Raw genomic sequence first — 288,358 nt, forward strand, 5'->3', positions numbered from 1 at the left:
CTGGGCCTCACTTACCTCTGTCTGAAGGCTCATTAATTTATTTAACAGTTTCACACATCTATGAAATCCTGTAGCATCCTGACTACTCTACACCCCCTACTCTCTTCTCACCACCGGCAATCCCCACTCCTCACCCTACACAGTCCTTTCTCACTGTCACATCCTTTTATTCTGTTTTATGACCCCACTGGGTTTAACCAGAACTCTGTATGTGGCCATGGGCGTGGAAATAAACAATGGAGCCTAGTGGGTTCTCCAGTGGATGCACACCAAAAAACCACCTTCTCCTCCTGCTGAAGCCATCAGTTCAGAAGGAAGGGGTGGGGTCCTGTGAGCCCAGCCTCCATCCATGATTGGCTGAGGATGGGCCCAGTCTTTTGCGGGTCTAGGGCAGGCTGGCCCAATTGCTGTGTGTTCATGGCTGCAATGGCTGTGTCGTGCCCAGAATGTGTGGGGAAGGGAAGGGAGTGAGCAGTGCATCTTGGGAGTAGAAAGAGGGAATACTGGGGGCAGACATTTTTAAGCATGTATGAGGTGAGGGGTAGGGGAGAAAAGGGGACTCAGGGTAGGAAATGGCTAATCAGCTCAGTCTTTCCTACAGGGTAAGCCAAGCTCCAACTTTCTGAGATTCACTAAAAGTGGAGAGCAAGGCTCAGCCAGGCAGGGCCAGGCAGGGCAGTTAGTATTCCAAGTCGGTCTAGCAGCTGCTTGTACACTGCCCTAGGCTTCCTTCCAGATATTGGCAGCTCGGAAAATGGTACCCACAGTCTCCACTCAGCTCCCAGAGTGAGTGAGAGCAAGCCAACCGTAACCCTAGGGGTCATGTTCCTTTAGTAGCAGGGATTTGGGGAAAAACCTGGTAGATGCCAGCCTGGGGCACTAAGCTCCTATCCCACCGGGATCTAGAGAGTGGTGCATTTGAGATCTGTGAGATGATCCGGCCAGTTTAAGGCTGACTGTGGGCAGGGACAGCAAAGGGGAGAGTTGGGGACTGGTGGAGCCTCAAGGCAAGAGCTGACGCAGTAGCCTCTGGGAACCCTCTATCCAGCCTCTGCATTCTCATTAAATTTGAAAACTGGAGCCCACCTCAGGCTCTCTTCTCCTCCAGACACATTTTTAAAACTTCGGTGCAGATATATTGCGGACATGTGCATTGGGCCAGGGAGGGTGCTGATGTTTGACAGTCTGAAATCCCTGCTCCTTGTTAATCAGAGCCAAGAAATCACTCCTCAAAAACTGGAGTTTCCATTCATCTTTACTTGCAAAGTGTTACTGCAGTGAGTCGTCGGTCTGGTTTGAGACTCGGGCTTCTGCTACACCATCGATACTGGACCCTCACTGGGATTCTTGGACGTCCTGTTGTTGCCCTGTGTCATGCAGACCCTGTAGCTTCGAATCTGCAGAAACGGCCTCTTCACATGCTCCAGCAGTTCATAGACGGAGTGGATGCTGGGGTTGCAATAAACACTTGCAAGTAAAGGATACACCTTTACTAAAGGTACACTGTGAGACTCACTGAGACACACTACAGTTTCCATGACAAGATTTTTTTTTCTTTTAAATTTTGTTTTATTTGGTGGCAGGGAGGTTGCAAGGGCAGAGGGCTGATGCAAAGGGTTGGGAAAATGAATGGGATTGAGGTGCCTGATGTGAAACCCACCAAGAATCAATAAAAAGTTTTCTTTAAACGGCAGTTAAGAGGTCTTTGGGATGCCTCAGTGGGTAAAGGCACCTGCCGATCTGAGTTCTACCCTGGGCATATGCATGGAGGAAGAATCAACCCTGAAGAATTGTCTGCTGATCAGCTCTTTGGTAGACCAATCAGGTGTTTTAGACAAGCAAAGTAACACAGCTTTATAGACTTAAACAAATGCAACATAAAAGAACGCAACACATCTTTGCATCATTAAACAAATATTCCACAGCATAAACAAATGTAACACATCTTAAACTAATATTCCACAATCTACAGTCTAATCTTCTATACACCCCCTAAAGACTTTAAAGTCCCTGAACATCCTCGGCCCCCACCCTGTTCACTTAGGGGGACCGTGGGCAAGCTGCTTAGTGGTCACAGATGTACATTAAGCTGCAAGCCAAGCTCCAGCTAACCTAGACCAGAGCCTCATCTTCAAGTAGATGCCTGTGAGCCATCGTCAACAGCTGATACAACAAGGGAGATACATTTGGCCTCTTCCCTCCCAGTCTTAGCTTCAGAACCTTAGATAAAAACACAAGGCGCCAGCTTCAGGGTTCTGTGAGATATGCCTGAATCACACAGAGGTTGCCAGAGTCTACTGGGGTTGTTGCAGTGTCCTGGACAGGTTCCGGGGACCAGAGTTGCTGCTCAGAGGCAGAGGGGCTGGCTCTAGGCAGCTGGAACCGTGGTTAGAATCTACTTGAGAGGTCATTATGAATCCTCCTCTTCTGGCGCTAAGCTCCGGGCAGTAACAACGTCTTAGGAAGTTAGGGTTCTATGTTTTATGTATAAAATATCCACCATACATTGAAGGGGTAGCTATTTAGGGAAGTTCTAAAAGCTCAGGGAAGCCAGGGCAACTTGGAGAAAGCAGGTCACTGGGGATACTTACTTCCTTTAGGGCTGTACCTTGCACTAGCTCCCCCCACCCTCTCCCTTTGCTTCTTGTCTGTCAGGAGATGAGGTAAGACACCTCTGCCACATGCTCCCATTCCTAAAATGTTCTGCCTCGCCATGGGCCCAGAAACAACAAAGCCAAGGATTATAGACAGAAACTTTGGGGTCAAAGAAATAATCTCTTCCCTTGATGTGTTCTCTCGGGTGTTTCGGCCACAGCAATAAGAGCTGACGAATGTGGGGTTAGTGTGACAGAATAACAAGAACCAGGTGACACCCCGTCTTCTCCGCACATCCCTATGCTTCTCCTCACAGTGAATTCGAGCTAAGACAAGTTAAAGGAGGATTGACTTTGGCTTACCCTTTGATATGGTGAAAGCCTGGTGGCTGGAGCTTGCAGCACAGCCTGCTCCCCTAGCCAGAAACACCTGAGCCTCCAACTCCCAAAACCCACCACCCCTAGCAACCTACTTATACCAGCTAGCCTCCTGGGGATTGCACAAGCAAATCCCAGACTCACTTCTCCAACGCATACCCTGAAGACTCCACAACCTCCCCAAACAGCACCCCAACCAGGGACAGAGTGTTCAAACACGTGAGCCTGGAGCATTTCACATTCAAACCATATTATCCAATGCTCTTGGAGTCAGTGAAGTCTAAGGCTGAGAGATTTCTGGTGAGGGCCACTTCCAGGTATACAAATGCTACCTTTTGATTTACTCGTCATGTGAACAGAGAGGTCATCTCTCTCATTTCTTATATATAGACATTAATTGCATCCATGAGGGTACCACCATGACCCAATTACTGTTCCCCATGTCTAAATCCCACCACACTATGAGTTACAGTCTTTCTCACTGGGTGTGGGCAGCTCAGGGTTACAAGCATTTAGCCCCACAGGGCAAAGGAAGATCTGTTAAATACTTTAAAGAAACTGAAAATAAATTGCTTACTGCCAGAGAGACAGCAGTTAAGAGTACTGTCTGTTCTTCCAGAGGACCTGGGTTCAGTTCCCAGAACCTACATGGCAGCTGACAGCCATCTGTAACTCCCATTTCATGGGGTCTTAACTCCCTCCACTGGTTTCCACAGGCACTGTACATACATGCTGCACAGACACATGTAGCAAAACATCACACATATTTAAAAAAATCAAAAATTTAAACTATGGGATAATAATAAATCTCTTACGACTTGGCAGAAAAGGTGAAAAGGCCTATGGAGTTAAGGAACTGTGTGGTCAGGCAGAAGCAGAGGTAGAATCTGGGCTCAACCCAGAGAAGTTTGTTTGGAAAAAAACTGCACTATTAATAAACACCCTCGGGCTCCATGCACTGCCTGAAGACCTTCCAGATCCCAGGTGATTAGGAGGCGGAGGGAGGAGAAGCCAGACAAACTTGGAATAAAAAGAATCGTGTTATAAATTCCGGTCTTAAGGGACAATCCTGGATAGGACCTGCCCCAAAGAGAAAGGAGATGGGGCTGGAGAGATGGCTCAGGGGTTGGGAGCATTGCCTGCTCTTCCAAGGGTCCTGAGTTCGATTCCCGGCAACCACATGGTGGCTCACAACCATCTGTAATGGGGTCTGGTGCCCTCTTCTGGCCTGCAGGCATACAGACAGAATATTGTATACATAATAAATAAATAAATATGTTTAAAAAAAAAGAGAAAGGAGATGGCAAAGCCGCTACCTCCCCTCCAGCCCAGGGCATGGGGCCCACTTTTCCTTACTTGCCAGCTTTGGTTACTGCTATCAACATTTGGATAGGATGGTATTAAAACTGTGTTACATGTTTCCCACAAAACACTCTTCAGGGCTCAGGAGGACACAGAACAGTCCGAAAATACATCAGGGCCTCGGGGTGGAACAGTAGAACCATCTACCAGCGAGATCCAAAGTTGCCCCCCAGTGACTTTTGACCCCATCCCTCCTGCTGGTGAGACCAGAGGTGCGAGGGGTACGGGTGTGAGGTGAGGTGGGCTCTGCAGCTGTGCCAGATGTCAGGCCCCAAAAGCAACATATTTGTCCATGTCCTACAACAGGACTCAAGAGTGTCCAGTGGTGGTGCACGCCTTTAATCCCAGCACTTGGGAGGTAGAGGCAGGCAGTTTGAGGACCTGGTTTGAGTTTGAGGCCAGCCTGGTCTACAAGAGCTAGTTCCAAGATAGGCTCCAAAGCTACAGAAAAACCCTGTGTTGAAAAAGCAAAAACAACAACAACAAAAAAAAAAAAACAAACAAGAGTGTCCAGTGCTTGGTGTGCAGTAAAAAGCCTGTGTGGGAGACAAACCAGGGATTCCGGATGCACGTGTGTGAAAGAGATTGCTCCCTGCACCGCCCCCACCCTCAGCCCCACCACCCCTGGGGCCTAGCAAACGGCCAGCTCATTGGGATGTACTCCTGCACATTCCGCCATACGGCAACCCAACTGCCATTGTCACTTTTTTATGACTGTGATAAAAATAGCCTGACAAAGCTACTTAGGGAAGAGGGTTTATTCAGTTCAAGGGCCGAACCTGTGACGGTGGTGACAGCGGCTGGTCCCATCACACCACACTCTCTCCTTTCCTACGGTCTACAGTTCCCAGGCACAGCTAGCGAGGGTCTTCCTACAGCAGGTCACCTGTCCAGGTCACCCTCACGGGCACGCCAGCCACCCATCTCATGGTGATTCCCCATCCTATGGAGCTGTCACCTGACAGTGAGTATCTGGCCGGAGGGTGGAGCCCTGGTTGGTGACGGGCTTTCTACTCGGCCTGCTGCACCCAGCTGCAGACAAACAGACAAGCAGGGAAGCAGAGCTAGCTTCTAGCAGGACAGAGCATGGGTGACCAGACTCCCAAAGACTCAAAGCCAAAGTCGCCCTCTGCCCTGGTTTAAATACACTTTGTCCCCTTTGGAGCTCATGTAATTAAATCCCCAGTGGGAGGCATCAACATGATGAAAACACAGGGAGAGAGAAAGAGAGAGGGTGGAGAGAGAGAGAGAGAGAGAGAGAGAGAGAACCAGTTGATCCGAAAGATCTCAGGGCTCTGCCAACAAGAGGAGTAGTACCTACTTTGGACCAGAACAGTGAACTGAAGTAACTCATGTAATTAAATTCCCAGTGGGAGGCATCAACATGATGAAAACACAGGGAGAGAGAAAGAGAGAGGGTGGAGAGAGAGAGAGAGAGAGAGAGAGAGAGAGAGAGAGAGAGAGAGAGAGAGAGAGAACCAGTTGATCCGAAAGATCTCAGGGCTCTGCCAACAAGAGGAGTAGTACCTACTTTGGACCAGAACAGTGAACTGAAGTAACTTTCCCAGTCTGTGAGGGTTCTGTTGTAAGAAACAGACCAAGACACGGGTGCAATGGGGACGTGATGAAGGGAGATTGTCCAGTTATGACCTCCCGAGTCCCCAGAGACCTCTAGAAGCCAACAATGTAAGAATTTAGATCAAAGGTCACTCCACTAATGATATTATAAGGGAACCTTTGGGACAAGTTAATGCCTGGCTTGGCTAATAGGCAAAGAAATGGCAAAAAGTAAAATCTCAAAACTCAAGGGATGCCATCCTGGGAAGTTTTGCGCACTGAGTTGAGCGATGTGGCCTATTTCTAGAGAGCACTGGGAAAGCTCTGAGGCTATGTGGGAGGCAGGTGGATTAGAGCCTGGATGTGAGCCAGAAACACATCTTATTTCCTCCCAAGGACCTTTGTGCCCAACCAGCTTTCCTCACCAGGGTTCAGTATCCAGAGAAGGATGAGAGAAATTTGCTGAAATAATTAATGGCCAATATAATATGGAGACCCAAAGGGAAAGGATATTAAATAGATGTTAAATCTGACATGACATTTACAACCACCAATTAAAAACTCAATAACGAAGAACAAAATGTTATTCAGTTATTTCTCTTCTGCAGAGGAACCTCTTTTGAAGAAATTTGTGTCTGTGTTCACACGGAACCCAGGAATTGCACATGCTAGGCAAGCAAATCTACCGAGACACATCCTCGGGCCGTCGTCTTTTCCGAGACAGTATCCTACCATGTAGTCCAGACTGACCCATCTCTCTTAAGACCCCCAAGTTCTACACTTTTGATCCAAGACAGTGTTTCTCTCAGTATCCCTGACTGTCCTGGAACTCACTCTTTAGACCAGGCTAGCCTCGAACTCAGAGATCCCCCTGCCTCTGCCTCCCAAGTGATAGGGGTAAAGGCGTGTGCCACCGCCATCACCTGGCTGCATTCCAAGTTCTAGGATGGCAACTATGCACCACCACACCAGGCGTAAGAACTAGTGTGACCTATCAGTCATAAGTGACATAACTGCAGCCATATACAAAAGAAGATCATGAAACTGCCTTTTACAAAAAGCCAGTCTAGTGAACCCAACCGCCTTTGTTTTCCTGGGCCCTGCGTGGAGGTCTGGTGAGGTTTTTATGAAAGGAGACACTGGGGAAGCATTTTGCTCTACCTGAAAGAGGAGAGGACAAGCCAAAAGAGATGCTCCATCCCCCAGAAGGTTCCATTGTCCTCACCAGGTTCAAGAGTACTTCCTGGGGACAGGGGAACACAGAAACAGCCCTGGGAATCATGACAGAGAGGTAAAACATTTCAAGCAGATCCGAAAGTAGCTTGCTGTGACGTAATCCTCTGTGTCTTTCTCCCAACAAGGTCTGTGGTCCTCTGCTCACTGGTATTATGTCCAAAGGGACATATTAAATTGTTCCCAAGTTGGTACTAGGTAAAAATAGAGGCTGTTCCAATTGCTGGGAACAGAGGGTAAGGGATGGTGGCTATCCGGTGGATGAATCCTAATATCCCTGGAAGCTGATCATCCCAAACAGAGGGCTAGACAGAGAGACATGTGACCAGTGGGACACAGCACACTGGGGACAATTGGTAGAATCCAACAGCACACAGCTCTGTGACCAGCTGAAGCCATCAGCTGCTTCCACCCCTGATTGTTCCATTTGTGGGGCACTTTGATTCTCCTAACTCAGCAGGCCAGCAGCGGGCACGGAAAGGGCAGGAGAACAAACAACCAAGGCCAGAGGAAGTTTGTCATCGGGGAAAAGCACACGCGCAGGATGGATTTCACTCCAAGCTCTGCTCTGGAAACCCAGCTGCTCGCCCTGTATGTTAAATGTGGGCTCATTAAAAAAGAAAAAGAAGAAGAATAGGAAACACATCCATATCTTTAAAAGCGACAGAAATCATCTGAGAAAGACTTCCCCTGCCTGTCCCCCGCCCTCCCTGCACCCCCATGACTCTCCTGAGCTTGATACAACTAGCAATAGAAACGGAGACTGTAATTAAAGCGAGCCCAACTGATGCCGCTGTTCAAATTAAACCCCTTAAAAAAAAACATTTCAATAAAGCGAGGCTAAGCTCAGCATGCCTTTCGTCATTACTGTAGCATCTCTCTTCCAGCAGATTAACAAACACGAAGCACAGGACTGAGAAATTCAGATCAAACAAAGCGTTTTAAAGGGCTGCATGTTCTCCCTCTTCCATTAACACTGCACTACCGTGACTCGATTTGCTGTGTAACGTGGGTATGCACATGCATGCTGGGTCTCTTGAACCTGGTGAGGACAATGGAACCTTCTGGGGGATGGAGCATCTCTTTTAGTATCTGTTGGGGGAAAGTCTCACCTGTGAAAATGTCAATGGCAATGCATGGCTCTGTGGCTAAAGGCAAGTGCTTGCTTGGTTCCGTTGTGAGGGCAATGGGATTAATTGGGAACACAAGACTAGTGAGTGCATTGACGTGCCCAAGGAAGCTGGGCTGGGTTAGGGAGAGGCCTTCCAGGAAACTAGGGAGACCAGACCGGATGTGTGGAGGAGGCTTTCCTGGAAGGAAAGCTCAACTCTGGCCACCACTATAGCCTAGGACTCTCTGTCCTAGCACAGGGTGCTTCAATCTGGAAAGGAATGGCCGGAAAAGGAAGGAACTGGCAAACGGTGAGAGGGAGAGAGAGGAGAAGGAAAAGAGAGGGGAGGGGTTGCAACTGAGTTTGGTCCCATTCAGGAGAGGTCAGCTCAAACCAGCCTAACTGAAAGAGGGTGTCATATTCTCTCTCTCTCTCTCTCTCTCTCTCTCTCTCTCTCTCTCTCTCTCTCGTATATGTATGTAAGCATATATACATGAGAATAGAAGGGAGACTGAAGAGGAGATGGAGGGGATCAAGAACATGGAGAGTTGAGCATCAAGAGAGGGCAACAGGGTACGTATGAGCAGGAGCTAGCTCATATGCACAATGGTACATACAACATATCAACATACAGACAGTGATACCTGAAATTCATAGTGAAATGAAAGGAACTTGCAGATGCCGAGACAGTGTGGGAGGAGGCTGAGGAGGACTGAAGAGTTTCTCTTCCTATTCCAAGGAAGTGTGGTGTTTCCCTTGTCCTCCGCATGAAAGGATAAACGTGACAGGAAGATCTGGTCCCAGTAGACCTCCCCTGAGGTACCTGTGGCAGCCTCTTCAGTCCCCCTTCATCTTTCCCTTATTTAGGAGCTACCAGACAAGAGCAGCCTGTCAGATCCTCAGTTCCCACAAAGACTCTCGGGACATGAGCTGGGGGTGAAGATGATTATCCTTGCTATGACTTAACTTCTTGTCTCTCCAGACCCCACCTCCATTACACCAGAGAGTCACCTCACAGAATCCACACTTCCATTCCCTTCAGTCATCTTTAAAATTCTGCCTTCCGTTTATGCCCAAACAATCCAGAGTGCAAAGAATGTAAAGTGGAGGAGTTAGGGTCCTATTGCCCCCCGTGTGCCCTACGGCGGCAGTTGGCTTCTGCAGTGAGGGCTCCTCCCATGGTCCCCTAGCTCAGGGACCCTCCTGCAGAGTTCAGATGTGTGCACTTGCTTATTCTGCTGGGCACACAACCAGTTCTTCCAGCTACCAGGTCAGGTTCAAGGCACCAGAAGTACAACCTTAAACCACAAATGCAAGATTCCACTTTCACAAAAACCTCAGACTTAGAAGAACACACTGGAGAAATGCTGCCTGGTAAGCCAAGACCATGGAAAGAATGGACTGTGTAGGGAGCCGGGAATCAAAGAAGGCTTCCTTGGCAGCTAGAATTTAAACAGATCTGAAAGCATATGCATTAGGGTTTGCTTAAACAATGTGCATTAATTTCCTCTGTCTTCTGGAGGCTAGAAATCTCTGGTGAAGGTGTTAGTGAGGCTGAGGATCCTCTCCTTGGCCTGTACATATCATCTTCTTCAGATCCTTGCATGGTCCCCTTAGTATGTCTGTGTTCTAATCTCCTTGTAAGGACACCAAGTCAGGGCATGGTCCCATACCTAATGACCTACTTTATAATTTATTTTTAACTTTTTATAGTAACTCAACCACATTCTTTCAGAGTCTGTCTTCAAATGCAACTGTAGATAAAGTATGGGGGATTAGAACTTCAACATATGAATTCTGGAAAGGTACAGTTTATCCCATAAACTCTCTTAGGTGTTAATCTAACTCTGTTAGAAGAAAAGTTGTGGAAAGAAAGCAAGGATGCAGAGGAGAAAGGAGTCCCCAAAGCTGGGGAGCATAAGCACCCCAAAGTGCATCATTTTATATGGCTATGATAAAACAGCTGACGTATGGAGGGAAGGTGTATTTGGGCCCTTCTAAACAGAGAAGACATGGGAATAACTCACTGTATGTTTAACCAGGGACCAGGAAACTCAACGAGAAGCTGTTGGTATTGGGCTTTCTAATGTCTCCCGTTTATTGTGTCTGGACTTCCAGGCCATGAGGTAATGCCATCTACCTCAGAGTGGGTCTTTCCATATGAACTAATTGTCTCTGGAAATGCTCTCACAGGCCTGGAGAGATGACTCAGGCAGCAAAGTGCTTGGCACACAAGCATGAGGAACTGAGTTCAAATCCCCAGCACCCATGTGTGGCAGCATCTGCTATAATCTAGTGCTGTGGAGATAGAGACTGAGGATCTGTCAGATTTATGGGCAGCCAGTGCAGCCAACAGACTGCTTCAAGTTCAGTGAGAAACACTCCCTCAAAAGGTAAAGTGGGGGTGATGGGGGAAACGTTCCACACTGACTTCTGGCCTAGACACGCGCACGCGCACACGCGCACACACACACACACACACACACACACACACACACACACACACACAGGGTTGGGTCTACACCTCAGTGAGTTGAAATCCCATCACACCAACCATCATTAACCACCACACAGAAGAGATTTTTTTTTAATTAACATGGATGATAACTAGGCTGAGAAAGGCAGAAATTGGACTCAGCAGGAGTCTGACCTCCATGGACATGCCTTCAGGGAAGGCAATGTCTTCAGTGACATGGAGTCCTGAGAAGGAACCATCTACTCCCAGCCGTGTGTGTTTATGGTGTGTGTGTTGGGGAGGAGGGAGGTTCTTCGCTACCACACTTCCCTTCATTATCCTGCCTTCACCAAGCACATTATTTGCCAAGCAGTTTTGAACAAATGTAAATCAACCTTCAGTATTTACCTGGAAGCCTCCGAGTCAACACATCACAGAGGTATTTGCACACCAGGGTTCACTGTGGCGCTAATCCCAGCAGCTAAGTCCCAGAGCCAACCTAAGTGTCCAACAAGAGAGAAACAGAAAAGAAAATACACACACACACACACACTGGAATTGTTTAGCTATTTTTAAAAATGCATCGTTTTCAGGAAATGGACATGACTGTACACCATCATATAAGTGAATAAAATAAGTCTCAGAAAGATAAATATTCCAAATTTTATACTGCAACATAAGATTGTATATGTACAGATAGCACAAAAGTAGCAGGTAGACATTATCTAAGGAATAAAAGGGACCAACAGAAGGGAGGAGGGGGAGGAGGAGCTGGTAACAGGGAATGGGAGTCACAGGGTAACGTACATTATATCCTTGCCTAATGTCACGTGGCTTAATGGATAAATGTACATTTCATCGGTAGAGGGACAATATAGATATAAATAGGCAGATGTGTACGTTACTGGCTGTGTTCTCTGTGTAGACCCAAAATGACACAGTGGGCTTCTCTGAAATGGAAGAGTTTATGCCAGACCCAAAGACAGAACCAGGAGCCAGGAAAACAAATGTTGTTCCCAGTAGAAGACACAAATGCAAAGTCCTGGGGCAGAAAAGGGCTGAGTCTGCTCAGCGGAGCTCAGTGTGGGTAGAGACCACGGCTGAAAGACAGAGATACAGGATGTGCAGGAAGGTCAAGCAGAGCCTTGCAGCCCAGCTGTGACGGGAAAACATCTGAGCACATCCTAATGAAGATGGAAAAGAACAGAATGGGAAAGAGAGGGCCAGGTGAGCAGGGTCTTTGACCTTGGGAGACCACCAGACTAGTTCTGTATTTACAAATTCAGAGCCTTTAGTGGAAACCTATGGAAGGGGTGTGTGTGTGTACAGGTGGAAGAGATAAATTAGTACAGGGGTGAAGAAAGGAGTAATGAGAAATGCGTTAGGCAAAATGCGTTGGCTCAGGCCTGCTGTTTTGTATAAGCGTTGTCCTAAGACATGCCTCTCGGCTATCTGGTACCTGCAGCCGCAGACTTAAGTCCCTATTACTGTGTGCAAGTAGGCCACTGTGCTACCCGTGGGCAAACCAAACTTTTCCTGCAGAACATTTTGAATTAGGTCTAAAAGCTGGGGGAGTCTGATTAAGCCCCTGAAGCCGCAGACCACAAAGCACGCAGGAACTGTGGCTGAGCCCAGGTCAGCAGGAGCGAAAACAGCAGTCTCTGCTTTACTGATGGAGAAGTGGGGCTCCTCCACCCCACGTCCCCCATTCCTCCAGCTCCTCCTCCCTCCCTGCCTCTGGTCGTCTTCCACACCAAAACAGGTACCTCTGATTATTGTGGTACACCCACCTCTGTGGACCCTGGGGTCCAGACTAAAGCCCACTAGAATAACTGGGCCATTGGATTAGAAATTAAATTGCCCCCACGGGCCCTTCTCTTCCCAGCTAGTGAGCTCATCAGGGCTAAGATAATGGAACAGTTCTTGCCACTAATGGGCCATGAGCAAGCGAAGGAAGGAAAATGCCCCTCTAGGACTCCACCGGAGAGACACAGGAGGAGAAGGTCACTGGTAAAACCACTGAAGTTTTTAGTGTTTGGGAAGAACTTTCCTTTGACTAGAGGAGATCTAGAGCATAAAAAATGGACACACTGGGCTGTGTTTATAAACAGAATGGGCATGTGCCCATGAACCACAGGGACATAAGACCAGGCTTCTGAAGTCTGCCACCCCCAAAGGTTCCACTGTTAATTTGTCCACAGACAAGAGCATGTAAGATCTTCTGAGTCAGAAGAACCTTCTAGAAGCTGTGAAGTCTGCTCGCGAGGAAAAGTGGAACCCACTGAAGCAGCCTAGCTAACTTGGGCCACACAGACCATGGGTGTCAGAACACTTGAGCATCCTTCCTCTAGGAATTGTGAGGCCTTCAACAGGGACGAGACAACCAAAGGGCAAGGTCTGCCAGAAATGGCAAGCAATGATGCTTTTGGGATTCAGTTCTAAGGGACCTCTGCAGCTAAGAAAGTTCTAGGTTCAGAAATCTTTGGAAATTTGGACTTTACAGATGTTTCTTCTGGGGCTGCTCCGGAGAGCATGGCAAAAAGGAAGACCTTTCTTCTTACTTCTTCCTTCACTGTCTGCCATCCAGTTTCCTTGCTTAGAGTTCTTCTGGTCACCTTGAAAAGGTGAGGTTTAATTGCAGGAAGTGACTAGGCCTGAGGGTTTCTGGCATAATTAGGGAAGCAGGAATGTCCAGATGTGCGTGCACTAGAATGCCTTCCACAGAGGAATGGTGTTAGCACCAAAGGGGAATCATCACAGATGAGGAGAGAAGGAATGCCCAGCGCCTTGCACAAGGAAGGCAAACTGCCCCCAACTGGTTCCAAGGCAGTCACTCAGCCTAGACTGCCTTCCAGTGCTCAGGGTTGCCTTTGCCATTTTTAGTGGGGGACCCTCTCTGGGGCCTGGTGACCCCTCTAAATCTCCTCCATCACAGAGCCTTCAAGAGGATGGCACACCTCCAGAAAGAGCCGTTCTCAGAGAGGCCCAAAAGGGGTGTCTCACAAGCTATGGCCTTCATTATATCACATGTATAGGGGACCAGGAAGGAGCTATCACTATGGCAACCAAACAGCACACAAGTAGGATCAAGAGGCCCTGGGGCTTAGAAACCTCTGCTACAGTATCTCCCCTAAAGATGTCCTAAAACCTACCAGGTAGGGGCAAAGGTGGTAACTGTTACAGTCCCACCGAGAAATGTCTGAACATTTAAACCTCAACAGATGATGCTGTTCGGAGACCTTTAGGATTGTGGTCTAGTTTACAGATGTGGGCTGTAGTGGTGGCCCCTAAAGGTGGCTGTACCAGGTGTCTTTCTATTGGGCCACTAGCCAGCTTCCAAATCATAATTCAGAGGCTTCTTATTAGTTATGAATGCTCAGCCTAGCTTAGGCTCCTTTCTGGCTAGCTCTTTTAACTTAAACTACCCTGTTTCCTTTTATCTATCTTTTGCCTGGGTGCTTTTTGCTTTTCTTTTGTTCTGTATGTCTTCCTTCACTGCTTCTCATGTCTGGATGGCCAGCAGCTGGCTGGCTTCTGGTCCCAGTGTGCCACTCCCTCCCGCATCCGTCTTCTCTCTTCCTCCCTCAAGTCTAGATTTCTCCTCCTCTTTACTCTCCCAGCCCCCCAACTCCACCTGTCGCTCTCCTGCCTGAGTATTGGCTGTTCAGCTTTTTATTAGACCAATCAGGGACCTTAGGCAGGCAAGGTGAAACAGATACAACACGTCTTTACATAGTTAAACACACATCCTTACATTGTTAAACAAATGCAGCATAAACAAATGTAACACTTTACAGAGTTCATGTTCCGCATCATAAACAAATATTGCACATCTTTGTCTATCCTTGACTCTACATCCTGATCTGCCACTGTATACTCCTGAGCAACCACTCCGGGCACCATCCCTTTCCCACTATTATGGACTGACACCCCTGGAACTGAAAGCAATATCATTCCATCCCCCTAGAGTTGCTTCTGTCATGCGTTGTCAGTAATGAGGAAAATGAGCAATATAGTCGCCGAGGACTTGACCAAGCCTTCCTTCCTCCTACCCCTGCCTCCCGCCAGCCATCCACTCTTGTGTCCCATCGGTTATGCTGTCCCCACTATCACCTCTCCTGACGCTCATAGGGAAGACCCTGTTCCACACATGTGTAAGACGGTAGATAGGGTTCCAATGGCAGACTGCCGCCTCTCACCGTGCCACCCACCATGAAGGACTTCGGCCAACACAGGACTCCCACCTTAGAGGAAAGTGAGCAGCAGAGAGGCTAGTGGCTAGCTCGAGACCACTGACAGGATGGGACGGGGAGGGGGGCCTACCCTGGTATCTCCATCTTCCATGACAACTGCAAGAGCACTTGATAGTTAAACTGAGCACCTCAGAGATAGGTACTGGGATTAAAGCCATGGCTCAACAGATAAAGACACTGGCTGGTCTTCCAGATGACCTGGGTTCAAATCCCAGCACCCATGATGAGGCTTACAACTGTCTGTAACTCCAGTTCTGGGGGGATACCTGGACACCCTTTTCCGGCATTATTATGACGAACAAACATACCTATAGATAAACTACCCATGTACATAAAATAATAAAATAATTTTTTAATAGGTGGGTACTTTTTAACCAAGGATGATTTTACATATGGTACCCACATTCAGGCCCAATGAGGATCTCAAAAAATTCCCTGTGAGCCAGCTGCCACCATGACTTTAGAGGAAAAACTGGCTAGCTGGTCGTGTTTGATACCTACAGGGGGTGGACTGTCAGGCTGCCTTCTGAAATAACAGCTACACATGCCTCCAGCCCACTTCCTCAGCTAGTTCAGCCACAGCCAGCAGTCTTCAGCTGTCTAGAGACTGGGCACATTCAAAACCCGGGATGAGTTAGGTTCCTTGTTTATTTACCAAAGTATCTGGATTCAGATGTGTCAATTTTTCCTCAGTGAGCATACATCTCCATGACATGGGTGGAACACCTGATCCCTCCTAATATCCAGGGCCTCCAGCGTTCACTCTCCCATGGATCAATTCGGTTCTCTCAGAGACTCTCGTTGGCACCTGTGACCAACCGGCATTGAAGATAAATCCCTCAGCATCCCCTCCCGGGAGTTCCAAGTCGCTGGAGGAGAAAACGAGGCCTGCTGTGCTGTGTAGACAACCTGGAACAGGCTGTCAGAAGCAGGGCTGTGTTCCTGCTCTGTGCCCTGACAGCCATATGACCTTGTAGCTCCATCTCCAGCCTGGAGATGGAGGGGAACTGAGCTAAACTGAATCAAGCCGTACTTGATTCCAGGAGTTTGAGATGAATTCTAGTTGCCCAAAGGTTTCAAAGGCCCAAGGCTCCAGAGGCTGTACCCATGGGCAACACTGCACCGGGCCTATGACTCAGTGCCTTGTGATTTCGAGAAGGAGGGGGCTCAGCCAAGCAATTCCTCTTTTCTCTCTGTTACAGTGTTTCAAGGTGTGTAGCTCTGGATGGTTTGACCACCACAGAGTGACTTTCAGATTTTATTGAGACACCCTGTATCAAAAACTAAGGTGGAGGACAACTGAAGAAGACACCCAGTGCCAACCTCTGCCTCCATATATGTTCATGAGCACACGCGCGCGCACGCACACACACACACACACACACACACACACGCGCGCGCGCGCGTGCACACATGCTAAAGGTGCACAGTTACAAGTGACTTCAGCGAGATCTGTTTCGGATAGTGAACTCTGCCTAATGTCACACGGTAGCCTGGGCAGAGGCAGATGGGCCCTGGTTCATACCACGCATCCCTAACTCAGAACAACTCGTTTCTCCTGATGTTTTTATTATGAGAATGTCCTAAACAGAAGGACAAGTGCACAGAGTCTCCTCCCCTCCAGCACCTCCTTGTCCCATCAGCCCACAGCAGACTTTGATGGACCCTGGCCCCCTGCAGAGGGGGTGTGGCCAAGGACCTGAAAGCCATGTCCGCAAAGCCCATTGTGGTTCCATTCCACACCTCCGTTTCGCGCGGGGCAGCGGCACGCTGTCTGCACTTGTCCCCACTGAAAGCTGATTTCCAAAGCAAATGAAGTACCGTGTCCAGGTGAGACCACAGAGGAGGCTGAACAAATCGGGTGAAACTGTACTGTCTGGGATGTGACCAGCCCGCTCCCAGGGTGTCTACTTGGTCTCAGTAGCAACCGTGTGATGGCATGGGAAACAGTCCAGTTCCCCCAAACCTAAGCAGAGAGGGGATTCTGAAAGGGACCTGGACCTCTGGTGTCCTGCCTCCCAGCACTAGGCGTGCCTGGGCTTGCTCCATTGCAGCTCCTGTCCCACGGGCTCCCAATGCAGGGTGAGTTCAGCAGGAGTCTGGTTCTAGCCAGGAGTCAAGAGAGATACTCACTTCCAGGGCAGGTTACAAGAGACCCATAAACTTCCCTGATAGGAAGGGCTCTCAGAGTCTTCCTCTGCCTTCCTGATGTCCTTGATTCTGAGAAGAGGATTTGGAAACCAGTAGCTCAGGTGACCATGGAAGCAGGTCTCGATTCTGTTGGGGCCTTCGTTGGTCCTAGATGACCATAATAAGCATTATACCCCATGACGGCCACAACTACCCAACATGTCCCTCTGTCCACACTCTGCTTTAACTTATGGCTGAGACGTGTCAGGGTAATGAGTTACATAATGAAAAACCTCTGTCATGAGGGGGACTGGAGTTCCCGTGTGAGGCCTGCCCCAGGGACACAAGAGACAGTAAGGAAAAGCTGAGGACAACCCATGTATTTCAGTCCACAGTTAGGGAAGGAGGCCAGTGCTGGCCCTGGAGAGCCCAGAGGAGAAATGACTGCTTCTGCCCAGGGGGGATCCAGAAAGAGTCACAGAGTAGGTGACACTGGAACACTGAGCGGATCATTAAAAATCAGCAGTCTTCCCAGCTGGGCTGAGAACATCTCTGAGTTCCCTAGGGCAGTTCCCCTGCCGTCGGGACCTGGCTCTGCGCGAACCTGGGTCACACCAGGCCACAGTACTGGTTGCTCACTGATGAGGACTGAAGAGCTCAGACTCCACCTGACTGAAGCAGACTCATTAGGCCGGGCCTTCTGAAAATGCCTCCTGCACGCGCTGCCTAGCTCCCCTGCAGGGAACTTGATGCATGCAGTGGCTTTTAATTTGTGCTTGGTTTGGTTTGTCATGACTGGGGATGGGACCTCGGCCTTCACACATGTCAGGCAAACATGTCACCACCGAGTGACACACTCATTCTCCCCGAGTTGCTTAAGCTGGCCTTGAATTCACTCTGTAGCCCGGATGAGCCGCGAACCTGACATTCCCTGCGACAGCAGCTAAGATCACAGGCCTGCACTAGCCAGATCCAATTAGCCGCACATTTCAAAACATCCCCTAGAGGAAGGGAGGTTGAGGCAGGAGGAATGTCATTTCGAGGCCAGCCTGGAATATGCAACAAGACCCAGAGTCAAAATAATGATGATAATAATGATAATAATTTAATAAACCTCTACCACTTAAATTCCCCAATTTTGAACCCATGGCCAGTCTTGTTTTGTCCATATTTCCCCACCCCAGTTTCCCTAGCTTGTACCCCAAATATCGTATCATTTCATCCATTAATTTTATGTTATAATATCAAAAGATCAGGTTTTTAGACTATATCCCTGGTACCAACATCACTCCTTCCACAATCATCAACCCAGAACACTATCAAACACCCAGGCAATGACCCTGCCATCTGGATTTGCCAATTGTATCCCCAAGATGTCACCTAATATGTTCTTATTCCTTGGACCTCCTGGAAATGGATATGGAAACTCAAAGAATCTGGTTTAGGTGTGACTGTCAAAGGCTGTTGGCTGAAGGAGCTCCCACAGCATGTCTGGGCAAGAGACTTCTAACCCAGTGACCTTCCTCCCGTCAGAAGGTCCACAGGATTGCCTGTGACCCCTATACTGGGGCTCCAACACGGGCCCCGAGCTATGCTAGGCAAGTGCTCTACCACTGAGCTACGCCAAGCTACCCCACCATGCCCGCACATGGGATCCGATTGGCTCTTTGGGAGATGTCTATAGGCATCTGTAATGTTATTCAGATCCATTGACTCAGGAGAGGCTGCAAGCGGTGATGCTCTCACTCTCTAATTCTTTCTTTGGTGAGCTGCTGGACCACTCCCAAAGGAGGAGTTGCATAGACCAAAGTAGAGTGAATTTCACTTTGCCGTTGCTTTTTAAATTCTCCTATGTGTGTAGGGTGTGCACGTTTGTGTGTTTGTGCCCTCAGGGGCACATGCCTGCATGTGGATGCCAGAGATTGGCAGATGGACTGCTATCGCTCTCAACCTTAGTCTTTGAGATAGGGTCTCTTCACTGAATCCAGAACACACTAATTTTCTGCCCAGACAGTGAGCTCCAGGGATCCACCTATCTTTTTCCAGCACTAGGGCTACCGACATGAGCCCCACACTAACCTTCTTATATGGGGGCTAGGGTTCAAACTTATCTCTTTATGCTTGCATGGCAGGCACTTTACCAACTGAGCCCTCTCCCTAGACCTTTCTTTTCTTAAAGCACATCTCCAAATCAGCGATGTTTTTGAGGCTTGGGTTTCTCCAATTTGACATGTCTTCATCCCTCGCCATTACTGCCCTGCTGGATGCCTGACTTGCTCCACCCTTGGGTTCTAGAAATTCTTGAATGCTCGCACCCACTTGGAGAATTCCCTTGCTTTCTGCCGTGATGAGATTTTCCATGTTCTGCTTGTACATCCATCTCCTTCTTGAGTGTTTCCACCTCAGCCCCAGCCTCCAATCTGCCTGTCTTTAGTGCAGTTAGATTAATATTTCCTTAAACCAATTTTTTAGCTCTTGGGAAGGAGCAGGATGGAGGGTAGTGAGGAGCTTGGAACTGGAGTGAGCTGAATTTGAAGTTTGTTGGATCCATAAAATGTACTAGGATTACTCGAAATCACTCATATCCCTTCTCTGAGGCTGTTTGCATACCTGTTAACATAGACACCATGGGATTTTACCCCAAAGAATCGAGGCGAGAAGGAAATAAACATTCCTGCAAACGGTAAAAGCATGCCAGTGCGCAGCTTCCCTCTGTTTCTTCCGGGAACTTTTGTAGATCCTAACATCCACTCCATTGTCTCTGGCCCTACTGAATCTTGTTCTAGACCGTTCTCCCACACACCTGCCACCCTTACACAGTCCACTCACCTGGAGGTTACTAATTGCTTCACTGCCCTTTACTTACCCTGCCCCCTTTGTTTATTTATTTGGCTTTGGCCGTGGGCATTGAACCTAGGGCCCCTACATCTAGGCAGAGGCTCCACCCTGGGCTCCACCCACCTCCCAGCAACTATCCTTTGTAGATTGGCTCAGATTCACTGTACTTAGTAATGGGTTTCATAAAGACAGCCACACACAGTGGCTCTCCTTGACCGTATCCATCCCCGTCCACCTCTCCCTCCCCCTCTCCCACTCCAGACAGGCCTCTTCATTTGGCCAGTTTTGCTCTCAATGCATGTATATGTGAGAGTGACTTTATGCACCTACATCAAGTCTAAGGTTCACAGATGAAAGAAAATGTGATGTTTATCAGAGTTTGACTATCACTGAATACCGTGATCTCCGGTTGGTCCATTTTCCTATAAACAGTGTGACTTCACAGCTGAATGAAGCACCATTGTGTACCTTTACCCATTCCACAGATCATGGGCATCGAGTCTGACCCTGAAACCAGGAAATTGTGACCAATGCAGCAATAGACATGGATGTGTGGTGTGTTGTCCGAGGAGTCCTTTGGAATCCACTCGGGCGTGGCATAGCTGGTTCACACAGTAAGGCTAGCTTCAGTTCCTGAGACACCTCCTTGCTGCTGCTTCCCACTGTGGCTGGACTTCTCTCCACTCTCAGCAGCAGTGGGTCAAGGTTTCCTTTCCCTCCATCCTTGCCAGAGTTAGTTGTTACATTTTAGTTACTGTTTCCAATGGAGTGTGATACTTGAAGACATGAACAGGCAGATCTCCAAACGAAGTACAAATGGCCAACAAGCACGAGGAAAAGCTTTCAACAATCTTATTCACCAAAAACTGTGAATTAAAACTTCCCTGAGATCCACCCCCACCCTTAGCCATGCTCTTTTGAAAAGTGTCCCACACCCCTTCTGCCTGTGCTTGTTCTAGCTGCCTGCCAAAAATAAGCTCAGCTGGGTCTGTTTTCCCGTCTTCTCTTCCCACTCCATAGAAGCTGGGTAAAGCGCCCACGGTCCACTAACTATCAACCCACAAAACACGCTTCAGGCATTCTTTCCAGAGCTGTTCTGTCAGCTCACAGACCCTCGGTGGCTGTGGCAGGTCCGGCTTCAGGGTTAATTGACATGTATGTAGTTCTACAGGTGCTTAAGTGTGACCATGTGTACGTGTGTATACATAAATGCATATGCATGTACATATGTACATGTGTTTGCCTCTGTGCACACATATGAGGGGTGCATGTATACTTCCCCCATATGTGTGAACAGGTATTGTAGCATGACTAATAAAAACCCAGAGACAGAAATTGGGGTCTGAAGGTCAGAAAAGCAAAACAGTCAGCTACTGGCTCTTAACCTCTACCTCAGTCCGAAATGGCGATCCTGCCTCCGGAATCTCAGAATGAGATTGTGTCTGTGTCTGTGTCTGAGAACTGTCTCCTCCCATTTTATGTTCCTCTCTAAGGCTGGGATTAAAGGCATGGACCACTACCACCCAGGTTTCTATGGCAAACTAGTGTGGCAACTGGGATTAAAGGTGTGTGTCACCACTGCTTGGTCTGTAAGTCTGATCAGTGGGACTGCTTTACTCTCTGATTTCAAGCAAGCATTATTTATTAAAATACAAATAAAATATCACTACAAGACATGTGTCCTTATGCATACATGATCACACATGCATATGTACACATGTGCATGCATGTAAGTGACCAAAGACAGTCTTGAAGCCTATGCCCTCTGACTCAGAATCACTCGGGATACCCGAGGCCCTGCCCCTCTCTAAGATTTTAACTAGAAGTGGGGTGAACTGGACTTTGATCTTTATAGACATTCAGTAATAATCTTCACAGGGCCTTAGTTCTCTAATGTGACCCCCCCTCACACACACCTAGAACAAGAGGAGCCACAAATGGGGAGAGAAAGCAGCCCCATGGCCCACGGATGCAGTGGCAGATATGAAAGCAAAAGTACACCCCTGGGAAGGACTCTGAAGAAGAGGAGGCAGTGGCTCTGGTTCCCAAGAGAGGACAGCCCTATTGGGGACCCCCAGAATGACAAACAAGGTGCTAGATAGCCACCTGCAGCTTTCCCCAAAACCAGGTCCATCTCAGGGTCAAGTGCAGCTTTCCCCAAAACCGGGTCCATCTCAGGGTCAAGTGCAGCTTTCCCCAAAGCCGGGTCCATCTCAGGGTCAAGTGCAGCTTTCCCCAAAGCCGGGTCCATCTCAGGGTCAAGTGCAGCTTTCCCCAAAGCTGGGTCCATCTCAGGGTCAAGTGCAGCTTTCCCTAAAGTCGGGTCCATCTCAGGGTCAAGTGCAGCTTTCCCCAAAACCAGGTCCATCTCAGGGTCAAGTGCAGCTTTCCCCAAAGTCGGGTCCATCTCAGGGTCAAATGCAGCTTTCCCCAAAGCCAGGTCAATCTCAGGTCAAGTGCACAGCCAGGTCTTGACAACTGCATAGGATGGGAGAGGAGCTCCTATTGTAAACAAAACTGCACTCAGCCCACTTAGCACTCAGCAAGCGTTTCCAGACTGACGCCAGGAGGGGTAATTATAGACACCAGGTGGCTTAGATTTGGAGACTCAAAGAACAGCCCTCTCTGGGGCTTTTGGGTGTGAATCATGTGCTTCTCCTGCCCACAAAGGCATCATCCGGTTAACAGTGGCTTAGGCCAAGCAGCTTTAAACCATCAGCACTATGAAGAAGAGCAATTCGGGGCTGCGGAGATGGTTCAGCTGATCGAGTGCCCGCCATGGGAGCACAAGGACCATTTGGATCCCCAGCGGCCATGTAAATGCAGGCTGGGTGGAGCTGTCATAGGATCGCTACAGTAAGTGGCTGCCCATCTTCTGTTACCAGGGAGCAGCCTGGGTTACAGGCTTCAGGGAGTGGAGGAAGTTAGTGGGCCACAGCCTGGGCTCTGGCACCGCAGGAGCTGAGGCTCAGGCTAAAGGGCAGGTCTGCACGGGGCGGGGGTTGGGGGGACAGGTGGACACCCTGCTGGGTGACAAATGGGGTCTTGGCCATTCCTGGGCAGACAATGGTACTGCAGGTGGTTACTGATGAAAAGAAGTGTCACACACGGAGAAGTCCAGTGACCTCTTGTGGTCTCGAGTCCTCAGTGAACCACTTCAGAGCACAGTGGGGGCTGAGAAGGGGAGGTTTCTAGCACACGGCGCTCAGTGTGGTCACACAACAGCCCTTAGTAACAGAGCACAAAGCCCTCCTCCCAGGTTTGTCACAAGAAGAGAGGGAGGGACTGTGAAAGGGTGGGGCTTCCCCAGCTGCAGCTCTGCCACCCACAGAGGCCCAGCCCTACTCCATGTACTATGGTTAGGGCCTTTATCCAGTCCTCCTGGGAGCAGGCTTGACCATGAGGCATGCTGGCTTCCATGCCTTAACTATAGGCATGAAGAGCTCCCAACTCGTAAAGAAAGGCCTCTCTACTGGGGGAGTAAGACACAGGCTGTCTTTCTACCATTCACCCTACAGACTGCCTAACTACTGAAAAAAAGCAGGTGCCACCTGGGCCAGGCCCCTTGGAAAATGCTTACGACAGAATCTTAGAGCACATCTCCCCTCCATTTGAGGTCACACCCTCTGGCATCCCAGGAGACTCTATACCCAGCTTCATTTGCCTTTCAACTATTTTTAAATGAGCCAAAGACCAGAATCCTCTCTGCTTTCTCAGGAAGATTACCCCATCCACAAGAAGGGATTTCACCAAGTTAACAAATCCTTTCTCTGCTTCCAGCCAGGGCAGGCTGGAAGAACTGCAGAAACATGGCCATCTGCCATCTGCAATACCACGGGACCAGGATAGCCACACAGAGTTGCAGAACCAGGCAGGGATTCCATCAGACACTGAGGCTCCCTCTGGTGCTCCCTCTCCACACAGGTTAGTGTCTCCTCCACACTCCAGCCCCTCACTCGACTCTTTCAAAACTAGCTATGATCTAAGTCTTTCTTGTGCTGGAGAAATTGTTGGTTCTGTTATGCTCAGATCACAGAGTTCCCCCAAAACCAACTAGAAGACCGAGTCCTGTATGTAAAAGCAAAGAGCCTTTATTCTTACATAAGTTTGCAAACCGGGACTCTCCCTGTGTCCAAGTACTGTAGTGTTCAGAGAGCCACAAGCTCAGTTGGGGGTGGGTTTTTATAGTAGCAAAGGTGGGGGTGAGGAACTTCTGAGGTCCAGGACCCCAGATTGGCTGGCATTTGTCTAGGGGTGTCCTGGTGAAAAGCGAATATCCTATCTACAGTGGTTGGAATGTTAAGAATTTCCCTGGGATGGTCTGTTCCTGGGTGTTGCCAGTTTATGGCTTTTTCCTGGAACCTGGAGCCACCTGCTAGGACAGCTGTGCGGCCTGGGCCCCATTATGTGTGACTAGGCTGTCTTGGGCCCCACAGGTTCTAGAAGTTTCCTTCTTATCCACCCTAAATTCTGAAAGGTAAAAATCTTATGTTGCTCCTCTAGGGGACCTGGGTTTAGTTCCTCCACACACGACAGCTAACAACTACCCATAACTCCTGCTGCTAGAAGATCTAATATCTTCATCTGACCTCCACGGCACCTGCATGCACCCGGCATGCATAGTCTCAGTCTGCCTGCCTCTCTCTCTCTCTCTCTCTCTCTCTCTCTCTCTCTCTCTCTCTCTCTCGCGCGCGCGCGCGCGCGCGCACACACACACACACACACACACTAAAAATTCTTTTAGAAAGTCTCTTGTAGAGATGGGGAAGGAATGAAGGGGGAAGGAAGAGGGGTTGGAGGGCAGAACAAAAGAGAACAGAGACACATAACAGTAAACAGGAAACTCTCACAGGCTGTCTGATGTTCTACTAGATATTATTCCTAGGTGACTTCCCCCTGTGCCTCATTCTTCTCTTTCCTCCTCAGCCTGACCTCTCCAAATCTCTCAAGCTCTCCAGGGCTTGAGCTCCATGAGGCTTCTCACAGGCACGGGGGGGGGGGGCGGGGGGGTCGTGCGTGCGAGCACACACACACACACACACACACACACACAGTGCTCAGGCTTCTTATTCCCCTTGACCTACTTAATACTGAGCCCCTCGCTCATTCTAGCATGCATTCTATGACAGCAGGCTGTGAAGGTCTGAACAGGAAACCAGGCTGAGCAGGCAGTAAAGCAGATAGCAGCCACCCAGTGAACTCCGTGGGGCACCTTCTTGCTCCCCAAATTTGTAAAATCACGCTTATGACAAAGATAAATACACATTACCTGCAACAACATTCTCTTCAAACTGAAAGTTGAAGGAAGGTTTTTTTTTATTTTGATTTTAAAAGAAATGAAGATCAAAACACTTCTAAGAGCCCATCCCTGTGTCGTGACTGTTCCGTTCTGAAGTGTGGCCCCGGAAGGTAGGTGCTGGCTTCAGTGAGCTGGCAGTCTGCTTCAGAATTGCTGTCCTGAGCTCAACCCTAGCTGTACTGGGTGAAGAGGACACCCTCCTGCAGAGCAGGGCTTCTTCCTCACAATAGGGGCTTCCTCCTTGGTAGTTTGAAAGAAAATGGCCCCCATAGGGAGTGGCACTATTAGGAGGTGTGGCTTTGTCGGGGTAGGCATGGCCATGTTGGAGGAAGTGTGTAACTATGGAAGCCAGTTTTGAGGACTATATATGCTCAAGCCACGCCCAGTGTCTCAGACCACTTCCTGTTGCCTGTGTGAGACTTAGCTCTCTCAGCTACCGCTCCAGCACCATGGCTGCCTGCACGCTGCCATGTTCCACTATGAAGACAATGGACTAAACCTATAAAACTGTAAGCCACCTAATTAAATGTTTTCCTTTATAAGAGTTGCCGTGATTATGGTGTCTCTTCACATAGAAACCCTAACCAAGACACTCCTGAGCCCCGGGTTAGGCACAAACCACACTCAAATACCTGTCCTCCCAGAGAGATCCTTTACTAAATAGAAAAGTTAAAGTGGCAGAAAAACAGCAGCAAATGACCTTGCAGGTATAATTTTCAGCAGAAGAAAAGGGGAGGTCTGGGTTAGAATGGGCTAGGATACAGCAGTAAAGGAGACAGGGGATGAGGGAGACAGGATGGGGTATTTGTCCTGGCAGGAAAAGGACCACCTCTGGATGAAAGGTGAATGGGGTTTATAACCATAAAATGGAACCCCGAGTTAGGAGGAGGTGTTTAATTTAATTGAGCATGTTAGTTAGGTGAACCCAAGGTGAAATTCTGAATGCTGAACTTCAATGCTTTGAGAGCTGGACCTTGGTAGTCAGCCTCAGCAGAAGGGAGTGGCCAAATGAAGGAACAGACATTGGGGACTAGCTTTAAAAATATAATCTAACCATTTTTAGCAAGGCCGAGGACATGAGAAAGCAGGGCAAGGCCTGCCAGAGCCACAGGCTTGAGTGGACCAGTGTCCCTTCACTGGGAACATCTGTCTCCTTGTGGCACTCAAGGCCACAGAACCTCAAGGGACACAGCGACCCAGAGTTAGTAATCTAGAGCTGTCCAGTCGGCCCAAGGGCGCAATCAAGGCTGAGAATCTGTGGGTCTCACTCCAGCTGTCCAAATACCTGAGAAGTTTTATAGATAAAACAAAACAAAAATAATAACAATTTTAGAGCTGGAGAAGTACTCGGCTGTTAAGGACTGTCTTTGGCCATTCTTCCGGGGGAGCCACGTTCAATTCTCAGTACCCACATGGTGGCTTACAACCTCCCAGTACCCACACCGCGGCTCACAACCATCTGGTACGCTAGTACTGGGGACCTGACACCCTCTTCTGGCCTTTGTGGGCACTGCATAAATACACATGGCACAGAGGCATTATTATCCAGGCACTCATACGTAAAATAAAAATAGATAAAATCTCAAAAAAAAAACTTAAAGAAAAAAGACTTAGGCATGAGATCTTGGATCCTTAGCACTGAGAAAACAAAACTAAACAAAAACTTAAAGTAAGGGTTGGGATGGGTTCATGTCTCTTTCTTCCCCTTCAACCCTTAACTGTGCATAAATTTGTAATACCCGGCATCCATCTTTGGAAGTCCCCTCCCCTGGGAGTTGCCTTGGTCCAGACTCCACCTCCGGGAAAGCCCACCAAGCACTTACCCCTCCCCAGGGAAAGTCAGGACCACTCCCATAGACTATTTAGGCTACTGCTCAAAAAAGGAACACGTGGTCTCCAAGTTCTGCTGCTCCCTCATGCTCCCAGGTCACCCGGGAGCATTGCATTAAACATGGGCACGAACCCCTCCTTGACTTCATGACCAGACACTGACAGGCCTCACGTCTCTTTTTAAGTGATGCTAAAATACACCTAGCACACACAGTTCATCCTGACCACTTAAATGCACACACTTTAAGAGTGTGTGCAGGGCAGCAAGCACTTCCAAGGTTCTGAAACCATCAGCATCACCCTTCCCTAGGACTCCTGTCAATCAAAACCTCAGCTTCCATTAATCCATGACCTTACCCATCCACCTTCCTTAGACCCCCGGCTGCCAGGCTGCTATCAGACTCCAGATACCTCCTGGAAGTGGGATTCTATGGTACTTGTCTTTTTGTAACTGTTTTATTTCACTTAACATCACGTCTTCAAATGTCCATCCACATTATGCCAACTATTGGGATTTCCTCCTTTTTCCAGGCTGAGTTATAGCCTATTGTGTGGCTAGATCATTCAGCAGAATTTATCACAGGAGGCGGTCTCTTGTCTACCGTGGCCTGGAAGCACCCAGAAGCATGATGGCACATAGGAGGCACTTGCCTCATGCTAAAAGGATTCCAATAAAATAATTGACCTGAAGCACTCTTTGGGGCAATACAAAGCCTTTTTGAGATACCAGCAAGGGTCATGGCCAGCTGACCTCAGGCTAACTTCATTCATGTCCAGGAAACTGGGGGTCTTAGGGATGTGGAGGCCACACGAACCTGAGGAGATAACACCAGTCAGGATTCAGCTTCACTGGGACATCCGAGTTTATACCTGGAAGATGCTCCACCCCTAGCTGACCAGAAAACCAAGGAGCTACTTCCAGGAGCCGGGAGGGTCTCTCCCTGTGACTTTGCAGAGATAAGCCATGGTGGGAACTCCTGGGTTGTCAGCTGCTCACGGTACGCTGGCCTTACTCACTTGGGGGATCCCCCACGTTCCTCACAACAGAGTCAACATGAAGAGGACGGGAGGCAGCAGAGGCCATCAGCATACCACAAAGTGAAGAAGACAGAGGGGCACTGACCAGTGACCTTCACAGCTCTTGCCTACACCTGCAGAGAGCCCCGGACTTTAAATGGGCCATTTGTCTTTACCGGAACGAGACACCACTTCCAGTTTCCTTTGAACAGGTTACAGGAGATAAAGATTTGGTGTACTAAATATGGGCAGCCAGCTCTCTCCCTCTCTGCCCCCTCTTCTCTTCTTCCTTCTTTTGGTTTATGTGAATGCGTGTGTGCATATCTATCTATCTATCTATCTATCTATCTATCTATCTATCTATCTATCTAGATAGTCTATCTATCTATCTAGGTAGGTAGGTAGGTAGATAGACAGACAGACAGGTAGATATGTATATGTATGTATTATATTTGTGCACATGTATGTGAATGCATGTGGAGACCAGAGGACAGCTTCAGGTGTTGCTTCTCATGAGCTGTCCACCTTGTTGTTTGAGACAAGTCTCACTTGCTTGGGACTTCACACTGGTTTGGCAGGGCAGGCTGGATAGTGAACACTAGACCGTCCCTGCCTGCTTCCCCATCACTGGGATTACGTGTGTGCCTCTGCACCGAGCTGACCCAACTAAGGTCCTCGAGATTATGCAATAGGCCAACTGAGCCAGTGTTCCAGTCCCAGGCACCCCAACCTCCTTGTCACATGTTCCTGGCAAAAAGCCAGGCCCCAAGATGGCCCTGGTACCAGATGCACTTCCTGCTGCAGAGAGAGACACTGGCAGCCATGGCGAGACACTAGGGGTGCTGTGAGGGGACATGGGAGGGAAGGAAAGAAGCTGCTAAACCTTTCTGGGAAAAAAAAATAGCCAAGAACATTTAACCCCCGAATGGACCCTCATCGTCTGAAACTGTGATGGGGTCTGCTCTGTCTTCCTCTGTCATATTTGGACAGCTCAGCTCAGCAGCCTTTGACACGAAGTAACAAATGTCAGAAGAGGGTCAGGGCTTCACCAGCTGGGGAAACACAAGAGCGCCCCTGTAGAGGAAACTGGGGCCTGTCCATTAGCAGGTCAGGAAACGCGCCCTGCTAGCATTTGCGTCCTTTCTGCTCCATCAAGATATCTGACACGGGTGACCCCCCTCTGTGTTTGGCCTGACAGGGACAGGAGCTGATGGTATGCCCACCCTCCTGCTGAATGCCGCTTTGCAGATGAGTCTAAATACCACAACAATTATAATAAATAATAGAAGGCCGTTTGCAGTTACTGGGAACATCAGGCAAGAGCACACATGAAATGAATCACACAGGATTTCCTCCCCGAGAGCTGTTCCTGTGAGCGTGCAGAACCCTTGGGTGTCAGTGCCTACTCACGTGTGCGTGGTGTATTCAGGCATGTGTGTGGATCTGCAACGGTGCCTTGAAGAGCAAACACGTGGACTTAAAACAGAAGCCTGTCGTCACCGGCATAAGAGAAGACGCTATGAGAACACACATTCAGCAGTGTTCTTTCCTGTGCTCACAAAACATGGTGTGGAATTTTTTTGTAAAAGCTGGGAAATGCTTCAGACCCTACAGAGATTCACGTTATGAAGTCCAGCAACAGAGACTAGTAAGCACTGTTTACCCAGCCAGGAAACCCTGGGACAGGGACCAGAGACTATGTCTTTGCATGATGCTGATGGGCGCTGATCTGTATGGTCAGGGAATTGGGTCTCCTTGTGGCTTTTCCTGAGTCCTTTCTAGTTCCCTAGGCCTGAGAGAAGCTAACCCCAGATCACTCAGGAGACTGAGACAGGGGACAGAGAGGGAAGGGAGCCTGTTATGATTCTAGATAATGAAATACTTTCTCCCCAGTTCCTCCTGGGCGTGGCTGGGGCAGATGAGAAGCTGAGCTGGACCTTCAGTTAGTTCTTCATTACATTCTCTCATTCTTATCCCAGGAAGAAAAGGCAGCGGGGGCAAGGGGGTGACAGGCAGTGTGAAGAAGAAAAACATTCAGGTATCATCTTTGGAAACACGGAAATTTGCTCATTTTATGAAATTGTTACTACTCTGTGCTGACTCTCTGAGGAATTTGCTTTTTGCACTTACTACATCATGAAGAAAGGCTTGGGAGGGGGCTCAGGGAAGAAGCACCTGCCTCGTGTTTGCAGAAGGAAAGAATTCTGACATGCTAGGCCCACTCAGAAACAGATCATAAAGATATTGTCACAATATTAAACAACCTCCTTCCTCAGAACCACAGCTGTATTGAGGTATAGACCATGTCTATTTTTGCGTGTTGGTAGATGTGTGACAGGTACACGAATGTGCATGCACCCATATTACACACGTGCTGGCCAGGGCATGACATCATGTGTCTCAGAACAGGATCTCCCCCTGGGTGGGAGGCTCTGCACTCAGCTAGCTTAGCTGGCCAAGCAAGCTCCCCAGGCCTGGGTTAGAGCCATATGAACCTACCTCATCTCTTAAGGACATTTGGGTTGCTTCCACCTCTGAGCTATTTTGAATAATACTTAAATGATCATAGGAGGACAGACATCTCTTCAAGAAAGAGATTTTAAGTCAATGTGGTGGCGTACACCTTTAATCCCAGCACTTGGGAAATAGAGGCAGGTGGATCTCTGTGAGTTTGATACCAGTCTGATCTACAAAGTAAGTTTCAGGACAGCCAGGGCTACATGGTGAAACCCTGTAACAAAAAAAGAAAAAGAAAGAAAGGAAAGAAAAGGAAGAAACAAAAGAAAAAAAGGAAAAGAAATGGAAAAACTCAAAGTCACCCACACTATAATGGAAGAAATGAAACTGTTTCTGTGAATAGATGCTGAGGTCTAACTCCTAGGAAATCCTAAAGACTCCATCAAAACCTTGCAACAACCAATAATACTATAAACAAATGTAGGCAGACTTCTTTCCTGCCCACCAGTTCCCAAATAACCAATATGGAGACTTAGTATGAATTACTGAGCCAATAGCTCAGTCTTGTTACTAGCTAACTCTTATATTTTCAATTAGCCCATATTTTTATCAACACTTTGCCACATGGCTTGATACCTTTCCTCAGTATGGCATGCCCATCTTGTTTCTCTCTGCATCTGCTCACTGTTCCTCTGGCTCTGCCCTTCTCTTTTCCAGAATTTTCTGTTTGGCTCTCCCTGTAACCTTATCCCGTCCAGCTATTGGCCAGTCAGCTTCTTTATTAAACCAATCACAGAGACATATATTTGCACAGTGTAAAGAAATATTCCACAAACAAATTCAGAAAATGTTTAGGACACACTGTCAACATACAAGAATGGCAGCTTACACATCAACAACAAACCACCCAAAAGGAAATGAACGATCCAGGCTCTAAGAGCATCAAAAAGAATACAATGTGTAAGGCACCAGCTTTAAATTCTTATCTACAAACCACCTACAGACTCACTGCACTCTCCATCAAAAAAAACCAGAATAAATGATCCTAAATTTCATACGAGGCCCAAAAGAGCCAACAAAATCTAGAGAAAGAATAACAAAGCTAAAGGCATCAATCACTTCCTGACTTCAAAATATATTAAAATCTACAGTAGTCAAAACAACATCATTTTCCCAGTATGGTGGCACCTGCCAATAATCCCAGAATCCCTGAGGCAAGGGGACTGAGTTGAGGGTCGCTGTGGGCTACATGGTGAAGGCAGCATGGACCCCGAATACAAACATATACAGGAGGTGGTGAGATGGCTCAGTGGTTAAGGCTCTTGCTGCCATGCCTGACACGGTGAAAGAGAGGACCAGCTCCTGCAAGCGGCCAATGACATTCACATACGCACAGAAGCATATGCATGAAGCACATCGTAAATAAACAATGCAAATTTTAAAAATTAATTTACAAGAAATAATGGAATAGTATAGTGAGTTATGAAATAAACACATGGAACTTGTCAACTGGTCTCTGACAGCATGCTGAGGACAGCCACTGGGAAAAAGACAATCTCTCAAACATCTGGTCTTGAGAAAACTGGGGAGCCAAATTAAGAAGCGTGAAATCGAACCCCGATTTTATACCATTCTCCCCCAAAACATCAACAATAGATAAGATCTCAACTATAAAGATTTCTGAAATTACAGGGGAGAGACATGTTGACAGTTGTTTTTGTAATGATTTCATAAAGTGACCCCAAAAAGGCAGGATATTTGAGGTCGAAGGTTCCACATGTCACAGAAAACAGCCTTCGGGGCGCGAGAGAATCTTCGCAGAGCACTCTAGACTATCCGAAAATCACAAACACTCCCTCAACACGACCACAAACAGCGGCAACAAACATTGGATAAAACATCAAATAACCCAACTCAAAAGCGGGCTAAGGACCTCGCCATGGAAGGCATGTGGATGACACACGGGCAAAAGACAAGGTGTTCCGCACAATTAAACCGCTAGGAAATGATGACTAAACAATTGTCTAAAACGTAGTACTTAGTAACTTCACGCTTTTCTACTTTGTGGGTAAATTCCACAGTTTTTAGCATGGGGTTTCAGTTATCAATTTATCATCTGTTCGACAGTTGGAAGGGCTCTAACGAATCAGTTCCCCTTAACCATAAGCGCTGTGCTCAGATCCGCCAGGAGAGGGCAGGAGAGGGGCAGGACACTGTAGGTCCTACTGTTCTATAACGCTCCTGCTATTCTGATGGTTAGTATCTGTGCATGGGTGGCGTCACGGAGAGAACATGCTGTGGGCTTCAGGCCCTTGGACCTTGCTAATGACCACTTGCTGAAAGTCCCCTACACAGACAGCAGTATGCTCCGAGCTTCAGGCCAGCAGCCACGCCTTGGCATTTTATGCACCTTGTTCAGCCCTGTCCTGGAGGACTGTTGCTGCTGCCCGGTGACCTGGGTCGGCTCTGGCCAAGGCTATCCTGAAGTCTGTGTTGGCTAGCATCCTGCAATCATGCTGTCCTGGATGAGGGACCCTTTCCTCGCGGTTTGAATGTAGAAGGTGTTCCACAGGCTCGTGTGCCGAACGCTTCCTGTCTACCTGGTGTCACCACGTTGGCAGAGGGCAGAAACTTTATGGGGCGGGGTCTAGTAGGTCCTCTAGGTCAGGCTTGGGACGTTACACCTGGCTCGTGATTATATTCGCATTGTCTCTGCTTCCTGGCCTGCACAGTATGATGGGCTTGGCTCCACACACCCTCCCCTTCACAGTAGACTGATACTTCCGAAGCTCCACGTGGGATAAACCTTTCTCCCCTGTGCTGTTTATGCAGGTAGTCTGTCACACGGATGAAAACCTAACTAATGTGCATCCTCTGTAAGCTCGCCCTTCCCTGCTCACTCTCTTGGTCCCCTACTTACCGCTACCTCTCTTGCTGCTTAGTCATCTTTATAGGTGTCCTCCCCTTTTCAAAATCATTTTGTGTCCCTGCCTCCCCGCATGGACCCCGCAGCAAGGACTGTGTTCCAGGCATTGTTCTTAAAGTGAATTCAACATTGGACAGAAAAAAACCCCACTAGAACAAAGCGTGTACTTATTCAAATGGCTGTTACCTACTGGGCAGCTCCAGCGAGGGACTCGGGTCACCGAGGGATCTTATGAACAACTATCAGAAATAACTCAGGCATTATGCAGTCCCATGGCAGGTACCACTATTGTCACCGTCTGACAGGCTGAGCAATGAGAGGGCAGCCGAGGGCTCACGGTGACAGGAGACAAGAATTCCTGGTGGAAGTGAGCCCTGCACCGTACACCTCTCCTGCTCGCTTGCTAAGGTCAGACAGAAATGTCCCTTTTCCTCCTAAACACGGGGGCTGAGACTTCTCTCCACTGCAGACGGCTGAAATTCCATGTTGTAACAAAGCGAAGCGAGCAAAGAGTCAGTGAATGAAAGATGAAGGTCCTGGAACTTGGAAAGAGAACTCACGATGGACAGTTTACGGAGTGCAGAAATAGTGATTCTGGAAGGCTCTGTGTGGTACATCTGTTGATTCTAATGAGAGAAAGGGGCTCCTCCCAAAACAATGGAAAGAGACAAACAGGTCAGCCCACGTTTGTGAAGGGCAGACATCCTCTGTCCATTACCAAGGAATAGTGATAGTATTCAATATATTATATATCATATGGGATAACCCAATGTGACTGCTTCTCAGGCTTCTGTGTAACTCTGTGACTGACCTTCCTAAGTCAGGAACAATGAAATCTTGACTTGGGAGACTCCATCTTCTGTGGCCTCCTGCTTGGGGCTCCCTGTTTAGAGCGTGAGGCTGGAGAGAGAAACAAATGCTGGCAATTACCCAGGAGAATGAACGGTAGAAGGGCAGAGACCAGAGGACACAGCCTCCCTGATCCGTCATCTGAGGCCATCCACTGTCTCAGATACCTGCAGGTCCCCCTGTGGGAAACTGGAGACTTCTGACATTCTCTGCTCAGGGACATAACAGAGGTTGTTGTCCTCAAACACAGAATGGGGTGTGGGGTGCTCTGAGGCTGGAAGTTCAATATAAAGGCATAGTCAGGGGCTGTCCTCCTAAAGACAGGAGCAAGAACATGTTTTGTGTCTTTCCGATGTCTCTGGAATCGCCTAGCATGCATCTCTTCCTTCATGCTCACTGGCCTCTCTGCGTGTCCATGTGCGTGTGTGCACGCACGCGTGTGCACACCCCAGTTTCTCTTTTTGAAAGAGCACCAGTCATATTAACGGCTTTCTTTTAACTTATAACATCTGGAAGGAATCTTTCTCCAAACAGCCACATGCCAAGGTACTGGGCTTAAGACACCAGCATACAAGTTTGGGATAACACTCACCAGCCCACAAAATAGGTAAGTGGCAGTGGCCCCACCATCAGGGCTGGCAAACACAGAGCATCTGAGGGCACGCAAGACACATACAGCCACGCTTGTACCCATTCAATCCTAACATTGTGTTTGGAGACAGGCCTTTCAGGGAGTTAGGGTAAACAAGGTCGTGTGCAAGGGCCCCTAATCAGACAGACGGTGACCTTGTAAGAAGAGAATCAGCTAGTGCTGCAATCTTAGGTTTCCTCCACAGTCATGAGAAATAAATGCTTGAGGCTCAAGCCTCCCAGACTGCAGCACTTGACTACAGAAGCCCCAACAGGCCAACATTCTCAAGGAAGGGGGCTGCTGGCTTTGCTGGCACACTCACTAGAGGAGGATCTCCTGGGAAGAAAGGGGACTTGACAATTTATTCACAAGGCATAGATTGGGGACACTTCGTTTCAGGGAAGGGTGAGGAGAGGGAAAATGCCCTGGGGAGGCACATTTTGCACACTGGAAAAGAGATCGGGGGGAGCCTAGAGAAGCGTTTGCACCTTCTCCCGGCTCGGCATGGACTTGTAATTGGCTGCCAGATGTTTCTGCTGCCCGTGATGGGTCAAGCCAGTGTGCCTTCCCAACTGCTGCAGAATTACACACCCTGGCCTGGTGCAAAATGCTATTGCCACAGAACGATCACACCTCTCTCTCTCCGCCACGGGCGTGGGATGGTGACGGGCAGGAAGCAGCAGTGGCAAGCAGAAGTCTCCTTCCAAGCTTTGGGGATCAACACATTCCATTGTGTGAGAACGTCTGTAAGTACGTGTGTGTGTGTGTGTGTGTTTGATTTGAAATGAAATGTATTCACTACCGTGCCAGCGCATGTCTGACGCTTAGTGCAGGGGATGGAAATAATTACGGGCGAAAGGTCGAATACTGGCTTCTCTCATTCCAGGGAGCGATCCTGCTCTCCCAGAGGCACTTTGAAGATATTTCTAATTTCCAAGACAAACTGATCCTACAGCAAACTGAGCTAATCAAGCTGCCTAGCATGTTCGAGGCTTCACAAGAGGCCTGCTTCTCCTCTTTCTTTAAGGGACCAGGTTGGATGCATACCTGGGGAACTAGAAGGGTGGGGGGGAAGACCCCTAAATTAGCCTTTAGGAGCCTCTCCTAACACAGAGGAGAGCTGTCCCAACACCTACCCCACTGGGTTCCTGAAGGTTGAGACAATGGAAATCCCTTATAGGAAGGAATAACTAGCACAGCAAGAGCTGGATTAACTGCGGGCGATCCGTGAGAGCTGCCGATGGGCTGGACTGGGGAGGCCGGCCGCTCGTTTAGAATGCCCAACCTAAAGAAAATGGGACGGCATTGCCAGTGAATGTCCTTATGTATCTGAGCTGAGTAGCAGGATTCTGAGATGCAGAAAGTGCCCCAGGCTACAGGAGGCACACGCAGAGAACCGTACCTCACTGTCTTCTCTTCCTCCTTTGGTCAATGGCCCTTTATGAAGGACAGCTGGGTACATGGCATGTGGATTAGGAAGTGCACTCCCCAGAACCCACTACAGTGAGGGGTGACTGGCTAGGTTCTGGCCCATAAATGGTGAAAAGTGATTTCTGTAAGTTACAGATCATTTTCATGAAGACACTTCTTACTCTATACTCCTTATTCTGTCTTCATGCAGACTGGAATACAGACGTGTTAAATGATCAAACTCATCTGCAGGCAGAAAAAGACACTTGGGGAAAGGAGGCAGTATGGGCAAGGACCTTGGGTCTCTGACGACCCTATGGGGTCTTCTTTGAACCTAAACCTTTAGATTATCCCACAGAGTGCCTGCCCTATCACTGAGAATCAAACAAGAAAGGAAGAGGACTAGTTTGCCTCTCGGTGTGGAGGATGCTGGACCAAGGAAGTCTATGTGGGCTACATGGGGAAGACCACACTGCATCAGGAAACCCAGGTAATTGGGCTGAAGAATTGGATGGAACAAGGAATCAGGAGCTAGGCCATGGGGAGGAGTTATGGGGCATTTGTGTGACCATGGGGACCAACTGGACCAGAGGCTGCAGCATCACATGAGATCTGTTCCTCTTTTACGTAGGTTTCCCTCTCGACCACCCTTGCATCTGGGCTCATTCTAGGCTCCCTGACTGCGCATGCGCTTCGTAACTAGTGCTGGCCTGAGCGTTGTCAGCAGAAAGAACACTATCAGAATGTGTTCTGTCCATTTTCAATGGACATTGCTTGCCTATCCTTCCTTTCTCCCTTCCTGTGGACGGCAACATGAACAACCCGCTCAGCTTCCAGTGAGCCACAGCCAGGACATCAGAGCCACAAGAGAAGCTGAGCTCCTGTCTACCTGCAGATCGTTACTGGGGGAATAAACAGTGTTGGAACCACCCTAATGGGAAGCAGTTGAGCCTGTACTGCGAGTCCTGCCGCTAGGGGGCTGTACCGCTGCTGCTCAGCATTTGCCAGAAGCAAGCGCTGAACCCAGTTGGTTGGTGACTTACTCTCAACCCTCTCCATCCCTAAAATTCTGTAAAACCTGGCTGAGCCATTAGTTCACTCACTCAACCTGTTTCCTACTCTGAAGCCAGCAGTGCCTGCTGGCTCACAGGTGTTTGTGAGCCTCAGGTAAAGCGAGGCTTGCTGTAAAATTCAGCGCTGCTTACGAGGGCCAGGTGTGGCAGTGCACGTGTGCCTATAATCCCCACAATGAGACGGAGGCAAGAGGGTCCTGAGTTTGAGACTAGTCGGTCAAGGAAAGGAGAGGCAGTGGGGCAAAGTCTACAGTTGTTAAGCTAAGAGAATTAGCTTAGCAATCACTGGGGAGGGCTCTGAGAATTCTTTGCCCTAGAGTAGTAACATGTTCTGAATTTTGCGCCAATGGGAAAGGGCTTAGGAAAACAACAACCCAAAGTAAAACAATAAGAACAATCTCTGCAGGCAATATAAGCCAGCTGGCAAGTCTTCTGCTATCTATTACCCCGTCCCATTTTAGGGGGAAGCCTGCTGAGTCATGTGGTGGTAACCTGTGACAGGTGTGGAGATGGTTAAGTCCCCTTCCCCTACTGGGTTCCAAACACCATAGGCCAGAGAACCGTACCTGTGTAAAGGGGCCCTGGCTATTCCACGTGCTGCATTGCTGGCCAGGAAGCCCCGAGGCCACTTGGAAAGCACAATGCGGACAGATACAAAGAGTCACTGTTGCTGCCTTGGGTTCATCCTGCCGCCCCAGCTCTGTCGGCTCTGGGTTCCAGATTCTGGATCCTCAGTGAGCCTTAATTTCCTACACTGTGGAAGACAGTCCCTTGTGCAACACCCCAATACCTGAGGAGTCGCAAACATCGCACTCATGGGACAGAAAACTGTGCAGTGATCACCGTGCCTACTGGGAAGTCAGAACTCAGGTCAGGCTCCCACTGCTGAAGGCTTGGTGTAGACCAGTCTGGGGCAAAAAAGCACCAGGGGAACCCAGTCTTAGAGGTGCCCCACCACCACCACACACACTTCTTACCTTCCAAGTTCATCCAGGTCTGCTTGGAGAGTCATAAAGAAAAGCTCTTCTTGTGTCTCTACGCAGAGGGAAGGAACTCTTTTCAAGGGTTGTGAGCCTTCTCAACAAGGTGGGTTCTCCCTGGGTCTGTAGGGCCTCATGGGCCCAGGGGCGGGGAATGCCCAGTGTAACCACCTGAGCCAGCCTGCCCAATCACAGGAAAATCACACTGATGTCTGCAGCCCCAACCATTTACCATCACCTGACCACAGTCTTGCTTATCCAGAGCCCTGCGTTTTACCCATAACATTATGTCTGGTGCTCAAGAAAACAATATAAGACAATTGCAATACATCTACAAGGAAAATAACACGCATACACACATGAGCACAGTGTGTTTTGCTTTTAAATAACGCAGGAACTGCATGAATGGTGGAATTATCGGACGTAAAATGCGAAAATAACTCTGACCATGATGTAAAGTTCTCTAATGGACAGAGTTCGAGGTGTGTGACAAAGGGGAAAGTCTAAGGACCAGCTGGAAACGACACTGTGAAACTAACCTTCAAAACTGAAGAGAAATACATCATCAGACAAACAAAGGTAGAGAGGAAGTTGTTGATGGGCCCTTGCAAGAAACTCTGAAAGAGGAAGCTGTTTGGAGAAAAGGAGGATTATATATGCCTGGAAGTGAGATAGCTGCAGGAGGAGGAAGAGCAGCGGAGGGGAAGTGAATGAGATAGTCTTCATTTTTTAAAATTAGTTGATCTAATATTAAATTTTAAAAATTTGTTCAAAATAAGAATAGCAATATATTCAGTTATGTAACACACTTAATATATGAGGAATACCATCGTGCCATCAGTGACACGAGGATGAGAGAGAATCATATAGTCTTCTGCTGTGTTCACAATTGATGACAGATGTTACAAAACAATCCCACACTAGTCCAGAATTATGCATAATAATGGTTATTTATTTAGGGGAGAATCACAGACTACTGTTCTAGATCACAGTCCTCTCCACGAACGGGGAACAGGAACTGAATCTAGCAGCCAGAAGTGAGAACAAGAAGCAAGAAAGTGAGTGCATGCTTTATAGCTGCATTTATAGTCTAGGAGACCATGCCCAGGTGGGCCGGTATCTTAAAGGCTATTGGCTGAAGAAGCTCACACAGGGCACAATAAGCCACAAGGCAGTGCAGTGTTACTCAAAAGTGTCTGACTTAAAAGAAAAGGAAAGATAAGGAAGAAGGAAAAAATAGGTTTGAAGAAGAGAAAATGGAATCAGAAAGAATGTTCAGTCAGTGTTGGGGACAGATTGGAGCTGGTGTGTTGGGGGTGGGGGGGTAGAGCTCTTGAGTAAATACATAAGGCCCTGGTTCCATTCCTGGTAGGGAGAAAGAGAAGGAGGGAAGAAAAGGAAAGGAAGGTCAGTTAAAAATCATCAGAAACAGACAAATGGAAGGGGAAAATGGACACAAAGATCAAGGGGGTAAAGCACACAGAAAACCTTTAAACAAAGATTGTCAGAATGAAGCAAAAAAGTAGACCAGCTCTAAGATACCTAAAAGAAACCCAATTTAAATACAAAAATACACATTGTTAAAAAAAATTAATGTATGGGATTTGCCATGTTGATACTTGCTGTGGGACAATGGTCTTGTACCCTGTAAAGATGTGTCACTTGTATTGGCTTAATAAAATGCTGACTGGCCAATAGCCAAGCAGGAAGTATAAGCAGGGTGATCAGAACAGGAGAATTCTGGGAAGAGAAAATGCTCAGTTTCCAGTCATCACCCAGATACAAAGGAAGCAAGATGAGAATGCCTCACTGATAAAAGGTACCAAGCCACATGGCTAACAAAGACAAGAATTATATATTAATTTAAGATATAATAACTAAATTCAGGATTCTTATTAACCAGTTTATAATTAATGTAGACCTCTATGTGTTTCTTTGGAACTGAATGGCTGTGGGACTGTGTGGGACAGAAACTTCTGTCAACAGGTACTAATTTTAAAGGCTAGAGCCACTTTCAGACAGCTCTGACTTCAAAGCAAGGAATGGAAGCTGTCACAGATAAGGAGGGGAGTTAGTCACCTAGTGACAGAAGGGTCAGTTCTCCAAGCAGCTATAACAACCCTAAGGCATTAGCACCTAACAATACAACCACAATATATAGGAGAATGGCAAGGAAAAATACACAAATCCACCACCACTGTCTAAGACTGCCACACCCCTCTCAAAAATGAACTCAAGAAATTGACTCATCAGTTAGTATAAACCCAGCAAGGGTGTGATTGAAATAGGAGGAGGAGGAGGAGGAGGAGGAGGAGGAGGAGGAGGAGGAGGAGGAGGAGGAGGAGGAGGAGGAGGCACAGTTTAAAAGAATAGTGAAGCTATAGCTGAATGCAGCTACATGTTAACTGGACTTGAGTGTCAGATGTACCGCCTCATCCACCACCACCAGGACACAGCCTCTTCTCACTGACATGGCACAAGCTCCAGGACAGAACATTCTAGTCATACAGTTTGTTTTTCATATTATAAATAAATAGGTGTGCTTATTTATAGCACCTATTAACTTAATTTAAAGAAATTGAAATCAGGGGACGGGGGAGGGAACTAATCCTTAGGAATGGCTTGTCCCTGGCCCCATCCTTTTTCTCTCTGCTTCCTGTCCACTGTGAGGTGAGGAGCCTCTGCCACACCCACACCACTGCTGCTCTGCCTCACAGACCCTCTGAAAGCACGAACCAAAGTTCCCTGCTTAAGATCTGTCTGTCAGGCGTTTCAATCCACAGCAGAGTGGAAGAAACAGAACCAGTGGTTTTTCTAAGGTATTTGGTCTCAGAGACAAAACTACAATAGTTTTCTTTTTAGTGTAGACCTTTTGGATATTTGATTTATGGGCTAGTGGCTGGCACATTATGCAAAGGCACTTGCTTCACAAGCCTGACCAAAGTCAGTTCCCAGATCCATGGTAGAAGGCAAGAGTACTGTGGAAAGTTGCCCTTTCACCTCCATGTGTGAGGTATATATACATGTTCACATGGATATGTGTGTAGTGTGGTGCATATACATGTTCACATGGTTGTGTGCATGGTGTGGTGCATATATGTGTTCGTGTGGATGTAGGCATGGTGTGCCTGCAGATGTGTGTGCATGTGGCTTGTGGAGGACAGAGGTTGATGTCACGTCTTCCTCCATTGCTTTCTATTTTATTTTCTGAGATAGGCTCTCCAACTCAACCTGGAGCTCAGCAATTCAGGCAGCATTGCTGGCCAATAGGCTATATGAATCTGCCTGTCTCTATCCCCATCCCACCCCACCACCATCCCACATCTAGGGCTACAAACATGCCCTGCCATGCCTGACTTTTACATGATGCTGGTATCTGAACTCAGCACTTTATCGGCTGAGCCATGTCTCCAGTCCCTGAAAGGTACAGCTTTTAAAACATGGAAGAGTTGAAACACATTGAAATCGCAGTAGTCCCTGTACCTGATTGAAATCATTTTAACACACAGCCAGTCTTGTTTGTCTGTGTCATCTCTCATCTCTCCCACTTCTTGCCTGTAACTATTTTGATATGTATCTTGTTTCATCTGTCTTAACCTAACCAAATTATACTCTTTTAAAAAATATAACAGTGCCGTTATCATACCTCAAAACAATTTAATTCGTGACAAGATGGCAGAGACTTATACTCTACGTATTTTTTAAAAGTATTTTTAGAATATACATATTTTATGTATATTTAAAAGTTACAGGTGGGGGTGGCAGCTCATAATGAAGTGCTTGTCATGCAAGCATGAGGGCTGAGTTTGAACCCGGCAGCCACATAAAAAGCCAGGCATGGTGGCACGTGTTTGTAATCCCAGTGCTGGGAGACAGGAACAGAAGAATGCCCAGACAGCCTATCACAGTGTGTGACCCCCCAGGTCCCAGTGAGAGACCCTACGTCACAAAACAAAGTGGAAGTCAGGTGTTTGGAACACACCTTTAATCCCACTGAGACGCGGGCAGGTCTCTATGAGCGCCAGTCCAAACAGGGTGATGTACCAAGACCTAGTCTAAAAAAACAAGGGGGATGTCTCCTAAATTATGACATCCAAGGTTGACCTCTGGCCTCTGTTGCGGAATGTTATTTTAAGCAGACAAAGATGTGTTATATTTGTATTGTTTTAACCGTGTAAAGCTGCGTTACCTTTGTTTCTGCTGCCTTTGTTAAGGATGTAAAGATGGGTTGATGTTTACCTTGCCCGTCTCAGGCACCTGATTGGTCTAATAAAAAGCTGAACAGCCAATAACTAGGCAGGAGAGGGATAGGCAGGGCTGGCAGCAGAGATAATAAGTAGAAGGAGAAATCGAAGAGGGGAGAAGAAGGAGGAGAGAATGAGGGAGAAAGAAGGGGACATGTCCAGGGCCAGAAGCCAGGCAGCCACCAGCCAGACATGGAGACAGCAGGAAAGTAAGATATACAGAAAACAAACAAACAAACAAAAGATTTTTTTAAAAAAACCAGAGAAACAAACTAAATTAATAGCTAAACTAAGGCTGAGCATTCAAAACTAATAAGTCTCCTTGCCATGATTTGGGAGCTGGTTGGTGACTTGGAAGATAAAGCCTGGTACAGGCCTCCATATACACACATGTGCAGTACCGCCCCCCCACATGCACCTCCACCATATGAACTTACATATAATAAACAATAAAAGCTATAAATGGAGGCAATAAATTCTTCAATGAAATGTGTCCCATCCTTCCATTTATACTTCGCTGTAATAGTGAGCCAATTTCCGATGTTGAATTCTAGGTTTCTTGGGTTCCGCAATGGCATCCCATAGCCAGCTTTTCTCTTTCTTCCCATTCTCATGTCTTTCCATCACGGGGAGCCTTGCACACACTTATTTCATGTAGGTCTAAGCTGAGCATACCTATGGTGTCCTTACCCCTCAGGAAAAAGGTCCATAGAACTGGGCTTGGAACCATTTGGCAGGGAAGCCCACAGTCCCATTGTGTAGGAAGAAAGGGTTCACTTCACATCCCTTGGCCAGGTGGCTCCCCATCCCGCAGGGGAAGCTGATGTTGAAGGGAAGTACAAACAGTCCATTCTTACGGATCGCTCTGGCAGGGAGATGGAGCTTCTGCCATCTTGTCCCCTGTACTCCTGCAGTTTTTGAGTGAGTTATAAATACAAGCAAACGTGTGTGCGTGCAAAAACACACACACACACACAGAGTGTAGACTTCATGTGCCACAGGAAATGGGGTAGGAGATGAGCAAGACATATTATCAAACGGCGCAGAAGGGCAGAAGGGTCAAATTGAGCCAGCAGCCACAACAGGTAGAAAGCAAACACAGGAAAGCAGTTTCCTATTGATTTGGGGGAGATTCTGCCAAAAGAAGCTAAAAGGACTCAATTCACATTAACTAGTCCTGTATTTACAGTCTCCTAATGGATCATAATAAGGCAAAGTTCCTGTAAGAGCAACAGACCTAAGCTGAGTTGTAAAAAGCGTATTCTAGAACCTTGATGTGATACCCTTGAAAAGCCTGCATTTTTCCCCTTTGCAGCGACTCTTCCCTGGAAAGGGAGGCGTGTCCTGTGATCAGGGAGACAAGGCTCAGTCACCCTGAGCCATTTGCTCCAAGTGGCATCTTCACACTTGACTGAACACGCCGTTAGCGCCCGCCCCACACTCCGCGCTCGGGGAATTAGTGGTACCTTTCCAGCTCCACTTCCCATCAGCTCTTATCGGAGTACGAGTGCTGCTCGAGGCTACTACAGATCACCAGCTCTCCACAGATGCGCGAGCTCTCAGCTGACAGTGAGGCAGGCTCTTCCCACAGGACGAGGAGGGAAAATCAGAGGCTGCGTCCAGAGAGGAGGTGGGTCTAGGAAGATGGGGCTAGCCACTAAGGCAGAGCCCCAGACCGTGCTTCTTTCTGACTCTGAGAAAGAGCTGCATCATCTCAGAGAGAAAAACCCAGGTCCTGGGACAGTTATGAGCTACTTGGTAGCCTGGTGCGTGGCAATGGCACCTGCCCAGTCAGAGACCCTGAGAAACCGGGAGAAGCCACAAACCCTGCAACTCTCCCTCTTACCTGCCTCCGTCTAAAGATGGTCTCTTATGGATTGGGTGTGGAATGTCCCCTACGGGCTCATGCATTGCGCCCTTGTTCCAGCTGGTGGTGCTTTCAGGGGAGGCTGTTGAAACTTTGGGACTAGGGGTCTGGTCGGCAGACTTGGGGCCACTAGGGGCTGAGGATTCAAGGCTGGCCTGGCTTCTGGTAGGGTGTTCCTTGTCTGCCTCTGTGAGGTGACCAATTGTCTCATTTGCCATGTCTTCCCCATCACAAGACTATGAGCTGAAACAAACCTCCACCAAGTTGCTTCTCAGGAATTTTGTCCCGGCCAGAGGATACCAAATACAAACATGTCCACTGTTGGCAGCCTAGCACACACCTTCCTCGTTGGAAGGAACCACCTCACTAACACTCTCCCCTGACAAGTCACTTCACCTTACCTTAGGGTGAGACACGATTTCCCTGCTGACCCAGAACTATCTGGATTAATGCCCGTCCCATCTCAGGCCGCCTCCCCACTCTGAAAGACTTTTTAAGCAAAAATAAACAGGGGGAAAAAACCCATGCATGGCTCTTAGATCTTGTTTTTCATTTCCTCTTCTTTTGTGTAATTAAAAAATAAGTCAATAGAATCTTATTTAAAGCTGAACACCAAGGCTACCATTTCTTATTTCCTTCACAAAACTATCCAATCAGGGATGAAGTTCACCTTGTTGCCACAGGCGACAGCCGCCACCCCTCTGCTCTCAGAAGCCTCTTCCAGAACACAGCATCACTGCTGTTGAGATAATGCTTTCTGTGGAAGGGGGAAGGCCCCTCCTTGTGCCTCCAACTTCATCCACAAAGCTCAGCCCCTCCTGCCTTCTTCCCTTTCCAGATACATTCGGAGCAGAGCAGCTGGTAACCAGGCAGCATGCAGCCGCCTCCTCCAAGGTCAGACCACAGGGCTGCTCAGCCGGGATGCTAATGATGTCATTTGTAGAAGCCATTTGGTTTACAGATGACAGCCACTGAAGAACTCCCGTGTGCTCCAGAGATGACATCACAAATATGACTATCATAAATAGTCATAAGGATTTTCTATGGAGAGACAATTCTCAAAAGTCAGTGCAGACGAGCCACCTGTCAGGGCCTAACATGACATTTCTCCTCCATTTTTTTTTCCACTCTGGCCTCATGCCCAGCACCGAATAATGAATCATGACAAGCCTCCTCCTCAGATTCCCAAGAACTCTCACAATAAGGGCGTCTGTGAGACTCATTTCTAGCCAACGAGACCCAATGGGGGACTCCCGTGAAGTGTCGCTCTTCTGACTAAAGGGACAAAGGACACCATTACTTTGATCTCCACTTCCTTCCTTCCTGCCTTGAACACAGACATGCTGTATGGAGCTGTGCAGCTATTTTGGAAACACGAGGTAAAGAAAGCCTTGGAACGCCATAATCCACTTGGATGCTAAGCAAACACCAGACTGGTGGTCTATGCACGCCAGGAAGTGATTTCTTGTTCTGCAGACTAGGAACCTGAACAGGATGTCAGCAGATTTGGTATCTGGCTAGGACCCACTTCCTGCTTTGTAGACAGCTATGTTGTAGCTGTGGGAGGGAAGAGGGGGCTCTCCGTAGTCTTTTTCATAATCTCATGATCTCATTCCTAAGGGCTGCACCCCACGACCCAACATCCTTCCAAAAGTCCTTCTTCCTAACATTATCAAATTGGGGGGATTGATCTTTTAATTTGGGGGCGACACAAATATACTATTGTACATAGTTACTCTCAATATTGCCTGTTCCTGGTAGATTATCCAGCACTAACTTCAGAGCTTGAAAATATGACCTGGAATGTACATGGTACCATCATACATACACGTCATGGGATCCTGTGATAACTTCAGGTGGGGCAGGTTGGAATTTTTGTGAACCCTACTTAGACGACTTAGTTTGCATCAAGCCTGATGGTGGCTTCGGTCATGGTGGGCACAGGCAGGTCTCTCTTTTACCCTCGGATGGACGTTAGGGCTTCCATGTCTTCCAGAGAAACTGGCCAGGCCAGACTCCATTGTGCTGCATTGCTGCTTTAGAAGATACGACACTCTTTCCTCTGCCACAACACCCCAGAGGTCAGGAGAGCTCCAACAGCCAGGAGTTAGTCCGTCCCCTTCTCTTCTCTCCTCACACACTGCCTTGAACAATCTACCCACATCCATGTGCCCAACCTGGTGATAGAAGTTGTAGTGTGTGTGGGCAGGAGACAGGCACAGTGGTTAATTCTGTCAACTTGCCTGGCTGATTAGTGTCCAGTCACCTGACTCCACATTCTTCTGGGTGTGTCTGTGAGAATGTTTTGCTGTAAGATCAGCTTTTGAATTGGGGGAGCGGGTAAGGCCCGTGGCTTTCTCCGGGTGAGTAACCGCCATTCCACCCAACGGCACCTGAATAGAACAAGAGGCGAGAAGGGAAGAATCTGTCCATTTCCTTCCTGTGTCCCTGCATAAACTGTGACATCCCTCCTCATCCCACCTGCTCTTACATTGGACTTCCCTCAGTCTCGGGCTCTCAGGTCTTCAGACTCTGGCTAAACTCAACACTGGCTGGTGTCTCTCTAGCATTCGGAGATTAGGAGAGCTCTGGGCCTCCGACACCATGTGAGCAGACTCCTGGGAGAAATCACTGGTGGGGCAGGATGTGGGAGTGTGGGCGGCAGCACTGGCTTCATCCTTCGCCCTAGCACGGTCTTCACCATGTGAATGTCTTGCGTTCTAACCATCTCTTCTTAGAAGGTTAGCTGCCATGTCAGACTACCGCCCACTTAAAGGCCTCAGTTTGTTTTTTTTTTTAATACCTCTTTAAAAGTATGTTAGTTGCTCTTTATTGCTGTGACCAAAACACCTGACAAAGAGCTTTTGGGAGGAACTCACTGTGCTCACATCTCAGAGGTGTCAGTCCATCTGGGGGAAAGGTGCGGCACACAGTGCGGCTCAAACCACGGCATCCAGGAAGCCGAGAGAGGAAACAGGAAGAGGCAGTCCTAAGGGCACGCCCCAGTGACCTACTCCCTGCAGCCAGGTCTCTCCTTTTCCTTCCCACCTTCCAGTAATGCTGTCATGTTCTGGATGCATCTAGGAGCCAGCCCACTCGTGGCATCACCCTTTATGAGCTGCTTTGGAAGGTACCCCACAGACACGCAGGTGTGCTCCACTGGTCTCCAGGACATCCTTGAATGTGAAATGTCACAGAGACCTCGCCTTCAAATATGCTTCACCTTGACGTACCGGAGCTTGGGACTTCGACACACGAGTTGAGGACAGTGTAACCCAGGCATAACCACGCTCCTATGGTAACGTTGGGCCTCGAATGATCCCTTTAAGGCCTACATAATCTCCTCCCAGTTTCCAGGGTTTAGGGGTAGGTGTCTTCAGGGAAGGTAGGATGCCTCCCTGCGCACTGTGCTAAGCATTTTGCGTGTGTTATAGATACACGAGCCCATTATCCTGCTGTTCACAACGACTCTGACTACTCGTTACAAAGCAGTGGCTCATCACTGCCTAACCGCGGGGTCCTGTTCTTAGAAGCCATCCTAGAAAGGCTTTATCAGAGCTGAGAAGGAGGTGTGTCACAGGGCTATCTAGGAGAACAGAACCAATAGAATGAATGCAATGTACAAAAGGGGATTTATTCAAATGGCTTACAGAGCTGAGGGTGGGTAGCTCAATAGCGGCCATCTACACCCTGGAAGAGGCTGCAAAGCCAGGATCTTCTCTATCCTTGGAGCTGATGGCTCAGCAGTCCCAGGCTGATATTGAAGGACTGAAGGATTTCTAGAAAGCCACAGGTCATCAGTCCATGGAGGACTGAAGAAGGCAGGCTTGGAAATAACCGAACAATGGTATCAGCAGCAGCAATGGAGTAGATCTACTTTCTAGCATGGAGTGAGGGCAGGCAGACAAAAGCAGACAAAAGACTTTCTCTTATACCTCCTTAAATCTGTCAGAAGGTGCCAACAACCTTGAGGGAAGGTTTTCCCCCATCAGATCTTTCCAGGAAATACCCTTATAGATCCACCTCCAGTCACACTTCTTGGTTGATTTTGGATCCAGTCAAACAAAAAGCCAATATTCACCATCATAGACAGTGGGGTGATTTGAGTAAGAATGGCCCCCATAGGTTCATTTGAATGCTTGGTTATCAGGGAGTGGCATTACTTGTAAAGGATTAGGGGGTGTGGCTTGCTGGAGGAAGAGTGTCACTAGGGGTGGACTTTGGTGTTTCTAAAGCCAGTGTCTCTCTCTTCCTGCTGCCAGTGCATGCAGATGGAACTCTCAGCTCCTTCTCCAGCACCATGTCCACCTGCATGCCACCATGCTTTCTGCCATGACAGTAATGCAGTAAGCCTCTGAAACTGTAAGCCACTCCCAAATATATGTCTTTATTTATGAGTTGCTATGCCCATGATGTCTCTTCACAGCCCTAGAACACTGTCTAAGATCCCAGCTTTCAGATTCTTGGCTGTAGCAGAGAAGAGGCTCACGCTGCCTCAGGACACAGGCCTGCAAAGAGATGTCACACTCTGGCCTGACTCTTGGGCCTTGTGACGACAGTCCTCATGATACTTGGCAGACAGGACACAGTGCTGAGACAGCAGCTCCCTTCCCCTGATGTCATTTCTGTTGACCATGGAGTAGACCATGGAGACCAGATTCTCAGGTTGAAACCTAACCCTCAGGGCAGTGGTGGGAGTGGAAGAGGGGCCTTTGGTAAACAAGCTGATCCCAATCATGAAACCCTCATGAATGGGCCAAAGAGACAATAATTCTCCCTTTTACCAAATGAAGACAGTGGGAAAGCTATCATCTGTAAGAAAGAGGGTGCTCCTGGACTACCCACCCCCACCATGTTGCCTCTGATCTCAGACTTCCAGCCTTAAGAACCATAGGAAGTAAGCCATACAAGGCTCTTTGTCCTAGCAGCTCACACTAAGACACTGAATTTCTAACCCGAGGACTCAGCAGCTGTCCTAGCCATGCAACTAACTGCCCAGAAGCCTGACCCTGACAAGGCCAGGTCAGAAAAGGCTTGGGTTGCAACGTTAGGCCACATTTGTCTGCATCCAGATGGTGTCATTGCCACACTGCCCTCAGAGGCACTTTTGAGCCACTGGACTGGGACCCTTGCATAAGCCCAGCCCTAGGAGAACCGAGCAGGGCTCCATGGACAGCAGAGTCAGGAAACCCACACTCCAGGAGCGCTGGCAGCGCAGGGATGCACACATAGGGGTCGTGTGAGGGCTGTGAATGGAGATAGAAAAATCTAATCCTTCATTCATCACCCAGTCAGAATGAAACTAGTCATCTCCCCAAACGGCACTTCTCTTCTGCAAACAGTGGCCATAAAATCAGAGGCTCTGAAACTTTAAGAGGCCATAAACTCTTTGGCAACAACACCGAGCTTAGCAAACACACATGAATAAATAAAAACCAAAAGCTGCTGCAGAGACATTGCTGTGCCCTCAAGGACACAGAGCAACAGATTCTCAGAGGGAAGAAACAGCCCCCTGGGCCCCATAGCATTTCACAGGACCCCGGGGGCACTGCCTGCTGGGTACCAGTTTCTGAGTCAGTCAGCAGCCTCTGGCCTGTTGGGCATAGATGCAGGGCTGCAAGTCACTACCAGGGCCATTTCCTGGTACAGAGCAGCCTTGCTGAAGGATACTCAGGAATGCAGACCCTCCTCTAAGGAGGGCGAAGGTGTGCATCTGTTTCTGGGACTACCCACACTCCGCATTCAGTGTCTGAACAAACCGCTTCAGGCAGAGAGCGGGGCTCTTGGGGGCTCTGTTCTGTATTGCCCATGAGCAACGCTTCGCACTGCAAGCCTCTAGAGCCTTGGCTGATTTCTCTGTTGAGAGCTGCCTACAAGGAACCCACAAACCTTGCAGCCTGCTCAGGTCGAAGTTTTGTCCCCAGTTTAAAAACATTCTTTCCCCGGTGGAACTCTAGGGAGAGATTATGCAAAGACCAGCCGGGAGACCCTGGATGGGAGGCAGAATGAATATGTCTCTCTCCCCTGGGCTGCTGTGCTAATGGGAACACAGCTGGTCTCCACCCAATCTCTCCTTGGGCTGTAAATTCAGGCTGCAAAGCCCTGGGATGCTTCAGGGATAATTGGCTGTAGAATTAGAATTGGGGAGCTGGGAAGGTGGTTCATCTGGTGGAGTGTGCTTATCACACAACCATAAGGACCTAAGTTCGATCTCTAGCACTCACATAAAAAGCCAGCCATGATGGCATGCATTTATAATCCCATCACTGGGGGTGTAGAGACAGGAAGATCCTTAGGGCAAGTTAGCCAATCATAGGACCTGAACTGATGAACCTCCAGCTCTCAGCAGGAGACCCTGGCTCAAAAAACAAAAAAACAAAAACAAAAACAAAAAACCCCAAAAAACAAACCAACCAAACAAAAACAAGATAGATGGCCCCTAAGGAAAATACAGAAAATTAGCTTCTGGTCTTGAACATGTGTCATCATGGAAGGCATACTGCTTTTCTTAAACCTCCGCCTTCCATCTGGAAGTCCACCTCTCTATAACCAAGTGTCCAGTACAATCCAGCATGGCTATGCTGGATCTAGTTTGGTGACAGAGCATCTGCCTGATGTGTGCAAGACCCTGCATCCTATCACTGGCACAACCAAAAAAGAAATGTCTACAGGCTTGAAACTATGGATGCAGATCTAGAGTCAGGGGACTGGGTGGACAGAGGGGCCCATGGGGACTGCGTGACAGGGGCCAGAGCCTGACAATGGGCAGTGCGCTTCAACTGCAACAGCAGGTGGTTGGGGGAGAGAAGAAACAAAGGTAATAAAGATAAAGCAGGGCTGGCAATGAGCCTAGCCTAAGACCTGGCTGTAGCTCGGGGTCAACGCTTGCCTGATATGTGCAAGGTCCCTGGTTTGATCCCAGCACCGCAAAGCAGAAGTCACACTAGGTTTCCTAGCTATGGCAGGACTATGCTGGGCGAGGAAGCCACGTGAATTGGGGGTGAAGGAAGGAAGGTGAGGCGCACCAGCCACACAGGACATTCCATACAGTAATCCTCAGCATGCTTCACTGGGGTCTCTCTCTCCCTTCTGGGATAATGTCAACACATGCAACGTAACTCTTTAAAAGGCAGCAATACGGGGCTGGAGAGGTGGCTCAGTAGTAAAGGTCAGCAGGTGCATTTTCTTTCATCCGACAGAATCTCCTTGTGTTCCCAACACTCTTGGCAATGTGGAAGGGCTAATGCAGAAAAATTGCTCATCCACTCCTCAAACACTGAGGTGCCACCTTCATTCTGACGGTTAGTGTGACAGGGATGACACAGTTATGTTCAGATCTTGGCTCCACCCATGAACTTGAAACCTTGACAGAACTGTGTGATCTAGCTACTTCTCGTCAGTGCGCCTCTAGTGGACAGTTCTGGGGGGGATGTGACAGAATTCCACCTAGAGTAACAGGTGACACGAAAAGCCTTGGAATGGCCGTATGGGACACCGCTGACCCAAATGTGCCCATTCCTCCACTTCACCCACATGTGCTATGTTGGAGGACTCCAAGAGGCTACGTCTGTGTCTACCATCTGGGGAAAGAAATGGCAGGGAAGATGACACCTCAGACAAGAACGGCTACATCATGGACCTAACAGCAGCTGCTAGATCCAAGTGGAGACATATGCAAAGAAAGGAGGTAGCCTCTGGAGGCCAGCTGGGGTCCTGTAAGAGGCTCTAATGTGACCAGATCAGTCACATTATAGAATGATATTCTAAAGGGTGTGGCTATTTGGAGGAATATAAAAACTTACGTAGGGCCAGCTACTGTCCCTTAATTACTATTGGACAAGTCCCCTAGAGGAGTGAACACCAAACAGATTCTTCCAGGGGACAGGAGAGGCTTTTGGGATGAAATGAAGCTCTGTGGGACTTGGTGAGTTCTAATCCCGTGTGAGGACTTTAGTGGGATCAATCCCTATTCGCAATCAGCCTTTCTATACGCAAAGCTGATTAGCTACTGTTACCTAGAAGCAAAGATATATTACTTGCAGTTATCCTCGATGGAAAAAAATGGTGAAGTTAGGAAGTATTGCCTTACTCCCACGCTGCCCATCAACAACTATAAGAAGCAAATAAAACCTCAACGGTTTAGAGGGATGCAGTACATCAGCACTTGGCCCAAATCTCAGTAGGGGGTGGGCGAGAAGAAGACGCCAATTAAAATAATTACCACTGTCACAGAAAATATTAAGACTGAAGTCCTTAATGGAATTCACTTAGGAAAGGGGGGGGGAAGCCACAGGACCACACGACCATTAGGGAGACAAAAAGGCAAGCACTGTGGAATCCCACCTGCTTACATACTTCAGGGTTTGGGCCGCCACCATTCCTGAAGGGATGGTGCACTTCCTGAAAATTTCAAGGATCTGTCAGCTATGAACCCAAGGTGGGAGGGACACATGAGTACAGTGGAGATACATGGCTGTCACTGTCCTACTTCATGAAAGCCTCTCTTCATATACAAGTTCCTAATGTTTGGATGCTCAGCATGGATCAAAGAGAGAAAGAGGAATATGGGTCCCTTCACAAAGGACATGGGTCTAAGAATCTGCACTCACAGGGCCTAGGGTATAGTTATGTGGTAAGAAGCTTACCCAACATGCCCAGAATCTTGGGTTTAATCTCCAGCAACACGCACACTGGGGGGGGGGGCGCATGTGAACCACCTGCGAGCCTGGTGCCAGCAGAAGACAAAAAGAGCATCAGATGGAACTGGAATTCCAGAAGGTTGGGGACCACTGTGTAGGTAATGGGGATGGAACCTGAGTCTTCTACAAGAGCAGCAAGTATTGTAACTTCTGAGCCATCTCTAGCCCCAGTGAAGACTGTAAGCTTGTGAATGAAAGGACCAACTTTTAAAATTTTCAGAATCCTATACACAGAATAAAAAACAAACAAAAACTCTCAATGTCAATTTCTAGGACAATGAAATTAGTGAAACAAACAGAAATCTTATTACTTATTACTAGGTTCAAAAGATACAGGAATACTGTCCAGTTGACACAAAAGTGGGCTCAGCAACTTACCAGATCTGGGAGGGTTAGATGCAGCTGGGATGGCTGGGCACAGCTCCCGTCATTGCCTGTGGACTTGAAGGGGGCAGAGAGCCTGCCACCAGTGCCATGTGCTAAGAAGAGCCATGCCATTTAAGGTTTTGGCTCACAGAGTCAGAAAAAGCTATACACAGAAAGTCACGTCAAGACCAAAAAACCTGTGAACAAGTACAATATGTTCGAAAATGTACATAGATGCTAAAAAGGAAAAACTGAATAGAAACAGTCATAAAATAATTTAAAAGCAATAAAGTCTTTAAAAGGAGTAAAGTAATATAAAGGGAATAAGAGACGTGGGTTGGAAAATACACAGAGCATCTGAATCACATATGGGGCTTTTTTGACTTTGAATTTTTTAAATGCTGATGAGTGAAGAGTAAATGCTGCTGAGAGACATTGTGTTGCAGGAAAAACAGCTAAATTAAACCAGCCTATATATCTTACGGATGTATTAACTTCAGAGTGAAAGTCAGGAAATGTGTCATATTGGGGGAGAGGTTACACCTTTGTCTCCACAAGAAACAAAAAGCTATGGATTCTTCAAAATAGGTGAAGATCAGATTTGATCAGGGGAGACCTCCTGAAAATCTTGGCTGCAGACATGAAGGAAGAAACCAAAAACAAAGCAAAACAAACCCACAAAAGAAATAAACAGAAAACCTCCATGACAGGTGACGTATAAGCTGATCCTTCGACATGGGAATAGCTCTGTGACTGGATGAGACATGATAAATCTTGTTGACTACAGAGTCCTTATGACTTATTATTACGTGACATCATTTCATTCGGTATGGATGACGACTCATATTACAGTTTTGTTATACAGTCCAAATGGTCTTTTAAAATTCACCTGCTCAAACATAGACTAGAGAATTATCTCTAGCTGATTTGTTCACATCACAATTCCATACTTGTGTTATGCAGATATGATGCTACCCTTAAAAGGTACAGAACAAATGGACCAGACATCAATGAAGACAAGCACCCCATCCTCTCAGAAAGCCTGTTAACATTTCCTCAAAATTATACATCCAGAATAACTTCAAAGTGGCTAACTGAGATGGTCCAGCCTCATAGACTACTCCTCCACCCAGAATGTCAGAGACTGGGCAACAAATAATATATACTCTCCCAGGACTTGATCATTATCCTAATTTTCTCAGGGTCCCCTTGTACCAGACTTTTTCTTTTAGGCTACCAACTAGCTCCCAAATCATGACATAGAGACTTTTATTAATTTTGAATGGTCGGCCTAACTTAGGCTTGTTTCTAGCTAGGTCTTTTTCTTTAACTTAACCTATTTATCTTTAGCTACCTTTTGCCTCATTGCTTTTTACCTCTCTTTCCTTCTATATATCTTACTTTCACTGCTTTTCACGTCTGGCTGATGGCTGTCTGGCTTCTGGCCCCAGGTGTATCCCTCTCCTTCTCTTCTCTTCTCCTCTAGATTCCTCCTCCTATTTATTCTATGCCTGCCAGACTTGCTATCCCTCTTCTGCCTAGTTATTGACGATTCACCTTTTTATTAGACCAATCAGGTGCCTTAGGCAGACAAGGTGAAACAAATGCAACACATCCGTATATAATTAAACATACATCCTTACATTGTTAAATTAATATATCTTTACACAGTCAATCTCCACAACATCCCCTAAAAATGCCATTACCCCAGAAAACAGGATTTTTATTTATTTATTTGTTTATTTATTTATTTATTTATGGTTTTCCAAGACAGGGTTTCTCTGTAGTTTTGGAGCCTGTCCTGAAACTAGCTCTTGTAGACCAGGCTGGCCTCAAACTCACAGAGATCTGCCTCCCCGAGTGCTGGGATTAAAGGCGTGCGCCACCACCGCCTGGCTAACAGGAAGTAATTTAAAGAGCACAACACCTGCATTCCCAAGTGGTGGGGTGGATGGTTTTTGGTTGGTTGGTGGGTTATGGATATTTATCATCATTTAGGGGGTTGGCTGCAAGTTATTATTGGCTGTTGTCAGGGAGGAAACTAAGCAAAGAAAATTAGATTCAGGAATCTCATTCTGAAAAGAAAAAGGGGGGCTATAGAAATGATAGGGAAAGGGGGCTGGAGAGATGGCTCAGCGGTTAAGAGCATTGCCTGCTCTTCCAAAGGTCCTGAGTTCAATTCCCAGCAACCACGTGGTGGCTCACAACCATCTGTAATGAGGTCTGGCATACAGGCAGACAGAATATTGTATACATAATAAATATTAATACTTTAAAAAAAAGAAATGATAGGGGAAAAAAGGATAGATTATTGAGTCTAGTTTTAAACTAAAATAAATAAGCAACAAATATTTTACATTGGTATGGATTTTCATATACTGACACAAATTCAATTTATTTTTGTTATACTGTTTATATATGATTCTACTCTTGTTTAAGGTTTTTTGTATATTGATACAAATTTAAGATTATTTTGTTTCAACATACTGTATATATGTTTCTCTTTGTTTAAGGTACTGTACCTATGCAGCTCATTTAAAAATATAAAATTCTAGTCCTTTTTTATCTTATTTATTTATTTAAGATTTCTGCCTCCTCCCTGCCACCGCCTCCCATTTCCCTCTCCATCCCCCAGTCAACTCCCCCTCCCTCATCAGCCCAAAGAGCAGTCAGGGTTCCCTGCCCTGTGGGAAGTCCAAGGACCTCCTACCTCCTTCCAGGTCTAGTAAGGTGAGCATCCAAACAGCCTAGGCTCCCACAAAGCCAGTACGTGCAGTGGGATCAAAACTAAAATTCTAGTCCTTAAAAACTATTATTATAAACTATTTAAGATAATTAAGAAATGCAGATAAGTAGTTAGTCATCTATAACAATCAAATTTGTGGCCATGTTAGGTATATTTTCAAGGTCAAACATATATTTTAGATAGTTTTCAAATACTTTGGAGACCTACAGAATATGGCATTTAAGATGTTTTAATAACATAAGGCTTTCCACAACAGTGAGACACACCTGCTCCTGGCAGCACCAATTGACTTTAAAAAAAAAAAAAGGATGATCAGCATTAAAGAATCTCCATATAAACATACGACGTTTGCTTTAATTGTGGCAAAGCTAGCCACTGGGGAAAAAACTGCCCTTGCTTTAGCTGCTGACAGTATCTGTCCAAACTGAACAAGCAAAACACAAAAGAAAAGCGACTGTTTATTTTGTTAAGACAAGGTAGGACAGTCCTCCAAAATTCCTGTTTCACAGAAAAGTCTATCAAACATTCTAGGCCTGTAGGCTGAATATGGATGTCCCAGTGTTGCAGAGGAACCTGCGTGACTGTCCAGGCAGCCAGATATCTCTGTTATTTCTTTAGTTTTGGAATTTGTTTGCTTTATACTTCCTGTTTACTCAGGTAATATTATATCCTTCTTGGGTCTTGTTATGCCCATACCACAGGACCCCCAAACAAGACCACTATAGAACCATATCCAGTGCAAATGCACTGGGGTTTATTGATTTCAAGTTAGCTAACTGAGACCATAATCCAACACACAGCTGCAGCAGGTGGGGAAAACAACCCCGAAGCTTCAGGGCAAGGGGATCTTAAAGGGAAAACTGCAAACAGGGTGGCCCAAGCCTTGGCATTTCAGGATTGGGTAAAAGTAGACAACTTCTGAATTTGTTGGCTGGGGTATAGGGGAATTTCAAAACAGTGACTGTCAGCAGACAAGAATTTCAAAACAGTGGTTCATCAGATATCTACAAGAATGTATGAAACAAACAGATGTTGTTTGGACACCCTGGTGAGTCACTTTGGCCAGGGTTAGCACAGTTTCTTGGGAATGTTTATGGTTTTTGCTGAGTGCATTTGCCCTTCCCACATACACTTAGTTAGGTCCCGTCTAAAATGGAATTCTTTCTCAAAATGGAGTTTATTCTGCTCCTTCAATCTCTGATGGGGTTGAAGACTAGAGAGTTACAGTTACAGTTTTCCTTGTTACCAAATTCAGAAAAGAAACAAAAGAGATGAAAGTCTATAAGGTTGAGAGACATAAAAGTTTACGTTGTTTATCTAAGAAAATGTTTTAAGGTCTAAAAAGATATTTCTGGGTTGGAAATAAATGCAAGTTGTGATAGAAAGTAAATTAGGTACAAAATTTTGGACTCACCAAGATGATAGGATAGATATAGAGTACTTTCTCCAAATTTGCCAAATACAAATGGCCTGGGAATTGTGTTTGTAATCCTTAACTGATAATTGTTCTTATTGCATATTATTGTATATAGTTTTACTATGTTAGAGTTAAAAACATTAATTTTTGTTTAGAAAAAAAGGGGGAAATGTTGCAGGTTATTTGAGCAAACTGTGTAAAGATGTATTGCTGTTTCACCTTGCCTGCCTAAGGCATTTGACTGGTTTAATAAAGAGCCGAATGGCCAATAGCTAGACAGGAGAGAATATGCTGAAACTTCCAGGAAGAGAGGTGAGATGCCAGTGAGATACAGAGGGAGGCAGACATAAATTATGGAGGAAAGGCAATGAGCCATGTGGCAGAACATAGATTAACAGGAGCAAGCTAATTTAAGTTATAAGAACTAGCTGGGAACAATCCTGAGCTAAAGGCCAAGCTTTCATAAGTCTCCGTGTCATTGTTTGGGGGCTGCCAGGTCAAGAAAGTCCAACTACAAAGGTATTCCTGCATTAAGGCACTAAGGCAGCGTGGCTGGTGAGATGGTCCTAATCTAAGACCCTGCACTTTGATGTGGTCTGTCACTCAGAAGCAAGTAACTAATACATAAAGTGCTCATGAGCTCCTCCCACTTCTCTCAGCCCACTGTGGTCTCTAATACTTTCCGCGTCATCAAGGTTAGCACAGGATAGGACAAGAGCCAACCTAGTCTCAAGATTTAACCTGGGAGAGCCCATCACTGCCTCCTACCTGGCATTATACTGTTTACATCCTAGTTACCAGTCCACTCTTCCTATTTTAGAAGCTTCCAGTTCCAGAGACCAGGGGACACTTGGATACTAAGTTTATTCACCCACTCTCCAGACCTTCCTCAGCCTCAGGCACTAACTGCTAGGCTCCAACCCTCACAGGTAAACAGCTCTGTCAGTCCAGGTCCTGGGAGGAGCCACAGACTTCCACACCAGTTCACCAACTTCCCAAGTGCTCTTAGAGTGGAATCGAGTCCACAGTCTCCCATTGCTCTGGAAGAGAAAGGCGACCCTCACATCTGCTAACAGTATAAGGGCCTGATACCTACCTGGACACGGCATAGCCACGACAGACCAATAGAGCAGGCAGGATCTACGCTGGCTGTTGCACACGGTCTGCTAAGGTTACAAATGAGCAGAGCTGCCAGTGTGCTTATCTCTGAAATGGAGAAGACGCTAGTGCTGCCTGGCAGCTTTGTATGTCCCACAGTGCCAGCACAGGAACATCTTCCTACATGGGTTTTTCTTGTTCTCTGATAAAACATGCCCAGTACTGTCATGCCCTTTGTACTTCCTGTCTGCTCCATTCCAGGTAAAGGCACGTTAGCCTAGAAATTGTCCAGTCACCCCCCCCCACACACACACACACAACCTAGATTTACACTCTGCATCCAACCATGGCAATGTGGTTTTGGTTCTGTATTCAGAACTGTATTCACTGAATTGACTTCCTCCCCAAAATAACGGCAGCTTGTACAACAGTTGAGATTTGTTCCTACCTCTATCCTGTCACCTGCTCTAGTGGCATCTCCTTAACTAGCAGCCAGGGGACTTGTGATAGAAAGCACACCACGTTTTTTTAAAAAGTTCCTCCATTTTACCCAGACAGTGGTGCCTTTAATTCCAGCATCAGGGAAGCAGGGGGCAGGCAGATCTCTGAGTTCAAGGCCAGCCTTGAACCTATGAAAAGACTGAAGCTCATCATGTATGGATCCTTCATATTTTAACTGAAATGCAGTCACACTGATCTTTCCTGAGTGTGGATGGAGGTGTGATGGCTTCATCTACTATGTAGTAGTAAACCTCAGAGTCACCACCAGCTTGCAGTCCACACTTCCTATGACCCTAGACATTTCCCTCATAGGTAAATTCAATCAATTCCCCTCTTGAGATTAAAAAATGCCTGCCCACAGTGAGAGTAGAACAGAGGTGGGGTTGGAGTTTTCTTTCTGGGATGTCATCTTTTTTAGCTTCTGCCAGTGAACAAGGCTTCTAATTAACTCATGAGCACCACTAATGGTGGAGTAAACAGGAGAATCCTGTGTCCTGGATGCACCAAGAATTGGATGCAGCACAGCTGTAGGTCACAGAGTAGGGGCTTCATTCCAGGTTCCAGAGGCATCCATAGCTATGAGCTCTGCAACTGAGGCTAGCTCTGATCGCACAAAAAGAGTGTTCCTTCTCCCTCTTGGAGGGAGCATGGCATATATGTTAGCAGGTTTCCTGTACGTTTAAATGAGTCCTATAAAACCAAGCATTCAGTTACACCCATGCTTAATACATACTAGCTTTTATTGGTTTTCATTCATGTATTCATTCATTCAACAAATGCTACTGAACACTCACCTAGGTTTCAAAAGTCAATTTGCAATGCCTTCCCCCATCTTTGCTTCATTTCTTTCTCCTTAAGCTCTTGGCCTAATGCTGCCCTACCGAACTGAAACTCGGGATACATAGGGCAAAAAAGGTGCCTGGCTGCTGAACAGCCAACACAAATGCTCCCTTTGGGGAAGCTGGGAGTCCTAAGTCTGCTGGTTGTCTTGAACATTCTGTAACCTCACATGCATTATGAATGAACTGGGCGACCTATCTGAACTACCCCTTAAAAGAAAGCCATGAGGAAGGAAGACTGAAGACCGACTGGAGCCCCAGGTTCTGTGGGGACAAGCTTGTCAGTGCTGGCACTTCTACATGGCACGAGGCCCAGGCATAGCAGGTGGCACAGACACAGGCTTAATTGATAGCTTAATTAAGGAATTAGGTAGGTTATAACTTCCACCCCACAGCTTGGTTAAGCTAAATTTCATTATCTCCTTTTCCTGTGGAAATACACAGAGAAGTAAACAGAGTGGGTGCTGTCCCTGCAAGAACTGCCGCATAAGTAACTTGTCCTATCTGCATGCAAGCTAGAAAGGAAATGGTGTGCTAAGAAACCGAGGAAATGCCAACATACACTACCTGCACTTCCTGGAAGCCTCACCAATAATCCCCCAAAGGCAGCAGTTTACCCTGTTCCCTCAAGAACTTCCCTAACTGCCTTCTGGAGAGAAGCTTTGTGCTCAAGAGGCCCTAAACATGGGGAATGGCTTGATCACAAGTCAATCTACAGCCATGCCATTGAGCCCTAAGTTTAGTTGAGTATATTCCAGTCTTAAGAACTAGATCAAAATACCACTTCTAGAATATTCCTGATTTGTTGGTTAATTTTATAATATCTGGCTTTTGGTCTCTCAGTGTTAGGTTTGGGGGCAGGGGCATGTTGAATAGTCAGTTTTAAATCTGCATAGAGACCAAGCAGGAGTTGGTGCTGTGGTTTGAATGTGAAATGTCCCCCACAGGCTCGTGTGTTTGAACATCTGGTTCTCAGCTGGCAGTACTGTCACAGGAGGTTATGGAACCTTAAGGAGACGTGGTCTAACTAGAGGAAATGGTCACCGGGAAGACAGAGATCTGTTTCCTTCCCAACGAGGTGTCAGGAGTCCCAGCCACATGCTTCCCACTGCCATTCCTTCCCCACACGAGGGTTATAGCCTCTTAAACTATAAGCTGTAATAAATTCTTCCTTCCTAAGATACTTCTGTCTGGTCGCTGACAAGAAAGGTAACATAGACATTTGAGAATGGTGAGACAATACTGGACAATCCTGGAGCTGGGCTGCAGAAACAGCCTAGTGGGTGAAATGCACTTGCTGTACAAGCCTGATAACCTGTGTTCCTATCCCCAGACCCACATAAAAGCTAAATGCAATAGTTGAAGCATTTGAAACCCCAGTAGGCCACTATAGAGATGGGTGGCTGAGGCAGGACAATCTCCAGAGTATATGGGTCAATTAATCAGGCTTACCCAGTGAAGGGAAAGTTGTCCTGACTTCCACAGCATGCCCGAACCCAACCCCATAAAAGTGAGCGTGCATAATGTGCACACAAGCATCAGTTATGATCACATTTTAGGGACCATTTAGTCTGAGACCAGAAATGAGTCTCATGGCATTCGGTCTGACCTGAGGTGTCTTGAGGAATCTCTAGCAGTTTTTGAGCTGTGGGACATTTTCTGAGTTGGGCCAGGTTCTTTAAATGGCCTCTTTGTTCTCACATGAAAAATCTAGGTGACTAAATTCTAGGCAAGCATCTTACCCTGCTGCCCATCACCAAACTTATCCTAAAAGAACTTCCAGATTTCTTCACAGTGGCCACAATCTCTCCCATCAGCTTCAATCATCTTCTCACTGTCTGAACTTCTTAGCTCATTTCAGACACAACGATCACAGTAGATCATTACACTTCCCTTTTCAGGGCTCTGATTAAAACTCACACTTCATCTGGCATTTCCAAAGCAGCTTCAAGCCTGGATTCCTTTTCTGAAGTTACTTCCAAAAACTTATCCATAAATTAGTAGCTATGGTATGTTTATTAGTCTCCAGGGCTTCAGACAGCATATTGATTCTGGGCAGAAGCTCAGCATCTGGTTTGTCTACAGAATTTAATTTCCTGTAACCACATGTTCCCATCATATTGTCCAGCACAGGAGACATAATCATTCAGGAGCTCACATGCACTGGGTAGACTGACACCCACACAGCTCTTTACTGATTTGTAAAGTGGGTTAATGAATCAATATAGAGGATTTTTTTTTTTTTAAAAAAAGAGACAGGGTCTCATGTAGCCCCAGCTGGCCTTGAACTCACTCAGGTAGCCTAGGATGACTTTCAATTTCTGATCTTTTTGCCTCCTCCACCTTCAAAGTTTTGGGACTGATTAGTTATGTCACCACACTGAGTTTATGGGGTGCTGAAGATCAACCCCAGAGCCTCATGCATGCTTGGCAAGCATTCTACTTGTTTAGTTTAAGGAATGTTTGTTTCTGAATTTGTGCTTTTCTTGGTACATACTTGGTAATATGCCAAATTGGTGATGTTCAGAGATCTCTTCCATTTCCTCTCTGGGTCCAAAACCTTTCTGTTGCTTCTGAACGGAACTGGCAAGGACTAGGACTGGCTTCCCAGACATGCTTCCAAAAAGAAATGGTCAAGGCCAACGTTGGTGTATTTGGTATGAAGAGAAGCATATGCTCTGAGACTTTCCATGTTTTAACGTCTTCATATTTCTGAGATATCTGTCTTTAAATCACTATTGTTTTTCAAAGTCTTAGTCATGGGTCTTAAGAAAGTTTAAAGATTTACACCCTCCCATATGTATATATATATATACACATACATACTGTGCGTGTGCATGCACATATGCTCACACCCGCAGAGGCTGAACTTGAGTTATATAGGTAGTTGTGACCCAACCAATGTGGGTGCTGGGAACTGAACTCAGGTCTTCTGGAAGAGCAGCAAGTGCTCCTAACCACTGAGTCATCTCACCAGACACCACTCCGGACTTCAGTGTCAGCTTTTGCTCATTGCCTCAGTGCTGTGTTTCAGTGTGGCTCAAGTCCTGTCCAACTGCTCTAACAGTTTTTCACTGTTTGGTCCCGAAGGTGCAAACAGAGTTTCTCATAATCCTCCTGGTGGCTCAGTCTCCAAGCAACTCTCACTCCAACCCATTTTCACCTCTGATACCATGTTTCTGAGGCAAACCTCAAGAACCAACAAGGGGCCAAGGAATACTTTTGTGGCATTAGTAATCAACAACTAAGTTATCTTTTTCTATCAGTACATAAAAAACTAGTTACACATTTTAAAAACAGGAGTGTTCCTATATAGGAGAGTAACATAACCTATCACCTATCTGCATTCAGATTGCTTTATTATTTTGTTTTATTGCAAAGAACAGTACAAAACATCCTTTAAGACATACGTATTGTTTGACCTAATAATGCACTACATAAATTCTGGTGCTAGAAATATGATGTGAGGTTCCCCTCTGCATGCTATGAATATGTTTTATTGCTATTGGTTAATAAAGAAGCTGCTTTCAGCCAATGGCTTAACAGTGTAAAGCCAGGCAGGAAATCCGAACAGAAATGTAGAGTAGGCAGAGGAGACAGAGGCCCCAGAGCCTTACCGGTAAATCACGAGCCTATAGAAAGTAAAGAAATGGGTTAATTTAAATGTAAAAGCTAGCTAGAAATATGCATGAGCTAACTGGTCAAGCAGTGTTGTAACTAATACAGTTTCTGTGTGATTATTTCGGGTCTGGGTGGTTGGGAAACGAACAAGCAGCCACTGACTACAGAAAAGTTCATATTTTTGGAATGCCACTGTTGCATCATTGAGGTTTGGAGCAGGTTCCGTAACATGATTCTTTGTATGTCCATCTTCCTTTGCTACTATTGGCCCATTTTCCAGGGACTACTCTGCTAGTCTAAACGGGAAAGACACCACCTTCCCTAGTGGAGCATCCGTCCTTTCTCATCTTCTACTTGTGTTCTACTCCTCTGCTCAAGTCCAGCAAGGCTGCCGGAAAGCACACACTCTCGTTCTCAGCATCACCATTCCAAACCTCCACGTAAAAATCCTCTAATAGGATTATAAGATGACTCCCTGATACCAACAGATGCAAAATATTGGACCTAGAAGAATCTGGAAAGAAAACTAAGGGAGGGACATCTTTCTTTCTCTAAGGGCCAAACTGCTTTCTTGTTAACTGTGGCAGGCCATTTGTGGCTTCTCATCAAGGGTTTAAATAAAGCCCAAGGGTCTCTCTCCAATTTCCTGAAGAACATTCTCATACAATTGTATTACAAGAATAATTTAGGTTTTATGGATTAATTATTAAATCATTAAATGTTTTGTTGTACCACTGATAACTTAAGAAACAAACAAAAATCAATTCATGGGCCCTCCTCCGAAAGGCTGTGACATCAGTGGGCTGGGCTTGAACAGTGGAAGTCCTCAAAGACTGTTTCCAGGTAAGGCTGAGATCCATGGTCTTCCCTGATTTGTCCTATCATACTCTGGCAGCACAGGAAAGTGAGGCCATGAAGGGAAATGTGATTTGTCCAAATTCAAGCTATTGCACACATTTAATGGCCGTGAGGCCACTGTACCAAGCTGACAAATGCAGAGCTCCACTGAGACTCCTCCTCAAAGATGACTGTGCCAGTGATGCTATTCATGAGTACCACTGTTCATGTTGCTAAGGCAAATCTGTCTTTATATTCTCAGCATCAGCTGTTTGCACACACATCAGCACTCGACAGCTGCCTGGCCTCTCGTGGCTATAAGCATCTCCTCCGTCTGTTCTCATGGCTACTTCCAACACACAGCCACTTCAAGTCCCATCTTTTCTCGTGAGAGTCACCTTTGGGCCAAGATGATTATGGCACTCATGGCTCTGGGTACCACTCCTTCTTGGTCCTTGCCACAGAAGTAGGTAAATACATGCCTTCCCCACTACTGTTTGCTTCCCAATCAGGGTCTTCCCACTCACCACCTGACACTCAAGGCCCTGCAGAGAAGGTAAGCAGCCTAGAGTGGGGGCACCCTCCCCCTCAGACTATGGAGCAGAGAAAACTATGTTCAGACTCCAATTTTGTTTGCCACTGTGGACACACCTGAAAACTGAGTCCCAGATGGGCTCAGTCACCTGCCAATAATGCAGGCAGATTATAATGTGGCAGGGCTCATTAACCCCCTCAAGAAGGACCCAGCTTTCTGCAAGCCATTACTTGCTGTTGCCTTATATTTAGCACGTGGAAGAGTTCCCCACTCCCAATCATCATGTGCCCGTCCCTTGTCCTCAGTACCACTCGTGGTGGCAGCATCTAAACAGCTGCTCTACCACGTTGATGCGCACATGTAATCTGCTCCGTGCTGCCTGCTTTGTATTGATTGTGCTTCCCTTCAAATAAAGTCAAGTCTGCGTTAGAGAGAGTTAATAATCGGTGTTTAATACTTCTGAGAACAAGAAGAAACTGGACCAGAAGCAAGGGGCTGCAGCAGGCAATCTCCCCATCGTCTTCCACCACAGTACATTCCTCCTCTGCTCCTGGCTTACCTCATCCTTCATTTCAGCAACTGAATCCTTCATCTCATCTCATCCAAACCTTCCGAGAGCCTTGTTGCCTCCTGGTTGTGCTTGCAAACACTGATCTGCCGGTGGTTCTAGGAAGACAGCAGGCCAGCAAGAGCTCCTCCTCCTGGTCAAATCCAAACAGACTTTCCAGCCCCACATTCAAGGGCGGGTCTGCTGTATTTTATACCACCACCACTGGTGAGAAGCTGACACCATCTCAAGTCTCAATCATGTTTTTCCTCTTAGATCACATGCAAGTTGACTGCCTTTACCCCTGGACTTCTCACTAGATTCTCAACTCCATGGAAGCAAGGTCAAATCCCTCCTGACCACTAAAGTCTAGTGCTACAGTGGCATGTAATCACAGATAACACAGTATTAGTCCATGACACCGTGCCAAGCACTTTAGACCAATCAACTCAATCCTAGGAAATAGAAAAACAAAAATACTTTCAGTTTATGAGTGAGGAAGTGAGTCAAAATAAACGGATTGCAACATCAATTTCTACAAGGACTTAGCAAAGCAGCTGGCACAGACACAAAACTCAAACCACTATCACTATTAACTCCATTCACTCAAATAATCAAATTATGGCTGTCTTCTCTTCCACCCATACCTCTCAGATGCCCATATGTTATAGCTGATAATGGTGAAGACAGGAAAGGGAATGGGAATTGCCCAATGTCACACAACCGCTGAAGAGCAAACCCAGCCTACCATGCAGATCTAACAGTCTCCAGCCCACACGGTCCGACTGACAGGGGAACAGAACACTACTGCCATTTCTCACAGATAACTCTACTTTGTGGGTGACAGCTTTGCTTGATCACCTTCTCTGGGGCAGGTACTCTCTGGTAACTTTTGTTCCCCTATACTGGCAAAGTCCCACTTTTCTCTGGAATAACCACATGTCTATCAAATGATGACAACTATCAACCCCCAAATCCCACATGTTACAACAGAAGTTGCTCTGTCACTGAACTGAAACTGACTCAATTCTTTTGAAGGGCTGCTGGCCCCAACTTCCCAACTCCCCCAACACCCTCGGACTATAAGGCAGCCCTGACCCCTCCTCTCCTTCCGTGGAAGAGCAGGTTTCAGGGAACAGGGTCTGAAGAGAACAGCTTTGATGGCACAGAATAAAACAGCAACAGCTTTAGAAATGAAATTCTAGTAAAAAAGAAACCCACACCAATCCCACAGAACACTGCGATTACTACTCAGAACAGACAGACATTCCATGCTCACACATTATAAGATTTAGTAAGACCATTAAGATGGTAACTGTTCATAATTATCTGTGCACTCAAAACAATCCTTTCATGTTCTCAAGTGTGGAAACAGCCCCTGTGAGTTCTAGCTGCTCAAAATGTTGACTGGTCAAATGAAGCTAGACCAAGGTTTTCTCCTCGCTTAGATCTTTAAATAACTGGGGCTAAGAAAAGTAGACCATTGAAGGAAAATGGCAACCTTAAGGCTCTATTTTGAAGGAGTGGTGTAAGGAGTCAGTCAGGAAGTGAACCTCCATCCTTGAAGCTAGTCAGCTGTGACTAGAAGTTCATAAAATTCACAGACAGCTGATAATGCTGTGGCCAGTGGACTTTTCCTAATTTTCCTGACACCACTCCTTAAACTGTGAAACCTCTGACCTCAGAGAATTTTAAAAGCTAATTCACCTGTAGTGTTTGCATTTGAGACCAAGGGTTCAACCCTCACCATTCAAAACAAAACCCACACTACAAAAGTCCTGTGCTTAGTAAGATTGAGGGCCATGTCTGTGACCTCAGCACTTGGGAAGACCATCTCAACTTCAAGGTTAGCCTGGTATACAGTTTCAGAACAAGCAGGGATACACAGAAAGACTGTCTCAAAATACAAAAACAACAACAAACCATAATATCCCACAACAGAAACATAAGACAACTTCGTAGGCATTTTTCTTTAAAGAGAGTTTCAAGCTAAAAGCACTAAGACAAGAAGGAAATACAGTTAGCTGATACCTACCCAAGATATGATTTAAGTGGTCTGGGGTAAGATTTGATCAGGGAAAAAAAAAACAGCAAAAACGAAAACTTAAGTTCACTAGTTATGCCTAAAGATCAGCAGGGCTCATTCTCAGGAAACCTAAACTGTGCCCAAAGGCTCACTCATTTTGCTGGACAAAGATCATGAAGAAGACTCACCCTTGACAAATACACTACGGGCACGCAGTTACAAAACAAAACTGGCTACTAGGCCTGGAATGTCCTCAACAAATGTATTCTATACATACAGTTTGAATCACTTTGTCAATATTTTCCTCTTATCATTTCTTTTATTTAAAAATAAATTTAAAATAATAAAATTGTATAGTGGCAAAATATTTTTAAATTAAAATTTTCTACTTAAAAACCAACAGAGATACATTTTATAGTAGGGAAGACCTTATTGCCTTTAATAATACTTCAACCAAGGGAAGATGATGTGGTTCTAAACATGGTGTCACTGGAGATGAAAGCTGAACTGCAGCGTATGTAAAACACCGTGGGGAAGCACAGAAGACATCTGGCTGGCCCTGCAAGCACCAGAACAAAGCACTTGCCACGTGAAAACGGCACATAGAAGACACAGAACAAAATATGCATATTACTTTTAGCATGTTAAAAACAATCACATCAAAAAGTATACAGATAAAAAATGCCATAAATGACATAAGAAAATAGTGTGTGTGTGTATATATATATATTGCATTTATATATATATATATAGTCTACATTATTTACCACTATGATATATACTTTCTGGAGAGGCATAGATGCTGCCATCATAAACTAAATTGTACAGCTTGGTTCCTTGTAAGCCACAAAGTCACACTTTAAGAACTGTAATTAATATCCTCAGCTACATTTCTATATATTTATTTCTCACCTTCCACATGATCTAAATCAAGAGCCTGGTTATTTTGTCAGGGGTTGGAGTTTCAGTGTGGTGCTCACCTTTAATATACTGCATTTGTTTCCACACTTAATAACATCATTACCACATTGATTAGATTACATTAAGATCATTATATACATTAAAAATATTGTCATGTTCACTAGCTAAACAAATGTTGCTTTCATCTTAAGACATATTCTTGTACCTCAAATGCTTATATCCCCAACATGGAGGAAGGGGACAATCACTGTTGGACTCTCTCCTTTCTGATATTCAGATACAAGAAGGGAACAACGAGACAAGCCTCCACACAGAGCACCCTCTCTTAAGGAACCCACCATGTTGTCTATGTCGTGGTGACAGTAGTGTACAATAGCATATTTTAATTGTTTTAAACCATGAACCTCAATTATTTTTCACTGAAAAGTTTTTCAAAAACTATGAAACATACTATTTTTTTTTTACAAAGATCAAAATTCTAGATGCTTATTAGGGTATTTTTCACAATTTTGACCAGGATAATGTAATGGCCCAGTAAGTGTAGCAATACCCATCCATTATACTCAGTAAAGAATGAGTGTCTGAAGAAGCCCATGTGAGCGGTTCTCTTGGGGCCCTGTGAAACTGAAGCAGAGCGAGGAATAAGCAGTCTGGCTAACGCTGCTTACAAATGAACCTGAAAACCAACCTTCCAGTGCCCAGAGTGCTGCAAGGACTGTGACTTCCAACTCCTTCTGCGGTCAGTGCCCTGCACCCGTCAAGACCAGAGCCAAGGGCACAGGGCACCAAGACAGCTGGAGGTGAGGACACAGTGAGCCTGTACCACAGCCACACCCTCAAGCTAACTGACCCACATTTTAAGCACCATAAGTGGTTAGCCTTTCTCCCCAGTGTCTTTAATTTTCAGGTAGAGATAAAATGGCAGTAACAGAAGGAGAATGACATTCTGTGAGATGTAGGATTCATAAAGTCAGGACAATTTTTTTAGTCAGTTTCAGTTTAGAACCTATGCTAAAATATGACCAGGGCAGGATGGGTAGAAAGATAAGGGGGGAAACACGGTTATGCCATGGATCTAGGTTAAAGGTAGTTTTAAAAAACATTTCTAAGTTCTGTGATCAAAATCTGTATGCACAGGTGTATGTTACACCTATTAAAAAATGAGTGATAGCCTTCAGAACATCTCCTCTGGTGTCTGTCTCAGTGCTTTCTGACAGTGGTCAAAACAGAATGTATCAACAGAGTGAAACATCCAGGTCTGAAGGAAAGATATGAAGGAAACAAAATAAAGAGCCTCACAGTGTGGGCATCCCTAAAAACTATTGCTATGTTTCCAGGTTAATCTCCTATTAAGTTTCCGTGACGATGCAATGAAACACTCATCTCAGCAGAATCTACATGGAGATAAAGCACTTCCACACACTCTCTTCCTGACATACACTGGAACTGCACGAGTTGTTTACAATAGTATAAAATACTGCTTTGGCAACTATTAACATAGCAATGTGGCTATCACATGGTTTCTGTTCTTTTGTCTTCAGTGAATACAGCCAACTCTCACAGCAACACTGACTCTTGAATAGAAAGTCCCTCTCTATTTCTGTAGCGATGTGCTGGAGGTGAGGGACCTGCATATTGATACCCAGGAGGACTGGCATCTTCTACAGCTGGGTTAATTATATACCTCACTGGACTATCTACAGATACTTCTGGAAGGCCATGGTCCTGAAAAGGTATGTGTTGAAAGGCTGCATATTTTGGTAAATTGCTTAAGTGGCTATGGCTAGCATCTCGAGTCCATGATTGTCCATGCATCTCAGGTCTGTATGTATAACTAACTTCTGACCATTTTCTGTTCTCTGGTAAATAATCCACTGGAGGAAGGATGAACTTTCCATTCTTTGGTGACCCTGAACTACCTGTATATCCCCCAGCACCAATGTCAATGGGAAGAACTTCAATTCGACTGGATGGTAGAACAACAGGAGTTGGGCGGCTGTAGGATTTCTCCGGAGAAACATCAACTGAAAGAGAAGAACCATACAGTCTCCTGGAAGGATTAATTTGGGTACCAGGGTTGATCTGTGGGGACACAAAGCTGCTCTGGGCAACAGGTATGTGTTTTGGAGAGTTTCCATGGTAACCAGGGGGGTTGCTGTAGGAGGGTGGATATGCAGCCCTGTGCTCCTCCCCTTCTAACTGGGATGGGTATCGCACATGGCTGGGAGGCTGCACTTTCAAAGTAAACTTGTTGGATACTTTTGATGGGCTGGAATTTGGCTCAGTGTGCTTTCTTGGATTGTGAGGGTGGGTCCGTTCTGGGGCCTCTTCCACAGAGGCTCCATTTTCATTCTCACTCCCAGGCACATTGTCATACTGGGAAGCATTAGAACCCCGCTTTCCATCACTGCCATCAAAATACTTCATCTTCTGCCTTGAGTTTGACATTCGGGTCTCAGCAGAACTTGGAATGGCAACTGTAGGAGTGGGATACACTGAATGACTTTTGCCTTCGATGGCATATTTAGCAGTTCTTTCAATCACTGAGGCATCTGATGGTTTTTTCCATTTGGGCATAAATTCCTTTCTGATGTTTGAAATTGCATTGCTATTTTGGTTAGCAGCTGCATGGTTGTAGTGCCTGGAACTGTCCTGGGGACCTGACAAAGGCTTCAGGTGTTTACTATCGTCATCCACTGACTTCCGTCTTGGTGGCCGGACTCTTTCTGGGGTACTGGTTCTGCTGTGGTGGGCAGGGGAATGCTCATGCTTCTTGTGGGGTGATCCACTTTCTCCTCTGCTGCTTAGCTGGGGGCTGGGCCTGCCAACACTTCTTTGTCCATTGCTCAACTGACTAATACAAGCAGAATTAGACTCGGGTGGAAGCTGTCCCAAGGGTTTCTTTGGATATTCTTCCTCCTTACCTAAAGGAAAGATAAATTCATAAGTAAAACAAACACAGGAATGACGGGCATCTAGTCTAAGAGACACAGTATTAACAACTGCAGACTGTCTTGTGTACAGAAAATGCCAGTAACTGACAGGTGGCAAGTTTACATAAATGGCACTGAAACACAGCTAACTTCGCCTAACACCTGATTCTTCTATTTTCTTAAAACACACTGTCACACACTTTCCGTGCAAAGCCGATGCTCTTATTCCTAACACAACTGGCCAGTGGTTGAGTCTTAACATTATGTTATTTTCATTCTAACCCATGCCTTTGAAATCAATAAAGTTTTCGCTTTCAGTTTCAAACAGATCTGTCAGAGTTGCAAGTCACTTGATAACTTACTGTGGTCCCAAAGTTCTCCCCATATTCTTATTATTTTGGGTATTTCCCACAGTGTAACTTATTCTTTAAAGAAACATACTCTTCAACTGGAGACAAGCATCCTAAAAACATTCTACTTAAAAATGTGAAGACAGGAAAAGAAATTTGTAAAGAATGAAAACTACATTAGGTAATTTCTTTAATTAAAAAAAATTTCTGTGTTTTGTCTGAATATATGTATGAACACCATTTGCATGCCTAGTACCTGGAACCCTGAGAAGTGGAGTTTCAAATGGTTGTAAGCATTGGGAATTAAAGTTCTTAAGCAACCAGTGTACTTAACCACAGAACCATCTCTCCAGTCCATTTTAGTTTTATATTATAAATAATTAACACAGAATTGTAAGGAATTGAAGGAAGGTGCAATAAAATGGCTAGTTAGCAAGAAATATTTTTAAATTCTCTATTATAACATTACCAGATTACCACAAAACTAATGTAGATTACCATGAAAGGACTTCATTTGCAAGAACTGCAAAATGTTTTACCCATTATTATAAAACAGTTTTTTTGTCATTTGAAATAAGGCTTTGCTTTCTTCAAATATTCACTTAATGGTCCAACTTAGCTGATACTTACTATGATCTGCATGCGTTGCTGTGAATATAGAGATGTGATATTTTTGTGTGACTCTAGTCACCACAATCTTGTTATTTCTGTTGTATTTAGGGGGGTGGGGAAAGGGATACCATGTTTATTACTCTTAGAATTCTCACACTGCAAGCTTCTTAAAGAAAGTTTTAATTGGTACATAACAGCGATAGACCTACTTCTTTAGGATACTTTAAGAGAAATACAATGCTCTATTTAGAGGGGGAGAATGAGCAACACCATCCTTTAAATACATTGTCAGCATCAGTACTGTGCAGGGCCCAGAGAATGGCTCAGAGGGTAAAGGCTGCCAAGCCAGAGTACTCAAGTTGGATCCTTGGAACCTACATGACATAGACAATAAGTAGATGTGGCAGAGCATTTGCTTAGCATGTATAAGGCCCCGAATCCTGTCACCAGCATTCCAACTCAATCCAATCCTATCTGATCTAAAGAAAGCAAAACAACAGGAAAATTAAGGTGGTAAAAGCAATTTAAAACTTGGAAGTGGTATGGTGCAAAGCAAGGAAGAGTGCCAGAAAGAGCACAATCATCTCTCTGAACAAAGGCCCAAGAAGGCGAGAAGTCCCAGGAGGAGGTCAGAAAACTAAGTCATAACACACAGAGCACTATGAAGAGGACTTGGAGTTTTGTCCTGAGTTAACTGGAAAATTCTAGAGACTTTTCAGCAGATCAGTTCTATAATCTGAGGTACATCACAGAAGTTATTTTAAATGGTGGTGTAGACTTAGATTGGGTGATAATAAACGACGACAATGATAGTCATAATGGCTTACGATCATTAAGTAATCACCAAATGTCAGGCATCATTCAAAACACTATGCATAGAACATTTGCGATTTCATTATCTCATTCTGTGACAAAACTGAGGCACAGGTGAACCTGCTCAAGTGTTCACAGCTAGCAGGTAGCAGATCCAGAGTTCAAACCCAAAGCTGACTCCAGCATCTTCACTCTCCCCTCACACTCTGCTGCAGTGAAGCAGTGAGGCAGGTTGCTTTGGACACGTTAACGTGAAGCCCATGTGGTAAGATGTGAGCCAGGAGGCATGAGCAGAGTGAAGGATGTACGCTGCTTCAAAGACAGCAGAGCACGCCACTCAGCAACTGTGAAATAGACAGCATTCCCATGTGTCTCTTTGATGACCAAAATTATTTCAAGTGGTAACACAAACTTGAAAAAGCTAGCATTTGAGAGTTTTTGCTTATGAATATGGGAAGTGGGTTAAATGCTGGCTGAGAGCAGAGTATTCAGCTCCTCAGGGTAAAGACCAACAAGTTATGAAACAAGACCTATCTAGCATCCCAACAAAATGTCCTTATTTTTAAATCAGTTCTACAACAGTTAATCAGTTAGTCCCAGAAAAATATGTGACTGTCATCTTCTCTGCCAGGGACAATGACTAGAACACGCACCGATTATCAAGATGATACAAAGACCTGCAACACAAAACCCCAGCTTACAACTTTCCTCTAGTCCCAACTCTGGCAATTCAAGAAGAGCGGGACAGTTAAAGGCTAGTTACTATCTTATCAGATGATGCACCAGCCAATCATCAAAACCCAGCTCACAGGTGTGGACTGAATGGGACCCTGATATGCACATAGCTGCTTAAAAGCAAGGAAACTGTGGGACCAATTGTTATATGAATGCTCACAACTGCAATGTGTTAGAAAAAAAATACCTACATGCTTAACTGGAGGATTTCTAAAATTATGAAATAAAATACAATGAAACAAGGTACATAATGTAAGTTTTTATGTCTACTGTTATGTTAATATTTTTAACATGAACCAGAAGTGAAGTGAGTTACCAACAGCATGCAGAAAATAACCCATTTATTACAAATTCTATACAGTTCTAAGCCTGCATCTGAGGCATGAAGGTAAGGAACAGGCACTAGTTAGTGCTGGTTAACAAAACAGAAGTGCTCTCCAACAGAGGCTTATTATGTTGTCTTAGTTGCCATAAACGTCTGCTATGAACATGTAGTGCTTCCACAATGGTTTTCAATAGTCCAGATGATAATGACACACAGTTTGGGGTAAGACTTGCAGGCCGCATTTTCAGCGTAATCCTAAATGTCTTAAAGATCCTGCCAAATGCTTTACTCTATACATTACGTTAACAGTGATTTTCTGACTCACTAAATGAACAACCTTCAGTAAAAACAAGACCAGCCTAATCCTAATACACAAGGCGTTTTCAATGGAGCTAGCAATCATGTACTCTGCTTTCTTCATGCTCAAACATCTATTCCAGATGATCCATTCAGCGCTTCTTCCCTCACATACATATTATGTTTGTGGGTCTGGGATTTAAGACATCTGGCTTTATTACTTTCAAAAAATTGAAAACTAGAGTTTCCTCATCTCCATACTTTATAATTTTACAGTCATGGTTAACCTTGTCAAACGCAAAGTTCAAGAACCCTCACTCCATCCATTTCATCTAGTTTTTTTTTCCTTCAAAACCATGGAAGCAAAATCAAAATGGGACAATGCCCACACACCAGACAAATGTAACTGTCCTGTGCTTCTTGGCTCTTCTCACTCAACACAGAATCACTGGCTGAGGTTCTACTGTAGGAAACAAAAGAAAGGTAGACAGCTAGAGTGTGTAAGGAAGACCCAAAGAAGAACTTGAAAAAACCCGAAATGAAGGAAGCTGGTGGGGAAGAAACTCGATGAAGATGAGAACATGCATGAGAAAACACACATCCTCCACATTTAGGCACGGACATCCACCTTTATTCAGCAACAGCCATTGGTGTTTATTCTGAAAGCCTTTGAATAAATAAAGACAGGATGTACAAGCAAAGTATGGAGTCGTAGGCAAGAGGTCTGTATTTCTCAGGAGAAGAAATTTTAAACTGGCAAGTAAGAGATAGGCAGAGGTGGGAACTCGTGCAGGTACAGGAAAGTTTATTTTCAGTGTAAAGAACAAAACACATTTTTCACCTCTCATTTTCAGTACAGAAATATGTCTAAGGAATACCAACTAACACTGTATGCATCTGACATTTGGTGTGAGTCTAGCCTTCAACAGCTGAGCCATCTCTCAGCCTAACACACACATCTACAGACTGTGTAAGAATTGACAGCAAGCTGGAGAGATGGCTCGACAGGGTTCTTCTTCTGGAGGACCCAGGCTCAATTCCCAGAAACCACATGACAGCTTATAAACTTTGCTACTGCAGTTCTATGGAATCCAGTGCCCTCTTCTGGTTTCTGTGGGCACTGCATGTATGTGGTGCACAGAGACATACATGCAAGCAAACCATACACATAAAACCTAAAACTAATAATTTTAAGAATTAAAGGAAATTTACTGAATGGCTAAGTGACCAAAATGAACACTGGGGCACAATGTTTGTGTTCTAAAATATTCAAGAAAAGCTTCTCACACCAACTCATAGCACATTTTCACCACCCCAGCAGCTTCTCCTGTCACCTTCAGAGTACCTAGCTCTTTAGAAGACTGTGAATCAGAGCAATAGCACACGCCCATGTGTCAAGCCAGAAACCCTGATTACAACAAACACAGCTCAGAGTTAAGAAAGTAGAGTTTGGGGAGGAAAGCCACACATAAGATTATACAATATCTAGTTAACCTTCAGGTGACAAACCCTCATTAGGTACCGGTGTGTAAAAGCCAATGGTCAATATAGTAAATGCACAAACACATTTATAGGAAATGGTCTCTTTGTTCCCATAAAACTTTTCAATGAACAGGCAACAGACAGGAATATAAAAGTGCCTCCTAAGATGTAAGTGCTTAAAAATCAATTCCTCTAAATGTTAAAAGCAGTGAAGCAAGCTAGGCCCAGAGTGCTTCTTAGAGAGGGAGGGGCGTCACAGGTGTCAGGGCCAGAAGGCACTGCTTTGGTGCTCAGTTCTAAACAGTGTCTGCTCACTTGCACTTTCTGCCGTGCATGGGGAACAGGCTGATGGATACTTACGGCACAGTTGTGTCTTAGTACTGTTCTATTGCTGTACAGAGACACATGGCGAAGGCAACTCTTAAGGAGAGCATTAGCTGGGGGCTTGATTACAGTTTTAGAGGGTTAGTCCATGACCATCATGAGTAAAGCAGACAGGCATGGCACTGGAGCAGTAGATGAGAGCTTTACCTTCTGATCCACAGGCAGCAGGCAGACAGAGAGACGGTGACTGGGTCTGGCATGGCCTTTTGAAACCTCAAAGTCAACTCCAAATGATAGATTTCCTCCAACAAAGCCACAGCTCCTAATCCTTACCAAACAGTTCCATTAACTGGGGACCAGACATTCAAATATAAGAGCCTATGGGGGCCATTCTGGTTCAGACAACTACAGTCTGTGACAGTGGCGTCATAATACATTTCCCACAAACACTTGCTGACTGACTCGTTACATTACAATCACACTACTCCTATGAGTCTCAGCAGTGCCACTATAACCAATGTGTGCATGTTCTTTACAACTCAGGGATGGTCTGGGCAAACATACCTGTGAGGATGGGAAATAAAGTGTGGAAAGAAGATCAGAGAGAGGGACCAGAACAGGGTCCAGGAAAGAACGGAACAAGGCAAGGGAAAGGAATGAATGTGATACAGTGGAACAGACCAGAGAGGGGAAACCAGAGCTGCATGGAGAGATGGAGGTGGCCCCAGGGAACCTATGAGAGGGGCTCCCCTCACAGAAGCAGGTTCTAAACCATGTCTCAAAGACCTCTCAGTTCCAACAGTCGAACCAAACCAGTCTCTGTCAAGCAATCTGACCTCTGTAACTAATGAAATTAAGAGAAAAAACATACATGATTTCTACACAAAAATGATTTTTTTTGGTGCAGATTAAGTATTCAACTTTTACTGGGTCAAGGAAATACTGCGTGGAACCCTATAAAAGCAACAAGGGTCACTATCAGTTATGTTTTTATGTGCTAAAAGTATTCTCTATCACAAAAAGTAGACTGAAGCAAATCTGCAAGTAGCTACCTTAACACACACACACACACACACACACACACACACACACACACACACACACACACACACACACAGTCTTTGGTTATCTGGTTTTACATCCTCATTACTCCCAAGCAACAGTGATGAGAAGACTCAAGCACAACTATGTAGAAACAGATGCATTGTAAAAGATGCACTTTTACAGTCAGTATTTGTTGCCCATGCTTTTAATCTGGGACTCTTCTCAGCAGGGTAATGGTTCTGCTCCCTCTACTGGTATTCGTGCTCGGCTTCATGGCAGGAATTTACTTTCTCCTCTTTCCTGACAACACAAAGGTGAGCTCTGGCCATGTGCTGTCAGAACTCTGGGGGAGGCCATATTAATGGCACTTCACCACGTTCAGTAGCATAAGTGCTAACAATCTTCTCTCCTCACTCACAAGAAATGTAACTTAATACGATTTAGGACAAAACCAAATGTATATTTCCTTTTTCGTTTTTCTTTGTTTGTTTAGCATTTTTTTTTGTCTTTACAAGCTCTAAAATGACAACAGTGGTCTACTCTAACTTCGCTAAAAAGATAAAAGGGTCCCTTTTCTGTCTCCTCGGGCCTGTCCATTTTTGGTCTTACTCAGGTCTCTGTCACCACCCAGTGGACACCACATTTTACTACAGAGTGGAGGTGAACTGCCTCAGAGGACCCAGTAAAAGATTAATTAGAGTGCTCCTGAGCGCTTCCTGGTGCCCCCTTCTACTTCTAAACTGCAACAACACAATTCCAGCATACAATGAAACTGACTGGCATGTACAAACACGATACAGAACCCCCCATCCCCAATCTGTTTCGTGCTAACCTTTGGTGTGCAGATTACTATGTTAAAAAGGACTGGACGGTCAAAAGGCTGTCTGCTTCATGCCAGGCATGCTACCAGCACTAACGATGCTGAGATGTGGCCACTGCATCCAAGGGACACACACTAACACGAGTGTTCAAGCACCAAAAGAAAGAAGACAGGTGCAGGTATAAGCATTTGGTAAACACAGGTGATCAAATTTCAGGGTTTTGGGATCCTGCAGGCAGGCTGAAAAGGCTTTAGGTGGGAAATAATAATGCCTACGTCATGTGTGAAAACTGACAGCTTAGGTCAGATGTATTCAGAGACAATGCGCAGGTGAATTCTGAGAACTAAATGTTAAAGATGAATATATACAAAGGCAAACTGATGTTAAAGTGCACTTCCGGCTATACTCTGCAAGCTCTGCCCACAGCAGGAGAAGCTACTTTTGAATAGTAAACAGCACTGCTCTGGACTCACTCTGAACAATCAATGCCTATCATTTAGCAGTTGGATGATATCGGATAGTTATTTAACCTTGAACCCACGTTTCCCCATCTATAAGCTACAGATTAGTAATAACGATGCATAATGACAATGAAAATTGTTCACAGTTCTGCCAAATAGGAAATAAAAAAATAACAAAAATTCCTATCAGGTTGAAAGACCTCAAGAAGGAGAGGCGAGAGGTAGACAACAAAGAAAGGCAAACCTGGTGAGAAGTAGTGGACTTCCCTGAGAAGAGGGTGGTATGCAGCCAGACTGCCTGAAAACTATCAAAAGAGCACTAACCCAGACATAGCAAACAAGCAGGAGCAGGCTCAGTTAGGGTTACTGCTAAGAGGTTAAGAATACTGTGTGGCAATTATGTCCCCCAATCCCCCCGATTTATCAACATCTTTCATCTCCTCAACATTCAAACTTAAGCACAGAGAAGTTGAAAAGAATCAAGTACCTGAGCAATTCTGCATTTTTATTAAAGAATCTATCATTATTTTTATTTTAAAAATATATAAGAGGATTTAACTGTAGTTGACTTTTTTGTATTAATTTAACATATGTAAATGAGCTACTGATTTGAACTTTTGACTTTAAATGCAGACATTGAGCACTGGTACATGCAGGAAACTTAAGACCCAGCACAGTCTTGAAGAGGAATAGGGTTCCAAGTTATTTTATTAGTTTGTTCTGTTTTGTAGTGTTAGGGGGTAAACAAAGAGCCTTGGGGTGCTGGGCAGGTTTTCTACCACTGAGCTCCTGCCCAGCAATTATAAATTATTTTACAACTATGCAAGATTTGTTCCTAAAGTGATACGCTGATATGCTGAAAGGATACTGGATACAACGCACACACACATACACACACACAATCTAAAATATTTGTAGTCAATTGTAAATAGAACCAAACATTAACTAAAATTCCTTTTAAAAAAATGTTAAAATAACTACAGATTTAACAGGGTGGCACACGCCTTATCCCAGCACTCAGGAGGCAGAGGCGAGCAGATCTCTGTGAGTTCTAGGCCAGCCTTGTGTACTGTGTGAGCTCCAGGAGAGCCAGGGCCACACAGAGAAACCTTATCTTGAAAAAGAAACAGACAAACAAATTACAAGATAACATAAAAATGTTATTCTAACTTCTTTAAATGAAACAACAGCCAAAAAAAAAAAAAAACCCCATAAATTTTATAATCCGGATTTTTTTTTTTTTCTGAGACAGGGTTTCTCTGTGGTTTTGGAGCCTGTCCTGGAACTAGCTCTTGTAGACCAGGCTGGTCTCAAACTCACAGAGATCCGCCTGCCTCTGCCTCCCGAGTGCTGGGATTAAAGGCGTGCGCCACCACCTCCCAGCTAATCCGGATTTTAATAAATAAAATGCTAATTTTAAAAAGCCTAAATAAACCATATCCAGAAAAATTGTCTTTGAAGACCAAAAAGCCCACAAAAGCAAATAAATACCACATTCCAAAGGCTGTTAGGGAAAGCTGAGTTGGTCATGCAAATGTGAACACTGGGCAAAGACACTCATAGGAGACTCCCACTTCACTGTGATGTTACCCAAAGTACTGGAAGGGGAGGAAAGATGAACTGGAAAACAAGCAGCTAGAAAGACCTCTATGCCAACTAAAGGCTCTGGGTTTTCTCCGGAAGTACTGGCCTTCCCTACAAGAGGCTAGCCACTCCTCATCATCTCCCCAGGAGGGAAGGAAGCCATCCAGACTCAGCGGCCGGCTTTAACAGACACTGCTCTGAGGGAAATCTTTACAAGACATTACAAAGCCTTAGAAACACATTAACTGATAAACTGTACTGTAGCTGATTGGGTTCCAGGAAGCTGGGGGTTGCATGGAATAGGAGATTTCTTTTTGTTGTTGTTTTTTGTTTTTGTTTTTCGAGACAGGGTTTCTCTGTGGTTTTGGAGCCTGTCCTGGAACTAGCTCTTGTAGACCAGGCTGGTCTTGAACTCATAGAGATCCGCCTGCCTCTGCCTCCCAAGTGCTGGGATTAAAGGCGTGCGCCACCACTGCCCGGCGGAATAGGAGATTTTAAATGACTAAAGATTAATGAGTGTTGCCCATTTTACTGTATCATGAAATACAGAAAAATAGGAAGTTCAGAGGTTGAGTGGAAATAACTGACCCAGTTTGCAGTGTGAGGGACAGGCAGGAAAGATGCCCACTCAAGGTACTGACAAAACAAATTGGAGCCATGGGTTCCCAGGACTAAGGTCTGGGATAGAAGTAGAGATTAGAAAGTCCTTCAAAGAACCTGCCATGGTTATGAACTGCTCAAGTATATCGATCAGAATAAACAACTTTAGACAGTGCATCCAAGATAAGCTCAGGAGAAGCCGGTGCAGACTCCAGCAATGGAATGGTGAGAAGAGTTCGGAACAAGTCTGCAAGAACATCTGGAACCCAGCATGAAATGACTGCAAACTGCTCTAGACACATACAAGTGCATGCTTTCTTCCCCAATCCAGCCACCAGCTGTCACTACCAGTACAAAAGACCACGAAAAGGAGAAAGTGCAAACTAGATATTCATTTTTTACAAGCTAAACAAAAGTCCAGCATTTTTCTAGGGGGCTTGGAGGAGCACATGTATCACAGCCAATGGCAACAAAATGCTTGCTTTTTAGAAGGGTCTCTCCACTTCCTATTTTCTGAAAATTAAGTTATTTAAGGAAGATTTCAGGGCTGGAAAGATGACTCAATGATTAAGGGCACTGGCTGCTTTTCCAGAGGACCCAGGTTTAATTCCCAGCACCCACATGGCAGCTCACAACTGTCTGTAACTCCAGTTTCCTGGGATCTGACACCTTCACACCAATGCACATAAAATAAAGTTGAAATAAATTATTTTAAAAAAAGAAAATTTCTTGATTTTTGTATATAGGTAGTAAGTTATAACTTCTGCCCAAAATGTTATTCACAACAGATCAACACACAGTTCCGAAGAGCATGCTTATGAATGGCTTCCTCAGAATAGAAGCCATTTTCAAGGAGAAAACTGGTGAAGGAGAAAAAAATTCAACATTTATTCCATCTTTTCAGTAAGAATAAGATTTAAAGGCAATCTAAGCATCCCTGCTGATAAGACAGGGAAAGCTCTTTGTTACAAGAAAGTCTATCAAAAAATATAAAAGCAATGAATTTGAAAACCACCCTTCCCCCAGGGAGGCCTTACTCCCACTCCCTCTGAGGACTGGATAGGGGTGTCTGTAAAGAGGGGAGGGAGGGGAAACTGTGGTTGATACATAAAATGAATAAAAAAAAATTAAATCAAAGTTTCAAAATATGAAAAAAAGAAAAAAGTCACAAAGTTTCCAAAACTGCTCAAAAGTAAATAAAACATATAGATAAGGTGAATGTACAAAAACATTAACAATAGTCAGTTTAGAAACAGCTGAGAATAGGGGGCTAGAGAGATGGCTCAGAGGTTAAGAGCACTGACTGCTCTTCCAGAGGTCCTGAGTTCAATTCCCAGCAACCACATGGTGGCTCACAACCATCTGTAATGAGGTCTGGTGCCCTCTTCTGGCTTGCAGGCATACACACAGACAGAATATTGTATACATAATAAATAAACAAATATATTTTTAAAAAAAGAAACAGCTGAATATTTTCTTAACTTGGAAAAGTTAGTTTGAATAACAAAAAAGAGAGGAACAAGGAAGGATTATTTGTTGAACATATATCAAAAGTCTTAGAAAACTTCTAAGAGCCAAACACAGTGACTACAGAAACAGAACTAAAAATAAAACAAGCTGGGCATGGTAGTTCTTTTCCACTATTAGAGGGGGTAAAGCAGGAGGATTGCTGCTAACTACAGAATAGACCCAACTTATAATAGCAATGGAAATGAGCTGGCTCAGTGGGTAAAACTGCATGGCTGAGGTTGAGCCCAGGTCCTAAAAGGTAGAAAGTGAGAACAACTTTCAAAAGTTATTTTCTGAATTGTACCCCATTCCACCATATCACATAAAATACATAAATATACATTGCTCCCAAGGGAATGGGGAACATAGTTACAGTGTCTCTGGTTCTAGTTACCCACCCCTTTCCTTTTATCTCCCAGCCAGACTCCCCTCATTTTCCTACTGAAAATATTCTACAAATTGCTACTCCTATAAAATTAGGAGCACAATTCTACAGTTATTTTTATAGGGGTAAATGAGAAATGCCACATATGTGAGATAGTAACATTCTGAATAAACATTAGTTATTAAATAGGTATTAAACAGTTAGTTAGCATCATGATCTGTTTCAAACTTTACCTCACCATGTATTTCTGAGGATATTAAATAAACAATTCTCCAGTGTATATGCTTTTTTTCTTTACATGTATCTTTTATTTAAAAGTGCCTTAAACTCTTCTTTAATATAGGCAAGACAATTTAAAACAAGTGTTAGATAGGGACAGTATAGTAATTGCTGTTCTAAGTGCATTTTCTGCTACAGGGAAAAATTAGTGGAAAATAGGCATCATTATACTGAACAGGGAGGGTTGACCTCACTTAGCAAAGGCCACAGTTTCCCATGGCCTATGCTCAACTCAATTACCATTGTGAGGAGGTGTTGTCATGTCAATTCTAATGACTCCAGGACTCGAGTGCTGGTTAAAGCCCTCTGTTAAGTCAAAGCATAGCAGCTGGTCTTCTGAGGGAAACAACTCTTCCTGGATGTGAGTCTGTTTCTTTTCTTACAGGAGCATCACACAGGGCACATGATGAGGAAACGCCAAACCCAGTTAACATGAATAACTAAATCCACTTTTCTTCTGTCATCCATATTTTCCACTTTCCTAGCCCCTTACCACACTACCCACTATAACAGTGGAAAATGAAAATGGCAAAAAATAACTTCAAACAGCATACCTAAAGTAAGAAAAGCCATAAGACATGGTTATCAAATGAAACTCTCAGTGACAAGTACGAAATCCCTCTCTATGAGTTACTGGGTGGTCACTAGAACCATCCACAGCAACACAGGCTATTAACATTTCTCTTGGTTGATCACCATAACTAGAAGGTAAGACCATATTGTTGCGTCACAGAACACAGAGAAATCAACCTTGATTAATAGAAAAATGATCTCACTTTTAGATAGCTTATAAAGTACCAGAAGGTACTATGCTGCCTACTGGAGGAGACAAGACAAACACAGTCTCATCCAGTGTAATAGACCCTGCACGCTACAATACTAGCCTGCCTGGCAAAATGTGCTCACTGCTGAAATAATATCCTGACAGTTACAGGAGTAACCAATCACTTTCTGATTGGATATGAGGCATGCTCCACAGGAGGGATTTCATGTCTGGGTCTATAAATTTGGTCAAAGGCCCATGACTACCAAGGTGATAGGTCCTAAGGGCAAACCTTATTATTGTTGTTGTTGTTGTTGTTACTATTGGGTAAATGACCATGTTGTCTAATCGCCTTTTAAATATTTATGTTTATACTACAGACCTGTGCTGTTCTTAACTTTGGTGAGAGAAGATAACTTTTGTAATCGAAATTCCAATGTAGATGCACTTGTCAGAGGAGATACTGGGGGCTGATGGCTACTGAGAAGAGAAGTCACTCTCCTTTGGGGATATGGCTGCTGATAGATTGTACCCCACCCCCAAAGGATGACCCTACACACCTGCAAGGAGATAATTAATGACATTTTAAAAAGACATGAAGTTGGAAAGGAGGTAAGAATGGGGGCACTTGAGGGAACTAGAAGGAGGCAATGGAGGATGAATATGACCAAAATACGTTGTAAAAATGTATGAAATGTTCAATTTTTTTTGTAAAGAAAAAAAAGCCACTCGCAGCTGGTAAGACACTAATTGATATTATGTTCTCACCAAAGTGTAATGCTTACATCTTAACAATAAAAGTTTGTGTTAACTGTGTCATGGCCTCTTATACTAGAATTTGATGTAGGATACCAGGGCATTTCTTACCAGGTTCTGGGAGATCTAATTTTGCCCGCTTTAGTTCAGACATAGAAACCTGAAGTTGATCGATTACAAAATCATCCTCGAAGAAAAAGTCCTTGACGAGCGTCTCCTGAAGAAATTCTACAAGTTCTTCCATAGACAATCTCATTAGATGTTCTAGGAAAGGATGAGAGAAATGCAAATGCCAATCAACAGTTCTATTAGGTTGAGAAGAAGATATACTCTATTTGAGTGTAGTGAGTTTTAAAATAGGGTATTAAAAAGATATATACACAACTTATAGTTGGCACTGTGAACATCACTAAAACTCAGCAGGATAGTGTTTGACATTAGAGAAAGCAGGTTGATCTTATTAGGAGAAAAGACAGAAAGATGTACAAGACCAAATATTTTCTCACTGGTTTATGAGTAACTATGTCTGGGCATTAACACTAAACTACAACAAGAGCTCCTATGAGTAAATAGGCATTTATTTATCTCATTTATTGGCTGGAACATAACTCAGACTGGCAAATTCCCTCCAAAAAAAAAAAGATTACTAACCTTATTTGTATTATTTCAACTGAGGAAATTAACTTTATTAGCAAAAATAAAAAATAAAAAAAATCACACTACAGCTGGAAATCAGAAACAGACACCAAGTAAGACATCACTACCCATACCTTACAGACAGGTGTGCTATGTTCATCTACATGTATGGGCTCAACTCACAAGTTAGACTGTCTAAGTTCACCTGCCTCGCCTTACTCAAAAGCATGCAAATGCTCTCTCTCAACTATTAGTAACGGTGATGTTAATTGAGCAGCATGTAGTATTGCTCATTTAGTCCAACCATGTGCATTTACATTGTTTTTGGTTTTTTTTCCATTTAAAACCGCTGTGTAATCAATCTCCAGTAATACTAGTTTTAAGGCAATCATGAAGAAATCAAGAAAGGAATAGGTCTCTGACTAGGGTCAGCTGTTAAGATACCCAGAGAGATTTCTTTTTGTTTTGTTTTTATTTATTTATTTTTTTAACTAGCAAGTGACATATTGTAAGTGACATTCTGACACACACACAGTGTTTTAATACAGGCTCACCACCGTGGAATGACTACACCTCTATGACTCTTAGATCCACCACCAAGTACACTTACTCTTGTGAGGCAATCATTTAAAGTCTACTCTCTTGGTAACTTTCAGTCTGTTACACATAACTACTAAGGGTGCATACTAAGCCAAATAGTACATCCCCAAACTGTATCCTTCCATCTAGGAAAACTTTGTAGCCCAAGAGCAACATCTCCCAGTGTGCCCTATTCCTCAACATTTATTTTTTCATATGGTGGCACAGGAAACTCACTGAAGATGGAAGAGCTTTGCTTCCTAAACAAGAAAAGAAAGAGCAGCAGGCAGGATTTTTCACAGCTTGTACAGTCTAATGATATACTGGCATGGGAAGTAATTGCTATGCTCAGAGTTTATGTACAAAGGCTAAAGTCATACTAAGTGAAATAACTTAAAGGGAGATGAGAGCTATAAAGACATATAGCATTACACTTCTAATTTTCACTGTTTAGAGACAATTAAACTACTGTTAAAGATATACTTTTTGAGTATATTTTGATCTATTTATAACATATAACAAGAGCAGTGACATAAAGGAAGGAGGAGAAGGAGTGGAGGTGAAGGGAAAGGGCTTTCGTCCAGCAATGATACAACCCGACTCTGGGAAGGAAGTGTGCTGTCAAAGCTTTGTTTTGGTGTTAGCCTGTGTGCTGGACCATCACCACAGCATTCCTGACAGCTTTGCTCTGGAAAAGCACAGATACCGAGGTCCCACCGCAGGTGAAGTGTGGTTAATGCGGCACTGATGTGTTCTGTGTGTTCAAGTCAGCGGCCAAGAAAACTCAATGAAAGCATTGAAGATGGCTGGGAACAGCAGGGACACAACCCATAAACTTGCCCCCATGCTCTCAGCTGGTTTATAACTTAGTCAGAATGCCAAACAAATCATTCAAGAATGATGTACCAGAGTGGGGCACACACAAATGTGCATGTAGATAACATGATTCTAGGCTGCCCATGACCCACATTTCTACAGAGCTACAAGAGGAGTCACATGGCTCTAAGTTGAAATGTAAAACATCTCATTTCCTGACCTTTAAGGTCCAACACATCATATCTACAGAACCCCTTTCATTTTTCTGAAAACATCGTTGGTCCCCTGAATACAGATGACAATGGTGTGGCTTGGGGAGTATAAGGGGCCACTGCCAGTGGGATCAGGATCTAACTCTAATGCAAGAACTGATTTTGTGGAGCCCATTCTCTATGTAGAGATAGATACCTTGCTCGGCCTAGGCATGGGGGGTACGGGATGTTGGAGGCACAAGCCATGGGCCAGTCTTAGGAGACTTCCCAGGGGAGGCCTTAACCTCTCTGAAGATCAGATGGAAGATGGAATTGGGAAAGTGGGGGAGCGGAAGGAGAGAAGGGAGGGAAAACTGGGAAAATTAACTAAGAAGGAAGGAAGGAAGGAAGGAAGGAAGGAAGGAAGGAAGGAAGGAAGGAAGGGAGGAAGGAAGGCAGGCTTGCTGCCCTAGAAGCCATGACAGTCAAGTCTCATCCAGGGCTCGAAACTGGATGTACTTTCTCTTAGAGAAAGTAACAGATATATTTTTTTCTGGGCCCACTCACCTAGGAGGCCTTGTTTCTTTGCTCTCTCTGCCTTATTACAAACCTGAGACTTAGACCAACTAGAAGAGCAAGAGTCCCAGTGGAAACCAATACAAGAAGAATATTATTAGTGACACCGAAAACTGCACCCTACTATTCAAGTGTGAAAATGAAACTGAGACAGAGAACTGATGTAACGTGTATCTAGTCCCAAGAATCAGGAATTCCCTGATGATCGTCATGAAAAATTTAAAAAAAAAAAAACATGAGGTAGAGGGAGCCCAAGCTAGCAGGAGTTAAAATAAGCCTTGACTTTTGTAAAGTCTCTGCAGCCAAACGTTTCCTTACTTCTGTGTAACTTCAAGATTGTGTAAGACATAGCAGTAAGAATTCGCTCTCCTTCAAAGATGTAGATGTCCCATATCCTGAGGTTCAGCGTAAAAGGAGTCTGCGGCAAAGAACAAAGCAGAGCAAGGTACTGTTAGTGCTTCCCTTACCTTGGTTGTGCACTTTCATAAAGAGGTTTATAAAATGTACTTACTCGATCAAGAAAACACTGAAAAAACCATTTCATTGTATAAAAACTTGTGTAGATTTCTTGAGAATCCTAAAAAACAAAGATCTCATAATTTCTGAGTTGTAACAAACAAAATAGCAATAGTAAGGAGGCTGTCAAAGGTGAGCAAATAACCATCTCATAGTTTCATACTTTGTTTTTCTATTCCTGTTTTTAATCCCTAAATTTAACTAATAAGAATTATCACAGGAATATGTCACCATGATAGGACTATAACACAATTATTAGTACATTTTGCAGTGAACTGCTCCATTGCACCATTATATTTTATAGTAAAGCATGCATGTGTTCACAAGGAAGCAGTTTTTATGCTTCTTATAATGCTTTTTGTACAATTTAAAACCTAAAACATAATAGAGAAATCACACATTTTAAAGCTTTTGTTAGTAGTATTTATCGACTTCATAGAAGTAATCTGAACATATGAATTAGGACTGTGGTAGTCTATTAATACTAAATTTTACAAATCCAATGTTCTTTAAACCATCGAGGATTATGACTCCACAGTGAGGTAACCAGAAACAGGGAACCCCTGCTGAATTTAATTAATTACTGCAGCTTCACTCTCAGGGTAGGAGGCTATAAGTCAGTGACACATCTACCTACCAAATGTTGCTTAAGTTTGGACAGAAATTTATTCAGAATTTTTTCATGATGTTCTTGAAATCTCAATAGTTTAGGAAAACCTTGGACAAAAAAGCCTAGAACACAAACATAAAATCAGAACTTCAGAGACAATACCAACAAAACCCCAACTTAAAAATATAATATATTGTATTTGAACTTGTAAAACAAAACCAACATCTTTAGTTACCAGGGTGTTTTCTTCCTCATCATGGAAATAATTTCATGTGAGCTTTGGAGAGTAAAACTTTTAGCTAGTACTTGCTTGCTAACTACTGCCTTTACTTTGTAGAACTAATAAAGAGGAAAACATATTTCTAAATTAGGAGGAAAAGTTTAACACCAAAAGACAATGGAAACGGAATTTATTTATCAAACAGCCTCCTTTCTGCTGGCTGTGACTTTAAGCTCTTCAGTCCTGACAACCACTCTGCTCTACTGCTACCGCCTTTCACATCTTACTGTTTGCCAAGAACACACTAACAATTTCACTACTGTATTTCCACATTTCTTACATTAAAATCACTTTTAAATTCTTTTCATAAGCTGTATTTAACATCAGCTAAAACATGCAGACACTTAAGGTTATACCAAAACCTATACACAATTACTTTCTAAAAAGTAATTGACTGTAAATGGTAAATTAATACTAACTTGCATATTTAGTTCACTGAATTTATAACTATTTTTATTCAGAAGTTCCTTTTCAGGTATTTATTCAATCATTTAAAGAACATATACTCAATAGACTTTATTTCTGCAATTAGTATTTTCAAACCTAGTTTCTAAGCACATCTGGGAGATTTAAACGACATCTTTTGGTTTCCTAAGAACCCAGGAAAAGGTATGATGGGCAGATTCTCCTTAGATATTCATTATTGACAATAGTTTATAAACATTAAGCTTTCTTTCAGATTTAATGAAACCTATTTTGCTTTAGCATATAGTCTCACATATTTGTTTATCTGAGAGTGCATTAAACTCTCCACATAGCAAGTAATTTAAAAAGCAATGGTTTTCTAAACATAATAGCAAGTATAATGAGAGATCCTAATACACTGAATTAGTACATTTTCTAACACAACCCCTTAAGAAAATGCACATACAGTTTTGTAAATGTCACCGGATACTGGTTAATAAAACTACACAAAATTCACATTTGTGATTTCCATTGGAAGTAAAGTCAGAGTAATAGGGACCCAGTGTGCTTCAAGAACCAAGAAAAGAGCAACGAAACACTGCACTTACAACTTAGGTTCAGTTTTGAAGATGTGTGTAAAAATTTACAAAGATTTTGTCCCTCAGAAATAGTTTTTTTTAAACAGTAAAATGATTTTATTTAAAAATCTTTATCTTTCAATTGGAACCACTTTCATGGTCAATTAGAGAGGAATGGGAGATAGGAAAATTTCAAAAAAATCTGACTTGTTTTTTTAAAAAGCCAATGCGCTTCAGTAAGAACCAGCTTAAACATGCTATGATTGTCTAACATTTATTCACTTTTCAGTGACATCCTGGCCTCAGTATTTTAAATTGGTCTCTGCCCAGTTCTGGGTTGATCCCATATACTTACAATTTTCGCATAAAAAATATAAAGATCAAAGGTAACCATCAGTCACAAAACTGCCCAGATCTAGAGACAAATAATCCCTCAAGTATAAAGTTACCCATAAAAATGGCCTAAACTAAACTGTAAGAACAAATAATAGGGCTGTAAAATTAAGACTGATTAAAGATTAGATGGTGACAGCTGAAGCTAAGTCAGCAGAAGAGGTTTAAAAGAAAATACCATTTTCAAAAAGTAGAGAAAAACATCATCACACAATTAACCTATCACCAAAGTAGGAAAAGCTCCATGATATTCCAGGATGGCTTGGCAACACCATCACACAAGGAGCCCAGAGAAAGACCAATGATGATGAGTTCTTTCTGTCAAGGTGTCTTTTTAAATCAAACAGGTTACTAGATGGTAGCTTGATACAACAGTATGTCTCGCTTCTGGAGTCCATTTAAGGCACTCAAAGTACCCAGAATCAGTTATCATGCAGATATCTGTTAAATAACCAGTGAGGAACATAGGGAGCAAGACAAAAGCACATGCACAAGCCCACCCTTTTCTAAAAAGAGCCTGTCAGATTTACTATATAATAAGACTATGGAGAATCCTAATCTTGAAATATTTAAATAAGCATTCTCTGTGCTAGGGTCACCCACTCTATAAGCATAAATACTCACAAAGTGAACCTAAGTGGTTCACCTAACACTGTCTTGTATAACTAGTACATTGGCTTCAGGGCCTTGCACATGCAAGACAGGTGCTCTAATACTGAGTGATGACCTCAGCTATTCGACTTGTCTTAAAGCTGCTATTAGATGGCATAGATGGCACTAGGGAAAAAAACAACACATAATCCTGCTTTCTGGGAACGAATACTACTTTCACTCCTAAGAAAAGTTGCAAAATGCGAACAATGAAATAAAGTTTAGTGTATTTTCTTGGCAAATGTAAGAAAAAGGCCATTAAACTCAATCTGTTAATTTGAAAACAAACCAAAGTGTTATGCATTTTGTGAAAATTTGTCAAATTTTGTTATTAGCCTTTTCCTTAAGATGGAATGAAATGTAAGGCTGGAAGAAGGCCTGGGATTGACATCTGCTGTCCTAAATTCACTAGGTATCATTTGTTTTCCTTCCGTTTGCTTTCCCCCTGCTTGTTTATCCTTATATATGAGGTTTTCTTACCATGCATAGCATGTTTGGGGCCTGAGAAGAGTTTGACCAGGGCCCAGAAGGCGTCTTCCTCGTTCATGTACATGAGGAGTAGGGCTGTTATCTGGCTCATCCCTTGACAGTACCCGACTTCCTAAGGAGCAATGAAAACAAGACTGGGGGCTTTAAAATCAAATTCCATGAACACATACATGAGAAAGGTTAATCTGTAAAATACCAGGAAATGCCTGGGCAATTCTAGAGATAACTGTTGTAATATCTACAGCATCGGGACACATGCTATACAAGATTTCAACTGTGCTCAAGAGTAAACAGGTGTGGGGAACAAGATACATTTAAAAAAAAAAAACTTTTACATGTAATATGGCAATACAGTCTCTAACAATGTGAGTATTAATTTTATCTAATATATGGTTCTCAGAAGCTGGCAAACTGTTCCCAAAAATCTCAGTTTTCTGTCTTGTCCACTCTGTGTTTCTGCAGACACAAGGCTTAGTTTTAGTCTACTCCTCACAGACCTCCCACAGGTGAGAAGTTAGGGTATCACAACAGTACCTGCCAGGAGTGAGGAAGAGGCAGCAGGCCACCGCTCCCTCTCCTACCCTGCCATGCCTAATCTTCAATGCTTAAAAAAGAAAACCAAAGACCACAAAAATATAACAAAACAAAAACAATCTGGAGGGAGGGAAAGTGAAGCTCACAGGCATCCTGTAGTCATATCTAGGTTTTCCTACTTCCAAATCAGATCTTGGGTTAACATGGGAGCTATAAAAACACCAGAGCTCATGGGACTATGGAGACCATCTGACATGAAGAAATGGCCTACAAGTGCCATGTTATGTAGAGTGCCAACAAGAATCTTTGGTTCTTCAGAATACAATTCAAAGAACTAGGCAAACAGGACCCAACTTACCGTATTATAGATAGAATATGCAGCAAGAACATGGAATAAGGATTGTTGCCTAGAGAATTGAAAATTTATATTAAACATAATTTAGTTTTTAAAAGAATTTAATTTTTAAAATTACAAACTTAAAAAAAAACAGGCTGACTAAAAACAAAAAGAATTCAAATAAAATTACTATTGTAGTTTTTAAAAAAAAAGCATACCAAGCTCAAATTGAACCAGAATTCTCAATATAATATAATAGTTTAAATTTGAGACATTATCATACATTCAGATAGAAAAACTTCATATGGGAAGTACTAAGGCTTCGCTGATCTTACTCTGAAGCCTCTAGTGAAATAACATATGGACGGCCTCTTGAAGACTCTTAGAGCAGTAGCTAAGTGCAGGAAATGGCAGTCCAGGAAGACATTCCCCAGGAAGTAGAAGAGTCCCATCCTAAGACTAGATTACCCATCAGAGTGAAGGTAGGGGGCTGCACCCACTACATTCCTGACAACTCACTGCTGAAGTTTGTGCCACTTCAATCTTTGCTGACTTAATCTTACTTCTAACAGAACTGGCCTGGTGGTGAACATCTGTAATACCAGCACCCAGGGGCTAAGGCAGGAGGATCACAAGTTCTAAGCCATCATCCTGGGCTATATAGTGAGACCCTACCTCAAAATCCCAAAGCAGAACAAGACAGAAAAGGGGAATGAGACTAGAGGGAGACACAACAGTGACTCCATCAACTTGGAAGTGAAACGACCACACAACTGCTTTGGGTTTCTTATGTCATTTTTGGGTTCAACAGGCAAAAGAGGTGACTACATTAGTCAGGATGGCTTGATCCCTATGTGAGAGGTTGATGGTACTACCTAAAGGACACAAAGAAATCACACCTGGAATAAAGGAGACTATTTGGGGAATTTCTTAGCATGTACGTACTAAGTACATACAAAGAGTATATGTGTAAAGAAAACTATGGAAAACTATAGCAACATTATTTAGAGAGACTGATAATGGTTCAGATTTTTCAGGATTGAAGCCCTAAGTCATATAACACAGCTGAGGTACTTGCTGAGGGATGGGCAATGGAAAAATGTATTTATAAACACCATGACACATGGCCAGTCACGGGGATAACTGTACTTTTCCCTTCTATTTTGGTGTGAATGCCTATATATTAGTATTTTATTTCTCTCGCTGTCTTATATTAGAAGTACTAATAGGTGACTCTATACTCCAGTTACACTATTATACAGTTATATATATACTATTTAAGCGTGACTACTAGCAAAGGACTTGAAATGCACTTGTGGACAGGGTTAATGTGTTTTCAGCTGTGAACAAAATAGTTGCATCAGACTAGACAGATGTATGATTTTGTTACAGCCTCACATGGAATCAGAATGGTTTTAAGAGATGTGTGTGAGTACCAAGTTCACAAGGACAAGCTGCAATGGTAAATTAAGTCAGACCCCAGTTTCACTCAACATGGAATTAAATGATCTACAAAAACTTTTAGGATCAAAATAAAAATTACAGTACAGACAAGACATCCTAAAAGTGCAGTTCATCTTAAAGACTCCAATAAAGACCATTTGTACATGCATTATTCACATTTAATAATATTAAACTTTACTTACTTAACGCCGTATCTGTCTCTAAACATAATATGGTTCCTAAATGTGCGGTTCACATCAAGGTCTATTTGTCTGATGTCAGGTGAACAACCTCGTGCTCTGTGTTTTAATTTCTGAAGAAGAAAAAGAGGAGAAGAAAATATATTTTCATGAAAAATACTTGCTGAAACTCTATGATAAACAGCAAAATGATCCTAATTAAAACCTGTATGTATTTATGTATGTATGTATGCATGCATGCATGCATGTATTGGCAGAGGGTAGGGCTAGGGAAATAATTCCCATGGCTTAAAGAAAGATCTAGGCAATATAAAAAGACACACAAAGAAAACGTTTCCTTCCTTCCATGCCCCCATCTACTCTGCTCACAGCCTTTCCCTTCCATGGTATCAGATTTAGATCAGGGAATGTCTGAGGTTTGTAGGACTAACATGGCTGAGTGGTGCACTCTTCAAAAAATTCTTTTTCCGGGGCTGGAGAGATGGCTCAGCGGTTAAGAGCAAAGAGCAAAGGTCCAGAGTTCAATTCCCAGCAACCATATAGTGGCTCACAACCATCTGTAATGAGATTTGGCGCTCTCTTCTGGTGTGTGGGCATACATGGAGGCAGAATGTTGTATACATAATAAATAAATCTTTTAAAAAAATTCTTTTTCCTCTGGCTCAGGATTTTCTTTGCTTAGAATGAATTACTGCTTCTTCATTTGCTTCACTTTCTATATTCTTGCAGGAAATTCAACACCAATCTGAAGCACTCTGTAGAATTCACAGAATATCCAGTTTCTTTTATTTGTATCTTTTGTTTGTTTGTTTGAGACAGGGTCTCACTGAGCATGAGCAGCCTTAGCTAGCCTGGAACCCACTACATAGACAAGGTTGGCCTTAAACTCACAGAGATCTAGTTACCTGTAGCCACTGCCTCCCAAGTGCTGGGATTAAAGACATGCATTACCGAGGCTGGCTTAGTGGCCAACTTCTTAAACTTTCTCCCAAAGCAGCCAGTCTTCTGCTTAGGTGGCCTGTCCTCAAGGCTACTGCCTCTGGTCTTAGGACTTCCTTAGCTTTGCTCTGAGCTTGGGTCCCTGATTCCTGCTTCTTGGTTTATGGACTGCATTCTCCAATAGCTGCTGTGAATGGGCACCACAGAAGTACAAAGGTTTGGAAATCTTAAATATCTGGTGACTTCTCTTTCAAATGACTGTGGAACCTGCTTGAGAATTCTAAATTAGAAGCATTCTTGCTCAAAAGGCAGTGCTTTACCATTTCCTGGTCTCCTGTGCTGCCACTGGAACTCTTCATTTCTAGGTGAGATCTTTCCTTCTCTGGAGCTGGTAGGAGCACTCTGTTTGGAGGTTGTCCATTTCTTTACTTGTTTTGGACCTACTTTCATCCACAGATTTGGGCACTTCAATCTTACAAACTCATACATCTCTCATCTCTGCAAAGCTGTCTTTAATAATTCTGGATTCCTATGTCAATTTCCTCTTCCTCCCCTGCCATGATTCCATTTTCTTTCAGGAGCTTGGTTATTATACTGTGGGATCTTCTAATCAAGCTCATTTTCTTTTTTCTCTATTAGTATCTGTGCCTTTAAATTTTATTTTCTGAAAATTTTCAATTATTTTCGATTAAGTTTTTCATTACTTTTTTTATATTCTTAAGGTCTTTGCTATTACAGAATGCTCCTTTTTATAGCTTACTATACTGTTTTGTGGGTGCAATGTCGATTTCATTTCTCTGAAGATACTAACAACAATCTTTTAGGTTTTCTTCTTATTCCATGATCTGTTTCTTGCAAGTGCATTTTTCCACTTGTTTTTATTTGTCTCCAATTTAAGTCCTTTTCCTCAAATGACTACTAATATTTGTGTTATGTGTTTCCACTTGAAAGTAAGGCATTAAACAAAGCCATGTGCCCAGATGGAGCTTCACGACAGTGGGCAGTGATGTCTCTGTAGAGTGGGGATGTAACAGGGCAGTTGCAGTGCAGCCCCTAGAACCCTAGGTCTTTGTGTCTATTTTCTTGCACTGGTCACATATCCCAGGGAATCTCTCTCCAGCTCCTGACTGGCATCTAACTGTTGGTATTCCTGAGAAAAAGCTAACTGTACCAAAATTGGGGTATTATACTCCCCTGCACAGCTAGGACAGCAGCTGCTTCACCTTCTCCCAGTAAGAGACCTACAGTCCTGGGCCTGTGCTGGAGGAGACTTGGGGACTTGCTCCCAACTGCTTCACCCACAGACTTTCAGTCACTTCAGTGTTCAGCTTCACCTTTATGTCCTGAGGTACCTGCAGGTGGTAATTACCAAGTCCTCTAGAGATTAAAGACATAAACCATGTGGCTTCTCCAGATTCCTACTGCCAGAACAGAACTTAGATTCCTCAGATTTGTTTTGTTTACTCTGCCTGCCTGTCTGCACTCTCTGCACTCTGCGGTCCAAACTGTGGCAGACATGATTTCTTCATTTTCTTATTCCTTATAGGTTTGCCTTTTTTAAAACTCTGATGTCAATTTGGTGGCATTTCTGGGGAAAGGGAGCTAAATTATGACTGTTTTCATTACCAGTGTTTAACCAGAAAGATGATTAAAATTTGTAACTATTTGTATTTACCTATGTTTAAGTATAAATCATTATCTATAGACACACATTCATATAGAGTCATTTATCATATACTGGTGATACAACTGAGTCTAAATTAATTCCAATAAATATATATATATAACATAACTTTAACCCCTAAGTTAAAAGGAAAAGTGGTTATGTCTAGAATATACATGGGCTTGACATTTATGTGTATATATGTTAAGTATTTTAACTGTGTTTTGAGGTGTAACCTTCTGCAGCTTTTTAAAATAGGAGAGTGGCCTGGGGAGTATGACCCAGTGAGATAACATTTTCTAGTCTGAGAGACCTGTTTCATCCTCAGCAATACAATATACCCAAAAGAAAACATGAAGAATAACCACAGTATGTTCCAGAGTTTTGAAGCAATACAAATAGTAACCTGTATATATTTGGTTTTTAAATATCTTTTATTGTTAAGGAAACAGTCAAATATAGAGGCTTCACTTGTTCTAAAGGCCTCCTGGTAAGCACTGAGATGTCAAAACATAGGAAGAAAGAAATGACCAAAAAATGTCTTAAAATAAAATTTAGCTGAAGGAAAAAAAAAAGACCCAAACATATCTATAATACTGGCTTTTCTCAAAGACATGAAAATCACAGCAAAGACATTAAGACAGAAGCAAAGGCAAGGAAGCAGGTAAAAGTGCACTGGGCAGAAATGTTATTTATGTCCCAAGGAATTTACAGGCAGCAGATGCAGTGAAACAAATACAGCACCCCCTACCCACACCCCAATAACAAGTAGGTGAGCAGACTCTACAACTACCCAACAGGGAGATCCATATTCACAAGTACCACAGTGATATCATGGAGGAATGCTTTCACTAAAAGGAAGAGACCTACTGAGCCTATACTGTAGAGAGAGGCTGACAGGGCGGCAATGAGATGAAAGGCCAGCAGTGTCTGTGGGGTTCCTCCCAGAAGCCTGAACTAGGCTCATGCTGTGGAGTTTCAGAACCATGGTGCATGGGCCTTCTGCCACTTTAACATATGTTTCTAAATTCAAGACAGACACAAATGTGATATAATTAAATGAAAAGGGGAAACACTGGTTTGGAGCCAGAACAGACTGGGTTCTTTGCTCACCCTAGGTGAGAAGCTACAAAACCTTGCTAAGCTCAGGTTCCTGGTCTGTTAAATGAAACGATAATGATACAGAAAATAGTAGTAAAACCTGCCTCATGCTGTAATGGCAAGACTTAAAGTAAGACAATCCCTGTACAGCACGTAAATAATGTCCATAAAGTATCCTAATCCTAACAAGGTCAATGCTCCACAAGGTGAAGTAGGAAAGATGTTTCCAAAATACAACAATACGAAGCTTCAAACTAAAACCAACCAGATCCCAGCTGGAGAAAGGGAATCAGAAAGGGCATTCTAAAGCATCTTGAAAACTCAACCCATTTTTTTCCCCACTCAAGTCTTCTAGTCCACTGAGACTCCGTGGATTTCAGCTCAGTTAATGCTTTTATTTGGCTGTCTAAATGTCATGCACTATCTAGAATGCAAATATGTGCACAGTCTCGTGTCCTCACAGGAAGCGCCAGCTCCGCACACTGCACTCCTTTACCTTTGTGTGCTGTGTAACACCATGCAGAGCTCTGCTCCAACAAGAAGCACAGACGTCTGCAGATGAAGCAAAAGGCCTGAATGTACAAACATGCCAGGCTCCATCTCAGAACATAATACCGTGGTAGATTAAAAAAGGAAAAATCACTTCATGGCATAGTGCAGACAGAAACGTAAGTCATTTTTGTAGAGGGACAAGGAAAGAAGGTCAGAAAAAGAAGGCATGATTAAATGATGTCACGAGGAGAATTAAGTAATAATTGTAATGTCTGAAGGTATCAAACTAAACAATTAGCTTGGGAGCCTTAACACTCATTTGTTTTGTTGTTACTGGGTTACTAAACCACTCTCTTATGTGAAGTAGGAAAAAAAAAAAAATATATATATATATATATATATTTATTAGGTTGAAGAGTGTCTCCTCGTGTCCACCCAGAACCAGTGCATGTGGCCTTATAGGGAAGCAGAGACTTTGAAATCACCATTAAGCTCAGAAGAGAGCATGTGCACAACAGCAAAACTGAAATCCAACAGCTGGCAACCTTATCAGGGAGGAAACATGTGACGTGACACAGGAGGCAGAGAAGGAGCTACAGAGCTACAGCCAAGGAACACTAACAATTGTGGGCAGCCAGCAGAGGTTGGCAGAAGGCCAGGAAAGAGTCTTCCCTGCTGCAACACTAACTTCTGAACTCTATCCTCCAGAACTGTGACAGGACAAACTGCTGACTTTGGTCACCCGCAGCCCTGGAAATGAATGCAGTATGCAGACAAAAGTACTGTGTGGTCTGGCTAATTTCTGTGTTCATTTATTAACCAGATAGTTACTGGGCACACTGTTCTAAGTGCTAGAGTTAAACTGTATGTGTGCTCTCTCAGGTAAACATCACTTTGAATATGGGCTCTAAAAACTTGATGCTAATAATAATCTTATCACTAGTCTAAAGTAATGTCAAATTCTAATACCCTGAAACGCAAAATTCACTGCCTGTGTGAAGCCCTGTACTCTCATAAAACTATTAATTCTTTAACTACTGCTTATTCTCTTTCATTTGGCAAGCTTTCATCTGAGTTCGCACATAGGGAAGAAAAATACCAAAAGACACTAAGGTGTCTTTCACAACTGCCTGGGTTTAAATTGATTTTTCTTTTTTCCCCATTTGTTCTGTTGTAATTCATTCTATGTAAATACATTTTCTATGGAACATACTTTAAAACCTATGGATCTAAGAATCTTAGATGTAAATTCTTATTCTTTTCAAAGGTTAATATAAACTTAGGTTTAGAAAGAGTACACACAGGCAGTGTTAGAAAAATGGGATTCTGCTTTTACCTTCCCCATAAACTCTAAACATGATATAAATCTTCTTATTAGTAGAACAACCAAACGTAAGTCAACTTTCCTTATGAATATGCCCTAGCACTAATGGATCACTGTCAGTGTCTAACAACAGTGGTCAATACAGACAACACTTGATCTAAAATTTGAGTAGACTGGCACTAGAAAAAACAACAACAACAACAAAACAGTAAACAATGAAATCTCAATACAATTTCAGGTGATCGGAGAATACCCTATCACCTTAAAAACAAAGAGAAACGATTTTGCATTTTAACTTCAAACTCATAGTTAATTTAGCTACTCACACTATAAAGGTCTTTTGTTTCTTCTTTCATTTTAGGGATCTCAAGAAGAAGAGCCCAGACTTCGCCTCGGAGCTGGAGTGGAATTCCTTTGTAAATTCGTCGATGAAACTGATTAAAAGAGAAGGAAACTGGAGAAGGTTACAAACTGACAAAAGTTCAGATAGTCCCTTCCATTGGTCTACTGAATATCTCTCAGGTTTTCTTTTCCAGATATTTATGACTATTAATTTATACATTTTAATAAGTCAATACAATTAGGTTTTGTCACTTATTTATTTTTTTGTATCTTAAAAGGGAAACATAATCACAGAAGGATAAAAAACTACCAAAAGAAAATAGGAAAAAAAGAAACGTCAAGAACACTTGGTAAATCGGAATGCCTGACTATCACAGAAGTGTCCTTAGGGTAAAAGGAGCAGAGCCAATGCTCTTTGGTGACTCATCTTGTTTACATATTTCCTTACTATATACCATCCTTTCCCACACTGCTAGAAGGTGATCCAAATAGTAGGAAGTGGTCCTGTGCCGAAAGCATCCTCATGAGTGCAGACAGCATCGTATAAAATCTTTCCTAACACCATCTCCCTGTAGAATACATGGTGTGCCATCTCAGACCCCAGTTAGCTCAACTGCCCACCTCACCATTTGTCCCTTTTCTTATAAGCCTATCTAATCATACTAAATAGTTGGCAAATTTCCACCAAAGAAAGACAAAGACCCCTCTTTACTCCTTTGTCAACTATGTAGGGAATCAAGCCCAGGGCCTTGCACATGATAGGCAAGTGCTCTCAACTACTAAGGTACTTCCCCAGCCCACAATTTGCTTTTCAAAAACATTAGGCATCTAAGTAATCATTATCATCTTAGGTTCTTGAAATATACATTGCAATTACTCTAAGGATCTTAAGACCCAACAGGCTTCCTTATCTTATAATTATGTGATTCAAGTCCATTCAAAACAATATACAAATCTATTAAGGTCATTACAATGTGATATATAATAACACCTCGAAATTTAAAAATTAATGTCCAAAAGAAGAAATTATTAATAAATTATGGCAGGAACCCTTAAGGAGGGTTTGAGATTTTACTTATTTCTTTAGACTTTACAACACTTGCATATACATAATGATGTATCTAAGAGATGAAACCCAAGTCTAAGCATTACATTCTTTTGTTTTATTCACAATTTAGACACATAAGCTCGAAGGGTGTGTGCGCATGCAAGTGCCTATGCTTTCGTTTGAGAAGCTGCATGGGTACATGTGTGCAGACACACATATTATGCATGTGTATGTGCAGGCCAAATAATAACATAGGAGTTCCTCTTAATTCTTCAGGTACTGTTTACCTCCATCTCTTGACACAGGGTCTCTACTGGTCTGGTACTTGCCAAGTAGACCAGACTGATGGTCCAGCAAGCTCCAGGGATCCACTTATCTGTACCTCCCCCAAACTGTGATTGTAATCATGGGCCCTTTTCCATAAGCATACAACACACACATGTAAGCAGATATACAATTATGGAGTTTATATTTCTTAAGAACAAAGGTCATCCTTTCGTGACCACAATACATGGGTTTTGTCAAGCTAGAGTTATTAAACTATATGGATAAGTGACAAAAAATGCTTTAAAACTTAAGAGTAGACAACACTGAAACAATGATAATTGAACTTAAAAGAAATATAAAAGTGATATCTCTGGCATCCAACCAAATATGCACATTAAACATATATCAGAAAAGTAATGAAGATGTTTCTAAAATAAGAACTTTTAATTACACTTATTGATTTTCACATATACTTGGCCCTCTAGACTCATGGTTCTATATCTCTAGATTTAATCACAAGTCAAAATTATTTTTTTAAAAAACTTTTTTACAAATGTCTCAAACTTCTTTCATGTTAGTGCTGTCTAGTAAATATTCACACCACATGTACACTTGGCCTGGAGATGACAGACGCTAGCCACTGGCTACTTACAAACACTGTGCCATTCGATATGAAAGACCAGTGCATCTGTGGACTCTGGAACCACAAGGGTCCTAGAACAACCCCCTCAGATGCTGAGCAGTGACCATTCTTGACCATTTACATAACTGACTTGCTATGTTTACACATTTTTCCTTCCATCTTGCCAATTATGATAGAAGTTTTAGCAATTTTGTAGAACATCAGGCATTACATCAAAGCATATTGACAAGTCTGTAGTGTAGTTTCTATCTGCTGGTCTTCCAGTTAGCACAGCATTCCTATCTACTTTCTATGACAACCCTGTGTGCCTGTGATGGAAGCACACACCTCCCAGCTAAAAGGAAACAAAGCCCCTGTTGCAGCAGGCAGGCCATCACTGCAGGAACACAGCCATCATGACCTTCAGGAAAGCTCAGCTCTAAAACTCCAAATATTCTACACTAGTGCCATGTGTGCATTTCAAGACATTTTTAGAACCTTTCTGCATGATTGCTATGTAAGCAGGGACTCTGAGGAGAAAACATTCCTCCCTCCCTTTGGAAGAAACAAAAATAAATGTTACCTTTTTACATCAGTGTAATTTAAAACAAGGTATGAATTGAAGGTGGTAATTCTTTTAGAAGGTACATTCTGTTTCACACCAAATTGGACTATATATATCATCAAATGATTCTACCACTATAGTTATGGGAGAGTGCTTTAAAATTATACATCAAAGAAATAGTTCTGCTAAAATCCCTCTTAATGGGAACTGCATTAGCTGGAGTTGCTGTCAGAGTAATAGCCTAGCAGAAGTACTCATCTTTACAGACTTCCTTACTTCAACAGATACATGCAGACTGGAGAAGAATAAAGCCGCATAATCCTACAATACTTTATTAGACTGAATGTGAAACCAAAGTGTAGGTGCGATGCTTCGAACCTTATCCTGTCATCATGGCTTGAGCAATCTTTCCACAGAGGAAAAGGAGCTGTCAGCTGCAAGCTGATCTGAGGGGGTGTGCTATTAAATAAGAGCACAGAAACTGTACCTAATTTCCCACTTCAAAGTGATTCCTTTTAAAATTATCTTGAGTTCTAAACTCAATGTTAAAACAAAGACTCAACAACACAAAATTAACTCACTTTGGTGTAAAATAGAATAGTAAGAATTTAACTTTAAAATAAGGATATTTGTGGTGCTCACAAAGAAAAAACGATGACCTTAGCTCTGTGAGATATCCTATAACCAAAAGATCTCCACAGTGAATAATTTTCCTACAATGGCAGGTCAGAGTCCACAGTAACGGCTGAAGAGTCCTATAATAAAAGAAACCTTCCTTGACTTTGCTTTCCCCCAACACTACAAAACAGCCTTTCTGGGCTAACAAGCAGCATTTCCTATGCTGTACTAAGGAAGGTTATTTAATCCTCACCACAGCTCGAAAAGTAGGCATTACTGTTGCCCCGCGTCAAGGTAACCTTGCTGTGGAAAAATTAAATATCTTCCCCAAAGTCATACAGTTAGTATGAGACAAGCTGGAATTTAAACAGAAACTATGCCACTGAGCTTTATCTTAGCTTCAGGGCTGCTCCTACGTCAGTTAAAACCCGAGTAACTGATGCTCTTTACAATTCTTGTTATGCTGACACACAATAATTTGTACTTATACAAGTGTGTATTTGGGAAAGGCTGATTTCATGGGAAAGTATAAAGAAATGCAGGCCAGTGCAATGGCTCAGCAGGTAAAGGTGCTGTAGTCCAGCCTGAAAACCTAATTTCAAAACCCAGAGACCACATACATTAGAAGAAACCTGACTCTTGACCATTGTACTCTAACCTCCATTTGCACATTGTAACACACATGCACCCACATACACAGATACTAAATAAGTGGAATTTAAAAATTTAAAAAGTAAGGAAATAGAAGGGGAAAAAACCCACAAGTTCTAAAAGTTAGCTTAGTTGTGTTTTGGCATAGGATGTTTCCCACCCTTTAAAAGCTTTACACAGGTAACTAGCATTTACTAGGTGTTGTCTATAGGCCAGGTCATGCTAGTTTTCCTGTGTTGGTCCGTCAGACCAGCATCCCTTTAAAATGAGCACTATTACACTGTGAATGAACTGAAGGTGAGATATTAGGGGTTTGCAAGCATGAGACCAAAATCATTTTCAAAATATGAACACGCTGTCTCTTTCCATTTTCACTATGACTTTTGCACTGACGGCAGAAAGGGATGGTAATAAAGCTACTACCACAGGGTACAAACCAAGGCAACAACAGTACAATTTGGAATTACTGTACTTTTTACTCATTTTTTTTTACAAGGTCAGTTTTACATAGGAATGTTCCTAACATAGAAAGCACTAATTGAATTAACTCTTAAACTCTTGGGCACAGGTTGCAGTGATATGCTGACTGATGAAATTAGAAGTCCTTCTGGAGCTGGTACCTACCTTGGAAAAAGTGCTTCTCAAGATGTCTGAATGACAATTTGCACCAAATGCTTCATCTCACAGAATGCCATTATACTTGAAAGAACAACTAACCACCCACAATTCTAGGGCTCTTCAGATTTATGGCTATATTTGGCAAGCATTTTCTCACAATAAATACACGAAAGCTCTGACTTGAAGGAAAACTGTTGGCACCGTGTTGCAACTGGTAACATTAAACTTTGGAAAGCATGCTCCAGCACTCATATGGCCGTCTGAGGACAACTTGATTTATATGGGCTGGGGACTCAAACTCTGATCCACCAGGCTTGCACAGCACCTTAACCTGCTGAATCTTCTCAGCAAGACTGCGAGTGATCTTAAGGAACTTGAGTTTTAGGTTTTGTTGGTTCCCCTCTCGTACCCCTCTTCTTGGTTTAAAACTTAGCAGGGACTCAGGGCAGAGCAGCACAAGGGTTTCTGGAAGCTTCTGGAGAGAAGATGGCTCCTGCTTCCAGGACAAGTGTTCAGAGGGCATTCTTTTTCAGCAATGTGATATGGATGTGAGGTCTGGAACGACAGCAAGGATTCTGACCCCAAAGGGAAGCCAGAGTGGAAGCAGAAGAAACTGAGGCACAGAAGACATAACAGAGCAGTTAAACCCAGTTACACTAGACCTCTGGACAGCCAGCACTGCTCTGACTGCTGGAACCACTCTGACCTGGGGACTCCATTTCCAACGTGAAGATTTTTAAGATAAAGCATTCTGCTTCATTAAACTAAAATTTCAAAAATAAACGTGAGTGTAAACAGTGGAATAATTGAAGGAAAACTCTTACTGTGAAAATCCACAATGAATTTCAATAGCTTCATATGGAAATAACATTATTTTAATTTACCTTCTCGGTATTCTTATATTTTTCCCATCCTTTCAGCATTTTCAGCCATTTGGTAGTTCTTTCAATTTCCAGTTGCTTTTGCTAAAATAAAATTCAAATATAGTGTTATTGTTTGTTTGACACTTCTTTACTAATAAATCACAAGATAACAAAACCAAAGAAAATGCTTTTTGAAGTGACATTATTCCAGAGAGCAAATGCCCTGCCTAGCTTGCTTCTAAGAGAGATAATGTGAGACCAGTATCAACAGCAGCCAAGAGCTGACAGCAGGAATCTCACATAGTATTTGCTATCAGTGAGAAGACAGTGAAAGGGCTTTAAAGACAATCAGAAAGTCCAACGTAGACTACAAAAGTTTTTTAAAAGGAAAATTTGAAGTTATTTTGCAAAGCAACAGAAAAACATCTACAAGTTTCAATTCTCTTTTATCTAATTTTACTCAATTCTAGCACATTAATATTTTTGATGACTAAGTCTGCTTTTTAAAAGAATTTAATTTAGTTACTGCATGATTAATATATAACAAGCTTCATGCTAGAGAAATAATATACGAAAATGAGCCAGCGTTGTAACCTGAGACTCCTTGTGTGCTGACAAAGGAGATACAACACTGTGGCAAGGACTCTGACAAGAAATAGGCTAGTACCAAGATCACATGGAAAAGCAGTCAAAGACCCTACACGAGGAGCTGAAAGATTATTATGGAATTTATCTGGTGTGGTGTGGGATACGTGTGATTCTGATATCATTCAGCACCCCATGAAGCTGACAGAAGTTTCAAAGAGTTGAAAAAGGAAACAAGGTGAAGAGTCTTGTATATCATATATCAAGACTGAGATCTGCATCAGAGCAGAGCACTGAGGCAGGTTAACAGGGTTTAACTTTTAGGGTTTCCAAGGGAAAAAATACTTTTCCCCTAAGTATTGAGACCTAAATGCATGATAAAAAGCAATGAAAAGAAACAACTACCCAAGAAAGGCAACAATTCTGCAGCTTCATCTTACACTCCAAGGATGAACGCTTCCTTTAGCCTCATTAGGCAGGTCTGTCACTGAGGAAGCAGATACAAGAGCTTAAGGGACAAATCTAGCAAGGGCAGAGAGAGAGAGAGCAGGCAGGTGGGCTCTCCTTATGCTTTGCTGTCGCGTCTCTTCTGTTTCAGTTGCCATCCTGTATTCTTTCTAACACAGGCAATCATGCTTCCTGAATGAAAATTATGGCTCCTTACTGACTGGCTTCAATCCAGCCCCAAACAGGCAGGCAGTACCCTGGCAGATGGCACACACCCACCACCAATAATTTTAGATCTAAAAACATAAATCCCCAAGGAAAATCCTGAATTTAAGAACAGATCCTCACCAATGAGAATGATTTTAGAAAATTTACCTTTAGGTATATTCATAAAACTCTATAATTACTTTCTAACTCTTTAAAGTTTTTATAATAAAAGATGATCACTTGTGAGCAAAAGAACATTAATTCCCATTTTTCAAAAGGATAAACACGATTTTTATTATATTAGTGATAAAATGATGCAGATGGTTCCAGAAATATGTTTAATTTTAAAACTCAGTGGGGCACTGAAATCTAATTAATGTTTTGCTAAATGTGCTAAATCTGATTTTAGAGAAGGCCAAACTGTGAAGAACCAGGGACTGGTTAAGGGGCCATTTGCTGTGTTTTTGTTATTCCCCATTCCATCCTTTGACTTCTTATAGCATAACCTCCTCCTCTACCAACAGGAAAACACCCACATAATCCACATCAGCACAAGAGCATGACACACACTTAGCCCAAGCAGCCCTATGGGACTCAGACATCTCTTGCTAACATTCACTTTGATTTCTATGAATTACCAATATACCACTTTAGGAACTAGTATTCTTTTTTTTAGATACACTTTTGCATATTAATGTTTGCCATCCATTTTTGCATCCTGAAGAACCATTAAACATGCTTTTCTTTCTTCTATACAGATAAAAAATTTAAACCTTGGATAATCTCCTAGTGTAGGAGTTTAAATATCAGTTAAGCTTAAGTGCTAACTCTGCAATACTATCATTTCACTACCCCAGACTTGAATGCACAAAGTCTCCCTCTCCACTCCAATCAGTAATTCATGGCTAAAACCTACTTTCTCACCAAATATACTGAAGCTGACTGTTCTAATAATTGTTTTGAAGAGTAACTGAAACCACATATAATAATTGTGAGCTTAAGTGCCCTAGAAAAACAGGCTACAGAGCATCAGTAAGCCACAGATTCATTTACACCAAAATGAAAGTAGAATACAACAGTTGTGTCAGGATTTCTAACTGAGATCTTAACAGACACTCTCAACTCAAATCTGTTGTCCTGAACTGCTGGTTATTCCCAACACACAACCAAGCCTCTCTGACCAAGTTCTGCTATTTGTCTGCTAGCGGTGCTTTTCCTCACCACCTGTGATGGCTCACGCTTACTGTCAACTTGACAGATGTACAACCACACAGGAGACAAAGCTCTGATTATAACTGGGAGGGAGTTTCTAAATTGAGTTAACTGAGGCTGGTTGGGGTCTGAACCGGACTAAAAAAGTAGAAAGTGATCTGAGCCCCAGAACTCATCTGTTTTCCTGTGACCGCCATGTGACCAGACATATGTTCTAACTTCTACCGCCATGACTTCCCTGCCATGATGAACTGCACATCAAAATAAGCCCTGCACCCCGAACTGCCAAAGCAACCCTTTCCTTAACAAAAGCCTTTCCAAAACAAGCTTTTGTCAGATATTTTGTCAAAGCAATGAGAAAGTAACTAATACATCATTCACTGGGAGTATCTTCTATAATTTCTCAAGATTCAGTTCAAATGTTTACAATCTAGGACCTCTCCCAAATGCCTTCATGTTCAAGCTAATTCAACTATTCCCTCAGCATTTAGTGGCATGGACCAAGGCCCAGCTGAGTCAGAGTTCTGCCTCTTCCTATTGGTTTCCCTTGGGACAAATCACTTGATCCTTCTTTACCTTGGTTCTCTGTTCTACAGAATGAGAACCATTACAATTATTGTTGCACTCAATACATGTACACTAGCAGACTAAGTGCTCAAATCACATTGTTGTTGTTGTTGTTGTTGTTGTTGTTGTTTATTATAGCATTAACTCCTTGACCACAGAGACCAAAGCATATGTTTATCTTTTAATTTCATTACCTAAAACAACAGTTGTACAAGAGAGTTTAAAACAACATATTAAATAGTTTCATAAAGCAGGACATAGGCAGCAATGTGAAATAATTACTACCGTCCTGTGGTTCCCAAGTAGAGTAGGAAAGAGGATGACTTCACCACGTAATACAGAAACAACCAACCAGAAGAATTTATAATACCCGCATGTAGCACAATGGTATAAAGTATCATTCCATATGTTCTCAGATGGTTTCCACAGTGTGACGAAAATCAGAACTGCTGGTGTGTGTGAGAAGCTCAGACAGCTTACTTTTGACTTTAAGCACATTACTTTTCCTATTTTCATTTTGAAATACTTCAAACCTACATGAAAATTTTAAAAAAAAACATATCATATGTTCTATGTAGTTCATGAAAATCTAACAAGTATTAATCTTTTGCCAAGTTTTATTTATTTATTTTGGGGGTGTGGCAAATACACTAAAAAATCACAGATGAGTACATCGTATCTAAATATTTCCAAGAATACAGCCATTTAAAAACAAAAATTTTATCCTAATCATTGTACCATTCTTATCCAAGAAATTTCAAATTCAATCATTATCATCTCATAGCCTATACACTAAAATTTCTAATTGTTTCCCAAATGATGGTGTACGTGTGTGTGTGTGTGTGTGTGTGTGAGAGAGAGAGAGAGAGAGAGAGAGAGAGAGAGAGAGAGAGAGAGGGGGGGGGGGGCGCTGAAGATTGAATTCAGGTCTCACACATTGACTATGGCTATGTCATAAAGACTCCATTAATATCCTTCAGGTATGGGGTTTAGACAGCTTCCAGGCTGGTGATCACCTTGCTTGCTTTCCTTCTTTCCTTCCTTCCTTCCTTTATTTTTTTGTAAATGGGTCTAGTAAGCACAGCATTTAAGTTCTATGAGCTGCTCTAGCAAACGCAAGCATCAGGTCATGTATACCTCTGATCTGTACACCATAGGTTAAAGTCATCTGGGCTCTCAGTCTGCATCAACAAGGGAGCAGTCTGCTGAGAACTGAGCTGTAGGTCTGGAACAACTGTCCACTGGAGGAACTGCTTACATGTGGGGAGAAGCTCAGATATATGAGGTGCTAAATATAATGTAACAATGAGACTAGTACAAAATTGGGGTTTTTACTGCATGTTATACAATAAGGACATGTAAGTGAAGTTGCTGAGAGTCACCCATGCTTAGATCTCACCAGCAGAGGTCAGAAGAGGATAGGAAGTACAGGGATGCCTTGCCACTGGAAAGTATGGTCACTTATCACTAAGACTTGATGCTATGTAAAATGAAGTCGTACTTTTTAGAAGAAATAAGGGATTGGGGATGACAAAATGGTTCAGGGGTAAAACACTTGCCCACCACAAAGCCTGAGAACTTGAGCTTAATCTGCAGGATTCACATGATGAATGCAGAGAATCAACCACCAAAAGTTGTCCTCTCGAAACATGCCCACAGTGGCACATATGCATATAAGCATGCGTGCACAAACAAAAAAAATAAAAAATAAAATAAAAAATTTAAAAGTAAAAGGCTCTCATATTTTATATATTATAAAGAACACTGCACTGCATTTCATGGCTTTATCTATAAAAATCCGCATTTTATATAACCTTTCCTCCTTATTAAAAACATTAATAAGCTCAAGGAAATAATAAAATCCATTATTAATATTGTTCTCTAAAGGGTAAATATAATGAGTTTATTTGTTTAAGTGCCTTTTTGAGGAAACCCAAATAATTTTGCAAACACTACATTAATCCTCTTATAAAGGATTACTGTCCCTCTTTTAAATGGAGAATTGTCTCCTATAAAATAACGCATCGGCAGAGCTAGAACTGAAGTCATGATTACTCAAACAGACAGAGAGCAAGTCTTCCTAAGTACCAAGAAACACGGTTTCAGCTGCACGCTTTATGGAGTATAAACTTCAGCAAGCCAATCATTTTCTTGATCTAACTCAATGAAAAAAATACAAATAAATTTTTATTACCTGTCTAACAATGGTAGAGCTTGGTCACTACATATAGGCAGACAGAATGCTAGCTTCTTTGCATGTGTCTAAGAAGTCCATATAATATATATTAAATCCTTACATAAATATATGTAATTAATGTGTTCTATATTATACATTATATATCTTAAAAGTGAGGGACCTGGTGAAATAACATGAAGAGTCAGAGCCACCTGCTGCCAAGCGTGACAACCTGAATTGAAACCTCAGTATCCACCTGGTGGAAGGAAAGAACCAACCTCCACATGTGTGCTGTGAATAACACACACATGCAAGCTTGAATACATTCATGGGTGCATTCATAACAAATAAATGCAGAAAAAATTAAAGAAGGCCATAAAATAAACACACGTAGTGTGTGAAAAGGCTCTAAGGAAGAAACTACCTCAAAACCTTCTCTTACCCCACTGACAAGTAAATATACAAATATGTTCTCATCTTAATGTTTTTTACATAAATGGTAGGGAGGATTTCACAGTGTACCTCTGGTGGCCAGGAACGCTCTAGGAAAGCTAGGCTGGTCTCAAACTATAGAGTTCCACCTGCCTCTGCCTCATGAGTGCTGAGATTAAAGGCGTGCGCCACCCATCATGCCTGGAATTTTAAATAAATCATTAAGGTATGCACAGATTACTTTTTAGTAATTTCCTATTATATTAGAACTTCAAACAAGAAGTTAATTAAGTAATCATATACATACTTGTATTCGGCAGGAATCTTACTATACAGCTCAGTCTTAAAAAAATATTAAACATGCTTACTTTTTAAGCACGTACCCTCCACTAATTTGCCTTACATTTCTTCTTTACTAGAACTTTTCTTGGCTTATCCAATTACTGGATTAAAGACTCTAAGGTTTCTCAACCAAAAAATTACAAATAGTGAAAGAAGAGTTGGAGAGAGGTTTTTACTAGATTAATACAACCTAGCCTTTGTTTAAAAAACAAACAACAATTTTAATTCTTTTTTCTCTGACCTTTCTAGTTCAGGACACTACAATATCTGCAAACTCCAGCAGCTTTTAAGTCAATATATTCAGTGCTATAAAGAAGGTGGTATGTGACTCATACAGATTACAACCTAGTGGGAGAACAGATGAGTGAAAAAGATCTTCAAAATATCTAACATGTAAACTGTGTTATGTACAATACAGAAAAAAATAAAGAAGATAATTAACATCGGAGAGAAGTTCCCAACTTTAAGTTAGATGACTATGAACAATCATCCTATAGTGATATTAGAGTAAATTCTTGAAGGAACTAAAGAGGCTGAGCCTTGCAATTACTATGAGGACAGCAAAACACCCCACAAGAAGAAGCCAGCGGGAAAGCCTTGAGAGGAACTCTGTCCCACCCACACATTCAGGAGATACTAGGGAGCCAGGAATTGAATGAAAGGAGGTAGCACAAGGCAAAGAGTGAGGTCCTACAACACCTTGAGGATCACTCTTAGCACTTGAGCTTTACTGTGGATGAACAGGGGAGGTATTAGGAGATTCTGATCAGAAAGTGGCATGGTTTTAACTCATTTTAACAGGATCCTTCTAATTGTTTGTGGTGAACAGCTAAAACAGTGAGAGAAAGGGGCAAGGGCTGAGCTAGGAAGACAGGAAGCTCCAGAAGAAAAATTACAATGGACCAAGGTAGCAGAAGTAAAGATGAAGTCAAAAAATTCTGAGTAGACCTGGATGGCCAAGCTCACAGCATTGGTTGAGAGATGAGATGGGGGTCTGAGGAGAGTCAAAGACAACTCAGAAGACTGTGGGCTGGAGTCTGGGAGAAGGAGCACACATTCACTGTGACAGGGACATTTGTCTACTGGGCAGATCTGTTAACCAATAGGCCAAGGAAAAGATCAAAATTCAAAATCTAAAGTATGGATTTTGTGGCACTAGGGAGGAAGGGAGGGACAGACGGAGGGAGGGACGGACAGAGGGAGGGAGGGAGCAAACTTTAGGCAAAACTATCATAAGACAGAGACTATCTGTAATGGTTACAACAGCATTGGAGCTGAGCGAAGATGGAGGCCCTGTGTGTGTAACAGTGGACCAGATGATTAGTAAAGCAGGGCAAGGCAGAAGCAAATCTTTATGCTGCCACTTAGGACAATCTGACACAAAGTTCCCATAAGGCAGAACTCACAAGATGGTCACCATCACTGCCTCTTCCTTTTCATGTACTCTTGATCTACACAGATTGCTTTCCTGACCTCTATGTCACTTCAGCAGTACTAAAGACCTGAGTCCCATATCAATCATCTCCCATCTTGCCTCAAACGGCTCTTCTCTAGTCACTGGACAGAGGGCTTCTCACAGGCAGGAAAAAAAAAAAAAGAAAACAAACAAAAAATGTCCTTTCCTCAGTCCTGGGATTGTAAGCAGTAGCTAGTCCAGGGCAAGACACACGCCACCCAGCGATGCAGCCATTGAAAGTTCCCTGTCAAAGTATCTAGGCTATGATGTTGCCAGAGAATCTGGCAACCTTTCACCCGCAGATGTTCACAGCTGTTCTTCATATATGCAAATAACAATTCTTTACATCTTAAGGGTTTTCTACAGTTTTGATTTTCAAAAAAATTTGATCTCAGAAAATTTTCCTAAAATATTTTTCAAATTATAGTTAATTTCACTTGCATTGTCTGAAGCTCAACCCCTTCCCCAGTAGAATACACACACACACCTTCACTTTCTTTTTTCTTTTTTACACCTTCACTTTCATTCTACAGTTTATTTTGGAAGAGAACAGAGGAGTAAAGTGATTCTGAACAATTCAAACTTCCAATCTCTACTTCTCAGGTATGCCCAGGTGTAGACCCAGCTCCTGGCTAAGGATAGTGAACAATGTTTACAGAAAAGCTGACAGGTGACTGTGTCACTTGTCTAGTCCTTAAAATGTGAAAAGGTAACTGATGATGGGAAACGTTCTATGCATTACTTGAGGGGAGCTGATAAAATCTCATGGACAGCTACATTCTATGGAGCTATAGGTCTAGAATGGTGCTTTATTATCCAGAGCATACATAATGATCAGTTGGGATGCCTTACTCCTAATGACTTATTGTTATACCCATAGATTAGTATAACTCATCAGAGAAGCTTCTTTTACAGTGGATGGTGATTAACCCAGAAACTCACAACTGTTCAGATGTAGAGAATAAGGGATTGTGAAATGCTCAGTCTGAAATGGGACATCTGATGGAGGAAGGTCATTGGCTAATAAAGAAACTGCCTTGGCCCATTTGATAGGCCAGCCTTTAGGTGGGTAGAGTAAACAGAACAGAATGCTGGGAGGAAGAGGAAGTGAGGTAAGATGCCTCAGACAGACAGCATGCCTGCTCCTCTCCAGAGCAGACATGATGAGGCTCTGACCCAGGATGGATGTAGGCTAGAATCTTCCCGGTAAGTGCACCTTGGGGTGCTACACACATTAATAGTAACGGGTAATCAAGATGTAAGAATTAGCCAGTAAGAAGCTAGAGCAAATGGGCCAGGCAGTGCTTAAATGAATACAATTTGTGTGTTGTTATTTCGGGGCATAAGCTAGCCAGGCGGCCGGGAGCCGGGCGGCAGGAACGCAGTCCGCAGCTCCTTCAACAGACATCTATACCACACCCTCTCCTCTGAGGCTCAGATATTATGATAGAAGAGCCTAAGAGTCACAGACAGTGGATATTATACAGAAACTGTTTTCTGGACACGGCAGGGCAGCTGTACATATGAGCTCACAGTAGTTGTGAAAGCAAGCATAAGATCTGCACAAACTCAAGCTAGACAAAATTTCAGTTGGAGAAGGGAGGTTGGGAAGAAGTCACACCCCTAGTTCAGAAGCTATTGGAAGTTGACAGCTGTTGGGAGAGGAAGGAGGGAGAGTCAATTTTCTTTATGGTTGACCACTCTCCAGTGAAGGCTACAGATTCAGGAGTATCTGGGCAGCACAAACTGTACTTGATGGAATAAAAACAAAAAAAGGACACAGAGTTGAATGGGTAGGAAAGGAGGATGGAAGAAAGGTGTAATCAAAATACACTGGGTATACTTCTCAAAAAATTAACAAAAATGAGAGAAAAAAACTGAATTCCCCCCCCTCCCACACACATACACACAATATGGATGGATGGAAATTCCTGCCACAGAGAAGTGTTTCATACAGGTAGAGCCTTAAGCTGGGACTAAGCATTTTAGACTGCTGACCTTTTCCTTACTTTTTTTGTTTTGTTTTTGTTTTTTCAATACAGTGTTTCTCTGCAGCTTTGGAGCCTGTCCTGGAACTAATTCTTGTAGACCAAGCTGACCTTGAACTCACAGAGATCCCCCTGCCTCTGCCTCCTCCTGTTGGGATTAAAGGTATGCGCCACCACCACCCAGCTCCTTTTTCCTTAATTTTAAAGAAAGATGAAAATCTTATAAATCCTCTTATTTCACCCTTATTTGAATTCCTTTCATAACAGCAATACAATTATGATCAAATTCTAATGATGCCAGTTACATATGATTCAGCACTCAAAATATCACAAAAGCAGATTCTGTTCCTCTAGAGGAAATTCATCAATAACTACAAATAAACAAAGAGCCACACTTACCCGGTCTGCAGCTGCATTATGATATGGGAGCTCCTCCTCACTGCAGAGAATAACAACATACATGAAATGGTTGAAATCAGAGCAGTTTTTACTGATTGCATCCTACAGGCATATGTAATATGTCACTATAAGAGATGCGTGTTTCATGTTTCCTGCCATTCCACCAAATTCAACAACAAATAATGCTGGTCTATAATGATAACACTGTTCATCTTCAAACACAGTAGTCTATCCTACAGGGAACAGTTAGAAGTAAGCTACCGCCTGACTACAAAAAAGTCATGTTGCTAGAGGCACATTGAACATTTCTGTCATGGCAGAAAATTCTGTTGGAGAACACTGCCCTAGACCAGGCTCAGCAACTCCTGTCACAGTCAGCAGGAAATGTTCTACACACTCTTTCTCACAATTCCCTGGACTCTAGTGTGGCAGTGCTCACAAACGACAGGTACACTAAGCTCCACAGAACTTCTACAAACCAAGTGGTAAATTGGATTTGGCCCTGACCCACAGGTCAGTCTGCCATCTTGTGCTAGACTATCACTTTCACTCCTGGATCAAACTACTGCCTAAAATAAATTACTACCTAAAATTTTGCATGAAGAAAAAAATATGGAGCCAGGTCTGGAGGAAGAGGACTGAAATCCCAGCTAATCAAGGGGGTGAGTAGAAGAAAAATACCAAATTCAACAACTTCCTGGGTTTCAGCGAGTGCAAAGCCTGCCTTGGCAACTGAGTGAGACCCCATCTCAAAGTAAAATCATAAAATGAGGGTTGCGGGAGCAGGAGAGATGGCTTAGTTTGTAGTAGTGTTTGCTATGCAAGCATGAGGACCTGAGTTTAATCCTTAGCAACTGCGTGTGCGTACACACACACACACACACGCACGCACGCACACACACACACGAAGGCTAAAGATGTAATTCAGTGGTAAGATATGGTACATTTCTGGCAAGAGTGGGGCCTTACGTTTAATTACTAGTATCAAAAAAAAGAGAAAAGTTGGCTTCCAATGGACTTGTGAATTAAAAGGAAACTTCCACTTTTAATCTGTAAAATAAAGCTTTACTGCTATAACTTCAACAGTATTTTTTAATATAAAAAGAAGAAAACCATTTCTCTGACTCATGTATGCCATCACCTCTAATATTAAAATATCCTGAGACTCTTATATTAACTGTTAGTAATAAATAAAGTATTTCATATAAACAAAGTTGATTTCAGCAGCTTTCTCAATAGTATGGATGTTTTGGCAATAATATGTGCATATTCTTGCTTCTGTTTTCTCTTGAGATCAAGTGGCATGATTTTGAAAACATGACAGGTTATTATTCAAGAGCTAGCATTTCTGTCATTCTTTGCTTCTCTGAAGAGTCCTTAGATGAACCATTGAGCCACAGCAATGAAACAGACAAAAGTGGTATAAAAGCCAAGAGAATTTAGAGAGAAAACCCAAATCCCATTTTTCATAAATAATCAAGATTTTCACTTAGTCACTTAGCCTAACACAGAAATATTCAATACAACAATCCAGAACACTTAAATGTTCTTCAGCTATTGCCAGAGTCTACAAATAAGAAGGGTATGGACTGAGGAAATCAAATACAGGCTTCAGCATTCATGCGGATGACAGCAAGATTGGGTTCTCATATCTTATATCTAAAACTTTCCATGCAAAATCTGTTGTGTTCACAGATTTTGCTCTCAAATCTCTGTAGTGACATACACTGAGGCTCACAGTCACCTGAGAACAGAGAATGCCACCTCACTAAGAGCCCTGTGTGTTGTCCAGAACATGAGCTGGAACAGTCAAGGTATTCAGTAAATATGCCAAACAGATGTGTACTAAAAATCACGTTTTGCTTATGTCAATAATCTGTATCTTTCGTTTTTCTTTCTTTCCTTCCTTTCTTTCTTTTAAAACAAGATTTCTCTGTGTAGCCCTGACTGACCTGAAACTCACTTTGTAGACCAGGTTGGTCTGCCTCTGCATTCTAAGTGTTGGTATTAAGGCATGCACCACCACATTGGCTCCAATAATCTCTATCTTGCTACCAAAACCTCCATCAAGTAGAAAGGAGGAACGAACACAGTCTGGAATACATAGATGAGTATTCCTTCAGGTCAGCAAACCATGACCTACAGGTCAAATCTTGTTTGTTGTCTATTTCAGTAAATAAAGTTTGAATGGCATACTGTCATTCTTACTCATTTAGACACTGGGGTTGTTTTCACACTACAGCAGCAGAGTACAAGACAGAGCAGAACAAAGACACATGGTCTGTCTACAAATCCAAAACCACTTAGCACCTGGTTCTTGGTAACACATGACTACTATCTATCCTCTGCTCTAAGCAGTGGTTCTCAACCTTCCTAATGCTGCAACCCTTTAAATAGTTTCTCATGTTGTGGTGACCCCAAACACAAAAATTATTTCATAGGAACTACATAACTGTAATTTGCTACTGTTATGAATTGTAATGTAAATAACAGGCTATCTGCTAGTAGACCCCTGTGGTGGTAGCAACCCACTAGAGAAGTGCTGCTTTAGAGACTATGGCCTGCAGACACCTGAGGAATACTCAGAACACTGTGCTGACGGCAGCCCTTCCAAATAAAGAGTGAGTGAACACAGCAGAAACCTGAGCTGGCATGCTTTTCATTTGGATTAGGTTTTAATTTGGTATTACTAAGTATATCTCTGTCATTTCTCAACAATTCATGGGAATATTTCTGTAAATGTGAAATAAACATTCACTTGGAAACCTAATTTGTTAAGAGTTAAAATCAGTTAAGTAGAATATATTGACTAGGGTTCAATTCTGGTTTTAAACCAAATTTTATCTAAGTTTAGATTCAATCTAGCTAAAATTTACATATAAAACTGATAAAAGAGTTCCAAGCCTTCCTAATCAAAACAGTTAATCTTGATAAGCAAGGGAACCTATGGGCAGTCCACTACATTTTATAAATAAACAAATTTGAGTAAGTAGTTGAGCATCTGATGCTTAGAGTTAATTTGATCTCCTATATTTTTGGTAGTTTCCTTTTACTTCTTTCTCCTATTAAAAGCCTGTGACCTAAAAGCATTATTTACCGTTGTTCAAATGCCAAGCATTCTGCCCAGCAGAGCTGTGGTAGCTAGTTTTGATTAAAACATTTAAACTTCTACAACCGCTTAAGCAAGCTCAACTTTTCCACTCTGTAGCTGCAACCCCCATCCCAGGCTGTTTTGCCAATAGCTTCCGGACATATTGTGAATGCTGTTATCAAACCAAGTCAATCTATACTGTGTTAACTACTTTCACTCCTTTACTCATCATAACAAAGAATTTAAGTTTCTAAAGCTATAGCTAGATATGAACTGAGCAATATCCAGAGAAGGATGGGAGGTTGTTCTTTTTATTGTATTGACAATTAATTTAAAATCTAATTTCAATTGCAGCAGCTATCAAGACTTATACACAGCTAAGATAGAAGAGGTGCTCTTTAATTAAGGTGTGAAAGAAACATCTGGATGCTTGCAGCAAAAACTTTATCCAATAGTATGATAAAGCCCCATCTACTGTGGCAAGCATTAAAAGATGCCTGCAGCAAACTCTGGGGAAAGTGCTTTACTGAGAGTAGGCACTGTTACAAAAACCAACTGATAAAGCCTAACGTCACACTGGAATCCACTCCTCTGCCTCACCATTCCTATTTAGGCTTCTGGTTTGGGACTCCAACATAAAACACACACACAAAAAAGGGGGGAGGTTCTTTTGAACGAATGTGACGTCATGAGAACTAATACCAATCAGTCTCATTTTCAAAAATGTGGTGACCTTTGCTATCTTAGTATAGATGTCAATAGAAGAAGCCATTTCAGCCTCCTCTGTAGTCATCTCAAAGCACTTATCCTGTATTTCTCTCACTAAATCAAAAGAAGGCAGTAACAGGCAGCACACCACAGCAACTCAGAACATGACTCTGGAGTGAGACCTGTCCTAGAGGCACCCTATCCTAGGAGCTGACACTGTCCATAAACTCAACAATTTACTCGAGTTCTTTGAACTACAGGTTCACCATCTAAAAACCAGAGAAAGAGAACCCACCCCAAAGAAGTTTTGAATGAGTAAATGCTTAGAACATCCCTGACAGCAGCAAGGGCTCAATGAGCACTCACTACTACTATCAAGGTAAGTTATCGACTAATATTCCCCACTATAACTAATCAAACATTAGCTCAAAGTTAAAAATACAAAATAAAGTAAAAACAAACAAACAAGGAAGAAACAAAAACCCTGACTACAACTTTCCAACTGACAGATACAAGTTAGGATCTAGGGCAAGAACGTGTTTGTAACACTTAAATCTGTTTCAACAGACAAGAAAGAAAATTTAGGTAATTAACAGACCCTTTTGGAATGTATGGGTTTTTAATATGTACTTCATACTACTTGGATTATACTATAATTCTAAAAAACACATTATCATAAGGATAGAATGGTCAGAATAAACTGAATTGCATCCTATCTGCTGAATCAAAACTTAGTACAGAATCCAGAAATCTTTTTCTTCAACTGATTCTAATGTGCAATTAATTGTACTTCAAAATCTGATTCACATCCCAGTTCTGCACTTGACTCACACAAATGTACAATGGCTTCCCATCACAGTTGTGGCTATGTTTGATGATGGTGTACAGGAGGGAGAGGGAGAGAAGGGGGAAAAAAGGAAGAAAAAAGGGGAAGTGAAAGAAAAGAAGAGGGAGAAATAAAAATAATGAAGCAGGAGTTGAGAACAGTACTTTCATTGTAGACACTGCTCTGTTGTCTACCAAAGTTCAAAGTCTCTGGATTAATAACTATCCAGGAGAAAATTTCAGATAGGCACCATCTCAAAGCATAATAAGAACTTTATAAATATTCCTATATTTGATTTCTTCAAAGCCTCCAAACACTTATGATATATATAATTTTTATTCTTTTCAATAGGTGAAGTATGAAATCATTCACTGACAAGAAGCCAGTTGACAGCAAAAAGAATGCACACTGCTAAAAGGCACACCAACTTAGATAACACTAGGACCTAAACAAGCAGATATCAGTCTGCAGGATATTTTTAAGAGACAAATATCCTTTAACTGAATTATTTTACAGTAGTCTAGCCCCCTCTCTGGAGTTTTTATACATCAGCCAAGATAAATAGAGTTAATTTTGAAAAGCATTATCATGATTACATTTATAACTATAAGGAAGATCAATGGCATATTTTTCATTGCTCATTTATAGGCAACACTCATATTCTAATTGCTAGTTACTTTAAAATTCATCTATGTCAAATCAAATGCTTTATAATTATTTTAGAAATATAAACTGCTATCCATGTGCATTTAACTCTGATAAATAATTAATAACTCGTTTACACACTTACTGTGCTCTTTACAAAACACAAATGGTATATAGGTTATATTCTTAACTATGGATAAATTTTAATCATAGTAGTTTAAAATCCTAGGAACCAGAAAGTATGCGAGAGCACTCCTGAAGTCTTAGAAAAATTCTAAATTTAATAACGGATGACCATAGTAAGATTTTAACTGAAAAACAACAGCTTCCAACCTGTGTGACTTACTGTAAAAAGCCAAATCTATCAGTGACTTTGTAAACAAGATAATCAGCATCTTCCCAAGGCTCAATTTCCGCACCCTCTCGCCCCTACAACAAGAGATGACAAAAGGAGTTACTGAGAATTTATAACACCAAGTATTTTACTCAGACAGATCAAATACATGACTATTTTCTAACTCAACTATTTTGGCAATGTAATCACTGCTCCTTAATTATTAGCTATGGAAAGTACTGTGTCAGCAAGAGCTAACATAGCTACTTCTCCATCAAAAGATGTCCTGAGAGAAGTCAATGAGCAAGAAAGCTACTCCAGAAGAAATTGACACACCTTAACCTAAGTGCTCAAGTGAACTGTCCAGAACAGGCCTTTCATGCAAACCTCTCTGAGAAGGAAATGTGTGGTTTGTTTCTCCACTGTTTGGTTTCCCAACTACACCGGCCCTGAACCCACTCTTATGGCCAAAGCAAGAAAGAAAAAAAAAAAAAAGACTTCCAAAAGGGTGCGGTGGCACATGTATTTAATCCCAGCACTCAGGAGGCACAGGCAGGTGGAAAGTGGATCTCTATGAGTTCAAGGCTTGGCAAACTGAGAGCACTCTTCAGTTTGTAGTTTGTAGTGCTGAACATGCAAGGACTACCTGGCAATGGCTCTCATGCTCTCTGTCCTCCCCACTTGCACAGCACTGTCCCCTGCTGATCCCTTGCAGTTTTCTTCAGGCACTCCAACTCTCTGATGATTGCTTCTTCATAGGTAACTCTTAACTGTTGGTGCACTGGAAATGCTTTCCCCAGATCACCATTCTAAGTACTCTAGGTACCACTTATTCATAGGCTAACAATGAAAAGTTTAAAACCCCCAAATACAATGTACCAACCCTTCAAATTTTAGACTTGTAGAAACTTCTTCCATTTAAGTGTATTTTATAATGGCTGCTCATATGTTTTCCTTCAAGCAGATTATGAACATCCTATGGGCAAGGACTGTCAAAAAAGGTTTCCCAGTGCCTACCTTAGGCTAGCTACATATGGGTGAGCCCTGCATGGTGGGGAAAAAGTGACTGCAAGTATGAATAACCAGTGCTAAGTGATGCAGATGTAGAACATGGCACCTACAAATAAATGTTATGACCCATTAAAAGAGACAAATATGGAGAAATTATTGATAATAAATTGATTAAAACCTTTTACATCAAAACTAAGAAATATTCCATGCTAAGGTGATATAAAGGGAGAAAAGGAAAGAAGATGGGAGGGGAAACAGAGAGGAGGGGACGACGAACACTAACAATGTCTATACAGGCCATAAAGAAATCTGTTCTTTTATAAATACCTCCCTGCTGGCTAGTTTTCTTAGAATTAGAAGGTGCTATGTAGACTATTGGGGGAGAAGAGATCAGCAGTCTGACCCAGTTGTGAACTCTGAAAACTACAATAATGACCAGCCTGGCAGCTCATGCCTGTAGGAAGTTAAGGCCCAAGAGGACCCAATCTGGAGTTGGTCTGGCGCTGTTAGAGTGATAGTGCCTAGCCAATGAGGGGTAACCATGCGACGCTGCCTGAGGGCCTAGCAACAGGTGCTGTCGGAGGTCCTGATCATGTCTAGTGAAATGAGGGGTGGCCATGCAATGTCAACAGATGGGAACGGCAGGGTGCTGATGGTATGTAAGACACCCACCCCAACCCACCCCCGTTAACTTGTTAACTAAGAGTCTGCTATAAACCTTTCACCAGACTCCTGGCATCTTCGTAGGTTGACATGGCACCTGACAGGGGATGGATGTCAGGAGAGGTAGAGGCAGTTTCCTTTAGAGGTGTGGTCCCTGGAAGGTTGAGCATGCTCCACTGGATAGCTGCACACCCATGTACATATGGGCAGCACAAATTGGATGGGGGGGGCAAAAAGGAGAGAGGGAGAATTCTCAGAAATAAGAGAAAAAAGGGTTGAACTCAATGTTCTCACAAAGGGAACAAACGCCTTGTTATTTCAGCTCTCCAAAAATTAAGCCCTTTTCTATTTATATGGATTTTTTTTAGGCTCAATGTCCTTTATTTATGGCTGGAATCCACTTATGAGTGAGTACATAACCATAGTCATCTTTTGGGGTCTGGGTTACCTCACCCAGTATAGTGTTTTCTATTTCCATCCATTTGCATGCAAAATTCAAAATGTCATTGTTTTTTTTACCACTGAGTAAGGATATTTATATGGATTTTTAAATAAAGCCTACTCAAAGAATAAATAAAGATACTTACTCTGTCATATTTAGCAACTATTTCAGCTCGTTCCTGAGCAAGTTTGAGTGCTACATCCTGGTCCGAATCTGTGGAGAGATCAAATTTAGATGGACTGTTATCCTGAGAATAATAGTCATAAAACTAATAAAACATAAAAGCAATACTGCTTACAAAAAAATTAATAAAATCAAAATGAGCTAGATGCAGCTTCAGAATACCAACTGATTTATCTGTTTTCACTGTGTATAAACTCAGAGCATAAATTTACTACCACAGCAAACGCTTCTAGGACAACAAATCGAAGCCTCTGCTGTGGTCTTAATTTCAATCAGATGTGCCCCTCACACACCTCCATGTTTGAGCATCTGGTCTTGAGCTGGTGGTACTATTTTGGGACACAGAACCTTGCCTTGACTGGAAGATGGGGTTGGAGGTGACAGGGCAGGCCTTGAACATAGAGCCCAGCCTAGCGCCTCTCTCTGCTTGCTGGTTTAACACCGTTCGAGAGGGGTCTGCAACATGTTCCTGCCACCCTACCTTCCTAGCCATTGCCCCGAAACCATAAACCAAAATAATCATGTCTTTCCTCACACTGCTTGTATAAGGTATTTTGATTTTATTAATTTTTTTTTTGCTCACTGTGACAAGGAAAGTAACTAATACTGCACTCAAAATCAACTTTGAATTTAAATTTTCATAGAACTAGGAATAGAAACTGAAACGGTAAACTCTTAATGTTTCCAGGGGTGGGGGAAGAGTTTTAACTGGGAAATGAGTCAAGGCAATGCAGGGAAAGGGACGGGAGAAAGGATAAACAACGCTAAGGATGCTAAGAGCCAGAGGGAACATTATTTTATGTTTGCTTAAAAATAACATGTGAAAAAAAATAGCATAAGTGTAACTTGTCCTAGTTTGCTTTCTATTGCTGTGATAAAACATTCTGACCAAAAACAACTTGGGGAGTATGCTGACTAGGTGTTTTGTTAACTTGGCATACACTAGAGATACTCTAAAGAGGGACTCTCACTTGAGAAATAGTCATCCTCTGTCTATGGGGCATGTTCTTAACTAATGATTGACATGGAGAGGTCAGCCCACTGTGGGCAGTGCTACTCCAGGGCAGGTGGTCCTGGGTTGTATAAGAAAGTAACCTGAACTAGTCACGAGGAGCAAGCCAGTAAGTAGCACTCCACCCGTGGGCTCTGCTTCAGTTCCTGCCCTTTCTTCCCTCAGTGACAGACTGTGACAACGAAATAAACACTTTCATCCACAAGTTGGTTTTGATCTATGTTTCATCAAAGGAACAGACAGGTGAATGAGTGGGTGGACGGACAGACGGACGGATGAACACACAGACAGACAGAGACTGACAGGTACTATGATAAAAATAAAGGGCAAGAGATGCCGCCCGCACCTACTGGACAAAAGAGGTGACTGACTACTGTCCCAGCTGGACAGCTCCATCTTTAGGCTCTAGGCCCTGGGGCACATCCCATGACCCTCCCTCATCCATTGCAGCCCAACTAGCCAATCAGCCTCCACTCCCATTGGACCCTGTAATCTACAAGTCCTACTCCGCCCCACAAACCCAACCATCTCCACAGCACCAGCATCCCCCTCCCATAAAGCACAGACACCAACTGCACCAATTGGACTAAGAGCTGCTGTGGGATAATGGTCTTTTATCCTGTCACTTGTATTATTTTTAATAAAATGCTGATTAGCCACTAGCCAGGCAGAAAGTATAGGCGGGGTGACCAGGCAGGAAGTAGAGGCAGCACAATGAGAACAGGAGAATTCTGGGAAGAGAAAGTTTCAGTCCGCAGCCATAACCCGGACGAAGAGGAAGCAAAATGTGACTGCCTCGCCGAAAAAGGTACCAAGCCACGTCGCTAACACACGCAAGAATTATGAGTCATAAGAGTTAATAAGAAGCCTGAGATACTAAGTCAATCAGTTTATGATTAATGTAGACCTCTGTGTGATTTCTTTGGGACTTAATGACTGCAGGAACAGGGCAGGACAGACCCTTAGTCAACAAAGAGCAGCTCTCCAGAGGCACAGACACTACCTGCACCTATTGGAGGAAGTGATGGGTAGAAGGCAGTGCAAGAACACATCCAACAATATAAAGAGCAATATGGTACCACCAGATCCTAGTGGTTCTACAACAGCAAGATCTGAACATCCCAATGCAGAAGAAGCAGAAAAAAATGACTTTAAAAATAACTTTATGAAGATGATAGAGGTCCTTAAAGAGGAAATGAAAAATTCCCTTAAAAAAATAAAAAACAAGCAAAAAAGAAAGAAAGAAAGAAAGAAAGAAAGAAAGAAAGAAATCATTAAATCCCTTAAACAAAGCCAAGAAAGTCAAGAAAGAAACAAACAGGTGAAAGAAACAATTCAAGACTTGAAAATCGAAATAGAGGCAATAAAGAAAACACAAACTGGGGGAATTCTGGAAATGGAAAATCTGGCTAAACCAACAGAAAATACAAATGCAAGCATAACCAACAGAATACAAGAAATGGAAGAGAAAAATCTCTGATGCTGAAGACTGGTCAAGGAAAATGTTAAAGACATCAAAGGCATAACACAAAACATTCAGAAAATCTGGGACGCCATGAAAAGACCAAACCTAAAAATTAATAGGGATAGAAGGAGAATACCAGCTCAAAGACAAAGAAAATATATTCAATAAAATCATAGAAAAAAACTTTCCCAACCTAAAGAAGGATATGCCTATGAAGATACAAAAAGTTTACAGAACAGCTAACAGACTGGAACAAAAAGCAAAGTCCCCATACCACATAGTAATCAAAACACTAACCATACAGAATAAAGAAAGAATATTAAGAGCTGCAAAGGAAAGGGGCCAAGTAACATATAAAGGCAGACCTATCAGAATTATACCTGACTTATCAATGGAAATAATGAAAGCCAGGAGGTTCTGGACAGGGATTATGCAGACACTAAGAGACCATGGATGCCAGCCCAGACTACTATACCCAGCAAAACTTTCAATCACCATAAATGGAGGAAAACAAGATGTTCCATGACAAAACCAGATTTAAACAATACCTATCCATAAATCCAGCCCTACAGAAAGTACTAGAAGGAAAAGTCCAACCCAAAGAAGTCAGCTACATCCATGAAAACACAAGCAATAGATAATCCCACACCAGCAAATCAAAAAGGGGGGAGGGGACACACACAATGCCACTACCAATGGCAAAGTAAAAAATAACAGGAACTAGCAATCACTGGGCATTAATATCCCTAATATCAATAGATTTAATTCACCTATAAGAAGACACTTATAGAAGGCTAACAGAATGGATACGGAAACAGGAGCCAAACATATGCTGCATGTAAGAAACACACCTCAACTTCAAAGACAGACTTTACCTCAGAGCAAAGGATTGGGAAAAGATTTTTCCAATCAAATGGACGTAAGAAGCACACCGGTATAGCTACACTAATAGATAACAAGCTAGACTTCAAACTAAAATTAATCAAAAGAGATGGAGAAGGATATTTCATATTCATCACAGAAAAAAATCCATCAAGATAAAGTCTCAATCCTGAACATTTAAGTTCAAAGGCACCTACACGTGTAAAAAAATTATTAAATCTTAAATCACATATCAAACTCCATATAATAAAAGTAGGAGACTTCAACACCCCATTCTCACCAAGGGATGGGTCTGCTAGACAGAAACTTAACAGAGAAAAAAGAAAACTAACAGACAATATGACTCAAATGGACTTAACAGACATATATAGAACAGTCTACCCAAACACAAAAGAATATACATTCTTTTCAGCACCTCTTGGAACTTTCTCAAAAACTGACCACACTTGGTCACAAAGCAAATCTCAACAGATAACAGAGATTATTAATAAACCCCTGTATCTTATTGGATCACCATGGATTAAAGTTAGAATTCAACAACACAAAATACAGAAAGCCTACAAACACATGGAAACTAAATAAAGTTCAACTGAATTATCACTGGGTCAAGGAGGAATTAAAGAAATAAACTAAAGACTTCCTAGAATTCACTGAAAATGAAGTTACATTTCTTTTACTCGGGGCGGGGGATTTCTTTCACTTTTCTCAGAGTACAAAATGCTAACAAGCTCTCCCTTCAGTGTAAGTGTGAATAGTAAGTACACAGAAGGAATGATTCTATATAGTAACCAAAACATACACTAGTAGTTCACACGTTTACAACACACTAATACAAAGAGACGACTGAGATAAGCATTCACATAGCACCACCCTATTCTGATGCTCAGCTTTGAAACAACAGACTCCTACCGCTACTGAACGGAAGAAAGTGCGTGCATAGAAATTAAATCCAAGCCCACTGAACTCCAGCAGTGCCATTAGAGCTGCTAAACATTTCCTTCCAAACCAGCAGTCGAACGTTTTCCTAAGATATCTTTTACAGCAGGCCTTACCCACAACCAGTCCCAAGTCTGCCAGCAGATTTCCGATACAAGAAGGAAAAGTTTTAAAGTGTAAAAGAAAAAAAAAAGAACAGGAAATAATGAAATAATGAGGGTAGGAGCTGAAGTGTCAATAATCAGAAAATGTGGATAAGCCACTGTTTATGAATCTTTACTCCGATCACTATCAGGCTAAGAACTCTACAAGAGAAAACCCAGTTGTCTAAAGAGATCATCCTGGAACTGGATGAAACTACATCCTGATTCTAGAATGACAGGGTGCTTTATACAATACGATCAGAACAGTTTCCTCAGCCAGGTGGCGGGGGCTTCTGTTAAGAGAGTAAAAGGAAATACTAGTTTTTCTACTGCTGAACGTGCGGACATTATTCATTCACACTGCATGGTGTAGTGCACCTACAGCACAGGGAGCAACCTGCTAAAATCGTGTTTCCTGCTCTCTTGTCTCAGAGCAGAAGCTAATGGCATACACTCGATTGCTTATTTAAAACTTCCATTGTGAGAATCGAGAGTTTACCCCAAAGCTTTTATCACAAAAACACTAATAGCCACCTTGTGTCTGTGCAAGTATGCAGAAGTTTGGGCAACTACTGAACAATAACAGCTGTGCCACTCAGCTTATACCCATGCCATCATCAAATAAAAACTCAAATAAGGTGTTACCACAGTATTTACACAATAATTTATGCTCCACTTTTATAATAAATCCATAAAATAAGTTTATTTGGAAAAACCATTGCCACAATATTTTATGATTTAAATATAATTCATATTAGTAAATGTATGTAAAGAAAAATCCCTGTCCTTAAAAATAAAGCCATGAGGAGAAATATGAGAAATGACTTTAAAAAGCTCCTTACTTTACAAAGTTAGCTTAATACTAAAGTACATGGGAAATTATCTCTTGGCACAAATTTATGGAAGAAAATGACAACTATTGCATTTTTCAGAAGCATTTTAAAAATAGACATTTGATGTCTCAAATCCGCCCCGCCAAACTTTTAAGTATCCACTTGAAATGAACTGCGTTCTTTAAAAACACACATTACAACATCACTAAATTTCAAATTCAATCCCATAAAACAACACTGACAGAAGGCTGCTTCTTCCTTGTGAATACTTGAATAGGTGAGAAGTGTACAAAACAATATCAACTTTAGAAGTCCTTCACCCTTCCTTAGATAGTCAGGCTGGCTTTGGAAGGTGACAGCGGCTTCAGTCCTCACAGAAAACTGATCTACTCCAAGGTTTCATTATGTGAGGGTGGTAGGGGGGGTCTCATACATTCTGCAACTGACAGAAATGAGGGGAGGCGGCTCTACTTAAACTGTAAAACAGCACAAGAAAGGATGCTTAAAATGCATTCTTTCTTTTTCCAAATGGGAAAAGGCCTCGCTGTGGTTACATGGACTATGGATACTCAAACAAAGATGAGGTTTGTTGAAAGGAAAAACCCGTCTTTCAGGCTGAATCCCAACTAGAAGCCACAACAGCCTACACCCAGCATTCCATCCTCCAGTAAACAGGGGCTTTACACAAGCAACCTCACATGCCACTTACACTTCAAATTAGCCACATTCTTAGTGCATTCAACAAAAGTTGTCACGGAACGCACATACACATGCACACAAATTATTTAAAATATAAATTAAATATAAGAAGAAATATTCTTCAAGTCTACTTTATATCTTAGCACATTTTAATGTGAAAATACTGGGTCTGATTCATATTATAAATACATGCTAAAGTAGTGCTCCTGGGAACAGAACTTTTAAAAGAAATTAAAGTGTATTATACTTTTGGGGTGGGGGAAAAGAAACATATCCACCACAGCAGCACCAGTGCAGAGGTCAGAGAACAACTTGTAAGAATTAGGTCTCTTTCTCTATCATGTGGATTCCGGGGATTGATATTAGGTCATTTGGCTGAACCTGGATGAGGCCATACCTCTATGCACAGAGTCACATTGCAACCCCACGTTCCAAATATTTTTAATAAACTACCTATTTGTAATGAAACTTTTATTCTCTTTTATCTAATTTTCCTTACTATAATCATTTCTTTAAATGGGCAGAGACCTATAATTTGAAAACCATTTCGCATAAATTAACAGCCCTATAACTATTTTTGTGTGCCTAGGAACTTTAAGTACACTGAATTAAATAAATAGTCATGAATTAAGTTTATACTCCACTTAGGGTAGCAATAATACCCAATAACAGAAGATCTAAAAAAGAAAGGAAAAAGTCAAGTCATACACTAAGGAAGGAGAATCAATCTGCCATCAAGCTTCTGAGAAAAACTATCATAAACTTGGAATTTTACAACATAAATGAGGAAAAATACACACACACACACACACACACACACACACACACACACACACACACACACCACATGCTTCTAGATAGTTCAAACATTAAACAACTGATTCCACAGTCTACTCCTGGGAGAAAGGGTCTGCACACGGGATTAACTAGGGTCTAGAAGAAACTAACTATGTAGAGAGGTTCAACTTCATCACAAGAATCCAGAATAAAAGTAGGAAAAGATAGCCAACAGTGGAAGTTGGCAGACTCCAGAAGGAATCAATCTTACTAATCAGTAAATGGCTTTCAGGTTTCTGGCTCTAGAACTATAGACTAAATCTGCACCATTTGAGCCATATTGCAATTTCAGCAACATAAATATACAAGGATTCAAAGTTTGCTACCTCTACAATACTTCTTTCTAAAGCAATTTGAGGATACAGAAAAACAATACAAAACAAAGTAACAAAAGACACTGGTAGGCTTTCTGTCAAACTGCAGTCAAGACTTTGAACTTCTCTCCCATGAAGCCTTGACCCTGAGCCCTAATCTTCATCCTAGTCTCTGCCTCTCCAGTCCAATTGTAAGAAGAATCTTGCAAAGCCCCACATCTACACAACCGACCATTCTGGCCTGCCTTCAGCAAGAATCCTGTCACATTTGTCTTTTAGTCATTTTCTAGCCACTGACACTGTCTCGCCCTCATTACTCATTAGTCAAGATAAATCATTATATTTGGAAATGAGTTTGAGCTAGATTCTCTTCCCCATAGTGATAATCTTGACACTGGTTTTTAATAGTCTTAAACAAAACATTTCTTACCTTTTAAAACAAGTATAAAATAATTTTCTTTCTACAAAATCAAAAACAGAAGACACAGAATCCAAGAAATCACAAAAAGTAACAGACATTTCCCTATGCCAAATATGTAGCTGCCCAGAGAGCAATCCATCTGCATTAGGAAAGGGAATACAAGATTCTTTCATGAAGTGCATCAGATCCAAGTAACCTCAAGGATATGGTGCTGTAAAGTTTGTATCAGAGCACCAAAAAGAGTGAGAGACTACTAGAACCCTCCAAACAGGCAAGTAGTACAAAAAGCTACAGTCCATATATGAAATAAAATCCAAAGGGGTATGGCACATGAGAAAGTTAATTCATAAGACCTTGACAAGGGCAATATTAGGATATTTCCTATATACACTTCACCATATTATCTGAGAAGTTAAAGATCCTGTCATTACTGTGATTACAGAAAACTGAATTGCCTATTAATACTTGGAATACATTTTAGGATCCAAAATAAACCTAGATGTGCACACATACACAAGCTATTCCTACAAGTAACTACTGCTACACACAACTGATACCAAAATTTTCTCTAGAGTATACAAATGTGCACGTTTTGTAAACATACAGATTTTATTATTTTTTAAATTTATGTGTGTGTTTGTGTGAGTAAACACATATCCACAGAGGCCAAAGATAGTATCAGATTCCCTGGAGCTGGAGTTATGGTTGTATTTATGCCCAACGTGAGTGCTAGGAGCTGAACGCTGAACACGGGTCTTCTAGAAGAGCAGCAAGAAGTTTTCACTGCTGAATCACCACCTCCAGCCCCCATATATTGTATGCTCCCTTTTCTGTAAAAATAAACCACAAGCATCCTCTTAAAAATGTTAGAGTTGACTCTTTCCCAGCTACCAGTATGCCCCGCTGGTAGTGCATATCTATAACCTATAAAACCTACTTAAGTAGGGTACCAACAGTGTCTACCAACCAACAAGGCAAAGAGGTAAAAGCAGTGAGCTCTGGCTCATGCTGCCCGATAATTTCTATGTTTAACAACATGGTAACACTGAGCAAAGAGTTCAGGCTGGCTCCAGTACACCAGTGACTCTACCTTTTCACAGCTATGAAGAATCTTAATGTGTTCATGTAATCTAGTTAACCTGTCCTCCCTTGGGAACCTGAACTAGGAGAAGTTGAAAAAAATAACTCAATGGGCAACAATGACAAAAGGCAAGTTGAAAACTGGGGAGGCATAAACTACTAGTAAGCAGAGTACAGCGGCTGCCACAGGGAGGGAAACAGTGTATCCTATCTTATTAAATCCAGAGTCAAGCACCACCAACAACCCTTCAACCTAAGAGAGACAGAAGCCTAAAGCTGCTTGGTGCTTCAGTTCCTGAGAACTCTGATTTTCAATTCAATATAATATTCTCTTTTTCCTCCTAATATAATGTAAATAAGTTGTTTGTTTGTTTGTTTTTACTTATTCTGAGAGCTCCTCCATCTTTCTACCAAAATCAACAGTTCTTGGAAGTAGTGGTCTTAATTACTTGTAATCATTTTCTGATTGGATCATGAACCATGCTGGACCAACAATAGATTGGAGGCTCTTGTAGTGAATTTGGGTTCAGTTCCCAGCCACCCACGTGGTAGACCACAACCAAACATAACTCCAGTTTCAGGTGATTACATGTCCTCTACCCACCTCTGCAGGCACCAGGCAAACACATGGGGAACATAAAGACAAACATATATAAATTCATATACATAAAAGTGAATAAATTTTAAAAACTATATTTTTAAAATATTTAAATGCTAAAACCTTAATATAGCCACCCAGTGTTCAAAACTTCAGCATTTACTTTGCCGTGCTCTAAAGCCAAAGCTAGAATGCTCAAGCAGAACTAAACAGATTACATTTGAAGTACAACTGAAAACAAATCAAAAGGCCCTGAGGGGTCACCAACTTTGACTGATGGTTCAGTGCAAAATGAAGTAAGTGTAAGCACCCACAGCTGGTCTTCCGAGATGGCTTACTCTGAAACAGCATTCAGGTCTCTCTCCAGCAAGGGCATCAGCAGGAAATCCTCTATGAAGCACTGGCCCAGTGTGTCCTCCTGCCCTTTACTCCCCTTCACTGCCAGGTCACCCACAGCAATGCAGTTCCACCTCCCTATATCTGAACTGTTTACTCTACATTACATAAATGTCTTACAAAAATGTGCAACTTCAAGAAAACTCTTATCTCCTCCTTTCTTCCTCAACTCATACATTAATCTTAGAAAAATCACTTGGCTTTCAGCCATCTCTCTTATATTCACTTTGGAACAACAACAAAAGATTCTAATCAAAGTTGCAATTATAAAAATAGTACAAGTAACCAGGAAAAGGTTAAGAAAGACAAGGAATGATGATATATGTAAGGACCAGTGTCCTCAGAAACAACTGAACATTCTCCCCAAATAGCTACATGTTTCTACATTCATTTCACATCCCTCTGCATTAATGTGTAATCTCATATAATAAAAGAGTACTAAAAATATGTCTAAATGCTTTAATATTATCTTTTAATTACCAGTGAATGCCTTACCATTGCATTCAAAATATTCCTTACATTACTGTCAGAATGATTAGCAACATTCCTATTATGACGTGCTTTAAATTGTTTTAAATATTTTTCATTAAAGTTACAAAATACATATCTAAAAACCAATTTCTACTAGAAGTTCAAATGCTAAAGTCAAGCAGATGGTGGCGACGGGCAATCATTGTAAGTCAAGCAGATGGTGGAAACTGGGGAACACTGTTAAGTCAGAAAATAGTGGGGCCACTTGCAGGACCACTGTAAGTCAAGCAAACGGTGGAATCAAGGGACCACTGTAAGTCAAGTAGAAGATGGTGGAGTTGGGGGACCACTGTAAGTCAAGGAGATGGTGGAGCTAGGGACCACTGTAAGTCAAGCAGATTGTGGAGCTGGGGACTACTGTAAGTCAAGGAGATGGTGGAGCTAGGGACCACTGTAAGTCAAGGAGATGGTGGAGTCAGGAGACCACGGTAAGTTAAGCAGATGGTGGAGCTGGGGACCACTGTTTTCCTCTTCCCCAACAGCAACCCAGCAGCACAGCTGGGGCTCTAAGGGAAACAATCAGCAGGGCTGCAGCTTCAGTTTCTTTTAATTTGTCACATTAGTATTGGATTTCCTTGCAACTGGTCCTCAGCTACCACCTTAGCCTGACTCAGTCCCCACACTCTCTGTGTGATAGGAATAAAAAGATTAAATTTATAACAGATGAGTTGCTTATAAGACATGCTTAAGATGAGTAAGAACAGGATAAATGCCCAATACTTTAAATGCAAAGCATCTAGCATCAGTAGATATTCAACATTTCTATATAAATAAGTCACAGTTTTAACAATTCCTGAAAATACTTCTATAACTTGCTTCTCAATATCTAGAAAGGAACAAAATAATTTCTTAAAGTCTTAAAAAACAATTGCTGACTAGGACTCAGTATAAGAGAAAAATCTTTTTTCCCCTCCACTCAAACTAAATCAAAACCTCAGCTGTAGGCAACTCTGCTTTTGCACTGCCCGTTTTCCTAAAGATAACTGGCTAGTGCTTCTGGTCTCCCTATTTCCACATAGTAATGTAAACTAATGTCTCTGCTACTAACTATAATCCCCATGAACAAAAGACAGTATATCCTCCATGTTGGTCTCTTTGGAATCTATCAGTCTTGTACATGTTTTTCACTACAAATGTGTATGTCTGCTTTCTCTTACATATTTACTTTATTTTAAAATTTCTGTTTACAGCTTACATTTATATTTTTATAGTTTATGGACTCTAACGTTTAGACACAAACACATACATCTGCTTTCTTTAAATTCTGATTATTTATAAGTCCTTCACAAAGTGGGGCACCTGGGAAAGGTGGGCAAATGTATCTTGTCTGTTGCATTTATGTTCCACCTACTTCCTCCCTTTTGTCTTGCTCAGTCTCTGTCTCTACCAAAAGGTTCCATGCTCCCCAGGGTTCCCATAAACCTATAGATCCAGCAGCTCAACACCGAGAACCTTCTCCCACACAACTCTCTCCACCTTACAAGAAACAAAAGGATGTTTAAAGTCAAGGATCCAAAAAGCATCAGAGCAAGGTTGGCCTGCTCCTACTTTGTCTCCTGACCTCTGTCTCCGTGCACCTGCTCTCTCTACTCTGCTCTCCTCCCCTGCACCCCCACCACAGGAAGGCTTGGGAATGCCTGGCTGTCATCCAGTGAACACGTTCATCTAAGTAAAACAGAGTCCCGAAAGAGCCTTTTCAAACCCAATGCCATGTCTTCCAGTCAGTCAATGAAGGATATTCTGGGGCTTGAGACAAAACTGAATCACAACTGACTCCCAGAAGCCTCAAATCCAGACTAGGAACTCCTACACTTTATACAATGATTCACAGGGAAAGGGAAACAAAATGATGTAATAATACTTAAACACCATTACTACTGATGAGAAATATAATTACTAACTGTTGACTGTGAATCTATTTCCCACCTTTGGCAGCAGGGTGGAATGACACATCACCAACAGAAGATGTTTATGATACTTAGAACCAAGACAAATGAGTCACTTCACTCACTTTGCCTCGTCTACTGTTGCCAACAAATTTAAGATTATACCTTAACTGTTTTTCCAGAAGGATGATTGTCTTAATAGATGACACAGAGTAGTTTGCAACAACTCCTTATTTGTGGATGTTCCAAAAGCTGTTTACTGGGCTATTTCTACCTGACAGATACTGTGATAGGCCTTAACATGCATAACCTCATTTCCTATAGCAACAACCTGCTACGTTAGATTAAGACTTAAGTCTAGTTTTCCCATGGGGAGACTGGAATGGAGAAGTTAAACAATTCAGGTCATACAGGAATTAAGCTGCAGAGCAGGACTGTTACAACACTTTCCTTACAAACAAATCTGAGACTCTCAATCCTCTTGCCTCAGTTTTCTGAATGCTAGGATTAGAGGAATGACCCACCAGGTCCAGCTTTTTCGCCAATCAATCCTTACCGCTGTATGCTGGATTCCAAGAGCCTTCTAAGCTCACCAAATAGTCGGCCATTTATGCAAAACGGAGGCTAACAGTGTCTAAAGAATGCAAGGACAACTTACATATATTATTCTTTGGGATAGCGACTATGCCTTTCTATTATGTTTTAAGTTATAGGTTTTAAAATAAACACAGAAAGTAACAAAAAGTTGCAAAACTTTGACAAATAAATAATCAGCTAATGTATAAAGTAAACACTAATAAAACACTGCTTTTGGATGATACTGAATCAACCACCTTCACAATTACAAGAAGATGATATTGAATCTATTTCATTTACTCTTTCTACAGTTCTTCCCAGAACATTCAGAAAGAAAGGATGTACAGTTATAATCACTGCAATAAAAGCTTGTCCTGAATTTGACCTTGTAAGTATTAATAAAAATAATGCGACTGGAGCAGATTTTGTTTGCAGGGTGTTGTTGATGTTGTTTGAGCCAAGTCTCACAAAACAGCCTTGCTGACCTAAGTCATTACTACAGCTCAGGCTGTCCTTGATGTCAGGATCTTTCTGCCTCAGCCTCTCAGTGCTGGGATTAAAGATGTGTACCACCACTGCAGACAACAGATACAAGACAAACGGAATGAAAGGTGATTCACAGAGACTTTACTCTAATAGTACATAATTCCAGACAGTTTGAAAAACTTATTTTCAACTAAATATCCTATTTTCTATTTTTTCTAAAAATGGTATGTAAAAGCCAAACTGTGCCAAAATGGACACAAATTGCCTACTTCAACTAAATATGAAGCGAAAACTGCATTCAATGCTTTGACGTGTCTAAGTATTGGTCCCTGGTTCAAACTGGACCTTAATGCCATCAAAGCCAGCAGTCTGACAAGAATTATCCGATGAATGGCACAGAATGAATCAAAGTATTTTTGTCACAAGAAAATGTCACCCAATTATTTCTTTTTTAAAAAAAAAAAAGTTCCCTAGGGCTCTGCAGTCAAGAGCTGTTTGCTCAGGCAAAGGAATAGGGTCCTATTGCCAGCATCCTGACACAGCAGATCAAAAGTGTCTCTAATTCCAGTTCCGGAAAGTCCAATGCCCTCTTCTGGTCTTCCGGAGCATAGCACACACGTTTGCACTTACATATATGCAATCAAAACATCCATACAAATAAAATAAAAAATAAATTTTAAAGGACCCTAAACTCAAGCATGGTATCTCAAAATTCTCACAACACATAGCTGTTTTAAACACAATTCAATAATTCTAGGCAACATATACATAAGCATTTCAATATGTATATGTGTTTAATATGTATTAATATTCCGTACATTCAATTACTACTAATATTCTAGTACTATCACTGAGTTTGGTGGCTCTTATACTAAGTAAGATGTACTTTACATAACAAGTACAAAAGTTATATGCAAAAGTGCTAGTTACTCATTAGGTACCAGATGAATTAAGTTAACAATGAAAGGCCTGGCTCACAGATAACAGATAGCACTTACTCCGCATAGTCTAAATTCTGTTATCTCATTTAACCTCCTCACTTCAAAACCATGAAGTAAGTATCATTACTGGTCATTAAACAGACAGGAACATTACTAGGTTAATTAACCTGCAAAGATCACACAGCCTTTTAGTTCTGGAGTGACATTTGGACCAAAGCAATAAAGCTTCAAGGTTTTCTAAACCTGTCAGGTAGTCTATCACCAAAACGACAAGAAAATGTCAGCATAAGCTCAACTTAGCATTAAATAAGGGCAAGAGGCAAGGAAACACCCTTGAGTCAATGAGACAATGAGGGGAAACAAAATAAAGCTGCACAGAAAAACAAGGTCCCATTGGAAGCCCAGCTGCTAGGATCAGCTCACACACTGGCTAAGCTTCGTCACCTGACAGATAACACGGTTCCACCTTGCTCAATATCCAAACAGCCATTACATATTACAGAAATAGTCAATTTGTACATTTCAAGTGAGAAAGTGAAATTTGAAGGTAAAGCTACTCTTCTTAAGCTATATTCGCGTGGGAGCTTCAAGTTCAACACACATCTAGAAAGCACTAAGGCACAACACCACAAAATTTAAAAAGCAAAGACATGTTTGTCTACTTCCCAACTAATAAATTATACGTTGCTAAGAAAATAGCACACAGTAACCAGGAAGTGGGCTGGCTGACTTCCACGACCTCAAATAAACATGCTTTGGTTAAGTTTCTATAAGAGACTATCCTCCTCCAATAAGAGTAATGGTTCCTCAACACTGCTGATTCCACTACACGCTGAGGTCTAAGTTTCTGAAATTTTGCTTCACTGGTATTATAAAGAGCCAAAGAGTTTTGTAGAATCTGCTTATTATAAACAAGTATGCAAGTTTTTCCAAAGTTAAACTGAAGCAGTCTGGTATTATTTCATATACCACTAAGTACAATAAAGCTTTATTTTTAAAAATATTTTGCTAGTTACCAATTACAAGTTGCTGGGCAGGAAAAAGAAGTTCCCCACAAAGGGCCTTTGCACCCTATATTCTGTCTCCCATTTATACTCCAGTTAATAGAATTCAGTCCTACACTTATTTTATTCAAGCTCCTTTCAATGTCTCTTTTATAAGTTTGTATAGCACATACATTCTTTGAAGCAAGGATTTATTAATTCTGAAGATGAAACTTTAAAGGCAGTATTTTTAACATACCCATCACTGGCAACTTATGAAGTATATAAATATTGTAAAGACTTTAGTATTTCCCAACAAAGACAGTTTCATAAAGCAAACTTAGTACTATCTACAAAGCTTAAGGGACAGAGCATGAATTTATTGTCTTCCTGCTTCAAGGAAGGCACAGCTGCTTCAGACAGCATCCACTTACTAAAACTCACACAAACTCACTTAGATATCACTTCAAATATCGATGTGAATAATTTAAAAGTAGAGCAAGGGCCTGGCTGGGGGGGGAGCTCAGTTGGTAAAGCACTTGCCCTACTCAGGTATGAAAACCTGAATTTGATCCTTAGCACCCACATAAGAATGCTAGGTGTGCTGGTGTGTACTTGTAACCCACCCAGCACTGCAGCAATGGCGATACCAGATCCTGGGGCTTGCTGGCAAGCCAGGTTAGCAAGATCACTGAGTCCCAGGTCCTAGGGAGAGACTATTTAAAAACCATGATAGATGGCTCCTGAAAAACATACTCAAGAACACTATAGCTATAGCGCCCTTTTTCCCTGGCTAGCAGCACGGCGGCCGCACAATGCCTGGAGTTACTGTAAAAGACGTTAACCAGCAGGAGTTCTTCAGAGCTCTGGCAGTCTTCCTCATAAAGTCCAGGAAGCTGAAAGTCCCTGAATGGGTGGACACAGTCAAGCTGGCCAAACATAAGGAGTTTGCCCCCTATGATGAGAACTGGTTCTACACACGAGCTGCTTCTACAGCACGGCACCTGTACCCGTGTGGCGGTGCCAGGGTTGGCTCCGTGACCAAAATCTATGGAGGACGGCAGAGAAACGGTGTCAGGCCCAGCCACTTCAGCAGAGGCTCCAAGAGTGTGGCCCGCCGCGTTCTCCAAGCCCTGAAGGGACTGAAAATGGTGAAAAAGGACCAAGATGGGGGCCGCAAGCTACCACCTCAGGAACAGAGAGATCTGGATAGGATTGCCAGTCAGGTGGCAGCTGACAACAAGCATTAGAACAAAGGATGCTGGGTTAATAAACTGCCTCATTCATAAAAAAAAAAAAAGAACACCTATAGCTTTCACACACACAGGTACGTACATGTACACTCACTCTACTTGTGTACCCCGCATGCAAACACAGACATAAAACCAGAGATGACATGGACAAACTCTTTACCTTACATGACCTCTAAAAGATAAGTATTTTCCAACTGTCTGGTGAGAAACCTGTACAACTGTACTATGTTATACAGTATACATAATACTACTGTATCTTCAATAAATAACAAATCCAGTGTGTGTACCCGCTTCTCAGAGTGCCAGTATGGATATCAGAGGATAATTTGTGGAAGCCAGTTCTCACCTCCTACCATGAAGATCCTGGGATTGAACGTGGACTATCGGGTCTGGTAGTAAACCCAACTGAGCCATCTCACAGGCCCTATTCTTAGCTTTTTTGTTGGGTTGGTTCCAGCAGGGTGGGAAGTAAAGTAGCCAGTGCTTTATCCTAAGACAAATTTTGAAAAATAATTACTAAAATAGCTACAACTTAAGTAGTTGTGTTTATGCCACCTGTGCATCTGGACCATACAGTGGGAGGAAGTCGGCCCAGACAGCCAGAGGAGATCCACACCAGCAGGGAAGGACACCTCAGAAGATGCTTGGAGAGAACGGGCTGTGCTGCTCCAGGAACCCGGGGAAGATCTGGCTTGGGCTGGAGGTGAGAAGGCATGAGAGGGGTCTGTTACTTGACATCTTAGCTCTGTGTGACATGTTTTCTTGCCTTAAAGCTCAGTTGTACAGCTTGTCCTTCGTTCCTTCCTCCCCTTGCTTGTTTTTTCTCAATTCTGTCCATTCCTTTTCTTTGACTAACTCTTCAGACAAGTCTTTGGCATTCTCTTGGTATTTGAAGATTTTACATTTTATCAATGCCAACTGTGCAGCAACTCCTAAAGGCAATATGTGACAATGTTTCCTGAAACACTGAATAGAAAAATCACTGACCTAGTGAGTCAGCCTCACTACCCAGCTAGTTCCTGTAGTTTTGTTTTTCTCTATCACAGCACAGAAAGTCATGGGGGTGCGGGGTGAACATGGAGGTGTGGATTAGCAACAAAACCTAAACAAAAATATGCAATAGTCTCAGGGAAAATAAGTAGTATCCTGGAAGTAATTTAAAAATTTTCTAGATACATTTATTTTATGTGTATGAACGTTGCCTACACGTATGTCCACACCCCACATGCATGCTTTGTACCCACAGAGGTCAGAAGAGATCATCAAATCCCTGGGAACTCAAATTAGAGAGAGCTGTAAGCCACTGTGTGGGTGCTGGGACTCAAACCAAGCCCACAGAAAAAGCAAGTGTTCTGGCCACTGAGCAGTCCCACTGAGGAAAGTTTTACTTGAGGGATTTATATGGTAACACAGCATAACCTCTCCAGATGTGTCTACGAGGTCACAAATCATGTATTTCCCCAGAATTCTGTTTGAAATTTTTTATATGAAACCCAATTCTCCAGTACCTGACAATAAATCATCAACACACTGTAAAAGATGAAACAAAATAACAACATAAATAGTACAGACTGTAACAAAATAAACAAAATGCTAATGTGAACTAACAATACTTCTGAGAAGAGCAAATGTGTGCGTTCTAATTTCTATGGAACTTTACTTTCCTGAATTTCTAACAGACATTACAAAGCATGTTTCTAGAATTACAAAGAATTTAGAAATACAGGGCTGGAGAGATGGCTCAGGAGGAAAGTGCTTGGCTTGCTATATGTGTAAATATTGGGCATGACAGATTACATCTGAACCCAGTGCTTGGGGCCAGGAGCTTGTTGGTCAGCCATTCTAGCCAAACCAGCATTAGTGACAAAGATTTGTCTCGTCTTAAAACAAAACAAAAACAAAAACCGTGGAAAGTGATAGAGGAAGATACTTAATATTAACATCTACATCTGGCTTCCCCCCATACACCGGCATACATACATGTACACAAACATACACCACACATGTATATCACACACCTAAAAATGAAATATTAACAAAAAAATCACACTGACATTGCAATTTATGGTTTTTAAAAATTGTACAAACGTATTTTAAGCTTTTTAACAATTGTGCTAAATAGAAAGCTAAACTTTCTCAATTTTCTTGTAAGACTTTAGCCAGATAGCTAGAAAACAACTTTAAAAAAACAGTCAGCTACACTAATCAGAATAATTCTGCCTTATCCCTATGGATACCTAGAACCTCAACTGACAACAACTAGTAGCCAGTCACGAAGTCAGTGAAAAGCAAACAAAAAGTACAGAACATGAGCCTATCTTGGGAAATGAGAGGGATTAAAGTTTCCAATATATTATTTATTGGTTCAAAATTTATGAGCACCATTTATTGCTCTTCATCTAACTACCACAATACAAATATGAAGTAAAAACAGTTCCTCCAAAAGATCACCATCTCCTGAGGGAACTGAGACTGCAAATTCTGTCCCTTAATGATGGTAACAGCAAAGTTAACCCTACAAAGCAACATGTGACAGAAGTGTTACAATAATGGCAGGAACTCATCATTTGAACAAGAGAGTCACATTGCAGAGTCCTTTGCCACTAAACCAGTTGTTTCATTTATGGTCACCTTAAAGCTCACCCGGAAAGACAAGTTAGTTATCATAATCTGAGCATTTTCCTTCACCTTCCTTCATCACAACTGGATAATCATCCCTTGGAACAGAAAATAAATATATACAAGAAAATAAGAGGGGTGGGACATAAAGGTAGAGTCTTTGCCTAGCATATGCCAGGCCCTGGGTCAACCAGAACCAAAATGAAAGACAGAAAAAGAAACAAAGAAAAAATAAGAAAGAGAAAGAAATCCCTGAGAAGACTTAGGAGAATGTGTGTCACCACAGAGCAAGGAAGGGGAATATAGGAGGGTCCTGGGGCTCGCTAGCTACTGCTCTATCCCAATGGGCTCTAGGCTCACAAAAGACTCGATCTCCAAAAAATAAGGTCAACAGCAATAAAGTAAGGTATCTGAAATTGACTTTTGGCTTCTACACACATGCACCTGTACATAAACCTGCACATCCACACGCACAAACAAGTACACACACAGACAAGGTATAATATCAATCTGTGCTGGCTAGTTTTATGTCTAGTTGACATAGCTAGAATCAACTGGGAATAGGGAATATAAATGGAGAAATTCCTCTAACAGACTGATCTGTGGACAAGATTGTGGGACAATTTTTGGATTGATGAATGATGAGAAGGCCCAGGTTACTATGGGTTATGCCAACTTTGGGCTGATGGTCCTTAGTGTTATAAGAATGTAGGCTGAGCACGAATGAGAAGCAAGGCAATAAACAGCATTCCTTCAAGGCCTCTGCATCAGTTACTGCTTATAGCTCCTGCCCTGACCTTCCAGACGATGGACTACAGGCTGTGAGCTGATATGAACCTTCGAGTTGCTTTTGGTCATGGATTTTATCACATTACAGACAGCCCTGACTGGCACCAAGACCTATAATCCAAACACTTGGAAAGTTAAGTTAGGAAAGGTGCTGAGAGTTGGAAGCCAGTCTGAGCAACAGACTTATACCCTGTCTCAAAAGATAAATAAATAAACAAAAACGGTACTCAAGCTGGGAAGGTAACTCAGTGGAAAATCATTTGCTATACAAGCCTGAAGATCTGAGTTTGGATCCCCAGAACTTATGAAAAAGTCAGATCTCATAGTATGTCTACATAATCTGTCACTCATCCTTGCATACATAGAAACACAAATAATTTTAAAGCTATTTGGGGACTAAGGCAGGAAGATCACAAGTTCAAGATCTGTCTGAACAACTTAGTGAGGTCCTATTGCAAAATCAAAAGTTAAAAGACTGAGGATGTATGTACGTCCATGGTACAGCACTTCTCTATCCTGCAAGAAGCCCTTGGTTTAGTCAACAGTGCCATAAATAAAGAGAAGGTGGGGATTCTGGGATTGTGCCTCTAACTCATTGAGGAAACTACCCAAAGTAACTGCCATTTGTAAGTCATCTAAATTATTTTTAATAAATATAACCAACTTGATAATACATCAAGAAAGCATAGAAATAACGCAAATAACTATCAATCCAGCCATTAAAAACCATGAAGCAGGGGCTGGTAAAATAGCTCACTGACTAACATTGCCTAATATCAAATCTGTTGATCTAAGTTTTGATGTGGGAGTGTCATATATCAATCTGTTGATTTCATTGGCTAAGCAATAAAGAAACTGCTAGGCCCATTGGATAGGCCCACCCTTAGGTGGGTGGAGTAAACAGAACAGAACACTGGGAGGAAGAGGAAGTGAGGTCAGACCCGACAGCTCTCCTCTGGGGAGCAGATGCCTTCAGCAGAGACGCCATGCTACCTGCTCCAGGGAAGACGCACGCTATGAAGCTCCGACCCAGGATGGACATAGGCTAGAATCTTCCCGGTAAGCGCACCTAGGGGCGCTACACAGATGATTAGAAATGGGCTAAATTAATATATGAGAATTAGCCTAGAAGAGGCTAGATAGAAATATTCCGCTCATATTACTACAATTGGCGCCCAGACGTGTGGCTAACTGAGTCCACATAAAGCCTGAGACAGCTTGGGAAGTAATTCTAGAAAAAAATGACAGCTTTGTGCATGGTTTCTTGGTAGCAGCACTCTCTCGGGTCTACTCTGCTTGCTAGAGGCAAGCAAGTGCCTCATCTAAGAGAGGCTTCCTGACTCAGCTTCAGCTGCAAAGCCTGCAGCTCATTAAGAGGTCCTGCCACGAAACACTTAAACGGTGTTGACGAAAAGCTGAACGCGTGCTTTTCGGTTTTCAGCCATAGCAGAAAAAAAGCTGCGCCGCTTAAAAATGCCAGCTTTCTGGGCCATCCTGCCAGGGAAAACTCTGACTGTCTGAGGCAGGAGGGCCGGCTACCGAGAGAGGATTTGAGTGTTGTCTGTTGTAGCTTGCTGGCTGGCAGGGACCTTGAATGCCATAGAGGTGTGGCTATAAACATGGCTGCAGCCTGTATATCCGCCATGAGGCTGGAAAGCTAAGGAATGGACTGGATCTAGCTGGCAAAGCCACGCCTTTAGTCCTACTGATATTGCTTGGTAAATTAAAGGCTCTTGTGGTCAGAAAAAGAGAGATAAACAGTAAAGAGAGATTCAAAGACAGAGAAAATTTCTGAATGGTTTAAAGTGTGTTAAAAATATATGCAAGCTAAAAGTTGAAGTTCTTAAAAAAAAGGAAGAGAGTTGTTGTGTGTCTTAGTACACACCTTTAATCCCAACACTTGGGAGGCAGAGGGAGATAGACCTCTGTGACTTGAAGGTGTGGTAGCACACGCCTTTAATCCCAGTGCCTAAAAGGCAGAGACAAACAGATCTCTGTGAGTTCAAGGTGTAGTAGCAAACACCTTTAATCCCAATGCCTGGGAGGCAGAGACAGGCAGATCTCTGAGAGTTCAAAGACAGCCTGGTCTACAGATATACGCTCAAAAAGCAAAAAGTTAACTTAGGAATGTCACAGCTTAGATTCTTAAGCACCTAGTGATTTAAAAGCACAAATCAAAAGTGCTCCTGGATAGTAAAAAATTGCAGATTCACAATAGGACAGATTCAGACCACGAAAGGAGTCACACTGTTGGATGAATGTACGTAGGCTTGGGAGAGAGAAGAAAAAGAATATAGAGAATAAAGTTAATGGTTTAAAAAAAAAGTAAAAGTAAAGTCTTTAAAGAGACAGAGTACAGATAGTTATAGATATAAATAAAAATAAGCCGCGTAAAGATGGAAAATTCACAGAGAGTCTGGATTATGTACATTGTGTTTTCTTTAAAATTTTTGACTGTGAAGGAGCTAAGTACAGAGAGACATTTCATTATATGGGCTGCCCAGTGGAACCAGAACGGATATCATGAGGGTATGATTTCAGAATTTGGATCTAAGGATATGATACTTTGGAAAAGAGATTCTTCTTTTGTTTTCACAGAGGATGAGACTCTATGGATTTCTTCTATTCCGATTTGGTATGATGGACCACGTCCTCCTGAAGGGTTGCTGTGAACATCTTCAGAAAATTGCTTTGCTCAACTGCCAACTGAGATGACCCTGGCACACAGGTTATACCATGAAAGACCTAATTAACGACGCCCCCATTCAGCAGGAAGCAGTTTGGAGAGAAAAAACTGCGCCCATGTTCCCAAATATAGTTTATAAATGTTCTTTTACATTTAAAGGGGGATATGATATAGACATGAATAATTTGCATTAGTATAGATTTTGCTTTATTGATAGAGATTTACGGTCAATTTTGTTATATGTATAAATGTTTCTGATGTAACTTTTACTTGATAACTGTTTTGTTATATGTAATTTTGCTATGTTAAGGTTAAAGCCTTCCTTTTTTTGTTTAAACAGAAAAAGGGGAAGTGATGTGGGAGTGTCATATATCAATCTGTTGATTTCATTGGCTAAGCAATAAAGAAACTGCTAGGCCCATTGGATAGGCCCACCCTTAGGTGGGTGGAGTAAACAGAACAGAACACTGGGAGGAAGAGGAAGTGAGGTCAGACCCGACAGCTCTCCTCTGGGGAGCAGATGCCTTCAGCAGAGACGCCATGCTACCTGCTCCAGGGAAGACGCACGCTATGAAGCTCCGACCCAGGATGGACATAGGCTAGAATCTTCCCGGTAAGCGCACCTAGGGGCGCTACACAGATGATTAGAAATGGGCTAAATTAATATATGAGAATTAGCCTAGAAGAGGCTAGATAGAAATATTCTGCTCATATTACTACAAAGTTTGATCCCTGGGACTACATGATAGAATTACACAAGGTGTCGAAGACACATGCATGGATACATGTATGTATGTATGTATGTATGTATATGTATACACACACATAATACATGGATGGACAATGGACAGATGAATAGACAGATGGATAGAATAAAAATATTTTTAAAGAATTATTTATTTATTTATTTATTTATTATGTATGCAGTGTTCTGTTTGCATGTATGCCTAAAGACCAGAAGAGGGCACCAGATCTCATTACAAATGGTTGTGAGCCACCATGTGGTTGCTGGGAATTGAACTCAGGACCTCTGGAAGAGCAGTCAATGCTCTTAACTGCTGAGCCATCTCTCCAGTCCCGAATAAAAATATTTTTAAATCTTGAAGCAAAATTACATGTACCAGCTAGGTACATGCCTTTAATGCCAGCACTCACAAAGTAGAGGCAGACAGATTACTATGAGTTCAAAGCCAGCTTGGACTACAGATGAGCCTTTGTCTTTAAAAAAAAAAATAAAACAAAATTACATGTACTTATTTGGATCATCTCCAAGACATATTTTAAACATGTAGTTGGAGGGAACAACCCAGGTTCTGAAAAATGGCCAGAAATGCCAGGGGTTAGAAATCTGCACAAAGACACACAGTAACCCAGTGGGTGCCCACAGAACTGATACTGGGTATGAATGGAGGGAGGAGCACTGGTATTTCTCTCTGTCACCTTCAGTGTACTTCTCATTGCTTATCATGTATATTTACCACCTAGTCGAGACACAAAACATGTTTTATTGGAAAGATAATATACACTGGAAGAAAACTTCTTGGGAAAAAAGCTGGAGATTTAACACAGCCTGTCCACACAAGGAACCAGACTGTGTCGGGGAGACTGGGGCACAGGGTGGCTCAGTTTTCTGACACACAAGCCTCCTTCCATGTGCTCACTTTCTTTGCTGCTCTAAAAGAAGCAATGATACAAATGAAGAGATAGACACAATGACCAAGGCCACAGCTACTGCTTTTCTCCTGTGATGAGAAGAATCCCACCAGATCGTTGAGGAGTATGCACGTGGTGAACAGAGGGAAAGAGATCGTCTTTGTCACATCTTCTCAATATGTGAACACATGAGAAGGCCCAGAGAAATAAACTCGATCACCTCAGTGATGAACAAAACAAAAAGATCTAAAGGTCACACAAATGCTGATAGAACCAAACACTATGCTATCAAAATCTGGTTCCAATATTTTAAGCTTAAGTATAAGCCAAGAAACAGATCACACTGTAATACTCTAGTCAATTTACCTTCCTGCAATGCACCTGAGTTGTTTTGAAACAGATGTCTTTTAGGAAGATTTTTCCTTTAAACTGCATTGCACAGGGTACTGATCTTGCCAACTAACCATAGTTTTGCCAAAACAACAACAACAACAACAACAAAAAACCAAAACAATGCTTTTCAAGAACAAAACTTTCAAGGTTAGCAAGGGATTAATACATACAAAAAAGCTTTAATAAACCTGCTAACATACAAATATTACCACCCTTGTTAATAGTACATTACTTTAACTTTTTGTATATGTCTGTGCATTAAGTGTGTGCGTGCATAAGCATGTGTGCATATAAGCATGTGTGTGCATGTTTGTAGAAGCCAGCAATCAACACCTGTTGTCTTCTTTTGTCACTTATCACTTTATTTTTTTTAAGACAAGGTCTCTAGTTGAACCTAGAGCTCACCAATTTGACTAGACTGGCTGTCAAATTAGTGTCTTGATGTCTGTTCCCTGGGGATCTGAACTCAAGTCATCATGGTTGCACACCAAGTTTTATCACTTGAGCCATCTCTATAGCCTCTACATGACTATTTTAATAGTCAGCCTAGTGGGATACTTCAGTTTATAAAATAATGATCCATAGTTGATAATGTCACAAACCCCCATGTGGAAGGCAAGATGTCTGTCCTCAAGATGCTTACACCAATGACAGTGCCCTTCAAGTAAGAAATGTACTTACCACAAAACTTTATCAGCAATGAAAGGCAACGGGGACTATCTCAAAACACACAATACGATCTATGGGAGACAACCAAGTTACTACACAACACCAACTGATTCTTACTTGAGAGAACTATTTAGCAGTTGGTAACTTAATCTGAAAAGGAGTTTATCTAAAGTTGGAAAAATTTTATCTAAAATTTCAATGTGAACACTCTGTTACTTCAATATCATAAAGAAAGACATGTGACTTTTCTTATAGGCCACACCTGAAGTCTGGCCCATTTGCTCCAGAAACCAGAAGCTCAGGCTGTTCTCATACTGCAAGTACATAGGAATGCCAACAGAAACTGAAGTTACTTCCTTTTGACACTATCAAGCACTATAATCTTTTGGAAAATGTGGTTATCTTCTATTACAACCATGCTGTGCAAAGGGCTTTCCTGTGGAATTATGTGTGGAATGCATGGATATCAGTAAACACTTGCAACCTTCAGCTCTCCTAAAGTCTAAAGTCAAGAGTTTTACAACAGTCTGTTTGATTTACAAAACCAATTCTGTCCCAAACAACTAATCCATCTACCAAAAATGCTACTTCATTTTTAATTTGCTTTTGTCCATTTCAACAACAATCTAAATGATTTCTCGGCAGCTCACTGATGTTAGCCTGGGCAAGTCACAGCTTGCCTGAGCTTGAGTCTCTTCAATGTGAGAGAAAAGATGTCAGGCAAAGAAACATTTACTATCAACTGTGCCAGGTGCTACTTAAAACAGTTCTAATACTCTAAACAGATGTTCAAGCATTCTATCATGTGTTAGCTCAAACGATGCTCGCTCTACTGTAGTCACAATTATTAAGTTGCACAAAAGGAAAAGGACACACTCTCAAGTGTCCGTGTGTTTCCCACAGCAGGTGGCGGAGCAGGACCTAAACACACGACAGTTGGAATCCAGAATCCACACTCAATAAGCTACAGCTGCCTATTAATTATAAAATAATAATCTTGCCCGGCTCATAAAATTCTTGTGAAGCTCATATTGAATCAGACTCATCTGAAAGTTTTTAAGTGCTATGTAAATATAAGGTACTCATTACCAAAGTCATGATTGAATGATAAAATTGACTGTGGAGTTACGTAAGGAAAAAAAGCTTTTTAATTTTTATTTATTTATTTAAGTTTAAAGGACTGGATTTTAAGATCAACCTCACATGACTAATGTTCTGAAAGATCTCTCCCTAGGTCACTCAGCTTCTCCTCCAATGCTTTCAGAGATGAAAATCTCACAAGCTCACAGGTCAGCCCATCCCAGCTTGAAATGTTCTTGCTATTATTAGAAATGTCTTCCTTTTTTTCCCAAACAAAATGAGGATTTTTTTTCACATGACAGCCCTATAAATACAAACCACTGAGATATTCTCACACTGCTCAACACATGATATTTAGTAAGGTCCTCTTTAAAACTTGCTCTCCAAATTCAGTGTGATACCCAAGAAGAGGGTCAAGTGCGCTCCGCACCGAGACTTTCCTGAGTCTACAAGCATTGCCTTGCCCTCCAGTGCTGGGCTGGCAAGGTGATTATATATATTAGCATTGACTTAATTAAAATCTCCCATTCCTCTTAGCAATTTTCTCCATCTCAGTACAAAAGTTGATATGGTATTTTTAATGTTTTTTCATCATGGCCCATAATTCTAGCCTGTAAATCTAAATTTCATATCCATACTTTATCAACTATACTTTCTCCACTCCCTTTATAAATCCAGTTATAACTAAATTTTCATCCTAGTCACCAAAAAATGGTTCAATAATCTAAAACCCTAAGACATTCTAGCTAATACCTTGACTCTGACTGAATACAATAAATTAATACGGTCTAGTAATTAACTATAAGATTCTTACATGATATTTTCTCCACCATCATTTGTTCTCCTAGAATATAGCAGGTACATATTTTTATTTATTTTTGCATACTTATTTATTTACATAATTGTTTATTAAATACCCTAACACCCCAAATATCATTAATAGTTCCTTAGGCTGCCTATTCTTTCAAACAATAAATACACACATATATGAGAAAAATATATATCTATATGAAAAAAACATAAAAATGGTTGTTTTAGTTAGCTCATGCTTATTATGCCTGAAAAAAAATCCTAACAAATATTTTCTTTCAATAAAGGAATAATAAAACTTTCTAAAATATTTTTAAAATTTTCAGAGATATTTATCACTTATTTGTGGGTATATGAGTCTATGGGAAGGTTGCACATGTACCACAACCTGTGTACAGAGATCAGAGGACAATTGGTTCTCACCTACCATGAAAGTTTTGGGGAATCAAACCTGGGTTGTCCTGCTTGGCAACATCTTACCCATAATGAGTTACTTTGCAGCCTAGCAGCCTTGATTTTTTGTTTGTTTGGTTGGTTGGTTGGTTGCTTGCTTGCTAGGTTTTTTTGGTTTGGTTTGGTTTTTTTTACAACAAGGTTTCTTGTTAGGTCCTAAACTCACAAAGCTAGCAAGCCACAGGGATCACCTTCTCTCCACCTCCCTAGTGAGTGTCCATATAGCTTTATAAGTGGGTTCTGGGAATTAAACTCCAGTCCTGAGCTATGTCCCTAGCCCTTCTTATTTTCACACTTCTTACCAGTTATAAGCTTTCTCTTCCATTTTTCACTAACACCCTTTAAAAGGCAAACTCAAAGAGCTCCCAAAGCCATTCTATTTTGTGTATGTTCCTTTATCTTTTCCTTCTCACAAAATAAGTAGTGGCTATAGATTGTCTTCTGATTCTTCCAGGCTATGGGTATTATCTAACCCTAATTAACTCTAATGCTCTTTCCTAAAGACAATCACATACCACTACTGGCACATAAACTTTTCTTGTAAATATAAGAAGTTGCCATTGCCATCATTTTTACCTATTAACAAATAACTTGATAGCTGGAACTGTCCTTGAAAAGCAGTTCCTTTCACTGCCCCCATAACCTCCTAACATACACACTTAAAGCAAGAAAACAAAATGGATTTATACATGTATAATTAAGCTCTACTGCCAGGTTCAAATTCTTACTGGAAGAAAAAAAAGATGGCTATAAGTGGTAAGATTTCATAGACTCAAGGGGTGTCAACAGAAACTCACAGGGAAATGACATTCATTTAAACACATTGTTCTGAAATAAACAGTTTATCTCTATTAGGGAAAAATAACTTGGCCGTTACTTCTTACAGTACACAAGAATTAAGTTGTAATAAATCACACACACACACACACACACACACGAGCAAGAATTACCAAATTTGTACCTTCAAAGCATTGAGTATGCAATTTTTTCTTTTAACTAAAATAAGCACAAACTATAATAGAAAATTGACAAAAAATAGATAATATCAAAATTAAAAACTTCAACAAGAAAGATGGCTCTGTGGTTATGAGCGCTTGCTGCTCTTGCTGAGGACCCAGATTTGCTGGGTTTCCCAGCACCCACATGGCCTGACACCATCTGCAACTCCAGTTCCAGAGGATGCAATGCCCTTTTCTGGCCTCTAAGGGCACCAGGCACACCAAGCAAAGCCCTCATAGACATAAGATATAAATAACTCTCTCTAAAATATTAAAACTCCTATTCTGTTAGAAGTACAATAAAAAAGACAAACCAAACACTAGAAGAAGACATTTGTAAGACACATGCCATCTGATGAAAGGCTTATTTCCACTCAAAACACAACTCCAAATATAAGGTGTTTTTTAATAGGCAAAAATGTATTTGAACAGACACATCACAAAAGAAGAAAGCTGAACAGCCAAAGAGTATACAAAGACAGCATCACCCATCATCAGGGGGAGGCAAATCAAACTACAATGAGATACTACTATAAATAAAGTCAAAGGAATGAAAGAAGGTGACAACAATAAAAAGCATCCAGAACTCTCAGACAGTAGTGGTGAGAAGACAAAATGATTCAGCCACATTAAAGAGAGGAATCACATATGTTAAAGGTAAACTCTGCCACACTACCCAGCTTCTCATTGCCAAATACTTATCCCAAGAAATGAAAACACATACTTAATAAAGATTGTGTAAACATTCATACAGTTCAAAACTAGGAACAATCTAAATGTCAGCTGGTAAACAGGTTGGAAAATTGTGGTCAATTCATACTTTGGAATACTGTTCAACAAAAAAAGAAGAGAACTACTGACAGCATAGACTGACACCAATTTCAAACCCAAAGACCTCCTACTGTGTAAATGTATTTATATGAAATTCTAAAGAAGAAAGAACTACAGTGTCAGAAAGTGCAGCAGTGAGTACCTGAGGCTGTCAGAGCACAAAGCACAAGAAAACAAAAAATATTTAGGCTTCTTGGTGGAACTATTCTGTATCAGGAAGTGACAGTGATCATGTGACTATATAAAATTACCAAAATTCATCAAGATGTACTTCAAATGGATGGATCGTATTTTATATAAGTTACACAGCAGTAAACCTGGAAAAGTAAAAGCTCTGACAATCACTGAGTATTTTCAATTTTGCTTTATTATACTCAAACTTCGTATTTTCAAGAATTTATCTTCTAATCTTCCACTTCTAGACTGTTATAAAAAGCAAAGATATGAGCAGTACAAAAAGTGCATACCGGCCAGCTGGGCATGCAGCCCACAGCCTTCCAAACAGGACCTGCTTTTTACTGCACGCCTGTGGCACAAACTTTGGAGGCCAGTTACTTCCTCAAGATTTTACTTAAGTGATAGCCCATAAGGTGATTTTACCTTCATGCCTAGGAGCCAGTCACTTTCTGTTCCTTCTCAAATTCACTATGGTTGACTCCTACCACTTTTCCATTTCCAACCTAACAGGTACTTCCCCAGGAAAATGTCTGTTGTATGACACCCTGTGTCTTTCTTCACAGAAAATTCTGAACTCATCATCTCTTTGTGTGGGGCTTGTTTTCAACTTCTCTTCTAGCTCATGGCTCAATGTGCAGCATTTGATTTGCTAGTCTAACCAGTGCCTGGAACAGGACCCTGACACTTAATTGCTGCTCAATAAAATGACAGAACGGCTAATCACACCATGGTGACATGGGTACTACAGCAAGCATGCAAAAACTGGCTCGAGAGGTTAATGGTACAGCAGCGCATTAGCTCCTAAGGGGTCAGATTCTGGCCCTTCTGATGCCAAGTCCTAGCCAATTAACTACATGTTAAGTGTCAATCAGTAGCCTAACAGTCACTGATCTCTACAGCAGACTATGTTAGGCTTATGTACCCAGGATCTTAACTGAGATCCCAACATAGTCTGAAAAGTGTTCACATTTCTTTCCTGAAATTTTATTTGATCAAATGTTTTTTGAAATGGCTGTGTCAGAGTGATTATTTTACTAAACTGAGATATTCAGCCTGACTGTACTTCCTAGAATAGACACTAATTAGCTACATATAAATTTATCACATTCCTTATGTAAGGGATGTACATTTCCACTAAGTAATACAGTTCTTGCATGTTCATTCAATTAACAGGGGTCTCTTGTCTCACTTGAGATTAACAGGAGTCTGTTGTCTCACTATTCTGACACACTACTAGCTCTCACTAGACTACACTTCCTGCCACGACCAAAGAGCAAAACAAGACACTATGTGTAAAGGCTTTTAATGTACTTATATAATTGCATATATGCACCAATTTTTAAAAAAAAAGACGACGTTCAGCAATGTGAGACTTTCTACAATGATTCTATTCACTGGGGAGAAAAAAAAAACCCAGAATGAAAGAGTTTTTGAATGACAGTGAATTTAAACAGTGAGTCAGAATGAGTCAGCCTTAAGTATAGAACTCAAAATTGTAAAGGGACACTACCATAAATCCTGTGATGTCAGTCTTAATCCTCTTCAAAATAAGGAAATAATGCTGCTGAGTTCTTAGCATAGCCGTGGTTTTGCAATGTGTGTGACTGCATGGTGTAAAGACTAAACTTGCAGTGCTGCCTGTGGAAACGGGTGCTAGGAAATGTTCATCCTATACAACTGGCTGCAACCACAGGCTTGGTGAAGTTAACTAATACTTTTTTGGATAAGAATAAGATGAGCAAACTCTTTTATATTGTGGTAATACAATTTACATCATGCAGAAAATTCATAAATGCCAAACACTCCTCCTCATTTACTTCTTCCACCTATAGCATTAGCATCCCGGGCTTTAAACTCAAAAGCTTGGTGTCATTTTAACAATTTCTCCTTCACACTATATACAAAATTGCTTTGTATTCTTCTCAATCTCCTTGAATTTTTAATTTGTCTCACTATTATATAAGCCCACAACCATATATTGACCATGGAATTCAAACATTTGTTGAATTCAAAATAAAGGTACAATAATTGCCAAGTCATACATGGCTTGCCAATAATAACCAATACTAAAATCCAAGCCTTTAGAACAATTCTACAGCAACTTGAATTTCTATGTTTCCTTGTAAAGAATAAAGAAAATGTGATTTAGACAAGAATACCAGAAATAACAGATTACTCACTCATAAAACCAAGGTCAAGGGACTACAACTCCATCCACTCATTAATCAACTCTAGTAATTAGTACTAGATAGTTCACAGAATAGCACAAATCCATGATGTCTGTCGATCAAGGAAGGAGAAAGGGAATGAGAGAAGAAGGAAGAGACAAAGTGGGGGGATGGGACCAACACCAAGTAAGTTTTTTTTTTCAAGAATCAGATTCAATGCAATCACTAAAATTAAAAACTCAATTTGACACCAAATTAGATACAATTGAAAAGATCAACTTTTTAGACAAATCTGAAAACATCTGAAAGATTGTAAGAAAAAAAAATGAAAGGGATATGAGATCATGGGCAACATTTAAAACTCAAGGAAATAGTATAGCATATTTACTATCAGAGTCCCAGAAATGGAAGACAGTGGAGATGCAGTTTTTGAAGAAGTAATAAAAAAATTAAAAGGACAAAACAGTATCAATTACCATTAATATTAACAACTCCAGGCACTTAGGAGAAACACTTACAAAAATTAAAGGGCAAAGAAGAAATCTTAAAAAGCAGAGAAAGGGCCAGAGAAGTTTTCAATAAGTGGGAATAAAATTCCTAAACAAAAACTATGATAAAAAGACAGTGAAATAACAACCTTAAAATACCGAAATAAAATTACTACCAACTTAACATTTCAACTATTTTTAAGAACATCCCTCCAAATTTAAGGAAAAGACACTTGCAGATAAGCAGAACTGGAAGGGCACACCCTGACACTGAGCTCATTCCTAGTCTTCTGGTATCTGTACCTGGACACCTGTACTGTTAATCATTCCTAGTCTTCTGGTATCTGTACCTGGACACCTGTACTGTTAATCTCAACGTCTCTGACCCTGTGGTCACTGCACCTTTCCATCTGTACAATGTAAATGTGCCCCTCCCTCCAACTCCTGCTCCTATGGACCATCACACTCATTTATTTCAGGTGAGTTGCTATAAACAAACCCTGCCATTTAATCCTAGTCAAATTGCAAGTATCATACTTAAGTTATATTTTAAAATCTCAAACAGATTAACTCTCTTCTGGTACAAAAGAAGGGCAAACATGAGGACTACTTTCTTAGAGTTCTTGGTCAATGTTCAAATCCAAAGTACAAAGACTACATTTAAGCATAACTTATTTTGCCAAATATTAGGAGATGTTTTATAATTATCTAGATGACATACTTAGTTCAAATGCTAACACAATTTAATTTTTTAAAAAACACTTTAGGGGGAAAATCATAGAAAAGCAATAATAGCCATTAAGACTTAAAATTCCTAAATTAAGAGTTCAAGTAGTAAATGTATTCTGTCTAAAACCACAGACTCTGTGTGTGTGCATACATATACCAATATAAAAATACTGTTTACAATACCCACACTATAACACACAAACTGAGTTAGAGGAGTCTCTGGAAATTATAGATTAAAAATATAAATGCTTCGGCATATTTAAGTTAAAGGCAATACTTACTGATCCAAATAACAACGTCTACTTCACACTCTAAGGCAAAAGAATTAGAATCTCAGACTGAACATGGGTGCCTGCTTTTAAGCTCAGTACCTGGGAGGCAGAAATAGGCAGATCTTTTTTGAATTCAGAACCAACCTGGTCTATACAGCAAGACAAACAAAACAAAATTCAAATTTCAAAAACACCTTTAAAAAGTATATAGTCTAAGGACATTTTTAAACTCACTAATAGCAACTTCCATTTCTTAAGTTAAGCAACACTTCACTTACCAAGCTGTCTCAAATAACAAAGAAGCAGAGACCCAGAGGCTAACAAAGAAAGGGGGAAAGATTTCTAAAAGGTAAAAGTAGGGTTTCAAAAAAAGGTCATTATCCAGAAACAAGTCTCTCAAAACCTTCACTCAAAGCCAATTTATCCATTTTCATTCAGAATGACTTTTACAAACAATTAAGAGCAAGTTGATGGTTGCTTTTATTCCAAGTTAAAGACTAGACACAGAAAATTAGAGATGGGGAACGTACATTAAAATAAGTCAGAAGACAGGGGATAGAAAGGTAGCTTAGCCTTTGCTAAGCTCTTCCACGGGACCCAAGTTCAGTTCCCAGCAACCACATTACATTCATCAGCTCACAATCACCTGTAACTCCATCTCTGCAGGGATCTGACACCTCAAACCTCCTTGGGTACCTACACTTAAGTATACACGCTCACAGAGACACATATAGACACACACACACACACAATTAAAAACAATAAAAAACAAATCCTTTTTTTAAAAGTCATGAAAAAATTAACTATAAAAAGAAATAAAAACTACCAGGTGGTGGTGACTCACGCCTTTAATCCCAGCACTTTGGAAGTAGAGGCAGGTGGATTTCTGTAAGTTTGAGGCCAGCCTGATCCACAAAATGAGTTCCAGGACAGCCAGGACTATTACAAAGAGAAACCCTGTCTCAAAGAGGATTTAAAAAAAAGAAGAAGAAAAGAAAAGAAAAGAAAAAGAGAGAGAAAGGAAGGAAGGGAGGGAAGAAGGAAGACCACTTAAACTAAAATCTATTTTGATTGTAGACTAGGAAAAATACTATAGTCTATATGTGGTAAGATGCTAAAATAAAATTTCAAGTAATTTCATCAAAAATTCTTAAAATAGGGACTGGAGAGATGACTCATGGGTAAGAACACTGACTGTTCTTCTAGAGGACCCAAGTTCAAGTCTCAGCACCTATATGGAAGCACAAAATCATCCTTCACTCCAGTTCCAGGGATCCAAAGTCCTCTTCAGACAAAAAGCATGCACTGTTGTACAGATATACCTAAACCTCCATGTGTATAAGATAAAAGTATTTTTTAAAGACTTGTGCTTCTTGCATTAAAAAAGAAAGATGGCTCAACAGTTAAGAGTACGTGCTGTTCTTCCAAAAGATCAAGCTGAGATCCCAGCACCACATCAGGCAGCTCACAATAGCTGCAACTACAGCTTTGGGTTTCTGACACTTCTGGTCTCTGCAGGCATCAACACTCAACTCACATGCACATACCTACAAGAAGACACACACACCTACATAATTAAAGATGTTAAAAAATATTTTAAAAGTAACATCAGCGATCACTTTGGCAGCATATTACTAAAATTGGAATGACACAGAGAAAATTAGCATGGACCCTATCTAGGCATGACATGTAAATTCATTAAGTGTTCCATATTAAAAAAGAAATCACACTGGGGACAGTGAAATGGCTTATCAAGTAAAGGTACTTGCCACCAAGCCTGAAGACCTGAACTCAGTCTCCAGAATCCACATGGCAAGGAGAGTCAACTTGGACAACTTGCTCTCTGACCTCCATATGCGAACCATGTACACGCAAAAAAATAAATAAATAAATGTTGCTAAAGCTCACACATAACACTTAGTTTTCTAATCCACCAGCTAATACATTCTTGCAAGATAGTCAAGTCATGCAGAGATCTGTCAAGAAAGGTGAAATCTCTGGTAGCCCTGAGGATGCAGCAGGGGCAGCTTGTCTTGGTGGTAACCAACAGCTCTCTAACTGGACTTAAGACCTGCCCTACAAGAGAGAGACCATGTCTAGTAGTAGGAATCTAGCTAAATGCTCAACACTAGTGAAGTCATGATTATTACAAGAGAATCTATAGCCACTAATTTACTAATAATCCCTAATAACAATCTATAAACAACTGTCCTTATACCCACAGAATAGTTAGACCTCATCAAGGAAACTTCTCTTTGCAACAGATGAACATCACTACAGAAAACCACAACCAATCAATATGCAGAGTTGCAGAGCCCAGGCCCAATGGATACAACTACAAAACACTCCCTTACCTTAGGCTCAGAGAACATTGCAAAAGGGGTATGGGAATGTATGAGAAAAGATTCTAAGAGCCAGAGAATCAGGGAGCCTGCCATAAGATTGTGTCTCCTAGTAATGTCAGCCACCCATAAAGTCTCACCAACATGACTGTGAGCTGAACAAGGATGACACCAATGACTAAGCCACACTGAATGGAGAAAAGCCCATGAGACCTCAACCCTACACACAGAACTATAGGCTACTGAGGAAAGCGGGGAGAGGAAAGGTGGTCCTCCTCAGGGAAAAGCATACCAATTGGTTGTCTAGTGCTAAACAGTCGGTCCTGAAAACATACATACAGGAAGCATTATTTGGACTGAATAGGTTATATTTGGGAAAACACATGGATAGTCATACAATTACATAAATGCAATAACAATTAGTTAAGAATTAAAAAGTCATAAATTTGAAGGAGAGCAGGAAGGGGAACAGAGGAGGGCTTGGAGCGAAGGGAAGGGAGAAATGCTGTAATCAAATAATAATCTTAAATTCTTTTAAATTAAAAATACAATCTCATTCCTCTCCTCCCTTTCTCAATCCTACTCCCCTATGTTAATGGTATTTTCAAAACTTTCTCCTTTGCACATTCCAAACAGATATATAATGATATCATACTCATACACGGATGATACATAAGCATACATATACAAAAGCATGCAAAGAGTTGTACTACCCATGTTCTTTAAAACTTTTCAACTTCTTTCCCAGGTTGTTCAGTTCCATTACACTGTCCTCGCTGTGGGAATATATTATAGTGCATAAACATCTCGTCTACTGGCAGTCTCTAGTAGAGCGGGGAGACTGAAACAACGCAATTGTACGGGCCTTACTGCATTCTGTGTGTGGAGGAAAAAATATTAACTTCTTTACAACACTGAGCCACAGACTGGAATAGGCAATCAAGATGAAATAAAGACTAAAAAACATGTACCAGGAGCCAGGGAGATGGCTCAGTAGGAAAAGGTGCTTGCCACACAAGCCTTATGGCCTGAGTTTGACCCCTAGAGTCCATGTTAAAAAACCAGATGCAGTGGCATGCACCTGTTATCCCATTAGTCCTATTGAGAGACAGGAAGCAGATACTGGAGAACTGACCAGAAACTCCTGGGCCAGCTAGCCTGGAGTGACTGCAGAAACAAGACAGGCCCTGCCTGAGCAAGGCAGAATGCAAGAGCCAACTCCTGAAAAGTATCTCTAACCTCCACACTCACTGCGGCACAAGCACATCTGCAGTAGCACACAGACTTGGAGGCCTGATGGGGAACCTTCTTCAGCCAATGACCTTTAAGAGGCTGGGCCAGGTTGGGGCATGACTTTTTGGGTACACAGAGAAAACCACCTGCCCACCCCACGCTCAAGAGTTCTCTCGCCCATTTGCATGCAAAATTCAAGAAGTCATTGTTTTTTACTGCTGAGTAGTACTCTAATATGTATATATTCCATACTTTCTTCATCCATTCTTCCATTGAAGGGCATCTAGGTTGTTTCCAGGTTCTGGCCATTACAAACAATGCTGCTATGAATATAGTTGAGCATATACTTTTGTTGTATGATAGGGCATCTCTTGGGTATATTCCCAAGAGTGGTATTGCTGGGTCCAGGGGTAGGTTGATCCCGAATTTCCTGAGAAACCGGCACACTGCTTTCCAAAGTGGTTGCACAAGTTTCCTGAGTGAGGTAAGCCAGACCCAAAAAGAGGAACATGGGATGTACTCACTCATATTTGGTTTCTAGCCATAAATAAAGGACACTGTGCCTATAATTTGTGATCCTAGAGAAGTTAAATAAGAAGGTGAACCCAAAGAAAAACATATAGACATCCTCCTGGATATTAACCTTCAGTAGGCGATGAAAGGAGACAGAGACCCACATTGGAGCACCAGACTACAACCCCAAGGTCCAAATCCGGAGCAGAAGGAGAGAGAGCCCAAGTAGGGAACTCAGGGCCACAAGGGGTGCACCCACCCACTGAGACAATGGGGATGATCTATCGGGAACTCACCAAGGCCAGCTGGACTGGGTCTGAAAAAGCATGGGATAAAACCGGACTCACTGAACATAGCGGACAATGAGGACTGCTGAGAAGTCAAGAAACATGGCACTGGGTTTTGATCCTACTGCACGTACTGGCTTTGTGGGAGCCTAGGCAGTTTGGATGCTCACCTTACTAGACCTGGAAGGAGGTGGGAGGTCCTTGGACTCCCCACAGGTCAGGGAGCCAGGTCTGCTCTTCAGGCTGATGAGGGGGAGTTGATTGGGGGAGGGGGAGGGATATGGGAGGCGGTGGCAGGGAAGAGACAGAAATCTTTAATAAATAAATAAATTTAAAAAAAAAGAGTTCTCTCACACACGCTCCCCCCCCCCCCGCGTTCAAGAGTTCTCTTGCGTGCGGTCTCTCTCTCTCTCTCTCTCTCTCTCTCTCTCTCTCTCTCTCTCTCTCTCTCTCATTCCCACACACCCTGAGGTTGAACCTCTCATTCCTGTTCCATGAATTTATTTTTCCCTTACAATAAATACTAATCTTGGAATACTCTTTTGGAGTTAGTTTGGGATTATTTGACTCGCCCCCCCCTTTACGCATCCATCTTCAGAAGCACACACAATAAATAAGTTTAAAATAAACAATTCAAGTTTACCAACTTGGCTCTTACCTATAACACACAATTACACTAAACATCACTCACATTGCTGTGGCCAGTCTCGGGCAGATGACATTTCATTAGTGTGTCCCTGAATTGTCAAACACTGGAGGTTCCTATATAATATTCACATAACTTCTCTGCTAATAAGAACCCAAATCATTTTAACAGAAATGCTGCAAGATTTAAAATGAAAAAAAGCAGATTCCCTAACAGCTTGCAGTGGTGGTCACATGGTGGTTGTGTGTGGTTTAGAAGAAAGCACTGGGTTTCCTTACACATGTACCACTCACTCTAGATTTTTTTTCTTTTTCCTTCTGATGATTTTTGGACCTAAGGATACAAAACAGCAGCTAGCCCACACTCACAAAGGCAAACACTGAACAGAAAAGGCTACTGTAACCGCTCTACCGAGTCCATCTACCTGTACAGCTTGAACTATTCACCGAGCTATAAGCTTCTTCCAGCTATATGCAATTCTAATGCTACATATCATTCTCATACTTCTGACACCAAGCATCTTCTCATGAGTTAGCAGCCATGTACACTTCTAACCCCTCTGCTGCATCTGTCCAATCTGCACTCTGTTATCTCAGTCCACAAACAGAACTGCGGTGCATGGGAACCCACTATAGTAAGGTCTCTTCCTTTCCTTTCTTCAGTCATACTCCAAATTTCCCATTTCCAAATGCAGGTTTCTCACGGTAATCAGCATACAGGAGCACATAGCTGCCTACCAGGTGTGTACACAGATAAACCCAGCCAAGGAGAGAGAAACCATAAGCAGGAAGCAGGAGCTTCAGAACCACTACTCCAAAACACTGCTTCATTGACATTTTGGATTGTGCACTTTACAGAAAGATAAGGGCCTTCACAAAATTATTTAAAACTTCAAGGAATATTGAAAAATTCTTAAGAAATACTTTCATTAGTCTAAGCCATATTTTTAAGATCCAGCATCCATAATTTGTTAATGTTTCTGGTAACTGCAGTGATGAACCCAGCAGATGTTCAGGTAATCATCATTAAAAGCTCTCCATGACTAAGTAGTATAATGACCTTTATTAATCACTGCATCTGGTATCTGCCAAACAGGAGAGAAACAATACTCAAGCAGCCGGTTTTCAAAGAGTAACAAGTTACTTGAATGAAGATGTTTCAGCACGTTTAAATGACATTTAAATTATATTATGATAGTGGTACAAACAAACATTTAATTCCAAGCACCAATCTAAATAACTATTGAAACCCAAATTACTCTCTGGAGAATGTTCATAATATCTACTGGGCAGTTTGTTTCAGTAGTAAAGTCATACTAAGAATTGAATGCTCTCAGTACTGAAGCAACCAACTACATTTACCAATTACCCGTTAGTTGTATGTACATTCATCACTGATGATAAACTATAATCAGACAAGCACAGACACGGATCACTGCATTCTTCAAATTAACTTTCTCCAAAACTCAAAGTCATGGCTTAATAAAAATACTCAAAAATTAAATACATACATGCTGTAAGGTAGTGTGTGGGAATATGCTCAAAACGTTACTCTAAGTCATTCCAAATGGAGCTGGGTATCTCTTCTCTTGCATGCCCAGATAGTTCCTACTCCAGTCACCATGACAAAATCCAAAAGAACACAAATACTTTCAGTGTCTCGGTGTCTCCAAGGCCCAAGTGTCTTCATATGTAAAACCATACATTTGATATGTATCTGCAATTTTGTGATAATCCACTCCACCAACATAACATAAGGTAGCACACACAGTATGTATCTGATCATACAAGCCATCTCAATGTAACTATCAACACTGTAAGTAAGGTACTGTTATACTATTAAGCGGATGTACTGTATCATACACCACAAGCAACCATCAGCCTACAAGTTGGTTTTATGGGGTTTTTCCATGTGGATTCAACAACCTTAAATCAAACCTTGCTTGATACATTATTTGGCATTCTTTCGTTTGATACTATGTTTTCCTGTGTGATGAGTGTCTGAGTACAATCAGGAGAAACACAGGAGATAACTTAAAGCATTGAGAAGCCAGGACCAGAACCCTGTATTAAAGTGCCATCCAGAAGGTGCTGACATCAGTGATTTGCATGTCGTGGTATTGCAGGGAAGCAAATGATGAAAATAGAAATACCTCGCTCCTCTTCACAGAGACATGGACAGAAGCAGAAATACTCTCAGCATGTTTCAGAGATGCCATCACAGATGGTGGAATGGGTGTGGGGTTCCTATCACTTCAGAGAGTACTTGAAAAAATATAGTTTTGATATTAATGAAAATACTAGTTACCCTTGGCTAACCAAATGGCTCTTCTATTGAACAAGCACACCCTGAACATTTATTGTGTGCATAAATAAGACGCACATTCTAAGGGAGTTTACATACCATCTAAAGAGGGGTATCAACAGCATTAAATATTTTTCAACCAAGGCTGTGATGAGCTGAAACAGAAGGAACATACTAGATGAAGATGGTAGAAAGTCAGCAACTGCAAGGCGCAGGCTGGCAAAGGTACTGCTCTGCCCAGAAGCCTTGACCTGTGTGATAAATGCTTACAGCGTGGGCAGAAGCAGTGTTCTCAATTATGACAAAATGTGAAAATAAAAAGTACACTTCACTTTTCTTTAAAAGCCAACAGAAAATAGAGGAAGAACAAAAAGATTACCAAACAATAAATCATAAAATATAATAAATCTAAATGTATAATGTATATAAATGTATAATAAATTGATTTAACATGTATAATGTATAAAAACATAAAATCATAAACTATAATAAATATAAATGTATAATGTACACTAAATGTATTATAAATATATTCAACAGGTATAACCATATAATAATGTATAAAAATGTGTAATAAATATTTAACAAACATTTGCTTATTTAACAAACATTTTTCCTGTTTGCCAAGTGCTGCTTTACAAATACTGACTCACTTTCTCCACAATTAACAACCTTATAAGAATCTCTGTCCTGATGGGCAGTAGCAGCAGGAGCAGCACACAACTTTAATTCCAGCAATCAGAGGCAAAGGCAGGCAGATCTCTCTGTATCAAGGCCAGCCTCATCTACAAAGTAAGTTCCAGGGCAGCCTGGGCTACAAAGAGAAACCCCTGTAGTAATAAGAGCGGCGGGGCTGCGTCCCAGCCACCCGGCTGCCCGCACAGCTAGCTTTACCCGAAATAATTACACGGAAACTGTATTCTTTTAAACACCGCTTGTCCCATTTCTATCTAGCCTCTTCTAGGCTAATTCTCACATATTAATTTAGCCCATTTCTAATCATCTATCTGTGTTGCACCCCAAGGTGCGCTTACTGGGAAGATTCTAGCCTACGTCCATCCTGGGTCGGGGAGAGCAGAGCATGGCGTCTCTCTGAGGCGTCTGCCCCCAAGAGGAGAGCTGTCAAGTCTCGTCTCTGAGCTCACTTCCTCTTCCTCCCAGCATTCTGTTCTGTTTACTCCACCCACCTATGTTCTAAGCTATGAGCCCAAGCAGTTTGTTTATTACTTAACCAATGAAATCAACAGATTGATATATGACACTCCCACATCAAACCCCTGTCTCACAAATATAAACAAACAAACAAACAAACAAACGGCCATCTGTCCCCTTTTATACTATGAAGAAATTAAGGCATACCAAGAACCAAGTAACCTGCTCAAGGGCATGTGATCTAGTGAATACTAAACTCAAAGGCAAACCCAGACAGGCAGATCTATGCACTACTGCCATCTGACTGCACTGTGGCTACTGAACACTTACCCTGTGCAAATATAACCGAGGGATTGACATAGTTCTGTCTTATTTAATTTTAATTATTACAATAAGCACATATGGCTAGTAGCCACCACATGCAAAATTCTCATCACTACCCAGCATAGCTGCTAGTGACCGTCTAGAGAGAAGAAGTCTGTCAGGTAGTCCATCCCACTCAATTTGAAGCAAGTAATCAATTCAAAGGTAACCTTTGAATAAGTTAAGAGGCTCAAACTGTGACTGACCAAAAACTTACTGCCTTAATGCAGTCCTCCTTTAAAGCTCTCTCTACCATGTCTACTCAATGACACATGAACCAATGAGCTAATAAAAGGCCTCATTTACCCAGAGAGAATTTCTTTTGAGAAAAAGAAAATATTTAAAAAAAAACAAAAAGAAAATGTCATACGATCTAAACTAAATATAATTCCTAAATACAGCCTTGATAAAACTTTCTATCAATTAACTTTGCCTTAAAAATAATTCTTACTTTAAATGTTACATTTCTAAATCTAAAGACAAATCCTCTGCCTCAAGCTCTCAAAACAGAAGTAAATGGGCATCGTCTTAGTCGCTGTTCTATTGTTGTGAAGAGACAGCATGATCACGGTCACTCTTATAAAGGAAAGCATTTAATTAGGACTGACTTAAAGGTTTAGTCCATTACTGTCAGGGCAGGAAGCATGGTAGCACATGAGTAGACATGGTGCTGGAGAGGAAGCTGAGAGTTCTACATCGGGATCCAGAAGCAGCAGGAAGGATGGGGCCACTGAACCTGGCATTTCAAACTCCAAAACACACCCCCAGTGATACACCTCCTCCAACAAGACCACACCTACTCCAATAAGGCCGCATTGCAGTGGTCCTCTTTGTATTTCCCCTTCGTAAAAATGTCAGCATCAACACAAAAAAAAGCTGTACATTAAAAGATTTTATATGTTTAAATGACATCTTTTTTTACTTCTTTGTCTTATATCTTTATCACATCGGATAGTAGGTCACTTAGGACTATTTGACAATAAATGTTAGGGTTGATACATGTGTCTTAATGTCACTGGTGCCACAGAAGTCCAGACTTCTGTATTTCCCTTGTACTGTACTGCTTTTGTCCTTGTGGTTACATTATGGCTGCTGCTACTGAAGGAATTGCATTCGCATTCCAGGTAAAAGAAGGAAAGAACAAAGCAATACAACACATCTCATAAGGCAAACATTCCCAGAAATCCCTAGCAGAAACTGGCTTACACAAGCTAAGAACATCATCAGAGAGCATGAGACTTACAGAAAAGCTTCTCCCATCTCTTTGACATACCCACCAAGTATTTTTAACTTGCCTTTATCTATGGCTTTCTTTGTGCTGTAAAACTAAACTTTATGCAACTGCTTCCACATTAGAGCATGGAATGTGTGGTAAATCTGTGCTCCCCCATGGTTCACAGAATAAACCACCTCTTATTCCCTTTAAGGTAAAAGCTGTGGGGGTTTTGTATCAACAAAAGTTTTTATCACAAAGAATTGATGTTTGCAGAGATGAATATATTTAGCCTGTGTCCTAATTTGCTTTCTGTTGCTGTGATAAAACACTAACCAAATGCCACTTGAAGGAAAGGGTTTATTTGGCTTAGAGGTCCATAATCAAAAGAAACCAAAGTAGAAATCAGCATAGGAACTCAAGGCAGGAAATGAAGCAGAGACCACGGAAGAACTGCTACCTTGCTTACTTATAAAACTTACATAAATTAATCACATTTAGCATGCCTCTGTTTGACAAGCTAGAGAAAGATACACTATTCTCAAAGATGATTAACCAAACAAACATGAGCTTTTTTTAAATATTTATTTATTATGTATACAATATTCTGTCTGCGTGTATTCCTACAGGCCAGAAGGGGGCACCAGACCCCATTACAGACAGTTGTGAGCCACCATGTGGTTGCCGGGAATTGAACTCAGGACCTTTGGAAGAGCAGGCAATGCTCTTAACCACTGAACCATCTCTCCAGCCACCCAAACATGAGCTTTTTAAAGATAGCCACAGTCCCGGTGGTCAGTCACCTTTAAGTTTAACGCACACTGAAGAGATTGTGGGGTTTGACTACTTGGTCTGTTTAAGAGCAAGTCCTCTACTAGCTTTGCTGAGCATGGCCTTAGACACAGACTCAGGCTAAGGCAACCTCAGAAGGAACTGTGATGTTTATTTGCTGATGAACAAAGCATCGTTTATCCTTCCACTTCCACTTCACAAAGCTAACTGTTGTACCTCTGCCCCTGAAGGCTGTGAACATTGCCCATTAGGTTACTCTTGACTAGAAAGACCTCTCAGACAAGACCATCTGAACAACTGTCAGCACCAGTCACTGAGCTGCAAAACTCTCCAAGGTATTACGACTTCCCTCAGATCCTGTAAGTCTGTTTACAACCTGTATCAAAGAAAACTAACTCCAAAAACCTCATAAAATCATTTATATAATTATTTTATCCTCACTTTGATATTCTAGTACAATATCTTCAAAACCCCCTTTTTCTATCTTATTTACTGTTTGTGTAAACACAGTACTTAAAATGCTACATTTTCTTTATCACCTATATTTATTAAAAGAATCATCATTTTAAACTTTTAAAATACTTATTCTAGCTGCAAGAACATATGCAAAAGACTCCAAGATCCCTATGATCACTCCCTGAAGTTATAGGAACAGTAAAATGTTGCCTTGGGAAAAGATACTTTTAGAGATGCAGCTTCAAGGAGCCCTCCATGCTGGGCTTTATGAAGGTACAGCAGCCTGGCTCACCTATTCATAACACATTGACTATGTCTCTAGAAGTAACCTCAATAAATTCCTATATTACACAAAAAAAACTATTCCATTATTTTTAGTTGTGTGTGTGCACTGCGCATGTATGTGTGTGCATCTCTCCACTGTACTTTAAACTCCTATTGCCAGTGTTTTATAGTTAGCTACACCATTGGTTCAACCTGTGAGTTGCAACCCCTTTGGGGTTCCCACAACCCTTTCACAAGGGTTGCATATCAGATATTTATATCATGATTCATAACAGTAGCAAAATTACAGTTGTGAAGTAGAAATGAAGTAATTTTATAGTTGTGGGGTCACCACAACATGAGGAACTATATTAAAGGGTCACAGCACTAGGAAGGTTGAGAATCATTGCTCTACATAAAGCTGATTATATTAAGGGGAGTACCATTATTTAAAAAGTGGTTGGCTAGAGAGCTGGCTAAATGGTTAAGAGTACACACTGCTCTTATAGAAGACCCTAATTCAGATCCCAGCACCCATGTCCAGCAGCTCACAACGGCCTTGTAACTCCAGTTCTAGGAGAACTGATGCCCTTTTCTTGCCTCCACAGGCATCTACATTCATTCATGTGTACAAACCCAACTACAGCCAAATATACACACATACATACACACATGTACGCTCACATACTTTAAAAAATAATCAAAATAAGTCTTTAAAAATAACCATTTCCTTTAAAATGAGAAAAATACAACAGTACTTTGCAAAGTAACAAAAGTAATCAATGTTAATGATACAACTAACAGAAAGGGTTTCTCAGAAGAAAAGTCTCCTTATAAACTGCTTTTATTTTCCCAGTTAGAAAAAAAATCTACTTGAACCAAATTTAAAATCTGAGAGCAAATGGCCCACTATCGCCTTAATATGCCCCACATCTTTTGGCAGTGTTCTTTCTATTGATGTGGGAGGTCCTTCTGTCTTGGTTAATGAATAAAGAAACTGCCTTGGCCTGTTGATAGGGCAGAACTTATGTAGGTGGGGAAGACAGAACTGAAAGCTAGGAGAAGGAAGGGTGGAGTCAGGAAGATGCCATGGAGCGGCTGGAGATAGAGGTGCTAAAACTTTGCTGGTAGGCTATGACCTTGTGGTGATATACAAATTAATGGAGATGGGTTAAACTAATATGTAAGAGTTAGCCGATAAGAAGTTAGAGCTAATGGGCCAAGCAGTGATTTAATTAATACAGTTTCTGTGTGATTATTTCGGTTCTGGGCAGCCAGGACAAGCAAGCAGCGTCCAACTACATTCTATATTCATATAATATTTCCTGGCACTTAAGAGATACACAGACATACTTTCAAAGACAAGGAAAACAATATTAGGGGTGGAGAGTTGGCTCACTGGTTAAAAGCACTTGTTCTTGCAAAGGACCTGGGTTTGATTTCCAGCACACACATGGAACCTCACCACCTTCTCACGCACCAGGTACACATGTGGTACACAGAGATAAATGCTGTGGGACAATGCTCCTGTACACCGTAAAGATACTTGTACCGGTTTTAAAAAACACTGATTGTATAAGGAAGTATAAGCGGAGCAATCAGACTAGAAGAATTCTGGGAAGATGCAGAGGAAGCAAGATGAGACTACCTTACTGAGAAAAGGTACCAAGCCACATGGCTAAATATAGATAAGAATAAGGGGTTAATTTAAGTTCTAAGAGTTAGTAATAAGCCTTAGCAATAGGCCGAACAGTTTTATAATTAATATCATCAATTCTCTGTGTACTTATTTGAGACTGAATGGCTGCAGGACTAGGCTGGACAGAAATTTCCATCTACAGATACATGCAGGCAAAATATTTATATACACAAAAATAATAAAATAAATATTTTTAAAAATTATAAAAAGAAAAAAAAGAAAACCAGTATTATTCTCTGCCACAGGTACATCCCAAATAACTGTAATTACAAACATAAAATCAAGGAGAAACATTCCAATAAAAGTTCTGACTGTAAAGGTCAAATTATGAATTTGACATTTTCAAACAGATTGAAAGTACATTAATTATATTCTCCTGAAATAGTAAATGTAGTAAGAATTTTTTAGGGCTTAATTATCAAAATTCTACCACTTAGAGGGGAATGTAGTATACTTCAGTATGGGAGAGGAAAAAAAAGCAGAAAATAGGAAGCAAGTAATTACAAAGTTCCCTAAATAAATAATACCATTACATTCCAAAGGCAAACCATGATTGTTCTTCTGCTTTCTGAGATGCAATTTCGTTTGATCATTTAGATATCCTGTTTTACCATAAAATAAGCAAAAAGACAATTTCCATGTTTTTTCCCAGTTCTACCGTTCTGTATATGATTGAGCTGCCTACCATAGTTTCACTTTACATCATTGATTCAAATCTATTTACTGAGGATATTTGGAATCTCATTTAAGTTTCATTCCCAAATGCTGATCATATCACACTAAAACAAATATTTTTTAAATCTGCATGTGGCATCATCTGAGGTATAGCGACATTACCCAAGTCTATAAAAATAGAATGCTCTGATACAGAACACAAACACATGAAGCACCGCAGGCTCACATGTAAGTAGTCTGGCACATGCATTTATTAGTTGCCACATTTTACCCAGAGACTAAATGAGTGAAAGCGCCGGTCACCACACTAGCTGACAGCCTGTAGATGCTGAAAATCCATCCCTAGTTAAAGGTTTACTATTTCAAACATCCAAAAACCAAAAATATACATACATGTATATCTTCTAAGCATGTCACTCATTTAAGACAGGTAAGTCAGATACGCAATTTAAAGTATGCTTACTGTATTTCAAAATGCCTCTGGTGCATGCTCCAGTGCATGACTGGCTTTAATATAAACAATGCCAGTGAAGCATACAATTTTAAGCAGAAGAAAGTGACTGTTCACTAAAGGACAAACTCACCAAGCACTGGTCAATTCTTATTTATGACTACTATTTCATCAGTTATTTACAGAAGTAAGAACCACCTGTTCTGCCCTATTATAAGCAGACTTCTAGCTTGCTCCCTTCTAATTCTGCAGTGATTATATTTTAAGAATAAGAGGATTATAGCAATTCTTTGCCTACCACCAAAATCCCTACTGCAGTATGGAAACACTGTCACAGCAGAGTGTAATAACTCCCTTTTTGGTCTCTGCATCTTTAATAAAATAATATACTTCTAATTTGGGGCTTACAACAAGAATAATGAACATGTTAACGATCATGCCATACTACCCGGTCCTTTTCAAACACTGTAATAATGCAGAAAGGTAAAAGCACACATAAGAATAGAATATTTATAGCAGTTCTTTAGATCAATACTTAAATACTTAAAGAGCTCCGGTTGTTCACTCTGCGATGCTCCTACCTTCCTTTGCTGTGGCTGCCTTTTGCCTTGATGGTGTCACCAGCTCCTTTACAATCTGCAAGACTTGAATCATCGCGAATTAACAAGCCAAAGGCTCCAGCTGCTTCCACTAGCGATCCAACAGGTTTCATCATCAAGAGCTTAAAGCATTTCTGCTTTCTGAACGCTCAAGCATGAACACAGTTCAACTTCAGAGAAATAAACGTTTTGCCTAGATACAATGAAGCTCGGCAGCAGTTAATAGAAAACAACAAGAGCGCCAGCTCTATCTTCCTGAGGATTTCAGTCCATGTGAAAAGGCCATCCTCAAAGCTCTGTTACTGTGCAAAGCACACACTACTTATGCACCAAAATGAGTAGTCTGTAAATCACTAAGCACAGAAAAACACTCTTGCACAAAAGCCACGACAAGAAATACCAAGTCTGTGTTATATATTCTCAAATAGTATCACAGATGCTATGTGCAAATTTTTAAGTAAAACCAAAATACCCTGTGCTGTCGAAAGCTTTAATACTTTCTTCCAGTCTCAAAAACCTTATATTTGAATCAGAAAATATAGATAAAAATAAAAATCTATCTTGCTAACTCCAACCTCCCCAGATTTGCATAAAAAATATAGTGCCTCAAAAATATCCTGTAAATTCCTCTCCCTTCCGTCTTCTCTTTTCTCCTCCCCTCCCTTCCTCCTCACACCTGACTTCTCAGTACATGAATTCATGTAATATCAATCTCAACGTGTCAAAACAACCGTAAACAGTCTGACCCTGTGGTCATTGCACCCGTGCAATTCAAAATCATACTAAAGTCCAAGTTCACACACACACAGAAATTCCCCCAGAGAGTCCACAAATTCAATGCTCTCAACACAGAGACATGGGCCAGAGAATTGAAAGCAAGCAAAATCATTGCTTCTGTCATGTGATGGCTTCAACAGCACAACTGCAGCAATGCTCAATGAACACTAACGCCTGTACTTCGCACTCGGCTCATCACACAACAGCCCGTCCCGGTGAACTGCAGATGCTAAAGGAAAGGGCTCAGGGTTGATCCCCACCAGCAACCCGTTCCCTTTTGCTAAATTACCAACTTTCCTAGTTTTCTTTCCTTCCTATTCATTATGTTGACTTTTTTAACATAATAAAATAGTGTATCCCAGAGAAAATCAGAGATAGTTCCTTTGCCTTCAGATAAACAGTTAATGACTTATTTCTTTTCCCATTTTTCAACTGAGGTATACAATGAATCCACATGAATAAAAGAATCCACCATGACTCCTCTGTAAAAAAAAAAATGTATGAATTTAGGATTCAGGGCCCAATTTTCAGCTCGTCTAGGAAAAAGAGCCTCAGCATATGTATGTGTGTGTATGTGTGTGTGTATGTATATATATATATATATATATATATATATATATATATATATATATATATATATATATACCACTCCTACGACAGTCACCATCTGGTGTTAACCTTGAGAGAACAGTGCTCTACAACCCTATGACAGCAGGAAATACTGGTTAAAAAAAAAAGGACAAAACAGAGCAACTATCTCAACTACCTGTTAGCTTTAGTGTACATGTTTGTATTAGTAAATTAAAGTTTAGGGGTTGCAGATATACCTCAGTGGTAGACTGTTGCCTCCCACAAGGCCCTAGGCTGGGTCCCCACTTGGGAGGTAAGCAGGTAGTGGGAGTGAGTGGGAGGTTGACACATTCAGTTAGGTCAAAGCATCTCAAACCAAAACTGTGACCTTTTTAGTAAATCTCTTTGGAGACTGGACAAATCAAATTCCATTCTACAAATCCATTCTACAAATCAAATTCCATTCCTTCTACCCCTCAGCCCATTCCTAGGGCAGTTCTGAACAGGTTATTGGCAGTTGAACAGTAACCAACTTTCCCTTTCTCCCTGTTAGATCAAACCCAGGGCCAAAAAGCAGTACTTCACCACTGAGCAACATGCCTCGCCTTGAAAAGTTTGCTCTCTTCCAATATTCTTCCTTCCACAGTAATGAAGGAATATATGGTACATTATCCTCTCAATAAACACTACGTTTGACGAAAAGAATATAGAATTCATTTTTCCATAAATCTCAGTTGCATTATCCCACCCTACTGGATTAGTATTGATTTAAAAACGAGAATCACCACCAAAACATACTACCAGAGGATCTGAAAAACTCTCTTTCAAATGATCCCAACATTTGGTAAAAACTAAGGGTCTCTGCTCTAGAAGAATATCATGGGAAATGCTAACTGTACAGGGATAAGAACAGAAGGTACAAAACACAAAGTTTCCACTACAGAGAGAAGTGTGTGTGTGTGTGTGTGTGTGTGTGTGTGTGTGTGTGTGTGTGCGTGTGTGTGTGTGTAAAAAGAAAAGTATCAAAAAGGTATCCATAAGTTTTCTTCTGAATTAGTGGTTCTCAACCTGTGGGTCTTAACCCTCTGGTAGTAAACAACCCTTTCACAGGGGTCACCAAAGATCATCAGAAAACACAGATATTTACACATTATGATTCATAACAGTAGCTTAATTACAGTTAATTTTATTGTTGGGGTCCCACATGAGGAGCTGTATTACAGGGTCTCAGCTTTAGAAAGATTGAAAACCACAGCATTAACAGTTCACATTTTTAACGCCAGGCGGTGGTACACACCTTTAACCCCAGCACTCGGGAGGCAGGGACAGGCGGAATTTGAGGCCAGCCTGGTCTACAAGAGCTAGTCCAGGACAGGCTCCAAAACTACAAAGAAACCCTGTCTCGAAAAACAAAACAACAAAAAAGGTTCACTTTCTCTCTGCTCTCCCTCAGCCACAGGGGCAATGCTGATGCGACCCAAAGCCTTCAGCTGATCTGCAGCAGACACTGCACTTGTGGGAAATGAGTCTGTTGTTTGAATACTGATTGTGTTTTTATAGTTTTTGTTTTGCTTTTGTTTGAAGCAGGATCTCACCACATATCCCAGTTGTGACCCTTGTTATTGTTTCTATTACCTCAACATAGTTTGGCATGCCTAAAGGATGTGGGTTGTATTAACTTTGCATGGCTATAACAAAACCTCAGATAACCACCTGGGATGGTTTGAATAAAATGGCCCCCAGAGCCCCATAAGAAGTGGCACAGTTTAGGAGGCCTTGTTGGAGGAAGTATGTCACTGAAGTTTCAGATACTCACACCAGGCCCAGTGTCACTCTCATGTCCTGCTGCTTGCCAATCCAGGATAGAACTTCCAACTACCTCTCCAGCACCATGTTTGTATGTATGCCACCATGCTTTCTACCATGATAGTAATGAACTGAAAGCAAACCCCAGTTACATGTTTTTCTTTATAAGAGTTGTCATGGTGATGGTGTCTCTTCAGAGCGAAATAAGCCCTAACGAAGACACCACCTTAAAATGATGAGGGTTCCTAAATAGTAGCATTCTATAGAAATGTCTATATTTTTCTTTTTGCTATATTTTTACAGTAAATATAATTTACTATTTCACTATTATTTCTTTTAAAAGAGAAAAACCCTTTTTTTAAAAAAAAAAGATCATCATGTTATTAAGAAATACATATACATGGGCTGGAGAGATGGCTCAGTGGTTAAGAGCATTGCCTGCTCTTCCAAAGGTCCTGAGTTCAATTCCCGGCAACCACATAGTGGCTCACAACCATCTGGAATGAGGTCTGGTGCCCTCTTCTGACCTGCAGACATACACACAGACAGAATATTGTATACATAATAAATAAATAAATAAATAGATAGATAGATATTTTTTTAAAAAAAGAAAAACATATAGAGAATCTTATCCAGCACTAGACCCTTCCCTTCATGCTGCTGCAGGGAAAATGTGCCCACCGGTGCGATGGTGGCACCACTGTCACTGAATAACTAACAGCTTTGTTTTTCTTTCCATCGGAATTGGTTTTTGAGGGGGAGGAGGGATATGAGGTCTGAAGCTTTTTTTTTCTTTCCGTCTGAATTATATTTTGGGGGGGAAGGGGAAGCATGAGGTCTGCTTCGCAGGAATAAATTTCATGCCTGGTACTTTAATCCTGGTCAAAAGCTCATGGCTAGGAGGTCATAGGCCCTACTATGAAACTTGCTATTGTTATTTTGCTAAATAGCCTGTCAAATTGCCTTCTAACTACTTGTTTATATCCATAGATGTAGGCTTCATTGAACCTTGGTCAGAGAAGCTTCATTCTGTAGTGGGTAGCTATCAGTGGAGAGCTACATAACTAGTCAAAAGCGCTGAGAATAAGAAAACGAATACCCATCCCTAAATGGAACATTGTGCTCTGCCCCACCCACTTACCCAAAGCCCAGATAACATCATAGAAGAGTAAACAGAAAGAAGTTAAAAGGTGGAGGACAAGGAAGAGCACTATAAAATGCTATCTTCTGAACATGTCATGACTATCATAGTCATGAACTAACAGAAACTATGGTTTATATGCACAAGACTTGTGTAAGATCAAGCCAGCCAAAATCCCAGCACAGACGGGTGGCTGATTGCTAGGCATTATGCCCTATTTAACAGGTACTGGAGTTGGTAGCTGCTGGGGAAGGAAGATCATTCTTTTCTGGGGATGTAGCCATTGATAAATATATTATGCTGCAGTGGATGGTCTCACCCATGCACGTACGGGAAGCACTGACTGGACTTAATGATTAAAAGAAAAAGACACAAAGAAAGCGCAAATTCTAATTGGTTTTAATAATAAAAACCCAAGCCGGGCGGTGGTGGCGCACGCCTTTAATCCCAGCACTTGGGAGGCAGAGGCAGGCGGATCTCTGTGAGTTCGAGACCAGCCTGGTCTACAGAGCTAGTTCCAGGACAGGCTCCATAGTTACAGAGAAACCCTGTCTCGAAAAAGCAAAAAAAAAAAAATAAAATAAAAACCCAGAGTCAGATATTAGGGGAGAAAGATGAAAGATCAGAGAAGCAGAGCAGCCAACCACTAGTTCTTACCTCTATGAAATCCTCAGAACCAAAAGGGCATGATCCTGTCTCTACAAATCCTACAACTCCTGTCTCCTCCGGCCTTATATTCCTCTCTTTGCCTAACTATATCCCTTCCTGTATCCACCTCTCTAGTGCTGTGATTAAAGGTACGTGACTCACAAATACTGAGATTAAGGTGTGAGCCACAACCTCTGACTCTGCTTCTCTTTTTGACAGGATCAATCTAGTGTAGACCAGGCTCGCCTTGAACTCACAGAGATCAGCCTGCCTCTGCCTTCCCAGTGCTGGGATTAAAAGTCTGTGCTACCACTCCCTGGTCTCTATAGCTAACTAATGGCTTACTCCACACTCTGATCCTCAGGCAAACTTTATTTATTATAGCACAAACAAAATATCACCACACATGAAGTTGAGAGGGGATGTGTTAGGGAACACATGGTAGGAGCTGAGGGAAAGAAATGGGTAGTAATAACAATAATAATAATTATATGTTAAAGATCTATTGGGGCTTGGAAGACAGAAAACATATTATAATTACCCCTGCTACCTGCAGAAACTGTAAGCTGCTGCTTTCTCCAACAGAGATACCTGTTGCCCAGAGATTCTAATCCTGCTTCCTACATTTGTACATTTGCTACATATTACCATCCCCCAAACCAGTAACTTTTTAGTAATCCCAAAATGTTGACGTCCTTTTTAACATCATATCCAAATCCCAAGAACGAGACAAGGAGAGATGAGATACAATGACTAGAAACAAAATCACTATCTACTCTATCCCCATCAGACAACCTGACTTCATTTTCATTCACCTACTTTTTCCAGATGAAAATATTGGGCAAAAACATTTCAGGTGAAAGGATCAATATCACGAAGTGATGAAATCGTAAAAGGTAGAAAGAAAACTAGTTAGACAAAGGAAAGATGTCTTTTCCTAGCTTCTCACTCAACAGAAGAAAAAAACAGAAAGAGCAAGACTAGATCTGGTCTCAGGAATTGTTTCTCTCATTCACTGAGTAAAACCATGAACTAATTTTCACTGGGGCATCTTGTTTGATCCTAAGTATGAAGAAGTTCAAGAATATCGGTGTACTACAAGGAACAATAATTCTGTACACACAGCAAACAATGCTGTAAATAATTCAAACCAACAGCACAGAATCTTATGGAATTATATACTAACTTCAAAGTCTTATTAATCTTCTCTTTGTCAATATGTACCTTTAAAAGATTTTTTTTTCTTACTAGTAAAAATAATGCCACGTTCGAGTGCAGAAAAAAAAGGAATAAAAAAAAGAACCAAAATCAAGAAACAACTTATGTCTGTCATATAGAAATATGCATCATTTAACAAGTTTCTGACTGATCCGGGTCTTCTTGCTATTGATTTTACAAAAAATGATGGGGTTACATATATTTTTTAAAATATTTTACCAATATCATCTTTATGCAATAAACACAGACAAGGACATCAACACTGTGTTCCACATACAAACTGTTTTGATCTCGGGAATAATAAACAAGCATCTTTTATTCTTGGCAAGAGTTCAGATAGTTGGGTTTTTAACTCATTTTTGAGTAATAATTTTCACTTTCCTGGAAATGCACTTTAAAATTAAGCTACTCTCATTTTTTCTCCCAAGGAAAAGAATGTGAGAGGCCACATTTCTTGTGACAAAAATAATCTATAAATACTCAACATGACAAACAATCCACAAATAGAAAAAGACTACTGAAAATCAAATTAGAAACCCATTCCTAAAGTAACACCCTCTTTTGAACTAACACATTAGTTTACATACTTTGGGGTTTTTTTCTCATTCAGTTGAATTTTTAGAAGAAAGGCATGTCATTCTGTCCCAAAATTTAAAAAAAAAAAAAAACCAATCTCTATAAACTTGACCTATGAAACACAACATGGTAATTAATTTAAAAAAACAAAACTTGTGGACTATTTTCTCTACATCGTTTTCTGCACCTAAAACACTGTAACACTTTATTTTCAAACAGTGTTTTAATTCACTTAAAAAATTAACACTAGAGGTTGAAGTGATGGCTCAGTGGTTAAGGGTGCACACTAGTCTAGCAGAGGGAGGAAGTTCAGTTCCCAGCAGCCATACCATGTTATCATAAGCACCTGTAACTCTATCTTCAGGCGATCCCAGGCCTTCATACACACATACATCACTCTCTCTCACACACACACACAAATAAAAGTAAAATAATAGTTTAAAAATAAAAACCAATGTTGTGACACAGAGGACATTGCTGCTCAGTAGTAGAGTACTTGACTAGCATTCAAAAGATCCTAGCTTATCTCAAAAATTAAAAAAATATATTATCAAAAATTTACCAACAATTTTCAGTGAAAATTCCAAGGAGAAAATCCAAGTAAAAGAAAACAAAAATAGATGAAGGTAAATATCTGGAAATTGTTGCATATGGAAAACACATCAAAATATGTGTCTGGAGATAACACAGCCTCTCACACAGGCTCAGAACAGAAAACAGCAACTATTAGTAAACAGAAGTACCTGTTCAATTATCAGCTAAAATTCATCTTTAAAAATATTTCATCAGGGCCAGGCAATGGTGGCACACACCTTTAATCCCAGCACTAGGGAGGCAGAGGCAGGCGGATCTCTGTGAGTTCGAGACCAGCATGGTCTACAGAGCTAGTTCCAGGACAAGCTCCAAAGCCACAGAGAAACCCTGTCTCGAAAAACCCAAAAAATAAATAAATAAGAAAGAAAGAAATAAAAATATTTCATCAAAAGGCAAAACCTGGCCAGACATGGTGGTACACATCTGCATTCTAGAACCTGAAATGCTAAGGACAGAGGGTTCAGGGCCAGTCTGAATTAATTAGTTTGTCTTTGTCTCAAAAAACAGGGGAATGGGGTGAAAAAGAAAGAAATAATTTTGCTTATAAGAAGAACTTATCAAATCCATAACTCAGTGGAAATTGTCATAAAAATGTACAAACACTATACAAACAAACAAAAATATTTTCCCAACTTATCTTCACAACATTAAAAGTTTATTAAACAACTGAATATACATAACCAGGTAATTTTAAAGGAAATATCGCATTTGTTTAAACAAGGTATCTAGCATCTAACACACAGTGGTGTTTTCCATATGCAACAATTTCCAGATATTTACCTTTATATATTTTTTTCTTCATGCTTATTTACTCTATTTTCAGCTACAGAAAATTCAAAGGGCCAAAGAGACACTAGGTTATGAGAAAGTTAATGATGCAATCTCAATTTATAAATTAATCTTTGTAACTGTTTTATTGTTGTAAGGCAATTATATTGAACATAACTATACCATGGAACATAACAGGATTTATTCAATAGTATCCTTGAGATTGTTGTTAACATAATTCGAAATAGCAATTCTGCTAAAAGGAAGCTAAATAAAAGTCAAATAGTGTCTCTTTTAAGGTCACCTCATGTTCTAGAAATATTTTGTTACATTTTTTTCCTATCTTTGTAATAAAAGCAAACTAGACACTTAGTAAAACAGAACAATAAACTATTTCCCTATGCAAGAATTCTGAATCCTGTTCAGCCAGTTAAAGAAGGGGTAAGTGTTAACTGTTGGAGAGCTAAACGAGATGGAAATCTGGAGACCATGAAGCATCTCCCTTCTCTGCTTTCTGACAGAGCACCACACACAGGAAAATCCCTTTAAAGAAGCATCCGGATCTGACCCAGAAGATTTCACACATCATGGAAAAACAACATAAAGCCAGCACTAAGGATAACACACAGTGTCATCCAACACACACATACTTGATTTTTAACAGTCATACACAAGCAAGCATTTCCTGCTTTTGTATTTACTAGACCAAACAAAAGCAACCAGTGAATATCTCAAACAAGACATTAGGGTACAGTGTCGACTTTTATTAACACGTCACATCGATTCCATTTCCATTCCATCCCATTCTTTTATAATCTGAAGCATGACTATTTTTAAAAAAGACATTATAGTTCCAAATGTTCCATAATTTGATATACCTCTTAGTTAGTATTAAGTATCTGACCATAATCTTTTACATTCTTACAACATTTAATGCCTAAACACTTTCTTCCTATAAAAAGGAAATAACCTGGTACAACCACAGAATTCATGAATGAATGGCAACCCATTAGAGCGGTAGTTCCCAACCTTTCTAATGCTGCGACCCCTTAATGCAGTTTATCATGTCATGGTGACACCCAACCATAAAATTATTTTTATTGCAATTTATAACTGTAATTTTCCTACTGTTATAAATCTTAATGTAAATATTTGATATGCAGGATATCTGATATGTGACCCCTGTGAAAGAGTGGTACAACCCCAAAGGGGCTACGGATCACAGGTTGAGACCTGCTGTTTTAGAGGTTTTGTTTCCATTTGACTTCCTAATTCCTGGACCATGGTCATAATACAAGGACGTCACATTTCCATTTAAAAATAAATATACAAACAAACCTGGATCAGCTATATGGCTCAGTAGGTAAAGCTACTGCAAAGCCTGAAGATTTGAGTTCCATCCCCAGGACTGACATGGTAGAAGAAGAGAACAAGTACAGCTATTTATCCTATGACCTTCACACACTTGATAATGTCATGCACACGCGCGCGCGCACACACACACACACACACACACACCAGACAGACAGATGATATATACTCAAAAAACAAAACCCACTAATTTGTAGCTCAATGCCTGAAATGGGAATGAAATCCTGGAGTAAGAACTAAAATGTCTGACCATTTCTATTTCTGACATGTTCTAACCTCCAGCTTACATACAGACTACAAAGAAGTTCCCTCACAGAAAATTTACTGTCTCCCTGGCTCTCCAAAAAGAATTGGTATACAATTTATATACAATACAAATATATATATATCCAGTTTGGAGAGATGGAAAGAGGCTAGGAAACCAACTTCATAGTCCTGAAAATGAGACATTCTTCTTCATTGATACAGGTGGTGCAAGCTCCCTTAACAAGAAATGTTTACTTATATGAAACGAAGCAAGTGATAACACAGCTATCCAGCTGCTAGATTAAAAAAGGCTGGATGCCATTCATAAATTTGTTTATTACAGGCCATATAACAGACAGCTATGCTGTCCACTGTCTTTTGGTAAGTGAGAAATAATATTTTAAGATAGAAATCAAGTTTTAGAGAGATTAATACAAAAAAGTTATGAACTTTACTAAATGTTACATCATTTCTAATCACAAACTTGAGAAAAGAACCACAAAAATCAAAGGTCATAAAAGATAAAATAAAGAGTATTAATTTGAAATATACATGCCTCTGAAATCTGACTGCCAAGAGAACCAATAAAATGAACCAGAGAAGATGTGGCTGCATCTGGAACAATGGACTACTGAAAGTGGCCAGGACACAGTGTGGAGCAGCACGTGCAGGCCCCCAAGCCCTGACACTGTGTTCCTTACCCAGGACATAGGGGCACAGCCAGGCATGCTCCTCTAAAACATAACTGAATAAAGATTCTCCCACTAGCCTAATCATCAACATCAGAGGTACAAGGCTTCAAATGATCCACTCCAGTCCACACACTTACAGATAAATAAAGCTGGAGGCCAGTGGCTAAGTAGGTAGCAGTGAACAGGCAATTAAAGGCAGCAAGCCATTTGCCTTACCCAACAAGGCTAGTAAGCACCTGAAGTGTTCCATCCCGGGCTCCTGGGGCTCTGGGAGCTTGAAGAGGACTGCCACTGTGAAACTGTTCGCTCAACAGAATGTTAGGAGACCCCTTAAGAACAGGTTGTCTTTGAAAGGGCCATTGCACACATGAACTCCCAGAGGCTGTGACCATATGCACAAGACCTGCACAAGATCAGACCAGCCAAAAATCCCAGCATGGCAGGACAGGGGTTCATCTGTATGTGAGGAGTCACTGGCAAGTGGCAGTTGGCTGGGGGTGAAGAAGAAAAGTTTTCTTTAAGGATGCAGTTCCTAAGAGGCTAGCCATGCTCCACACACACACACAGGCAGCACTAAGGGAACTCTGTGGGTTTAAAAAGAGAGAAGATGAAGCTGGGAGAGAGAAAAGTGGTGGGATATAAGAAGGAGCTGGAGGGTAAGGAATAGAGAGTCATCTGATGGAAATACGTAATATACACGTATGAACATATCAATAAACAAAAAAGAATAAAGTGTCTTAAAACTATTATAAAGAAGTCATTAATCTCTGTTATTCCAAAATATTTTACTGAAGTTAATTCATATATCAAATTTGTATACATTTTGTAATATATTGTATGTCTAAATATCTGTCTTAATAATGGTAGGGCTACAAAAACTGGTAAATAATGTAGCTTTGGAGAAATAATACATAAATGGCTTGCAATTTTAACTAATAAAGTAATTTTGAAAGCTGGAAAAGCTATTACTACTTTAGTAATTTATGTTAATGATGAAGCTCTAAATGACTTTTCATCACAGGAAACCAGAATTCCATCAAAAACATTTTCATTATAAATAAATGTCTTTCATATAGAAGTGTATGAAGGAGAGAAGAAAAAGAGGAGAAGAGAAGGACATGAAACTCAGTGGGGGAGGACTATAAACAACTAGCAAATCTCAGTCAAAAGTTTATGGATATTTTGGGGCACTATTTTTACAATTTTCCTTTTAAGTTTGGTAAAAGTATCAAAAGTAGAAACAAAAAATTAAGCTATCTCCTAAAAACTTTAAACTATCATAGCTGAATATACTGCATAAAATTGCACTTGGCTCTATTTAGTCCATGACAGTATCAAATTAAAAGCTATTCACTTTCCTTCAGCAAAAAATAAATAAATAAATCATCTAAAAACTAAGACCATTTCATATTCAGTGGGCAGAATCACACAATGAAGTATGTTTGATTCAGAAGCCAGCAGGCAGCACACACTTCCTGAGTGACAGTATTTGCTGGCACTCCTCACTGCTACAACCCTAGCTTACTCCTGTCAGTTTGGGAAGGAAACAACATTCTTAACAAGGGCAGTAGCACATCCTACTTTCTCCCACCCCACCCCACCACAAAATGCCAGGAGTTCCCCTGTTAACTGCCATCTACAAAGTCCCTAAAATCTACAAACATGGAAGGAACCAGCATAGGATCAAGCTAGACCCTCTGAATGTGGGTGACAGTTGTATGGCTGGGGCAGACTGCAGGGCCACTGGCAGTGGCACCAGGATTTATCTCTAATGCTTGTACTGGCTTTTTGGAACCCATTCTCTTTGAATGGCTACCTTGCTCAGCCTGGATATAGTGGGGAGGACCTTGGTCCTTCCTAGGAGCAATGTGCCTTACCTTCTCTGAAGAGTGAATGTTGTTGGGGGGGTGGGGGGTGGAGAAGGAGGGAATGAGAGGAGGGGAGAAAGTGGGAACTGGGATTGCTATGTAAAATGAAAAAAGATAGTTTGTTTTCTTTTGTAAAAAAATAAAATAAAAAATAGAAAGAATCACTGCAGCAACACTGAAGATGTTGGCTCAGTGATAGGACAGATACAGCAGTATTTAAAATACAATTCAACTTAAATTTTCTTTTAACTTCTAGCCTACATCTAAGGTATGCAGTTACTCTATTTCTAGGTAGACTATTGTTCTAGACAGAATCGTTAACCAATATTTATGGAAAGCATCTACTACTGCCTATGTATGTTTTAAACATACCCATCAAAATAATCACTAAATTCTGCCATGCATGGGAGTTTCTTTGCTACAATATCTATTAATAATCTAAGATACCCACTTCCCTTACTTCATTTTTGGCTTTACACGATAAAATAAACAAACTGAATAAATTGCAACCCACTCTGATTCAAAGAAAGTTTGAAAAAAAAAACAAAGTTTAAGAACAAGTTAGTAAAAGCAAACACTGCTTAGGTAACCAACTTTTTAAACTTACAATAAAAGCATGTATTTTTCTGAGAGTTTCTCCAGGAGGAAATCTTTAAGTCACTCCCATAACTGAAATCCTGAACACCATAAGCCCACTACAAAGGACCAGGACTTCCTTTCCTCCAGACTTCTCCTTCTCAATGTCCCTTCCCATCTATCTCTATGCGAGAATGTTCGACCACTCAGTGGACCTCTGTGGAGTCAACCTTACTTGTTCACACCATTCCATCTATCGAAAGCATTCTCTGCTACCTTCTCTCTATACAGAGAAGGTATGCCTTAGAAGAACACCTCAAGTTTCCTCTAGAAAATACTAATACACAGAAGTGCTGCCAGAAACTAAAGGCACAAATGTCTACAATTTTTATTTAGTATTTAAATGCCAAAAACAGTGTGTTTGCCCTCAAAGAGCAAATGGATCAGAGAAAGCAAGCAACAAGCAGATGAACCTTCAAGTTCACTGAACATGCTACAAGTGCAACAGGCCCACCTGTGCACAAGTGAAGGGGAGGGACACTCCGAACTAAGGTGGAAGCACAGGCTGACTTTTAGACTAACCTCAACTGTGAAATATGGAGTCTAGTTTTATGCTAAAACTAACAGTGAAATCCCAGTAACATTTTTCATTCTTTGGGGCTCTGCTCCTCACAAAAGACACATAGAAACAAATATTTTAATAAATGAAATAGGACAAAACACTAAAATGACACAGCTGTGCAACATCTATATGGCCCAAAAATTCCATGAGAAAAGTGAAGCGCGGCCCCAGGGCAGGAAAGGCGGCAGGAAGCTGAATCTTGGGGCAGCTGTAAATACAAGCAGGGTCAGCACCCAGGCTCTTCACTTCACCCTGAACCAGTGTGCCCTCTTCCTCACTGTAAAATGCACAGAAAGGAGTCTGCCCTCTGTGTTGAAGGTACAGCCTCGCAGAAGATGCTGACCTAATGCCAGCTGACTCAGGGAATGAGTCTGTGATGTCTCTAATGTCACCATAGGGCTGGGGCTCTGGTCCACTAACACAGACCCAATTCTTATCTGTGAATTCTAAAGCCAGGCAGAGACAATGACATATCTGCTAGACAGCAGGGACATCAAAAGAAAACATAAAGTCCATTAGAGTGTCTTTGCTAAGTTACAGAGAATGATGAACAAAGCAACAAGATGAACAATCCTAAACTCACTGCAGAAAAACTTCAAAAAGTATTAAATGATTAGAAAAGGACTTCAAATTAAGCTCTAAGAGTTCTTTAGAGCTATAAGGGCATGTGTTCCAAAAAAAAAAAAAAAAACTATAGAATAAGCAAAAATGAGAAAATCTAGTAGACATTTAAAAAGAGAACCAATTTTAAATAAAACACTAACCATTTGAAATGTTAAAACAAAACATGTTACAATACTACCAATTCCACCTCCACCTTCAACCTCACAAAGATCTGACTTCTGCATGAACAAGACACTGAGATCAGAAAATTAAAATACAAGTTACCTGTCCTCAGAAACTCAGGTAACATCAACACTAATAGAACTCTAAAACTATAAATAAAAGTTTAGTTCATTTTCAAAAGGTTTTTAAGTTAAAAAAAAATCTTGCAGTTTCCATCTTAATTTTCATGAACTCATAACTATCTTCACTGGAGCTGGATTTCTATGAGATAACCTCATACAAAAGTTCATGAATGGAACTGAATTAGCACACGCAGACTCTTCCCAAGCCGGACCTGAATGCCTCTAGCAACTGATCCTGGTTATTCAAAGGACCCCAACAGTACAAGTTTTAAAAGTCAAAGGTGACTTTCTGCAATTACCTTTAGTTGAAAGAGTTAAATATTTCTTTAACTATAAAAATTAACTAAAAAACATAAGAAAAGCTGTCTTAATTCATATAGGGTAAACACAACCAATATAAATAATACACAAAAAAGTGCAAGCTAATATTCTAATAAGGAAATGCTCACACTATCCCAGAGTTTCCATAATCGGAAAGTCTGTACTTCCAACAGCCGTTTAAGACCCCAGTTCTTTCATCCTACTCTAAAAATAAGCAGCCAACAGCAATGAAATCCAGTTCTTCAGAAAAAAGACATATACTTTCCCCTTAAAACTGAGAAGATAATTTTTTTCCAAATCTTCTAAGTTCAAGATAACCTTGTTTTCTTGCTCCATTAAAAGTATGATAGGTTTCTGTAGTATTACATAAACATATTAACCCATGTTGCCCAAGGATGAAATTTTACACAACAAAACCTCTCTTAAGTCAGCTTCAATATTCCCTCTTTTACTTTTAGAATTATTTCCCAGTAGAAAACAGAAAGTCAAGAGCTCTTAAATGAGAGAATCAGTCAGCTAATAAGCTAGTGCTAGACTCCCTCATCACATCTGAGCTCTTAGCATAAACCAAACATATAAAGGTGTCTCTCACTGCCTTAAGATAGAGAAGTCACGGATGGAGGTGGGTGGTCCTTGGACTTCCCACAGGCCAGGGAACCCTGATTGCTCTTTGGGCTGACGAGGGAGAGGGACTTGATCGGGGGAGGGGGAGGGAAATGGGAGGCGGTGGCGGGGAGAAGGCAGAAATCTTTAATAAATAAATAAATAAAATAAAATACAAAAAAAAAAGAGAGAAGTCACAGCACTGGAGAGAACCAAATTATTCTCCCAGGAAGTGACATAATAGTAACATGTTTCTTCTTTTGTTAAATAAACACTACAAATGCTCCTAAGGCAGCAGAAATTAAACCAAGCAAGACACTTACTCATGACTGGAAAAGTCTCTCTGTGTTGTTCCAATCCAGTATTAAACCAAAGTCTATGGTCCAGGGTTTCTCAGAGGAATACATATCCTGTTCTGGAAACAGAAGAGAAAGAAATCAGATTTTTCTAAAGGTCAATGTTTAAAGTTTACTAAAAGGAAATAAAAATAACTTTAGTTCAGTTTTTTCTACTATCTATAGAACCCCTAGTCATTCTCTTTTAAATATAAAAGATTACTAGTAATTATGATCTAATTCACAGGTCCCTACCTAAAACAAGTTAACTTCAAGAATTAAAAAATACATAGACAGCAACTGCCATACAGGAGCTTAGTATGCAGAAGACAATTGCCAGATGTTGTCTACTATGTAGAAGGCAACTGTCATTAAAACAACAAAAACCAAAAACACCACCTTGGTATCTTCCGCTTCAGTCTTCAGTACTGAAGTTATTCCTTCCCTATTCCCAACTAATAAAGTCAAGAAAAAGAAGAGTGCTCTGCCTAGGGCAAACAAGCATATCATGCCTGCTAAGGTTCTCTGGTTGCATACAAAGTTTTTTATAAGCCTCAAATAATGACTACAGAAGTTATTGCTATGAACTTTCTCTAATGATAGCGATTTCCTCATTATAAACATAATATGAGTTCACATTTATTTAGCTATGTGCCGCAAATATCCTTTGGCATTTTTTCTAAGTATTTTAAAAATATATTTGGTAAATAAATTGAAATTTTTAGACTTAGTTCTTTTCACTCAATTGTAATATAAAGCATTGCTTTGAATTAGTATGGGTATCAATACTAAAACACACTTGACCCTTGACTAAGATTTGCATTATAAAATCTTCCTAAATTGATTAACACATTTTTAGATGAGGCATAAGTACTAGTGGTATATTTACATGAAATCACAGTTGCATAATGCCTTCTAGATCTAATGCATAATTGTACAGCTCTGCAATTGAATACAAAATGCACACTTGCATAACTTCCTTCACAAACCAATAAACTACTTCCTGCAATCATGAAAAATGACACTTTATTTTCTAAATCACTCAAGAAAACCACAAAACAATAACCCCCTCGGCTATGAACCAAGTTAGGGTAACACTTTTAAAGATTTACTATACTCAGATTATGTAAGATTCATAAACAGCACACATTTACACAATGCAGAAACTGCACCAGCATGTACACGCACCACATGCTGCCTACACTGTAGTTAGCAGTAATATATAATCATAGTTCTGTCATCCTGTCACCTGACCCCAACCCACAGGCTTTCTTCTTCATCTGTGCATTTACCAGTGATCACCATTTCCAGACAACCCAATTATCCCAAGGAAATGAGTAGCATGGCAAATCTACAATCAATATTTCCCATGTTAGCTCAGGTACATGTTCAAAGTTTCTCATAGTAAATACATCTCTTAATGGTACTGCATTAAGTTTATTGGCTTTGATGTCCCTCCTTGGAAACTAAGAGGTAAGATGCTGAATGAGAACAGGGAAAGGCGATGTCACAAAAACATCAAGTAGATATTAACATTTACAGAGGTCAAAGGGGTCCACATGCATTCATACTTGAAGCAGCTACTCTTTACCTGGGGTCTTATGTCTATATACATTTTTAATGTTAAGTTTTCTAAATGGTAGTATCAAAGTACCCTATAGGATGTAATGCTCTCTCCCTGTCATACCATAAGAAGCCGAATAAAGCCTTAATTCTAGTGTTTAAGACATAAAGAATTTTCTTAGCACTAAAAATACTATCTTCAAAAACATTAGGATAGGAGCTCAGCAGTTAAGAAAAATTACTACTCTTCCAGAGGAACCAAGTTCAGGTGGCTCACATCTGTCCGTAACTCCAGCTCCAAGAGATATGCAACACTGCAATGTCTGTGTCTGGACTTCTCAGCCACCTGCACTCACGCTGCACATACCCACACGCAAACATAAACACTCATACATAATTAAAACAAATATCATTTTTTAAGTCAGGATAATAAAACTTACAAACACTGGATATACGACCACACAAGGTAACAAATGCACACAAGCCTTACAGTGTACAAACATGCAAAGCATGTATCAGAATTTAATGTACAGACCCATGGAGCAACACTTAGAACTGTGCATATGAAGGACACAGTGAGGTCACCTCGTCAAGGTTCTTTATACTAATCACAGCTTCAAAACAGAGATCTGCTCCCCAGCCCACAGCTCCCAGCCCCACCTACTTTCAAAATAGGTAGTCAATTAATTTTTAGAGGAACTTGGTTGCTCCTTTCACCTCGCCTAGTTACCCTTCCCTAAAGAAGAGTAATGTCTCAAAATACACAACTTCACATACTAAGTATTTTGTAGTATTTCTGCAAAATCAGCATTTATCTTACTTTTCATGTATTGGCTTTGGGAGGTGTGGCAATATGCCTTCCTGGAAAGGAGCAGAACTGACTAAACCTAACTGGAAGCTATGTTTCCTTGGAAGGCATAGCAGCATGAGAAACATATACCCAAGAAGGCTGCTGGCCCCAAAATGACACATAACTGAAGACAATTCACAGCTTACAACCAAACCCAGCCAAACTCAGTCAAGGCTGCGGATCTATGGCTGCCTGCTGTCAGCCACTGAAATTTTGTGGTAATTACATTATTACAGCCAAAGATGACTAAGCCAGAGAAAAAAGACACTAACTTCTGAGGCAAGAGAGACAGCTCAGCACCATAGAATAAGTACGGCTTCTGCAGAAGACTGAAGTTTGATTCCCAGAACCCACTTCAGGTTGTTCACAACCTCCTCTAACTCCAGATCCAAGGGTATCCAACACCTCTGTCCTCTGTGGATCCTGGCATTAACATGTATACATATATGCACGCACACACAGATTCACATACATACACATAAGTAAAAATAAAATAAATCTTAAGACATTAACTTTAAAAACAATTTAACTAAACTGGGCAGTGGTGATGCATGCCTTTAATTCTGGCACCTAGGGACAGCGGCAGGCAGGTCTCTGAATTCAAGGGCAGCCTGCTCTACAGAGCAGGTTCCGGGACAGCCAGAGCTGCACAAAGAAACCCTAACTTGGGAGGCTTGGGGTGGAGCAGGAGGCAGGTGACGACAACAACAACAAAGAAACACTGAAGTTTCAAGTTAAAAATATTGTATTCAAAAATCTAGGCACATATCATAGGAAACAAATCTAAATAAGTAAACCACATAAAGGTTGGAAATTAAGGCATCAAAAACGTAGAACTGGCAAATACTGACTAAAGTAGAGAGATGTGGTTACAATAACTATGCCATGTTTGTGCTAGGATGTAACCAGAAATGATCGTGGGGCTGGGGCAAAGCTCAGCAGCAGAACACTTGCTTGCAATATACAATCCCCATCATCGTATCAGAAAAAGGAAAAAAGAGAAATTTCATAACAATTTTGTCTGACTGTAAGAGAGAGAGAAAGGGAAGGGGAATTTATCACAATACTACTTGTAATAGCAAAAGAAGCAAAATATAAAATTTCTACAGAAAAATTAGTTACATCATCTGTTTATCACTTAGCATCATAAAGCAGTGAAATGAACTATTTGTTGAAGTCATTTCTCTCCCCCCACACAAAATGTTTAAGAAAATTTCCTTCATCATAGTGTTAATTATAATATCACAAAATTATAAACTTAAATGTCCAATAATAAATAACTGACTGGATTATTATTAATAATCCATTATTAAGCCTGTCTAATAGTAATTAAAACTGTCCAGCAACTTAAGGACAAGAAATGAACTAACACAGTAATGGCCTTTACACACCTTCATCCCAGAATCATCAAGAAAGGAATCAGAAATTGAGTCATCCAACTCAACTGTATCTCCTCAAAGGCTCATAAGCCAAGACTTGTGACTACTATTCAGTGTTTAAATCTAAAATAGATGATAAAAGCTGGCAGGTGGTATATACCTTTAACCTAGCACTCAAGAGGCAGAGACAGGAAGCTCTCTATGAACTTGAGGTCAGCCTATTCTACAGAGCAAGTTTCAGGTCAGTCAAGGATACAAAAGACACTGTCTCACAATATTATTATTATTATTAATAATAATAATACAATTTTTTTAATTTAAAAATCAGACAACATATAAACTAGTTAGGCACTCGAAAAACCCTCCCAAAGCAACTCCCAGAAGCCAGACAGTATTCTAGGCTCAGCCAACAAAACTATGAACAAAACGCTACCCCTTGCAAAGCTTACATTATAATAATTCTAGTACCTTCCTTTCTTAATTCAGTCACAGTTCATTAGTTGTACTATGTATTGGCCAGGGCAAATTCCTAGGTAACGTCTTCTTATTCTAGATGAAGAAATAACTCCAGTTAATACTATAGTCATTATTCATTGAGACATATCTCACCCTTGTGGTTACATAATTCTTGAACTTTATGAACAATACTCTAGAGTAACGTATACCTATAAAACACACAATACTAAATTTCCACAGCCTGTAATCTTTTCCCAGCACGAGAAAAGTCCAGTAAATCTGTCACTGCTACAGTGAAAAGAGAATTGTTTATTCTGCTCACTAAATCAACAAAATGTTTCCCACTAATGAGATCAAAGAATGAGTTGGGCAAGAATAAAACGGTTGGTTCTCAGTTTGTTTACACATGTATGTTAATGATGCATAAGATAAAGATAAGGTCAAATTTCCTTTCCTCGGGTAGAATTTAAGTTAGGTTTCCAGGAGGGCTTATCAAATTCTAGTGACTTTGTTTACACTGGTCAACAGGCATTTCAGAAAGCAAGTGTCATCTCTAAATCTTCCTTATTTCTAACAGGTACAGAGAGGTAGGGGCTTTCAAGGGCAGCTAATAATGTTATATTTGCCATAAGCACTTGATATGCCTATCATATCAGAACTGTACATAGTGGCTACGCTCCACAAATGAAAGCTAAAATGAAGAACACAGTATCTTTTCTTTTCAGAAGCCTGATAGCATTCAAAATGTCCATTAAAACTGCAGGTTGTCGTATAGTGAGCACTAAAGCAGACACCATGATGGAAGTGATTTAAATGTAGACATAATTCTAAGACCTACACCAAGGAATTTGTGACCAGATAAATTCTAAACTCTATAATACATTTATCTGCTTTTTCAATAAATACTAATTCAACTCTACAATATACAAAAACTATCCAACTAGCTTAGGACACAAAAAGACAAATTTGATTCCAGCCATCCTAAAACAGAATAAGTTCAGAAGAAAAGTGCCAGCAGAAACTGAGTGGCAAAAGAGAAAAGTCTAGGTACTGCATTCAGTAAAAATAGGGAAACTTACAAGCGAAAGGATGAAACCACACAGATCTGTAGGTAGTGTGTATGAAATTCAAAGTCGGCAAGATGACAGTCGACATAAGGCCTCTCAAGAAAACCACTGCAACAACGAGTCCACTTGGCCTCCCTGACCTGTGTGTGCAAAGCCAGAACTAAGTTTTCTAGGCTGACAAACACCCAGGAATACCATGGGATCCTGTGCGTAAGATGCCCTGGTGAACTAAATATAAAGTTGATGTGTACACTAATAGTCCTGATACATTTTTGGTCTCATAAAATAAGGAAGATGAAACACAATATTGAAGTTCTATTTGTAACTTGTGTTATTTATAACTTAAAACTAACCCTAATTAAGTAAGCTGAGAAAGATTCTAATTTCCTTAGCATAGCAGGATCAGCAAATCAACTATCATAGTAAATGAGATATGAACTAAAACAAATCTAAAATGTTCTATTAAAGGGGCATGGCACAGATTCAACTGACCCCTGAGGACAAAAAAAAAGTCAATGTGACTGTGAATGGTGATGTAGTCAAATGCAACCATAAGTCTAAGAGTCTAGATAATGTTCTTTTGGCAATCCTCACTAATGACAATTAACCTTGGAGAGAAGGTTTTTGTTATTAGTGAGAAAAATAAATCCCAGGTAAGCCTGTGGAACAAGCTTGGGACTCAAACTGATACTAAAGCGCTAGCCATCAACAAAATATGATGTACAATGTTAAGGAGTCATATTTAATGTCTTTAAAAAGTAATTTCTTTAAAATAATATTCTTTGAATATGTACCATAAAATGCTGTTTTGAAAACTGCCCTACTACTCCACAATCACACCCATCTATATAATCCCTATTTTCCAAAAACTAAACACCTAGCTGAGTACAACTTCCTGGGCTGGGAAGATCACTCAGGGAGTTAAAAAAACAGTGCTTGTCAGGCAAGCGAGAAGATGAAGTCAGGGTCCTCAGAACCCATGTAAACTCCAGGTGGGCATGGCAAAGCATCCCTGAACACAGGGGTTAGCTAGACACTCTGCTTCAGTTGAGACACTGCCTCAGTGTGTAAAGTAGAGAGGAATGAAAGACTCGTCCTGATACTGGCCTTGAGTCTTCACATATGTGTGCCTAGACACATGAGACTATGGGGACATACAGGCATGCACACCATATACACAAAACACATGCAAGAAAAGGAAAGATAAAGAAGGACCTGCATTTCCACGAAGGTTGACCAAAAACATCTGTCTCACTAGAAGACAAAGAACTGGCCAAACAGTATACGCTATGTAGAGTTTTAAGATATTAAAAATACCAAGCACATAAACAAATGTTTGTTAAGTAACCACTAAAGCTAACTGTACTTCTACCTATTGAACAGTTCCATTCCTAGGGAAAGCCAAAAAGAAGGAGTTCACATATCCAACAAAATACACAAGAATGTTCACAGCAGCTGTATTATAGGAGCCAGTAACTGAAAACAATCCAAGTACCCATTCAAAGAATGAATAAACTCAGGCCACCACTGTGGCAATCTGTATTTTCTGATAATACTTACTGCAGTATGATCCTGCATGGTTTTTCTAGACTCTTAACTCTCCCAGTCAAGGAATGGGGCCATTCCCCCCACACACACCTTTTTTTTTTTTACAGGATGGGCATTTTACAACTGCCTCAATTAGTAATTAATACACAATGGGCACACAGACATGCCAAGTCTAAGTGACAAGGACAATACAGATTCTGTGGCTCAGCTCCCAACACCTCTAATCCTCTCTTTTTCTTAGAATCCAGCCATACAGCTCATGTGAGCAGCCTTAAGTCATAGTGCACGGCCGCATCTAAGTGTCCTGTCACCAAGTCTCAGCCAGAGAAGCAGCCCTTCACACAGAACTAGGCCTGGGCTTCAAGCAGCCCGACCTGAAACTGTGTGAAGCAGACATAGTGTTGCTCAAATTGCAGATCTGTGAAGAAAGGAAATAATCCCACTGTTTTAAGCTACACTACTGAACAATGTTTTAGGTAGCCAGAGTAACTAAAACAAATACTGAACAATAAAAAGAAACTGCTACATACAACAACATAAATGGAATTCACTTCACAATGCAGTGCTGAATGGAAGAAACCAAACAAAACAGTATCTATTGCATGGCATTATTTCTATGAAAAGCCACAAGATGTAAAATTAACCTATAGTGATAGAAAATTAAGTCCTAGCTACATACAAAACAGAAAAAGGATACTGATTGGAAACAATTGTAGTAAACAGCTAGGGCACCAGAGTACTCTACAGATAGAACTGAGTTAATTATACGGATATACATTATAAAAACTCTTCAGGATATACATTTAAGACTAGTACACATTGTAGCATGTACACTATATAACTTTTTTAAAAGATATACCTGAGAAATGACAAGATACTAAGGAATGAGCAATCACAGTTCAAAAGAGATTAAGAATCCAAAACGGAGAGCACAGCACCTTCAGGCTTCTTTATTCCAGGAAACTGCTGCCTGATCAGAACAGATCCCTGAGAGGCTACACTGTACTGAGGCAGCCCTGAACACAAATCAGGCAGAGTGTAACAGTGTGAGACCTCAAAACACCTGGAAGTAAACTAAACCCAAGCATAACCTAGGGAGCAGGAGACAGAAGGATGCCTGGGCATACTAGCCAGCCAACCCAGACTAATCAGCAAGGCCAGGTCAGAGTCACTCTCAAAAACCAAGGTAGGTGGTTCCTAAGGAACAATGCAGAAGGCTGAGGTCTGGCATGCACATGCGCCCACATTTGAGCATGTGCCCACACCTCCTGCACACGTGCTAACACCCACACATCAAGTAACAATAATAAAACAATATATCAAAATTAGGTAAACACTGAGACTAGCAAAATTTATAAGCCCAAATTGAAACCAAACAAAGAAAAAAAACGGAAATGTCATTAAAAAAAATCAAAGCAAATCTAAAAAAGAATTATAAAAATAAACTGCCCTGGTAAGACAAATTTCTAAAACTAATCTCCTCACCTATTCAATGTTTTTCTTTTGTGACTTAGTTTTTTAAATTTTTATTTCACCTTGTCTTATCTTGCTACACCTACTCTAATAAATTAAACTGTTTGAAAACCAAAGTAAAACCAGGGCAAAGAGTATCTAGAGCAAATGGATGTGTAAATACGACATCCATGCCATAACTGAACATGACTCTGCCACCCCTGGTAACACGGCTAACTGTAAACTTGAAATAGCTTTAATTTGATAGTCCACCACAACACCCTAGCGTTGTATTATTATTCACTTGTGGATATAGTGGAAGGAAAATTCGGGGTGGGGGGTGCAACTTCTGCTACACTCCTACCAAGGTCAGGAAGACACAGGTGCAATGTTGACCTCTGTAACAAGATAACTAAGTCATTGCTTTAGAGCCAAAACCACTTAGGCAGACACAAGCTCCAGAGTCCATCTGGATCTTACTACAAGCAAATGAAACAACCCAAATACTTCCTAGACATTTTATCTTGGGGTTGATCGCTCATGAAGGTTTGTGAGAAGTAGGGCATTTTTAAATAAGGTAGTCTAAGCTGATGAAAATTGAATTATGATGAAATTAACAATCATTATGTCTGTGAGGAAATCGAAGGATATTTTGTTTAGCATCTAATCCAAGTTTTACAGCTATAGAAACTAACATGTAGTCCAAGTATTCCAAAAGTAGACACCGAGGTGGACAATCCTTTCTAGGTCTAGTGTGGCCGTGAGGATCAAGCAGACTGACTCACTTTCTCTGATTATGAAACAAAAGCAAGCCACTTCAGACGATGAGAGAATGGTCAGGAGCTTCTCTCCACACCAAAGATGACAGCAGCACACAGCCACAAGCTGACAGGCAAGCATCCTCATGGGGCCGCCACACCAGTCTCCCTGACTCTATTACCGTGTACACTTTTTTCTCGTCCTCAAAGTATCCTAATTTCACAAAGCAATATTTTTTAAAACTAAGCCACGAGGTAGGAGCCTGTAAATGAGACTAGTCAGTTGAGAGTCGTCTCTGACTAATCCCCACGCCCTCCAGTCCCTGGATGCTGGATGTGCTACAGGGCAGATGCTCTCCAATTGAGATTCTTATGTTGACTCTGAAAACGGCAGAAACCTTTTAGAGGGGAACACACTTCTCTAATATATAATTAGATCACATCTGTAAATAAAAAAGCGCTTTTCACAAATGACACTGAAGGAACAAACTCTAAGTCTGTGGCAATTAGTCTGAATTGCACTAGTTACAAAATGGGAGTGGGTAAAGTAGAATTCAACTCAAAATCCAGAAAATGTCTCATTCTCTCTACCTAAAGTAGCAATTCTCAGTCTTAGTATTCTAAATTCTTTTGCTGACTTCTGAACTTTCTTAACATTCCTCAATTTTTCACCAAAATAATCATCAGCTTTCTTCCCCCATATTTACCGGCTACAAACTGTCACAATAATAAATACAAACTGTCACAGCAAAGAGAGGCAGTGCAAACTGCCTGCCTGACACTAGAGCCCCAGACTGGATCTGCTGGTTCCCACACAATGCTTAAAGATCATCAGTCAATTTACACCCAACACTAGCCTGACATTTCTCCTTACTGACTTGTTTAACCAGACCAGCTGTCCTCACTGAGGGTTACCTGCATAAGGAAACACTGGTAAGGGAGGCATAGAGGGCTGGAGAGATGGCTCCATGATTAGGAACACTTGCTGCTCTTCCAGAGGACCCAGGTTTGATTCTCAGCCCCCACGTGATGGCTCACAACCAACCATAACTCCAGTTCCAAGGGATCTGACACCCTCTTCTGAGCCCAGAGGGCAACAGGCACACACGTGAAACACATATATAAATGCAGGCAAAACACTCATACACATAAAATAATAAATCTTAAAAATATGTTATGGGAAGAAGTGTAATGGATTCTTCTCACCAGAAACAAGCACAGCCCACAGCTGTACAGTAATTTAAAGTAAGAAGCAGCCAGCACCAAGGCTCAGGACCCAAACTCTAGAAGTTTGACAAAGGATGGTTCTTTTTTTTTTTCAATATGAAATATATTTTTATTTTTTCTTTTTTTTAATTTATTTATTTATTAAGGATTTCTGCCTCCTCCCCGCAACCGCCTCCCATTTCCCTCCCCCTCCCCCGATCAAGTCCCCCTCCCTCATCTGCTCGAAGAGCAATCAGGGTTCCCTGGCCTGTGGGAAGCCCAAGGACCTCCCACCTCTATCCAGGTCTCCTAAGGTGAGCATCCAAACTGCCTAGGCTCCCCCAAAGCCAGTACGTGCAGTAGGATCAAAAACCCACTGTGATTGTTCTTGAGTTCTCAGTATTCCTCATTGTCCGCTATGTTCAGCTAGTCCGGATTTATCCCATGCTTTGAACATGGGATGTACTCACTCATATTTGGTTTCTAGCCATAAATAAAGGACATTGAGCTTATAATTCATGTTCCTAGAGAAGCTAAATAAGAAGGTGAATCTAAAGACAAACACATAGGCATCCTCATGAATATTAACCTTCATCAGGCGATGAAAGGAGACAGAGACAGAGGAGCACTGGACAGAAATCCCAAGGTCCAAATCAGGAGCAGAAGGAGACGGAGCACGAGCAAGGAACTCAGGACCGCGAGGGGTGCACCCACACACTGAGACAATAGGGATGTTCTATCGGGAACTCACCAAGGCCAGCTGGCCTGGGTCTGAAAAAGGATGGTTCTTGAATACCTCTGTGCGAACTCACTGCTTCTTTAACTAAGGGCACCTGTTTTTGCAATTAGGGCCGTGTAGTTCCCTTAGAAGTTAATTTACACTGTCATCAGTATAATCTCCTTTTCCATTTTGACTTACAGCTTAACGGCCTGTGGAGAGTTCAAACTAGGATCAATCATCCACCTTAAGGAGTGAACGGGACCATGCTTACAATTTCTCTTATAAAATTACGACAAACTGGAAAGTCTTTTGTTAAAGTGGGGTCTTCGGGAGAAAAGCAATGAGACACTGTTCGGCCTATGACAGTTTACTGATTACTAAGATAACCTAAAGAAAGGGAAAAACGTTTAAACTCCACCCTAGTCCCCCCTCCAACCCCCAACCCAAAACTTTCCAGAGATTCAAGATGGGAAGAAACTGGTCAGAGGTGAGGTGATCTCAAACGTCCTTTTCAAACTTTTCTAAGCTATGAAACATTAACTGTCTCACAGATCTAATTGAGAGAGGGGGGGGGGGGAGGAGGAGGAGGAGGAGGAGGAGGAGGAGGAGGAGGAGGAGGAGGAGGAGGAAGAAGAAGAAGAAGAAGAAGAAGAAGAAGAAGAAGAAGAAGAAGAAGAAGAAGAAGAAGAAGAAGAAGAAGAAGAAGAAGAAGAAGAAGAAAAGGAGGAGGAGGAGGAGGAGGAGGAGGAGGAGGAGGAGGAGGAGGAGGAGGAGGAGGAGGAGGAGGAGGAGGAGGAGAAAAAGGAGGAGAAAGAAGAAAAAAAAAAGGAAGCTGATCTACGACTGAATTCTTCCAGCAAGGATACTTAGAACAGTGTCCCTACTATTTTCATTATTATTGCCATTGTTCCTAAAGACCGGGTATTGGCCCAATTCACCGAGCCTTTCCAATCCATAAAGCACAAAGCATATTAAAGTTTTCTAAAAACTCCTGAAGTAGGGGAGATGAATAAGGAGAATCTAGCAACGCACGCTTTTATTCGAAAATGTAGTGGTGTCAGCTAACACCTTGTAAACTCACTTTAAAAATAAAAAGTATCTGCTGATTAAACAGAGAGTGGCTAGGTAGAACCCAGAGATACCCAATGTTCAACTTATATGAACGCCCCACCAGGCAATCAGACTTCTCTCGTCTGCTGGCATTAAAACACCTGCGAACTGCCGCGCTCCCGGGGTTCCAAACTAGCGTGCAAAACTTTGCTAGGGTGCACAGATTTCCAGGCTTTCCAGATCCCTCCCTCGCGCCCATCCTCCCGGAGGCTGCTCCCAACAAAGTTCTTGCGGCATCCAGACAGTCGTTTCAGAGAACGAAGTTTGCCTGGGTCCTGCCCACTCGCGCTCCCGCTGGACGCAACTGAAACTTGTGAGGGAGACACGTCTCCCCGGAGACCGAAACTTGCACGGGGGGGGGGGAGGGGGTGAGGGTGGCGGCCAGAGGGTTCCGCCTCCCCGGGGGTCTGCACGCCGAGCTGGGCCCTTCCCGGCCCCCGGCCCGCGCACGCCCTCCCGCCCCGCCAATCGCACCGCAGACCCCCGAGGCGCGTGACACGGCGCGCGGGCTCCCGGTGAGCCCGTTCGGTCCAGGCCGCACCGCCGCCGCGTGCCCGCTGCCCGGGGCCGGGAATGGCGGCGTCCGGCTGCCCGGGGCCAATTCCGTCCCTGCCCCCTCGCCCTCGACCCCGCCAGCCCTTCTAGCAGCGACGCGGGAGAAAAGGAAGTTACCTCAGGGCGGTCCCGGCGGCGGTCAGTCGTGGGAGGCCGAGCGAGTCCAGCGCAGTGGCGGCGGCTACCGCAGTGCCCTCCGCCCCATTGTTTCCCTTCCAGGAGGCTCCCGGCAAAGCTGAGCCCGGGAACCAGGAAGTTCCCTGGCGCGACACCTCCTGCCGCCGCCGCTATGGAAACGGCCCCCGCCTTCCCCAGGGCGGCTCGCCCGGGACCCCGCCTCCACGCCGCCGGCCCCGCCCGCCTCACCGGCCGCCAACAGTCGCCGCGGCGGCCGCGGCAGGCGCCGCCATCTTGGCGCGGCCAAGCTGCCCCTTCCTTCCCGGCGGCACGTGCGCTGCTCCCACGCTCCCGCCGGGCGCGCTCCCGCCGCCGGGCTTCACGCCGAGGCCGAGCCCCCAGCCCCTCTGTAGGATGCGGGTTCTGCGGACCGGGCAGCGCGCCGGGATTGCTGCAGAGCTACCGATGGCAGTGGACCAGTGCGGTGTCGGACACCTGGGAGCGGCCCACCGAGCAGGAGCACCTTTTGCATCTGGAGCCCAACTGCTTCCCAGCCTTGAGACCTTGCCCACTGCACTTGGTTTCCTCTTGGACTCAGTGTCTTCATCCGTGAAGTGGGATGGTCATCGTACCTGCTTCGTGGAGTTGGTCCCTGCATAAGCGAATGCTTGGTAGTTTGTGCATAATAATAATCTGTCAATAGAGCTGTTACTGACACAAGGTCACGCCGTCAGTTTTCACGCATTTCTGCCAAGTGTTCAGAGCAGCACAACTAAGTAGGCTACCGTGTGCAAACCTTTGCTACTTAAAACGTGTTCAGTGTTAATTTCTGTCCCATCTTTCTCTAGGTCAGCTCTTTTTTGTGTCGTGGGAATTTTCGAGAGCTTTCCTCTCCACGGTCTTCCATTAAAAGCTGCTGTGAAAAGGGAATGATGTAAACTTTCCAATACTATAATTTGCTGACAGTCAAATAATTTATTCAATGGGAGCTACAAAAGTTTGGGTGCGCGAATAACTAAAAAGGCTTCTGTGCTCGTTTCCAGGAACTGGAGTTACTAAAGCTGGCAACTCTGCAGTCGCTACTCCCTCTTTCCCTAGCTGGTGAAACCTGACACGACTGCATGCTGAGTGTGTGCCATTAGGGACCGACTGGATGGAAGGGGAGGCTCAGTGGCTGTCCCTTCCTCAGCATGCATTCTTAACACCTGTGAATAGATTGGGTCTTGGATGGCCTCTAAGGCCTTCTGTCTCTCAAATGCTGTCATATTAACCCCTTTACAAGTGTTGGGGAGACGGAGGCTGTGAGTGGAACCCAGGGCCTTTTGCACATGCACAGACACACACACACATTTCCGTTGAGCTACATTCCCAGTTTAAAGACAATAAGATTAATAAAAATGTATTCTTTCATTCTGGTCTTCATGTAAACCAGGTTTGCAAGTACTACTTTGGTTGTTTTTGTTGTTTATTCTGGTATGTACAAAATGGCACAACTGGTTTGATGAAAATCCAGTCAAAACTTGGAAGGACGTAGGAAAATTTTCAACACCCAATATTTCTCCAACAGGCATAGAATTTCCAAATTAGTAAGTCACTAAAACACTCTCCATTCGTGTCAAGACCCACCACTTCCGTGTCTTTGGCCCGACACTTCCACACATTGTACCCTGCAGATTGCAGAAGTCCTCCAAAAGATGTTGACTGAATTAAATTGCAATGTCTGAACTATCATCTCTTTAAGATATCTTGGGAACCCCACAGAGGCACAAGAGAACTCATTCAGAAATATCACTGCAAATACAAAAAACACTAATGCATTGGAGAAACACCCCTGGTCATAAGTTTACTTCACAAACTGAAGTAGAAATTTCACTACTAGTATATTAGTCTAATAATATTCTATTCTGGACTTAATTGTCAGCACTATTGGCCCAACATCAGACTTAGCACTCTAAGAATATGTATTCACTAATGAGGATGGCTGCATTTTTTTCTGAAAAGTTATATAAATAGGGGCCCTTGAGCCTTGGGATAGTAGTTTTCCAACCTCTGCCCTAAAAACATATATTTATATTCTATTCACTCCATGGCCATATTCCCTAACATGCTAGATACCAAGATGCCCTTCAACTAGGGGTGGGGGGGAGAATAAAAGTTTACTATCAAAAAAAAAAATACCCCAAAAAAGTAAAACTGAGAAACAGTTTGCATCTCCAATGATAATATTTCACAAATGCCAAACATTCAGAACTCTCTCTCCTATCACATAATGGGAGAAAAGATTGACATTTGTGTTTTATTTTTGCAAGTTACATTATACTAATGACAATACATTATACTAATGACAATACAATACTGCCAAGAGTAAAAGTACATGTTTAAATTTCCCACAGGCTACTATAACAACTAGGGTCTAGAGTACAATTTGTGGTGAGAACTTGAAAATATAGATCATGGGGAAATTTTCAGAAAAATTATCCAGTCTTTACTTTCATCTTCTAAACTCCGGGTGAAGGGCCGTCCCTAATGTCTCCTGCAAACTGAGACTGTGCAATGTGACTCAATGGCTCTGTGGTCCACTTAGCTTTGGGGATGAGAGTAAACAGCTAGCCAAGCGGGAGGTGGGTGAAGACTCTGCAAAAACTAGCATGATTGAGCTCACCACCTGCAGTCGTTTCTGAAATTCCCTAGGAATGTTCTGACTAGAAAAGTCAGCTCTAATACCACTGTATGTACTCACCGTGGTGAAAATAGAGACGAGAGCAGACCGTCAACACCCATGGACCAAATGTCAATGGAAAAGCCACATCCACGGGGCTTTTTTCCCTTTAAAAACATAAATCCTTAAGTTTAAAAGAGAACATATTGATGGCCAAGCCGAAAGGAAGATTCCATGGATGGAATATGAATAACAGAATTGCACATAAGATGTTGCATACAGTTTGTTACAACGATCTGGGGATGGTCTTACTTATTTGGTGTTCTAAGAGACGTGGGAGGTCTCCCTATCTTAAGAACACACGTGTCATGAGATTGGGGAACTTGTTTGTCTTCTGTCTATTCTGTTCTTTGGTCTGTCTTGTTCTCTGGCCAGAGTCAGTTCCCTCTGAATAAATCTAGAAAGAATGAAGAGAGAAGAAACGGGGAGTAAGAGGGGGATGTTAGAAGGAGAGGACACAAAGGTGTCTCAATACCCAAAGTTTTTTATGTCTAGAGAAAGTTTCTAATTTTTTCAAACATGCTGAAACATATCTGTGACTCAAAAAAAAAAAAAAAAAAGCTTACCAATGACTCGTTTTCAGTTACCGAAGTTACCTCTCGCTATCTCCTTTGCTCCGTGCTTACGGCCATTCTGTTCCTGATTACACAGTAAAACAGTTATCATGGTCTGCCAGAAATCTGTAATGAGTCTGGATCATGCTTCAGATGTATCATTATGTCTTCTTAGCTCTGAAGACTCTGTCTGCTGAGTTTCCATAGGCCATACTTCAGCTTCCCTTACGTCACCATTGTTATTATTTTTATTATTATTATTTGGTTTTGGTTTCCCCGTGAAGCTCTGACTGGCCTGGACTTCACTCTGTAGGCCAAGCTGGTCTTGAACTCGCAGAGATCTGCCTGTCTCTGCTGTCCAAAGCACTGGGACTTAAGGTGTGCACTACCACACCTGACTTGTGATGCCATTAATTTTATTATTCATTATGGCAAAAGTGTGGCATTCAGAGGACAACTTTCAGGAATCAGTTGTCTTCCTCTATCATGTAGGTCCCAGGGATTGAACCCAGGTCATCAGAATTGACAGCAAGTGCTGTCTTTAGCAATGGAGTTTAGTGTCATTTGTCTCAAACCTGCAGAAAAAGCACAATAATTGTATTAAGAATGAACGGCTCAGTCAGCAAAGTGTTTGCCACACAAGTGAGAAAACCCAGGTTCAATCCCTCAATCCCCAGACCCTATGTGAAAGAGTCAGGCATGGTGGCATACTCTTACGGTCCCCGTACTGGAGAGGGGAGACTGGCAGATTCCTGGGCTTTCTGCTCAGCCAGCTCAGCCCAATCAGGGAGCTCCAGGACAATGTGAGACCCTGTACTCCAAATGAGGAGTAACATCCAAGATTAACTTCTGGCCTCCACACACTCACACTGTGCAGGAGTCCACACACACACACGCACCCATAAGCACACTCACACACTCTGCCTGAGTCCCCCTACACACCCATAAACACACACACTGTGCACGAGTCCCTCATACATATACATGCACCCATAAGCACACACACACACATACTATGCAGGAATTGCGCACACACACATGCACCCATAAACACACACACTGTGCAGGAGTTGCACACACACACATGCACCCATAAACACACACACACACACTGTGCCTGAGTCCTCCCATATATGCACCCATAAACACACTCATACATTGTTCCTGAGTCCCCACACACACTGTGAAAGAGTTCACACACATACACATACATGCACCCACAAGCACACACACTATGCATGAGTCCCCATACACATACCCATAAGCACATTCACACACTGTGCAAGAGTCCCCACAGGCTCATGAACCCATAAGCACATTCACACACTGTGCAAGAGTCCCCACACACACACACGTACCCACAAGCACACACACAAAAGAATAGAGCACTAATGCTATATTTAGTCATATTTCACCTAAGGTTTTCATAACAAAATGGTTTTATCACCATTAGCAGAGGTGCCATGGACATAGACCAAGCTATGAAAACTGGTAAACAACTGTGGATTCCAGGGAATTCAAATGCACCTACTTTTACTGAGAAGTTTCTAATTTTGTCTGGTTCTCTGCTTTGAGGTGGGATGATACATTATTGGACTCTGTGAAGCAACATAATGACCTTGATCAAAGTAAATACGCAGTCCTTTCAATTACATTAGACTCAGACATGAAGTAAGTCCTTGACAACCCCCTCTGACAAAAAAGGAAAAGACAGCCTTACTCAAGACTCTTGAAAATGAGGCTAGAGATGAAAAAAAATGACTTTTTAATCTGCTTCCCTTGTTCTGTTTGCTAATACACTATGAAAATTACAGGTTTCTAATTCTTAATCTGTAATTTTGAAATCCACAAAACTCTTTTAACTAGAACTTTTAATATATGTTTAACAACTAAATGGTGACAACTGAAGTTTCCTTAGACATTCATGGTTTTCTTTGGGATGGTGTTGGTTGTAACTTTTATTTTGGTTTCAAGGCAGAAGCCAACTACGGAGCCCAGGCTGTCCTTGAACTCCTTCTGTAGCCTAAGTTGTCTTCCGACTCCAAAGCTATTCTGCCTCAAGCTCCACAATGCTGGGATTACAAGCATGCGCCACCGTGGCTGGCTATTTATATTTTTATCTTAATGTGGGTTTTCATTTTCCTGAAAATCGCTGGAGTCAGAACCCTGGAATCAAATCCTGAAGTTCAGCTGCTCGCCAGCTCAGAGATTTGGCATGGCTGTGTGACCCTGGGCCTCCTCTCACTCCTCTGCAAAAATGAGGCTAGTGATAGAAGCTCTTCAGAGGCCTGCACGGAACTAAAGATCATGTATGCAAAATCCTCAGCCCGGCAGATAGTAGTGAAGACTCAACAAACAGCCACAAATATCATAAGACTATTCAAATACAATTTTTTCTTAATTCAAGGAAAATAATAGTTCAATAAGGATTTAGTCAGAAAAAAAATGAAATTACTCAAGATTATTAGCTTCAGAATGACACGCAATATAGAGAATCAGAGGCATGTGTTGAAGTGTGAAGGGTGAGAGAGGCCAAAACTTTCCAGTAATTCTACATAAGCTGTGGCTCCTCTTAGGAAGCTCCTGAAGCCAGATCAGAAACCCCAGCAAAGGGCAGATCATCACTGCCTACGTTATCACTGCCCATGCCATGTCTGCCCTGCATCGGAGAAGCTGGTGGTTGTCAGGGATGTGTGCTGGTGTTCTGGGGTCTAGTTAGCTTCATCTCAAAAATGAACATCGACCAAACCCCTCATGCCAGCTGCTACAGAAACAATGGTATATCCTTGTGCCTTCCAGTTGCCATGGGGCCCTATCCCTTATCAGAACTATAGTGCTGAGTATCATGAGGAATCACAGCTCCTGAGTTCACCCAACACCCAGGAAATACAATCACTGAGTGAAACAGCTTATATTGATAGAGTAGTCTGTTTGCTTCTCACAGTGCTGGGGTGCAAACCTGGGCCCTCATATACTAAGCAAGCACAGTCCCAACCTTCAGCCCCACTGTAGGGCTTTCCATGAAAACTCTTGGAGTAAGGTGCTTCCTGATGTGTCTACAGCTGCACAGGTAGAGACCCAAGGCTTTGTATTCTACACCTAGAGTGGCTGGCTAAAGGAAGCTCGATTGCCAGTCAAGAAGTTTGTGTGTCAAATGAAAACAATGTCTTGCTATTACATATTCCATGATCATACTCTGCCTCTCAAAAAAAATCTCTCATTCTTTCTATATTATTACTTTCTAATTGCCTTCCTTCAGGTTGACTCCTTCCTATGTAAATAAGTTTATAGAGAAATTTTTGAAAGTATATCTAAAGTAAAATGCAAATAAAAACAGTACAGTACACAAATGTTATGTTGTATAAATGGAGAATAAAAATAAAAACGAACACACTGAAAATAAAATAACACTAAAACTAGCTTCATGCCTACTCCCTTTGTTGAAAAAAGGGCAATTATTATGTGTTAGAAATGTTGGTTGTACTAACAGCAAATATCCTATCACCAATCAATAGCTGATACATTGACCAAGACTAATATGAAATCATGATCCATGTCTTAGTTAGGGTTTCTATTGCTGTGAAGAGCAATAGACCAAGACCACAGCCACTCTTATAAAAGAAAACGTTTCATTGGCACTGGCTTACAGTTTCAGAGGTTAGTCCATTATCATCATGGTGGGACATTGTAGTAATAGGGGGCGACGGCGGGGCTGTGTCCCCAATACCCAGCCGCCTGCCCGGCTCCGGCTAGCTTATGCCCCAAAATAATTACACAGACACTGTATTCATTTAAACACCGCTTGGCTCACTTCTACCCGGCCTCTTCTAGGCTAACTCTCGCATATTAATTTAGCCCACTTCTAATCATCTGTGTAGCGCCCCTAGGTGCGCTTACCGGGAAGATTCTAGCCTAAGTCCATCCTGGGTCGGAGCTGGGGCATGGTGTGCGTCTTCCCTGGAGCTGGTAGCATGGCGTCTCTCCTGCGTCTGCTCCGGAGAGGAGAGCTGTCGAGTCTGACCTCACTTCCTCTTCCTCCCAGCGTTTTGTTCTGTTTGCTCCTCCCACCTATCTCCTAACCAATGAGCCAAGCAGTTTCTTTATTGCTTAACCAATGAAATCAACAGATTGATATGACACTCCCACATCACTTCCCCTTTTTCTGTTTAAACAAAAAAGGAAGGCTTTAACCTTAACATGGCAAAATTACATATAACAAAACAGTTATCAAGTAAAGGTTACATCAGAAACATTTATACATATAACAAAATTGACTGTAAATCTCTATCAATAAAGCAAAATCTATACTAATGCAAATTATTCATGTCTATATCATATCCCCCTTTAAATGTAAAAGAACATTTATAAACAATTTTTGGGAACATGGGCGCAGTTTTTTCTCTCCAAACTGCTTCCTGCTGAATGGGGGCGTCGTTAATTAGGTCTTTCATGGTATAACCTGTGTGCTAGTTTCATCTCAGTTGGCAGTTGAGCAAAGCAATTTTCTGAAGATGTTCACAGCAACCCTTCAGGAGGACGTGGTCCATCATACCAAATCGGGATTGAAGAAATGAACAGGGTCTCATCCTCTGTGAAAACAAAACAAGAAACTCCTTTCCAAAGCATCATGTCCTTAGATCCAAATTTCAAAATCGTAATACCCTTATATCCATTCTGGTTTAGCTTGGCAGCCCATATAATGAAATGTCTCTCTGTACTTAGCTCCTTCACAGTCAAAAATTTTAAAGAAAACACAATAATACAAAGAATCCAGACTCTCTGTGAATTTTTCATCTTTACGCGGCTTATTTTTATTTACATCTATAACTATCTGTACTCTGTCTCTTTAAAGACTTTACTTTTACTTTTTTCTTTTTAAACCATTAACTTTATTCTCTATATTCTTTTTCTTCTCTCTCCCAAGCCTACGTACATCCATGCAACAGTGTGACTCGTTTAGCGGTCTGAATCTGTCCTATTGTGAATCTGTAAATTTTTTACTATCCAGGAGCACTTTTGATTTGCGCCTTTAAATCACTAGGCACTTAAGAATCTAATCTGAGACATTCCTAGGTTAACTTTTTGCTTTTTGAGCATATATCTTTGACCTGGAATAACCCTGTAGACCAGGCTGTCTTTGAACTCTCAGAGATCCGCCTGTCTCTGCCTCCCAGGCATTGGGATTAAAGGCGTGTGCTACCACACCTTGAACTCACAGAAATCTGTTCGTCTCTGCCTTCTAGGCACTGGGATTAAAGGCGTGTGCTACCACACCTTGAACTCACAGAGGTTTACTTTAAGAATTTTAACTTTTAGTCTTTATATATTTTTAACAACTTTAAACCATTTAGAAATTTTCTCTGTCTTTGAATCTCTCTTTACTGTATATCTCTCTTTTTCTGACCACAAGAGCCTTTAATTTACCAAGCAATATCAGTAGGACTAAAGGCGTGGCTTTGCCAGCTAGATCCAGTCCATTCCTTAGCTTTTCAGCCTCATGGCTGAGGTACTGGCTGCAAGGTCCCTGCCAGCCAGCGAGCTACAACAGACAACACTCAAATCCTCTCTCTGTAGCCGGCCCTCCTGCCTCAAACAGTCAGAGTTTGCCCTGGCAGGATGGCCCAGAAAGCCGGCATTTTTAAACGGCAGCTTTTTTCCTGCTACGGCTGAAAACCGAAAAGCATGTGTTCATCTTTTCGTCAACACCATTTAAGTGTTTCGTGGCAGGACCTCTTAATGAGCTGCAGGTTTTGCAGCTGAAGCTGAGTCAGGAAGCCTCTCTTAGATGAGAGCGCTTGCTTGCCTCTAGCAAGCAGAGTAGACCCAAGAAATCACTACTATCAATAAAACATGCTTTACTCTTTCCCAAGCTTTTTCAGGCTTTCTGTGGATTCAGTTGGCCCCTCGTCTGGGCGTCATTTGTAGTAATAGGGGGCGACGGCGGGGCTGTGTCCCCAATACCCAGCCGCCTGCCCGGCTCCAGCTAGCTTATGCCCCAAAATAATTACACAGACACTGTATTCATTTAAACACCGCTTGGCTCACTTCTACCCGGCCTCTTCTAGGCTAACTCTCGCATATTAATTTAGCCCACTTCTAATCATCTGTGTAGCGCCCCTAGGTGCGCTTACCGGGAAGATTCTAGCCTAAGTCCATCCTGGGTCGGAGCTGGGGCATGGTGTGCGTCTTCCCTGGAGCTGGTAGCATGGCGTCTCTCCTGCGTCTGCTCCGGAGAGGAGAGCTGTCGAGTCTGACCTCACTTCCTCTTCCTCCCAGCGTTTTGTTCTGTTTGCTCCTCCCACCTATCTCCTAACCAATGAGCCAAGCAGTTTCTTTATTGCTTAACCAATGAAATCAACAGATTGATATGACACTCCCACATCAGGACATGGCAGCACACAGGCAGACATGGTGCTGGAGAAGAGCTGAGAGTTCTACATTTTGGTCGGTAAGCAACTTAAGGAGACTGAGTGGCACACTGGGCATAGTTTGAGCACACGAGACCTCAAAGCCTGCTTCCACAGTAACACATTTCGTCCAACAAGGTCATACCTACTTCAACAAGGCCACACCTCCTAATAGTGCCACTCTCCAGGGGCCAAGCATTCAAGCACATGAGTCTATGGGTCCCATTCCTATTGAAACCACCACAATCCATGCAACACCAAACCTGTCACTAGGAGAGGTAATGGTGTTTGAAACCTTACCCATCTTCCCTACCACAGCAGGCCGTACCCTATATTTCAAGCAGCACACTTTCTGCCTCTTCCAATTTACTACCTTAGCAAAGGGTCAGGATATTTAGTAATGCAATTTCGGAAACTACTCAGAAGCTGAGCATTGAGTTATGTCACTATGCTTTCCTCATGCTATCTCACCCACAAGAAATATTGTTACTGTCACTGAACTGAAATTCATGTGACATAATGATATGGGATGTCCTTCTGTGTATGTGTTGCTTTTATTGGTTGATGAATAAAGTTGTTTTGGCCAGTGACTTAGCAGAGTAAAGCCAGTTGGGAAATCCCAACAGAGACATAGAGAGAGTAAGTAAAGTCAAGGAGGAGCCATGTAGCTGCCAGAACATTACCCGGTAAGCCACAGCCTCATGGTGATACACAAAATAATAGAAATGGGTTAATTTAAGATGTAAGAGTCAGTTAATAAGAAGCCTGAGTGAATAGGCCGAACAGTGTTGTAATTAATATAGTTTCTCTACGATTATTTGGGTCTGGACGACTGGGAAACAAACAAGCAGCCTCCATTTACAACATAAAATCAACGATTTCAAGTGAACTCAATAGTGTTTCTGTGTAGCCATGATATTGTATGGCTACTTCCTCCAATTCCCAAATTCTTTCTTTACCCCCAAAGAAGCCCTGTACCCCATACTCATTAAACCTGTACTCCCATTTCCCACCCAAACATAGATACTGGCAACCACTAATCTTTGTTTCTATAGACAGACCCCTAAATATTCTACATAAATGCAGTCCTATGATATGAGATCTTATGTCTATTGTTTCTTTTGCTAACATGTCTTTGAAGTTCATACAAATTATAGCATGTATTGCTATTGCCTTTGGTAGATAATTATACATATCACAGTTGGTTAGTATGGCTGCCATTTAGGTTTCCCCACCTTTGGGCTATCATGAAAATTGTTACTATAAAATGCATGTGTTTGCTTGAGTAATTACTTTTCATTATTTCAGGAATACGCTTAGGAGTGGAATTGCTGGTCCTATTGTAATCCTGTGTTTAAGGAGGTACTTTTCAAGGAGGCACCAAACTGTTTTTAGAATGGCTTGCAATCCCACGAACAGTGCACAAGGGTTCCAAATTCTCCACATTCCCCATAAACACTTGTTATTTTCTGTTTTCATGGTTATAGCCATCCCTGTGAGCAGGAAGTGGTTTGATTTGCATTTCCCTAATAACAAATAATGCTGATTATCTTTCATGTGCATATCAGTGCTCTGCATAACTTCTTTGGAAAACTGTCCATTCAGGTCATTCGATCATTTTTTTAATTGGGTTGTTTAAATTTTTTATTTGAGTCATAAATGTTCTTTGTAGATCCTCCTATCACATGTATGATTTACAAATATTTTATCCTAGTCAACAGTTTTCTATTTCATTTTTATAGCTAATGTCCTTTGGTGAACATATTTTTAAATTTTTCTGATGTTCAATTTATCTATTTTTTTCTTTTATTGTATTTTTACCATCACTTTTATTTGTCTTTTGCCAATCCAAAGTAATGAATATCCATGTGTTTTCTTTTTAAAGTTTTATTATTTGGGCCCTTATATTAATATAAAAATTTAAGCTATATAATTTTCATAAAAATAAGGTGAATCCATTGACCCAGATTAACTTTCTATCCACAAGAATTTACCCACTCTTGACACTGTTTCTTTAATAAATGAGTTTGGTTAGTCAAGAATATAACAAATAACTATAGTGGGTTGTATTGCAATCGGTATTTATATTTATTCACATCATATATTACTCCTACATACAAGCAGGAAGTATACAAAAAGTTTCATGAGAAAGGGCTGAGGCCTGACACTGAACCACCAGTTTATGAAATGAAAGGCAGTAGAACTGTAAACAATAACAAAACCACCTCAGATGAGTCGAAGGAAGTTTCTGTCCTGCCTAATCCCACAGCCATTCAGTCCCAACAAAATACACAGAGGCTATATTAATTACAAACTGTTTGGCCTATTCATTCAGGCTTATTATTAACTAGCTCTTACAATTTAAATTAACCCACAATTCTTGTCTGTGTTAGCCACATGGCTTGGTACCTTTAATCAGTGAGGCATTCTCATCTTGCTTCCTCTGTGTCTGGGTAGCAACTGCAAACTGAGCCTTTCTTCTTCCCAGAATTCTCCTTGTCTGGTAGCCTTGGCTATACTTCCTGCTTGGCTACTGGCCAATCAGTGTTTTATTAAAGTAGTACAAGTGACAAGTCTTTACAGGGTCAAAGAGCATTATCCCACAGCACAGATGCATCTAACTAGCAAAGCTGTTTGGAGCACAACACCGGTGTGCTTCATACATCAGTCTCTTTCTCTGCATTTGTTCCCTCCACCTGCCCAGTATGACTGTCAACTATTTCCAGAGTCCTAGGCCTCCTTTATGTCACTCAGAAAAAGCAGTCAGCTCCCAGCCAATGTTTACCTGTTTGGCAAACATTGTATGAAATGAACCCCACCCCTGTATGGATATCAATGGGCACAATGTAAGTTTATTCTAGTCACCATCTTCTTCAGGTACTACTGTTGGAGTTGAGTTTCTTCCACTGGAAACATATGGCTATCAAATGTTAAACTTGGCAAATGACAAAAAAAAAAAAGAAAGGAAGGAAGAAAGGGAAGGAGGGAGGAAGAGAGAGAAGAGAACAGAACAGAAGAGAAGAGAATTAAGGATCCAGAATAATGCTCCCCAAGGTCACTGACAAGGTCTTCACAGAAGAGATGGGATTACCCAGTCTCATGGCAGAAGAGTGTTAAGGTCCATTTTTTATAAAAATAGAGATTAATATCCATTTTAACTGGACCGCTGGTGTCAGATGAAAATCAGTAAACCTCCAAGGGTAACTTGAGAGCACATCATGAAGCAAATGCCTGAGTAAGGAGTTTAGATTTAGCTCGCTAGGCAACAGAGAGAAAAAAGAACATGACTTACCCTCTGGGAAAGACAAAATTGCCCTAAAACTGGTCAAGTATTATCTTCAATTAACTAAATTCTGGCTCTTGATACTCAATAAGTTATATTCATTGCTCATTCGATCACCAAATGTTTATTGAGTACTTAGCGAATGCTCATCTGTATCGTTCTGTATGGGCAGTGGCTGCTTCTTTGATGGTGAATAAAACGGTAAAACTGTCACTCTTATGGAACTTGTAGGGGGATGGAGAACTATGCCATACAATCAAAGAATGGTATTTTATCTGCTTTGGAAAGTTATAAAATTCTGGGCTGTGTAGTCAGACTTTCCTCTGGGCCACCAGCTCACAAATAATGACACGGAGAATTATTATTAATTATGAAAGCTTGGCCTTAGCTTAGGCTTGTCCCACTAGCTCTTATAACTTAAACTGGCCCATATTTTTATTAATCTATGTTCTACCATGTGATATTACCTCTCTTCCATCTTTCACCTCCTGTTTCCTCTCTGGGTCTCCTGGCACTTCCCTCGTGTGCCTAGATTCCTCTTTCTACTTCCTCTCTCTTCCTGGAAGTCCTGTCTATGCTTCCTGCCTACCTATTTATTGACTTTTCAGCTCTTTATTAAACCAATCATAGCACTATATCTTCACACAATATACAAATATCCCACAACAGGGTTGACCTTTTAGTGGAAAACATAGCAAAAAACATGGCCAGCAAACCGTTAGTAACCATGGCAGCTGAGAGACCAAGCTCTCCAAGAGAAATCGCACTAGCCCTAACTGAATGATACAATGAGACAATTTAAAGGTCTTCTTTACCTCAGACTCCACAAAAAACATTTAAAAAATTGACAACTTTTATCCAAATGCTAGACACAAATATTTTGATGTTAAAATTTTAAAGCAAAGGCTGGCAAGATGGCTCCACAGGTAAAGCGACTTGCTGCCAATTCTGATAACTTGAGTTCAAGCCTAATTTCCTGGTACTACCATCATGGTTACACATTTTGCACACACATACGAGAGGGGGGGGGGGGGCTAACCAAGTGCCTCACTGGGTAAATGCTCATGCTGCCAATCCTGAAGACTTGATTGTGATCCTTGAGAAATATAATAGAAGGAAGGAAAGAACCAACTCCTGCAAGCTGTCCTTTTGCACACAGAGTAGATGAACGTAATTTAAAAGCTTTCCCTCCTCTGCCTTCCCTTTTGGCTTTCAACCAGGCCTATTGAGTACACAAGAGCCAGGACTTAGCACATCTGTAAGCCAGGGCTCAGGAGTCCAGTTCTTGGGAGGCTGAAGCAGAAAGTGCTCAAGTTCAAGACTAACCTAGCCCTAACTGGATAGCAAAACCCTGTCTCAAACAAAAAAGACAACAACCATAAACAAAATCTATTTAGGATAAATTTCACACTAAAGATTTTTACATATCAGTATTACCAATACAAAAGGTTTAAAGTTTCTCCCTATCACAGCAGGTGTTTCCTGATGTTTAAATCTGACCGTGTGTTTTACCTGTCCACTGATACGTTCAAAATAAAGCCCATGTAAAGTTTTCCATCAGTGACTGGAGGGGCTGCGTGGTGGTTACACATACCTATAATCCCAACACTCGGGAGGCAGAAACAGATGGATCTCTGTGAGTTCAAGACCAGCCTGGTCTACAGAGCAAGTTCCAGGACAGGCTCCAAAGCTACAGAGAAACCCTGACACAGAAAACAAAAAAGACTAATGGACTGAGTAAATAATTCAGAGAAAGTCTAGGAGGACTTTTGCTGGTAATCTTTTATTAAAAGCTAGTCTACTGGTCTCCAACAAAAACTTAGAACATGTGCCCCGTGTGTCCTTCCCAGGTTTCATGGCACGTTAGAAGTTCACATATTTACCATCTGGCCAGAAGACACTCCAGAGAACCATTGGTGTGTGTTGTGCATCACTTGTATTATTCTGTGGAATTTATGGGAGACCCATAATGCTCAAGATAAGGAAGAAACATATCCAAGGTAGAAAAATAAAACACAGCTGCGGCAATTATTTATCATCTGTTTAACTTTGCTACCTGGAAAATACCAAGATAATCTTTGAAATAATTCATTTCTAAATATCCAGAGGAGAAAAGGAGAAGTACTGAGGGGCAATAATGCAGATCTGAGCATGCTGTGCAAGCGCAATTTAATTTCCATATATGATGTGGGGGCAGGCTATGCTGTCAATAACTCTCTTCAATAGGTGCCAATATGACATTACTGCCAATGAGCTGAGAAGACGCCATCCAGCTGAAGGGTGGCTAACTGCAGTTATACGGGTGACACCCACATCAAGCCATTTCCCAAGGAACAGCGTAAATGTCCTTTCCAAAGAAGAGTTCGAGATCAATCTTTTCAAATGCTGCAGAATCTAGAGGAAAGGAACAAACTGGCATAAAACTTCTACTTTCACTTCTATTGTATCAAGATTGTGAAATACAACAAAATCTGCCCTGGTAGACAAACTTAGAATAGTGACTGATGTATCTAAGACTAGTGGCAACACCTCGTGTCTTGTTTCTGATAATGTATGACCTCTGAGTGTCTTCAGAGTATGGTACAGAGGATGTACTAAAAGAAACACAACTACACTGAAGGTTGAAAATAACGCATGTTCTAGCCGTGTTGAAGCCTGTTTTTATCTTGGCATTATTAACGTCCTTCCTTTGAAAAGAACATTAATCTGAGAAGTCATCTTCAGCAAAATATTTGTTTTATAGTTTTATTTTTATTTTGGATAATGCTTTATTTTTATTTTGTATATCCCACCCTGGCTTCAAACTCACCACTCAGCCAAGGATCACCTTTAACTTGTGATCCCCTTGGGTCCACTTCCGAAGTGCTGAAACCAGGCATGTGTCCCCTGCCTGGTTTTTATGGTGATCAGTCAACTGAACTACATTTGGTTTGTCGCTGTTGTTTGTTGTTGCTTTGATTTTGTTTTTAAAAGATTTATTTATTTATTTATCTGTCTATCTATTTATTTATGTATGTATACAGTGCTCTGTCCACATGTTTTGCACCAGAAGAGGGCATCAGATCTCATTATAGATGGATGTGAGGCACCATGTGGGTGCTGGGAATTGAACTCAGGACCTCTGAAAGAGCGATCAGTGCTCTTAACCTCTGAGCCGTCTCTCCAGCCCCACTTGTTTTTAAATAAGCAGAAGATTCAAATTAAAAGTGTGTGCATCTGTGTTTATATACACCCGAACCTAAGAGGTCCTGTCCTCCTCATGTCTAAGAGAAGAATCTGGTAGAGACAAGGTGCTGGGCATAGAGAACTCACATCTGACATCTGAGTTTCACTTCCCCTTGGCGTTTTCTGTGGTTGGCAGTACTGCTCTGCAAACACTTCTGACTGTCTGCCTTGTTCACAGATGGTGAGACCACTTGCTAGCCACTTTGGGTTGGAGTGGTACCCGGTCTGCTCTGTTGTGAACAGAACATGGTATATGTGACTTCTTAGGCAGAACATTGAATGGTAGCATGAAACTGTCCAAAGTATTCTCTGTCACAACAGCCAGCCATGCTCCAGATGGTTGTGGGTCTCTCAGCATCAATGAGAAAACAGTGTGGAGCAGAAAACCTCAATTATCTCGCAATGACTATTATAAATTATAGCATAAAGAAAGCCCAATCCTCTTTGCTGCTAAAATTTTGGGGCTCATTGTTAGCACTGCAGAACTTAGCCCATCCTGACTACAACAGGGCTCTTATGATTACTAATATCATGATCCTATTATTAGCTTTCCCTAACACTGGTATCTCCACATTCACACACATACACACACAAAAACAAACAAACAACAACAACCCCCAAAAACCTTCTTAAGATCCTGTTGACATACTTGATTGACACTGAAACTTTTAAAGTGACATAAAGGAGGCTGGAGAGGTGGCTCAGCAATTAAGAGAACCTGCTGCCTTTCTCTTCTCACCTTTCTATATATTTCACTTCCTCAGTTTTTGTTGTTGTTGTTCCCATTTCTAGAAGAAAACCCCACAAAGGTCAGAAATTTTGTTAACATTGAAAAGCTTTTGTTGCCTGATTTAGAGCAATATCTGGCATGCAGTAAGCCTCTGCTAAAGATACTTCCTTAAACTTCTCAAATTTAGCATACGATACAATGGGGTTCATCATGATGTTTCTATACATGTAGATCATTGTACTTTGCTCATAATTATGCCCCATTACCATTATCTTTTCTTTTCTCCCCTCAAACATTTTATCTTGACATAACTTCAAACAGAATTTTACAGGGGAAAAACTCCAAAGAATTCCTGTAGATTCCTTATTCAAATTCAACAGAGTCAACATTTTAATGCATCAGCCTCCCTGGCCCCCGCTTTGTTTTCTGCAGTTGGGGTGGAAGGCATTGAAGTTGTTTTTAAACAGCATCTCAAGTTATCCCAGGCTAGCCTTTAAACTTGCACTGTAGCTGAGGATGGCCTTAAATTTCTTATCTTCCTGTCTCTACCTTCTAAATGCTAGAACTGTTTTTGGTTTTGGTTTTGGTTTTTGGTTTGTCAAGACAGGGTTTCTCTGTAGCTTTGGAGCCTGTCCTGGAACTAGCTCTTGTAGACCAGGCTGGTCTAGAACTCAGAGATCCGCCTGCCTCTGCCTCCTGAGTGCTGAGATTAAAGGCGTGTGCCTGCACCACCCAGCTTTAAATGCCAGGATTATAGGAGTGAAATGTCATGCCCAGTTTACATGGTACTGGGGATCAAACCGAGGGCTTCGTGTATGCTAGGCAAGCACTCCAAACAAAATACATCCTAAACTCATGAACTCTCTTTCTTCTTGTGATGCTGAAGACAGAAGATAGGCCTTGGACTTTATGTATACCAGACATTTGATCTACCATCGATCTATGCGGCTAGAGTGTTCTGAGCCATTTGTGAGGAATTTAACATCACACCCCTTTACTAACACACAAATATTTGCACATGCTTGAACATAGCCAAAGGACAATTGTCAAATTCAGGAAACTTAATATGCAGTTGAATGTTGCATGATTTCTAATAGGTCTTAATAATAAAAACCCAGAGTCAGATATTAAGGGATGAAAGCTGAAGATCAGAGAAGCAGAGTAGCCGGCCACTACTTCTTACCTCTACGAACTCCTCAGACCAAATGGGGTATCCTGTCTCTACAAGTCTCCAGACTGAATGCCTTGAGTTCCTGTCTCCTTCTGCCTAATATTCCTCGCTACATCCCTTCCTGTCCCTACCTCCCATGTGTAGGTATGTGACTCCCAAGTACTGGGATTAAAGATGTGATCCACCACCTCCTGGCTCTGTTTCTTTCTTTTAGACTGAATAAATCTCACGTAACCCAGGATGGCCTCGAACTCACAGACATCCATCTGCCTCTGCCTCCCGAGTGCTGGGATTAAAGACATGCGCCACCACTGCCTGGCCTCTATAGCTAATTAGTGGCTCGCTCCACACTCTGATCCTCAGGCAAGCTTTATTTGTTATAGCACAAACAAAATATCACCACAGTTGAATAAGCAGCCCATATTCAAATCTCTTGTCCCAGTAAGGTGTATCGTTTTGTTTTGAGACAGATCTTGCTATGAAGCCCAGGTTGGCCTCCAACTCACAATCCTCCTGCCTCAACTTCCCAGCTGCTGAGATTACAGGCATGGATCACTGCACTTGGCTTTTCATAAGGCCTGTTAAACAAAATTTCCCTCCAGGAGTCAATCCATAACAACGCAATGAATTTAGTGGTTATGCTTCTCCAGTGTTCATAAACCTGGGATGGTTCCTTAGCCTTTCTCTTATGGCATTCATTTCTGGAGAAGGCAAGGTTATGATATTTTAGAGAGAGCCATCCACGTAGACTTGTTTGATGATATGTCATTATCAGATTGTATGATAAAGAATTCATGAGCAGATTACTATCGATCGTGGTTTTCTAAGCACATCGTTGAGATCACTTTGATAAGTACCTGCTCTTGGCACTCACAGATCCTCTCCAGTCCCTCACTTATAATGCCAGAACTCTCATGCCAAGCAATTCCTGGCAGCACCCAAGCTGCTTCCTTCCAACTTTCACCCCTAGCTCCACACAAAAGGCCATGTTTATTTTCCTCTATTGCCCAGAAGCTCATCCCCAGACAATGTCATGCTTGTTTTATTTTATATTTTTTATTTACTTATTTATTTTTGGTTTTACATAACAGGCTTTCTCTGTGTAACAGTTCCAGCTGTTCTGAAATTCACTTTGTAGACCAGGCTGGCCTTGGACTAACAGAGATCTGCCTGCCTCTGCCTCCAAGTGCTGGGATTAAAGGCGTGCACCACAACCACCGACCACAACTTCATACTTGTATGACAACGTTGAGAAAGAAATCCAGCCCTTATGGATTCCTGAAGGCTAGTTCCCAATTTTTGCGAGACTAGAAGACGGTTTCCTATTTCAGGGGAAACCTAGAAGTTATCACACACAGTAAGACTTTACCTTGGACTGTTCATCACTGTCACCGTGTGACTGCACAATCAACGTGGCACGGTCCATACAGTGACAGAGACCAGGGACAACTTCTTACTCTGAGAGAGAGAGAGAGAGAGAGAGAGAGAGAGAGAGAGAGAGAGAGAGAGAGAGCTTAAGGAAAGACTAATCAGGGTTTCCTGTTATTCCAAAGAAGGCCTGACTGCCCTCAACGGCTTCTCTCTTCCATAGACAGCAGTCAAGGAAGAGATGCACAGCCGGGCTAAATGCTGAGACTAAGCTAACTAATATCTAGCCCTAAACAGAACTCCTGAATCAACCCCATCACCACTAAGGCTCAGGGAACACTGCAGAAGGGAAGGCAGGAAGAAAATGGAGGAGCTGAAAGATGGGGTGCTGTGAAACGCGGTCTTCTAGGACATGGCTATTGCCATCATGAGTTCCTAGCAACATAGTTACCTTTAGGAAACCTACACAGAATCAAACTAGCCAACATTCTGGCATGCATGGGGTAGAAGACCTCCATGTGCCATTCCTGTTGGCAGCAGATTGATTCTGAAGGAGGGAGAATCATTCTACAGAGGGTATGGCCACTGGTAGGTTCCCATGTTCCAATAGATGGCCCCACACCCATGCACATATAGGCAGGACTAATTGCACTTAATGGGTAGACATGAAGCTGCGAGGGACATGCTAGTGAGTTGGAGAGAAAAACAGAAGGTAAATACCATCATATTTCATTGTATATATGTATGAAATGCCAAAAAACAAGAAAAAATATAACCACTTTCTTTAGGGCTAACATACTCAAAACTAGAAAGTTCAAAACATAGAGATATATATTTCCATGGTCAGTGATTAATAACATTCACTCTTTGCACATCTATTAGAGAAATATCCATAGGTAAAATATGCCCACAGGTAAAACCAAATTAAGTTTTCATTGGCTATTAGTCAAGAACTCATCAGTCTGAGTCAAAGGCTATGAGTTGCCTGTATTGATCTTCCTCTTCTTCCTTCCTGGGATGTTATAGTGACATCAGCATCATGTCCAGGCAAAATAATGCAGTTCCCATCCTTCTTTGAGAGAAATGGCCAATGGAGTACAAATGAAGCATAGATTCGAGCTTCTTGTTTACTCTGGCCTTTCTCCCTCTTTGAACCAGAAATGCAGACACCCTAATGAGCCCTGTCTCAAGCATCCCGCCTTGCAGGAGTTCTCAGCATATGAAAACAGAAACACAAGAAAGGTGTTACATTTACAACAGTGTGGTACCACACTGTACCAGATGGCTTAACACCTGAGAAACCATTTTATACTGTAACACCATTTTTTCTTGTTCTTAATGGCTGTTAGTTGGGTTCTTAAACCAAATCTTAACTTACAGAATTGTTGATTATATGACTTTCATGTGCCTTTCTCATAAATATGAATATTTATGCTATATTTGTGACCATGGGGGACATTGTCTTTTGAAACTTAACAAACATGTAGGGGAAACTAAGGCAATCAAAGGTATTATAGCAATGATCATTGTTTGATTTTATGTTTTATTAATGAGTCACCAAGATGCCACTTTGAAAAACTTTTCTTAATGATTCTAACTTTTTCATAGATGTCTATTCATTTCTTTATTTACTTTAGCACTACTTTGCTAGGCAGGAATTCCACCATCAAGCAATACTCCCAGCTTCACATAAAAAAAGATTTAATTCCTAAAAGTATTTGTTGCTTGTACTGATTGTGAAACAATGTGTTATGTGTGCTACATCACGGATGACCTTCAAGCATATGTGCTCATTAAGAAAAGCCAGTCACAGGACCAAGACTCCATAATTCTGTTAGATAAAGTACCTAGAGTTGCCAGATTGATAGAAACAGATGGTAGAGTACTAAGGACTAACTACACATGGGGCTATTGTTCAGAGGTGAGGTTATTGTATAAAGGTGGGGCTATTGTTCAGAGGTAGGGTTATTTTTCAGAGGTGAGGTTATAGCTCAGAGGTGGAGTTATAGCTCAGAGGTTGGGTTGTAATTCAGAGGTGGGGCTATTGTTCATAAAATTTAAACGTCAGTCTCACTACTAATGTAATATTTATTGTGTTCATTTTTAATAAGTGGCAAAACTGTATGTATACCAGAGAATTGTTTTTAAATAAATATCTTTCATTATCAGTAAATACTTCATTTGTATGCTGTCTCAGGGTTTCCATTGCGGTGATAACATTGTGACCAAAAGCAACTTGGGAGGAAAGGGCTTATTTCAACTTACAGTTCCACACCAGTCTATCAGTGAAGGTAGTCAGGTCAAAAAACAGGGCAGAAGCCTAGAAACAAGAAGTGATACAGAGGCCACAGAGGAATGCTACTTAGTGACTTGCTGCTCATAGCTTTCTCACCTGGTTTCTTAGAGCACCCAGGACCACCAGTGCAGGTGTGGTATTGCCCACAGTCCCATATCAATCATCAATCAAGAAAATGCACCATGGGCTTGCCTACAACCATCCAGAGGTAAACTAATTTCCAGGGCATCTCTTCCTGAACTGAAAGGGTCAGCCACATCCTCCCCATTCAGAAAGTCCATGAAGAATAGCAATATAATCACCTCCAAACGGTTCCTTCTATCTGTCAGGATCTACAGGTCTTGACCAAAAGGAGCATCCCCACCCGCTCAGAGGCAGGAACTGGCTGTGGTGGTGGCCTTCCCACACTGGTATGGCCATTTGTTGGGTGTCATTCCACCAAACAATTCATGAAATTTGGAAACCTCAGTAAGACACAGAACATAGAAAACAGAAAGCATTTGAAGAAATAGTGCCCCAAACTGCCCAACTATGATGGAAACGAGGGCGCTTATCTACTCGCTGAAGAAGTTATTCCCCCAGAATCCTAACTAGGATGAACTCAAGAGTTCCTTATCTAAAGACAGATCATCTCCTGACTTCTCATCCAGAACCAGGAGGCAAGAAAGCAATCAGGTACCAACAGATGAGCATCAGCAAAGAACACTCTACCCAGAAAACTGTACTTCAGAATCCAACAGAAATCAAGTCATTTCCAGATAAACAAGAAGTAAACTTGTCTGTAGCTGACCTGAGCTAAAAGCAACACTAAAGAGAAACAGAAGTGGGGCTGATGAGATGGCTCAGTGGCTAGAATGTTTGCTGCACAAACACAGGCCTGAGGTTTAGATCACCCACATATAAACCTTACAGATGCGGGGGTCTGAGGAGCAAACAGGCGATCCCTGGGACTAGTCAGTTAGTTAGGCTAATTAAGTCTTCAAGCTCCAAGGTCAGTGAAAAACTTTCCCTCAATAAACTAGGTGGGTAACAATTGAGGAAGATACTTGTATCAAAACCCAGCCTCCACTTCCATGTGCACACATGTACACACATGAACATGCAATATACATATCATTCACACTCAAAAAAAAAGCTGAAATAGAAAGACACAAGTAATTTTTTAAATTTTATTGATTTTTTTTAGCTCTACATTTTCCTCTGCTCCTGTCCCTGCCTCTCCCCTCCCTTTCAACCCTCTCCCAAGGGTCCCCATGCTCCCAATTTACTCAGGAGATCTTGTTTTTTTTCTACTTCCCTTGTAGATTAGATCCATGTATGTCTCTCTTTAGGAATCTCATTGTGGTCTAGGTTCTCTGGGATTGTGACTTGTAGGCTGGTTTTCTTTGCTTTATCATTAAAAAACCACTTATGAGTGAGTACATGTGATAATTGTCTTTCTTTGTCTGAGTTACCTCACTCAAAATGATGTTTTCTAGCTCCATCCATTTTCCTGCAAAATTCAAGATGTCATTATTTTTGTTTTCTGCTGTGTAGTAGATACTAGTAATTTAAATCCACATGAAAAAGTGTAGTTTACCAAAAAAATTATATGGATAGATATGCAGGTGATACAAATATACTTTTGTTTCTAGTTCTTTTTTTCTTCTGTCTGGTTTTGAATTCAACTGCATAAAAAACAATTTGGGTCTGTGTTAATACATGAACACAATGAATAAAAATGTACTTTATCTGATAATAATAATACAAAGGAAGGGGAAAGGTTACACATACAAAAAGGAAAAGATTTTGTATACTATTAAAATTAATTTGTTATTAATCTGAACTACATTGCTATAAATTAAAATGCAATTTTAATCTACAAGGCAAGCAGTTAAAAAAATGAGTTAAGCAGTAACAAGGAAAATCATGCACTAAAAAATATTGACTTAACACGATAGAAGGCAATGATAGAGACAATTAAGAATACACCACTCCATGAGATGGATCCATAATTGACACTGCTCAGGTGGCCCCGAATCTAAGACTAGATAGGCCAGGGAACTTGGGGAAAACCAAGTGCTATTGTTCTGCTAAAGGAACATAACAATAAAAATGACTCCTGATGACATTCTGCTATGCTCATAGCTCATCCATCATTGAAAAAGCTTCCTCCTGCAATAGATGGGAACAAACAGAGACCATGACTGGACAATGTGCAGAGAGTGAAGGACCTTGGAACACTCAGTCCTGAACCCTTCCCTTCAGGACTCAGAGAGCTAAAGGACAAGGGAAGTGGAAAGATCGGAGGACTCTGGACTCAGAGCTAGGGAGCCTGCATGAGACTGACCTAGGCCCTCTGCATGTGGATGACAGTTGTGCAGCTTGGTCTGTTTGTGGGGCCCTAGCAGTGGGATCAGGACCTGTCTCTGGCACATGAGCTGGCTTTTTGGAACCCATTCCCCATGCAGGGATGCTTTGCCCAGATATAGATAACGGGGGCAGAGCTTGTTCCTGCCTCTAACTGAGATGAATGCTTTGTTGACTCCCATCAGAGGCCCATGGGAAATGGATGGGGGAAGGGTTGACAGGAGGTGGGTGGAAAGAAAGGGAAGGAAGGAAGGAGGGGAAACTATGGTTGGTATGTAAAATAAATGAAAAAAATAACAAAAACAAACAAACAAAAAACAGACAGGAAGAGTTGTAGGGATAGAAGACACCAAGGAAACAGTGTCCTCTAGACAAGCAGGGCTGGTGGACATATGAACTCACAGAGGCTGTGGCAGCATGAACAAGGTCTGCGTAGGTCCAAGCCAGATGGGGGCCCAGCACTGAAAGAGCAAGTGGACATGATCTCTCATCCCTAATCAGAAAGCTGTCTGCAATTGACAACTTCTTTCAAAGGAAAAATTAGTTTTTGCCAATAGAGTCTCATTGGTTATATATATCACATTGCAGAGCAGGCCCATGCCCAGTTGTGGATGGCCAACACAAGTGAACTCAATGGTATCTGGGGAGATTTGGGGGGCGGGTCTCATATTGCTTTGTGTGGGCATTTAAAAAAACTTATGGGTCTTTTGTTTGTATACAAGATTTAATAATAACAGCAATGTCCTCCAGGCCCAAAGGCTGAAAACAACCCAAATAAATACAGACCAATAGATCAATAAACAAAATTTGGTATGTTCATACAGAGGAATGTTGTTCAATCATAAGAGGGAGTAAAGTTCTGATTCTTGTTACCATGTAGATGAACCTAAGATTCACACTATCTAAAACAGCTATACCCAACGCCTCAAGTTATATGGTTTAGTCTTATGAAATATCCATAGTACACAAATCCACAGGGACAGAAAATAAAAATGACTGAAAGAAGTGAGGGAAAGGGGAAAAGAGAATACGTCCTAATTGTATGAGGTTTCTTTTCAAAGTCATGAGATATTCAGGCACTAACAGTAACAGCAGTTGTGCATTTGTGAGTAGACCACAGCCACTGGCTGCTTGTGTAGAAGTGCAAATTCTCCATTTTGTGAGTTACAGTAGAAATATATTAAAAGGAAAGGTGCAAAATGAAATAGTGACCTGAACACAGTAACTTACCCAGATCATTGCTGTGGGAATTGGGGTATAGCCTAAATCTCAACTTGAGTTGTTTTTTAAGTTAAGCCAAGTTATGATGCAATAGTAGATAAATCCTTAAAATATAATGTTCTAAGAAGTGACCTGATAGGGGCCTCAGGAATGTGGGACTCTCAGGCGAGGACATCATGGTTTCTACCTGATGTGTCTCAGGAAAAAAAAAATTGACCAAATAATTCTTATAATTCAATATTATAAAAAATTAAATATTAAAAGTGAGCAAGAACTAAAATGGACATTTTTTCTAAGAATAAGGACAAATGGCCAATAAGCACAATGAAAGTATGAATTTTAAAAGTATCATCAAAACCCAAGTATTTTAAATGAATGACTTTTATCGTGGTGTGTGTGTGTGTGTGTGTGTGTGTGTGTGTGTGTGTGTACATGCTCTCTCAGACGGGTACCACAGCACACATGTCCTTGTTCATAATACCTAATCACAGCATCTGGTGTCTGTTACTGGCACCATTCTTATCTCCAAACTGGATCAAACTGGATGTTACCACCACTCAGAAACCCACAGCCTCTCTGGTTCTTCGCTTTAGCTGTTCCAATTTAAAACATCATAACGAAGTTTGCACTACGCAAGTTAAATGCCTACTCAACGTCAGCAAGAGAGGTGGAAGAAAAAGAGAAGGAGGAGGAGGAGGAGGAAGATGATATTGCTGCATAACGATTTTTCAACTGCTATGATCAATATATAGATAAACTATAGCAAATGTAATGCCTACAAACTTGAATGGAATTTAAACGTTAACATTCATAATGGAAACAGAAGAATGCGGTGGAGAGAGACTGGAAGAAAGGAAAATGGGTAGTAAAGAAAAAAGACCAAGAGGCAGTGTGTTCATCCGACAGCAGCAAACTGCAAGATTCTCTCTGTTCTCCATAAAAAGCTTTGGCGGCGTTCTTTTTTCAGTTGGAAATGGCAATAAAGGGCAGAACTGAGAATTTTTCTGTAGCTGCATTAGAAGGAGACTGAGGATACTTAGCTATTATGTAAAGCAGACAATGCATGGTGTTCAGTGTTCATAGCTTAATCAGAGTTACAGGGAACGGGAAAGACAAACTGAAAAAGATAAAGAAATCTGCAAAGATGGCTGACCCCTCTCCCGGGCCGAGAGGAAATGCAAGGAGGCAAGAGATGGACCAGTTTGTCTTCCATTATCAACTCTTAGGGACACACTACCACCTCTAGAGTCGTATGCCACTTCCTTGCTCTTTCCATATTGCTTGGGGGGACTCTTTAGTGGCGATGGACTTTACTGATTGTATTCACAGATTGAGGCCTATATGTGTTCAGATTAGTTATTACTATATATATTACTATATATGTTCAGATTAGTTATTACCTTTTTCATATAATTGAAAGATGTGCTTGTTTTTAGAAAAACCTCATCTTGATCATTTTCTAATTCAAGTTACTCTTGGTATTGCTGTCTTGCTTAAACTAAGATCAAATTTCTCAATGAGATTCCAGAATTCTGTTTTGGCTTCAGTAATGCTGATAAAAAGGAATCTAGAGTAAGATTTTTATTGCTTTATTTTTTTAAAAGACAAGTATGTAAAAAATGTGTGTGTACACATGCATATACGAGTCCATGTGTGGCCTATATTTCAGCGTACCGTGTCACTCAAAATTACACAAGTACCAGCCCCTCTCTCAAACTTTCCACCGCTCCTCCATGCTCTTTCACCTTTGAACTATAGCCTAGCATCTTCTCTCAGGGTTGGACCAACTTTGAGGGACCATGTCTGTCCCTGTAATGTCACCTGGTTTTCCAGTCCTTGTCTAGCGCTCAAGAAACACTGGGTTCAATTCCTCATGCCACATAACCAGATGTGGTAATGGAAGCCTGGAGGTGGAGGCAGGAGGATTCAAAGTTCAAGGTCATCCATCATTGGCTATGTAGCAAGTTCAAGATTAGCCTGGACTACAGGAAACCCTGTCTCAAAGGTTAAACCAACCAAGCAAAACAGGGACCAGAAATGGCCTAGGGAGGACTAAAGCACATGCCGAGTCCAGTGCCGGAGCTGGTTCAGTGACCAAAACAAGAAAGAGGGCCCATCTGAAGCCAGTATAATAAGACCTACACCCAGAGGGGCACCTCAAATCCTGGAGCAACATGCACACTCCCAAACTCAGGGCACCCCAGCCTGTGTGATGATTTAACAGCAAGCACAGCAGATCTAACACTGAGACCAAGAGTCAGATCTCAGACTTGTGAAGTGTCTTAAGCCAGGCCAAGCTCAACATCCTGTGGCCTCTGGCTTCGACATAATACCACTGTTAACTTCCATTTGTTCTCCTTTTGAATTTAATAAAGACTACCTTTTATCCTGCTGTGTGAAAGGTGTTCTGTTTATACTGGGTGTGGGCTACTAATGCGGAAAGTCCCACAGATCAGGGTGATGTCATCACAGTGGAGAACCCAAAGGTAGAGTCAAAAAGGAAATTGTTTCATGGGTGACAGACCCTGCTGGCTGCAAGGCCACCAATCCCTCAGACCTCCTTTCTGACAGTTCCCAAACTGTGGAGATAGGGTGGGGGAGGCGGGCAGCAGGATGGCTGTGTGACTTATTTTATAAGCAGGAACAATTCCCTGCTGTTTCTACAGGAAACTGAGACGTGAACCTTTCAGGAAGGAAGTAGATTAGAACAGGAAGCTGAACAGAAACACTGTCCAGTCCAAATTGATGTTGCGACCCTAGGAGGCAAGGATCTAGGGTAACAGGGTCACAGTAAAAGGTCCATAGAATAATGTGGCGGAGCCTGGAGATGTCACACCCATCTTCTGCCCAACTTGGGCACACAGCTGAGCCACGTTTCCAGGCCCCTGTACTTACGTGGGTTAGAAATGAGTTCTGTGAGCAGAAGAGATGCATGCATACCATGCCCAGTCCCAGCCCAGACAAGCCTCCCACAGAAGGTCCTATATGCTCTTTGCCTGTCTAGAGCAATGCTGGAGGTTTAGTATTGAAGATATCAGGGGTGGGATGAACTTGAGGACATGGCTGTAGAGCAGGAATACCCACTTAGACTGTACAGCATTTTAAAAAAGCTTTCTCATGTGGTGCTAAGTAAGACATTTAGGGGTTTGTGGCAGTGGCTTGTCTTACCTCATGATTACTTTTATAAATATAAAGAAAAGGGGCTGGGAAGATAGTTCAGTCACTAAAGTACATGCCACACAGACATGAGGAGCTAGGTTGGTACCCAGAATCCAGTACTAGTGACCTCAGTACTTGGTAGGAAGATACTGGCAGATCCCTGGAGCTTACTAACCAGCTAGCCTAGCCTAGTCAGTGAGCCCTGGGCCTATGAGAGATGCTGCCTCAAAACACAAGGTGGCTGGCATCTGAGGAATGACACCCAAGGATGGCCTCTGGCCTCCACCCACCTGCTAAGTGCACACAAACAATAAATGTATACACACATGCACACATACACACATACAAAAACAATGTCAAAATGCTACTCAGAGAGGGCAGGCCAACAGTCACCAGTGAGGCATGATGCTCCAGCTAAAGACTCTCCTCTTTATACACTGTTTGCCTGCATGCTGTTCACAGCCTGGCTCCTTGGGGCAGTGATCTACACGTATTTCTTCCACTTCCTCATCTTCCACTCGTTCCTCATTCCATAAGATATGCATCATGACCCACACCCCCCTGAAACCACCGACGACTTCCCACCTGACATATTCAACCCAATGCTTCCTTCTCACAGAGGGCTGCCTCTTATCCTGCAGTGGCATGCAGATGTGAATAAATGCTGCGTTTTTATGTTTCCTGAAAAATTCGTCAGCTGTTGAGTTTCTTGGTGGGGACCTGGGCTCTGTTAAGTAGAGAATAATCCCATCTCAGCCATATGGGGGATTCCCTTTCCAGATTCTGGAGTGTGCAAAGATCAAGATGGTTTCAGACTGCACAGAATGCTGGAGGCAGGGTGTCAGGCTCGTAAGGTCTGCAGTGGCACGCCTCTCATCAAGTCAGTCTTCCCTTAGAGGCAGGTAGATCCGCTGCCTTGCAGGTAGATCCGCTGCCTTGCAGGTAGGTCTGCTGCCTTGCAGGTAGGTCCGCTGCCTTGCAGTAACCCTGGCACTACCTGGACTAGAAAACTTCTTTCAAAAAGTAATTTGTTATAGCCCACTCCCCCTGTGTCTAAAAATACTTGAACAGCTCTTGCAAAAATGTGAGGACCTAAGCCACTAGTTAACCATAGAGGCCAGGCAGTGATGGCACACACCTTTAATCCCAGAGCTAGAGAGGCAGAGGCAGGAGGATCTCTGTGAACCCAAGGCCACCCTGGGATACACAAGATTCATCCAATCTAAAAGAGAATCAGAGCCAGGAGGTGGTGGTTCATGCCTTTATTTCCAGCACTAGGACAGTGGAGACAGGAAGCGATATGCCTGGGTGGAGAGAGGACTATAAGGCAGGAGGAGACAGGCGCTCAGGCCATTCAGTTTGAGGATTCCTAGAGACAGCATCTTGCCTATTCCGGCTGAGCATCCAGAGAGATAAGAACTCTAGTGCTGGCTGCTCTGCTTCTTTGATCCTCCAGATTTCATCCTCTAATATCTGCCTCCTGATTTTTATTTAATAAGATTAGCTAGGATTGTATTACATTCATTAAAATTTTCTCTTTCCAGAGCTGGGGAAATAACTCAGCAAAGTGCTTGCCTTGAAAGCAGGAGGAGCTGAGTTCAGTCCCTAGAATGCACATGAAAACTCCAGGCATGGTAATGTGTGATTATAATACCAGCTCTTGGGGAGGCTAAAACACGTGGATTCCCTCGGGGTTGCTGGCCTGCCAGCCTAGCCTACTTAGACAGCCCCAGACCAGTGAGAGGCCCTGCCTCAAAATTAAAACAAAACAAAAACATGCATGGTGCCTGAAGGACAACACCTGGAGTCATCCTCCGGCTTCACACTCATGCACGTGCATACATGTGTATCTGTACACACTTGAGCACACACATACAGAACATGAACACACATAGGAAATTTTGCTCTCATTCAAAGCTATTGGCCTCTAAGTATTAAAGACTACTTTCTTCTGGATTGTGTTATATTAAAATAATCATGAATAAACAGTGCACTGACTATTATATTTGCAAGTATTATAAATATGATGCATAATTATGAAACACAGTTTCCCCTCAGCTTTATTGAGTATAATTTATATCCAAGAAAATGTTCCCATTTGAATTGTGCATGCTAGTGAGTTTGAGAAATTACACTCAAGCATGGAACCAACACCACAAACAAGATCAAAATATTTTTTTAAAAGTCCACATCTCTGTAGGACATTCCCTAGCCTGGTCCCTAGTCCAAGGCAGTCATAAATGTGTTTTCTGTCACTATAGTTTTGTCATTAAAAATAAAATTTGGAGACTGGAGAGATGGCTTAAAGGTTAAGAGCAAGAACTGCTCTTGCAGAGGACCCAAGTTTAGTTCCCCAGGCAGCTCAACTCCAGCTCCAAGTAATATCATAGCCTCTTCTGGCCTCCACAGGTACCCACATACATAAGTACATACCCCCACACAGACACACACAGACACATAATAAAATAAAATAAATTTTGAAGAGTTTTAAATCAACTTTTTATGGGTAATGTACCTCTAATTGATAGAGTTACATAAACATATGTAGTAGACGGATGGATGGATAGATTCATGCTCTTCCATCCTGTGCTTAAGTTGTTGACAAACATGTTCTTCTTGCTGAATGAAACAGGACTCCCATCAGCTTGGTTCCTCTTTTTCATGTTTATACATGTGAAGTCTGAGAAACTTTATTCATATAAATAAATGGATGGGAAAATAAAAGTTTCTTGCTTGTTTGTTTTATGGAAATGGCTCTAACTTTATAACCTCTTAATTACTCATGCCAAAAGTTATGTAGTGATTTAGAATTATATATTATTTGAAAATTTTAATAGCTGACAGCCTAGAAAGGCCCTACTTTGGTTTTGTTGGGCATGCAGAGCTGAAAACCATTTGGGCTAGCAGAGGGTCAGTTATTTGGTCATTTGGGGAGGTTATTCCTCAGAATCGATCTGAATATTATCAACTGCTCCTTTGAAGTCTCAAGGGGTTTTCATGCTTCAGAATAATGCAACTCCATGCTTTGAGTTATATTTTTCTTTTGGAAAGGAAGGCAATTGGCACAGGATAAGAAACAGAAGCTGAGGATCTGGGGATATAGCTCAGTTGGTAGTGTGGTTGCCTAGAAGCATGAAGCCCTGGGTTTCATCCCTAGCATCATGTAAAAAGTGCAAGGTAGCACACACCGATAATCCTAGTGTTGTGGAATAATCACTTTGTATGCCATGAAGATGTGTCACTCTGATTAGTTTAATAAAATTGAATGGCCAACAGCTAGGCAGGATTTTTGTGGCAGAAAGGATGCTGGGAAGATGGCAGAGATGCAGAGCAAGCAGGATGGTCAATACGGAAAAGAGGTAATAAAGCCTTGAGGCAGAAATAGATATGGGTTAATTTAAACTATAAGAGCTAGTTAGAAACAAGCCTAAGCGATGGGCCAAGCTTTCATAACTAATATAAGTCTTCATGTCATTATTGGGGAGCCCATGGTCCTGATGAAAAAGTCCAAGTATATTTTAGCACTTGGAAGGTAGAGGCAAGTGGATCAGAGATTCAAAGTTATCCTTGGCTACTATATACTGAATTCAAGGTTAGCCTAGTTACTTAAGACCCTGACCAGAAAAACTAATATTTTTAAAGAAGGGACAAAAAGGGCAGGTGGTGGTAGCACACACCCTGGGCTACAGAGAGAGTTCCAGAACAGCCAGAGACACACAGAGAAACCCTGCCTTGAAACAAACAAACAAACAAACAAAAAACAACAAATGTAAGAAGGAATGGAAGTTGAGGACCTAGAAAACGGGTTTCCTAAAATACCTGGTTCATGTATCCCTTGAAGATCCTGAAACACCACTAGGTACCCTAGTTTAAAGGCCTCTGCTAAATAAAATAAAAGTTATCCGAAGCATTTATATAACAGAAGCCAAAGTAACTGTCAGCTAAATGACACAAAGGACATTGCTTCACTAATTTTAATAAAAATTATAATACATTTATAATCAATGTAAAGGCACCATAGCCACTTCTAATGGGAATGTGAAAACATTAAAATTAGTTGCCTGGGAAATAAATAAATAAGTCCATGGTATCTAAGATCCAAAACAATTTGATTAATCACTATCAATGATGTAAGGATTATTCAGCCAGAAACAGGAGGTTAGACACGTAATTTCCTCAGCTTCTTTCCAGCAATTTAATTCCACACAAAAGAGAAAAGCAGGAAGGTTTCCCCGTCCTTGGCTGGACTGCGACTTTATAGCTTTCCCTGAATGTCTACTTCCTGCCCTGAGAGAGACGTCTGTGGGGTGGGGTGAAACACGAATCTCTTTAATGAGTATAGTTTGTGACCAATTCAAAGCAAAAGCCATATTGGTATAATTTGAGGCTTGTGCAACCCACATACACAATTTTATTTATTGTTTTCTGTAGAGGACAAGACAATGATGAAGAAAGTCTTTTAACATCACCCCCCTAACTAGCCTTTGGATCTGATTTGTCCATTGCTGAGGTGCCTGCACCGTTTCTTGTTTGATCTTCACACAAAAAGCAAAGCCATCCTTTGCCTTTATTTGGTATTTATTATTACAGTTATTATTATTATTACTATTTTATATTTATTATTATAGTTATTATTGTATTTATTACTCTCTATTCCCGTTCTGTTGCTGGCATAGTCTTAGAGTGGGGATCCTAGCTCCCAGCTTTTGTTGGTCAGTAGTAAATGAAGGCTATCCTCGCTGAGCTGAGCCATCCTCACGCTGCAGGAATGACATGCTTGACTCTGCCTATGAAAACCCAGGTACACGCTGAACTATGGGGCAAAAAATCACTCCAGACAACATTATAAGACAAGAATTAATTTTTATTTTGGTGTCTATTGGTCAGAAATCTGGACACGGCTTAGCAGGTGGCCAGGCTCAGAGGCTCGCATGAGCTCGCAGGCATCTGAAGTTTGACTGGGCTGGGAAGAAGTGCTCCCAAGCTCACATGATGGCAAGGCTGGTGGGCAAGAAGCTACAGTTCTTCACCTCATATCTGCTCCTGATAAGGCTTTCTACAGAGAAGAAGGTGGGCAGAGAGGAACAGAAGCTGGGAAGCCATTTAAAACCTTTTCTCAGGATGGCGTGCCATGTCTTCTGCTGTTTCCTATTGGTCACAGGGGCCAACCCTGGCATACTGTGGGAGAGGTTCCTTGAGGTAAAACACCACCAGGCAAGCGAGACTCATTGATAGCCATCTACCAGACTGGAAGCCAGCTACTAAACCTCACAGCCAATGTGATGAGAGCAAAACCCCACACAGACTTTCCTCCTTAAGCAAGTGAGGGAAGGGGCTTGGGTCTGACGCCCCCTTATCTGTCATATTGTCCCGGTAAATGCATTCACAGACAATCTCCAGAGAATAACTTCAGAGAGCTTTATCTGAGCTCCCCAGGAGAAAGGAAAAGGTATGGTAACAAGAACCATCTATTTAATGGTTAATTATTTTTATTTATTTAATTTTTTTAACCTATACCTAAGAATTTCAGCATTTGCTCATGCTAAATAAAACAAGCTTGCAGCTTAAAAAACACCTTGCTGGGGCTGGAGTGATGGCTCAGGGATTAAGAACACTGGCTATTCTTCCTAAGGACCCAGGTTCAATTCCCAGCACCCACATGGCTGCTCACAACTGTCTGTAACTTCAGCTTCAGAGGACCTGAGGATACCTTCACGCAGACACATAAGCAGGCAATACACCAATGTATATAAAAATAAATAAATCATTAAAACACACACACACACAAAACGCCTCTCCAATTATTTTCCAATGTGGTTAGGGCTCAGTCTGGTGGTACTGTTTTTCCTATTCTCCTAAAATTAAAGAGATTTAATTAATTTTCTATACTTTCTTGTGTGTGCTTAGATGATCAAGTCCTATATGGGTTAGGACTGAATTCTGCTGTTAGCAACAAACAAATGAAAAGCACAGGTAACGGTTCTTTTACTAAAGAAGTAAAAAATACTGAAATAAGACCAAGATGTCCAGAGTCTTCAAGAGAGGGAGGAAGAGGAGAAAACAGCTACTTTAACCTCTGTTGACTGTGGACCAAAGACTCCAAACTGATCATGGACTTACAAAGAAAGGCGTGATTATGAACAACAGTGGGGGGTGTTTGTTTTGACCACCTGCAGACAGGCAAGTGAACTTAACACAAATTCTGTTTAGGGTCAAACTGTATGCAACTGTTTAATCAACAGTAAGTACCATGCCACGTAAAATCTGAGCTGCTCCCACCCTGTCCAGTTCAGCCCAGCCTTCCTCTCCTACCCCCTTCAAGTCACTGAGCCCTACTGACCTAATCTTCCAAGGATTTTTATCTGCGTCATTTATTCCAGTCCTGGTAAACTTCTACCACTGGTCACAGCTGCCCTTACTACCACCAACTGTGTGCCAGGCACAGCAATAGGCATTTTGTCACTGCCATGCCTGTCTATGTGAGGCAGATTAGAAAACTAACTGATGAGCAAATTTCCCATGTTAAGGCTGATAAAAGCATCACCAGACTCAGAGCTGTATGACTCCAAACCTGTGCTCTTTCTTCCCTATTGCCCACCCTTCTTCTGATAAGGAGCTTGATGTGAACAATTAGAAAAGTGCAGTGTGCGTGTGTGTGTATGTGTGTGCGTGCGTGCATGTGTGTGTATGTAGTGTATAGGTGTGCTATGTATGCACATGAGAGTATGTGTGTGCCCATGTCTGAGCTGGAGATCAGATGAGGACATCAAGTGACCGTTTCTAGCACTCTCCACCTTATTCCTTTGAGACAGGGTCTCTCACCGAATCTGGAGCTAGGCTGGCACCCAGAAAGCCTCAGTGATCCTCCGGTCTTTATCCCCTACAGTGCTGAGGTTAGTAGAATGCGTGGCCACTCCTACCTTCTTACTTGGCTGCTGGGGATTTGAACTCAGGTCTTCATGCTTGCACAGCAAACACTCTCTCCCATGGAGCCATCTTCCCAGCATAAGGGGAACATTCTTCCCACAGTTCTGACACCTTATTTTGAACAAAGATAAGCTGGTCCAATCTGTACTTTATCTTCTCTGCCCTCTGGCACACAATTCTATTCATCATAAACTTTTTTGGCATTTTCTTCATATTCTTACACATTTAAAACTTTACATGAACATGAAGATCTTGCAAAGCCTTGGAAACAATGGTGAGAAAAGTGAGCCGTGGGAACACACCTGGTGTGTACAGCACAGAAATCTCAAAAGAGATTTCTCAGTGTTTGGTTCGGTATTTACGTGGCAAGTGGATGCAGCGTGAGACTCCTGCGGCGGCGGGAGCACACACCAGCTTACATGGCTTGTTAACGGTAGCAGACCATCAGCGAGTGAGCCTCTTTTAAAGGATATTTTTAAATGTCTTGCCATCATATTTGGGATGCACATTAGACTCCCTCTTGTTAAACGGCAGACGGGAAACATAAAATCAACTCTGCCAAAGGAGAAAAATATCAACAGAGATTAAGATGGACATTATGCGTGAAATCAACATAGGCAAGCCAAGATGTGAGAACCGCTCCCTGTAAATGGGTTTCTCTACTGCTAACTCCCACAGTAATGATTTCATTTCAGCAAAACAATACCATCTGTTGCACTGAATGCTAATTTTAATGTGACGAGTGCTGAGGTTTCTGCTAGTACTGAAGATGTTTTCATTTTATTATAGTATAAAGTGGCGATAACTTTGTGTCTGGTTTTAAATATTTAAATACATGCATTATCAGAATCTCCCTGCTATGGGCTTAGATAGTTTTGTGGGGAAAGGGCTTTCTGCATGGGCATGAGGAACCAACTCTGGTTTCCCAGAATGCACTTAAAACTGGGCATAGTCAAGTGTGTCTGTAGTCCCAGTATTCTATGGCAAAATGGGAGGCAGGGACAGAGGAATCCAATGACTTCACAGGTGTGTGAAGCACCTGACAAGTTTAAATAAGGTAGAAGGCAAGGAAGGAGTGACACGCAAGGCTGCCCTCTGACCCCTCGAGGGCACCATGGCATGTGCTCACAGGTGCTCTCTCTCACACACAACATGAACAGAAATCTCTGTTTTAAATGGCAAAGACCCCTGACCATCTAGACTTGTTCTCCCGCACAGCCCGCTCTTTCTCACTCTGCTCGATTCCTCGCGTTGAAGCTCGGGAGGCAACTCTCTCTACTACTCATCATAAATATTCACACGGCACATGCTGCTTCGGGTTCTGGCCTCTGTCCTTTTGCTTCTTCCTTGGGACACTTTGGTTGAAGGGGATTCATCTATCCACTCAGCTGTGATGATGGCAGAATTATAACTGAGTTTCCCAGGAAGCTGAAGCTCTGGCAGCCCCTAAAGCCTAGGCTTTGCCACACACCCCCGACACACCAATTAAGAGACAGTCATGGTGGACAGGAGAGGGCTGAGAGTTACTCAGTGTGGCCACGTTTAGAAAAGGGAATCTAGCGACCCTAAGTCCATGTCGCGATCCTATCATGAGCTTTAGTTATAAGTAGAGAAGGGGGCAAGATGTATGCATAATTAAGTAGTCCTGGTCAGAATGTGGTCTTTGTCCTCTGTCTGGGTTCTGCAAGGTGATCTGAGAAGTCCTTGTCAAGTTTGAGGGGATAGATGTGGTTCCTACAGCAAAACACTGCTGTCCCTCCCTGTAGTCTCACCTCCGTGGATAACTGTCCTCATCTAGATGAAGAGCGCCTGCCTTCCAAGGTGGACTTACCATTCCTGGAATCCAAGGTTTATGGCAGGTTTAGGGCAATCATGCATCTCTGTGCCTTCAGCCACAGGCAAGGGGACAGACACAAACAAAGGCAGCAATGCTAGGCTTCCAACCTGTTTTCAGTTACCCCTGAGTCCAAGACAGGAATCAATGTGTTTTAGCAGAGGCAACTTCAAAGACCCTGTGTTTGATGGCTCCATTAGCCGCACATCATCTCTTGACAACTGCCCAATGTTTCCAACTGCCCAGTGGCCATCTGCTAAGATACCCCAGGGGCAGAGTTCCCTGGAGCATAAAGCATCCAAGCCCTGTTCCTTCCCTACCTGAGCTAGCTGGAAACATATTTCTGAGGGTTATCTCAACTTCATATTCATGGATCACAGCTTTTTCCTCCTTTATTTCTTCTTCTTGCCTTTTTCCTCCTCTCTCATCCTTCCCCCTTTTTTTCTCTAGCTTTTTGAGGCAGGGCTCTTTTCACTGAGTAGCCCTGGCTGGCATGTATCTTGCTGTGTAGAGCAGGATAGCCTCAACTTTACGGAAGTCCTTCCATATCTGCTTGCCAAGTACAGAGATCACAGCCTGCGCTTCCACTACTGCCTCTTGAACTTTTAAAAATTAGATATTTCATTGGAGTTGACTCGGACCTCCCTTTCTGTTCCAGTTTTCTCTCCATCCTACTTGACCGCACATGAAACACTGGAACGGATGGCACACTGGGTTTTAACTAAGAGTCAGTTGAGCTAGGGCTGCAGATTCATGGACTGAGCAGGATATATCCTGCGGCTTACAAGCCGTCCTGTGCACGGCTGTGGCTAGCTGTCCTGGATCAGGAACGACTTCGAGGAATCTTCCTCTGTCCATTAGGATGATGCTCTTGACTTTCTGCCATTAATACACAGTAACCCAGGGCACATTATGACATCAATGTGTCCTCCTGCGCCCAAACCGAAATGATACAAATGGAACAGGTTTAAGATGTGCAATCAGATTTCACTGAAACTATCTGAAAGAAACCCCCTCCTACCAGAACTCAGCACAGGGGAGACCATCTCTGTTCCCTCCCCTTCTGACCCTTTCCTCCTTCCTCCCTATCTCTGTCCCCCCCATAGCCAAGAGATGCATTATTGTTATGAAAACAAGCAAATCCACAAAGTATTGTACAAAACAGAGGCCTCTGTGTCCACAACACACACTGTAACAGAGCTACAAACCCCAGATTCGTTTGTAACAGCCCACATCTGGGAAAAGAACCTATCTTCAAACTGCCCTATAGTGTGGAGCAGCGGGCTGAATTCCCACCCAGCTCCCACACGGCTAGCTTTATATCCGAAATAACAACACACAAACTGTATTCATTTAAACACTTCCTGGCCCATTAGTTTCAGCCTCTTACTGGCTAACTCTCACATCTTGACTAACCCATTTTTAATAATCTGTGTACCACCACGAGGCGGTAGCTTACCAGGAAGGATCTTAACCTGCTTCCGTCTCAGAGAGGAGAGGCATAGCATCTGGCTCACTTCCCTTCTTCCCAGCATTCTGTTCTGTCTACTCCGCCTACCTAATTTTCTGTCCTATCAGGCCAAGCAGTTTTCTTTATTAACCAATGAAAGTAACACATAGACCCTTCTCCATCACTGCCCTACAAAACAGAAGATAGTGAGATAGTCGAAAAAATAGTGAGATGCAGCTCTAATACAGAGCCTTGACTCCTGCCCACCATGTCATAGAAAGGGTTGCCTTTTCTCCACTTTTTTTCAGTGAAGACCTAACGACGTCATCCAGGCTTGACCTGCCTTCTCAGGGCTAGGTGAGTCATAAATCCTAGTCACAAATCTTGTTAAGCCCCGCCAGGAACAGGCTTTGATCTTTTATGGTCCTGTGTGCTGTGCTTCTCATGATAGCCAGGACACACGGCTAACAATCCTAAAGGGCCAGGTGGCACTCTTCCTGCTTGAGGGAGGCTGCCAATCACCCAGAGGGGCTGTCAGCCTGTTCCTCCTTGATGTACGAAGACATTATCTAGGAACACTTCCTTCCTCCCCTAACGAGACCACAGAAAGAGTGGGATGCCCTGCTCTGCTCTGCGGCTAACATCCTGCTGCACGAGCTACTCGACCTCAACCTGGGTCTCCCTCCCTGCCTACCATTCCCACCTCCATTCAAAACTGAGTTTGAGACAGGATATTTCACTCTAAACTCTGCTGTGAGAATGTCTAAGAACAGAGATACCCTCCATTCACAGCCCAAGCCGTAACCGACACCAGCACAGTACCCGAGAAACCCAACGTTGACGGAATGGCATCATCTAGCGTGAAGTCTGGATTCCAGCCTACGTTCTACTTGTGGGTCACCACACATTTGCAACCTGAGCCTGACCAAGGGTGTAACAATCCACTGGGTTCTCCTCTCTAGCTTTTCTTCCTTCTTTGCAGATTTCTTTGCAAGAAGTCTCTTCATTAAGTTATGCCCAGTGTCCATGTTGAGTGTACCATGCATTTTCCTGCAAGGGACCATAGCAACAGAGTCCACACAGCCATGAAAACTGCACCTCAGGAGCAGTTTTCTTATCTGTGCAGGAGCAGTTTTCTTATCTGTGCAGGAGCAGTTACCTTATCTGTGCTGCTCTCTGTCCTGGTCAGAGAAGCAGCATTTTGCAGTGGGCAGTGGTTAACAGAGAAACACATAGCTGTTCACAGTGCTAAAAACCGCAAGTGCTCATCAATAGATGGGGCCTCCATATTAATCTCCACACCTCAAAAGGCTCAGGGAACGCCATGGAAGAAGCAGAAAGAATGTGGGAGCTAGGGAATGGGAAGAGCTGTGAAGTGCTGTCTTAGGGGCCTGATAGGCTGTCTTTCCAGCCGAGCTCAGCACAGTCAGGCCTACTGTCAGCCACCCTGGGGCTTTAAGGTGGCCTTTCTCTTTGGTTCTGTGTAATGACTTAAATTAATCACACAATTCATATTTAACTTTAATGGATTTGTAACTATTAATATACTTCCAGAGCTAATTTTGCAATGGGCCAACTTTCCTACTCTGCTCATTTATTCGTTTCTTGCTCATGCTTTGTATTGTCGCCAGGGGCATAAAACCCTTGACTTTCAACCTGGCCAGCTGTTTCGGTTGCTACATCATAATCTGGGTTGCAGAAGCGCATTATACCACAGGCATCCCAGAGGTTTCTGATTGCTGTCAGGATAATGAAGGCAATCCAAAATTCCTTTGATTCGTTCGCCATGCAAACCCTACCAAAATTGACTCCCAGCCCCTACGCGTGCAGGCTCTTCTTTAATCTTGTTAGGGCATCCGGCTTCAATGTCAATTAGCTTCAAACTCTCTCCTATCAATGTCTTGGGCCTTTTTCATCTTCTGGCTTGATAACGTCTTTTCTACTTGAAAAGGCCAATTCAGTCTGGCTCTTGGTCTCTTGATTTTTCATTTGAACTCATTTAAATTGCAATAACTAAATCATTTCCCTCTGTCTTCCCTTCATCACCAAGAAGAGAACTGAAATATTCAGACATAGAAACAGGTTCATTCCACAGAAAGACTATGTGGGGGGTGGGGTGAGGATGATAGGAAGAGGGGGGGGTGTTGGGAGCACTGAGATTTTCATGGGAAAAAATTTCTGGCTGGACTCCTCCTGAATGCTGGTATCTATCTTGTCTCTCCAAAGGTGTGCCTAGAGATCTTCCATATGATTTTAGCGTTCCTTTCACCGCAGGTTGCTACCACGCCAAGGAACGGGAAAAGCATTAGGCTGAGTTAAAGAAGCCAGAGGCAAAGACTACGTGTTCTCTCGGACCCCATTTATTCAAAACACATCCATAGATGTGGTACACACAGAGAAGATGCAGTGGCAGTTGCCGGGAGTGGGGAATGGATGGAGATGGCAGCTAATGGGCACAGGATGTTTTGGGAGGATGTGAAATGTTCTAACTTTGTCTATGTTACACAACCAGGGGAAGATGGTAAAGCCCACTGAATTGTACACTTTAAATGGGTGCGGTGCACAGCGAATTATATCTCAATAAAACTGCCTCTTCTACACAGACCAACTCTGTAAATAGGGACAGGCAGAAAGAAGTGAGTAATGGGTGAAAATGGACAATAAAATCATACAAAAGAACTCCTTTCGAGAGAAAGCGGAAGTGTTCTTGTAAAAACAGAGCTTTTTATTCAAGTCCTAAGAAGCACACGGGGCTAAAGTACATTCTAGAAACTGCAGGAAGCAGCAGGGGTTAGTGGGTGGGGGGAAGGCTGCTAAGATGGAAAACAGTCAAAAGGCAAATACACCAAAGGGAAGAGCTGGAACACCAGGAAGCAAGGTGGAAGCCATGGGAGGCAGAGACAGACAAAGCCACAGAAAGATCATTCTAAAATACAGGTTAAATGGGACAAGGAGCCCACTCTTCTCCTGGCCTCTTCACTTCCTAAACACACACACACCACATGCTTCTTCTCAAGTCTAATTATTCCTCGCCCTCTGTACTGTTCTACCCCAGCCCCTCCTCGGAGTTCCTGTTCCAGCATTGTTCCAAGAAGCTCAAACAGGATCCTTCCGTCCACCAACGCGTTCCAATGTGTTCTTCCGTTGTGCTTTGATGACCACAGCTACAGGAACACACACAGGAGGCTACTAGGCATGGCTGCGACCAACACCAGCCTCAGTGCAGCTAGGACTATCTGAGGCCCTGACAGAAAGAAGCTCACACTAAGGCTGCTATTCATGCGCAGAACCAGGAAGAAACTGGATTCTCCCAGCACAAGGGGGAAAGCTCCTTCTGGGAGCCTTCCCCGCAGCTTGCAAGAACATTTGATTGGAGCTGGCCCCTTGCACTTCCTCTAGGGTAGGGCCCCAGACCGAGAGGCAGTGAGTCTTTTGAAGGCTGAGCTATGTGGCCTGGTACAAAGATCTTTAAACTCACTTCCCCGTTCTGCACTGTTCCTCTTCCGGGTCACCCAGGATCATTACCTCATTGTGATTCCTGTCTTAGAACTCTTACCCTTGAACAGGAAAACCACAGTCTGACGTTTTCTTGTGTCTGAGAGTCATAAAATGAGGCACTGAATCTGACCACAATTCCAGTCTAAGTCTCTGTCCTTAAATCAATTTTTTTTTTCAAATACACCCCAGGCAAATATCAGGGCTATGGGGATGAGCACAAGACTAGAAGTAATTTATTTTTCTGTTTGGACATTTTTAAAAATAATGTCTTTTTTTATTGAGCTATATATTTTTCTCCACTCCTCTTCCTTCATCTCCCCTCCCCTTCTACCTTCTCCCACGGTCCCCATGCTCCCAATTTACTCAAGAGATCTTGTCTTTTTCTACTTCCCATGTAGATTAGATCCATGTACGTCTCTCTTAGGGTCCTCATTGTTGTCTAGATTCTCTGGGATTGTGATTTGTAGGCTGATTTTCTTTGATTTATGTTTAAAAATCACTTATGAGTGAGTACATATGATAACTGTCTTTCTGAGTCTGCGTTACCTACCTCAAAATGATGTTTTCTAGCTCTATCCATTTGCTTGCAAATTTCAAGATGTCGTTATTTTTTCCTGCCGTGCAGTACTCCATTGTGTAAATGTACCACATCCTCCTTATCCATTCTTTGGTTGAGGGGCATTTAGGTTGTTTCCAGGTTCTAGCTATGACAAACAATGCTGCTATGAACATCGCTGAGCACATGACCTTGTGGTACGATTGAGCATCCTTTGTATATATACCCAAAAGTGGTATTGCTGGGTCTTGAGGAAAGTTGTTTCCTAATTTTCTGAGAAATCGCCACACTGATATCCAAAGGGGTTATGCCAGCTTGCACTCCCACCAGCAATACGGGAGTATTCCCTTTACCCCACAACCTCTCCAGCATAAGTTGTCATCAATGTTTGTGATCTTGGCCATTCTTACAGGTGTAAGAGGAAATCTCAGAGTTTTTTTTATTTCCATTTCTCTGATGACTAAGGATGTTGAGTATTTCCTTAAGTGTCTTTCAGCCATTTTAGATTCCTCTGTTAAGAGTTCTCTGCTTAGGTCTGTACCCATTTTTATTGGATTATTTATTCTTTTTATGACCAATTTCTTGAGTTCTTTGTATATTTTGGTGATCAGACCTCTGTCCCATGTGGGGTTGGTGAAGATCTTTACCCATTCTGAAGGCTGTCGTTTTGTCTTATTGACTGTGTCTTTTGCTTTACAGAAGCGTTTCAGTTTCAGGAGGTTCCATTTATTAATTGTTTCTCTCAGTGTCTGTGCTACTGGGGTTATATTTAGGAAGTGGTCTCCTGTGCTAATGCATTCAAGTGTCCTTCCCACTTTCTCTTTTATGAGGTTCAGTGTGGTTGGTTTTATGTTGAGGTCTTTGATCCATTTGGACTTGAGTTTTGTGTATGGTAATAGATATGGATATATCTTCATTCTTCTACATATTGATATCTAGTTATACCAGCACCATTTGTTGAACATGATTTCTTTTTTTCCATTTTATATTTTTTGCTTCTTTGTCGAAAATCAGGTGTTTGTAGGTGTGTGGATTGATATCTGGGTCTTCAATTTGGTTCCATTGGTCATCTTGTCTGTTTTTATGCCAATACCAGGCTGTTTTCAGTACTGTAACTCTGTAGTAGAGTTTGAAGTCAGGGATTGTATTTATTTTTATTTTATGTACATTGGTGTTTTGCCTGTGTGTATGTCTGTGTGAGGATGTTGAAAAGTTTCTGTACCCCTAAGACTCTCTGCCAATATAGCAATCTAAATCAGGCCAAATCAAACCAAATTAGAAAAAGCTCAGGTTTAATGGGTAAAATGCTCCTGAATGATTTTCTGGACCCCCAGAGAGGAGAGGGGAAGAATTCACCTGTCTGTTTTCTGGGGGCAGTTTAAATACCCTGTGTAAGTGATATTTAAACTTGAGCATCTCTAGGGTAGGAGCTGTGTTTGGTGGGCTTTCTGAAATGAGGCAGGGTTTGGGGGAGAGAGAGACAGGGGAGAGGGGTTGAGATGTAGCTTCCACCAGAACAGGTATCAGATTTTGGAGTTGCAGACAGTTGTGAGCTGCCATGTGGGTGCTGGGAGACCTCTGGGCCTCTGGAAGAATAGCCAGTGCTTTTAACCAATGAGCCATCTCTCCAGCCCCATACTACTACTACTACTACTACTACTACTACTACTACTACTACTATTACTTCTCCTTCTCCTTCTCCTTCTTCTTCTTTCTCCTCCTCTCCTCCTCCTCCTTCTTCCTCTTCCTCTTTTAAAGAAACTCAACAACAACAACTACTACTACTACTTCTTCTTCTTCTTCCTCCTCCTCCTCCTTCTCCTTCTTCTTCCTCTTCCTCTTTTAAAGAAATTCAACAACAACAACAAAGGAACTCTAAATCATATAACTATTTAAAAGAAAAGCTTGGGACTAGGGTGTTAGTTATAATCTTACGAGGAACCTTTCTACCAACACAAATAATTCCAATCAGACCAGATTAGACCGAATTAAAGATGCCCACGTTTAATAAATGCAGTGCTCCCAGGTGGCACGGGAGCATGTGGGGGGATACAGAGATGGGGAGACACGCAAAACCCAAGACCACATGTTCCTTTTTGGGGCAGCAGCCTAAATAGCCCGTGGGAGTGGTCCTGACTCTCCCTAGGGAGGGGTCAGCGCTTGGTGGGCTTTCCTGGAGAAGTCTGGACCAAGGCAACTCCCAGGGGGAGGGGGCTTCCAAAGATGGATGCTGGGTATTACATAGGGAAATGGCTTAGTGGATAAATATGTTTGCTATGAAAACAAAAGGACCCAAGTTCAAATCCCCAGGACCCATGTAAAAAAGCCAGGCATGGCTGTGTATTCCTGTAACCCAACACTGTGGGGTAGAGATTGGATGAGAAAAAGAAATAAAAAGGAAAGACATGACTGCTCCTAGGTGTGGTGGAGGAGTAAGTTTATTATAGATATGTAGGAGAACACAGCCAGAGGCAGGGACATCTGTGAGAGTCCAGAGTGGACGTGGCCAGACTGAGCTGGTCCATGTGGCAGGAGGGGAGGGAAGAGGAGAGGGAAGAGAGGAGGAGGTGCAGTAGCTGTTGTAATTTAGAAAAAGCACACGTGAGACTGAGAGAGAAATATGCCATGCAACACAGTTCATATGGGAGGGGAGAGACCGGACTCAGAGGAGAGAGAGAGAGAGAGAGAGAGAGAGAGAGAGAGAGAGAGAGAGAGAGAGAGGGCAGAGACACAGAGAGAACAACTAACAGAGACAGAGAGAAAGAGAGAGACAGGAGGTAGGCAGGGCCCTTTTAAAAGGGAACATAGTGAATGTCCATAGGAGTTGTTCTTTGGCTGCAGCTGAGGATGTATCCTGTCAACCCCAAGGGCAGGCCAGTGCAGATGTTTGAATACTAACAGCAGCCAGGAGGGCAAATGTACCAAAGGGGCAGGTAACCAAAATGGCTGGATCATTAGGGAGGAGCCTCTCGGGGAAGGGCAGCTGAGGCCCTGGGTTCTGGGTAGAGGGTGGTGTTGTAGGAGGAGTGGTGGGCTGCTTGTCATCCCGTCCACCTGGCTCTGGCCAGCCGTCTAGTTTATACCCGAAATAACCACATGGAAATTGTATTAATCAAAACACTGCCTGGCCCATTATATCTAACCTCTTATTGGCTAACTCTTACATATTTGTTTAATCCATCTCCATTAGTGTGTATCGCCACTTGACTGTGGCTTACTGGCATGAGTCTAACCAGTGTCTGTCTTGGAGAGGAGAGCCATGGCATTTGCCACACTGTCTTCTTCCTCCCAGAATTCTGTTCTCTCTACCATACCCATCTATGGGCTGCCCTATCAAAAGCCAAGGCAGTTTTCTTTATTCAGCCAATGAAAGCAACACATAGAAAGAAGACCCTCCTACACCAGGGTGGGCTATGCCAGACATGCCCTGTAACAGGTAGGGACTAAGGGATGCTGGGAGAATCTGGCAACCAGGTCCACTTTGATATGGTAAGTTGGCATCTCAAGGTTTGCCACTTAAGGGAGACACACCAGCCTGACCCAGTTAGCCAACTACAGGATCCCTGAGAGAGCCTCCCTCAAAAACCAGGTGAGAGTAAGGTGTTTGTACCAGGCACCTGTACTGCCCTGCCCTAGAAGAAGACATCTTAAGGCATCTTACGGCCTACTCTGGTTTCTGCTCATTTGCACAGGTGTATATATACACATAAACATATCACACATATGCATATCACACATGTGCACATATAAACATATCACAATATGCATATCACACATGCACACATATAAACATATCACACATATACACAAAACCATACACGTGAAAGGAAGAAGAGAGGAGAGAGGGAAGGAAAGAAGGAGAGAGTAAAAGGAAAAGGGAGAGGGGGGAAGGAAGGGAAGGGAAAGAGCATAGGAGGGAGGGGAGGCCTGACAGCCAACCAAGTGCCTTCATTTTATAAAGAGCCTGGCAATGCCTAGACCGGGGAATGAGTCCCTGACCCGAATGTTCCTCCTGGTGAAGGGTGACAAGGCTCCCAAACAGTCCTGTAATGTCTCAGTGTCAAGCACGAGGTGACCTCACTCACGTTTGCTCAGCTGTGAGCGTGAGAATTCACTTGGCTTTAGAGCTATGATTCTCATTTCCAGAACTGCACTTCAAATCAGGCCCTAAGGAATTGGGTAGGTGAAAATTAGAAACTGGATTGCTGAGGAAAATTTAAAGTAAGTACCAATCCCACCCCAATGCTACTCCCTTTCTGCCAAATTCAAGGAACGAATCCAAGAGATGCCTAATTAGAATAATTTCTTGTAGCATTTCACTGCCAGGTGCATCTTCTAGACATCTAATTGCTTCTGGTTCTAGGCTAATCACTATACAGTGAGAGCCCCAAAGAACTCTGTGTGTGTGTGTGTGTGTGTGTGTGTGTGTGTGTGTGTGTGTGTCCCACACTTTAAAGACCTTACTATGTAAGGTAGATGACAATTGCCTGGTCAAACAGGTTCAGAACCAAAACCAGCTATGGGAACCTAAACATCCCACTGACTAGACAGTGGAGCACTCAGCCAGACTGAGTCAGGACATCCCAGAAGTGAGTACCAGAAAAGGACATGCCTGGCGTGAGTGGCCATTGGTTTCCTAGGGGGGCTCAGGCTGGATTGCAGAAACACCCCTCCCAGCACCACGAGGCTCAGTCTCCCAGTTGGTAGAGCTGTCGTGTGCAAGTAAGAAGACAGGCAGAGGTGAGGATGTGTGGGGACAAAGAGGGAGGCTGGAGTGGGAGGAGTGTAGCAATGGATGGGGTGTGCCCCACATAGAGCCATGAAACAGAGGTGGCTTTTCTGGAAGGACACAGAGAGCAGCTATGATTGCCACATATACCTTCACCCCCATCTCTGCCTCCAGCTTGAAGGGATTTCTGTAGCCTTCTGCAGTGCTCAGAGTCCTAGCTGGCCTAGGAGAACTGAGGTTGGTGAGAGCAGAGAGGCAAAGAATTTGAGAAAGGTTAAAGGAATGTATTCAGAAGTTGATGCTCAGTGGATCAGAACATGTGCTGTGCAGACATAAGGACCTGAGTTCAAATCTGTAGGACCCACATAAAAAGGCTGAATGTGGTTATACAGACCTGTAACCCTGGCCTGGGAGTAGAGACACCACATCAAAAGAGCTCACTAGCTGGCTAGTCTAGTCAAAACAGACTTTGTCTCAAGGGAATAAGGCCAAGAATAGAGGCCTTCTAGCTTCTATATGTGCACATGTAACACACACAAACACACACACACAGAGAGACAAGAAAAGAAGAAATGTGTGCTCAGTGGAGGAGAGCATCATGGGATCATAGGGCCACTAACACATGCTTAGATCCACATTGTGGTGGAGGCCTTGATAAGGCCAATGGTATTGTTGTTGATAAATAAAAAACACCCAGGAAGAGGCTAAAGAGATGGCTCAGTGGTTAAGAACACTAGCTGCTCTTCCAGAGATTCTGAGTTCAATTCCCAGCAACCATATGGTGACTTACAACCATCTATAATGGGATCTGATGCTCTTTTCTGGCATGCAGGCATACGTGCAGATAGAGCACTCATCTGATACACACACACACACACACACACACACACACAAATCTCTGCTAGCTTGCATTTAGAATCACACCTCATTAGGGATTTACAAGTCATTAAACCTAACCCAGAGTCATCTAGCTAGCCTTTGAAACAAGGAACATTCTGTCATTACACAGAATCACAAAAGTGACAACCCTCTTCCTTATGGAAAAGTCAAGGCACAGACAAAATCACTACCACAAATGAGAGCTATAAAGTCTGTCTTCAAGACGCTGGCAGATACCCAGGAGCCAAAGCAGGAACCCTTAGCTGATTGGTGCTTGCCTAGAGGTAGGCAAGCTTGAGAGTTAAAACCTCCAGAGGACCCAGTCCCATCTCATCTTGCACTTTGGGGAGATCCTTTCTGGAGCCTGGCCATCAGAACCTCACAATGAATACTGGAGAATATCTGTGCTGGGTCTGGCCAGCAGAGAGGAAAGGAACCATTTAGAAACACACCAGAACATTCTGTTTCTTAAAGAGGTCTGCCCTGAAGAGAAACTTTCATTTTTTCAAGACAGGGTAGCCACATGTTGCTCAAGCTAATCTTCAACTCAGAGTGATGCTCCTTCCTCAGCTTCCTGACGAGAACATACTTGACCACTGTCTAACCTGCCTGGGTTTCCTCAAAACCTGTTCTGTTCCACCTGAGAGACTATGAATACCCACTTCAATCCTCTCTTGCTATTCCTGCACTTTTTGTTTTGTTTTTGCTTTTGTTTTTTTGAGACAGGGTTTCTCTGTAACTTTGGAGCCTGTTCTGGAACTAGCTCTTATAGACCAGGCTGGCCACAAACTCAGAGATCTGGTGTAGGAGGTCTTTCTGTTTGTGTGTTGCTTTCATTAGTTAATGAATAAAGAACCTGCCTTGGTCTAGTTGATAGGGCAGGACTTAGGTACGCAGGGAAGACAGAACTGAATGCTGGGAGGAAGAAAGGCAGAGGAGGAGAGAGCTGCCATGGAGCCACAAGAGTCAGACATGCTGAATCTTTCCTGGTAAGCCACTGCCACGTGGTGATATACAGATTAATAGAAATGGGTTAAATCTAGATATGAGAGTTAGCCATTAAGAGGCTAGAGATAATGGACCAAGCAGTAATTTAATTAATACAATTTCTGTGTGGTTATTTAGGGGCTGAGCTAGCTGGTGGGCCAGAAAGAACAAGCGGGCCCTCTCCCTACAACAGAGATCCTCCTGACTCTGCCTCCCGAGTGTTGGGGTTAAATTCCTGCATTTCTTAAGATGAGCTGTAAAACACATGTAAAGGTCATAGTCTAGGAACACAGTCTCCCTAAAAGATGACAGTTACCCAGACACCGAGCTATAAAATGTTCCCCCTGTCCACACACCTCGCTACCACATTTTCCACATGCTAAAGGCCTAGCAGGTCCATCTTTCAACCAAACATTAGAAGGCATGCTAGGAAGTCACATGCTCACACATGCACATGCACACATGAGTACATTGCGTGAGCACGAGAAGACAAAATGGGCTCCAGAACCAGTCAGCCATGGCGGGAACGTGGGGATTATCTTAAATTGTGACACACCCACTGAGGACTTTGCTGTGGGCCGGCTAGAAAGTGTTTTCCCCAGGTTGATGCGTTAGGGGCTTGGGGGGCTTAGTTGCAGCTATCAGGCTTCCTGACACGATCAAATGCTGAAGGCTGTGATGTCATCATTGGATCCAGCCATCGATGGAGTCATAATTTAACAGCCTTAGTAGGAGACGGTCAGAGGTGGGGCCTGGTTGGAAGCCGTAGGTCACTGTGGCCGTCACTTATGGTGTATCTTTCTCATAGTGGATGGTGGCTAGTACTAAATCTAAGCAATTCCCTTTCAGACACCTCAAAGAATTTGTTAACTATCCTACTCTTATTTGTTTAAGAGAAAAAAAATAAGGAGAGGAGGGGGGACTGGAGAGATGGCTCAGCAGTCACGAGCGCTTGTTACTTTTAAAAAACACCCAGGTTTGATTCCCAGCATTCATACGATGACTAACAATTCTCGGTAACTCCAGTTCCAGGGGATCCAGAACCCTCTCTGGCCTCTGTGGGCACCAGACATGCATGTAGTACACAGACATACATGCAGGCAAAACATTAAGATATATAAAATAAAAAAAATACACTTTTAATTATTTTACAAAAAAAGAATACTGATGAAATTCTGACATCTGAAAAACAGCGTAGCAAGGGGGAAACATGAAGATTTGTGTGGGAGAGAACGCATGAAAGGCTTCATGGGGAGAGGCTCCATGGACAGGCTGCAGAAGGCTCGGGCAAGCGTTGCTGCTGAGGTCAATGCCTGACTAGATGACTGGAAATGCGATCATGCACACGCAGCTGAGAAAACCCTGACAGACTTAGAGCCTGCTGCTGTGAAGTCACAGGATTAGCTGAAGGGGACCGCAACAGGTCGGTGATGGCAGGAGGGGAAGCTGAAGGGGAATCTCCCTGACTCCCCTCTCTTCACAAACCCTCAGGCTAAGAATTCATAAAGGATGGGCTGCATTTCTCACAACACGTTCCTCCTAGGCTGGGAAGTTCAAGATGAAGATGCCAGCAGGTACGATGTCTAGTACAAAGCCCAGTCTTTGCTTCCAAGATGGCACTTTCAACTCTGTCTTCCAGAGGGCACAAAGCCCAGGTCCTCACACAATGGAAGAAAAGGAAAAAGAAATGAGGCCATTTTGCCCTTTTGTAAGGTCCCTGAACTAACCTGCCCTTGTGACTTAACCTCCCGGAGGCCAATCTCTTAATACTACAGCTGGAATTAATATGGTGTTTTTATCTTCATCCATAGAATTAATTTCATGATGTGAATACATTCATGTTTGGGCAATTAAAAATGAATCTGAAGAGAACGGAGGGAAAAAAAAAACAAGAAATCTGTCTTCATGAACCAGACAAATACTACAGAGGGAACTGACTGAAGAATTGCATGTTGGGAGGGGTAAAACTTCCCCGGCACCCCCCCACCAGGAAGTCGATGAGAGGGCTCTCCCTCCTGGTCTCCAGGGTGAACTTCTGTCACTTGGGCACCACTTCTGTTAAGTGGGAGGTCCAAATCTGTTGCAAATCTGCACGGCACCCTGCTGTGTGGTAATCTTTTGTACGCTGTGAAGATGTGTCACTCTGGTTGGTTTAATAAGAAGCTGAACAACCAATAGCTAGGCAGGATTTCCAGGCACAGAGGATGCTGGGGAAGAAGGGCGGGGACACCAGGAGGAAGCAGCCTGGGCAATACAGAGTAAAGGTAGCCGAGCCACATAAAAGTACATAGACGAAAAGATATGGGTTGATTGAAGTTATAAGAGCTAGTTAGAAACAGGCCTAAGCTATCAGCTGAGCTTTCACAATTAATAATAAGTCTCCATGTCATTATTGGGGACTAACAGTCCCAACAAAAGTCCCACTAGAGAATCCCATCACCTCATAGTCACAGCCTCTAAATGAAGAATGTACAAGTTATAATAATAAATGTATTATTTATGTAAGCACATTTGGAAAATGACACATTCCTCAGAGTGAATGGAATCTTGCTGGCATATGATCATCTATATGCAGCAGTGACTCAAAGTCAGGTCTGTCTCTGCCCCTGTCCAGTGCGGGGTGGGGTTTGTTATGCGGCAAAGACAACACACTTGATTTCTACCCGGTTTAACTTCGATGAGTTGCTGGCATCTGTGCCTTTAAAACAGAGGCTCTGGAACGGTTTGAATTTACTGAACTGGCATTTTAACAAGTCCCCTGCGAGAGAGAGGAGAGAGATACGCTGTGAGTGACAAGGCTGGTGAGAAACTGCTGTCACCCTGGACCTGAGAAGTGATAGACACAGAAAACAACACCAGGTCAGACTGAAAACCAAATAAACAAAAGCAAAGCTGATGTGCGGGAACAGGAAGCAATGTGGAAATCCGACAGGACTGGGTGTCAGGAGAGTGTCGTTTCCTCGAGGGAGTTTCCTTCACACTACATCTTCTGCCTTCTTGTTTTCCAGCTGAGAGGTTAACAGGGGAAGGCTCGACAAGCCCTTCGTCTGCAAAGAATGTTCGGCATCAAATGCTAACCACACTGTAAGCTTTTATTTTCTTTGGAGAGAGATAAAACAACATTTTCTTCATTTCAGCTCAACCAACACAAATGTTTAAAATAATTTGCTGGTAGTGATGACGATCACAGAGGCCCTGAACCAGCCAGCACCTTCCTTTTGTCATTGACTCATTCAATGGTGACTTCTACAGAGGGTCACATACGATTACAGTCTTGGTTCTATGAAATTATGATAAAAAATCTTATCAAATACTTAATTTGATTGTAACAATTGAAACTGTGTATGTGTGTGTGCATGTGTGTACAGGGTTGTGTGTGAGTGTGCACATATACAAGTGCATGTGTGTGTGTGTGTGTGTGTTTTATCTATGATAATCAATCACTGAGGTTCTTGGAAATAAAACAACTCCAAGTAAAATTCTATTGTTTCTGATTCTTGATCACACAGAGAGATAATAATATTCAGTTCTCTGTGTTTAGAGTTTTTCCTAAAGAAACGTTGGGGAAACTGTGTTGATTCTTTCAAGATTTCTTTGAGGTTTTCCTTTACTAATGCCTATTCAGACCTCACTAGCCGAGGCTCCCAATTCCCAGCAGGCTCCACGGTGCAGTGAAGTCTGTCTAGAGCAATCAGGGGACTCTTTTACAACACAGCTTCCATCAGGCCACTCCCCTGCTGTGCCTCACCACAAAAAAACCAAGACTCCTCTGTCTGGCTTTCCCGGTTTGCAGGATCCAGCCCCTCCCACCTGCTCCACCTTTGTTCTCCCTGTCACATGGGCTGGCCTTGTCCCCAACATTTTGTTTTCTCCTTACAGCCTCATCTATAGGGCATCTTAGGAGGAACACTCGCCAATGTCCTTCTCAACAATGTTGCTTTCACTTGCCTAACTTGACCAACTCAAGCCCCATCCAAAATCTTGCTTCTATCCATTCGTAACCTGTCTTCAGCACCTGAAATCAGAAGCAGGCTCATCCAAACTCGTGCTCTCACAGGCAGTCCGCAGGGGAGGTCAGGGATTCCAGGTCAGCTACTTAAACACCAACAATCACAGGAACAAACAAGAGCTGCCTGCTTTAGGCTGGTAAAGACATCTTTGGGTGGGAGGATGCTTCAGAATCCATGAACACCGGTGACTTTTCTCACTGCTGCCACCTGACGAAAACAACCTTGGAGAGAAAGGATGCTAGCCCACGGGCTCAGGGGACTGGAGTCCATCGCGGTGGAGTTCACAGTGGCAGAGCATGGCGGGAGGCTTTTCTGTCTCGGCAGACCAGGAAGCAGAGAACAGGACTGGAAGCGGGGCTGTGTTAGATTCTCAGAGGTTTATCTCTAAGGGTCTACATCTGACAGCAGCAGCATGCTCCCAAAGTTTCAAAACCTTTCCAAACAGCACCACAGGCTGGGGGACTAAGTGTTCAAACACTTGTACCTGTGAGGGACATTTCACATTCAAACTATAACAGAGAACAAAGGTAAATTCACCAAAAATATGAGAGGAAATCACCCACTCAGGGAACATGCATCTAGTGAGCATCTGCCGTCCTTCAGGCACTCAGGATGCATCAGTGAATAAAGACAAGGCCCTTAACAGAATTTACACTCTAGTGCCTTGGCAGGGGTATAGCAAACAACACATAATCAAAGTACATCAATATATTTATACTCTATTGGAAGATGGCAAATCTATTTGCAAAAGAAAAAGGAGAGATGGAAAGAGGCCATGGGAGCAAAGCAGGGAGTGCTCCAGGTGGGTGGGACCTGACATTGTAAGGAGCTAAGTCAGACAGGCTTCTGGACAGAGGTGGTGATTGGAGGTAAGGGAGTTGGCCGTGGTATCTGGGGAACTGCATTCCGGGCAGCTGGAGAGAGAACACAGGCCATGGGTACTGCTCTCTTTAGCAGTCTCAGCGGAGAGAGAACACAGACCATGGGTACTGCTCTCTTTAGCAGTCTCAGCGTGGACCCTTCATTCCTCCTGCCTCAGCAAAGAACATCAAACAGCCAGGTTCCCAGGTGGCTTCTTCCTTCCTTTTCTTCCTGATACTCCTCATGTTGGTGTAGCTGACTTTTCAGCTACAACACTGTATCCTGAAGTGCAAATGACAGGGAGCCAGGAAAGCGACAGGAAACAGACAAGAAAAAGACAGGAAACAGACAGAAAGCACACAGGAAACATAGGAACAGGAAACAGATAGGAAGAAGACAGAAACAAACAGGAAGATGACAGAAAAAGACAGGAAATAGACAGGAAACAAACAGGAAACAGATAGGAAGAAGACAGGAAAAATATAGGAAAAGACAAAAAACAGATAAAAACAGACAGGAAACATACAGGAAATAGACAGGAAGCAGACAGGAAATAGATAGGAAGCAGACAGGAAAAATATAGGAAGAAGACAGGAAACAGACAGAAAGCAGACAGGAAGCAGGCAGGAAGCAGTATACATCTACAGCTCTCCAGCACTTGCTATAGGGCAGGTCTCCAGGGACCTTTTGGGGTCTCTTTTGGGGTTGGACATACAGCTGGTACTAAAGCAAATGTTTACCACGTACAGAACCCTGGATTCCATCCTCTGTGCTGGAGAAGAAATTTGTTAACTAACTGACGGCTGTGTGACCCAAAGCTTTGGTTCCACTTTGGGACCTTTTTCTCCAGATGATTTCTTATATCAGTATCCGCTGCTGTGACAGGATATGTGACAAGCTTCAACCTCAAGAGGGAAAAGTTCATCTTGGCCCATAGTTCTGAGGATGCAATTCAATGTGGAAGAAGGGCATTGGTGGCAGGAGCACGGGGTGACTGGTCACATTTTGTCGAAGGTCAGGAAGCAGAGAGAGATGGATGCTGGTGCTCAGTTGGCTTTCTTATTTTTTTTTTTTGTCTTTTATTCAGTCTGAGACCTCTGCCTCTGGGATGGTGTTGCCCACATCCAGTGTGAGTCTTCAGTTAAGTTCTCTGGACACACCTTCACAGACACACCCAGAGACATGTTTCCTAGGTGACTCCAGACACATCAGGCTGGGAATGACAGCTAACTATCACAAGATTCCTGTAAATGGAGATGAGTATGCTACAGAGAAAGGCAAGATACATCCATTCAGACCTCTAATGGAAGCTGGCCATGTCTGTGAGTGGGAAGGAAGACAGATGGAAACAGACAGGAAGAAAAGGAAGAAGGCCGCTGAAAAGCTTCCAGACAGAGTCAGTATGTGCCCCTTGGACCTTGGTGAGTCCTGCTTCATTTTGCTCAGGGCTCAGGGAGGCCTCGATGTTCAAGAACAATCTTATATATGAAGTCTGCCAAGTGAAAGATAACCAGACACAGCAAAGCGCTGACATTTGTACCCTTTAACTTACAAACAAGGCTGTGTGTCTTGTGTCTCACCGTATGGAAGACGGGTAAAAGTAAGAAGATACAAATTACAATTACGTCTGCCCCAGTTCTTAGTCAGTTGCATCACGCAGCTGGTGCACAGACTTTTAAAGACCATGACAGGCACATTTACCCGAACAGAATCACCTTGCCACCTTAATTAGGTCAAACGTTACCTTAGCCATGTGAGATGAAATTGTGATTTTTACAATTGAAGTAGGAACCCCTACTTCAGCTTTTTCTTCAGGGTTTGGCTTTCTTGACAGGCATGCAGTTCATTTCTCTGTTATTATCCTGAAAATGCTGCTGTCTTCTGCAGGCCATACTTTAGTATAGTAAGCTCCAAGTACAGAGACCCATCCTCTCGTGGTCTTCTCCTGTGTACTGTATCAGTGATGCTGGCTGGTTGACAAGGATTTTGATCCTAGTCACTAGGGGTAAAAGGCACACAAAACCCAGAAACGAGAAAAGGGTAGACAAACAATAGCTCATAAGCCATACCTGACCCTACTATTGTCTAGTCTTGTATAACACATTAGATAAAAATACTATTTATGGTTTTTTGATGATTTTTCTAAAAAAAATTGGCAAAAACGTAAATTTTATTGCACTTCAGATTTCCATGTCCATAAACACTCTGGCTGGGTTTCAGTCATCCCATGTGTTGGGTGGTGGCTTTTATGCTATATGGCAGAATCTAGTTGTTATTAAAAGACTATTTGGTCAACAAACTCTAGGGCTGGATGGCAAAAAATTTTAGCTCCTAGCAGCACAAGGCCGTGGCTTTAATCCCAGAACCCAAAGGAAGAAAAAGTATTCTAAATTGAAAAAAATATACTTTGCTGGGCCGTCGTGGCGCACGCCTTTAATCCCAGCACTCAGGAGGCAGAGGCAGGAGGATCTCTGTGAGTTCGAGGCCAGTCTGGTCTACAGAGTGAGTGCTAGGATAACCAGGGCTGTTACACAGAGAAACCCTGTCTCAGAAAACCAAAAAAAAAAAAAGACAAATGTATTTTACATTTATTAGGATTCAGGAGGCATTATGCTGGCCCCTGTCACCTGGCCAGCCCGGGCTCCTATGGCTGCTATGTTCTTACATGGTCTATACACAGGTGCAAAATATCCCTTTAAGAGACAAGCTCTGCCTGTTCCTGCTGTGGTCCCACTGTTCTAGAAGAAAAAGCAAGCAGTTTCTCTCTCTCTCTCTCTCTCTCTCTCTCTCTCTCTCTCTCTCTCTCTCCCACTCTCCCTCTCTCCCTCTCTCTCCTCCCCTTTACACTTCTCTCAATAAACTCCTCACTTAAGCTCTGCCTGGATTTGTCTGTCCCTCCCCTGCTGCAAAGGTCACTCTCCTGCAGAAATCATTCCAATATCTACTTATTTCTTGAGGCGCTGGGGTTCAAATTGGAGCTCACGCACACACGTAAGGCTCTACCACTGAGCTCCACCCAAGTTCTAAAACCTAAAATATTTTTATTCTTTGGCCGTTTCTAAAAAATTTTGCTGACCCTTGAACTGCACTGTGGAGTGAAAGTTTGGGCACAACAGAAACCAGGAAAGACCACCCAGGGTGATCTGTGATAGCCCACCATCCGCACCATCTGGGCCTGAGAAGACACCAGGGAAGCAGTCTCACAAGCAGACTGGAGCAGACACCTGGCCTGGAGGGGACATGGCAGGTGTGTCAGCACATTGCATAGGGAGCCATCCCTATTTTTACTAATGTTTTAAATGTCTTAAATTTATGTGTTTTCCTATAAAATAGTGTGTGTGTGTGTGTGAGTGTGTGTGTGTGTGTGTGTGTGTGTGTGTGCAGGGTTCCTGTGTGTGTGTATGCAGGGTGCTTGTGTGTGCAGGGTGTGTGTGGGGGGGTGTGGTGCAGGGTGCATGTGTGTGAGCAGGGAGCATTCATATGCAGGAGGCATGTGTGTGCAGGGTTCGTGTGCATGCGTGTGTATATGTGTGTGCAGGGTGTATGCATATGCAGGAGGCATGTGTGTGCAGGGTTCGTGTGCATGCGCGTGTATATGTGTGTGCAGGGTGTATGCATATGCAGGAGGCATGTGTGTGCAGGGTTCGTGTGCATGCGTGTGTGTATGTGTGTGTGTGTATGCAGGGTGCATGTGTGTGTGCAGGGTTCCTGTGTGTGTGTGCAGGGTGCCTGTGTGTGCAGGGTGTGTGTGGGGGTGTGTGTGCAGGGTGCATGCATATGCAGGAGGCATGTGTGTGCTGGGTTCGTGTGCATGCGCATGTGTATGTGTGTGTATGTGTATGCAGGGTGCATGCATATGCAGGAGGCATGTGTGTGCAGGGTGCGTGTGTATGTGTGTGCAAGGTGCATGCAGCTTTCCACCTGATTTGGTTTGTTTGGTGTTTTTTTTTTTTTGCTTGTTTTTGGGGGGGATGCTTGTTTGTCCTTTTTTATTGTTTTTTTCTTCAGACCAGGTCTCATCACATAGCCTTGGCTGGCCTTGAACTCCAGAAATCTGGCTGTTTTTGCCTCCTGAGTGCCAAGATTAAAGGTATATCCACCACACGCAGGATCTTCCTGTCCCCTCCTGCCCAGCATTGGGAATATCAGCTCACACCAGCACACCTATCTCTAAGTGAGCTCTGGGGATTGAACCCAGGTCCTCCTGTTTGCAAGGCAAACACTGTACTGACTGAGGCACCTTGCCAGCCCTGTTTTCCTATTACCTTGAAAATGTCCCTTTAAATCCACTTTGCCATTTAGCAATCACTTCCCTCTTCCGTCCTAGGTCCTGATTGCTGCAGCAGAGTGACATTTTCCTACAGTGCTGGCTCATTATTTTGTTACTGGAATTGCAAATCCAAGGATCAAATGGCAGAGTGTGCGTACACCACGGAGGGGGAAAAATCCCCCCCAGAGGTGCCTTGGAACAAAGGAACTCAAATAACTTCAAAACCACATCACACAATCTGGACAGGTTACGGGACAGATGGGATGCCCAATTGTTTGATTCTATCAGCAGACCAGAGGAAGGAAATCTTTTAAAATGAGATTATGTTCTTTCCCCCCAGTTCTTATTATGAAACATTCCTGAAATGAGCTTTAAATATCTCAGCCCCTTTCAGGCCGATGAATGAGATTCTGTAGGCAGGAGCGTTGCAGGGAAGCGGCTCCATTGTGCAGAGTCTGAGAGGCAGAGGTTGGCTGAATAGTGGGTCCCTGGGGGGCCCTTTGGCTGGGTGAAGAAGCGAGCTCTGAAGCACAGCTGTGTGTGTTAGGAAGGGACTGGAGTCCTTAAAAAGCTATTGTGCCCCATAAACACATTAATTAAAGAGCCTTTTTTTTTCTCAAAAAGACATTCATTGAAGTGAATAAAAAGTCTTCTGCATTCTTTACCCCAACAAGAAAATGATTGACAACCAGCTACTGTATGGAAAGGAAAAATTATCCTGGAAATGATGAGAAGCTCCTCAAAATAAGGTCATGAAATAATTCTTTACAATTTTTTTCCAGGCAGAATTTTTAATTTATTTTAGTTTTAATTCTGGGTCTGCTTGTGTGTCTGTGTGTGGCATGTGGCTATGAGTGGAGGTGGCCGTGGAGGCCTGAAGGAGGCGTTAGAGATCCTTGAGTTGAAGTTACAGGGCCCTGTGAGCTACCTGACTGGGTGCTAGGAACTGTACTCGGGTCTTCTACGAAAAGCAGTAAGTGCTCTGTTAACTGCTGGGCCATTCTTCTAGCCCGCCTTTGCGGAATTTTCCAAAGGGGGGTCTGTATCATTGAATCCCAGACCCTGAGAAACAACAGCAACATAAGGAACAGTAGCAATAATAATAACATCTCACTAGTGGTACCTAGTTCTTAGAACTTTAAGTTGAACTTGTGGTTAGACCTGCCGCTGGCTCCACCTGCCTGCAGTGCTTCCTGGTTTGCTATTACACCCTGAGTCTCCACCATACCCCAAAGCTTCTCCTTCCAGCATGAGCTAACACCTCTCTGAAATGAGCCAAAATAAACTTTCTCTCCCTCGCTTAGATCTGGTATTCTGGCCATGCCAACCCAAAAGTAACTAATACACTAGTTAAATGATTCTTGCAGGTGGATGAGAGGAACAAGTGGGTTTAGTCCTACGCATTGTTCAACACCATCTGAGTACCAGGCCCCGTATCCTGACGCTGCTGTAGAGAAGTCTCATGACATCTGAATTCCCTTACTTCCTGCTCCCACTCAACCATCTCTTACCCATCTCCTCATCCAACACTTCTCCCCTTTCTCCCAGCCCTTGCGACCCATCTACCAGTAAATTCTGAAGATTGGATCTCCCAATGGTATCTCCTATCAAACTATTTCTCTGTGTAATCATTGTTTGATCTCCCATCTGGACTAAGGCAAGAATCTCCTACATGAGCTTCCTTTGTCTGTCCTTATGGTCCATTTCTAGAGGCATCGCTCTCTCTTGTATTATCAATAATGCTAATATTGGAAGAGTAAGGTCATTATTGTTCTGCTTTCAAGATCCTCTTGACTTCCCACAGCCTTGAGCATCAGTGTCAAGCTCTTTGCCACAACATACAAACCCTGCATGAACTAACCTGGCCACTTCTCTAGCTTCTTCTCAGCACAGGTTTCCTTATTCAATGTTCTAGAAGCATCTATGGTCAACAGTCTTTGTGCGGGATAGTTTTATGTCAGCTTGACACAGGCTAGAGTTACCTGAAAGGAGGGGATTTCAATTGAGAAAATACCTCCATAAGATCCAGATGAAGAACATTTTTTTAATTAGTGATTGATGGGGGAGGGTCCAGCCGATTGTGGGTGGTGCTGTAGCTGGGCTAGTAGTACTGGGTTCTACAAGAAAGCAGGCTGAGCAAGCCATGGAGGAACAAGCCAGTAAGCAGCACCCCACCATGGCCTCTGCATCAGCTCCTGTATCGAGGTGCCTGTCCTGTTTGAGTTCCTTCTTGGCTTCCTTTGATAATGAGCAGTGATGTGGAAGTGTAAACGGAATAAACCCTTTCCCCCCCAACTTGTTTTTTGATTGTGGTGTTTCATTGCACCAGCAGAAACCCTAACGGAGTCTTCAAACGCTCTCATTCCTTCCCACTTCTATACTCTTTTAAGTTTCCAGTTCTCTGTGCCAGAGAAGCTCACACCACCCTCCAGCTTCATAGCCCATCATTTTTGATACATAGCACATTCCCAACATCCATTTTCTTTTCATTGTCAGGGTTGAGGGCTAAATTAACTGTCCACATCAGTATCCAGCATGGTCCCCAAATAGCAGCCTTCTTCTCTACCAAAGTTCTAAGTCCAGAGGAGACTAACTAGGTATCACCTTTATTACTGACAAAATTAATATCAGTAATAAAGACATATATATATATATATGGTCATATATATTTCTTGAAGACAAGCACTTTCTTAATCTAATCCTAGATTTAATGACACTTATGCCCAGTCACAGATAGTGCTATGTTGAGGTAACGGCCCATGGGAGGGGTCTAAGGTTTCCTGTGGGCCCTTGGTCTCCATCACTCTATATTTGCCTCTTTATGGGCCTGTCATCTTCATGAGTCCACACTCCCTAAAGATAGACAGCAGGAAAAAAATAAAGAGCGAAGAGAAGAAACATCAGAGCAATCCCCGTGTATGATTTGGAGATGTTTTGTTACCACATCCCACTGGTTAAGGATGACACACGTTGAACATGACGTATGAGCTAGTGGGAATTTCAACACCAGGAAAACCAAAGCAGAGGACCTGGATGGAGATGTCACACGTGGAAGACCCAGTTCTAGAGAGTTCTGCCTTTCTCCATCCTGAGCTCCAGCCTAGGAGACCAAGGGAAAAAAATCTGCCCTCACAGGAAAGTCACGCAGCTGGGGGCAACTTTTCTTTCTTTTCTTTTTTTTTTTTTAACATTTTAAAGACAAAAATCATTTGTCAGACACAGGTTCTCCATGACTTCAAGGGTTAAATAGTTTAATTCGTGGCGCTGTACCTTTGACTCCTGGGTGACAGAATTGGACATTAAATCTAATCTTGTTTTAAAGCCAGTTCAGCTTCACTGAAAGGGCTACTCTTCCAAAGAGGAGATGGAAGCAAATCCCATATGATATCTATGCAGTACGAATCCTTACGCAGGCTTTTCTGAAAAGGTAATATAAGTGCTGTTTACCGCCCTCTGTCTAGCTCCGTACCCTCTCAGACTATCATTTACATTCTTCACGAAAGGTGATATTTAAGCTTGAAGTGCTGCGGAGAATGAGGAAGAAAGCGCTTACATGTAGGACAGGCAGCCCGCAGGGGATGTCTAACCTATCCTGATTGAGGACAGCAGGAAGCAGCGTTATTAATATGTAAGTCACAGCCCAGCTGAAACCAGGGTTGTCCCCAGGACAGAGCCAACCACAGGCAGGCTCTGAGCCCCTCCCCACAGTAAGGAAAGGGGACTAATCTGGGAAGTGTTCCCACTCTCTGCTACCGAGAAATTCCAAGGAGGCCTAGATGTCAAGGTGCAGATATGGATCTATGATGGTATATTTGAAAAATATTCTCAAAGAACCGCGGACCCACCATGCTCCGAGTGCCACTCTAACTACCCAGTGTCCGCTAGCTGCTGCTACCTTTCAATAAGGACCTGATATTAATGGGGATCTGCCATTTTACCCAGCTGTCCAATAGAGGGAGGGAGGCTGTGTGTGTGTGTGTGTGTGTGTGTGTGTGTGTGTGTGTGTGATGATTATCTGAGATCATGCCATAGAACCCTGACTCTAAAACAATATTATAATGGTGTATTTATATTCCCTCTGTCTCTGTCTTTGTCTCTCTCTCTCGCACACACACACACACACACACACACACACACACAGAGGCGAAAATGTGGCTGTCACCCCTCCCAGGCACAGTCTGTTGTATGCAGTCCTCATTTCAGTAGGTGTCTGTTTGGTAAATGAATAAGCAGATGGCAATGTACAGAAAGCAGAAACGGCATCCACCTCCAGAACGAGAACGGGAGCCTCAGTCCTCCAACTGTGAATTTTCTGCTGCCTGACTTTCTCTCTGGACCCTTGAAACGTGGAGGCAAGAACTTGGAAGGTTCTAAGTGCCTAAAATGGGGGCGAGGGTGTAACTGAAGATAGGTAATGTGAGATTTCAGGACCCTGAATGTCTTCTGCTCCCGAATGGGCGGGTGTTTCGTCCTTCACAATACCCTTCGAGTGAAAAATCTAGAAACACCCTCATCTTCTAGAACCCTTTTCTGAAAGACACCGCCCCCCCCCACACCTTCGCACAAGGGTAAGAAAAGAGAATACCTTGCCCATCCCACAGTGTGCTTAGAACCCTTTAGATTGCAGGCCTGCATCACTGAGTCAAACACTCTCCTGCTGATTGTCTGGTCCCCAAGAGGACTGGGCTGGGAGACCTCAAGGAGGTGCTGCCCAGCCCCTTACACAAGGAGCCTCCAGGTAAGCACCCCTTTGTTCTCCTGGGCATCAGAGAGTCCCGTGTCAAACTCAAGTCCCGACCATTCCCTCTGGGAGACACAAGAGGGTCACATTTCATCTGAGCCCGAGCCTCTCTGAGGCTGGTTCTGGACTCCAAGGCTTGTGCTACCCTTGAATCCTCAGAGAATCGCTCTGGCAAGCTCCAGGGCTTGGCCCAGGCCTGGGGGATGTCCTTCCGTTCTGTACTTCTTCTTCTCAACAGGACCCATTCAAAATCCCCCAGGGCAGCGGGTATGTGTTTACCATTGCTATTTTTAAAGGCCCCCAGGGAAGTGGTTTGTAAGCACCCTTAAGGGCGAGCTGTGAACCAACTTCATTTCGTCATTTTGTGTGTGCTGGGCTGAAACAAAGGGTGGCTGGACCTGTTCTCTCTGCTCCCACCAGCAGCTCTGAGCAAGTGCCCCCTCCTCTGACTGTAATTACCTCTGCCAGTTGAGCTGGTTGAGGTAACATGCGGCTTCCCCCACAGCTGGGATGACTGCCAGGCCCAGGTTTCTTGGGACGGTCCCTGAACATCTTGGTCTGCTTCTAAGGCACTCGATGAGTTATGTGAGTCACGGTCCAGTTAAAAGTGGCCAAGGAAACGCATGAAAGGAAGAGACAAGAAAGCACAAGGATGCCAGGCAGGCAAGCATTTAAGCAGCCTGTCTCTAAAAACATGCCAACACAAAATCTCAATTTATAACATTTGAATGGCCTAAAAGGGAGGCAATTCTATTCAGTGTAGTACATGAATGGTTTCATTTCACCAAAAAAACAAGATGAAAAAAAATTCATCAGAAGTTTCTTTCCTTTTGGTCGCTCCTCCAGTGATTTTGAAACAGGACTAAGTTGTCAGAAACCTGATTTACATGCAACTTTTTCGACTCTTGTCTAGTGTAAGACAGGCTATTATTGGATTCCGAAACTAGCTGCCTAAACACAGAAAACACCACATGCCTTCGTAGCAGTGGATAATAATGAGTGCTCATTTGGCATGAAATATAAACACCAATTCATTAGAGGACTTCAAACGTCTTCTTAAAAACAAAGCCAACAATACAGTCCCAGAAACAACATGAGAGCAAACACAATTCTAAGTGTCTGGTCACTACACAGCCTCTACAGGGCACAAAAGCCAGGGCGGGGCTGCAGGGGGGAGAGGTGTTTCTGGGTTCCTGGCTCCTTCCTCTTTGGTCACAGAATGATGAAGAGTCGGGGTTGGGGGGTCCACACAGCTCCCCATCTGGTTGATCTTAGATTTTAAGCTATGTTAGTGAGGAATGGTTGGCACTTTTGAAACTTCACATCTGGGGCCGGAGAGAAGGCTCAACAGTTGAGAGCATTTGCTGCTCTTGCAGAGGACCTGGGCTCAGCTCCCAGCAACCATATTGGATAACTCAGAGTGACCTGTAACTCCAGTTTCAGGGAAGCAGACACCCTCTTCTGACCTCTGCAGGTACCAGGCTTGAACTGTGGTGTGCACATACACGCAAGCACTCACACATGCACAGAAAATAAAAATAAATATATCCTTTTCGGAAACCTACATAGTTCATGTTCAGATCATTAGGATCACAACACATGTAGAGGTAAATATGCACCCATGACATCACCAAGTTCATAAACATATCTGCCACCCTCCAAAGTTTCTTCCCAACCCTTTGTTATAACTTATTGATGCATGCTTACAGGCATGTGTGTGTGCATGTGTGTAAGGGTACTTAATATCTCCCCTCTTAGAAAAATGTAAATATTTAACACAGCACACACTCCTTTACCTGTCTGCAGTTTTGATTTATTTCCTAGGTTTTAGTTGCCTAAGAATATTAAATGGAAAATTCTAGAAATAAATAATTCACAAGTTTTAGATAATCATTTTATAGTGTTCTGTCATAACTGTTATATTGTATTACTATTAAATTTTACTATGACTAGTTTATACATGAAATTTTAGCAGAGGTTTGCATGTATATGAGAGCTGAGACTGTGTTTTCATGCATTCACTGGGGGGCCTTGGAAAGCATCTCCTGCAGATGTGGGGAGACCACTATATGGTCCAAGCAACACTACCTTGTGACACAGCAGAAACTTTCTGCCATTTACCCATGACCTCCCTGCAATCTCTAGTGACCACCATTCTGAATATCTGTGATCCTACATTTAACTAAGACCTTTTTTGCAATCTTATATTTAAGGCAAAGTCTGAGTTTGGCATAGATTTGGGAGCCAGTGCATAGAGTCTTCATGGGTCCTTATTTCTGGTCACCTTCGTTCCATGCAAGGTCAGTGTTGGGCCTGTCCGGCACCACACCACAGCCTAAGTCACTTCGACCTCTCTGGTGTCCTATCCCTGGGTTCCAGCTCATCCTGTCCTTCCTTCACTGGCCCCAGGCCAGCCTGCAAACTCCAGAAGCTTTGACCTGAGGCAGCGTATGGTCACCATTTGTTGAGATGAAGGTCCAGACTGTGGCTGAGCATGCTGACTCCTCTCTGAGTGTTTCTGTGGCCCTGTAGGGTGGTCTCCGGATAGAATTTTAGATATTGGGAGGAAAAGGAGATAGTAAAAAGGTGTCACCAACCTGAGCCACACCCAAGGCCAGACAATGTGTTTTGGGGCAGACCAGTAGTGCAAAATTAACCATTGCTCACTGCTGCACTTCCAAGCCTTCCTTTCTTTCAGCCTCTTCGGCTTGGCTTTAGCCCAGGAATGGCTTGTTCCTCTAAAGAAGCCTCCATGGTGCTCTAGACGGGAGGCAGGCAGGGACGGAAGACACAGACAGGGTCTCTGGTGCCCAATAGACGGTTTTGTTCAATAGAAGATCTATGAACAGGTCTGAGAGAAACATCTGCGCAGAAAATTCCTCTGCAGAGGTCAGACTAGATCATGTAGGTCCCTCTTCCTCATTATTTTGCAAGAATTCTTAAGACACACAAGGGGTGGCTCACTGGTGACCTCACCGCCATCCTTGCCTGAAGAACCAGTTTTACCTGTCCACGGCTTGCACTTGGAGCCTACTAGATTCAGGCTTTACAGGTTAGTTTTCTGTCAACTTGAAACAAACTAGGGTAATTTAGGAAGAGAGGGCCCCAATTAAGAAGATGCCTCCCTCAGATTGGCCTGTAGGCAAGCCTGTGGAGGAGTGTTTTCTTGTTTAATAATGGCTGTGGGAGGACCCAGCCCTCTGTGGGCGATACCACCCCTCCGCTGTTGGTCTTGGCTTGTGTAAAGCAAGCCGAAGGAATCATGAAAAGCGAGTCAGTAAGCCGCATTCCTCTGCCCCCTGCTTCTGCACCTGCCTCCCGGTTCCTGCCTTGCTGTTCCTTTCAGACTTCCCTTCACGGTGGTGGAGAGTAACCACTCCCTTTTGCGCCTGTTTCCTGAAGAGGACATTTTCTCAGCGCGGTAGCTACCAGTTTGGGCATTTAGGGCTAAGACTCAGAAAGTCGTCTCCAGCGTCTAGGGACACATATGTCTAGGATGCTGTCATATGACTTTTCCTGGGGAGAGGTTAACAAATGCGCATTGACTCCAATGACAGACCAAAAAAAAAATTATTGAACCCAAGCCTAGCTGGGCAAACTAGTGATGTTAATTGGATTTCTTACATGAACATGGGTCAGGGGCTGCCTATCAGAGGGCGAACAACTAACAGCTTCAACACTGAAAAGTGGCTCCTCCCTCTCCCCTCAGAGATCGCTAACCTCTTATATCCTAAGGGAAGGAGGGCGCCTCCTGCAAGGTCTTCGGGGGTTCCCAGTTTATAATCTTACAATCTCTTTAAAACACCAGTACCTTAAATTCTCCATGCTCTCAGACACTGAGTCCTGCAACAGAGCTCGTCCGTCCCCCTCCTGCCCTGGTGCGTGCCTCACACTTTCCAGGGAAGGGCCCTGCTACACCAGATGCCTCTGGGTGATTTAAAGCTAGGTCGTAGGCCCCCTGGCTTGAAAGCATTATCACACACTCCTCCCTGGGGTGAACATGAAAAGCCAAGGAAGAACCTGGAACACAGCCAAGAGCTTCTTCGTCTGGAACAGCAGCCGGGTGCAGCCGCGTGGAAGGTGGCATTTTGGCACACTTCCTTCCCACCCCCCATCTCCCACACACACCACGGGAAGAATCCCTCACCTGATTCACAGTTGCTGATGCTGCTCTAACAAGCTGCGACTTCTCCACCAGTCAGCGCCAGGGAGCTATGTGCTCTCCTCGTGTGATCCTCGGTAGAGGGAGGGGATGGTGCAGGGTCCTGTCTAGAGGGGGTACAGCCTGAATCTCCCACATCCCGACGGCGATGGCGAGAGGGGCAGAGACATCCGCAGGTACCAGTCTACCCAATTGTCCCAGCTCTTCTCTAAATAATAATGACTGTTTACTTTGAGCACTGCGGGCTTTGAGAGCTGGTCAGAGCAAGGAGGCTCACAGTCTCTCAAAGGCAGCTCCCAGGCCCAAATCCCACAGCCTGCGGTCAGAAGAAGTGCGGGAGCAGTATAACCCCATCCCCTTCTTCATTAACCACCCCCCCCCTTTAAAGGCCCTGTCTCCAAACAGTCAGATTCTGAAGAACTGGGGGTCAGTACTTCCATAAACAGATTTGAAGGGACTCAGCTCACAGCGTAACAAAGAGTGCAGTGCCGGACACCTGTGGTTGCAGAAGCTGGGAGGCTGAAGCGGGAAGGTGGAGGCTTCAGGCCACCCTGGGCTCCACAGCGAGCTCATATTTCAAACAAACAACACCAACAAAGTAAAAAGAAGCCTGTAGGGGAGGGAGGCTGGAGAGATTATTAGATGACGCCGCAGAATAGACCACTTCATGTTCTTCCAGAAGACCCACGTTCAGCTCTCAGCACCCCACGTCAGGTGGCGGGATCTGACACCCTCTTCTAGCCCCTAAAGGCATCTGCACACACTTAGCATATACTCACACTGACACACGTACACATTAACTAAAAAAAAAATTACTGAGTCCAAATTCTAGTATAAGAAGAAGAAGAACATTTTATTGTAAAAGTCAATGGTTGAAGAGGAGTTTAAAGTAGCGTCTGTGTTGCAGAAGAAACAGGTTTATCCTCGGCTGACTCATCTGCTCCAGGGCCGAATCCTACCTTGGAAGAACAGTCCAGCGTGGGTGTAAGCACACTCCTGTATTCTCCTTTGAGACTGGCCCGCAATGGCTCTTAGAACTACACCCCATCCATTGGCTCCGCCCCCAGCTCCTCGCTGCCAGCTCTCCTGTTGCCAAAGCAGTGGGCGTTTCTCAACTTTCATCCTACCTGGTCTACCAGAAGAGCTTCCCAAGTTTGGCTGCCATTCACCATCCTCTCTGAGTCTCCCTTCCTCTCCCAGCTGACCTTCCTCTCCTTGCTGATGCTCTCCTCCGAGGTTCCTGGGGTCTCCGTCTTGAGAGTTCCTGTCATCCGGAAAACAATGTGTGTGTGTTGGGTTTTTACAATATCACCACTCAGTCTCCATGCAAGCTTCGGTCACCCAACTTGAGCTTGATCTGTCCATTCCAGTGATGTCTGATCGATGTCACAAGCTCACTATGTTCAAACCTGCTCTGCTCCCAACCTTATTTTTCTCATGGAAGGCTCCTTCATTCTTCTACTTGTTCAGTACCAAGTGCCAGGGCCAGACCTGGCAGCTCGCTTCTACACCCTACTCCCAACTCCGGCACATTCTCTGTTCTAGATATCACCTGACCACATCTGTCACTTCCACCAGCAGCAGCTTCTGCTCCAAGCCTCCAGTCCCGTCCCTTACCTGGAGTTTTGCAATAGGTTCTTGTGTATGTTTTTGTTTAACTGTGGAAAATGTAAATAATAAAATTTACCATTCTACTGTTAAAACATCTTTGTGTGGGGATGCAGGTATGCACAAGCCATAAGGCACCTATGGAAATCAGGTAACAGATAACCTCAAATACTGGTCTCTGCCTTCCACCTTGTTTGAGGTAGGGACTCTTGTTGGCCACTTCCTACATCTGACTGGCTGGCCCATGAGCTTTCCCTCACATCTCTGCCTTATGTCTCATACTATAGAAGCCTGAGGATTGCTACTTCATCTTGGCTCTGTGTGGCTTCTGATGATCTGAGCTCAGGTCCTGAATCTGTCTCCCTGTCCCCCCTTTTTAAAATGAAGAGTTCAGTAGCAGTAGGGGCCATCACAGTGTTGCGCAATCAAGGCGAGTCCCAGAGTTTCTCCCATCTTCCCAAGCTGTGTCTATTGAACTTTACCTCCCATCCTCCTCTCCCCTAGTCCCCTTTTAAACTCGGTCCCTATGAGTTTACCTGCCCTGGGGACCTTGTGTGGGCGGAACTGTTCAGTATCTATCTGTCCTCTGTGTCTGGCTTTTGTCCCTTGACGTAATGTGCAAGGTAACTTGACCAGTCTCTTGGCCTCTGCCCTCATACTCCTACCTTCAACAACAGCAACAACAAAAAACCTACTGAAGATGTAGGTTGGATCTTCTCATGTCTCCTACCTTCCCGTGGATTCTCAATTCATAATGAGCATAAAATTTAGTCCTGAGGTCTTATGCAAGTGGATCCCCTTTCCCCTTCTATTTTGATTTTGTTCGTCTTCTGTTACTTCCCCAGTTTTATCCACAGTATGATCCTTGCCTTGCTCTACTACGTGAGCCTCATGCTCACCTCAGGGCCTCTGCTCCCTGAGACACTATTCCTCTAGATAACCACATCATTCATCCCTCACCTCCTAAAGTCTGCTCCCATGTCCTAGTGACGTAGCCTCCCCTGGTTACCCTAAGTAAGATCCTAGCACCACATCCCCACCCTACTCTGGGACTTCTCCCATTTAACTGTTCCCGAGCACTCATTTGGAAAGCATATAATAAGGTATATAATTTACTTGTTATTTTTATTTGTTGTCTCTATGTACTTTAGTGGAAGCTTTATAAAGACAGGGACTTTATTTGCTCTAACCTAAAAGCAGAAACCAACTGTGTCTAACGTGAAGCAGGCGCTCAATAAGTGTCTATTGGAAGACTTATGAACTGCATGAGAAATGGTTGGTATAACCCATAAATTGAGTAGTTGCCACCCTAGGTTCACAATGCAGTCATCTAGGGTTTATTGTTAAACTCTGATTTCCAGATCTCCCTCTGAAACAAATAAAGAAAGCTAGCCCAAGGCAAGGACAGTCTTTTTTTTTCCCAGTCTCTTAGATTTTCCCAACACACAGTGAAGGTTAAAACCAGTGTTTGACACAAACACATGCCCCAAAGATAACCACTAACCCTCAGGATCAAGGATTGCCTTTTTCTAACCACCCCAGGATTTCCAATATGGCCTCTCCTGATGGAGTGGGAGTTCATGCTACATCTTGCTGGGGGAGAGGGGAATGGGCTTTTTTCTCCCAACTCCTATCTCAGCCAAGCTCCTTATGTCCCATAAAAATAACTACTAAATATAGCCAGAGTGGGCATTCTTCTAAAACCTTAAAAATATTTCTCTGTGGAGGAGTGGATGGGGGGGGCAGAAGGGAGGTGGGAGGAGGAAATGGCAGGGGAGGTGGGAGGGGAAACTGTGGTAGGGGTATAGAATAAATAAATTTAATTTAAAAAAAGAAAAACAAAAGTAAGAAAATTTCTCTGTGTGACCACATTTATGATGGCCATCTTCTATTCAGGCCTCTGTCCAGAAAGGGAGTTGAGCAGAGAAATAATTCAGTGTGTCTGTGTTTCTGTGCATGTGGTATGTGTGACTGAGTCAGTGTGATTGCATCAGCGTGTTGTCTGTGTATCTCTCTCTATGTATGTGTCTGTATGTATACACATATGTGTGTCTGTATGTATGTCTTGAAAAGTTTAAATCCCCTAGTGGTAACACCACTGCTGATGTAATAAGTCAGATCATGCCGAATTAGCAAGTCTAGGTAAAATCTGAGTAGAGCAAAGAAACTCCTGAGTAACCCTTGGGAAGGCAGGGAAGGAATCACATTGCAAACATGGCTACCAGGTCTTATATAGCCTGTAGGCGTGGTCTTGAGCAGTCCCAGGAAGAATCTGACTTTTGGCAGGCTTTCTCAAGGGCAGGGTTTGGGATGGAAGGAGCCAGACCAGAGCATGGAATGGGGCCCCTAACTGGAGATCCCCAACATCCCAATATTTTTGGGTATATATAGATAACGGTAGGGCTTCCACCTAAACGTGTGTGTGTGTATGTGTGTGTGTGTGTGTATCTATGTAAGTGTCTGTGTGTGTCTGCCTTTTGAGTGTCTTTATGTGTGTATGTATCTGTGTGTCTGTATGTCTCTGTGTGTCTGTCTCTGTGTGTGCCTCTGTATGTGTGTGTGTGTGTGTGTCTATGTGTCATGCAAATATTTTTGTGGTAGAGCCTTATGCTATGCAAGTATTCTACTGCTTAGCTGCCTCTCCAGTCGTTGTTTTCAAGTAGAGATAGCCCAGACTGGCCTAGAATTTCCTATATAGACGAGGATGACCTTGAACTTCTGAACCTCCTGCAGACTTGAGCCACGAAGTTTGGCTTTCCTCAGCCTTTCAGAATTTTTCTTTTGAAGATAGGCATAGTGACACACACCTTTAACCCCAGCAGTCAGGAGGCAGAGGCAGGCAGATCTCTGTTAGTTGGAGGCCAGCCTAGTCTGAAGACTGAGTTCCAGGACAGCCAGAGCTGCACAGTGAGACACTGTCTTGAAATTTTTTTTTCTTTTGAGAAGAATCTGCCTCAGACTTGTAATCTTCTCGCCTCAGCTTCTTGAGTAGTTGGCGTCTACAGGGCCCGTGTGCATCACCACAGGTAGTTGGTGTCTACAGGGGCCCGTGTGCGTCACCACACGTAGTTGGCGTCTACAGGGCCCGTGTGCATCACCACAGGTAGTTGGTGTCTACAGGGCCGTGTGCATCACCACATGTAGTTGGTGTCTACAGGGGCCCGTGTGCATCACCACACGTAGTTGGTGTCTACAGGGCCCGTGTGCATCACCACACGTAGTTGGTGTCTACAGGGCCCGTGTGCATCACCACACGTAGTTGGTGTCTACAGGGCCCGTGTGCATCACCACACGTAGTTGGTGTCTACAGGGCCCGTGTGCATAGTGTGCATCACCACACGTAGTTGGTGTCTACAGGGGCCCGTGTGCATAGTGTGCATCACCACACGTAGTTGGTGTCTACAGGGGCCCGTGTGCATAGTGTGCATCACCACACGTAGTTGGCGTCTACAGGGCCCGTGTGCATCACCACACGTAGTTGGTGTCTACAGGGCCCGTGTGCATCACCACACGTAGTTGGTGTCTACAGGGCCCGTGTGCATAGTGTGCATCACCACACGTAGTTGGCGTCTACAGGGCCCGTGTGCATAGTGTGCATCACCACACGTAGTTGGCGTCTACAGGGCCCGTGTGCATAGTGTGCATCACCACACGTAGTTGGTGTCTACAGGGGCCGTGTGCATCACCACACGTAGTTGGTGTCTACAGGGGCCCGTGTGCATCACCACAGGTAGTTGGCGTCTACAGGGCCCGTGTGCATCACCACACGTAGTTGGCGTCTACAGGGCCCGTGTGCATCACCACACGTAGTTGGCGTCTACAGGGCCCGTGTGCATCACCACACGTAGTTGGCGTCTACAGGGCCCGTGTGCATCACCACACGTAGTTACAGGGGCCCGTGTGCGTCACCACACGTAGTTGGCATCTACAGGGCCCGTGTGCATCACCACAGGTAGTTGGTGTCTACAGGGCCCGTGTGCGTCACCACACGTAGTTGGCGTCTACAGGGGCCCGTGTGCGACACCACACGTAGTTGGCGTCTACAGGGGCCCGTGTGCGACACCACACGTAGTTGGCGTCTACAGGGGCCCGTGTGCGTCACCACAGGTAGTTGGTGTCTACAGGGCCCGTGTGCGACACCACACGTAGTTGGCGTCTACAGGGGCCCGTGTGCGACACCACACGTAGTTGGCGTCTACAGGGGCCCGTGTGCGTCACCACACGTAGTTGGCGTCTACAGGGCCGTGTGCGTCACCACACGTAGTTGGCGTCTACAGGGGCCGTGTGCATCACCACAGGTAGTTGGTGTCTACAGGGCCCGTGTGCAACACCACACGTAGTTGGCGTCTACAGGGGCCGTGTGCATCACCACAGGTAGTTGGTGTCTACAGGGCCCGTGTGCAACACCACACGTAGTTGGCGTCTACAGGGGCCCGTGTGCATCACCACACGTAGTTGGTGTCTACAGGGGCCGTGTGCATCACCACAGGTAGTTGGTGTCTACAGGGGCCCGTGTGCGACACCACACACAGCAATCTCACTCATACATCAATTCATTTATCCCTTAAAATAACTCCACAAAACAGAGAAATCATTCCGATTTGCTAGTGGGGAAGTAGCTCAGAGAGGTGAACTCACCAAGGTCACATGTGAGTTAGGGACCAGATGTAATAACTCAGACCATTAACCTACAGTCACTGTAATGACCGTTACACTTTAGTCACACGGCCATGTCCCGAGATTGGGTGAACTGAAGCCAAGCCTGGTGTCATAAACCCTCCCAGGGGAGGGGTTGGATGCAGGATGGCCCATGTGGCTTCATCCCTCACCTCCTGGAAGTCCTTGCTTGCTGAGAAGTGTCAGCTGTGTCCCAGAAGACACAGAGCCAAAGCAACAGATGGGACTCCATCTTCAAGTCTAAGTGCGAGAATGAGCTGCCGTCCAAAATGGCCAGACGCCACACGAACACAAAGCAGGAGTGAAGGGAGAGAGGGCTAAAGAGAGGAAAACTACTACGGCCAGAATCGGGCCTCACTGAAGCTAGCAAAGTCTCCAGAGCACTTCAAGTATTAATACAAAGTGTGTATTTAAAGAAGTGATAGGATGAGACCCTAATTCAATATGGATGGTGTTTTCATAAGAGTGAGGGGATGCCCACAAAGCAAAGACATGCGAGGACACAATGGAAAGTAGGTCACCTGTAAGCCAAGGACAGCCTCTGAGACCAAGCCTGCTGGGGCCCGGCTCTTGCACTTGCTGCTTCCAGAGCCTTAGGAAGCATTTCTGTTGTTTAAGGTACCAGTTGCTGGTATTCTGTCATGGCAGCTGTGATGGCTGAGGTTGACTGGCAACTTGACAGGATCTGTCATCAGCCAAGAGACAAACCTTTGAGTATGTCTGTGGAGGACTTGCTAGACGATTGATTGAGACAGGAAAACCTACCAGGGCCCTGGACTGAACCAGAAGGGAGGGCAAGTTGAGCACTGTGTCCGCCTGTTTCCTGACTGTTGCTGAGATGTGACCTACTGCCTTCTGCTCCCGCCACTGGCCTTTCCTACCATAATGGATGGTGTCCTTCCTTAACTCTTCCTCCGCTCACTTGCTTCTTGTCAGATATTTGGCCACAAAGAGAGAAGTAACTGATACAACGGAGCTGACAGGTAGCTAAGAATAAACTGGTGGTGCCTGCACTTCTTTCTAGCCCATAGGCAGGAAGCCCATGCATTTGAGAGGCTCAGGCTGGGTGGGTGAGCTAGGAAGAAGCAGAAAGCTCTGGACTGGTTCCCTAGTACTTCCTCTGGAGGCTGTTTGCTGGCATCTTCGCAATAGCAGACGAAAGGTTGGTTCCTGCTACTGAAGACTGGTCCTGGATCTTGGATTTCTGTCTGTTTTTTTTATCAACTGCGGACACAGCCCAATGCACCGAAGTTCCTTTTCCCCCAAAGCTAATGCAGCAAGCTGGAGTCTTGTAGGTTCATAGTCCTCAGTTTTTGCTAGCTGGAGTAGGGCTTCACACATTAGACATAATATCTGGATGGTATTATGTACTCTGAATAGATGCACTGCCCCAACCCTAGTCCTGGAGAGCCGTGCAATGATGCAGCCAAATAAGCCTTTGCATAGCCCCCACCATCACTCTCACCCCCTTCAGCCTGTTGGTCCCTATCCTAGACTTGACCCATGCGTAAGCTGTCTGTCTTCTTTGTAGTTCAGCCTGTTCTCCAATGTGAGACCGTTCTGTTACTCTGTATTCATTTTCTAGTTACTGGAAGATGGAAGCTGCATTTGATCTGAGCAGTGGCTCTCAGGTCTCACAGTTCCGTATTTGAACCAGTTCTTCTTAGACACCAGACTGTCTGACTCCCACACTTCCTAAACTATCAGTAAACAGCCTTGATTTTTGTATCAGCTTCCTCCTTCAAGACCCTATTCTCTGGACCACAGGAGGGCTTCTGACATGCTCCATATTTGAATTTTTACCATCAGAAGCCACCACAGTGACCTAAACTCACTGCTCCCTCATGAGGCTTCCCTGCCAGGAGGCCCAGAGCATGCACATCTGAATCTTATTGTCACTACACAATACTCATCTGTGTTGAATGATGACATACTTTCACAACTGCTTGCTACAGTACAGTCGATGCCCCTGGGGTGGCATCCAGAAGTCTCCTCTTGACACACGCGTGCCTGATCCCTGCACCCATAAGGGAATCAAAGGGTAAGGGTGAGACCATGCACTCTACAGAGCTACTCCCATCCCATTCGCTGCACGTGAGAAGGACATGTTTCACGGAAGCATCAAGTTGTGACTTCAGATCCTACCTCACACCTAGCTGCTGGCATAGCACTGGCTAAGTCACAAATATTTCAGAAGCGCAGTGGGAGAGGCAGCAGCTGACTGCCCATAAAAACTGCATTTGTGTGTCAGGGGACTATAAAGGACACTCTCTAAAGTGCATCGTCGGGTAACTAAGAGTTAGGAGTCACCTGAGTACCCACTAGCAGGGGAACAGGTCATTAAGGTGTGGTAATGACACACAGTGGAATGGACCAGGCTGATTACAGAGGCTTAATGACAAAAACAATGATAACTAACGTAGATATGAGGCATATAACACACTATATCTTTATAAACTTTCAGCAAACACAAAACAACGAAAGTGATATACAGACGCTCCTTTGCCTCTGAGGCCGTTAACCCCCCCCACACACACACACACATATACCCTGACACACACACACCCTGACAAATTGAAGACTGAAAATATCTCAAGTAAAAACTATGCTAAGTACAGCAGTCTTAGTTAGGGTTTTCTATTGCTGTGAAAAGACACCATGACCACGCAACACTTATAAAAGAAAACATTTAATTGAGGTAGCTTACATTTTCAAAAGTTCGATCCATTATTATCATGGCGAGGAACATGGCAGCATGCAGGCAGACATGGCAAGGGCTATATTATCTTGATATACAGGCAACAGGAAGTGGACTGTGTCACCGGGCGTGGCTTGAACATAGATGAGACCTCAAAGCCTTCCTCCACAGTGACACATTGTCTTCAAGACCACACATACTCCAACAAAGCCACACCTCCTAATAGTGCCACTCCCTTTGGGGGCCATTTTCTTTCAAACCACTACAACAGCACATCATAACCTAGGCCTCACACACATTAACTGTGCTCAGAACTCTCAGGTTAGCTTCTGGTGGGGCAAAGTCATCTCATGTTAACCTATTTCATACCAAAATGTTGACGATCTCCTGCAACTTTCTCTCTTCTTCTTCTCTTATTCTTATTCTTCATCATTATCTTCTTCTTTTTTCTTTTAGATGGAGTCTCATGATATAGACCAGGCTGGCCTTGAACTCACAGAAACCCACCTTCCTCTGCTTCCCAAGTGCTGGGATTGAAGATGTATATCACCATGCCTGTCTATCTTAAGCAACACATTGACTACTATATTGAAAACAAAGCCCAAATGTTTGCGTGAGGGGATTTTCTCATCTTATAAGGTTGAACCAGTATAAATTGGGCACCATCTGCGCTCAACATATGTCTGAAATGAACGAACACGGACTAAAAGTACAAGAATGGACAGTGTGGAGATGAAGAAAAATGGAGCTGGAGGGAACAAGTGACGGAGAAAGCCTATAAAACTGAAGTAGGCTGGCCCGGCAGCTGACGGCAAAGGGTGGCATGCGGAGGTGGGAGGCTCCAGGTGAGCGCAGTTCCGAGAGGTCTCTGCAGAGTCATTTAGTCCTATGAGGTATGAACTATGGTATATCCCTCTATTCTAAGAAGAAGAGGAGGAGGAAACCGAGGCACAGTACAGCTATACAACTCCTCAAAGACAAAGTAGTGAGAGGTTATGGTGGGTGTCCCTGAGGCTAGGCAATCCCGCTCCAGACAGTGCCTGTGCCATTACACCCCGGGGGAGGGGAGGCAGGGTCAACTGGTTGGCAATGTGACCATTTTCCTAGTTTGTGGGCAGAATGGGTTGGTTTCTTTGAAACAGGAAGTCATCAAAGGGACTAACCCAGGCTTTCACAATAGGCCCAGCAGACCTCCCTGGTCAGCACTGAGAGAGAGACTGAGTTCAAAGGTGAGGCTAATTCTCTTCAGTTTTAGGACAGGCAGCTCCTGGAGCTTTAAACACGGAATCTCCTCTTTTTTCTTTTTTAAAAATTTCAAATGTTTGTGTGAGGTATGTACACGCATGTGTGTGTGTGTGTGTGTGTGTTTGTATTTAGATGTGTATGAATGCATGTGTGTGTGTATTCAGATGTGTATGGGTGTGTATGTGTGTGTGTGTGTATATTCAGATGTGTATGAATACATGTGTGTGTGTGTGTGTATTCAGATGTGTATGGGTGTGTATGTGTGTGTGTTTGTATTCAGATGTGTATGAATGCATGTGTGTGTGTATTCAGATGTGTATGGGTGTGTATGTGTGTGTATATTCAGATGTTTATGGGTGTGTATGTGTGTGTGTGTGTATTCAGATGTGTATGAATACATGTGTGTGTGTGTGTATTCAGATGTGTATGGGTGTGTATGTGTGTGTGTGTATATTCAGATGTGTATGAATACATGTGTGTGTGTGAGAAAGTGTGGAGGCCAGAGGCTGACGTCAGAGGTCGTCCTCAATTGCACTCCACCTTATATATTGAGGTGGGCTCTCACTTGAACCCAGAGCTGATCAGTTCAACTAATGTAGCAGCTTGTTCCCAGGAAACACTGTCTCTGCCCTCCGGGAACACTGGCACCATGATCTCCACCAGCACTGACATGGGTGCTGGGGGTCCGAGCTCTGTTGCTCACACTTGATAGGTAGGTGCTACTGAGCTGTATCTCCTTCCCTTTGTTACCTTTAGAAAAAAACTAACATCTGTTTAGGTTACAGTCATGAATGAAATCTGGTTTTGATTTGGAGTGGTAGGGGAGGGGCAGTCACCATAATAAGTACTAGCTCTTCTGCCCTATCTATGTTCCCAGTTCCAACCCGGCTTCATTCTGGCTTAGACGTCCCTCTGACTCAATAAAGAAGGTTCTCCTTTCCAAAGATGACAAAACCCAGGCTCAGAGAAACCAAGCAGATTGTTCCTGGCTAAGCAGCCATGAAGTGGCAAAGCCAGCTCGCCAAGTCTATCATCTGAAGTGAGTCAGGGAGACAAAGACAAGGAAGCAAGGTTGACTAGGAAGTACCTGCAGGTGTGTGGACACCCGTGCGCATGGCCTCTGTGTGAAGCAGTCTGAAGAGAAGACACTAAAGGTCTTGACTTCTCTGCAGCACAGACCTAGCCTTAGCTGGGCCTGGTGGCACAGGCAAGCCTATGATCCCATGAAGCTCAAGAGGATAAGGGCAAGAAGAGTGCAAATTCAAAGTCTGTATTGTTTAGGCTACAAAGGCAGCTTTGGACTTGAGACCCTGTCTCCCTCCCCCCCAAAAAAGCAAACAAACAAAAAAGGGGGGGGGGCTAAAAAGATGGCTTGGTCTGATCTCAATCCCAAGAACTCACATATAAAACAAACAAACAAAACAAGAACTCCTGGAATGGTGGCACAAACCTTTAATCCCAACACTTGGGAAGCAGAGGCAGGTGAATCTCTGTGAGTTTGAGGCCAGCCTGATCTACAAAGTGAGATCCAGGACAATCATGACTGTTACACAGAAGAAAACATCTTGAAAAAACAACAACAAAGGAAACAAACAAAAAACTAAACAAAGCCAGATGTGTATTTTGTAACCCCAGCACTAATAAGACGGAGACAGGAGGGATGCCTGCTGCTCTGACCAGTTAGTCTAGCCAAAGTGACAAAACCCAGGTAAAAGAGAGAGACCCTGTCTCAAAAAACCAAGGTATCAAGAGACTGAATAAGGCATCCCAGCTTGACCTCTGCTCTCCACATACACATATGCATGCACAACCACACACATGTACACTCTCCCTAACACACGTTATGGTGACCCCACCAGCGATGACCACTCAGACATGGTTTCTACCCAATTAAAAGTATTTACTCAGCCAGCTGGGACTATTCTGAGGTAGTTGGGGCCCAAGCACAGCGCCAACTGGGGAAACTACTTCCCACTTCTATTTTAGATTTGTTTTTGCAACCAACAGAAGTAACAGAAACTCCCAGAGAGACACACAGTTGGACAGAAAGACATGTAGTAAAGACAAATAGGGGTGGCCACCACACAGCCGTACACCTGAGCAGACCCAGGGAGTCTGACGATGTCTCAAAGGGATCCTGGACAGGGGAATCCATGGTCACTTTCAACCTCTCCTCTCGTCCTCTAACAGATGGCCCCTCCTACAGACCAAAATTACCTCGGGAGGTGTTCAGACCAGATAATTTTGGTTTGCTTTTTGACTTTTGGGTTATGGAATTAGTTGGGCACCTCCAGAGTACACTCAGCAGCAAGAAAATTCCTCAGTCAAAGAGGATTTTCCAAGAGTTCTGAAATGCCTCTCTGAAACTCTGAGAAGTCCTCTGCAGCCACACACTCTTCCCTGCTGCTCGGGGTCCAGACACCCCTAAAAGTTGGGGTCCGGTATCTCAGGATCTCAGTGGAGCCTCCAAAATGGTACAGGACACAGTTTACAACCAACTGAAAGCCTATCTAGTCCTCTGGGACTGCAGCCAGATACTTGGGACCTAGGTGTAGCCCTGAGCATTCTGGGTAAGGGGCTGATAAAAGCAAAAGCCACATTCTGGTTTCTTGCTTGGCAGCTACAGGGGGAGGTTTGGACAAGCAAGCAGCTTAACAGAAGCTAAGTTAGCAGGGAAATCTTGACCTTAGATTCCTAGAATAGAGTTTCTACCAGATTCTCTATCAAGAAAGTCAAACCTAAAATGGCTTCAGCAAGAATATAAGATGGAGGAATCCCTGCACTGCCTTGCCCTGTCACATATACATACTATGAACATGTGCATATATACACAGAAAGTATAAATACCAAGTATGAATACTTGGTTGAATACCAAGTCATTCATAAATAAATAATAAATAAATAAATAAATAAATGCAGAGTTCTGGCTCTACCCACAACACTCAGGTATCTAACTAACAGGGTATCACAAATACCTTCAGTTTTTTTTTAAAAAAACAAACTTACTATGGTAGCTTGAATGTAATTGGCCCCCATAATCCTAAAGGGAGTGGCACTATTAGGAGGTGTGGCTTGTTGAAGTATATGAGGCCTTGTTGGAGAAAGTATGTCACTGTGGGGGTTTTGAGGTTCCTTTTGCTCAAGCTTCCCTCAATGTGATACTTAGTCAACTTCCTGTTGCCTTCTGATCAACAGATGTAGGCAGTACCATGTCTGCCTGAATGTCACCATACTCCCTGATAATGCATCCTAATCATGGACTGAACCTCTGAAATTGTAAGCCATCCCCAGTTAAATGTTTTCCCTTAGAAGAGTTGCCACAGTCATGGTGTCTTTTCGCAGCAATAGAAACCCTAACTAAGACATTTACATTATACTGTTACAGGTTGGACTGTGTCTCTCTGCAAATCCACAAACCATAGTTCTATCCCAATGGCTCAGAGTGTGCCCACGTTTACAGAAAGTTAATTTAATTGATATCAAGTTTTATGAGAAGGCCTTATAAGAAGTGAAAATTGAGAAGGAACAGGTATGGAGGAAAGATAGGGGCATAAGGACAAGGTGAGTGTGTACAAGCCAGGGAGAAGGGCTTGGAACAGAATCTTCCCCTCAGCCCTGATAATCTTGGCCTTGGCCTTTGACCCTCCACACATGCAGTGCTGAATTTCATTTGTGGTGTTTTGCAGCAGCATTGCACTGAGTGGCGTGGTGGTCTAAGAGGAGGGTGCTTACTTTGTATGTGTCTACCATGGAGCCAGGGCAATAGGCACTCAATGACTCCTGCTAAGTTCTTTTTTTTATTATTTATTTTGTTTTCTTTCTTTGTTTGTTTGCCTATGACAAAGTCTTACTATAGAACCCTGGCTGTTACAACTCACCATACAAATCAAGTTGACTTTGAACTTGTGGCAATCCTCTTATTTCTACCACTCAAATACCTGGGATTACAGGCATTCGTCACCATGCTAAATTCTTCAGGTGACACAATCTCAGAAAAACAATTCAGCAATGGTGATACAGTGTCTGTTTTCTATGGCAGAGAAAGAGAAATGGGGCCAAAGGATCTGGCCCAAGGGCCTAAAAAAAGTGGGAGAAGGTAGTAGAATTTTTCTTTGGGTCACCACCTAACAAATGACAACACAGACTTCTTACTATGAAAGCTCAGCCTTAACTTAGGCTTGTTCCACTAGCTCTTATGACTTAAATTAACTTGTTTTTATTAATCTATGGTTTACCATGTTGCTTTTTACCTTCCTTCCTTCTTCCTTCCTTCCTTCCTTCCTTCCTTCCTTCCTTCCTTCCTTCCTTCCTTCCTTCCTTTCTTTCTTCTGGCATCTCCTGTGTGCCTAGATTCTCCTCCTCTTCCTTTCTCTCTCCAGAATCCCTCCTATAATCCTGCCTAGCTATTGGCCATTCAGATTTTTATTACACCAATCACAGCAAATACATCTTCACACAGTGTACAAATATCCCACAATAGGAGAGAGGTTAACTATCAAAAACGAAAACAGAGAGAGAGAGAGAGAGAGAGAGAGAGAGAGAGAGAGAGAAACCAGGATCCTAGAACACGCCGGTTTTGCTTGCTATTTATCCTAACTTAACAATTGATGCCACAGGGCATGTTTTCTCTAAGATAGAAGCAGGCCTCTTTGTTGGCACACTGAGCAAGTGTGTTACCTTATACAATGAATTTATTCTCTGCAAGGTGCCTGTCTTTTGGATTCCCAAGATGCAAGGCTGTTCCAAGCTATTACTGTTGGGTTCCAGTCTTCCCAGGACAGATACAGGATGAGAGGAAGCAATGGCAATTGATTCCCGATAGCTCTCTGGACTCCCCAGTGGCTGTGAGTATCTTCATCTGTGTCACTGCCCTGAAAGAAGAGTAGTGGTGCACACCTTTAACTCCAGCACTCGGGAGGCAGAGGCAAGCAGATCTCCATGAGTTTGAGGCCAGCCTGGGTCTACATATTGAGTTCCAGGATAGCCAGAGCTACACAATCAGACCCTCTCAAAAAGGAAGAGGGGAAGGAGGAAGAAAGGGAGGAGAGGTGGAAGTGTGGGGTGCTGTATTCAGGGATCTGTTCCCCCATAATTCTTAACAATTAACGACTGTTGCTAGGTCTAAGGAAGAACATAAATTCAGAAATGGCAGGCTTGGCTAGGCTCAAGCGGAACTATAGAAGGATTTTTGGCAGTTAGATAAAAGCTAGCATTTCTCAGGAACTTGTGAAACAGATTCCTTCAAAAGAAGTCATTTCCCTTGCCTCTGGCTTATACCGGTGGTTGCTTATCAAAGGCTGTACTGGCCTCTAGGCTCCTACAGTCCCTATACACAAATATAAGTTATACACTTCCAAGCTCCCACACTAGCATCCTGGCCCTTCTCGCCTCCTCCTCTACCCTAAGTTCCCAGGCCTGTCCCAGGCTTCCCTTCCCTCAACTACTCATCTCCCTTATAATATTCATGATTTTTCCATGCCCCCACCTCCCTAGTGCTGGCCGTGTCCAGTCAGCTTCTTTCTCTCTCTACTCGGGACTCTTCCAGATGCCTCTGGATGATCTCTCTCTTTCTTATGCGCAATAACCGCCCCACCCCACCCCCAATTATGGAGTATTTCAGTGTTTTCTTTACTGAGCCCCTCAAATACAGCTGTCAGTAAATGTGGGTTGACATGAAGCCCCAGTGAGCGCAGGGCTACTTACCTAGGTCAATGTGTTCGTTCAGTTCAGCTTGCTACTTGCTGAGGTCAATGTATTCCTTCCGTTCAGTTTAGTTTTCTTGTTTGTTGCTGTAGCAAAATAGCTGAGGGGAGGTAACTCTTGTTGCTTGTTGTTTTGTTTGTTTGTTTGGACAGGGTCTAGCCTTGCTGGCCTGGAAATCCCAGGTTGGCCTTGAAGTCACAGAGACCCTCCTGCCTCTGCCTCTTGCTGGGATTAAAGATTTGTGCCACCACGCTGGGTATGGCCTTGGTGGTGTTTTGAATGAGAACAGCCCCCATAGGCTCATATACTTGAAGTAATGCTGGTCATCAGGGAGTGGTACTATTTGAAAACAATTAGGAGGTGTGGCCTTGTTGGAGGAAGTGTGTCACTGGGTATTGAGATTTGAGGTTTCAAAAATCCATGCCAGGCCCAGCTCTCTCTCTCTCTCTCTCTCTCTCTCTCTCTCTCTCTCTCTCTCTCTCTCTCTCTGCCTGGGGTTCAAAATGTAGCTCTCAGCTACTTCTCCAGCACCATGCATGCCTCCATGCTCTGGCCATGATGATAATGGACTAAACCTCTGAAACTGTAGCAAGCCTCCAGCTGGATGCTTTCTTTTATAAGAACTGCTGCTGCCTTGGTCATGGTATCCCTTCATAGCAATGGAATAGTGACTAAGACAACCTTGCTGACAGTGTCCCTAGATGGAAGAGGGCATCAGATAAATAGACCGAGTACATGTAAGTGTATGCCCCTTCTTGCCTGTCTCCTTCTGAAGCCACCATCATCAATCATGAAGCCCCCCACCTTGGTGGCCTTATTAACTCTGATCACCACCCATGGACCCCAACTCTGAATAGTACACTGATACTCTACAACACAGATTAACTTCAGCACACGAGGCTTTGTGGGGTACACTCATCTCCCAAAGCTTTAGAGTGGCAGCCGTACTGCGCCTGCCCACACTCTCCACAGAGCTGAGCCATTGCTTCATCGCTTACTTTGAATTAATATTCGTTGCATTCTTTTCTATTTTATTACTTTCCCTTCCTGCTTAAAAATATTCTCCCTGATGATTAATGTTCTTTCCTCCTCCCTGTACCCGAAGAACTAGGAAAACAACACAAGAAATACATTTATGTGTATATATGCACACACACACACACACACACACACACACACACACACACACATATATATATATATATATATATATAATTTATGGATGGCGGAGACTTGCAAATATAGCTCTCTGGGGTTGAAGGCAAAAGGAGCATAAGTTCAAGGTCATCCTCAGCTACACTGTGAGTTTGAGGCCAACCTGGGACACGTTAGCCTTAGTCAATAAAATAGAGTAAAATAAGGACAGCTTGAAAGATTTCCTGTGAGCATGCTCTTTATTCTGGGTTTCATTGATAACAAAAACAAAGCTGGACAGAGTGAGCCTGCTCTTCAGAAATTAACAACAGTATTGCCACCATAGCTCTCCCTGGTCTCCAAAATTCTTGCTGGGATTTTCTCTGTCACCACAGCCAGCACTAGTCAGTAACCCAGTCAGCGCCCAGGCAGGGTCGTGGGGGTGTAGGGGTGGGGCGGTGAAGGCGGTTTGGTCTCCTACGTCCCACAGAGACTTGGAGCACTTTCCCACGGAGAGCTTCTGTGTGTGCTCAGCCCTGCCTGAGAGGCTTCCCACCCACACACCTGTCCCCTAGGAAACAGATCTCTTCCTTCACATCCTAAGGTGGACGTCATTTCCCCAGAAAGTCATTGCTGTTGCACCCAATCAGATAGAGCCTACGGCAAACCCACACTCCCTGGGGCCCACCTTTCCCCTTTGCAGCACTGGAAAGGTAAAATTAGTGGGTAGACCTTTGCGTGAAGTCTGTCTGCTATAGACCAGTAAGCTACTTGCAGACAAAGCTCTTTCCCAGGCTTCTGGTCCCAGCACCTCACATGACACATGGCCCTCAGTTACTATTTTATGACTCAGTTATCCAAAAAGTTCTGCAATAAAGAACTCTAATTAACATTATTTTGATTTGTTGTTGTTGTTTGGGCTTGATTTGGTTGGTTGGGTGATTGGCTTTGGCTTGGGGTTTGGGGCTTGTTGTTTTTGTTTTGTGGCAGGGGCTTGATTTGATTGGTTGGATGGTTGGCTTTGGCTTGGGGTTTGGGGCTTGATGTTTTTGTTTTGTGGTAGGGTCCTAAGTGGCCCAGGCTGGTATTAAATTCCCAAGGTTGCTGAGGATGATTTTGAAACTTGGTTCTCTGCCTCCATTTCCTAAATGTTAGGTACACAATCACACCTGGCTGGAACTGTTTTATTTCATTATTTTTTTTATTTTAAAAACTAAATTTAGTTATTCATTGTGTGTGTGTGTGTGCGCGCGCGCGTGAGTATGTGTGTGTGTACATGTTCCTATACAGCAGTCAGAGAACAACCTGCAAGAGAAGTCTCTCTCCTTCCATCATGTGGGGCCCAGGGATCTACTCAGCTCCTCAAACTTGACAGCGAGTACCTCCACCCACTGAGCCATCTCAGCAGCCCTGAACCACTTCTCCGACTTCTTGACTCAAGGAACACTTTTATTGAGAAACTAGGCTGGCCCACACCCCAAGGTCACACTCTGAAAAATGCTGTTAGCAGCCTAGTCACACATGCCTGCTAAAACCCAAAGGAAGCAGACTGGAAAACAGAGCTGCGCTCCCTGCCCCCTGTCTAATACAGAGTTAAAACTAGCCCTGCAAGCCACCCAAGAAGATAAAGCTCCCAGCCACCATCGTCCATCTTCCTCCCTCTCAGATCTGTACACTCTTGGACTGAATGTCAGAAGTGTCATCAGTGCTTCCCAAGGCCAAGAAGAAGGGGCTTCAAGTACATCTCTTCCTGCCACTCTTCCAAAAAGGGCAGGGTTTTTGTTTGGCTTGGCTTTGCCTTTTTCTACATCAAGTGAAATTAGCTTCAACCCCGAACTGTTCAAGGCCAGTGCAGAGCCTGACCCTCAATCAGCACAGGGGAGAAGGGCAGACATTTCAAATGACAACAGCCACTTAAGGGAATAAAAGTGCTCACGAAGAAATACTGTAAGGGGTACGGTCACTGCCAGGGAGAGGCCTCTATGCACAGAAGTTGAGCAGAGTGGGGCAGAAGGCCAGTACTGGGTTAGCCTGCTCTACGAGGAGCAAGGCAGGGACTAGATGGAACCAAAAAGAACAGGTATCACCCAGGGAGATCAGAGCCCGCTGAAGGACTGTAGGCTTGCCAAGGGCACTACAGCTGCATTTAGCATTCACAGGTTTGCTATTGTAGAGGCAGACTAGAAAGAAAGAAAAAACTGCACGTGAGGATAGTAGCTGGTAAGGCCTCTTCCCAGGTGAGAATCAAGAGTTGCAACACAATGAACATTTGCTTAAGGCCTGCAATTTTCTAGGAATCACACAGAAACGCCTGTGCAACCCTAGCGACTCTTGACTTTCCCCTATCACTGGAATCCCATCCAAAACATCTCCAGGGCCACCTTGTGATCTCGATTAGTAGAACCGGAAATAGAGACAGAGGAGGAGAGGGTCTCTCTTAGAAACCTGTTGCCACAAATGAAGTTCCAGAAGCTTCTGAAATCCTATAGATAGACACTGAAAGCAACTCTCCTTTGAGAAGCCCACACCCATGGCTGCAGGTGCCCCCGTTCTTTCCCCAGGCACCGTTCTTTTTATTCTTAATAAACCACTTCTGCATATTACTGGCTCATCCTGAAATAGTTTTCTGTGTCAAGGCCAAGGATCTAGTTCTATTTGAGTTTAGGGCCCTAAATGATTAAGGAAACTCCTCAGGCTGCTATGGGCAGCAACGACTTCCTGCAGCAGAAGTCACGGCTGGAGAAAAGCGGACATGACTCTATAGTCACATAGAGAGTGACTTAGTTCCAAAGAAGCTCATAAGGGCTGGGGTAGAGGAAGGTTTCGAGAACTTCCAGCTTTGAGAAAAGGGAAGAGAACAGCCCTTCACTCCAGCACGTAAAGAACGATTTGACCTTCAAGGGTCAATGACTGTGATGCTACTGAGTGTGGAGAGAGACAGGAGTAAGGTTTGGGGGCGCAGTGAGGAAGAGGCAAACGCGACTGATGCTGACCACCCCATCTGAGTCTGTCAGAGAAAGAAAGTAAAATATAGAAGCCAGAGGGACACAGTCAAGTTCATGCCACACTGAGTCCCAAGGTGCTCTGGGAAAGTAACTAGATCTACGTGATTCCTGTGAGTTCTGCTATCCTGCCCAGATGCCTGAGGAAGAGACATCAGTCACCTGACTGATGACCTCATGTCCAGGTTCATAACTTAATTATGTTCACAAAGACCACATGTTCAAATAAGGTCACATATATAGACAATGGTGGTGGGGAGAGCTCAGCCGTAAATCTGAGGGTGCGTAATTCAGCCCATTATATAATCTTGGACGGTTGTTTTATCCTTCTGAGCCTCCGTTTTCTTACCTGGAAACTGTGGCTCAAAGCCCACTTGGGAGGTCACTGTGGAGGTCTAGGAGAGACTAGGCTCACGGGGCATGACATGGATGGACCTCACGGGCACAAAGAAGACGACACGAAGGATCCCACTTCTCTGTGGTGTCAAAAACCATCTTAGTCATTGAAACAGAAGAGAGAACGGTGATCACCAGCAGCTGGAAGAAGAGGAGGATGGAATGGTGTTTGCTGTATGGAGAGTGCAGAGTTCTAGTTTGGCAGGATGACAAACAAATTCACTGAGACTGGAGCTTTCCTTAGTGTGTCTATCGCTGCATTGAAGTGCTGTAGCCATAAGCAGCTTGGAGAGGTAAAAGTTTATTCCAGCTTACCACTTACAGTCCATCGTCCAGGGAAGTCAGTGCCAGAGCGGAAGCAATAACAGATGCAGAGGCCATGGAGGAGCGCTGCTCACTGGCTCGCTCTTCACGGCCGCTCAACCTGCTTTCCTATAGAAACCAGGGCAGCACTGCCGCACTGAGCTGGGCTTTGCCACATCAACCCCTCAAGGAAATGACTGGCCACAGGCCAGTCTAGTGTGGGCATTTTCTCAATTGAAGTTCCCTCTTCCCAAATGACTCCAGCTTGTGTCAAGGTGTCATAACACTGGCCAGCATAGTCGGTTACAGAACAATATGAATATATTTGATGTCACTGAATTGTACTCTCAAATACTGGCTAGGCTGGCAAGTTTTTTTTGGGGAGGGGATCTTTACTTTTGTTTCTTATGTCCTCCCTCCCCCTTTTTCCTCTCTCTCTCTCTCTCTCTCTCTCTCTCTCTCTCTCTCTCTCTCTCTCTCTCTCCTCTCCCCCTCTCTCCCTTTCTCTTATGTGTGTGCCCACACACAGGCACATACCATAGCACCACTATGAAGGTCAGAGGACAATGTGCAAGGGTGTTCTCTGCTTCTACTGTGTAGGTCCCAAGGCTTGAACTTATGTCTTCAGTCTTAGCAGCAAGCACCTTCACCCTCTAAGCCATCTCACCAGCCCACAAGCTTTATTTTGTTTATTTTTATTGCTTTTCAATTTATGCATATAGCCTCTGAGCCATCTTCCCAGCTCCCATATTTACTTTTCACAATGAAAAGTAGAGAAAAAGATAGGTGTGGTGGCACACACCTTTAAGCCCAGCACTGGGGGGAGGGGGAGCAGAGGCAGGCAGAGTTCGAAACCAGCCTGATCTACACAGAGAGTTCCAGGTGAGTCAGGCTGTTACACAGAGAAACCTCCCCCAACCCCCCAAA

The 288,358-nt window shown here is 42.6% G+C and overlaps 2 protein-coding genes, 1 long non-coding RNA gene and 1 other non-coding gene across 6 annotated transcripts; 3 read left to right on the forward strand and 1 right to left on the reverse strand.

Annotated features, from left to right (window-relative positions):
* The first annotated feature begins 22,676 nt into the window (after positions 1 to 22,676).
* Positions 22,677 to 28,300, forward strand: LOC142848931 (uncharacterized). Its single transcript, XR_012910492.1, has 3 exons — positions 22,677 to 22,767; positions 23,692 to 23,835; positions 28,088 to 28,300. It is a non-coding gene; the product is annotated as an uncharacterized LOC142848931 (long non-coding RNA).
* A 40,029-nt stretch (positions 28,301 to 68,329) lies between these two features.
* On the reverse strand, positions 68,330 to 199,497 carry Usp6nl (USP6 N-terminal like). Of its 2 annotated transcripts, none has more exons than XM_075970407.1 (15): positions 199,280 to 199,497; positions 186,486 to 186,577; positions 122,744 to 122,811; positions 120,495 to 120,577; positions 114,879 to 114,918; positions 105,089 to 105,169; positions 99,800 to 99,907; positions 93,958 to 94,067; positions 92,333 to 92,381; positions 91,432 to 91,552; positions 88,672 to 88,766; positions 88,030 to 88,095; positions 87,837 to 87,936; positions 84,832 to 84,984; positions 68,330 to 71,571 (listed from the first exon to the last, which is right to left on the reverse strand). In XM_075970407.1, exons 2-15 carry the CDS (start codon positions 186,487 to 186,489, stop codon positions 70,205 to 70,207), a joined length of 2,445 nt encoding a protein of 814 aa, XP_075826522.1. In that variant the 5' UTR covers positions 186,490 to 186,577; positions 199,280 to 199,497; the 3' UTR covers positions 68,330 to 70,204. The 2 variants fall into 2 exon arrangements, with proteins under 2 accessions (XP_075826522.1, XP_075826523.1); XM_075970408.1 differs by having other exon boundaries at positions 68,685 to 71,571; positions 120,482 to 120,577; positions 199,280 to 199,445.
* On the forward strand, positions 138,616 to 139,050 carry LOC142848932 (small ribosomal subunit protein eS19-like). Of its 2 annotated transcripts, XM_075971098.1 has the most exons (2): positions 138,616 to 138,820; positions 138,961 to 139,013. In XM_075971098.1, the coding sequence occupies exons 1-2, from the start codon at positions 138,616 to 138,618 to the stop codon at positions 139,011 to 139,013; spliced, it is 258 nt and encodes an 85-aa protein (XP_075827213.1). The 2 variants fall into 2 exon arrangements, with proteins under 2 accessions (XP_075827213.1, XP_075827212.1); XM_075971097.1 differs by having other exon boundaries at positions 138,616 to 139,050.
* Positions 157,479 to 157,585, forward strand: LOC142849174 (U6 spliceosomal RNA). The gene has a single exon (XR_012910563.1). It is a non-coding gene; the product is annotated as a U6 spliceosomal RNA (small nuclear RNA).
* Positions 199,498 to 288,358: the final 88,861 nt, after the last annotated feature.

This window comes from Microtus pennsylvanicus, chromosome 4, assembly GCF_037038515.1.
Source record: "Microtus pennsylvanicus isolate mMicPen1 chromosome 4, mMicPen1.hap1, whole genome shotgun sequence".
Lineage (NCBI taxonomy): Eukaryota > Metazoa > Chordata > Mammalia > Rodentia > Cricetidae > Microtus > Microtus pennsylvanicus.

Bases quoted from the DNA above. Each gene is read 5' to 3' on its own strand.
- LOC142848932 (XM_075971097.1), top strand. From the start codon at position 138,616: ATGCCTGGAGTTACTGTAAAAGACGTTAACCAGCAGGAGTTCTTCAGA.
- Usp6nl (XM_075970407.1), bottom strand. The intron at 87,937-88,029 runs GTAAGTACATTT...TCTTTGCCGCAG, and splicing joins TTCAGTGTTTTCTTGATCGA to ACTCCTTTTACGCTGAACCT. The intron at 71,572-84,831 runs GTAAGAAATGCC...TCTTTCCTTTAG, and splicing joins ATTAGATCTCCCAGAACCTG to GTAAGGAGGAAGAATATCCA.